The 278,497-nt window shown below is 47.6% G+C and overlaps 68 protein-coding genes and 3 non-coding genes across 71 annotated transcripts in view; 41 read left to right on the forward strand and 30 right to left on the reverse strand.

Moving 5' to 3' along the window:
- J4E88_002457 (uncharacterized protein) overlaps positions 1-140 on the reverse strand; it is a gene marked incomplete at both ends in the record, with an annotated part of 1,349 nt that extends 1,209 nt beyond the window's left edge. The window contains one exon of the mRNA XM_049396121.1: positions 134-140. Coding sequence (XP_049258525.1) covers positions 134-140 — 7 coding nt within the window. The remainder of the gene's footprint in view (positions 1-133) is intronic.
- A 179-nt stretch (positions 141-319) lies between these two features.
- J4E88_002458 lies at positions 320-437 on the reverse strand. The gene has a single exon. It is a non-coding gene; the product is annotated as a tRNA-Val (tRNA).
- Positions 438-624: 187 nt separating this feature from the next.
- J4E88_002459 lies at positions 625-728 on the reverse strand. Its single transcript has one exon. It is a non-coding gene; the product is annotated as a tRNA-Glu (tRNA).
- Positions 729-2,033: 1,305 nt separating this feature from the next.
- J4E88_002460 (uncharacterized protein) lies at positions 2,034-3,308 on the forward strand (the record flags this gene model as incomplete). Its single annotated transcript, XM_049396122.1, has 1 exon — positions 2,034-3,308. One exon carries the CDS (start codon positions 2,034-2,036, stop codon positions 3,306-3,308), a length of 1,275 nt encoding a protein of 424 aa, XP_049258526.1.
- A 268-nt stretch (positions 3,309-3,576) lies between these two features.
- On the reverse strand, positions 3,577-4,003 carry J4E88_002461 (uncharacterized protein; the record flags this gene model as incomplete). The annotated part of the gene is made up of 2 exons (XM_049396123.1): positions 3,577-3,668; positions 3,724-4,003. 2 exons carry the CDS (start codon positions 4,001-4,003, stop codon positions 3,577-3,579), a joined length of 372 nt encoding a protein of 123 aa, XP_049258527.1.
- A 492-nt stretch (positions 4,004-4,495) lies between these two features.
- Positions 4,496-8,348, reverse strand: J4E88_002462 (uncharacterized protein; the record flags this gene model as incomplete). The annotated part of the gene is made up of 10 exons (XM_049396124.1): positions 4,496-4,581; positions 4,639-5,010; positions 5,067-5,390; positions 5,885-6,184; positions 6,237-6,496; positions 6,833-6,842; positions 6,904-7,221; positions 7,278-7,609; positions 7,819-7,837; positions 8,015-8,348. The coding sequence occupies 10 exons, from the start codon at positions 8,346-8,348 to the stop codon at positions 4,496-4,498; spliced, it is 2,355 nt and encodes a 784-aa protein (XP_049258528.1).
- A 1,852-nt stretch (positions 8,349-10,200) lies between these two features.
- Positions 10,201-13,606, reverse strand: J4E88_002463 (uncharacterized protein; the record flags this gene model as incomplete). Its single annotated transcript, XM_049396125.1, has 2 exons — positions 10,201-13,330; positions 13,380-13,606. 2 exons carry the CDS (start codon positions 13,604-13,606, stop codon positions 10,201-10,203), a joined length of 3,357 nt encoding a protein of 1,118 aa, XP_049258529.1.
- A 1,596-nt stretch (positions 13,607-15,202) lies between these two features.
- J4E88_002464 (uncharacterized protein) lies at positions 15,203-17,410 on the forward strand (the record flags this gene model as incomplete). Its single annotated transcript, XM_049396126.1, has 1 exon — positions 15,203-17,410. One exon carries the CDS (start codon positions 15,203-15,205, stop codon positions 17,408-17,410), a length of 2,208 nt encoding a protein of 735 aa, XP_049258530.1.
- Positions 17,411-21,870: 4,460 nt separating this feature from the next.
- J4E88_002465 (uncharacterized protein) lies at positions 21,871-23,526 on the forward strand (the record flags this gene model as incomplete). The annotated part of the gene is made up of 2 exons (XM_049396127.1): positions 21,871-22,441; positions 22,493-23,526. 2 exons carry the CDS (start codon positions 21,871-21,873, stop codon positions 23,524-23,526), a joined length of 1,605 nt encoding a protein of 534 aa, XP_049258531.1.
- Positions 23,527-25,401: 1,875 nt separating this feature from the next.
- J4E88_002466 (uncharacterized protein) lies at positions 25,402-26,073 on the forward strand (the record flags this gene model as incomplete). The annotated part of the gene is made up of 1 exon (XM_049396128.1): positions 25,402-26,073. One exon carries the CDS (start codon positions 25,402-25,404, stop codon positions 26,071-26,073), a length of 672 nt encoding a protein of 223 aa, XP_049258532.1.
- Positions 26,074-26,257: 184 nt separating this feature from the next.
- Positions 26,258-29,227, reverse strand: J4E88_002467 (uncharacterized protein; the record flags this gene model as incomplete). The annotated part of the gene is made up of 3 exons (XM_049396129.1): positions 26,258-28,746; positions 28,976-29,036; positions 29,084-29,227. 3 exons carry the CDS (start codon positions 29,225-29,227, stop codon positions 26,258-26,260), a joined length of 2,694 nt encoding a protein of 897 aa, XP_049258533.1.
- Positions 29,228-29,429: 202 nt separating this feature from the next.
- On the forward strand, positions 29,430-31,399 carry J4E88_002468 (uncharacterized protein; the record flags this gene model as incomplete). Its single annotated transcript, XM_049396130.1, has 3 exons — positions 29,430-29,846; positions 30,028-30,481; positions 30,531-31,399. 3 exons carry the CDS (start codon positions 29,430-29,432, stop codon positions 31,397-31,399), a joined length of 1,740 nt encoding a protein of 579 aa, XP_049258534.1.
- A 1,805-nt stretch (positions 31,400-33,204) lies between these two features.
- On the forward strand, positions 33,205-35,427 carry J4E88_002469 (uncharacterized protein; the record flags this gene model as incomplete). Its single annotated transcript, XM_049396131.1, has 6 exons — positions 33,205-33,640; positions 33,691-34,112; positions 34,166-34,366; positions 34,475-34,601; positions 34,655-34,774; positions 34,826-35,427. 6 exons carry the CDS (start codon positions 33,205-33,207, stop codon positions 35,425-35,427), a joined length of 1,908 nt encoding a protein of 635 aa, XP_049258535.1.
- Positions 35,428-35,801: 374 nt separating this feature from the next.
- On the forward strand, positions 35,802-35,873 carry J4E88_002470. Its single transcript has one exon. It is a non-coding gene; the product is annotated as a tRNA-Met (tRNA).
- A 23,258-nt stretch (positions 35,874-59,131) lies between these two features.
- Positions 59,132-59,837, reverse strand: J4E88_002471 (uncharacterized protein; the record flags this gene model as incomplete). Its single annotated transcript, XM_049396132.1, has 2 exons — positions 59,132-59,506; positions 59,784-59,837. The coding sequence occupies 2 exons, from the start codon at positions 59,835-59,837 to the stop codon at positions 59,132-59,134; spliced, it is 429 nt and encodes a 142-aa protein (XP_049258536.1).
- Positions 59,838-60,295: 458 nt separating this feature from the next.
- On the reverse strand, positions 60,296-61,120 carry J4E88_002472 (uncharacterized protein; the record flags this gene model as incomplete). Its single annotated transcript, XM_049396133.1, has 2 exons — positions 60,296-60,768; positions 60,817-61,120. The coding sequence occupies 2 exons, from the start codon at positions 61,118-61,120 to the stop codon at positions 60,296-60,298; spliced, it is 777 nt and encodes a 258-aa protein (XP_049258537.1).
- A 1,749-nt stretch (positions 61,121-62,869) lies between these two features.
- Positions 62,870-65,781, forward strand: J4E88_002473 (uncharacterized protein; the record flags this gene model as incomplete). Its single annotated transcript, XM_049396134.1, has 3 exons — positions 62,870-63,821; positions 63,870-64,054; positions 64,105-65,781. The coding sequence occupies 3 exons, from the start codon at positions 62,870-62,872 to the stop codon at positions 65,779-65,781; spliced, it is 2,814 nt and encodes a 937-aa protein (XP_049258538.1).
- An 822-nt stretch (positions 65,782-66,603) lies between these two features.
- J4E88_002474 (uncharacterized protein) lies at positions 66,604-67,239 on the reverse strand (the record flags this gene model as incomplete). Its single annotated transcript, XM_049396135.1, has 2 exons — positions 66,604-67,038; positions 67,177-67,239. 2 exons carry the CDS (start codon positions 67,237-67,239, stop codon positions 66,604-66,606), a joined length of 498 nt encoding a protein of 165 aa, XP_049258539.1.
- A 629-nt stretch (positions 67,240-67,868) lies between these two features.
- Positions 67,869-68,908, forward strand: J4E88_002475 (uncharacterized protein; the record flags this gene model as incomplete). Its single annotated transcript, XM_049396136.1, has 2 exons — positions 67,869-67,923; positions 68,025-68,908. 2 exons carry the CDS (start codon positions 67,869-67,871, stop codon positions 68,906-68,908), a joined length of 939 nt encoding a protein of 312 aa, XP_049258540.1.
- Positions 68,909-72,397: 3,489 nt separating this feature from the next.
- J4E88_002476 (uncharacterized protein) lies at positions 72,398-73,773 on the forward strand (the record flags this gene model as incomplete). The annotated part of the gene is made up of 3 exons (XM_049396137.1): positions 72,398-72,536; positions 72,588-72,895; positions 73,153-73,773. The coding sequence occupies 3 exons, from the start codon at positions 72,398-72,400 to the stop codon at positions 73,771-73,773; spliced, it is 1,068 nt and encodes a 355-aa protein (XP_049258541.1).
- Positions 73,774-74,745: 972 nt separating this feature from the next.
- J4E88_002477 (uncharacterized protein) lies at positions 74,746-76,968 on the forward strand (the record flags this gene model as incomplete). The annotated part of the gene is made up of 1 exon (XM_049396138.1): positions 74,746-76,968. The coding sequence occupies one exon, from the start codon at positions 74,746-74,748 to the stop codon at positions 76,966-76,968; it is 2,223 nt and encodes a 740-aa protein (XP_049258542.1).
- Positions 76,969-77,740: 772 nt separating this feature from the next.
- On the forward strand, positions 77,741-79,286 carry J4E88_002478 (uncharacterized protein; the record flags this gene model as incomplete). Its single annotated transcript, XM_049396139.1, has 4 exons — positions 77,741-77,749; positions 77,895-77,963; positions 78,034-78,798; positions 78,864-79,286. 4 exons carry the CDS (start codon positions 77,741-77,743, stop codon positions 79,284-79,286), a joined length of 1,266 nt encoding a protein of 421 aa, XP_049258543.1.
- Positions 79,287-80,252: 966 nt separating this feature from the next.
- J4E88_002479 (uncharacterized protein) lies at positions 80,253-82,589 on the forward strand (the record flags this gene model as incomplete). The annotated part of the gene is made up of 3 exons (XM_049396140.1): positions 80,253-80,256; positions 80,428-80,468; positions 80,541-82,589. The coding sequence occupies 3 exons, from the start codon at positions 80,253-80,255 to the stop codon at positions 82,587-82,589; spliced, it is 2,094 nt and encodes a 697-aa protein (XP_049258544.1).
- Positions 82,590-82,919: 330 nt separating this feature from the next.
- J4E88_002480 (uncharacterized protein) lies at positions 82,920-85,063 on the reverse strand (the record flags this gene model as incomplete). The annotated part of the gene is made up of 2 exons (XM_049396141.1): positions 82,920-84,856; positions 84,916-85,063. 2 exons carry the CDS (start codon positions 85,061-85,063, stop codon positions 82,920-82,922), a joined length of 2,085 nt encoding a protein of 694 aa, XP_049258545.1.
- Positions 85,064-86,649: 1,586 nt separating this feature from the next.
- On the forward strand, positions 86,650-87,081 carry J4E88_002481 (uncharacterized protein; the record flags this gene model as incomplete). The annotated part of the gene is made up of 1 exon (XM_049396142.1): positions 86,650-87,081. One exon carries the CDS (start codon positions 86,650-86,652, stop codon positions 87,079-87,081), a length of 432 nt encoding a protein of 143 aa, XP_049258546.1.
- A 2,203-nt stretch (positions 87,082-89,284) lies between these two features.
- J4E88_002482 (uncharacterized protein) lies at positions 89,285-93,928 on the forward strand (the record flags this gene model as incomplete). Its single annotated transcript, XM_049396143.1, has 11 exons — positions 89,285-89,647; positions 89,710-89,845; positions 89,895-90,067; positions 90,126-90,147; positions 90,208-90,370; positions 90,421-90,500; positions 90,586-90,693; positions 90,744-90,858; positions 90,919-91,557; positions 92,455-92,678; positions 92,727-93,928. The coding sequence occupies 11 exons, from the start codon at positions 89,285-89,287 to the stop codon at positions 93,926-93,928; spliced, it is 3,225 nt and encodes a 1,074-aa protein (XP_049258547.1).
- Positions 93,929-97,367: 3,439 nt separating this feature from the next.
- J4E88_002483 (uncharacterized protein) lies at positions 97,368-99,392 on the forward strand (the record flags this gene model as incomplete). The annotated part of the gene is made up of 2 exons (XM_049396144.1): positions 97,368-97,372; positions 97,400-99,392. The coding sequence occupies 2 exons, from the start codon at positions 97,368-97,370 to the stop codon at positions 99,390-99,392; spliced, it is 1,998 nt and encodes a 665-aa protein (XP_049258548.1).
- A 1,864-nt stretch (positions 99,393-101,256) lies between these two features.
- On the forward strand, positions 101,257-102,795 carry J4E88_002484 (uncharacterized protein; the record flags this gene model as incomplete). The annotated part of the gene is made up of 3 exons (XM_049396145.1): positions 101,257-101,772; positions 101,828-102,335; positions 102,389-102,795. 3 exons carry the CDS (start codon positions 101,257-101,259, stop codon positions 102,793-102,795), a joined length of 1,431 nt encoding a protein of 476 aa, XP_049258549.1.
- Positions 102,796-107,143: 4,348 nt separating this feature from the next.
- On the reverse strand, positions 107,144-108,683 carry J4E88_002485 (uncharacterized protein; the record flags this gene model as incomplete). Its single annotated transcript, XM_049396146.1, has 4 exons — positions 107,144-107,430; positions 107,527-107,928; positions 107,977-108,591; positions 108,638-108,683. 4 exons carry the CDS (start codon positions 108,681-108,683, stop codon positions 107,144-107,146), a joined length of 1,350 nt encoding a protein of 449 aa, XP_049258550.1.
- Positions 108,684-109,405: 722 nt separating this feature from the next.
- HSP90 (heat shock protein 90) lies at positions 109,406-111,508 on the reverse strand (the record flags this gene model as incomplete). Its single annotated transcript, XM_049396147.1, has 1 exon — positions 109,406-111,508. The coding sequence occupies one exon, from the start codon at positions 111,506-111,508 to the stop codon at positions 109,406-109,408; it is 2,103 nt and encodes a 700-aa protein (XP_049258551.1).
- Positions 111,509-112,538: 1,030 nt separating this feature from the next.
- Positions 112,539-114,224, reverse strand: J4E88_002487 (uncharacterized protein; the record flags this gene model as incomplete). Its single annotated transcript, XM_049396148.1, has 1 exon — positions 112,539-114,224. The coding sequence occupies one exon, from the start codon at positions 114,222-114,224 to the stop codon at positions 112,539-112,541; it is 1,686 nt and encodes a 561-aa protein (XP_049258552.1).
- Positions 114,225-115,220: 996 nt separating this feature from the next.
- Positions 115,221-116,183, reverse strand: J4E88_002488 (uncharacterized protein; the record flags this gene model as incomplete). Its single annotated transcript, XM_049396149.1, has 1 exon — positions 115,221-116,183. The coding sequence occupies one exon, from the start codon at positions 116,181-116,183 to the stop codon at positions 115,221-115,223; it is 963 nt and encodes a 320-aa protein (XP_049258553.1).
- A 3,186-nt stretch (positions 116,184-119,369) lies between these two features.
- J4E88_002489 (uncharacterized protein) lies at positions 119,370-120,929 on the forward strand (the record flags this gene model as incomplete). The annotated part of the gene is made up of 2 exons (XM_049396150.1): positions 119,370-119,458; positions 119,516-120,929. 2 exons carry the CDS (start codon positions 119,370-119,372, stop codon positions 120,927-120,929), a joined length of 1,503 nt encoding a protein of 500 aa, XP_049258554.1.
- Positions 120,930-121,403: 474 nt separating this feature from the next.
- Positions 121,404-124,941, forward strand: J4E88_002490 (uncharacterized protein; the record flags this gene model as incomplete). The annotated part of the gene is made up of 2 exons (XM_049396151.1): positions 121,404-122,871; positions 122,948-124,941. 2 exons carry the CDS (start codon positions 121,404-121,406, stop codon positions 124,939-124,941), a joined length of 3,462 nt encoding a protein of 1,153 aa, XP_049258555.1.
- A 110-nt stretch (positions 124,942-125,051) lies between these two features.
- J4E88_002491 (uncharacterized protein) lies at positions 125,052-126,074 on the reverse strand (the record flags this gene model as incomplete). Its single annotated transcript, XM_049396152.1, has 3 exons — positions 125,052-125,557; positions 125,612-125,957; positions 126,006-126,074. 3 exons carry the CDS (start codon positions 126,072-126,074, stop codon positions 125,052-125,054), a joined length of 921 nt encoding a protein of 306 aa, XP_049258556.1.
- Positions 126,075-126,578: 504 nt separating this feature from the next.
- Positions 126,579-127,910, forward strand: J4E88_002492 (uncharacterized protein; the record flags this gene model as incomplete). Its single annotated transcript, XM_049396153.1, is given in 3 exon segments — positions 126,579-126,942; positions 127,067-127,858; positions 127,876-127,910. The coding sequence occupies 3 exon segments, from the start codon at positions 126,579-126,581 to the stop codon at positions 127,908-127,910; spliced, it is 1,191 nt and encodes a 396-aa protein (XP_049258557.1).
- A 572-nt stretch (positions 127,911-128,482) lies between these two features.
- On the reverse strand, positions 128,483-129,568 carry J4E88_002493 (uncharacterized protein; the record flags this gene model as incomplete). The annotated part of the gene is made up of 1 exon (XM_049396154.1): positions 128,483-129,568. One exon carries the CDS (start codon positions 129,566-129,568, stop codon positions 128,483-128,485), a length of 1,086 nt encoding a protein of 361 aa, XP_049258558.1.
- A 650-nt stretch (positions 129,569-130,218) lies between these two features.
- J4E88_002494 (uncharacterized protein) lies at positions 130,219-132,390 on the forward strand (the record flags this gene model as incomplete). The annotated part of the gene is made up of 2 exons (XM_049396155.1): positions 130,219-131,197; positions 131,531-132,390. The coding sequence occupies 2 exons, from the start codon at positions 130,219-130,221 to the stop codon at positions 132,388-132,390; spliced, it is 1,839 nt and encodes a 612-aa protein (XP_049258559.1).
- A 2,738-nt stretch (positions 132,391-135,128) lies between these two features.
- J4E88_002495 (uncharacterized protein) lies at positions 135,129-136,044 on the forward strand (the record flags this gene model as incomplete). The annotated part of the gene is made up of 2 exons (XM_049396156.1): positions 135,129-135,347; positions 135,400-136,044. 2 exons carry the CDS (start codon positions 135,129-135,131, stop codon positions 136,042-136,044), a joined length of 864 nt encoding a protein of 287 aa, XP_049258560.1.
- A 792-nt stretch (positions 136,045-136,836) lies between these two features.
- J4E88_002496 (uncharacterized protein) lies at positions 136,837-139,341 on the forward strand (the record flags this gene model as incomplete). Its single annotated transcript, XM_049396157.1, has 3 exons — positions 136,837-136,981; positions 137,029-137,393; positions 137,440-139,341. The coding sequence occupies 3 exons, from the start codon at positions 136,837-136,839 to the stop codon at positions 139,339-139,341; spliced, it is 2,412 nt and encodes an 803-aa protein (XP_049258561.1).
- A 3,804-nt stretch (positions 139,342-143,145) lies between these two features.
- On the forward strand, positions 143,146-145,461 carry J4E88_002497 (uncharacterized protein; the record flags this gene model as incomplete). The annotated part of the gene is made up of 4 exons (XM_049396158.1): positions 143,146-143,195; positions 143,266-144,003; positions 144,056-144,509; positions 144,760-145,461. 4 exons carry the CDS (start codon positions 143,146-143,148, stop codon positions 145,459-145,461), a joined length of 1,944 nt encoding a protein of 647 aa, XP_049258562.1.
- A 7,918-nt stretch (positions 145,462-153,379) lies between these two features.
- Positions 153,380-156,097, reverse strand: J4E88_002498 (uncharacterized protein; the record flags this gene model as incomplete). Its single annotated transcript, XM_049396159.1, has 4 exons — positions 153,380-154,300; positions 154,348-154,634; positions 155,144-155,980; positions 156,091-156,097. The coding sequence occupies 4 exons, from the start codon at positions 156,095-156,097 to the stop codon at positions 153,380-153,382; spliced, it is 2,052 nt and encodes a 683-aa protein (XP_049258563.1).
- A 2,508-nt stretch (positions 156,098-158,605) lies between these two features.
- Positions 158,606-160,471, reverse strand: J4E88_002499 (uncharacterized protein; the record flags this gene model as incomplete). Its single annotated transcript, XM_049396160.1, has 1 exon — positions 158,606-160,471. One exon carries the CDS (start codon positions 160,469-160,471, stop codon positions 158,606-158,608), a length of 1,866 nt encoding a protein of 621 aa, XP_049258564.1.
- Positions 160,472-164,295: 3,824 nt separating this feature from the next.
- Positions 164,296-165,522, reverse strand: J4E88_002500 (uncharacterized protein; the record flags this gene model as incomplete). Its single annotated transcript, XM_049396161.1, has 3 exons — positions 164,296-164,327; positions 164,380-165,309; positions 165,357-165,522. The coding sequence occupies 3 exons, from the start codon at positions 165,520-165,522 to the stop codon at positions 164,296-164,298; spliced, it is 1,128 nt and encodes a 375-aa protein (XP_049258565.1).
- A 2,347-nt stretch (positions 165,523-167,869) lies between these two features.
- Positions 167,870-168,899, forward strand: J4E88_002501 (uncharacterized protein; the record flags this gene model as incomplete). The annotated part of the gene is made up of 3 exons (XM_049396162.1): positions 167,870-168,091; positions 168,142-168,632; positions 168,683-168,899. 3 exons carry the CDS (start codon positions 167,870-167,872, stop codon positions 168,897-168,899), a joined length of 930 nt encoding a protein of 309 aa, XP_049258566.1.
- Positions 168,900-171,818: 2,919 nt separating this feature from the next.
- J4E88_002502 (uncharacterized protein) lies at positions 171,819-173,557 on the reverse strand (the record flags this gene model as incomplete). The annotated part of the gene is made up of 3 exons (XM_049396163.1): positions 171,819-172,103; positions 172,172-173,312; positions 173,367-173,557. 3 exons carry the CDS (start codon positions 173,555-173,557, stop codon positions 171,819-171,821), a joined length of 1,617 nt encoding a protein of 538 aa, XP_049258567.1.
- A 1,598-nt stretch (positions 173,558-175,155) lies between these two features.
- On the forward strand, positions 175,156-177,194 carry J4E88_002503 (uncharacterized protein; the record flags this gene model as incomplete). Its single annotated transcript, XM_049396164.1, has 2 exons — positions 175,156-175,646; positions 175,718-177,194. 2 exons carry the CDS (start codon positions 175,156-175,158, stop codon positions 177,192-177,194), a joined length of 1,968 nt encoding a protein of 655 aa, XP_049258568.1.
- A 442-nt stretch (positions 177,195-177,636) lies between these two features.
- On the reverse strand, positions 177,637-180,924 carry J4E88_002504 (uncharacterized protein; the record flags this gene model as incomplete). Its single annotated transcript, XM_049396165.1, has 3 exons — positions 177,637-178,943; positions 178,994-180,828; positions 180,920-180,924. 3 exons carry the CDS (start codon positions 180,922-180,924, stop codon positions 177,637-177,639), a joined length of 3,147 nt encoding a protein of 1,048 aa, XP_049258569.1.
- A 1,751-nt stretch (positions 180,925-182,675) lies between these two features.
- On the forward strand, positions 182,676-183,325 carry J4E88_002505 (uncharacterized protein; the record flags this gene model as incomplete). Its single annotated transcript, XM_049396166.1, has 3 exons — positions 182,676-182,680; positions 182,780-183,106; positions 183,160-183,325. The coding sequence occupies 3 exons, from the start codon at positions 182,676-182,678 to the stop codon at positions 183,323-183,325; spliced, it is 498 nt and encodes a 165-aa protein (XP_049258570.1).
- Positions 183,326-183,972: 647 nt separating this feature from the next.
- On the reverse strand, positions 183,973-184,578 carry J4E88_002506 (uncharacterized protein; the record flags this gene model as incomplete). Its single annotated transcript, XM_049396167.1, has 1 exon — positions 183,973-184,578. The coding sequence occupies one exon, from the start codon at positions 184,576-184,578 to the stop codon at positions 183,973-183,975; it is 606 nt and encodes a 201-aa protein (XP_049258571.1).
- Positions 184,579-185,096: 518 nt separating this feature from the next.
- Positions 185,097-186,549, forward strand: J4E88_002507 (uncharacterized protein; the record flags this gene model as incomplete). The annotated part of the gene is made up of 3 exons (XM_049396168.1): positions 185,097-185,134; positions 185,185-185,351; positions 185,402-186,549. 3 exons carry the CDS (start codon positions 185,097-185,099, stop codon positions 186,547-186,549), a joined length of 1,353 nt encoding a protein of 450 aa, XP_049258572.1.
- Positions 186,550-187,408: 859 nt separating this feature from the next.
- Positions 187,409-188,766, forward strand: J4E88_002508 (uncharacterized protein; the record flags this gene model as incomplete). The annotated part of the gene is made up of 3 exons (XM_049396169.1): positions 187,409-187,413; positions 187,435-187,489; positions 187,552-188,766. The coding sequence occupies 3 exons, from the start codon at positions 187,409-187,411 to the stop codon at positions 188,764-188,766; spliced, it is 1,275 nt and encodes a 424-aa protein (XP_049258573.1).
- A 1,251-nt stretch (positions 188,767-190,017) lies between these two features.
- Positions 190,018-191,294, forward strand: J4E88_002509 (uncharacterized protein; the record flags this gene model as incomplete). The annotated part of the gene is made up of 2 exons (XM_049396170.1): positions 190,018-190,022; positions 190,163-191,294. The coding sequence occupies 2 exons, from the start codon at positions 190,018-190,020 to the stop codon at positions 191,292-191,294; spliced, it is 1,137 nt and encodes a 378-aa protein (XP_049258574.1).
- A 307-nt stretch (positions 191,295-191,601) lies between these two features.
- Positions 191,602-193,266, forward strand: J4E88_002510 (uncharacterized protein; the record flags this gene model as incomplete). Its single annotated transcript, XM_049396171.1, is given in 4 exon segments — positions 191,602-191,609; positions 191,624-191,675; positions 191,861-191,980; positions 192,037-193,266. 4 exon segments carry the CDS (start codon positions 191,602-191,604, stop codon positions 193,264-193,266), a joined length of 1,410 nt encoding a protein of 469 aa, XP_049258575.1.
- A 1,180-nt stretch (positions 193,267-194,446) lies between these two features.
- On the forward strand, positions 194,447-196,174 carry J4E88_002511 (uncharacterized protein; the record flags this gene model as incomplete). The annotated part of the gene is made up of 1 exon (XM_049396172.1): positions 194,447-196,174. One exon carries the CDS (start codon positions 194,447-194,449, stop codon positions 196,172-196,174), a length of 1,728 nt encoding a protein of 575 aa, XP_049258576.1.
- Positions 196,175-197,684: 1,510 nt separating this feature from the next.
- Positions 197,685-199,073, forward strand: J4E88_002512 (uncharacterized protein; the record flags this gene model as incomplete). The annotated part of the gene is made up of 2 exons (XM_049396173.1): positions 197,685-197,688; positions 197,806-199,073. The coding sequence occupies 2 exons, from the start codon at positions 197,685-197,687 to the stop codon at positions 199,071-199,073; spliced, it is 1,272 nt and encodes a 423-aa protein (XP_049258577.1).
- Positions 199,074-200,461: 1,388 nt separating this feature from the next.
- J4E88_002513 (uncharacterized protein) lies at positions 200,462-201,557 on the forward strand (the record flags this gene model as incomplete). Its single annotated transcript, XM_049396174.1, has 2 exons — positions 200,462-200,949; positions 201,002-201,557. 2 exons carry the CDS (start codon positions 200,462-200,464, stop codon positions 201,555-201,557), a joined length of 1,044 nt encoding a protein of 347 aa, XP_049258578.1.
- A 171-nt stretch (positions 201,558-201,728) lies between these two features.
- On the reverse strand, positions 201,729-204,752 carry J4E88_002514 (uncharacterized protein; the record flags this gene model as incomplete). Its single annotated transcript, XM_049396175.1, has 2 exons — positions 201,729-202,759; positions 203,276-204,752. The coding sequence occupies 2 exons, from the start codon at positions 204,750-204,752 to the stop codon at positions 201,729-201,731; spliced, it is 2,508 nt and encodes an 835-aa protein (XP_049258579.1).
- Positions 204,753-204,979: 227 nt separating this feature from the next.
- Positions 204,980-206,380, reverse strand: J4E88_002515 (uncharacterized protein; the record flags this gene model as incomplete). The annotated part of the gene is made up of 1 exon (XM_049396176.1): positions 204,980-206,380. One exon carries the CDS (start codon positions 206,378-206,380, stop codon positions 204,980-204,982), a length of 1,401 nt encoding a protein of 466 aa, XP_049258580.1.
- Positions 206,381-206,683: 303 nt separating this feature from the next.
- On the reverse strand, positions 206,684-208,298 carry J4E88_002516 (uncharacterized protein; the record flags this gene model as incomplete). The annotated part of the gene is made up of 3 exons (XM_049396177.1): positions 206,684-207,472; positions 207,524-208,056; positions 208,109-208,298. 3 exons carry the CDS (start codon positions 208,296-208,298, stop codon positions 206,684-206,686), a joined length of 1,512 nt encoding a protein of 503 aa, XP_049258581.1.
- Positions 208,299-208,586: 288 nt separating this feature from the next.
- Positions 208,587-209,744, reverse strand: J4E88_002517 (uncharacterized protein; the record flags this gene model as incomplete). The annotated part of the gene is made up of 5 exons (XM_049396178.1): positions 208,587-209,252; positions 209,302-209,393; positions 209,447-209,515; positions 209,605-209,626; positions 209,679-209,744. 5 exons carry the CDS (start codon positions 209,742-209,744, stop codon positions 208,587-208,589), a joined length of 915 nt encoding a protein of 304 aa, XP_049258582.1.
- A 237-nt stretch (positions 209,745-209,981) lies between these two features.
- On the reverse strand, positions 209,982-211,634 carry J4E88_002518 (uncharacterized protein; the record flags this gene model as incomplete). The annotated part of the gene is made up of 3 exons (XM_049396179.1): positions 209,982-211,367; positions 211,459-211,520; positions 211,568-211,634. 3 exons carry the CDS (start codon positions 211,632-211,634, stop codon positions 209,982-209,984), a joined length of 1,515 nt encoding a protein of 504 aa, XP_049258583.1.
- Positions 211,635-212,561: 927 nt separating this feature from the next.
- On the forward strand, positions 212,562-214,531 carry J4E88_002519 (uncharacterized protein; the record flags this gene model as incomplete). The annotated part of the gene is made up of 4 exons (XM_049396180.1): positions 212,562-212,845; positions 212,900-213,024; positions 213,071-213,630; positions 213,680-214,531. The coding sequence occupies 4 exons, from the start codon at positions 212,562-212,564 to the stop codon at positions 214,529-214,531; spliced, it is 1,821 nt and encodes a 606-aa protein (XP_049258584.1).
- A 1,325-nt stretch (positions 214,532-215,856) lies between these two features.
- J4E88_002520 (uncharacterized protein) lies at positions 215,857-216,744 on the forward strand (the record flags this gene model as incomplete). Its single annotated transcript, XM_049396181.1, has 1 exon — positions 215,857-216,744. One exon carries the CDS (start codon positions 215,857-215,859, stop codon positions 216,742-216,744), a length of 888 nt encoding a protein of 295 aa, XP_049258585.1.
- A 1,560-nt stretch (positions 216,745-218,304) lies between these two features.
- J4E88_002521 (uncharacterized protein) lies at positions 218,305-220,159 on the reverse strand (the record flags this gene model as incomplete). Its single annotated transcript, XM_049396182.1, has 3 exons — positions 218,305-218,448; positions 218,513-220,028; positions 220,128-220,159. The coding sequence occupies 3 exons, from the start codon at positions 220,157-220,159 to the stop codon at positions 218,305-218,307; spliced, it is 1,692 nt and encodes a 563-aa protein (XP_049258586.1).
- Positions 220,160-222,931: 2,772 nt separating this feature from the next.
- On the reverse strand, positions 222,932-224,216 carry J4E88_002522 (uncharacterized protein; the record flags this gene model as incomplete). Its single annotated transcript, XM_049396183.1, has 4 exons — positions 222,932-222,952; positions 223,008-223,456; positions 223,550-224,183; positions 224,211-224,216. 4 exons carry the CDS (start codon positions 224,214-224,216, stop codon positions 222,932-222,934), a joined length of 1,110 nt encoding a protein of 369 aa, XP_049258587.1.
- Positions 224,217-225,626: 1,410 nt separating this feature from the next.
- J4E88_002523 (uncharacterized protein) lies at positions 225,627-226,958 on the forward strand (the record flags this gene model as incomplete). The annotated part of the gene is made up of 4 exons (XM_049396184.1): positions 225,627-225,935; positions 225,987-226,287; positions 226,338-226,592; positions 226,639-226,958. The coding sequence occupies 4 exons, from the start codon at positions 225,627-225,629 to the stop codon at positions 226,956-226,958; spliced, it is 1,185 nt and encodes a 394-aa protein (XP_049258588.1).
- A 2,709-nt stretch (positions 226,959-229,667) lies between these two features.
- Positions 229,668-231,451, forward strand: J4E88_002524 (uncharacterized protein; the record flags this gene model as incomplete). The annotated part of the gene is made up of 4 exons (XM_049396185.1): positions 229,668-229,671; positions 229,697-230,247; positions 230,294-230,476; positions 230,525-231,451. The coding sequence occupies 4 exons, from the start codon at positions 229,668-229,670 to the stop codon at positions 231,449-231,451; spliced, it is 1,665 nt and encodes a 554-aa protein (XP_049258589.1).
- Positions 231,452-232,117: 666 nt separating this feature from the next.
- Positions 232,118-233,372, forward strand: J4E88_002525 (uncharacterized protein; the record flags this gene model as incomplete). Its single annotated transcript, XM_049396186.1, has 2 exons — positions 232,118-232,617; positions 232,733-233,372. 2 exons carry the CDS (start codon positions 232,118-232,120, stop codon positions 233,370-233,372), a joined length of 1,140 nt encoding a protein of 379 aa, XP_049258590.1.
- A 1,732-nt stretch (positions 233,373-235,104) lies between these two features.
- Positions 235,105-238,611, forward strand: J4E88_002526 (uncharacterized protein; the record flags this gene model as incomplete). Its single annotated transcript, XM_049396187.1, has 3 exons — positions 235,105-236,580; positions 236,630-237,745; positions 237,796-238,611. The coding sequence occupies 3 exons, from the start codon at positions 235,105-235,107 to the stop codon at positions 238,609-238,611; spliced, it is 3,408 nt and encodes a 1,135-aa protein (XP_049258591.1).
- Positions 238,612-240,863: 2,252 nt separating this feature from the next.
- Positions 240,864-242,627, forward strand: J4E88_002527 (uncharacterized protein; the record flags this gene model as incomplete). Its single annotated transcript, XM_049396188.1, is given in 3 exon segments — positions 240,864-240,872; positions 240,889-241,266; positions 241,320-242,627. 3 exon segments carry the CDS (start codon positions 240,864-240,866, stop codon positions 242,625-242,627), a joined length of 1,695 nt encoding a protein of 564 aa, XP_049258592.1.
- Positions 242,628-278,497: the final 35,870 nt, after the last annotated feature.

The raw sequence follows: 278,497 nt of genomic DNA on the forward strand, positions 1-278,497 counted from the left end.
ACGAATGCCAGAAAGAGAGAAAGGGTTGGCAACAACATGGTGGTTTCGGTGGAGTTATGCATGGGTCGCTCCTCGAAACCTTGAAAGCCTATTAGAACACGCAATCTGCCCTTTCGAAAAAAAAAGCGCAGACCTTCCATAGTACAAGGAAGTGGCGTTGTTAAGTGAAAGCCTGGATGCTGAGGCGCTGTTCCCAAATATGAGGCATGGCATTCTAGTGAAAAGCGAGCCTGTCCATCCGACGAAGAAGCCACCAGAAATTATAGCTAACAAGTCGACTCCTGCAAAGACAACAACGATGCAAAAAGCAATAGGTAATTGGATACAGCGAGACTCGAACCCGCATCTCCTCACTGCTGTGCTAGACGTTACCGTCTAGTTCAGCGTCACTCTCACTTGCGTAAGAGTGGGCGCCTTTGCCATTAGACCATGTACCCTTTGAATGAAGTTTAACACGAACCATACCTCTTATGTACTGCCAAAAGGTTCTTGATCGCGATATACAGCCCTTGTGGCGCTTCTCGCCGCATTGTTCACGAGTGTTCTTTGTTGTCCCTCGCCAGACATCTCCAAGTCCATCTCCAATAGACCAGACAAAGAACGATTCAAGGAGCAAAAGGTCGTTGGATATGACGAGACTCGAACCCGTATCTCCATGAACCGTCGAGCTCATTAGCCCGACGACACCCTCGAAAGAGTGGGCGCCTTGACCATTAGACTACATACCCTTTGATTGGTGTTCAGTGCCAACAAAACCTCTTACAGCCCTAAGATACTCTCCATCTGATATGTGCAATCGCGGTCGACCCTCCATTAGCGACACATCAGACATGTTTCTTCCTTTTCATCCCACAGATATTCCCAAGTTCATTTCCGATAGAGCAGTCCAAAACCACCACTAACACCACCAGGGAAACCTGTTATCACGACCGCGCCACGCCAGGTGGTCGATAAGATATCCCCCGCAATCAGTACTATCCATGAAGCTCTTGGTCATGACCTCTCGCCAGTCAAAGGACAAGATCCTATCTTCCAAGTCGAGCCCAAAGGTGAGAACTCCCTCGTTACTATCCGCAGGACTAGCAGTGACGCCATCCAAAAGTCTGACAAAGATCGCACGGTCGTGATCTGGCCCTTTCAATTTCGCCAGCACTTCAAACCCCTTGTTTGTCCATCCCCTTTGTAGTTTGTCGACGTAGAGACACATTCGCTGCGTGTCAATGTACTGAATGAATGGCCGGTCGTTACGGCTCATATCGAAGTAAGCAAGGGTTTTGTCTGGGGAATATCCTTTGAAAAGACCGCGACTGCAGGATATGGTCGATTTGTTTTTTCTCTGATATTCGAGGGATACCGTGAGGAAATTTGGGAGGAAGATGGTGCTGGTGTATATTTCGACGGCCGCCTTCAGATTGCTGGAGACGTGACGGCAGGAAATCCAGAGGTGTTCTGGGTCTTCGGAGTATGCGAACACCATGGCCCATATTTCTGTGGGCAAGTCGCTCATCGTAAGTGTTGGGTCTGGTAGTAACTGGATGTGAGAATTGTGGTGATTTTGTTCAAGAGGGAGAGAAGTCTCGGCAAGAGCAAAGTAATTTATGACTCTGGGTTTTTAGTTTTCATGTTGGTGTCATGTGCTCGGTAATGGCTGATAGGCGCGGCGTGGTGCGCGGTCGTAGTACCATGGTTGCAACGGAGTATATCGGGCAGTTGGTACGCTGGCAGAATGACGTTCAACGGAATTGATGCGACAAAAAACAGTCGGCATGGTGGGAACTGTACTGCGGATACATCAAGGCTTCCCTGAATCTTAGCGAGGTCAGAAGCATGATGGGCCATGCCACAGCCAGCGATTACATAAGCAGACCCTTCACTAGCGCGTAAGCTCGCCCGGGCGATCCATTGCTTGTACAACTACTGTTGCGACTGCGAAGATAGACCAACCCTCCTCCAGCCGCTTCCGGATACGAAATTGATCGCGCTCGACGTCCCAACTCTTACGGAGCCTCAAATACCTCCCGTATCTTCCTAATATGCCGGCCGCCGCGCTACCTTCGCACGCGCCGCCGCAGATTCCAGGCTTCCAGATCCCAAATGACGAGGCGCATTCACTCAAGCAATCTGTCGCCGAACTCCTCGAACGCGATAACCCACGCTTTCCCGGCGCGCAACCCGTATCCTTCTCGCGCGAACACGTCACCGAGCTCCAGCGCAATGAATACTACATGTGCGAGAAGACAGACGGCTTGCGCTGCCTGCTCTACTTGCACTGGCAAGAGGGACCGACAGGGGCTTTCGAGCCTGTGACTTTCCTGATCAACAGGAAAAACAACTACTACAACGTCCAGCCTCCATTTCGCATACGTCACTACCAGCACCTGAACGAAGCCGAGCCATTCTTATTCGGAACTCTTCTGGACGGCGAGTTGGTCCATGACCAATATCCAAACGAGCCTGCGCCACGTCTCAACTTTTATGTCTTCGATTGCTTGGCGGTGGATAATACAAATGTGACGCAAAGGACACTGGACAAGCGGTTGGGTCGGCTGCATGAATGGGTCATCAAGCCGTACGAAGCCGGCTTGACCAGGACCTTTGGCAAGAACATTACACCAGACGACCTGAAGCCCTTTGCACTCAAAGGAAAGAAGACCTACCCTGCATACAAGCTCGAGGACATGTTCAGCAGCATCCTCCCCAACCTCCGACACGGCAACGACGGCCTGATCTTCACCTGCGTATCCACACCCTACCAGTTCGGTACCGACAGACACATCCTCAAGTGGAAGCCACCACACGAGAACACCATCGACTTCAAGCTCCGCCTCGGCGACTTCCCGCTCATAGACCCGCAGGACGGCGAGGACGGCCTCATCCCCGACTACGACGCCATACCCACCCCCCTACAACTGCTCGTGCAGCACAACGCGAACCACTACGAGGTCTTCGCCACCCTCTCCGTCACCCCCGCCGAGTGGGAGACGCTCAAATCCCTGAACCAACGCCTCGACGGCCGTATCATAGAATGTTACCGCACAGAAGGTGGACAGTGGAAATACAAGGCTGAGGCGGACGGTACGCCGCGCTGGCGCGACGACAAGAAGGATGCCAATCATATCAGCACTGTTAGGAGCGTGCTGGCTAGTATTGAAGCTCCGGTTACTGAGATGGACCTCTTGGCTAATGCCGAAAATATCAAGCGGGAAACGTATCGTCTGCAGGGCAAGCTGGATCAATACCGCCCGCCTCAGGACGGTGAACGCGAGGCTAAGAAGCGGAAATTCAGCGATGGTCTCAACGGTCACTGAGTGTTTGGGTTTCGACGCGATGAGGACCTTTAGGATGTGCTATCAGCAATGTTTTGCAATGTTTAAGATGTAACTGTATTCGTCAGGGAGTTACGGCGCGTTTACACAGTTCATGATACCCACGCTCAGTTTATATCGGGCGGCAAAAATTAAAGTCTTGTTGTTCACAGTACAGTACTATTTTCTATGGTCTGACTTGAGGCTTTCTGAAAGAGTACTCGATATCATAATGTCTCGCCCCGCTATGTGCATTAACGTTTATCCTTTATCATCTCTTCCCCATAAACACATCCAGCATATGCTTCAGAGACTCATCGCTGCCCTCCTTACCCTCCCTGGCCTCTTTGAAGATCACATACACTGCCCTTTCCATTAGCAACCTATGTGCAGTATCGGGCCTACTGAACAGACGCACAGTTACGGGTCATCCACTCTCTACCCCAGTGCACTCCAGCGCCCCTTGTCACTTCTGATTGCAGCGATCTCTTTCGCCAGTCCTTCAGAACCCTTTGGGGATTGTTGCCGCGATTCGCTGTCAGATATTTGACGAACGTCTTGCCCTCTTCGTCGTCGGGGTATTCGTATCGTATGATGAGCCAGTTGTACTTTTTTGCTTTGCCAATGCTATGGGCGACTTCTGATGAAGATGTAAAGTCTATGCCGAGGGGGCGTACGACTTGGAAGATCGCCGCCATCTTTTGAGGTTCTTGGAGATGCGATATTTCTCTCTTTTGTAGAGTATCTCCTTGCGTATGAGTTGTAGGGAATGCAGGAGATGTGGTTGGCTCGTCGTTTGTGGGTCGCCTCTGGGTCAACGCAGCCGTCATCTCTTGATGAGAAGACGGGGAAGTGATTTCAGTGTTCATAGAAGTGGAGAGTAGTCAATTGGAGGTGGATAGCCAAGTATGTCGTGATAAATATCTGGGTACCTTTTGCGCTGATGGTTAGAAACAGTGCATGCTTCCAAGGTTGGGTACATGTTGGTATCAGTCATTTAGAGTCATGGTGCCATGACTCTTTGGAAGTCAATGCGACCGCTCAAAGAGTCAAGCCATCGTCGAGCGCGAAGGAGAACGAGCAACTAGTGTATTCGTCCAGATAACTACCATCGAGAGCCATCTTCTGGTAACACGGTCTTTGCTCTACTATCCTGTAGCATCTACATTCAGTTCATTCAATGCCCCAGATTACTTCGCAGGCTTTGGATAGTTTGCCTTGTCGCTTGTCCAGCGCTCGATCGCTTCACGCCCGAGCGGATCATATAAAGGAAGCACTGGAGGTTATGTTAGCATATTTCCCATCTCGCGTGAATACTTCCAATGAAACTTACATTCTGTAGTGCACCATCCATCGTCTCCACCCTCTATGTTCTCGTCTTCGTCGTCATCGTCATCATTTTGGAGCACTGCGCTTTTGGTGTCCTCCACAGTATTGAAACGGCTCCCAACATCCCGGATATGGCGTCCGCATCCACGGCCGTTGCCATATTGAAGTCTCTTGAGTTGATCCTCGTTGTCGACAGGAATTAGCATACATGCCCATAGCCTTTCAGGCAGGTATTCCACGATAAGTTTGAATGTGTTTATCAGTTGGTCGCTATTCGTGTAGGCGATCTTGTCGTCTCCAGAGGCGTCACGGTAGGTGATTCTGTAGACATTATGCATTTCGATCGATATCCAAAGTTCGTTCAATCTTGCCATCACTACACAAAGTATTAGTTTGGCGAGTCTTTGTACCATATTGCGTGACATTACTTACATCCAGCAGTAGCCCGTCGCTTCTTGATCAAACCCCATCTTTTATCGATATTTACAAATCCACCGTCAAGCTCTTTGCAGTCCCTAATCTGATCTTTTGGAATAGGATTTTCCATATCGACTTTCCATCCTTTGCAGACTCCTCTCTCTGCCAAATCATCGATGCGGTCATGAAGATAGAAGGAATCTGTATAGCCTACTGCCGAGGTGACTTCATCATTGTCTAAGAAGTAGAGTATCTTGTAGTACAAAGACATTGTTGATGAGTGGGTGAAGAGAATGGAGAGCTCGATGTTGTAAATATAGCGAGCAGTGTTCTTGGGTGCTGTGAAAAGTTGGAGGAAGTGCTCAAGGAACATATGCAGGTAGACACCTGCACAATGACTGCGATGGTGACTCCTAATTTTGGGATGGCGGGTATTACTGCGATGACGAGAATGCTTGTCATAGTTTAAGCTGTGACTAGTAACTGCGATAGAAATATGCGTCAAGGGGTAGTAGTCACAGTGAATTTTGGTGAAATCTATACTCGACAAATAACTTCAATGTCATTTTTCGGTGCAAGCTAACAGTATAGTCTGACTAACATCTACTAACTACCGGCAATCTTAACTCGAGATAGCGCCTCCAGTCGCTGCACTCATGACCACTGTATGCAGCTGAACCACCCATCCCAACAAAATGGCATGAAGCCTCACATCTTCCGTTCTCTTGTTCTTCGCGAATCAACTTCGCAGCCACTTTACATACGGCAAACACTGGACTGTTGTTTAGAATAGCTTCTCTGAAACGTTCTCAACCACTGCAAGAAAAACTTACAGCCATTCGTAGTCCATCCATCGTCAACAACCTTTCCATCCTGGTCTTTTGTCAAGAGACGCATGCATCCTCCGTCACTCTTTTGGTATTTCGTGAGTTCTTTCTCGTTCCCAAAGACTATCGCATCGCATTTACCGAACAGCGAATACGGTGACCGCGGCGACTTCAAGATGAACTCAATACCCTCGGCGATGGAGTCACTACTCGTGTAGCTGGTGGTGAAATCGTTTCGCAAGCCTGGAATGAGTTTGTTACAGTATCCAACCTCGTAAAGTTTGAGGTTATCAAGTTGTGCCATCACTACACACATTAGCGCAGCCAAACATGAGGTGGGTTCTCGTGATTTACGTACACCCAGCAGTAGCCCACCGACCATTACCATCAGACCCCCACTTCCCACGAACAATATTTACGAGACTTCCGTCTTTTAGTTTGCGTTTGTTTCTTTTCTTAGCCGCGTGGTTCGAGATGAATAGAACTTCAACTTTCCATCCTGCAACACCCGGATGTTGAGCGGCTTTGGCGGATTTGGCAACGACTTCTCCCAGGGGTTTGTGATTTGTGAGGCCGACTCCCGTCTTCTCGTTGGGGTTGATGCCTTCCTTTGTAAGACTTTTCGGATAGGTGATTAAGTAGATTTTTGGCATCGTTTTTGTAAGTATCAGTAACCTAAAAAATGAAGTGTGGTGCAGTCAAGCGGTACATAAAGGCTTGGTGATAGTGTCGGTAACTCTTGAGTGCAACGAAGTCTTACACATGCCAGTGACTCTTGAACCACCGTGTCAATATCTGAGTCAAAGAGCAAGAAGTGACAAGGTAAATTTGGTTAGACACACGGTCGGTTGAACTCATTCCACCAAACCCTTCATCGTTACCCACACCTTTTTCATAATTTCCGGTATAAAGGCCGTCGATCTTCCCTGGCTGTTCTTCTCAGACATTACGTACGTATGATACACTAGAATATGTGTTAGCACTACTTTTATGGTACCCTTTTGAACATTGTAAGTGAAACCCACAGCGTTTTGTAATCCACCCTTGGCTGTCAACCTTGCCATCACTGTCCTTGAATGGATATACGCATCCTCCGTCATCGTCTTGCCATTTCTGGATTTCATCCTCATTCTCTGCTAGAATAATGCCATATATCCATTTATCCGAGAACCCTGGCTCGTCTGGCTCTAAAGTAGTATCAAGCGGTCCGAAGACGAGTTTAATCTTGTCAAGAATGTATTTCTTGGCTGTGTAGCCGAACTCGTAAGGGTCCTCGAGATCCGTGTCGGGTATCTTTTCGTATCCTATGAAGTATACTTTGGCGGCGTCCACTCTCGCCATTACTACATACGTCAGTTCATAGAGCCACTCATACGTAGCCTTGCGTGAGTTGACATACAATTGGCAGTGATCCAAACCTCCTCTCCCAATTCTTCCTCCCATCCATCGGGAGGTTTTACGGCCCCGCCATCTTTGAGTTTGTATATTTTGTCAACATCCTCCTCAGTGACCTTGACCATATCCGCAACTTTCCATCCTCGTGGTCGGGGGTGGGCAAACCAGATCATCCGCCTAATTAAATCCCATAGTTCAAAAGAAATCGTGTAGCCAATCGCCGTGCTTTCGTCGGCAATCTCTCCTTTTGCGGGGAACTTGATAGGATAGGTTATCGTGTAGAGTTTCACCATGAGTGGCTTGAGCTCTGTTGTTGTTTTCGCGGACATGATCAGTCTAGGTCGATTCCGGATTCCAATCAGAGGTTGTAGTGAGAGTATGCGAGGAATTATTATAAAAGGTATCCTGGTATCGAAGAGCGAGAGAGAAAGCTTTTGGGCAGTATAACAAGTTGTACAGCTCTACACCATGACTGCAACGATGTTAGCGCAACGTATGAGTGTTTGATGCATTAGTCACATACCAAAATTCCCCATAATAGATACCTGAAGTGATGACTGTTCACTGCAATCAGTCAACATATGCTTTAAGACTCATGATAGTATGACACCGAAGTACTCATATTCCGCACCTCGTCACTCCATTCTTCCCGATGCTTCCTAAAGAACCATTTCAAAGTATCCAACACTGATCTAAATATTAGCCCGACCCCAATAAAAAGTCCAATACCCTCATACATACAGTACTCAGTCGCCCACGCATCTTCCCTCCTATACTCATCGACCAAATTCCTCTCCGTCCTGAAGGCCTCAGGCCCATACACTTCATCAAGATCTATACGAGGCCCACGGATGTCTATCACGCGCCCGTATATTTTTTCCCGGTTCTTGACTTCTTCAATGTTGAAATCACAAGGATCACTCCACCAGCCCCAGCGCTGTAGTTTTCGCGTTGTGCGGGCGAGGGTTTTGCAGTTCGTGAAACCGAGAAACTGTTCATTCAGCTTTACGACGTAGAGTTGCGGCTCGGGCTCGTTGATCGTAGGGAGAGTTTGTTTTGTTGCAGCTGAACCCATTGTCGCAATAGTTTCGAAGGCGATAGTTTTACGGGTTATATTTCTAGACTTTGCTACCAGTAAAGAAGATAGACTGCGTGAAGATGGTAGGTTCAATAGATGAGTGCAGCGATTTGTGGTGAAGACGGCATAACTGCGTTAGCCGCGCTGTGACTGCCACTATGAGTCTTGTAGTGGACAAAGCTTCGACCTCGTGATACCTGATGACACGCATTTCTTAAGATGGTACACAGTCACCAAAGCGCACACAGGTTATACGCCCTAAGGCCTTGACTTGGTGAAGAAGAGTGTGTGGGCGCGAAGATAATCGAACATGTGCAGTAGAGTTGACGACTTCGATCAACGTCTAAGTCAAAGAGCGAGAAATGGCATAGTAGAGATGATCAGGTTCATGTAGAGAACCACTCTCAGCGTCATCCTCCAGCTTCTCCTTCTCCTCCCTCTTTCCCTCACTTTCTTCCTTCGCTTTCGATACTGCATCTGCTGGTCCATCTTTGGATGACCGGTGCGCCTTTTTAATCTCTTCAAGCACTGCAAATAAGTTTAGCACACCTGTCCGAAGCAGTTCTTCCTGAACAAACTCACGCCTGCCAGACCCCCACACGTCTCCCTCAGGCCATTCAAACTCAGGGAATTCTTTCTTGAGATCCCGAGCCGCCCCGTCGCGACGTTGGTACGAGTACAACATACGTTCACCTTTAACCTCAATGGGGTCCCACTTGTGATCGTCCTTGCGTTTGTTCTTGTCTTTGTAGAATTCTGGGAAATGCTTTTCGTGAAGCTCTCCCAGCTTCTCGGAGTTTGTATAGCCGGCTATTATTTTCCCCTCCCAGTGATGTTGTAGAGGCCAGACTGTCTGCGTTTCTGCAACTTCTTGCGCTTCTGCAACTTCCTGCGCTTCGGCAACTTCCTGCGCTTCGGCAACTTCCTGCGTTTCTGCAGCAGGCAGATTCTTATTGCTTTCGGGAGGATCCATTGGAGGTCTGAGTGACTTGCAGTAGTGGGATAGAATGTTTTGAAGATAGAGAGGAAAGGTTTAGGCGTGTATGTGATTAAATACTACCAAGTGACTGTAACGACGTCACGATAAAGCATGAGCCAGCGGGATAGTCATATGCGTTCCTTGCTCAGGATGTTGTACGTGCGCGAGCAAGAGTCACGATACCGTTGATTGACTCACTTTCTGGGTGGTACATGACAACACACATTGACTGTCATAACACAAAGACGACAATACGATGGTAGACTAAAAGAGGCCTCGATTCTATCTAGCTCGCAGGCTCGAGCCCGGTCCCGCACCTCCATCCACCATTGCAGTCCACGAAGACAGAAGATCGGTGTGCACATATTCCCAAATCCAAATCATCATGCCATTGTAACGGTACTTTTGCGGCGTCACCAGTCGCATTTATCATTCCAACCAGACTCTCATATGCGCATTCATATCGATACAGTGATCATCCGATCGATCGACAAGAGCCCACAAAGGTAAGCTCCTCTTCATTTCGAAACGACATACAAGCTCCAAAAGAGTACGCCCCGAAACACCCAAGCAAGGTGGCTAAGCGAGTGACGAGACAGGACGATCGTCGGCCAACAGATAGCCCATGTGCCGATTGAGTGAAGAAAAGATATGAAAATCGTAAGAGTCCGAGGACAGCAAAGGAGAAGACATGGCAAGTATGGTGTTATGCCGCTTTGCAAAAAAATGCTCGCTAGCAGATGCGTAGTAGGTGAAGATCCGAATCATATACAGGAAGATAGTGCTGCTTTTCCTGGCAACACAGTAAATTCTAAGAGGAGATGAGAATCTAAACCCTCGGGCGAGGCGATTTTTATCTCTGAAGAGATGTTAACGGCGGACGCTGTTAGCAGGGGACGCATTTCTGCTTACTCTGCCACGTCGCTGGTTGCCTCCAGCCGCCTGTTGGTGCTGGGGTGGCATGTACATGCCGTAAGGAGGGTACATGCCGGGCATGCCCTGACCGGCAAGGTTGGCGGGCTGCATCATCGGTGATCCGTTGAAGCTGCCGGGGCCTGCAACAGGCGACGCGTTGCGATAGGCATCCATGCCCGGAACGGGGCCTTGGAAGCCGTTCATCTGAGGGTAGAACTGACCCTGTCGGGCCAGGAGCTGCTGGTACTGCATCTGCTGCTGGTTGTTCATGGCCTGCATGTTTGGCATGTACATGGGACCACCACCCATTGGGTATTGCTCGAAGCCATTGGAGTCCATGCTTGCTGTGCGCTGGAGTGCGACAGGGTCGAAGCCAGCTGCCGCTCCCTGATAGAATTGCCCAGGGTTTGGCGGTCCAGACGCAATGCTGTCCTTCGACGCTGGGCGGGTTGCGGAGTGCTCACGATGACCAGGTCCGCCACGAGTGGAAAGACCTACCTCATCCATGAGTCGCTTGTAGCCCTGTTGGGGCTGCGCCTTGATGCGAAGAAGAACGTTGCGAACGTTTGTTACTACATCCGCACGGATCTGCTCATCGAAGAATGGAGTGGTGAGTACCTTGAAGATCAAGGTGGCACCGCAGTTCTGGTCGGCCAAGATGCTTTCCAATACCTGGTCGTTGGGAGAAAAGAAGAGTGCCTGTAGGATAGTGTCACGAGCTTCTGGCTCGTTGCGCTGGTTGATGATCTTCAGGACGGTGAGGTATGCAACCTTGTGTGTGCAGAGGTGGACAATGTGCGGGACTAGGCGGGGAGCCAAGACTGTACGCCTCCTTGGGAAGGTGCAGGTATCGAGGAACCAGGTCAGGAGCAAGGCACCGTTCGCGTTGGTTGCGAGCTGCACGCTGTGAAGAGCGATTGCAGCAGCTACCATGCGCTGCTGGTCCTTGGTGGCATAGTGACTCTCCAAGCAAGCTCGCATGGCACGGGCACCAAATCGACCTTGGGCGAGATCCCAGAGTCTACCCAGCATGACCTCAAAGATGAAGTCGTTGAACTTCTGGTACTTGAGGCAGCCTTGCATAACGTAGTTACCGAATTGGTCGAGGAAGAGAGCCATAGCATAAGGTTGGACAGCATCCACGACCATCTTCTGCATAGTCTCCGACTTGGACACATCGATGATCTTCTGCGCAGCCCATGTTCCGTTCTTGTGCACACCAATCTTGGCTAGGTGGGGTGCGATCTCGCGAAGCATGGCTTCCTTGGTAGGCTCCTCGCAGAACTCGAACAGCTTCTGCACGACTGTGTTTCCAAGATAGTCAGAAGACAGCTCAGCAATTTCTGGGAGCATGGCCATGGCGATGTTCTCAATGTCCTCCTTGGAGCAGGATCCGTTGTCGATGCGCTTGCGGATCTCTCGTAGTCTAGGAGCGTCGTGAATGCGAGTGTGGCTCGGCTCTTCGACAGATGGGATCTCGTCGACGTAGTTGTTGAACTGGACAGCCTTCTCAACCTTGGTAGTGATCCTTGACTGCTCGTCGTCGGTGGCGCCCAGCTCCTTCACAATCTGGATGATGTCGGTGCGGATGTCGCTGAGCTCTGGGGTGGTCAAAGGCACATTCGCGGGAATGTTGGCCACCTTGGTAGCGGCGGCAGAGCCAGCTGTGCCCTCAGCCTGAGCCTTTGACAACGGGTCAGGACTCGGTGAAGGGAACAGACCATTGTGGCCAGGCGTAGCTGCTGCGCTTGGAATCTTAGCGTATCCAATGCGGACGGGGCCAGCACCAGGGAAGATCTCCTTTCCGTTCAAAGTTGACTTTGCCTGGACTGCACTCTCAAGATTCTCGTAGTTGACGAAACCGCAGTTCTTGTGTGTGAGGACGCGGGTAGACTCAATTCCACCGTACTGAGCGAAGATGACCTGGAGCGACGAAACGGTGGTCGAAGATGGAATGTTGCCAAGCCACAGCGAGCGAGTGGGTCCTTCCAGAGTGCCATCGTCGCCGAGGTTTGAGCCAGGCAAGTGGAGCTTCTTGACAGCCTCGGTAAGATTGTACTCTGCATCCTCAGTCAAGTCACCAGTTCCCATGCCGTTGTCAAATCGGCCCATAGCGGGCAAGTAGGGCCGCATCATGCCCCGCGAAGGAGCATCTAGCACGCCGGCGGTGCGAGCACGTGGACGCGCGTTGGAGGCGAGGTTCGCAAAGGCCTGGACTTCGAGGTTGTGTTGACGAACAGCTTCGTGAATGAGAAGGGCATTGGCTTCGGCAGGAGTGATGGTGCCGCTGTATGCGCCATATTGATCCTCCTCCTCTTCGGCGTACTTCTCCTTGGCATTGACAGAGTAGGAACGGAAGCGGTTTGCACCACCGGAGTTCTGGTTGTTCGCGTTCCTCTGGCTCTCAAGGAGGAGCTCGATGTCGGACGGAGCCAGGGTTGCTCGTGCAGGCTGCGGGGTGTCGACTAGACCAAGGTAGTCCAGGGTCTTGACATCGGTGTCGGCGAGCGAATCGCGGGAGAAGGAAGACCTTGGCGAACCTTGTCCGTTTGACGGCACCGAGGCAATGCTCTGGAGTGTGCTGCTACGGTCACGCTGGTTGGACCAGCCGCCCGAGAAGATGGAGTTGCCGAACGGCGAGTTGGAGGGAGGGAGGTAGCCACCCGGTCGCTGAGGCATTGAGCCAGCACGCAGACGTGAGAGCAGTGCAGACTTGGCCGCAGCGTTTGTAGACCCAAGCGCGTTGAAGCTTGAGTTGTCGGTCGGTGTGCCTGGCCCAGGCTTGAAGGGGCTCGTCGAGGGCGTTGGTCGGGAGCTCTTGGGAAGCAGCGAGGAGCCAGACATGAGGCCGGGAGGGGCAGCGGAGGGGGAGAAGCGCGAGGGCAGGGTGCCAGCGCGGGCACGGCGGTTGGGAGCGGGTGCAGCTGACATGGTGTCTGGCACGGCGTTGTTGAAGTCGGGGAAGCTCAAGTTCTCGCTGTTGGGGGACTCGGGGATGGTCTCGCGCAGCGGCGTGGAATTCCCGCTGGTAGGAGGTCCCCACATTTGCGGAGTTAAGCCCTCCTGTGCCTGAATCTCGCGTGCACTGTCAGGGTGTTAGCACGAGTCGGAACTTGTTTCAGGGTGCGACATACCGTTTGGAAAATAGGCGGCCGCCATAGTCATGCGACGGGGACCCGTTCCCGAGCCTCGCGTTGCCGAGCGGGTTCGGGGCATTGCCAGCGAAGCGCAGAGAGCCGCTGTTGGGCGGCTCGACAGGCGACGTGTTGCCCGTCGAGGAGCCCGAGTGCGGCGGCTGGGGCAGCTGGGGGATGTAGTTGAGGTTGATGTGGTGTTCGGGGCGGTTGGTGGTGGGAGCCATTATGGATTACAGACCCTGCGGTGACCGTGGTAGTCTAATAGGGAAGAATAGTCGTCGTGACTCGGTTACCAAAGCCAGGGTAAGGGATCGAAGGAGGGTTGGTGCCGGCCAAAGGAATGTGAGGCGAGGGATTATTGCCAGCAAGACCGGGCTCAGCACAGCGCAGCCTGGTGTACAGTGAAGACGACGACACGGGTTGGATCCAGTCCGGGGGCGGTGGTGCAGCTCGACGGCTTTGGAGGCCGCGAAGGAGTGACGGAGACTGGGCGGGTGTCGATTATGGTACGGGTGCTGTACAGCAGCAGGCGGGCGGAATAGACAGATCACCGGAGTGCCTGGAGAACAGAAGTAATAGGATTAAGCGGACGAGGGCCGATTACGCATGCGAGCTCGTGCGGAGGCGGATACAGCTAGTTGTCGCGGCGGGAGCAAGAGAGCGATGAGCGATGGAGCGATGCTTGCGAGGGAATGAATGGTGAGGTTCGCTTGATAGAAATGGGGAGCCACCAGGAACACGAGGGAACTAGCTCAATTGGGCGGGCTGCCAGAACAAGCACGTTACAGGTTACGGCACGATCTGCGCGGTCGGCTACGGTTGTAGGTGGGCTGTTAAGTGCAACGGCGAGTGAGGTTGCGATGGCACGGCTGCGGTGCTTTGCTTTTGTACAATTCAGGGGCACACAAAGGGCGCCCGGGTGGCTCCAGGGCTGCGTCCTGCAATTGTGTCCTTAGTGGGTGGCCGCGGGACAGAGCAGCGCATGCCCGCCAGCGTCTGAAACACAGAGGCGCGTCGAGAAAGTCCGTTACTCCAGAATCTGACGTGGACACTGTGTGCCTCTGCCCGGCCATGCGACGTGATTGGCCTGCTGCTGCTAAACATGGATGGAGGTGCGTTGGGGTCCTGCATGCATACCAACGGCCTATTAGACTTTCTGAGCCCGATGCGTACGCCATTACTGAGTCTCTGCTATCATCTAGCATACAATGTGGCACGCAATCAAGACAACAGACTACGACCCTGCAATGCCTCGACGCAGCATCCACACAGTCGAAACAACCCTTCGAGAAAACATATATGTCAGACCACGGCGGATATGCCTTGTGCTGCACGTCCTGAAGTAGACAGGCTGACAGGCCACGCAGACCCAAAGAGCTTTAGTGAGGCGTTGACAGCCGATGGTGCGGTACCTTGGAACGACGTTTATCTATCTGATTCTATCATAGGCGCACTAAGTTTCAGATGCAGACGGGCCGCGCCAAGCCTTTTCTGCTGACTTGGCGACTTTCCATGGCCCGTCGCGTCATGCTGGCGCGTGCTCTCGATTCCGCAATTCACGACATGCTGCCATCACGCCGCTTGAAACAATCCGCATAATACCGCACTTCAGACGGATCCGCCGCCCTGCAGTCCATGCTGCCAACCGTTCACCCCACAGCTGGAGCGCATAATCCGTGTCGCTGTCGCATGGAATCCTTCTGGAAAGCCTGGCCCAAACCTTGATCGCTGCCGTCCGACTCGCTTTGCCTCAGGCTCCAGTTGCCTCGTCTGCACCTTCCCCGCCGCCCTCGCGCCTGCCGCCGGACTCCTAATTCACCATGTCCGAAGAGCTACCCCAGGCAGCCATGGAGGATGCCCCGCCGTCACATCACGATGACGAGTCGGAGGCATCCGAGGATGAGAGCGAAGAGGAAGCGCCCGCAGAGCTCATGGTCACGTCCAGGGCCAAGCGATCCAATGCCGGCAATCGCATGTCCATCCTGCTCGCCAAATCGGCCGAGGAGGAGGAATGGGGCGAGGAGTGGGAGGAGGCTCCGAACGAGGAGGAGTTTCAAGGCGGTGATGTCAATGAGCAGGAGGACTACAACATGGATTCGTCTTCGTCAGAAGAGGGCGATGACGATGCCGACGAGGACGAGGCGGGCGAGAAGGAGCTGCGCAAGGCCGAGCGACAAGAGCGTAATAAGAAGCACAAAGCCACGACGAATCCCTTCACTGCACGAGTCGCCGCCCAAGCACGCAAGAAGGTCAAGCTCGACGTCCCCCGCACACAGTCGCCCACGCTTGCGCCTCCGCGACCCAAGAAGAAGTCCGAAAGGGCATCATGGCTACCCACCGAAGAGGATGGCCCGGTCCGAATGTCGATGCGCAAACAGACAGTCGCAAACAAGGATGCCACGCTGGCAAAGTTGAAAGAGAAGGACCGGAGGCGCGATGACACCCTGGCTATGATGAAGGCTGCAGAGGCGCGGAAGATGAAGTCCAAGGAGAAGCCTTTGACGCAGGCCGAGAGGCTTGCTGAGGCTGCTCGGAATGAGCGCATCAACAAGAAAACCCTGCACAGATGGGAAGAGGCAGAGGAAGCCAGGGCAGCAGAGAGGCAGGCCAAGATTGATGCCCTGAAGAACCGGCAGATCGATGGACCATTCTACCGATACTACAGCGGGCCGGGCATCTGGGTCGATGATAAGCTCAAGTACACAGGCAAGGACGCACCGAGTCTGGAGCAGCTGGAAGAGAAGCTCAACAAAGAGGTCACAGTTGCGGAGACGGCAACTCAGCCAGAGTCTACACAGCTCCCAGTACAATCCCCAGATAACCATGCAGATAATTCACAGCCTTCTTTTCCGTCTCTGGATCAGTTCAGTAGCTCAACACACATATCATCAATACCCGCAACCATGCCCCCACAACAAGATAACTCACAACAACAACCCTGGACAGCAGCAGCATCTCAAGGCGGCGATGTGTTCATGGGCTCATTCGGCATGCAACATCCGAGCACTGTAATGTTCGCACCACCCAGCCAAGACTCGTTTCTTTATGGCATCGATCAGTACGCCCAAGACCAGCAATCCCAGCCCATGCATGGCAACGAACTACCTCCGTTCCCCTTTACAGAAGCCTCTTCCTTCCAGAATCAACAGCATCAACCTTCAGACGCACAAACAGCCCTCTTCAACCAACTCCACCCCTCTCTACCCCAGCAAAACGGCGACTCCGCGATCGGCCCCCAAGCCCTCCTCGCACAGTTCCAAAAACCCGCCTTACCCCCTCAGCCACCGCGACGCAAGGTCATACGTCGAGCTCTCCGCAACCTCCTCATCCTCTCCAATTTCCCCAACCTAGAAGCCCCACCAACATCCTCCTCGCGAGCCAGAACAGCAGCCTCGCTCCTCAAAGAAAAGGACAAGTCAGCTTTAGTACAACTCTACACAGCACTCTTCAACTGGACCCCAGCCGAGGCCGCAAACTACATCCAACAAACCCTCATCGCGCCGCCAAAACCACCCCGGAAGAACGCCGCGCCCAAAGCCGAGCCGGAGATTGTCCTCAAACCAGGACAAAAGCTCTGTCCTATCACCAACACCATTGCCCGATACCGCGACCCAGAAACGGGTATCGCATACCGCGACGCTCGCGCTTTCGGCGTGTTGAGAGGTGTAGTCGGAGGCGGTTTCGTCTGGAGCGGCGATCTGGGATGTTATGTGGGAGGCAGAGCCAAACCACTGGAGAGTATGGGTGGAAAAGGCTTTTTGGGTATGCCGCCGGCGAAGAACGTGCCGAGAAGGTTTTGGGAGATGAGTAGTCCGAGTAGGAAGGTTGTCGCGCAGCCGCCGCCGCCGCCTACACCTACGCCGGCTGCGAAGGTGCAGACGCCTGTGCAGGAACAGTTGAAGGGTGAGGAAGGGGAAAAGGGTGGAGAAAATGAGGCGGCTGCGGAGAACATTACTCTTGCTACGCCGAGTGGGGGTGAGAAAGAGATGCCTAAGCCTGTTGAGGCGGGGACTGCTGCTGTAGAGTGAATGTTGGGGCAGTGAATACTGTGCTCCTGTGTAACAAAATATATGATGATTAGACAACATCAATACTATTAATCCACTTTCCTCTTCTGGAGGAATGTTTCAAAATGTGGCGTTGGACATGACTGTATGTGTTTTAATCTCTTCTAGCAAAGTGAAAGTGAAGGTGAAGATCGATTTCTCCCCGATCGCCATATCGCAACATGGCAGTTATACAATAACCGCCATTACTGCGCTTCCACACGCGTGTCTCATACTCGCGTTACTTTGACCTACGCGCCATGCCTTCGACCGCACAGTAAGAGCAGTACGTCTCGCGCTTTGCAACGCCGCCCGCGGGCCTCCGATACCAACGCGACATTAGAACGCGCTGACACTCGGACTCACCACTACGCTTTCTTCCTCGACGCTGCTATCGTACACGTTCGCCTATACTGTTCTTCCATACGAAGACTACACACTGGCGTCACACTCACTCACCCACTCACGCACTCAGCAACCTATGCGCCCATACCCCAACACCATCCACGCACTCACGCTCCGTCACACAATGTACTACGTCCACGCCATAATCCTCACCCTCGTCCTCATAACCTTCTTCTGCTGTCTCTTCGGCTACTACCTCATGAAGAGCTGTCGGCGGGCTATCGATCTGGAAGTTCACGAATTGGGGTATAGTAGGGATGCTGAGGCTGGGATAAGAGGAGGAGGGGGAGGTGGTAAGAGTGCGGGGGGGAAGAGTAAGAGTAGGAGTAGGAGTGGAGGTGGGGAGATAAGGGCGGGGGAGAGTGCGGGAGGGAAGAGCAAGAGTGGAGGCGCGGGAAGTAAGAAGGGGGATGGAAATGGAACTGCTGGAGGAAGTAAAGCCAAGAGTGCCAGTGCAAAAAGCGGAGGAGCAGCGAAGAGCAATGGCGGTGGAAATGGAGGTGCTCCCGCATGGGACGACACCGGAGCAGGTGGAGGAGGAGCAGCAGCAGGAGGAGGATGGGACACCGGAGGAGGTGGAGGAACAGCAGGATGGGATATGGGAGGTGGCAACGACGTCAAGGGTAATTGGTAGAGTCAATCTGGGCGATATCAGGTATGTCAACAACCATTATCCTATCCCAATACCAATCTCAGACGCTGACAGCAAACACAGATACCAGTACCACGACTTACGGATCCCCCAAAGACACAACGCCTACCATACGTCCAACCCGCTCGCTCCCCATATCTCTCCTCATGCAGCAAATCACACTCACACGAGCGCCTACAGTGTCACACACGTTTGTCCCTCCCGTACACATTGCATATACCACACCCCGGTTTACAACAGCCAAGGTTTTGGCCCCCATTTGCAGCTAGACAACCTCCCAAGCGCTGCGTGACAGACCATGTCTAAGAACGAGCTTACAGAGCTAAAGAAGTGTTGCGGAGTGTGCGGCTATTGTGTTGGCAGTGCGTGTTTTGAGGTTTGGATAGCGGTGTTGCACGGCATGTCGGAAGTTTGCTGCATCGTTAGTCCTCGACAAACGTACTATGAGCTAGTCTGTACGACTGTATTTGGGATGATGGTAAAATGTAAAGTCGTGCCTACATCCTCTTTGCTCCGATTTTGCAGTTTTATTTCCGTGCTTGACTTCTTTTAGGGTTGCGCTCTTCTCACTTACAGCTTTAACGAGAGTACATGCCATATAGTCAGAATCATGGCGACGACCAACCTCATAATCGCCCTCGTCTTCGCCGGTATCTTCGGCACAGCACTCGTCTACCTTGGTCTCTGGTACGTCCATTGCTACATCCACCAGCGCTGTTACGAACTTGAGCACTGGTTCCATTTCCTGTTTCCAAATCGAACGCGGCCGCCGCCTGTTATCTATGTTGAGAAAGTGGAGCAGCGGGAGTCGGAAAGGTACCGAGAGCCGTCGAAACACCGGTCAAGGTCTGCAAAGAGGGAGAGGGAGAGAGGAAGGAGTGAGAGATCGCAGACGAGGAAGTATTATGAGGGGAGAGATGTGGAGAGTCAGAGAGTGGGGTATGGGAATAGCAATGGGAATTGGGCGGGACAAAGAGATGGAGAGAGAGCTAGGCCAGTGATGCAGATTGGTGGGCCACAACAACAGCAACCGTACGGACAGTCATATTATCCTCCGGGTGACTGGCAAGATGAATGCCCCGGCGTTAATTTTGTGTGCCACCATCCGGGTATAACGCAACGAATGCCAGTGTCATGGCAGAACCAAGTGGCGGCTCAGATGCCATCTTTTGCTATGCCGACAGGAGTGCCGCAACAGCCGTTCCAGCAGACGACCGCTACGATGCCGGAGCCGATCCAGTATCCGCCTCAGTACCAGCCTCGAGATCGGTATCCACATCGACAGCCCTACGCAGAGACGATGAGTACGGATGTGCCGAAGACCAACCATCACAGAACTCCTCCAGTGAAGCCAAAATCCCCGGCTAAACGCCCTCGTCGGCATGAGAAAGTCGACTTCATCCACATTTGCGATGAATACCCGCCTATCGTGCTGGAAGCGCTCAAAGAAGCAGCGCCTAAGAAAGCAGCGCCTCCATCGTCGTCATCGTCGTCGTCATGCTCTAGCGACCCGTCCGGCGCCACGCAAGAAGTCCCAAGAGAGTCAATACCGCGAGCAACGCCTGGTTTCGCAGATACGTTGCCGTTCGAGTACCCACCGCATCCGTACTCAGCAACGAGAGCGTGGAATACGCCTCGATCGTATCCTCGGCAATGGATGCGCGACACAACGGGGGCGGATGGACTAGACAATCAAGCCAGGTACGCCCCTTTCACGCCGATGAGCGGGTATAGAGCGAGGCCATGGGGTTTGCACACGAACAGGACGCGTCCCGCACCGAGTAATGCTACCCTGATCCCGCTGCTCGTTTGTAGATTGGAGTCTCGTTTATTCCACGGAGTGTATGCTGACAATTATTGTAATAGGCTCTAGCGTACCTCGGTCTCGGACGTACGAGCGGTGGAGACAGCGGACGACGAGCCCGAGGAACCAGGGACGAAGGCAGGACGAGCCGCGAGAAGAAAGATATGAACCGAAAGAGACCAATACGAAGCTAAACGACGACACAAGTCCGAGGAACGAAAGGGAACGGGTCGTTGCTAGTGCCCGAGACGAAGAATCGAAACTCGGCGGATGGAATGATCGACCGTCCGCGCAGAAACCACCTCAGGAACGTTCGCCAACAACGCAAGACGTGCCCCGCTACTCCCCCATGCCGGTGCCGGTAGTTGAGGAACCATGTACTCCATCATCGGAGGGGCAGCTGAACGCACCAAAGATACCGTCGGCTTCCGGCAGTGTTGGTCGTCCGAAGGCTAGTACTGGGTCTGCGCCACTGTCTCCTATTTCGCAATTACGAAGTCCACTCAGCTCGCCTAGGTCAGCCGTGTCGAGTCTGGACAAAGGTGAGTAGTGGTGGGATGGGACTGGGGATAGTGTTGCGAGCGTGGAGGATCAAAGCCAGGGTTGCTGCATCGCTAGCGTGGCAGATGCTCTTCTGCATGAGGGGACGACCAATAGTTGGATCAGATATCATCACGTACGTCGTAAGACACGGGCATCAAGCGATGTGACGAGTATGCTGTGTAAGCTTTAGCAATCACGGTAGTATGGATTGTGAGGCATAACGCGTCTGCGCAACGGCATGCGCCAGTTGTTTGAGGGCTGTGGAGTAGTGTAAGGCAGTGCAAATGTATACACGCGTTCGTATATCGATACGCTGCCAGGTACGCGCCTGCTACAAGCGTCGTACGACGGAAAGCTCCGCGCGATTCCGGGAGATGGATCTTCGCTTGTGGCATCGACGTCCAAATGACCGAAGACCAAGAGGCCGAGCATCTGGCCAAGCCACCCATGTGCAGATTCTGATGACGGTACTAATCACCGAGAGAAGGCCCAGCCGCCAGGACTGGCTAAGGTTTGTTGATGATGTTGATGATGATGCAGCAGTCTCGGTTCCCGAGGAGGGTTGCCAGTGAGAGGGTTCGCGACATGCTCTGCTCTGGGGGCGTGGTGCGACTGTGATGTGGGCAGTTCGCAGCGCGGAGGGTTAGCCTCTGGTCCGATCAGCTCAGGTCGGGCGCTCGAAACGGCTATCCAGGACTGAGTCGTGATTAGAGTTGGTGCTGGCGGCTGGAAAAGGCAAGCTCCACTCCAGGGCTGTCGTCAGGGAGCTGGACCCTGTGCGATGGGTGACCCCAACCAAACAGTCGCGAGTCCGTGTGAATTGCGCGTCCCCAAGAAGCGGAACCTCGCTGCGTTGTGCCAACTGCTGTCACTCACTACTTCCCGCCGCTTCCCATTCCGATATACAAACACTCACTCCCGCTGTGGTTGTAGTCAACGCTACAAAACGCCTCCACTGCAGCCCTGCGCCCGATCATCGCTTGATGGCGCCCGCGGACCTGAGTTAACTAGGCCCCTTTCGACCCCCAAGACTCTCCGATGCTTAAACCCTCCCGCCGGCCCATACACGAGTATGAGCTGGTTCCGCGCGAATCCCTCGATGTTGATGGCGAGGAAGCTGTTGTCGGTCAAGATGAAGAGGCTTCAAATACACGGCGCTCCTGGCTCAACCGGCTGAGCAGTCGCTTTAATGCAGTCAACAAGCTGTCGGATCGCGCCGTATACGCCCACTACGTCACCCCGCGCCGCCGAAAGCGCTCCATTCTACGGATCCTGTACTGGACGTTATTCTCCGTACCGTACCTCTTGATCGTCCTAGTGCTGGTTGCCGGCATCTTCTTCCCGAGTTACACAGTCAGGCCTCCACACTACGACGAGCTACGCAAGCGAGCCACGGACACTGGGCGCGCGAACCCCTACAACGAGAAGGTCTTCATAGCCGCCTCGCTCGCCGAAAAGAAGGGCGACTTGACGTCTGGCGCATGGGGCAGAGAAGTGCTGCAGCTGGTGGAATTGCTGGGACCAGAGAATGTGCATCTGAGCATATATGAGGACAATCCAGATTTGGTGACGAAGCAGTCGTTGGATTCGTTCCGCGACCAGGTCAAATGTGAGACGCTTCGCCTCGTGCCGCCGTGCAAAGATCGCTAACAACCCCCAGGCAACTCGACCATTGTATCCGAAGATCTCGACCTCGCTTCCCTCCCCCATATTACGCTACCCAATGGCGAGAAACGCCTCAAGCGCATTGCATTCCTTGCAGAAGTGCGCAACCGAGCCCTCGCCCCGATCGACCAGCCTGGGGTTAGATTCGACAAGGTCCTGTACCTGAACGATGTCAACTTCGATCCCGTGGAAGCTGCGCAGCTCCTCTTCGCGACCAACATCGACTCGACTGGACGGGCAGACTACGCTGCAGCATGCGCTGTCGACCACATCATGCCCTTCAAGTTCTACGACCGCTTCGCGACGCGCGATTTCGACGGCATGATCACCGGGCTGCCCTTCTTCCCGTGGTTCACCAGCGCAGGGACAGGGACGAGCAGGAGTGATGTGCTCGCAGGGAAAGATGCGGTACGGGTACGGAGTTGCTGGGGCGGCATGGTGGCTTTTGACGCCAAATGGTTCCAGTCAGAGACCGGAGTCCAGCCCGAACCCGCCAACCCGCAGAATGGGACGCCTAACCACAGCATCTTCCCGCTCCGCTTCCGTCATGACAACGAAACTTTCTGGGAGGCTTCCGAGTGCTGTTTGATCCACGCGGATCTACAGTATCGGATGTCTGGAAGAGGCCGACCTGCGGAATCTAGGATATACATGAACCCATTCGTTCGAGTAGCGTACGACGAGAAGACGCTGAGCTGGCTCTCTTTCATTCGTCGCCCGGAACGCCTCTACGCTCCGATTCACGACATTCTCAACTACTTCGTGGGCTTCCCTGATAAGAAAGCCCGGTTCGCTGAGGAGCCAGGGCAACTCGTAACGGACAAGGTCTGGATCTACGACCACCCAGCTGCGGCTTTTGCACAAAATGCGACAGAAGCCGATCGTGCAGGCCACTACGTTGAGCAGGAACGGAGAGCAGAGCCTGGCGGTTATTGCTCATCGCCTAATCTCCTTGTTATCAACGAGAAGCCCGAACACGGCCCTGGTTCGTGGAGCAAGATCCAAATTCCGAGGCCTCCCCAGTCTTGATCGCTCGAGACACGACCATCGACGACGACTTCTTTCTCACGGCCTTCATTTAGTACTTCAAAATTTTCCTTTGTTATGCATAGCGGGATGGATGGGAAACACGGCGTTGGCAGCTCACCGAGCTTTCTAGAATTTTACCTTTACGGTCACCAACATGCTTCGGATAGGGAGCAACGTCCTTGGCCGCACAGCGCGCGCTGGTCAAGGATGCTTAGGAGTACTTTGGGTCTAACACTTTAATACGTGTTCATCGACAAGGTGGAGGCTTGTTCTCTTCTCTCATCTAGTCGTAATTTCAAAGTCACAGTCACAGTAGCCTCATGATTGTCAGCCACACAATATCAGATGTCATACTTCACGTGTCTGATCTCATACACCGCCTCCTTGTTGGGCACTAGTGTCTCTGCCTCTCATGCACTCTTCATCTTATATCCAGGACCCTCTTCTGGTCCTTTGGAGGTCCTTCTGAGACCCTCAAATTGTACTCTCGAGTACTGACACTCCCTCTATACGTCCATTTGTAGCTGTCATCCAACGTGAGGCGAAACGCGACACCCCGGCCTCGTTCGCTCCAGCCAATGACCGCGCGCGAGTATCACACGATCGCCAAGCCGCTAAACCCGATTTTTCCTTGACTGTCCTCGACGCGCTAGGAGGCCAACACGGTGCGAAGAAGACGCCTCATCTGACCAGGACCCTCTTGTACATACAAACTTCATCATCTCTTATCCGCCTGCCGCCCGCTCTCTAGAACAATCTGATCGCCTTTGCATTTCCGCGTACTATCCCCTACCCGTGAAAGCGACAAGGAGCTTGGCATAACGACGTCATTTTCCCAAAGTGTGTACCTGCAGGCAGGCACCATGGTTCTCGATAACGATACGCGTGGGTGGATCATGACTGCGGTCAGCGGCATAGGTATGATTGACGATTGCGCGCGGGAAGCTGCATGGATTTCACGGGGAGCACATGAGCTAACGCGTAAACAGCATGTACATTTGGAGGTGAGATTTATTCCCGCGGTTGATCCCATCGACCGGGATTCTTCGAGAACTTCATCCAGGGGAGATGCTAAAGATGGCTAGCTTCGATAATATGCGTCGACCTCATTGTGCGATATATTCCTGGCAAGAGGAACTTTAGGATTGAAGAGAGTAACGCGTTCTTGTCGACGGGACTGAGTCTTTCTTTTGGTGTTATGGTGAGTGGAGCTCGTGAGCACTGTTTGGGTTCGACTGACGCGACTTCAAGATATTCTCATCACTATACAGCATGCTTCCTTCCGCGAAGAACTATCTGAAAAAGGGAGGCATGTCACCTAGGAACGCGATACTGACTTTGATCGGGTGCTTCCTTGTTGGTGCTCTTGGCATCTCAGTCCTTTCCGGAATACTGCACCAGTACATTCCGCACTCAGTTGTCGACTGCGAAAGCAAACACGATGACGAAGAACAGGGGAAATTCCAAGAAGAGGAATCGCACTCTCACCAACCAATGCAGGAGCAGCCGCTCAGTCTTCCGCACGCCCACGCACATGACGAGCATACTTCGTACGGAACAAGTAGCGTGAACTCGAAAGCCGCCCTACCTCAGAGACCATCGCTTCACAAGACGCTGTCATCCAAAGTCTCGCAACTAATTGTCGGTGCCGAGAAGGCATGTGACGACACTGACAACGGGCAATGTTATGGTGATCTGTGTGAAGTACGGCCGTCACGCTTGCAGTCACGGAAGTCTCTAGGCAGTTTGAGTGTTACAAGACCATCTGGGATGAGCAGAAGCCAAACTTCGCAGGGACCGCATGATCGGCGAACAGCGTTGGAGGATGTGAACGAAACAACACCTCTGGTACCTACAAAGTCCGGACCAGCCACCATGGAAAGCTCTTTTGCAAGTTTACCGTCTACCAATGGCCACGCAGCACACGAGATCCAACCCCTCCAAAAACACAGCCGCTCATCCTCGACTACCTCATCGCACACTGACCACCACCACCATCACGGCCACAGCCACGACGAACACGACCAGGAGGCCCAACAACACCACCACCACGTCCCAACAAACGCCTTCCTCTCCCTCGGCCTCCAAACAAGCACAGCAATCGCCCTGCACAAAATTCCCGAAGGCTTCATCACCTACGCCACCAACCACGCCAACCCCACCCTCGGCTTCTCCATCTTCCTCGCCCTCTTCATCCACAACATCACCGAAGGCTTCGCTCTCGCCCTCCCCCTCTACCTTGCCATCGGCTCTCGCTGGAAAGCCATGCTCATCTCTGCCGTCCTGGGTGGTGTCAGTCAGCCCCTTGGCGCTGGTGTCGCAGCCCTGTGGTTCAAGATCCAAGGTAGGGGTCGGGAGCACGGCGCTGATGAGGGCATGGATACCATCTATGGATGCATGTTTGCTGTTACGGCGGGTATTATGGCGATGGTGAGCTTGCAGTTGCTTGGGGAGAGTCTGGATTTGACGAATTCGAGACGCTTGTGCTTTGTTAGTGCGTTTGCGGGGATGGGGATACTGGGGTTGAGTAGTGCGCTTACGGCGTGAGCATATGTTATGTTTCGTACTAGGCAAATATGGTGGCGGTGATACTGGATAGATTTAAAGCATATTGCGCATATTGCATTGAGATGGTTTGGGATACATATACACAACTTTCTATACTACATCATCTACTCGTACACTCCCCTTCCAGCCCCTTCACCTTCACCCCCTCCCTCCCTCTAGATCTCTAAAACTCCCTCAAAGCATCCAAAACGTCCTTCTGCCTCTGCGTCCCCATCTTCTCAAACCCATCTACACTCATCACAAACGTACCCCTCCCGCCCGTCAGCGCCCTCAACTGATTCAAATACCCCACCATCTCCTTCAGCGGCACCCTAGCTACAATCTGTCTCTGGCTATCGCTCAAGCCGCTGCCCATATCACCCGTCCCCGACGCAAAGGGGTCGGGAGGCGTGTAAATAAGGTGCGGGTCGATGCGGGGAAGGGCGTCGTCGGAAGATGACGAGGAAGACGAGGCAGACGTGTCGGATCCATCAAGCGATAAGATTTGTCCACCGCGTGAGGAGGTAATGTCTTGAACTACGGCCCCCATACTCCCCTCATTAACAAAAATCGTCACATTCATAACCGGTTCCATAAGCGTAGCCGGCTGCGCCTCACTCGCCACCCTCAACCCCGCTCCTACAGCCGCGCGCGCCGCCATCGATATCGCCGTCGGCGTAGTCTCGGGGAAGAGATGCGCACTCGCATCCAATGTGAGGCTGACGCGTGTGTTTGCGACGGGGAACCCGTTGAAAGGGCCGCGGGCGAGGGCCGCGGATGTACCCGCTTGAAGGGCGTGCAGGATACCGGGGAGGGAGAGGTGAGCGGGGATGTGCTGTTTATGAGACGAAGAGTCGAGAGATGAGAGCGGGGGGTGGTGGATGTGCAGGTGGTTGTTGTCTGGGAGGGGGTATATGGTTTCGAATGGGTTTGAGAGGGCGTGTCGTTCGTCGATTTGGTTTTGGACGGGGGAAAGCGGGATTATGTTGCTGTCTTCTACGCTTTCAACAGAAGCAGTTATAGCTGCTTTCGTCTGTTTTCCCGCAACGAGTTTATCTAGTGTATATGTGTACGGCTCCGTTGGCGTCATCGTGGTAATTGTCTCCCTGTATCCGATTTCTATCTTTCCGATGCGTGCTTTGGCTTTGAAATCGTTGAGTAATCTGTCTCGTGCGATTTCTAAATGTAAATCGCCCATGCCGGCTAGATGAGTCTGTCCAGATTCTTCGTCGATGGAAAGGTGCAGGCTGGGGTCTTCGCGGAGGAGGATGGCAAGACTTTCTTGGACGTGTTTCTGTTCGCTGAGACTATTCGGTTCGATGCTGGTGAAGAAGACGGGGGGAGGGACGGCGATGGGGCGCAGTTGGAGTGTGTGAAGACCTCCTGGGGGTGTGCCTTTCATTTGGAGGCCGCGGTAGACGATCAACGTGTCTCCGGTTCTTGCGTGCTTGAGACCGGTTATCACGCCGATTTGGCCGGCGGAGATGCTGTCTACTTCGACGGCGTCATTGGCGTACATTTTGAGCAGGCGGGGTGCGCGCTCCGCGAGGGAGAGGTTGGTGTTGTAGAGGGTGGCGCCGCGGTCGATGGAGCCGGAGTAGACGCGGACGTAGACGAGGACGCCGCGTTTGGCGTCGTTGACGACTTTGAAGGCGAGGGCGCAGGCGCTGAGGTTTTTGACTTCTGCGATGGCTAGTTCGCCGTTGTTTTGGTGCTGTTTTTTGGATGGCTTGGTGGTTTTTGTTGGTGCTGCCGCTGCTGCACTTAGAAGAGTTGATAGTGTGCTGCTTTGGTTGGAAATGCTGATCTCAGGATCTGGTCGTTCGAGTGGTGAAGGGAGTAGATCAACGACCGAGTCAAGGAGGGGCTGAACGCCGATGTTGCGGAAAGAGGCGCCGGTGAAGACTGGGATGACTTTCTGCGGTGCCTGCAGTACTACTCGGCGTAATGACTGCATGATCTGTAGTCCAGAAATAGCAAGGTGGTCTTCATCGTGTTCCAAGAAGTGCTCAACCATGACGTCGTCATGCTCGCTCAAGATTTCAACGAGGGCTATCCTCGCCTTTTTGATCTCTTCTGCAAACTTCTCGTCGGTTTTACTCAGATCTTGCAGCCCAAAAGCTTGAATGTCTCTGCCATCGCCACCGGCTTGCCAGAGCATACCGCGTAAGTTGATAGCATCACCAACTCCAACGAAATCGCCGTTGCCATTCTTCCACCACGGGATTTGACAGACGGCTGGCCATCCGTGCAGTCTAACGCCTATCTCTTTGACAGTTCGTGAGAATGCGGCGCCTACGCGGTCTAGCTTGTTGACAAAAATGATCCTCGGGATATGGTAATGTCCAGCTTGCGTCCATACCTTCTCCGTTTGGGCTTCAACACCGGCGACTCCATCGAGGATACATACAGCTCCATCTAGTACACGAAGCGAGCGCAGCACTTCAAAAGTAAAGTCTGCGTGACCGGGCGTGTCGATGAGATTGATGTTGTGGGAAGTTGAAGATCTCAGAACATTGTCGAATGAGGCTGGTAGCTGTGGTGGCGGTGGCGGAGTCTGGGTACTTGGTGGTAGGGGAGGCCAGTGGAATGTGATGGCTGCGGACTGGATGGTGATGCCGCGTGCTCGCTCAGCGGGGAGAAAGTCGGTTACTGTCGAGCCTTCGTCGACGTCTGTAAGCTGTTAGATACAATCTATATGTGGCTCTTGAAATCGATGTATGATCGACACAAATGGTAATGGCTAAGCTTGAATGAGGGAGGAGCACTTGGTCAGAATTCCAAAACGTCTAGAAAAGGAATCAATATAGAGACAGATAAGGGATAGTGCATGTCTGTCGACTAAAAGCAATTGAAAACGAAAAGAAAGGATGGCGTTAAAAGTGTTACAACGGGTACGTACTTCCTATTCGCCTTGTCACTCCGCTGTAGTAGAGCATACGCTCAGTCGTCGTTGTCTTTCCCTGCTTAACTATCAGATCGAGTTCGACTAACAACAGACGACACTTACCGCATCGATATGAGCGATGATGCCAATGTTGCGAGTGGCCTTGGAAAGCAGATCATGGTGTGGTTGCGTCGACAGCAAGCGCCGTGGAGTCTTCACATGGTGTCGCAAGACTCGACGGGTAGACGTAACCCATCCGACCCTCATGCCCAGTACTGCTCAGTGCGATAGATGGGCGAATTGACAGCGTCTGACTGTTTGACAGTCGCACGTGATGTGAAGGATGTCGACGTTCGCGCCTTGCCTAGCTCGGCTAATTCCAGGGCAGGTCAGGGCATTCGAGCGACATCATCGCATCACTCGACAGCTTGGTGCAGCTGTCCAGAGCTCCAATTCCCCACCACACACCATGGACTACAGCGCCCACGACCCGGACCACCCCGGCGGCCGCGACCCATGGGCATCGTCGCCCCAGGCCAACCGAACGTCGTTTGGCCAGCCGCCGACCAACGACATCCCCTCATCCCCGCTGCCTCCGCAGGCTTCCCCGTACCATGAAGGTGGTGAGCAGTACGGCTACATGGGCGACCAAGATGCGCAAAGCCGGCCCGGCACGGCGCCAGAGAACGGCGACCATCTGCAGCAACCACAGATGCCGGGCCAAGATGCGCCGCGGTCACCCAATGCGCAGCAGGGCCAGCAGCAGCCGCAGCGATATCACGGGAACAGGCCGCAGCGCCAACAGCAACACTACAAGCTCCAGGCCAAGGTCACGGGACTCGAGCGGAATAGCAAGAAGGACCCGATACTGCGATTCGATGTTTACGTACGTCTCCACAACATCGACACGACCGGGCTAGAGGCGCGCGACATAGCGGACATTGAGGCGTGGTGCAAGGTAGACATGTGCTTCTCCGGCCTCTCAGTCGGACTGCATAGCTACACCAATCCTGCCCATACCGCGCACGCCTGGCCCCCATTTCCAACTCCTACTGACGTGTCTCCAGACGAACCTCCCCAAGTTCCGCACCACCCAATTCCGCGATGTCCGACGCCTGCACTCCGAGTTTGTCAAGCTGGGCGAGCATCTCATCTCAGCATGCCCCGAAGCTATTGTGCCTGCAGTACCGCCAGCGACTACTTCGGCAGGCGCAGGCACCGACGAAGACGAGGCACGCCTGAAGACTTCGCTACAACGGTGGCTGAACATTGTATGCAGCAATGACATCCTGATACGCGACGAAGAGATGGTCTTCTTCGTGGAGAGCGACTTTGGGTACAGCCCTGTGGTGCGGAGGAAGCAACCTGCGACTGGCGTGCGCCGCAAGATGATCAAGCAGTTTGCGCCGCCGCCAGACGACACGCCGGAACTTGCTGCGGCACGACCAGTCGTCAAGGCTTTCTACCTAGGCACAATGGAGGCGGAGCAGAAGCTAGAGAAGGTCGTGAAGCACAGGAGAAGTAGGCGCTTCCTAGGCAGACCTTTCAGTCCATGGCTAACATAATCTAGATCTGGGCGTCGCAGAGTCCGATCTCGGTGCCAAGTTCGCAGCGCTACATGTCCAAGAAACACACGTCGGTCTCTCACACGCATACAAGAAGCTCGGGAAGGTCATCCAGGCCACGGGCGACTTCCACGCAGCACAGGGTACTGCCGAAGCTACAACTCTCGGCGACCCTCTCCAATACCACAGTAGCGACGCCTTTATTGCGAAAGAAACCCTCACGAATCGACACATCCTCCTCCGCGAGCTCCTACAAGCACAGTCCGCGACAAAGTCCAAGCTGTCCGCAGCCGATAGGCTCAAGGCCAGCTCGAGCGTTAAGCGGGACAAGGTCGACGAAGCTATCGCAGCCCTAGACGAAGCGAGAAGCCACGAACAATACCTCACAACGAAAGCCCAGCGCGTCACAGCCAACCTCCTACAAGAGCAACGCAAATGGTTCAACAGGACCACACAAGACATGAGGCAAGCGATCCGCGAATACGTCGTGCGAGAAATCGAAGCAGAGCGCCGTACACTTGCGACACTAGAATCGGTACGACCAGACATCCGCGCTATCGACGGTAGTGGTGGCCTTTCCCGGCTGGGTCGCGAAGCACATCCCACTCAGCGCCGTACTCCCATGGCCAGTTCACAAGGTCCCAAGGGCGATGCATGGTCTGGCGTACCCCGGCGCCCAGGTGACGGCCTTAATCGTAGCATGAGCGGCAGTATCGTGGCGCCTTTACCCGAGGCCGATGAAAATGAGGAAGAGTCTGTGAATGGGAGGAAACGTGCGACTAGCAAGGCAGGCAGCCAGAAGGGGATTGAAGAGGATGATGATCGCATTGACGCGAAGAATGCGGCGAGCAGACTGGCTACGACGACGTTCTAGGGACATGCTCGTCTGTGGTAGCCTGAAGGCACGAAAAGCAACGGCAGAACGTCGCTCAACACTTGTATTGCAGCCTATACATGCCTACCTCTAATCACTTGTCAGTTTCGAATGCTATACACTATCGCGTCTGCGACACGACGGCAGAGGTCGTACTTTCCGCAGAAGATGCTTTAAGCTGGCGTCGAATTAGCGGTAGTAAACGATCATTTTTTCATCTCCATGAACGCGATCAACTTTTCTACGTGTCAGGCTCTCGCATGTCCAACCTGTCCAATGACTAGACAACTTCCTCCGTATCCGCTAGATACGCATCAGGTTGGCACTACATTCACTCTTGATTAATTCCCAGCATGCAGTACCGGGACCTGCCTCGGCTTTTGACATCCACCTACGGCAGTGAGGGATCCCACAGTCCAGATTGGCGGAAGTGGCGACTACGCACACACTACCCAGTGGCATCAGTTGACCTGGGTAGTAATTTATACAGCGTGGCGTCGTATATTGCAAAGTATGGGGCTGCATATTGCGTCTTCAGCATCTGGACGCACGGCGGCAGGCTTTCGCGCTGACGCTATTCTAGGCTTGACTAGCCGCGCCGCCTGAACACTCTTCGAGAACTGTGCCACCATTCTGATCGGTCCTTCATCGTGATGTGATAGTGACTCCCGCGTGCCTCCTGCGGGCCTGGCCGCGCTGTCAGCCTCGATCGAACGGCGATTCGTTGTAGCGCTTCGATATTCCACGTGCTGCGACTGCAACAAACAACATATCAGACCACCAAAGTTGAAGGAGTCGGTACCCCGCATAACACGGCAAACCTATGTCTGGAAGCGAGACAGGGGTTCAGGTTCCCCAACATTGCCCAGTCCGGTATACACGAAGGACGCCATGGTTGCTCGAGTTTAAGTGCAAGCTTTCTTATCGTCTCACGACGACGTATATCGCTGTGCCACCAGGGCGCAGAGATCTCGAGCAACGGCTAAGTTTCACTGGGAGAGACCTTGGTGAAGATCACGAAGGGAAATCCTTCATGACGAACAATGAACCTCGGTGGTATTGATGCAGAGACTGGAATTAATCCGCAGGATCATGTGAAGTAGTCGTAGTAAAGATCAGCCAGCTCATCCGACACCAGGCAGCAGGTACACTCTTGAGGAAAAAACACCGAATGGACCACGACTCCGCAGAACCCAAGAGTGCCAATATCCAGCCGGCTGGATGGGAGCAGGGTGAGCAGCCACCATCTGACCGTAAGCGAGACGTCAACCGCCAACAGCTCCGTGCGGCCCTGCGTTCCGGGTAAAGTGTTGTGCAACTTCAACCTGATCACGCATCATGTGGTTCTTACGGGGCTTTCGCATCTGCGAATAGGAAGAACATAAAGTACGAATTACCGGAAATACTTGTCCTCGATTGGCTTCCCTGGAACCACCAACCCTATTACTCCACACAGTCTATGGACGCCATGGACCGGGATGTCAGAAGGCGAACGTCCAGTTCGGTCAGGCCTCGAAGGAGTGATCATACCCGCAGCCACTGGCGATGTCTAGAGCCTCGGACGCAGCCATGGCAAGCACTCATAATCTAGCGGAGCCCACGTCCCCTGCAGACGCTTTTGGCTGTCTCATCTCCCTACATTGACGATCTGCTTGTTCAGTCTTGCGATCGCGCGTACTCTCACTCCAAACAACGTTCACGCTCCGCTTTCATCACCCCGGATCGACACACATCCCGGCATCGCCATCCCCACGCGCCCGCACCCCACATTGGGCACAGCCGACGGTCGCAAATCCAACGCAGCCATGCCGAAGGTCTTCAGATATCTGAAAACGGCCCTTGCGCCAAACATCGGAAACGCACAACCACGGGAGTCTGTCGATAACAGTAATGCGTCGCGCAAGGCATCTTTCACATCTTCGGCCGACGATGCATGGCTGCCAGACTTTGATCCGCTTACCATTTCGGCCTTTGAGCTTTCTGAACTCATGAATGCACAAGCCCTCACAAGTGTGCAGATTGTGCGGTTGTATTTGAAAGAAATTGAACAGCACAACAGAAGAGGAAGACAATTACGTGCATTGATTTCGGTTGCGCCAAAGCATGAAGTGATCAAGATGGCTAGGAAGCTGGACGATGAGCGGGCAAGAGGCAAGATAAGAGGCCCACTACATGGTATCCCGATAGTGTTGAAAGACAACATTATGACCGATGAGAAGCTAGGCATGGACACCACAGTTGGTATGTGGTTAGGTAACTTTGATCGAGACCAGTGACTTACTGCTGTGCAGGATCGTACGCTTTCGTAGGATGCATACCCAAGAAAAGCGCAACAATTGTCGAACGATTGGTCAAACGCGGCATGATCATCATCGGAAAATCGAATCTGACTGAGTTTTGCGGTCTCAAGAACCCTTCTATGCCTCCAGGATGGTCAGCAGTCGGTGGACAATGTCAGTCACCTTACGTCTCAAGACACATCGCGAAAAGAAAGCTACACTGGGAGCTTTCCGCACCGGGAGGATCATCAACTGGATCCGCAGTCGCAGTAGCCTCAGGTTTCAGCACCCTTGCGATCGGAACAGACACCATCGGATCGTTAATCACGCCCGCAAACCGAGCCGCGCTCTACGCTCTGAAACCCACAGCTGGGCAGATCCCAATGGACGGCATCTTCAACCTGAGCAAGACATTCGACGCCGTCGGAGGCATGGTAAGCACATGCGGATGCGTCAGCTCGTACTCCACGCACTGACAGTACCATAGGCCAAATCAGCAAAAGACCTCGTAGCGCTAATGGACGCCATGATGGTTCCCACCAACCGCGAAGAACACGCAAGCAGTCCACACAGATCGTTCAAGATCAAGCCGGATTTCGGGACGCTCCGCATCGGTATCTGCGAGCCGAGTATTTGGAAGGCGTGGCGTAAAAGCGGGCGGATCAATGCTGACGCCGAGCGATTCATGGTGAGTTAGCGCTTACTTCTGCGTACATATGGAAGTATAGAACGCACGTTTTGGTGCAGGGGTTGGTGTTGTTGTTGTGTTGGGTTATGCAGTGCTGACATGGTGCAGACGCAGAAATACGATATGATTGTTCAGAGCATGATCGAGATGGGCGTTGATGTCGTGTATCCGGTGGAGTTGCCGAACCAATCGAGTTTGACGATTGATGGCAAGAATTGCTTTGAGCCTGTTGTTTGTTAGTATCTTCCTCTATTGCGCTGGGTGTATACTGATACTGATACGACGCAGACTCCGAGTTCAAAGATTGTCTAGCAGAGTTCATCCGCGACTTCAAAGTCACAAAGATGCACTCGCTGGCCGAAATCATCAACTTTAACCTCGACCATCCCGAACTCTGCCTGCCACCCAGTACGTGCCCTCCAACCCACCAAACTCCCCCCTCTTACTAACACCCCCCAGCCTGCCCCGACCAAAACGACCTAATGGCCGCCCTGCAATCCACAACCAAACGCGAAGAAGTAAACGCCGCACGCCAACACCTCCAAACCGCCGGCGGACCCGAAGGCCTCGACTACCTCTTCACAACCCTCTCCCTCGACCTCATCGTCGCCCCCGGCGACGCCCCCCTCTCCGCCCTCGCAGCCGCAGCCGGCTACCCCACCGCCGCCTGCCCCCTCTCCGCGCTCAAACTAAACGGCCAACCCTTCGGCATAACCCTCGCCTCGCGCCCCCACACCGAACACACCCTCCTCCACTTCCTGACCGCCTACGAAAACATCTTTCCGCCGCGCGCACTACCCATGCCGTTGAGTTCGGTGCCGCTGCAGGATCCGCATCCGGAGCCGTTGCCGGATCAGCCTATTGTGGATTTGATTCTGCATGAGTGGGATACGAGAAGGTTTAGCTGTAGCGCGGATGCGTTGGCGGATTGGCTTAATGCGAGGTGGCGGAAGAGTGGGTATGAGTTGAGTGCGGAGACGGTTTGTGAGGTATTGCGGAGTAATGGGAGGATTGCGTTTAGGGGGCTGGGGGATGATGCTGAGGGCGCGTTTTCGAGGTGAGGGGATTGTACATGATTATGGTTATGGTCACGATTATGAGTGTGTTTTGGTGTAAGGTTTTTGGTGTAAGGTTCGGTTATGTAACTTAGCGCGGCGTCCGGTGGATTGGGCTTCGTGGTTTTGTTGGTACCTGGGTAGGGTTTAGTTGGGGTGTTGGGATGTTGGGTTTTAGCAAGGGATCTCCACAACCAGTCGCTTCTTTGTGAGTCAGAGCAAAATCTTCACGCTACGTACCACAGCTTGCATTAACCCTCACACCAAAAATTTATGAGATTTGATAGTTGTAGTGCCCTGCACTGCGAGCCGACTAGTAATTTGGTTGCGGTTATATTGCATCAGATTTAGAAGTCTTCCATCAACCAATCAACCACAAAAGCTGCTTGGCGCAGCGGAAGCGCGCCGGGCTCATAACCCGGAGGACCTCGGATCGAAACCGAGAGCAGCTAGATTGATTCTTTCTTTTTTGCTAATTTTTTGCACATGCTATAGTTTCACCAGCGTAGTTGTCAATCACACCCTGTCATTCACGCGATCTTCCTTTTGTCGACATTCTTTTTGCATCAATTCCACGCGCAGAAATTAAGATGCTGTCTAGATGTTATGCATTCTGTGATAAGATTTATCCAGGGACAGAAGGCTCCAGGTCATTAATTGCTGGCTCTAATTCGGCGTAAACCGCGATTCTGACGCATCCTACAAGCCATAGGAATACAACTCGACCTCGGGATTGTTCGAAATCTCCACAGCAGGTGTCAGTCCTGACATCTGTGTACATCTGTGCTTGTTCATTGATACGTATTCACAATATAGGTTCTTGTGACTAATAATCTTGCAGTGTTCCAAGCGGCATAGGCATCAACGATAACCACCACAATGAACCGTCTACTTAAGCCAACACCAGCGCGCGACAGAGCCTGTTCCACTTCTTTTGTCACATGATAATTGCATTACACTTGCGCTAGTCTTGGTCAAAGGTACGCTCAGTCTTCTACATTTGTTGTTCTTCACACCCGGACGCCTACACCTTACCACAGCAATCATTTCCAGCCAAGTAAACTGTCATGTCGGCGGCCAACAACATACGTGTTCATGTCCGTAATGCAAACACTATTCACGGCGTTATTCATCACGATCTCCTTGCTCGTCATTGTCTCCTCGACGATGCCCGTCACGCTATCGGACCAGACTACACCACCGCGCCCAATCTAGGTTTACTTTCTCGGCTTCCGGTCGAGTTGCAACAGCAAATTGTCTTGCACATGGATGTTGCTACTGTATTGACGTGGAGAAGAGTCAACAGAATGGCAATGGACTTGGTAACTCAAATGTTTGAGTGGAAAGAGGTGAGTAAGACATGCTCAGGGTATCAGCTTTTGGTCTAACGCTGTAATCCTAGATCATCGCACTCGCTCCAAACAACCTGAGAATGGCCATAGGAATCCGCTCACAGGCCACGTTCGGTCTCGCTGACCTTCATACCGCCCTCCACCGTCGGATCTGTGATACTCAGGGCTGTGACACCAATATCACACAGTATATGAATATGAAGACTCTTGCACGTCTCTGCCAGAACTGCTTCGCGCCTCACGCATGGCATATAAAACACAATGTTTCACTCGCATTGGTCCATGGAGAGGAGCTCAGGCTGATTGAGTTGTTCCATAGTCTCTACGCGAATGAAAGGAGTGAGTCTAGCAAGGAAATTGCTGGGTCACGCAAGGTACCTGTTACTGAGAAAATGGCCTTCGTTTATACGGGCGCGCTAGAGAAGTGAGATAAGGTGTTTCAGTAACAAAGGGTCAAGGTATCGATGGCGGAGATGCGGACAAAAGCTGGGCTAGCGGGTTAGCTTGGAACGAAGACAGTGGACGTTACTAGGGGATGACCGAAGCTAGGCCGCCCTTTTCTAAATACACACTATCAAATGCTATCGAACAAGTATTACCGAAGGTAACGTATACTTCAACCTGCGTTATATTCACGAAATACCTAACGCGAAAAGATTTTGTCGTCTCCTAGTCCTAAGATAGCGACTCCACCATTGCACGCTGAGGTGAAGTAGACTTCTGCGTCACCACTACTTTGGCTAAAACATATCTTCCTAAGCAAGTATACAAACAGCACTGTTGCCAGAGCAGAAAGAGCGGCAAAAAGAAAGATAGGGATTTGGACATGGCGAAACTTGAATCCGCGTCTCCCCGCATGTCTGCGCGCTTTTAAGCTACGTACAACCGCGTACGGGCGTCTTGCCATACTCGCTTTTTGAGTCTAGACCACATGCCCTTGAAATGTTCTCGATGACTCATCTTGGGATTGAATGAGATATAACGATAGTGAAAGAAGAGAAGATTGGGTGGGTGGAGTGGTGGCGGGTCGGCTTGACTTGGGTAGTATGTAGCGCTCGTCAGTACTGATGCCCTCACTGCTTGCTTCTACTGCTTTCTCGACGCGAGTATCTAGATATGCTTCTAGATCAAGCAACGTGTTAGACATTTTCTAGGTTAAAGAAGCGGCTTGTAAGAATTGTCGCAACAGGTGTTCGAGCACCTGTTAGGTTAATTACGTGCTTTCTCTCTTTTGTACTAGTATTTTACGCGCTTGCCTGTATATATTACACTGCTCTTGTCTAATCTTATAAGAGTAGTAATTATAATTCTAATTACCTAAATCTATTATTTCTAGCTTAATTTTCTCTATAGTTATAAGCCTAGCGCTTTAAAGTACAGGTATTACTTTTCTTACGTAATAATAACGCTGCAAATAATATATTTAGACGCTTCTCTAATCTTTATTTAAACTCTCTTCTTATAATAAGTAAGGTAACTAGCTGTTACTAGCTCTTTGCGCATTAACTATATACGCCTACTATAGTACCTCTATATTAACTACCTACGCTTATAGTAGCGCTTCTCTCTAATAACTCTAAGTATATTAGTAATACGCGCGCTACTTACTACTTTCTCTATAAAGTAGCTATAAGTAACTATAGCCTCTTAGTAAGCTTAATACTTATTCTAATAAGTAGCGTAATCTTTAAGAGACGCTCTACTTAGCCTAAGTAGTTTACGCAGCTTAAGTTTAACGCGCGCTCTCTAGAAGTATAAAAGAAGATTAACCTAGTAATACTCTTCTCTAGAAATAGCCTTTTTTAAAGCTTCTAATTATTCTATCTATCTAGAGAGAGAAACTAGCGAGCGTAATAAGAAAGCGCTCTAGAATAAGAAACTAGTAGTGTAGAAGCTTAAATTAGCTCTCTTAGTAAGTACCTAAAGTAGGCTTAGAAAGCTTAAGAGGTAGGTTAACGCAACTATTAACTTACTTCTACTACTTCTAGTGTAGATTAAGCTAGCTAAGAGCTAAGACTAGTCTTTTTACGTAATTATAAAGTCTCTTAAGACGTAACTACAGCCTTATAATACTATAACTAAGAAGTAGGTTAGAGAGAACTACTATACTTACTTAGGTAAGGCTAAGCTAGTAAAGACTAATCTAGAGTAGTAGTACTATAAGTAGAACGCGCTCTATATACGCGTAAAGGCATATAAGCTTTCTAAAGTAGATAGCACGCTTACTATCTATAACTTTCTTAACACGCTAATACCTAGAATAGTAATAGACTAGGTAATTTAGATAAAGTATAATATAATTACTACTTAGGCGCTTAGTGTAAAGATCTTTATACTTTCTTAGCTTAGAATTTCTTTTTTAGCGCTTATATAGTATTAGGTAGCCTACTCTAAGTTGTATAGAATTATAGTAGAGAGATTAGAAGTATCTCTATTAAAATAGGTACTTAATATAGTTAATTATATTATATATATGTATGTAGTTGTTGTTCTTATCTAAACGCTGTTTAGACCTAGCTTTCTCTAGCACACTAACTCTTAAGCCTAATAGCTATTTAGACTATTATTATATTACTAGTTTTACTACTACATCTCTTCTACACTTAAGAAGAAGGCCTTCTCTTCTTCTTAAGTATAAACAAGAGAATAGCTCTTAGATATTCTCTTCTACCTATTACATTACTAGATTCTATCTACTTAATCTAAATATACTATATACTAAACTTCTACCTAGAAATCTAAATACAAAATCTCTTTAGGCTATTTCTATTCTAGTATATCTCTCTCTATTACTCTTCTTGTTTTAATTTAATCTCTTCTACTAGCCTATAGCCTCTTTCTCTATTTCTCTAGTATATTCTAAATCTTATCTTAATTACTTTTAATATTAGCAGCTAATAATCTCTTAGACTTAGAACTATATCTTTCTTAGGTTTAATCTTTACTTTTCTATAGCGCCTATCTATCTAGCGCTTAACTCTTTATAATATTAGCCTTTTCTCTAATAAATATTCTATTATCTTTAGTGTATTACTAGTACATCTATAAAGACATTCTAGAAGATTTATATATGCTACACTACTATTAGAACCTGTACGCTAGTTACTCTACTTTTTCGCCTAAGAGCTTTTTAGCGCTTAGTAATTAGGCTATTAAAATAATAATATTATAACTTTTCTTCTTGCGTATAGTAATTACTACTCTTAACTCTACCTTTACGCGCGTAGCCTTTTGCTATTCTCTCTCTATCTTCTTCTCTTTTTCTACTCTACTCTATTTTAACCTTCTTTCTTTATTATAGCTTTACCTAAGTACTCTAAAGACAAGTTAGCTACTACAGACACTATACTAGTTACTACATCTACTTTCTATACTTAAGAGCTTACCGCTAAGCTAGCTATTATATCTAAGGCTAATAATAGCTCTACTACCTCTACTACTACGCCTGCTCTTAAGCCTACTATAGCTAAGTAAGCTACTACTATTGCTACGTACACGCTTGCGCTTTCTAAGCTAACTTCTACTAATAAAATAACTATTAAGTCTAAGGCTATAGATAATTCTACTACTATTACTACTTAGCCTATAACTAAGAGTGCTAGTAATAATACTACGCTATTGTTCTAACCTTTGCGTACGCCTAAATAGCTATTAGCTAAACCTACTCTACCTACTCTACCTAAGACTACGCTCTTAATTAAAGCTAAGACTAGCGCTAGTGTTAGCTAAACTAATACTATTATAACTAACGTGTCTAATACTACTCTACTACTCTTCTCTGTCTGCAACGTTAACTCTACTAGCTATTCTTAGCCTAAGTTAGCTCTTAAGTTCTTAATAAAAGCCTCTTAGACGCTTATATCTTACCTTTCTAAGAAGTAAAAGAACTAGAGTAAGTTCTTACGTCTTTCTATTTTTACTCTAACTAAGGCTGTTAAAGAGAGTAGGCGTAGTATACGTATAGTAAAGTTGTATAAGTATAAAACTTCTAACTCTAGTTATAACTAGTACATTACCTAGCGTAAGTCTTTTCTCTTCTCTAGAGCCTTTTAACTAAACATTATTCTAATATCTTCTACTTTATTAGTAACTAACTAGAGAGCCTATATTATTACTCTTAGCTTTACTATAGATATATAAGATTACTTATATACCTTACAAAGCGTAGAATATATACTTAGGCCTTCTCTTTCTATTCTAGCTACTAATTAGAAAAGCTATTAGTCTAATATATAGGTTAACGCTTATAGTAACTTCTACTTAGCTAATCTAGAGATAACTATTAGCAAATTCTTTTAGTTAGATAATAAGTCTACGCGCTAGCTATTTAACTCTAATATAGAGGCGCTTATACTATCTTATTATTTTAGCGCTAAGTTAGTTAGTATAATTAACTCTTTAGTTAAGAATTCTTCTATTAAGATTATTGTCTGTAGTTAGTGTGTATTATTAAATTATAGAAAGATATTTAGCTAGTGTATCTAAGTCTATATTAATAGCTAGCTAATAAAGAGTAGAGTTTGCACTAATTATTTAAAGTATAGTAATTATTAGGTCTACTCTTTTTATAGTAAGTCGCTAACTATTCTTTAGATACTTACTTTCTTGTTTCTAGTATCTTTGCTAATATATTCTTCTAGAGACTTAAGTAGTAAGGCGTAGCCTTAAGTCTACTATAGCTACTAAGTCTATAGTTACCTCTAATATAATCGCTAGCCTCTCTAAGAGTATTCTTACTTATCTTAAGGCTAGTAAGAAGCTAACTACTATATCTAAAGAGGGTAATAAGGCTTTATTTGCCTAGGCTAGTAATAGTATAGCTACTTAGTATAAATACTATTTAAGTAATATTAACGCTAGTTACAACTTAGCTTTCTAACTAAGCCTAAAGAATCTTAGCTGCGATTTACTTAAGAAGACTTCTAATACTAAGGCTACTTCTACTTCTACTAGCGTAACTTATGTTTAGTTATTATTGCTGCGCTTAAAGATTCTTAGTAAGAGTAATAATAAGTCTAGGTTAACTATCGCTAAGCGTTAGAGCTAACCTACAAAGTCTAATCTATCTACTAGCTAGCCTACTCTAGACGCTGCGCTTTCTATTAGGCCTAATAGCTATTTAGCTACTAGTGTTCTTAAGCCTGTTACGCTAACTAGAAAACCTTATTATTACGCTCTCTGTACTATTTCTTCTTCTATCTAGATTCTAGATAGTAGTTGTAGTTAACTTTATAAGTAGCCTAAGCCTAAGAAGGCTGTCGCTAATAAGGTAGATGCTGTTAGTAACAATGTTGTTAAGTCTAAGGCTTCTACTATTACTACTTCTATTACTACTTCTACTAGAACTACTAAGCTTATTTTTTCTTTAACTTCTACTAATTCTATAACTTCTAGCTCTGCTAGCTCTTCTATACGTAGGTAGTTCTCTAGTCTCTTTTCTCTCTAATTAACTCTTAGGTCTATCTATTCTACTCTATAGTTATAGCAAATAAAATTATAATATACTTCTAAGTCTTCTCTTGTTACCTTATATTCTTATATCTATAATATTATAATAGCTAAACCTATATTACTTCTCTTCTATACTTAAAAGAAAGAAAGTCTCTTCTTCTTTAGCCTTAGGTTCTAAATATTATTTAGATATAATCTTTCTATTATAATATTCTTAGATTTCTAGTAGTTATTATAATAATACTAGATTCTAAGCTGTAATTAAGAAGTACTAATAGTAATAGCTTTAGCAGCCTTTATAATTATGTAGAAGACCTTCTAATATCTTTCTATATTAAAATAATTCTTCTATAAAGTTAAGATCTATTTCTAAGGTTCTTAAAGCTGTTCTCTAGTCTATCTAAGAGCCTTTTCTTATTAGTAGATACTAATCTAAGCGCCTACTTAAGATATCTAGTTAGAGTTTTACTATAGCTCTAGCTAAGCGGCCTTTAGTTAAAATTCTAACTACTCTAAATACATTACATTCTATATTACAGTATTGTAATATTCTCTCTATATCGCTAATACATTCTAAGAGTATTATTATATACTAGCTAGCTTTAAAATTCTAGTGTTGTAATCTAGTATTGCGTAGCAGTTCTTGTAAGAAAAGTAGATCTATTACTATAGACTTAATAGCTCTTTAGATAGTAAATATATTAAGTAAATTCTTCTATAATATCTCTATTACTACTTTCTACTCTTTCTACGCTTTAGCTGCCTTATACTCTTTTACGCGCTCTTCTACCTCTTCTTACTCTTTACTTTGCTACTACTACTATTATTCTATACGTATTCTTACTATAGCTTTTAGCTCTATTAACACTACGCCTAAAGGTAAGACTATTAAGTAGCCTCTTGTTAAGAGCGCGTCTATTATCTTCTCTAACTTTAATAACGCCTACTCTACTACTCTATAAGCTCTTCTGCGCGCTACGTCTAAGTAAGCGTCTACTATTACTACGCTAGAGGCTGCTACTACTAAGCTAACTTCTACTAACAAGACAACTACTATGTCTAAGGCTAAGAACTATTTAGCTACTATTACTGCTTAGTCTATACTTGTAAGTACTAATAAGTTTAATAAGCTAGATACGTAGCCTTTTAATAACTTTAACTTCTCTACCTTAGATAATAAAGAATCTCTTCTTAGCCTTTAAGAGTAGATTAATATTAAGACGTCTTTAGGTATTACGCAAATAGATTTTAACCTTAATTACGCGCTAAGCGCCTCTTAGGCGCTTTAGAGTATTATAGTTAAGAACACTTTACGCTCTACTATGCTGCCTAACTACTATAAAACTCTATCTAATATTAAGAAATTTAGCCTCTCTATTAAGAGCTCTAGCCTATCTAAGTCTAAAGTTCTTTCTAAGTTATCTACAAAAAAGCGTCTAGTGCCTAAAGCTCTTAGTAATTAGGTAGCAGAGTTGTATAAGCTACTAAAGCGTATTTCTACTTCTAATACTATTATTAGCTAGAGTAAGTCTACTATCTTTCTTTCTTACTTTCTAAAAGATATTCTACTAATATTATATTTATTTATAGTAATATATATATTACGTATAGACTTTACTATTAACTAGGTTAAAGACCTCTATAGATATATTATTAACCTTAACACTTTAGAGACTCTAGCTAGACTAGTTCTTATAGTAGCCTACTTTCTAACTTAGAGTAAAGAACCTTAGATTAAGCGCAAAATTAATTTAGCGCCTCTAAATATATCTAAGAACTATTTATTCTTCTATAAGTTCTTCTCTCTTAGTATAAACTATAAGTAAATTATCTTTAAGCCTCTTGTTACTACACTTATATACTATTATCTTATTAGCGTAATTAAGTATAAGTTAGCTTTAGGCAAGAATAAAGAGCTTAGTAGATATAATAAAATATATAGCTATTATAAACGTAGTTTAAAGCTTCTATTTAAGTTATATTACTTAGTTATATTAAATAGCTTTCTAATACTATAGAGAACTTGCACTAATTACTACGCAAAGAGCGCAGAACCTTAGTACTCTTTTACTTATAAGTTTCTAACTACTTCTTAGATATCTACTTTCTTAGTATTAGTATAACAGCTAACTTGTTCTTAGGTTAGCCTAACTTTCTAAGCAAGAAGGTTATATTTACTAAGCTAGTAGATCTTAATAAGCCTTTTATAGCATTCTGCCTCTCTTATTAATTATTCTAGCTATTCTTCTCTCTTAATAGCTCTAACAGTTTAAGCGCACTTTAGTTCTATAAGAAGAGTTCTATAGTTTAGGCTCTGCGTGCTTCTAAGAAGCTAGTTAGTAATAGTAACTATAATTCTACTAAGAAGTTCTAGAACTTAGATATTAGTAACTATAGTAAGAGTATCTCTAAGAAGAATTGCAAGCTAAGGCTTACTTAGCTAGAGAAGGCTATAGCTACTCTAAAGAGTCTTCTAGCTCTACTATCTTTTAAGCGTAAGCGCGTTTCTTCTAAGAGTACTAAGAAGTCTACCTCTACTAAGAAGATAAAGAAACTAGTACTACTACCTACCTTTATACGCACTCTTTGTACTTGTAAGCCTACTACGCCTTCTACTAAGACTATAGATATTAATAATAATAAGAGTAATAAATTTCTTACTCTATCTAAGTCTAAAGGCTTATTAGTCTAGAAGACCTCTAGTAAGAAGAAGAAGAAGAGTAAGAAGTAGGTACGTTGCTTAGTTGTAGGCTGTAATAGTAGTATCTATTCTCTGCATATATTTATAGACGTAGTTTAGAGCTTAGTTATAGTGTTTAATATATATATATCTAAAACTACTTAAAACTATGCCTGTAATATATATGCCTAATACTTATTCTAGTTAAAATCTAGCTTTTTTGTTAGAATAACTACTAACAATTACTAAGGTCTAGATAATATCTATTCTATATTCTGTTTCTCTTCTATATTAACTAATAGATTGTCTAGTTAAGCTCTTAGCCTTAGGCTTCTTTAAACTTTAGTTAACTCTAGAGTATCTAGAATATCTTAGCTATACGTAGGCTGTTTAGACGTTTTATTATTATTATTACTACTTACTTCTTAATCTATATTATTAGTTTTATTAGTAGAGAATACAGTTGCGGCGTAGTCTAGCCTATTAATCTTAGTAAGATCTGCTACTATGCGCTAGTAAAAGGCCTTTAGGTAGTTTTCTAGCGTATAACTTTAGAAAGAGGTACTATTAAGCTCTTCTAACTAATACTAATCTTTCTTATTAGCGCTACAAATGCGAAATAGCCTCTTCTACTTAGGTAGAAACTTAGTAAGCGTAGATTAGTTGTTTTTGTAGAAAGAGTCTCTTAACAGAATAAGATTATCTAAGAAAAGCTTGCTTAGCTAAAGAACTCTTAACTAGTTAAAATAGTTCTTATTCTTATGCCTAAGACGTATAGTATAGTTAATAGACTTCTTAAATTATTTATCTCTGTAGTTAAACTAGCAGGCTTATATTATAAGAAGAGTAGATATATTCTAAACGTTATTCTATAGAAGTATCTACTAAGTTAGAATAGATAGCTTAATAGGCAAGATGTGCTGCTAGCCTAAGACTAAGTAAGCTAGTGTCTTGTTTGTAGATTGTTTAATAGTTATATAGTTAGTTTATAGAACGTTAGGCAAGTTATCTATCTAGTTACTAGAAAGCTTCTTTAGAGTAGCTATAATAGGCGCGTGCTCTTACTTAATAAGTTCTTACCTCTAAGAGTAGTAGGCGCTTAAAATAACTCTGTTAATTCTTTATTACTTCTAAAGTTCTTTAATAAAGCTCTTGTTCTTAGAGCCTCTATTAGCTAATATCTTAAGTAGAATACTCTATTAACAAAATATATTATGTAGTAAGAACTTCTAAACACTCTTTAAGTTGTTTTTAGCTAAGGCCTTAGCTTCTACCTATTGCAAAAGGTAGTCTTAGGTAATAATAAGAAACTTCTTACTATTGCAACTAGGCAGCATGTAAACAACGTTAATAGTAATCTATATAAATAGTACTATTAGTAGCTCTATAGGCTAAAGCTCTTCTTAAACTATTGCTAATATATATAATTAGTACTTAGAGCAGAACTATATATAGCGTTTAACTTAATTATACTATTCTTTCTAATAGTAGCGCGCCTATATCTTGCGCTAGGTATCTTTCTTGCTCTAGTAGCTAGACTTATTATAGAGAGATCTAATAATCTTATACTACTTATCTATTAAGTTAACTACTCTTTGTAGAGGCTAGCTTTCTAAGAGAATTATAAAGAGATATTATTCTCTAATAGTTATTTAGAGCGCCTTCTTCTTAAACTTATAAAACTTAGTAGTAGATATGTACTTAGGCCTTCTACAGAATAGTAGCTAGCCTGTAATTACTTATAACTTATTACTATAGCTATCTACTAGCAGTTAATTATTAAAAGAAAAATCTATCTAGCATATTCTATACGCGTGCGCTAGAGCTTTGCTAAAGACAAGCTAAACTATATTTAGATGCGCATTAATAAAGTCTTCTACATCTTTCTTAGGTTTATTAGGTAGCTTCTAGCTATCTAGCTTAGATATTCTTAAAAGAGCATTAGCTACAACGTTCTTCTTACTAGCTATATAGATAATGTTAAACTTCTATATATTAAGAAGTGTAAGCTACTAAGTAATTAGAGCTCTAGAGAGATCTGTTACGCTTTGTTAGAGTTACGCAATAAGTGTCTTTACATCTATCTTAACTTAGAAGTTTACCTTATAGATATAGAACTAAAACTTCTTTAGAGTAAGTAGAAGAGCCTTACATTTGTACTTGCTTAAATTCTAATTTCTCTTAGTAGTAGACTAAACTCTACTCTTAAAGCGTACTAAGTAATAATAGCTGTTTAGGTTAAGCTATATAATAACTATACTCTAACTCTTCTTACTACTATTAACTATAAGAATAATCTTTTAGATAAGCTTAGTGTAATTAATAGAAACTAGCGCTAGAGTAGTTGTTAAGGTTACCTTAAGATATTCTATTATCTACTTTTGCTCTAGGCTCTATTTAAATAGTGTATTCTTATAAAGAAGCTTAAATAAAGAGGCTGCAATAATAGTAAAACCTAGTACTTATACTCTGTAGTAAACGCAGATTCTAAGAAACATTTAGACTTTCTTAGTGTTGCAATAATCTAGCCTACGCGTAATCTTATTAACCTTCTTCTTATTAGAGTAGTAGCTATACTTATTAATTTAATAGCTAATAATAATTATAGAGAGGTAGTAGAAGTTAAACTTATAGCCTAATATTATTACGCCTACGCGCTTAATGTCTATAAGCACTTTATTAATATTTAAAAGGTATTTAGTAATAAACTATTTTATACCTAGTTCTACCTTATAGTTGCTATAGCGCTTCTTTAGCCTCTTAATGTACACGTTATTAAGGTATAGTATATATCTATTAGAGATATAGTCTCTGTAAATCTTTGTTATAATACATATAAACTCTACTAGAGAGTTTATTATATCTATTAGAAGTGTATACTATTATATAAGTTCTAACAGCGTTAAAAAGGCTGTTATATCTCTTAAGTTCTTGTGTAGTTCTACTTAGTTATACTCTAAGAAGAAATCTAATAGACTTATAATAACGTATTCTACAAATTTCTCTAAAAACTTATTAGAATTAGGTAGCAGGTTAGCGTCGCGAATTATAACTCTGTTAAGTTTTTAAGCGTTATTAATTAAGCAATACCTCTTGTCTTTCTTAGTAACTAAGAACTATAGATTGTAATACTAGCTCTTATATAACTCTAAGGTACCTCTATTAATATAGTCTTAAATTATATTAATTATAACCTACTAAAGCTTTCTTAGAACAGAGAACTAGTTAGCTTTCTAGGCTTAATATAGTACTATATTAATAATAACTAGAGAGATAACGTCTTTGCTAACTCTTCTAGATTCTCTAAAGTTCTAGGCTAGTACTACTTCTTATTAGTAGAGAACCTCTAAGAGTATATCTTTCTCTACTAGTAATAACTCTAATAAGATTTTTATCTCTAAAATACGTTTAGGTGTTATTTAAGTGTCTTAGAAAAATATAGCGTATTATAGCTTAAAATACTTAGTAAATAGAGCTAATTAGCTATTAGTATTAGGTACTTGCTTTACTACTGCCTTCTTCTTCTAGTCTAACTACCTCTTAATAGGTCGCGTTAGTTAGCTAGAGTTATTAATAAGTTTAATCTTAACGCCTTTGCGCTTATAAGCTCTATTAATCTAAGTGTTATTTAGCTAACTTACTATATACTTAGCAGGTAGGCGCGTAGGTTTACGTAACACTATAACTATATTAACCTTTAGTGTAAGGCCTTTATCTACCTTAGCTAGGTTCTTTACCTAGAAGAACGCCTTACTCTATTTTGTAGTGTCTTTATTACTAATAATCTCTGTAATATTACTTAGAAGTTAGGCTAATAACTCTTTAACGTCTTCTATCTTAAAAATACATAGGCCTTTATTATCTCTTATTAGTAGGCTTCTATTAGGCCTAAGGCCTATTAACTTACTATTTAATCTTAATAAGTACGCTATTAGATCTTTTCTAGAGGCTTTGCGCTTCTTCTATAGAACCTATTTACTAATAGATTATATAGATATCTAACTACTATTTAGTCTGCTGTCTCTAACCTCTTCTATTATTATACCTACTACCTCTATATGCGCGCACACTATACTATCTACTAGCTCTTTAGTTACGTGCTAGAGTGTAGCGCTAGCTACTACACTTCTATACCTTTTTCTAACGTAGGTCTAGCATAAAGACTAGAAGCTATAAGCTTATTACTTCTAGCATATATAAATCTTGTATTAGCTTAGCTATCTACGCTAAAGATGTAATAGTACGTTAATCTATTAGTTATATACTTAATACGTGCCTAAGCGTCTATTAGAAAAGAGTTACTTAGAATAATTAGATTAGTGTAGAATTCTATAACAAAGAAGTTTATTTAGACTTTAATCTACTCTATAATAATAAAAACACTCTAGACAATATCTACAAAGCTTACTATACTTCTATTTGTAGTAACTATCTAAGCAGCCTTTATACTGCCTAGTAGTAATATAATTAGTAATATAGCTCTCTTAGCTACTTCTCTCTTAATAGTGTTTAGCTTAGTACCTAAGTCTAAGAGGCAGAGAAAAGAGTTCCCTCTAATATTAATAGAGACCTTTAGATAGTCTTAACGTAAGTGCTTAATACCTATTAGTTAGTTATACGCTTAATTATCTCTTAGGTAGTTATAATCTACGTCTTTAGAGTTATACTCTTAGCCTTAATCTATAATAATATGCTATTATACATAGCTAATCTTCTAGTTAGTCTAGTGTTCTGCCTTTAGGCTGTAGTAGTTAACTACTCTACTAGCTTCTACTTCTACTAGTACGTAGTTAGAGAGAGTGCTAAGAGTAATTATATTAACTACAGCGCCTAAGAGCTTATTAAACTTCTATTCTTCTTTCTCTTCTTATAGCTTCTCTTGTCTAGCCTATTACTCTAACGTTTTAATAATATTAACTTTAAACTTATCTAGCTTCTTATTTATATAGTTAGAGTTAAATAGCGTCTTATAGACTTTAGGCATATTACTAAGAAGAGTACTAATCTAAAGAGAGATTAAAGTGCCTAGAATACTATAGATTATAGCCTGTGCATTAGGCTTAAGCTTATTAACAATCTTACACTTTCTTAGTTACTTATTAGTTATCTTAGGCTTTAGTTCTAATTATTCTTATAGTGTTCTAGATACTCTATTATCTAGTTACATAAGATTGTCTTTTTTGCTAAATTAGATAACCCTCTTCTTGTTTAGCGTCTAATAGCTTAAAGAGTGTTCTATTCTATTCTTATAACCTTAGAGATAAGAGATATAATTATTACTAGGTCTTTGTAGTATTATCTTCTTCTAAATCTTAGAAGAATTATAAGATACTACCTTCTTAGGTTCTAAGAATGCTCTAGAAATAGTTATAGCTACAATAGTGTTATTGTATTAATTTAGGTTTACTAGATATAGGTAGTAGTCTAATTTATCTTTAGTAAAGATGCTTAAAAGCTTCTAGAATTATTCTACGTTATCTACTTAGAGGCTTCTAGTAGAGTCTAGTATAAGCTAAACTAAAATAGCGTTATTCTCTATACTAATTAGAGCCTTTAGGTTACTAAACTAGGCGTTAACTGTAAGAGAGTTAATGTTCTTCTTTAGGAATTATTGCTTAATCTTAGCTAAAATGCTCTTAGTCTATAGTCTTTAGCCTAGGTTATTAATACAGCTCTAGAGGTTCTTTAGCGTACTCTACTAAAGTATATTCTATTTATCTATGTAAAGCTAGCTCTTGTCTATATATGCTTAAAGAGTTAGGTAGTTCTACTTGTAATAATTACTCTTATTATATACCTAATAATTTATAGTTACTCTAAAAGCCTATCTATTTACAGTATCTTAATTATATCTAGTTTCTAGATTCTAAAAGTCTTAGAAGTTGTTGCGGAAAGTCTAACTAGTGTTCTATTAGTAACTACTGTATTGCTACTACTACTAAGGTTAATACTAGTTATTTAGCTAGAATTACCTCTAGCCTTAGAGTAGGTACACTCTTAAGTAGTTCGCGCGTTTATTAGCTTAATAGTCTACTTCGCTACATATATTAGAGTTATTTATAAGTTTAGTTTTGCAGTAGGTCTACTAGATCTTCTATAGTTCTATCTCTAGGCTAGCATAATTAATCTTTAGGTTAAGCATCTTGTTAACTAAGTTATCTACCTCTATATTAGTAGGTACTTTTTCTAGAGAAGACTAGAAGGTATAGAGTCTAAGTAGCTTGTCTTAGAGCAGAATATTAAGCTTAGATAGCTAGAAAGCCTGCGTATAGTTATCTTAGAGGGTTAGTACTAGTTACTAAGGTTACTAATAGGCTATTAGCTGCGCTAGGTTAAATTTAACTTCTAGAATAATCTCTTTAACTACTTTAGAGGGGTTAAGCATATAAGCTTCTTTCTCTACCTCTAGATAGGTAGTAAGGTAGTTACTAATCTTAGTGTAGTTAAATGCCTTTAGGTTGTTAGTCTTTAAACTAAACTTATTAAGTATTTTTATAGCATGCCTAAAGAGTAGTCTCTTAACTAAGTAGAAACCTTAGCAATCTTTATTAATAGTTAATGCTTTAACATAGCGCTTACTACGAATCTAAAACTCTTATAGATACTTCTTAATGTTTAGATTAGACCTTACTTAGCACTAGAGAAGCTAGTGCTTAAAGTACTTAGCCTAAGCTTTCTATTAGTCTTTGTTATTAGTACAAAAGAGTTTTCTAAGAGCCTCTCTAAACTTCTTCTAGAATTTAGTAACTAGAGCGTTAGAATATTTATTTAAGGCTTAGATAATTACCCTCTGCTTAGATTTGTAGTGCGCTAAAAGGTAATTAATCTTTATCTTATCTATAAACTTATAGTACTTTAACATATTCTTAAAACGCTTAAGAAACGTAGTAACGTTAGTTCTATTAAACACTAGAACTATCTCTAATAGGTATAGAGAAAGCTAGATAGAATAGACTAGAGGGTAATTACCTAGCTACTAGAGAGACTAAGCTATTATCTAAAGAAGCTTTGCTATATTATTATTCTAGAGTTATACTAGAGGTTGTGCCTAAGGCTGCTAGCTAGTAGTGTCTAAGAACTCTAGAATGTCTAGCATCTTAATATTCTTCTAGAATAATATAGGTATTGCTTTAGGTTTTATAGGCTTAGTTTAGAGAGATAAAAATAGTTATTTAGTAAACTAGGCCTTTAAAGAGGCTTTAGCAACTAACTTAGATTATTTATTAACTTTAGCCTTATTAGATTAACTCTTACTTATTTATACAAGGTAGTATATAAGTATTATAAATAGTATAATAGCTAGTGTAAATGTTAAACGTATAAGTGCTATTAATTAGGTTTAACTATTTACTTACTAACAAAGTTAGGTATTCTTTACTAGAAGAGCTATTACTACCTTTTTTATATACTATAATAGCTTTCTACTACTATCTTGTTATTTAGCCTCTTTCTTTCTAGCTATACTAGAATTAAGATCTACTACGTTAGCTCTTCTAACCTTTCTTAAGTCTTGTTATTTATTCTTAGTAGAATAATACAGCTATATACTTTTTGTTGTATTATTTTCTATCTATGCAGCTATCTAAGAGGCGATTAGCCTAGTTTAAACCTCTTGTCTAGCTCTTTATATTACTTAGCGTAGCGCTACTATAGCTATATTATCTATTAGCCTAAGTAGTAGTTATTATTATCTAATTATTTGTGTTATTAGAAGTCTCTTAGTGCGCCTACTTCTTAGGTGTCTATACTATTAGGTTTCTGTAGCTTATAGTTTGCTTCTACGCGTCTCTTAGGTATACTATTCTACGTATTATCTTATTCTCTATTTTATATACTTACCTATTACTTATTCTATTATATTACGTAATAATTATGTCTTTTCTAAAGCCTAGTTAAACTATTATTCTAACAAGCCTTTAGTAGGTAAAATGCGCACTTAAAGGTAGCGCGCAGCCTTTCTAAGGTAGAAGGCTAAATAGGTTAAGTTTTAGTTAGTTGCTATATATAGTAGAGAGATTAGAAGTATCTCTATTAGAATAAGTACTTAATATAGTTAATTGTATTGTGTATATGTGTATAGTTATTATTCTTATCTAAACGCTGTTTAGACCTAGCTTTTCCTAGCGCACTAACTCTTAAGCCTAATAGCTATTTAGACTATTATTATGTTACTAGTTTTACTACTACAGAATCTTTGCCTCTATTAGAGAAGCTTTGTCTACTAATAAGGCTAGCGCTAAGTCTAAGTTACTAAACTAGGCTAAGTCTACTACCTACTCTTGCGCTACTCTAGAATCTTAGACCTACTACTAGCCTGTTAAAAAGTGCTACAACGTACTTACTACTATTAGAGCTAAGTAGAAGCGCCTCTAATAGCTCTTGCAAGAGAATAAAAACGCTATTATTAAATACTTAGGTATAAAGCACTTTAAGAAGGCGTATATAAAGCTTATAAGTAAAAGATACTCTATTCTAAGCTTCTTAGAAAGCTTACATAATAACAATAGACACTCTAAAGATATAGTTACTACGCTTCTTAACCTAGGCATGCTTTAGCTAACGCTAGGTATCTACTCTACTATAGACTACAACGCTTACTCTCTCTTAGCTAGCACTATTCTTAATAATAGAGTAGCTATCTACCTAGTTAACTACTTCTTTCTATTATTAGACTTTAAACTAGCTAGAACTCTTAAGATAGTTAAAGTAGGTATATAGGCTTTTCTTATTCTTAGTTATAGTACGCGCGTCTTAAAGAGCTTTATTAAGCTTATAAGTAGTAAACGCGTTAATCTTACACTTACTAATATTATAGTTATAGAGCGCTTCTATATTAATATAGTCTTAGAAGCTTGCCTTAACTAATCTAGAATCTAGTACCTAGGTCTTAATAATACCTTTTATACTAGGTTACTAGTAAGAAGTACTATAGTAGCTACTTTACAGCGCAGGCTAAACCTTATATTTATAGAATATAAGCTAATTACTATTTATAACGCTTCTATTATAAACGTAATATCTAGAATAAGATCTAGCTTTACCTCTTAGCTGCGTAGTAATTTAGAAGACCTTTAGCATACTTACGCTAGTTACTTAGACTCTAAGACGCTTAAGGTACTTATGCGCAACACTTAGAGAGTAAGAATTAAAGAGCTTACGCGCGTATAGTATAAGTTCTGCGCTCTATCTTATATAAAGTAAGTTATCTCTTATTAGCTAAAGAAGCAAGCTCTCTAACTCTTTTAGAGAATTACGTAGAACTTTTTTAATATACCTAAAAAGCGCTTAGAAGAGAAGTAGATTCTACTTATTAAGAATAAGTATAGTAGTAAAGTCTATCTTTACCTACTCTTCTCTAAGAAGATAGAAGAGATAATAAGGGCTCTTAAGAAGTTTTAAGCACTTATCTAGACTTATTATTATCTACTTATTATAAGAATTAGCTCTAATAATAACTCTTTAACTAATCTATAGCGTAGTAACTTACGCTATAAGGTATAGGTAAAAGAGTATAGTATTATACTAGAGCCTACTCCTTCTTATACCTATAAGCCTAATAGAGTAGCTAAAAGAGCTAGATAAGAGATTATTACTAAATAGATTAAGATAAGAGAAAGAGCTAATCTACCTAAGTACCTCTAGACAGAGGTAGCGCTTACTACTACTTAGCTCTATAATAGAAGCCCCTTATATACCTATACCTTGCGCTCTTCTAATAAGAAGTTAGAGTAGTAGTTTATAAGATACTTTAGATAGTATTAGCCTAAGCTTATAAGAAGAGCTTTTACTAATCTATAACTTAATTAGAGTAGCGTATACGCCTATAGGTATTACGCCTATTTCTTAAATAAGAATAGAGTAGCTAGACGTAAGCTAAAGAGCTTTAAAATACTACCTAGAGAATATATTAGTTATTTAGTAAGCTATTAAGCTTCTAATATATACTATATATAGGTTCTATTGCTAAGAGAAGTGTTTACTACGCGTAATATAATGTTTAATAAGCAGCTCTTCTATAATAGTAGAGAGTAAGAGCCTTCTAAGAAGAACGCTTATATTATAGTTAATATTCTCTATAAGAATAAGTAGAAGAACGTAGTAGAGACTTATAATAAGCTTCTATTACTCTCTTAGCAAGGTAACGTAGATAATAGTAAGCTACTACCTAACTAAATAGATAAGCTACTTAACAGCCTATTAGAAGCTTATCTAGAAGAGTTAGGTCTTATATAAGCAGATCTCTAGGCTAGAGAGATGTAGAGAGTATATATAAGGCTTACTAAACGCGCTATAGAACTACTATTACTAGAGACTACACTAGAGCCTTCTAATATAATAAGTATTACTAAGTAGCTTAGTAATAGATACGTTAATTCTAGTAAGTACTAGTCTATAGTAACTAGATTAGTAAGCTTATTAGGTGCGTAGAGAGATAACTTCTAAGGCAATAGACTTCTATTACCTATAGTAATAAACGTCTCTTAGAATAGAGAAGTATCTAATAGCTCTTTACCTAATCTATAAAATCTACTTACTAAGCGTAAGTACGTAAAAAAGGTCTATAGACTTTCTATATATAGAAGCAAGCGTTGCTTAGATAGTTATAATAATTATAATAATCTTAGAGGTATAGATATCTACGTCTTGCTGTTTAACCTTAAGTAGCTTAATAACTTAGAGATCTACTACAGCGCTTCTAATTAGTTATTAGACTACGCGCACGTAATACTATATTATATTATTACTACTATAATTATAGATAAGCCTAATAAAGGCTAAGTCTATTAGAATAACTTTCTAGCGCTTCTAACGCTTTAGAAGCACCTCTACAACTATCTCTATAAGAATAAGTTTAAAGTAGTAGCGCATTAGAAGATTAATACGCTACTTATAGCTAATACCTAGAAAGAAGTAGAGTATATAAGTAGTAAAGAACGCTCTCTACTACTTAAGTAGGTCTTTACATACAAAGTAGATAAGAATAGCTACTTTATAAAGTATAAGGTACGCTTTATAGTACGCAGAGACATATAGACTAAGAATACGCTCTACTTAATCTATACTACTACGCTTGCTACGCAATTCTTCTACCTAGTAATAGCTATTACTGCTAAATTTAATATAGAGATCTAGTAGCTTAACGTTGTAGTAGCCTTTTTAAACGCTAAGGTTAGTAGTAATAGGCTAGTGTACTATAAGCTTCTAGATAGCTTTTAGAGAAAGAGCTACTATACTAAGCTTAAGAAAGCTCTTTATAGTATACATAAGAGCTCTTTTCTCTAGTATAATAACTTCTTAAATACTCTTTTAAAGCTTAGCCTATAAGCTAGTAAAAAGAAGCCTTATTTATACTATAACGCTGCTTAACGCGTCTTTATACTCTTCTACGTAGATAATATTTTACTTATATTTACTAAGTTGCACTATCTAGAGGTAACTAAGCTACTTAGTAAGATTAAAGAGACCTACAAGATTAATAATAAGAGAGTAGTAAACTAGTTCTTAGAGGTGCGCATTATGCGTAATTACTCTATAAGCACTATTTTGCTACTTTATAATACCTACCTTAATAAGGTTGTAAAGAAGTTTAGTCTTAAAGACAGTAGCTACTTTCTAGAGATACCTCTACTAGCTAGTAAGCTTCTAAAGCACTAAGAGAACGCTTTAAAGTAGAAGATTAAGGCCTATTAAGAGCGTATTAGCTTAGTGTTATACTTTACTATTATAATACGCTCTAACGTTGCGTATATAGTTTTCTAGCTCTCTTAGTTCTTAACTAATTCTTCTTTAGCTTACCTTAAGGTAGTAGAGTATCTTATTATATACCTATACTGCTTGCGATATAAGAGTATTATGTATAGTAGAAAGGTAAAGTTAGGCAAGAAGCTCTAGATCTATAGAGACGCAAGCTTTATAGATAACACTAAGACGCGCTGCTTCTCTTATAGGTTTATTATAACGCTATTTAGAGGTCTAATTATATAGTAGACTACTTACTAGTTAATAGTTATAACCTTAACTACTAAGGTAGAGCTTCTTACTCTTAAGGCTATTACTAAAGAGACTATAGCCTTAAAGCGCTTATTTGCTAAGCTTTAGCTACTTATTACTAGCGCCTAGTAGATCTTTTGCAACAATTAATAGACTATTAAGCTTATAGTAGAGAGTAGTAAAAGAATCTCTACTAAGCTCTGCTATATTAATATCTAGAATATATAGCTTTACTAGAAGTATAGCAAGAGCTCTTTTAAAGTGCTCTATAAGCCTACTATTAATATATTAGTAGATAGACTTACTAAGTACTTACCTAAGTAGAAGTTTAAGGCCTTTAAAAAGTAGCTAAATCTTAGATAGATAGCTTATAAGAATACTAATTAAGGCTTATAGGTAAGTAATAAGTATAAGAAAGGTTAGTAAGTCTAATTATATATTTATAAGGTAGTACTAGACTCTACTCTAGGCGCTTTATAACTAGATAAAGAGATCTCGCCTTCTTTCTAGACGCTTACTATCTCTCTATATAGCTAGCGTAAAGAAGCTTCTATTAAGCTACTATATGCTCTAACTACCTAGCCTTACTAGTTAAAACTAGAGGCATAAGTAGAGAAGATGCTTACTTAGAGCTTTTAACTTTACTAGAGGCTATTAAAGCTGTGTTATCTACCTTAGCCTTAGTCTCTATATAACTATAAGCTACTCTACGCTACTTAGCCTACATTAGTAGAGCGCTAATTCTATAGACCCTCTCTTTATTTAGAAGAAACTTAATAGCTACGCGCAGCCTATTCTATTTCTACTTACTTCTAAACTAGAGAGAGTAGATAAACTTAAGAGCTATTAGCTCTATAATCTTAGGTCTATAAATAGTTAGCGTAAGTAAATAGTAGTCTAGAAGCTTAAAGACTTATATAGAGTTATATAAGTGCCTATAACTATACTACTTACACTAGACGTTCTTCTTACCTACCTAGTTAAAGTAAAGTTCTTTGCTATAACTAGCGAGTGCGCTTTAGACGCACTTAATATAAAGTATTACTCTTAGTAGACGTAATAGAGAGAGAGCACTAATAGAGAGCCTAGACTACTTCTTCTCTTTCTTTTATTCTTTACGCACTGCTGCGTCTAAGGCTTACTCTTTCTTATTCTAAGAAGTAGAGGCCTTTCTAGCAGTAGTAGTAGTAGTAGCGTTATAGTAGATATAAGCAGCTTAGCTAGTAGCTATAGCTACTAGATACTATTAAACTTATTTTTGCTACTTATTAGCTAAAGAATCTATATAAATAGCTATAGTAAGCGCCTACTAATAGATTAGGTAGCTTACAGACTAATAGGCTATTAGCTTATAGTTAGACTACTTACTAGAAGTAGTAACTAGCACTATAAGCATCTAGAGCACCTTAGAGATAATCTTATAAGCTACTAGAGCTTTGTATAGTAACTAGTAGGCGCTTTAGAGTAAGATAGAAGCTTCTAGAGAGTACTTATAGTTAGTATTTTAGCAATTATTAAAGCTAAAAATATTAGTAGGCGCTAGCCTTATTATTATTACGCGCGCCTAGGTGCGTATAGTCTTACTTAATTACGTAACGCTTACGTAAGTAGCGTGTAGCTAAAAATAGGTAACCTGCGCGCAATATAGCTTACCTAGAGAGTATATTATAATAGGTGTTTAAGCACCTATTAAGTTAATTACGTACTTTCTCTCTTTTGTACTAGTATTTTACGCGCTTACCTATATATATTATACTACTCTTGTCTAATCTTATAAGAGTAGTAATTACAATTCTAATTACTTAAATCTATTGTTTCTAGCTTGATTTTCTCTATAAGAATAGTATTGCTTGTGCTACAGTACAGACTTAGTTTACATAAGAGTCCTAGTTTTGTTTACTACACTAAGTCTCTTTGCTATGCTCTTTTCTATTTTTGTAAGCTTGTAGAAACCTCTCTAACTAAAACTGTCGCATGTTTGCTAAGATATGCGGAAGGCTTCTACACCGCGGCACTTCATGCGTGAATTCTGTTTTCTGTCTTTTTGTAAAAGCTGGATTGGCTGCCGTTTGTACGCGCGTATTGAAACTCGAATAGCGAAGTCGCGTTTGATCTGGGTGTGGAACGGGGGTGTTGAGGATGATGCATGCTGGGTCTGTCGCCCTTGTAAGTCGGTGCCTTGATAGCAGGTAGGAAGATACTTACCGGTAAAGCAACGTCTCTAGATCTCCCTTTCTCACAGCAAGTACTTAAGTGTTGCCTTCAATTTCTCAACTTTCTTCTCCAACTCCTCGTTCTTTCTTGCTACAGCCTCACTCTCTCCTTCCAACATGCAGCACCTCTCCTTTAGATCCTTGTCCCCAGTAGTCTCCTTCTTTAACATCTCGTGACTCCTCTCTAGTAACTCGTACTTTCTTTTAGCCACACTGGCTTTCTCCTCCGAATCCTTCTTCGCCCATTGCAACTGCCCCTGCAACTCCCTATACTTCTCCTCCAAATCCTTGCTCTTCGCCTTCCACTCTTCGCACTCTTTTTCTACCATTTCCATCTTCTCGTCTGCGTTTGTCGACATGCTCGCTCTGCTCAAGTCGTCGCTCGAGTCCGACTTGCGCTTTTTTCGTGATAGTTGAGGGCAATCTTCGCTCATGTGTCTTTGATGACCATGCTCCCCACAGCTGTAGCAAATGTGAGATTCTATCTTACAACTAGGGTCGTAACAAGGAGGGGCCATGTCGAGTGTCTGCGTAGGTCGTTTTCGTTGAGGCAGGAGCAGTGAAGGTGTAGGTCGATCGAGAGGAGCTGATGAAAGTGGCGGGATGGTATGAGTGAGCTGAGTTATCAGGTATGAATTATCTGGCAGTGTTGAGAATTATTAGCGAGGAACGTACCATGAAACCATCACCAACAGACCCCACCACAACAACCAATCCAGTGTCGCGCATATAGGAAGGGTCACTTCAATTACGTCTGTATTTGAGAAATCTGTACGGGCTTTCTTCCACCGTGTTCCAAGTCATTCTTATTGCTGTGATAATGCGCGATGATGAGACGACCAAGCCCAGACGAAATCCAGGCCTTGGTGGCTCTAGATCCAAGACATCAGTGTAAATTCATCCCATTCGAGAGACAAAATGGACGCTCTAAAGCCCACATTGACTTCAGGCCATCTAATTCGCATGTGTCCATCTTAGTGTAGGCTGCAGATCTGTTCAGTTTTATCTCTGTACGGGGAACACTCAAACGCACCGTGGATAAGAGCCCTCAGTTTGTAAGACGCCACAAAAGCTTACATGAAAAGTTATCTCCAAGACTAGCAGTACAGAAAAAGTGTGCCTGGTACATATGGAGAGTTCCATCGCAACCTACTTCTTCGAAGGCTTGAGCTCATCTATTCATTGAACTATCCGGCCCGTCTAAGACACTGTTCAAGCAACACTGTGGTATCCGGGTAGTATTCCGTGATACCGTGAGTCTTAAGGACATTCTGACGATTAAGAACTTTTCTCAAATCCACTTCGTCTCCGAAATTTCCATGCATATTCCTGATTATGAGACCCAATTGGATATCGGCAACTTGCAGTGCCACGCATGTGGGGTTGTCCAATGGAATTCTGCCGTAGCCGTACTTCAACAGTGGGCGATACATCTGCCTTGCGAGAGCGAGGGCTGCGTCATATCTCCACCTCAAGTCGCCGTCGATTTCCTTGATCATGATGAAGTCGATGTCGTGTACGAGTATGTTGATCGTGCTGCTGAGAGTATCTGGATTCTGATTGAGGGAATCCCGTACGTATTGCTCGTAGACTTTCAGTTGCGCTTCCGCTGCAAAGGGATCAACCTCGCGTAGTTGGGTGTATCGGAGATCTGATTGTTCTCGTCAGTACTATAGAGTAACGTTTAAGAAATCGGTAAGCGAGTTACTTTTGTGCAGTCCTTGCATTTTAAGTGCTTCATAGGGATCCAATGTGTTGCCCTGTGCGAATTTGCGCCAGCGTTCATGCTTGTCGTTTGCTTCCTTCAAGTCTTCGCTCAGCAGGTTAATCTCCTGCTGCGCACGCCGTAGCTGTTCTTGCGTGTCTTGTAGTTTTCGACGCGTCTCACGCAATTCTTCTTGTACCGTGCTGCTACTAGCATGATATTCGTCTTTCGGGCATTCTTTACGAAGATGTCCAAAGCCGCTGCATCCGTGGCACTGTATGTTGGCCTTATCAGGACAGTCGTCCATTATATGACCCTTCTCTCGACAATGGAAGCAAGTCGCTAATGGACAATCCTTAACCCAATGCCCCTGGGAATTGCATTTGAGGCATCCATCGCTTCCGGGAATAATTTCGTCGGCGTAGTCGTTCAAGCCTGGGGTTGAAGAACGTGAGCGTGGAGGCGAGCTCATGATGTTGTCGTGTGCCGCGTGAGAGTGTTCGGGGGCTATGATAACATCTGAATCAGGAGTGCTCGCGAAAGGAGAACTGGGTACCATATGTGCCATGCTTGCTCATGGACGAATGTCTTTGCAGAGGACACGTTGTGTTCGAAGGGGAAGCACGAGGGACGACATACCAACCGCATCACGGACGCGTCGCGTCGCGTTTCAGAAGATGACCCGCCGACTAGGCTTGAGATACCTAGGCTAGCTGACATGGAATGAACGCGCATGGAAGTATAAATGCATCCGGCTTACACCGAAACCGACGATCAGACGAAATCTTGGAAGCTTCAGCTGGTGCAGACACTGCCCAGGTGGTATATAGCCGTTGCGACCGCATCCGACAGGCTCCAAGACGTGCAGCGAACGCGAAGATGTATCGTGGCATAGAGAGCGCTTCGTTGCCCAGAAGCATACATAGGTATTGAGGATGGCGATACGTGAAGTATTTGGCCGATGTCGACGTCGCGGTGGTGGATAGTTCGCGCTAAATTATGGGTGCTTACTGTACGGGAAGACCTACGAACACCTCGAGGACGCTTCATACCTACGATGTAAGGTATCATGTACCAAGATCACAGATAGCGAAGAAATGGCATAGTGTGGGTATGTACGAAGGTGTTCAGACTGTTTCCTGCAGGCGACCAGTGGGCGGTTTCCACAAGTGAACTAGCCTATCACATGATCGCGCTAAGGTATCTCGCGCAGACCTCGGGACGCTGGAACTCTGCTCCTCCCCAACGCTGAATTTACACTCTTGTTCGCAAAATACTATCGTGCGTACATATGCCGCTACTGAGCTCAGCACACAACCACCGCAGCAGCTGTCTCTGGCATCTTCCCGTCGTTCTTGGATAATCGTTTACCCCGCGGTTAGACGCGTCGTGAGGTGCGCGTGTCCAGATTGCGCCTATGGCTTTCGACTTGCTGCTTTACCAAATCCATACTGGTCCCTAGGATACTCGTCATTGTCATGAAATCACCTATATCTTGGAAACCGACACGTGTCACTATGCTCAAACACGATGTCACGCCGAGGAGCGTCGAATCTGGCTGAGACATCTGCTATGTGCTACGCACTTGCCTCTTGAAGACGGGATTGCTGTTATCTCTAGCCACAGTCAATACGTGGGTATGCACATGACATGCCAGTTGAACTATCACAGTTATCCATTGCTGTGCCATAACTACACTTACCTCACCCAGGAGATTACCTATCCACATTGTGCTGCTGGACTCGGAAGTCTGGTATCATGTCCTCTCTCACCTACTGCGGGACAGACACATTTCGTCACCATCAGGTCCTCTCCATCCAGGCCTGGACGCTCTCTCACCCTTCATCTTTCACGCTCATCACGACGGCCTACACGTGGCTTTCTGCTAGGCTGTGGCTGGCTATATAAGCAGGTCTCTTCTACTCTTGTCCTCTCTCTTCCTTTCCATCAACTTCTCCATTCTACTTTATAAGTAAACCTCTTCCACGTTTGTCACCTCTTCTCTACAACAACATCCTCATACTACTTCAGCACCTTACCTTCCTCATACCAGCTTATGGGACGACTCACGACCCACGTACCACTCGAGGCTATGGAACTGGAACCGATTTTGAGTTTTGAAGAGTTCCCGGCATACATACCAACACGAAAGGTTGCGCTGAGATACGATGCCAGCAAGGAGAAGAAGCCGGATCTGCCCTGGTGGAAGCTAGACAAAGCTGGCATCGACGCATTACTGAAAGCATTTGCGCACCTTATCATCGAACTCCTCAAAGGCTCCCCGGATACCGACAAAGAGCTCCAGTATCTGCTACGTACCGCCACTGAGCTTGCTCATGTTCTGCGAAGCGCCGCGGTCAAGGTTGCCTTAATCGGAGCTCAAGGTGCAGGGAAGAGCCTGGCGATCAACGCTATCTTCGACTGTGATGGGCTCTCGCTCACTGGAGCAGAAGGCGCGGCTTGCACAAGCTCGATTACCCGCTATGTTCAGTATCCGAAGAGCACGACGGGCGAGGACAAGTTCTTTGCTGAGATCAAGTTCTTCACCCGAGAGGAGCGGGAGGCATTGCTCAAAGAGCACGCTCGGTCGTACTACTTCTACCACAATGCAGACGACGACTCAGATGATGAGGAGTCTCCGCGTACGAAGTCCGTCGGCCAGGACCAGATGGATCGCAGCCTCAACGACACAGCAGAAGACATCTTCACGACCCTGTTTGGCTCTTACGACGAATTTTCCGAGAATTGGAACGTACAGGATTACAAAGCAGGGGAGTTCGTGCGACTGTGTCAACTGAAATGCGACGAGGCTCTGAAAAAGGAGCAAGTCGACTCTCAGGGCATCGCGACTAAGATGGCAGATACTCAAATCGAACTGCTGGAGCAATTGCGACCGTTTCTGACCAGCGTCAAGGGTCAAAAGTGTTTATGGCCACTTGTGGACAATATTTCAGTCCGATTCCATCATGAACTCCTTCAAGGCGGGATTGAGATCATTGATCTACCAGGTAATTCTTTCTGATATTTCGTCAGAACCTCAGCTAATCATTCACTAGGTTGGGGTGACATCAATCTCTCAAGAGTCCGACACGCGGAGAAGATCAAAGACACTGTCGACGTTGAGATCATTCTGGCAGACACAATACGCATCGCATCTGACGACAAAGTCATCAACAGCACACGGGCAGCTGTCGCTCACCATGGCCCTTCAAAGGTCAAAGTTGTCGCAACAAAGATCGATGTGAGTTACTACAAGTCTCCTAAAGTTTGGGATGTTGCTGATTCTTGTAGTCTCTCACTTCCAACCAGTTGTCTCAATGTAAAGGCGGAGAATTTGACCGTATCAACCAGCTGCTCCAGGAAGTCGAAGAGAAAGAAGCCGCGCTCGAAGACAACGATGATGACGACGACGATCAGCCCAATGCCAAGGAACGTAGATTGTTGGGTTCATATCGCATCTACCTGGAGCGAACGCGAAAACAGAGAAAAATACTTCAACGTGCAGACAACATCTCCGCAGAGCTGACGTCAAAGCTTCGCAGTAGGTCAACCAACGATATGCCCCAGATCTTCCACGCATCCGCCTCTGAGTACATGGATTGGATACGCAAACCCAAATTAGCCTTCGCAAACCAGCCATCCTTGTCGCCCGACATGACTGGTATTCCTGCCATTCGCGAGTTTCTCTTCTCACTGCCAGCACAACAAAGCTTGAGAGACTACGAACGCCATATCAACGTCACGATCTCAGCTTTCATTGAGAAGATGAAGAAGACAGTGGCAGAGAACGAGCGCGATGGGGGTTTCCGAACGATAGCTGACGACTTCGACGCTCACCGCAGAGGTTACATGACGCGACTACTCTCGCAGGCAAAGTCATCATTCCAGGAATGCTCCGAGGACAGCATCAAGCGAATTGAAAAGGATATCCCCAACTTCAAAGAGCAGCTTGAAGAGAAGATGACCGCGGAATGGTTTGTACTCAAGGCTGCGGCTTTCACTCGGATCGTCAAGTGCCGTGGCGTTGTTCCGAAAGGCGCATCCAGAGCCAAAGGCCTCGAAGATGGATGTCACTGGAACAAGGAACTGGCAGATCTGCTCGCACCTGGTTTCAACAAGTGGTACAATACGCACAGGTCGTGTATGGCGAATATGAAACCAGCACTGAGCCAGAGCTTGCACCAGCTCCATATGAAGATCAGCAAAATGATCAACGACTCTAGCGCAAACATGGTCACTATCGAGAAGGCTAAGAAGAAATGGGAACCGCTGCGTACCCGACTCCAGGCTAAGCTTATGGTGCTGATGGACGATGTCAGCAAGCTGGAGAAGTTGATGTTCGAATCGGCAACCATGGAATTCGGTCAAGAGAGGACCCTCATCTCATACATGACTGATGACCTCTACACTGAGGTTTTCGAAGCGGTACCCGAAGAGAAGCCACCCCTACCAGCAAAATCAGGAAAGAAGAAGCCAGCAAAACGGTACGTTATGCCCAAGATCAAGTTCCAGAAGAAGCGCATGGAAGACTTGTTCCTGAACCCAGACGCACACTTCATCGACCAAGTCCTCAAACGCTTCCAACTAGAATTCAACGACGCGATGCGCACTCTGCTTGAGAAGCATTTTGTTAGCATCGACAAGTTGTTGGAGAACCTAAGCGCAAGTCTCCGGGCAGAGGCACCTATCGATTATCGCATCACCAAAGAGGGCGAGGCTATCCGTGCCGAGTTAGCGCAGCACATCCCGATGTTTGAGGAAAAGGCCATGGAATTGAGGAGCAAATTGCCACAGACGGTGGTGAAGCCCGAAGACGAAATGGCCCTCACGCTAATTAACAGCGACGCGTTCGATGGAGATGACGAAGACAACCTAGCCATCTTCTACGATAAGATGGCGAAGACCAAGCGGAAGGATCCTGAGCCTACTATACGGCGACCCAAGCGGATCAAGACAGAGCCTGCTTGAGGGTATCTCGACAACACATGATCTGGCGTGTACCTTCAGGACCAGCTCTTGATCATCTACTCGTCAACCAAGGTTCCCAGGTATTCCGCAATGTGTCTGCGCGAAAACGGGATGGCCGTGGCTACACATCATCCTTTCTCTACTTCAGACTCTCTGTTAGACAAAAGTTGGAGCCATGCTGCATGGTAGCCTTTCACTTTGGAACCACGCCGCGATCGCCGTGCAGGCGTATGCAAAGTATCATTCAGGGCGTGTGCTTCTTGCTTTTCTTCCAGCGTTCACGATGTCTTCTCTCAGCGACAGCAGCAATTAGTTTAGCGGTTTCTTTCGTTCAATTCAGCAGGCGACTGTGAGTCCACAGAGTGGGCTCGGTCTATTCTGCGCAAAAGTTTCTTATCATCGAGCCACCTTTCTTACATACTCAGTCATAGCAACATGAATCACCTTCAAGATACCAGCATACCTTTGCCTCCAGTTCATGGTATACGTGATTAATCCGGTCGTCCACTCGATGTCTCTAGCTCGATGCCTCTTACACGCTCTAGACATTCACGCTCTTCCAATGTGCACTGAGATATTCGTCTGTTAAGAGGAATTGAGAGGGATATAATAGTAGTCGCTAACAAAAACATGTATGTATCAAGCACGCAAACCAAGAAAGGAGAGTCAAAACCATACAGTACACCAACAGCAATCCGCATCTCCTACTCCAAACTCAGAGAACACCAGTATCGTATATCCACCACCCGTCTCCTACAGCCACCATGATCCTCCACGCAAACCCCTACGCTCTTCCATTCACCATGATAACATGACTCCCCTCTACGCGCCATCCCCCCACAGCCCAACAACCTGCATCGCAAACGCCACGCCCGCCAACCCCGTCTTAACCCACTCAACCACCTGCTTCCGCTCCACCGCCAAGCGCACCTGCTCGCCATTCACCTCATCGCCCTGCGCCTCCAACTCCATAACCTGCCTCTTCTCGTTCCCACCCTCGGTCAGACCAACCGCATAGTCGACACCAGGTCCAGACACAAACGAGAAAATAGATGTGTACAGCAAGTACGGGTGGCGGAAGCGGGCGGGCGAGAGACAGTAGGCGGAGAAGAGGGTGAAGGTTGTTATGTGGCGGAGGTAGGAGGATAGGTTTGTGGATTTGGTGGTGAGGTAGATTAGGGAGGTGCGGGCGTTTATGGCGGTGGGGAGGGCGAGGAGGGAGGGGAGGGCGATGGTCGAGACGGTTGCTGAGACGCCCTAGGGGGTGTTAGTATGCGAACAGTACTTTTGAGGGGTTTTAAGGGGTTTTTGGTATAGGGAGGGGGGGGGGGTTGGAGCTCTGATAGCTTTCAAGCGGGGAGCTTGGAGAAGGGAAGTGGCGGGTTGGTGACTTACCGTTGCGATTCCCAGGGTGATTGTTCCGACGAATTTACATATTGAGACTGTTTGGGCGGCCATTGTGATGGTACCGTGAGGTTGTGCGAGAACGGATTGCTCTGTCTATCGCGCGGGTTCTTTGTCGTGGAGTTATCTGTTGGCAATGCAGGTTGACGTGCATGCAGCGCTTGTAAGATTGCGGAGATGCTGCGGGCATCATCCGGAGCAGGCTGTCATCTTTCGGAGAAATCTAGTTGGCCCAAGCTTCCCCTTCCCAGAATGCGGAGAAGAGCACATGTCAATCAGTAATCATAGGCCACACGCCCTATGGAAAGAAAGATGTTGATTCATTGTCAGGACGCTCCTTACCGTACATACTCTGCACAGTCTTCCAAACCTATAAAATGCATTCGATGCGCGCAATGTATCGCCCAGGGCGGATCGCAAGCATCAAGAGAGTAATCTTGCCAGTAGTCGTACCTCGGCTTACAACACCAACGCGTATCCTGCACCCATCAGCCGGGGCTTGCGGCCGTAACTTTCACTCGACGTGAGCAACCTCAGCTACTTATACTCCACTCCATATTTGTGCATCCGCTCGAACCATAACTCACAACGTCATCACTTGCTCACTCACCACCGCCAGTCCTGCACGCTTCCAGTCCGACGACCCTGATAGCACGGAACCCGCCTGGAAAACACCGCGCACCATGCCTATGGAGAAGTACCAGTTTATGAGCAATGTCTGGAGGGATGGCATCTTCGGTACGTCTTCTTTCCTCCCAGTAGGCGCGGATAGATAGAGTTGGCCTACCACCACAGCTCAAACAGCCCAACCTCTCCATCAAAGCTAACAACCACCCCAGACAACAAAGTCGTCTTCTGCACCGGCGGCGCCGGCACAATCTGCTCGGCCCAAGTCCGCGCCATGGTCGCCCTGGGCGCCAACGCCTGCATAATCGGGCGCAACGTGGAGAAAACCGAAAACATGGCCAAAGACATCGCAACCGCGCGCCCCGGCGCCCGCGTCCTCGGCATCGGCGCCATCGACGTGCGCAAACCCGAACTTTTGCAAGAAGCCGCCGACCGGTGCGCCCGCGAACTCGGCAGCCTGGACTTTGTCATCGCAGGCGCAGCCGGCAATTTCCTCGCGACCATCGACCAGATCAGTCCGAATGCCATGAAGAGCGTTATTGATATCGATGTGTTGGGGAGTTATAATACGGTCAAGGCGACGCTGCCGTATCTTAAGGAATCGGCGGGGAGGTATAGGACGGATGGGACGACGCTGCCGGCTAATGGGACGGGTGGGCGGATTATCTTTGTGAGTGCTACGCTGCATTACACAGGTACGCCGATGCAATCCCACGTCTCGGTCGCGAAAGCGGGTGTAGACGCCATGGCCATGTCTGTCGCTATTGAGCAAGGTCCACGGGGCATTACATCCAATATCATTGCTCCTGGACCCATTGCTGAGACTGAGGGTATGGCGAGGTTGTCCAAGTCGGATGCTAAGAGTAAGGTGGCTAAGGCCGTGCCGTCTGGTCGCTTTGGAGCTGTCAAGGAGATTGCCGATGCGACTATCTATCTGTTCTCGGATGCGGGTAATTTTGTTAATGGCGAGACGCTCGTTGTGGATGGTGGCGCGTGGCATACCGCGGGCTTTGCGGGTGGGTTCGAGTATCCTGATTTCATGCTTAGTGGGGAGAGTGTTACGGGGGTTAAGGGCGGGAAGAAGAGTAAGTTGTAGAGAGGAGATGTAGAGACTGGTAGACGTGGAATCTGAAGAACGATTTTGCGGGCTACGAGGACGCTGAATTTATGAGTTGTACCTTCTGACGCTGCCGTGGAGGCATCCAACAGATCCCTTGCTTATAGTCGTGTCCATCTAACGGCGATGTATCTACCAGAGCGTCTCTTGGTAACGCGTACAACCCTTTCAGAACGAGCGTCTTCGTCAAGTATAGTAGTGAGACTGGCACATCTCACATCAAGTTGCAGTTCAAGCGTATGTGACCCGGCCATGTATTGCATTGCGTTTCCCTTGATTATTCTCGTTCACGTATAACTGTTGAGGTCTACAATGACGAGATTCACACCGTGAGTAACTAGGTAAAACGTCCCTAGACGTATCCATTGCGTCTGTCGTTCCGCGAAGTCATCTACACCAGTGTCATGTACATGAAAGCTTTCGGAGCAGCAACAGAAGCGTGGATGAGAGCCCCGCTCAACAGCAGCGTATCTGATGATGAGGATGTACTTGGTCTCCGCGGGTTCGTAGACTGACGCAATAGAAGGGTGTGTATGCGTCTGAGTATAATGTATGATGCAATATATGCATGATAGCAGATGATGTATACGTCTGTTCCGAGGAGTGCTGAGTATGATTCAGAGAGGACGTAGCACAATGTATACATCTATGTTATCGCGTACATAGACAAGCCTCTCTGTCAGCGTCTGATGCCAAACAGTTGCATTCCTACCTAGAGCTTCAGCCCTTCAACATTTTCCTGAAAACAAACATGTATACCACGGCTGGTCACAGTCCTTGTGATGCTGGACCAGGCTGACACTGAGGTGTGCAGGCACGCTCGGGCAGCACTAGATATCCCAGCTGTTGTATAGCGCGCGGCCCACTCCATACCTCGGAGCACTATAGCACCGGGAATCGAAATCGAATCTCAACGACTTTTGGACCAGGTTCGATAGCTCGAAACGGAATGAACCTTGTGTCAAGGCTGTAGTGGCTGAGCAAAAGCAAAAAGTATCATCGAGAGAGATCATCAGGTATCAGTGCTGCAATCTCACCAAACGTTGAGAGACTTGTCCAAGGACTTACCTCCGCCTCGAGCCTTGGGCGTAAAGGCGGACGGACGAATATAGCAATCAATTTCTCAGTAAGCATCGCGCCCCAACATCCAAGCATCAGATCGTCGACTAGGTGTATTTTGAGTCTGAGATCATCGACCCTGAGCGGGAACCCATCTCGTCGTCAGCACATCAAAGAAAATCTCACACTTCCCCACGGATCAACATGCCAGCACATCGATCCTATCCAGTGATGCCAGCCGCACATCAAGGCATCCACGAATAAAACCCACTCGTTACCAACTTTGAGCCCGCGGAATGACGAAATCGACTGCAGCGCCAGGTTTGGAGCGAGTGAACATCTTCATCTGCGCCCCTTGACGAGCCGCACATGCCAGGCCTGCGCTCCAGTTTTAATACAAAATGCGCAGCAACGGCTTACCCTGCTCCCCTGTCGATCGCACTATCGATACCCAGGGGTGCTCCTTCTGGACTGGGCTGGTGGTGGCTGGCCATGCATGCGTCATAGCCCTTTTTCAGGAGACAGACGCGAGCGCGCGGTGCCCGGTTAGCGAAATTGAGCGTTTAGGTTTGGCGTGTTTTGGGACTGGCGTGGGCTAAGACGCGTGGTCAAGCGGTGGCTTGCGGGTGCTTGGCCGGCATCTTCGCTGCGGTGGGTAGGGCCGTCGAAGTGTTTGGCTAAAGGTCGGCGCGCGTGTTTGTGTGGTTACTGTGGTGTTGGGCAATTCTCGGAGGGTTTAGGCTGAAGTGGAGGGTTCGTAAAAGAGATGAGGAGAGATAGGGTGAGTGAGCTTCCGAGGGGGAAGCGACTTCATGTTGATTGAAGATGCAGGCGTGCAGACTGGTTGTCGGGTCGTAGAGGTGCCGTTGACTGACACGTTTCGATTCGCGGGCGCGTCGCCGTGCTCTTCGCGCGCCGCTTGAGTGGTGAGGGAGCGATGAGGCTTAACGCCGTTGCTAGACGACGGCGTGAGGGCGCCGGCGCTTTTTGTCATGCGCGCCCAAGCGCCTTGCGCATTTCATGGGATGGCAAGCCTCAACTTGGTTTTGGAAGGTCGCACAGGTAGAGGCATGAATTCTGCAGGTTGTACACAGGGTGCGGGTGGGAGGTACATGGAGGGGATGGCCTTTCTTGTACCCTGGACTATAGCATAGAGTCAAGTAAGCAGGGCTGCAGGTACAACAGGTACATAGCGCGGACACCTGCTTATGTTGTTTACTGCAGGCTGCAGGTAGCGATGATGTCGCTGCAGGTTGGGTTGGGTGTAAGCGACAGGGAGGCGTCCGATACGACGCCACCGAGGTGTTTAGTATGCCCCGTGCCAGAGGATCAGCATGCATCAAAAGACAAAACATGCAGCAAGTCCCGCGCTGTGCACCCAACCATTACATTCTCTCCCTTTTCTCTTCATACGCTCGTTATCGAAAGTGCGCTTATACATTCGTTTGTGTGGTGTTTGGTACAGATCAGAAGTAGTGTCGACTGCCCAGGACGGTCGCTTTATCGATTATCGCGAGACATATCAGTTCCGGGAAAGGGTCCGCGTTAGTAACACTGGACACGGGAGCACCAAGACGGCTTTGCGAATCACCGGCGGCTTGTGTGTCGTGTCCGCTGCGTTATCGCGATCGAAAGAGTCGTGATCTGCGAGGTGTCCGAAGTTGAGCACGTCATGCCCACGAGATAGGCCGAGTGCTTCACGTTTGACCACACGACTCCCTCGTCGAGTTTCAGCACCCACAGCCATCCCACGACGCCGGCGGAGCACCCAGGGCGCCAACCAAAAACCCAGAGTTGGCAGTGCAGGGAGTACCGCGGTTCGAGTCAGACCTAGTGCCAGTGCGGAAGAGGCGGAAGAGGCTACTCTTGAACTAACGGCCAAAGCGGGAGAGATCAGTTAGCCAGAAAGTGCTCCATTCACCAGCACAGACCTCACTTAGCGCTGGTAAGTCCTGCAGCTCCACCAGCTCCCATCCTCAACAGCCGCATCGCCATCAACCTCTTCCCTCTCCACACCAGCTGTGCTACCGGCGACACCCGTCCGACAATCCATCACGGGCAGCGATGCTGACGATAGTGTGAAGCATACCAGCAACACCTCGCGCCCACCCCCAGTAGCCTATCCCACCGAGCCGGCGCTTTTCTGCCAGCGACTGGCCCGTACCACCTCACACCACTTCCACCCATCGACCCCACTTGGAGTCCTCTCGAGGCCCTCCCAACTTCCATCACCAGCTTCATCGCTCGTTCACGACGTCGGAGGCGTTCAATCGCTGTTCCAAGTCCCCATCGCCGCAAGCGCCCATTCACTACCGAGGGACAAACAGCATTGTCAAGACCTTCGCACAAAGACCGCGCCTATACAAGCGACCTCGACCTCCCCACCCACAACCTCACACATCCATCACCATGGAGCATAGATTCGCCTCGACGCTGCTGGGCTTCCTCGCCTTTTTTGTTCTGCTATCGTCCATCCAGCGCGCAAGTGCACAGGGCTTCACGCAATCATATTGCTCCAGTCTAAACACGGGCAGCGATGACGACGTCTGTAAGTGACATTTCAACCCTGTCTTCCACGCTCCACAACTAACGTCTTCAGACACATGGCCATACCAATCCAATGGCAACTGCACCAACCACTGCAAAGAGGAAGGTACCTATGCCTTTGCCGTTCTAAAATACACCGACTGCTGGTGCTCAAACTACGCTCCCGGCGAGACGGCCGACATCAGCGACTGCCAGAAGGACTGCCCTGGCTTCCCGGCCGAAAAGTGCGGCGACAAGGACAACAACCTGTTCATGTACATCCAAATGGACGGCAAGGTATCCGGCACCATTGGAGGCTCGGAACCCACGTCCTCCGCCGAACCTTCGAAGACGAAAGATAAACCTACAGAAGCCCCGACTGTTAGTATTCCCCCTCCTCTCTCGCACGCGTCTTTCTTGTCTTTCATCTCTCTTGGCTTTCCTGCTTTCTATGCGTACTATATTGTGCGACCGGTGTTTGACTTCGTGGTAGTCTGCTCCGGCTCCGCCACCAGTCACTGTGACGCCTGACCCGGAGACTGTCATCTCTCTGGTCACCACGGCACCGTCTTCTACTTCTTCTTCTACTGTATTTGCTCTCAATCCTGTCTGCAGCACATAGCTAACACATCACACAGACCGAAAAGCCATCTGCGACTCAATCCGAAGCCGACGATGAACCGACCTCAGCCATGGCACCTGTCACAACGCCAACCGTCCTAACCGAAAGCGGTCGTGTCGTTACCAGAACAGTCGTCTTCACTCCGACCGCGGCTGCCTCCGAGGAAACCAGTCATGACAGCGGTCCCAACGTGGGCGCCATTGCCGGTGGTGTTGCTGGCGGTGTCATAGCTTTGCTAGCCATCGTAGGTGGTGTACTGTTCGTCCTCTGGCGGAGGAAGAGGCAGCAAGACGAGCAAAACGGCGGACATGACGGTGGTTCCGCTGGGATCTCGCGCAATGTGAGCACCATGAGCAGAGCCGGCCTGCTAGGAGGACGTAGCGAAAAGTCACCGACCCAGCTTGTTACAAACTTCGGTTCGCAACGGAGCCGCCACGACGAGGAATCGATCACGCCCGTAACACCGTCGAGCCGCCGATTAAGTCAACCCATCCTAGTCGACTCGCGACTCAACCCAACCGCTGTTTTGACCTTCCATGGCGCGAACGCCAGCCGGGAAAGTCTTGGAAGCATCGATGACAGCCGAGACTACGGACGACAATTGAACGTGCGAAACCCGGATCCGAACGTCAACTAGGGGAAGAGCTTGAACCACCATCTGCGGACTCGATAACGGGTGCGACTACATCACGACCCGGAGAAACTCCGTACATTCACAGAGCACACCTACCATCAGAAAAGTTGGATGTCACCACCGCGCTACGACTGACGAACCTACAACATCATATCCAAAATAACCAGGCGTAATCCATAGCACCGACGCACGGCCGTCTAGTTTGTTTCATTACTGTCTTTGGGGCCTTCACGCCACACATCTACTCGAGACACTCCCGTCCGGTTCGATCACATCATTAATGGGCGCCAGCATCTGTGTACACTATTTCTCCTTCTTCGCTGGATCTCTGTTATGCGGCAATGTATATACTTATTTAGGGGGTGTGGGAGAAGAACAACATCAGAACGGCCTCACGGCACTCGGCAGAAAAGGTACACACCTTGCCACACCTAATGGGTCACACCGTCATGGTGTATGGGGATGGCGGAGTCGCAATAGGGGTTTGCTGGTAGATTAGTTTAGTTGGAAGAGATGGGACTGCTACGCGTACGTGAATGCGAGTAGCTGCATCACCACTCGATACTTGAATTTAGAAATTACTTGTCAGTATGTGGTCGTTATTGTTGTTGTTTTTTGAGGAAGGAACGACGCAGCAGCAAGTGCGAAGTTTTATTCCCTCCCTCCAGGCACTAGAGCTGCACATAACTGTGGTATACTTTGGTTGTTGACTTGAGATTTTACTGAGTTCCCAGAGTCGAGACTGAGGCCCAAGGCTTACTTCGGCCACGTGACATGTGGTTTGGGAGTTTCGTTCCTGCTGTTCATTTGTGAACGGCGATCCGAATCATCAACCCTGGCCATATTGCGTCCCGCCAAGGCGCTAAGGCGCGAAGGAAGGAGACACCTAGCACGACCTGTCGCATCTTACACGTTCAGCTTAAAGTCAATCTCTTCAACCGATTACTTGTCACCATTGCCCTCCCAAACCTCAGGATGGATAAACTTCCAACAGAAGTTCTCGCCGAGATCGTCGAGTTACTCCGCGATGACCGCAGGGATCTTTTGAGCGTCAGTTACACAAACAGAAAGCTGCATGCGATTGCCAACGATATCATATACTCCCATTACGAGCTTTACTATCATTACACATCGTTGTTCATCCGAGCGCTTGCATCGAATCCCAATCTCCAGCGATGCGTTCAGCACATCAAGTGGAACAGTCCCATCCATGATGAAGGTGCCTTCGAGTTCCCCCGTTGGATCACGGAAGCCGAGTTCGATCAAATCAAGGAGAAAGTGGGATTTCCCTTCCCCGCAACGTGGCCACGACATGCTACCTTTCTCACTGGCAAATTGGTGGAGGTGAATAACTGGATGCGTCTTCGTACAGAACGCGATCTGTATCTCAGCACGTTCATGTTGTTTACGCCGAACGTCAAGGAACTTTGCATCTCCACGAAGCGGTGGGGATCTGAAAGCATGTGGTTCGTGCAATCGCTGGTCGGTAAGATTGGCACAAACCTACAGAAGGTGATACTCGACGGCGGAGCGAACGTTGTAAACCTCCTTCCGCTTTTTCTGCTGCCGAAGATGAAAACGCTGATCATGTCCGATCTACTGGCACCCACTCTACACGAGGACGCCGAATTGGAAGCCATCAACCTCGTTTGGGCACGACTGGAAAAAGAAGGATCGAATCTTGAGCATTTGGAAATCTCTCATACTACCACCGACATATTCGATCTCGCCCGCTTGCTGAAAAGCCTCAAAAACCTCAAATTACTCGACTACGAGTTCAGCGGCGGCGGGGGTTCGATCAAGAAGCACAACAGAGACGTACAAACGCTCTTCGAAGCCATCGGAAGCCACTGTGCGTCCCTCAACAACATGGCCATCGACGACGACCGTCTAGTGATGAACCCAGGCGCGCTTGAACAACTGCGCGGCTTGGAGAACGTGGAGACTTTCCAAATGACCACGTCCATCTTCTACGAAAAAGTTCATTGTCGTTCCGTTACCAAGGAATTCCTCGCCGAGTCGCTCCAACGAAACCTCGGGAACCTGCCCAAGCATCTCAAAAACCTGCGCATCTCAACCAAGACGGGTTATCACGACGTGACGGAAACCTTCTTCGATGTCTTGCTCACCCTGGGCTCTGCTATAAAAACTCTCCTCCCTGATCTCGGAACTATTACGTTCTTTGGCTGGCACCCGCAACTAGGCACCTTCCCGTGCCAGACCCGCATCGCTGCCCTCCAGTCTGCGTTTGCGCAGGTAGGGGTGAGGATTGTGTCGGAACATGATACTATAGGCGACTCTGAGCGTTGGTACACCAAAACGCGCGTTGGTGCTTCGAGCAAGATTGAAGAAGACTATGTCTGGGTGCATCTTCTGGAGGACTTTGAGGGTGAGGGGGAGAACCCGTGGGTGGCACGGTTTGGGAGCTCGTATAGGGGGGATGAGCTGAATGGCGATGTTTGGGATAGTGATGAGGAAGATGATAATCAGGAAGAGGGTGATGATAATGAGGAAGAGGAAGATGACAATGAGGACGGGGAAGACAGTGATGGGGACGACTGGGAAGATGAGGATGACGACGACGAGACTCCTAACCCCAGTGCTGGTGGCCGACCGCTGAATATGCAAGACATCATGGAGGAAATGGGCATTCTTGCGGCTCAGGGACGAATGCCGGGTATGCCTGGTATGCAGCCAACAAACGACGATGACGAGGAGGATGGAGATGATGGAGAAGAAGGCTCGAACACTCAATTTGGCCCCGGCCGCCCGCTTACCATGCAGGATATCGAGAATGAGATGAGGATCATGATGGGTCAGGGACTGATCCTCAATTTGCCTGGTATGCCTGGTTATAGACCGGAGGGCGGGGATGCGGAAAATGAGGAAGAAGATGATGATGAAGAGGAAGAAGAAGAAGGGTCGAACGATAGCGATGCCGAACAAGATGAAGACGCCTCGAACAACGACAACGACAACGACAATGATCCGCCGCCAGCCATGGAACCTCTACCCAGCGCCAGCAACCTGACCCTACAAGAGATCGAGGAAAAGATGAAAACAATGATGGCTCAGGAGCGGATGTTCAAGTTGCCTGGTATGCCTCATTTCAATCCGGAAGATCAGTATGACAGTGAGGAGGAGGAGGAGGAGGAGGAGGATGAGGATGACGGGTTCAACTACCGATGGACAGTCTGATAACGATCACGACAATGATGACGATGCGCAGCCAGCCTTGGGTCCTCAACCTGGCGGAGGTCGCCCGTTGACGAGGCAGGATATCGAGGATGAGATTGGCATCTTGCGGCGAGGGGGCCGCCAGGAGGGATGTGTGTTGATGTGATGGTGATGATGGATTGATGGATCGGTGGATTGGAGGTTGAGGAAGGGATGTGGAGTTCTGGGGACTGGAAGGATATATGGCTTTTTTTTTTCCCTTGTAGGTGCAAGTAGGATATTAGGTAGCATGCGAGGACGTAATGTAGTCGGCAACGCGGAGTTGGTTGAGGTCAGGAAGTGCAGTTGAATGCAGGCTTATCCCACCCGTCTCTACTGCTAAGACACCGTTGTTTTTGCTTCTTTTATACAGACTGCTGATTCTCTTTCTGCGTACATGCTGCTTAGCATGCGTTACAAGAATACTACCGAATTAGCCTATTCCACGATTTCACGGTGCCATTTTTTTCAACATATCCATGACATGTTGTCCGCTGAGGCAGACGAAAAAATATAGAAATGATGTTGCGACAAAAGCGACAGCATCAGACGTGGTGCACTTGACTGCGTGGATACCCAAATCACGCAGATCCCTGTGAGGCTCAACTGCACACGCGCCACGCGTTCTTAGGCCCACGTACCCTGAATCTCGACCGCAACACCGACCCCGTCCACGTTCCCCCAGCCTGGGACCAGACCTCACATTCTATTCCACTACAATCGCACAGTTTCTCGGTTGCCCATCATGAGTAAAATGTGGGAGGTGGATCCGGAGACGCGAAGTAAGGTACGTTGCGCCTTCCACAGCTGAAGGAGGGGGACGTTAGGGGTCAATTGCGGCGTGAAGGCAGCACAGGTGATGAGTCGAGCATGCGCATATGACAGAGGCTAATTAATTCCGTACGCAGTTGCTCGAGATACAAAAGACCAACGACAACAACAAGTGCGTCGACTGCAATGCGCCGAGTCCGCAATGGGTATGCAACCGCCCTTCCTCCACCTGCGCACGCGATCACCGACTACACCTACTAAGATGAAGTGTCCTAGGCCTCGCCCAAGCTCGGTATTTTCATGTGCCTCTCCTGCTCGGGCGTGCACCGCGGTCTGGGTGTGCACATCTCCTTCATCCGCAGTATCACCATGGACGCCTTCAAGGGCTCGGAACTCGTGCGCATGGCTGCCGGCGGCAACAAGCCCTTCCAAGACTTCTTCAACACACATCCTTCGAATACGAAAGACGGACGCACATTCGAGGCCTCGTCTATATCAGAGCGATACGATTCGGAAGCGGGCGACGAGTGGAAGGAGAGACTCAGCTGTAAGGTCGAGGACAGGGAGTTCGACAAGGCAAACCTACCCAAGCGGTTACCCAAAAAGGACAATGCATCTACAGCGGGCATGGGCGCGCCCTTGAGCGGACGCGCCAGCGCAGCCGGAAGCCGAAGCCAAACACCCCTCGGAAAGACACGAAGCAACGACGCAGGCTTCCAGCGCTCGGGCTCCCCCGCCCTCGGCACCAACGCCATGTCTAGTCAGAAAGTGAAGAACGAAGCCTACTTCGCTAAGATGGGCCAGGAGAACGCCAACAGACCAGACGGCGTTGCGCCGAACCAAGGCGGAAAATACGGCGGCTTCGGCAGCGAGCCAGATGCCTGGAAGAAGGACGATGAGCCGGGTGCGCCTCCTGCGCTGGACGACTTCCAGAAAGACCCTGTTGCGGCGCTTACCAAGGGCTTTGGCTGGCTAGGCGCAAGCGTGAGCAAAGTAGGCAAAACGGGGTATGAAGGCTGGGTGAAACCTGGTATGGCAAAGGTACATCTCCCCTCCACCCAAGAACCCCCATAACCCACAACAAAGACTAACATATCATACTCCAGCTCGCAGAAGCAGACCTCGCAACCCAAGCCCGCACCACAGCCGGCACCCTCGGCCAGACCCTCCAATCCGGCGTCGCAAACGCAAACACACAGTTCACGCGCTTCGTCGAAGGAGGCGACTCTGCACACCCTTCTTCTTCTTCCTCTTCTCGGGCCCCGTTGTCGGGTCAGCGCGAACCTGAACGTAAAGACTTTTGGGAGAGCTTTGGTGCGGCGCCAGCGGGGCCGGCGAAGGATAAACAGGACTTTTGGGATGAGTTTGGGAGTGCGGGGGAAGCTAGGGCGGGTGGTGGTGGTGGAATGGCAGGGAAGAAGCCGAGTGGCATTGGGACGAGTGCTATGAAGAAGGGGGGTGCTGGTGGGGGGATGGGTGGAGGTGGAGGTGGAGGGGCGAAGAAGGATGATGAGTGGGGGGAGTGGTGAGGGAGATCTTGATGAGGGGTTGATTGGTGTGGTGAGGCGTTTGGGCGTTGGATACGCGTGTGTGGCTCGGGACTGTGTGGGTTGGGTATGCTGGTGGTTAGACAAAGAATGGGAAGTATTGTTATCGGTTTTGTGAAGAGTCTTTTCTGTTGATTCTCGACTACAATCGCTATGCATTATATCTTTTTCTCATTCATTTCAACAAGCTTACGACTTCTAGGGTTTTGCGAAGCATCTCTAGTCCGCTCCTTCCCATGATCGCTGTCGAGACTGTACCTTCCCAGCAGTCACTCTCGCCACTTTCATGCCTTCCTCTGCTGCGATCTCATCTCACCTGGCCACCTTCCTCAGCTAAATCTGGCTGTCACGCCACTGCAACACGAAATAACACTCGAAGCTATTTGCCGTTTCTCTACTACGTAAGCAAATCGTTCTGTTCGCTCGTACATCTCTGAGGAACTGGAGACGGAGATGCCTGAGAAAATCGACGAGTGTGACGACATCCTTAGATATGTCGCTGCTATATCTGTCCAGTGTTCTTCCGTCGTCAATCCAGCATTGCGGTGCGTCTTGCCGTAGCATCGAGTGCGACTGCCTTGCTTGCTGACTTCCTGCCCAGCTCAATCGTTCGCAGACGCCTCAACCTCGTCATTCTACCACACCAAGCGCAGCAACCACACGAGATGTACTGTGTACCTTCCTCAACCCACAGAAGCTACCTTCTTTAACAACAAATCGGTGACGAAGACCGAGATATGGCTTTAGCGCGTCTCCGAGACCCTTATAATCCCACTTCCTCACCCGTCTCTCCGTTTCTTCTTCACCCAACCACTCAACAGCAACAGTACCGTTGGACAGTTGCTTCTCTTGCACCGCTTTTCTACTCAGTTGGTACGTCTCTCTATTGCTTCTCGTCCTCGCATTTGGCTTGCACCACGTCGGCACCCCAGACACTTCAACTCCCTCATGCGTCCGATGCTGCCCAGAGCATGTATACTGACACACCACAGGGTCACATTATACCTTTGGACTACAGCTTCAGTCGAACTCCTATTCTGCCTACTAGTTGAGTACGTCGCCTCGTCTTACTCTACACCAACAAGTGCTGACGCACATAGTCGATCCTTCTTACCGATCTGAGCTGTCATCGTCGAACTGAGCTGCGGTCGAACTCCACTGCCGGTATGTCCCCTCACCTCTCTCCTCTCTCCTCTCTCCTCCAATACAGTATGAACCCTCACTGACACAAATCAGAGCTCCCCGACCATGCCTCGCTCCACCCTCGTCGTCGCGAGTGCAGTCCTCGCACTCCTATCTCCCCTCGCCCAGGCCAAGATCAAGAGCGAAATACGCACGTACCTCTTCACCAGCGACGACTGCAATGGACCAACTATCGGCGGCAACGAGGACCTCAAACCCAACAAGTGTCACGACATTGTCAGCGGCGCCAACAGCATGAGGCCTTCCACGAACAAGCACCAGGACTGGCTCAACCAGATCAACCTCGGACAGCAAGAGTGCTGGGTCGCCACATACAAGCATCATGGCTGCGCAGGCTACCCATCAATTGCCGAAGGACTCCCTGGGGCCATCGATCAGTGCTTGTCACCACCCGAACAGTTTCTCTCCATGATGTTTGGATGTCGAGAAGCGAAGTCAGAGAACTTTACGACTACCGTCGTGGTGGTACCAACCACCGTTACCGTACCTCCGCAACTGACCAGCACCACCACCGTATATCCACAAACGATCACCGTCACCACCGTACTTCCACAAACGATCACCGTCACCACCGTACGTCCGCAAACGATCACCGTCACCACCGTACTTCCGCAACCGAATAGCACCTATATCATTCAGCAACCGATCACAACTTCCACCGTGGTCACCGAGGTTGGGATTGTCGGCTATCTCACAACATGGATGCACGCCGGCAGCTCCTTTACCAACTACGTCTCTACTATCTTGACGACTTCCACCAAGACTTTGTACTCTACGAAGAGGACTGTCCCCACCTCCATCGAGACTATCATCCCGAACCCCACGGAGATCATCCCGCTAAGACCCTTCCTCATGCCGACCTCCATAGAGACTATCACCCCGATGCATTACGGAACCGTGCTTCCTAGCTCTCGGCCCCATACCGTAACCGCCTATGTCGAAGACAGCCACTACCCGCGCGAGCGTCGCTCCGACCCTCAGCCCGAGGCCCATGCTCTGGAGCCACGCCGCAGGAGCAAGTGGAAGGGCCCTCGGATTGGTGTATGGATGAAGCACCCTTGGTCCCAGGCGGTCATCTGCTACGAATGCTACGCCAAGGCTCATGACAATCTGTGGAAGTTCGAGTGCCGCTCTGGACCGAACAACCCCGTCTCATGCGAGGGCCCGGTACCTGATCCCAACGAAACCGTCACCGTCACACATACTCCAGATGTCACGGTAACCCAGGGCGCAGCGATCACCAGCGTGTCAGTCGTTACAGTAACCGCTGGGCATGCGATTACAACGGTCATCGGCGGCAACCCAATTCAGCCAATGCAGACCATTACGCTCGGCCAGAAGGAAGCCGATCTAGAACGCCGCTCATTCCACAGGGCCGTCAGATTCACCCATCCGTGGTATCCTGGCACAGAGATGTGCGCAGATGCTGAATGGGAGGAGCGTGGATCGAAGGGGTCAGAAGTCCGAATCCAAAAACCCAAGGAAGACATGAAGAAGTGCACTCCGAAGCAGCAAGTGCAGTACATCGACGCCACTCCAGAGACGAAGACTGTCGTACTCCCTTACTCTACTGTCTCTGTGATCTTCAGCACCTCCACGGTGTATCCTCCGGCTATCGTCACCGTCGCTCCTCCGTCTATCGTCACCGTCGCTCCTCCGTCTATCGTCACCGTCGCTCCTCCGTCTATCGTCACCGTCGCTCCTCCGTCCGTCGTCACGGTCATTGGCTCTCAACCCGTGGTTACTATCACCACCATCTCGGCTCCTGCTATGGTCACCGTCACTCATAAGTTCCCTCCTGCGGCCGTCACCACAACCATATTCGCCGCCCCCGAGCCGCCTTGCACCACCGAACCCTACTCCATCAAAACTGTCTACGTCGACCCTGAGCCACCCTGCACCACCACCCCCGCACCTGTTTCCATCACAACCACAACCGTCTTCGTCGACCCCGAGCCACCTTGCGATACGGTCACCGTCGCCCCCGAGCCACCCTGCGACACGGTCACTGTCGTCGGAAGATCTGCACCCACGCCCTACACCACCCTCTACTCAAAGCGCCAACAGCTGCGTGATCTCTGAGTTGTCTCTGACTTGTCGGAGTAAAGGAGGAGGACTGCGCTGGGTTGATGATGTTGTCAAAGCATGATTCTGTTTGTATTGTTTAGTGTCGTTTCGTTAGTTGAAGTATGATTGTTGGGCCCAAGGCCACCAAGTCGCTCATGTTATCTTCTCGCATGATGTGTTCGCACTGCTTTGTGTTTGATTGAAGGTCTCGTGTTTCTGATGGCCCATTACCGAAAATACGTTATTCTCGTACTTCATCCCCGTACTTTGTCATCGAATCTAACTTCAAAGCTCTAATCATGAGAATATACATCCTTGCTACCATTGTCACCCCCCTTTCCACAATTAACCACTCTTGACAGCCCGTTGACTAACCGCCGTCGCCTCAACATCCTCCTGCAATGTCCTCGTCTGCGTCTCCTCCGATACTTTCCCACTCCCCTTCCTCTTCCTCAACTCAGCCATGGAGATGGGTGGTTTCGCCTTCCTCACCTTCTCGTCAGACGAACTCATATTGCGCATCTCTGATTCCAACTTCATCGCCAACCTTTGCAGTAACCACTGCGGCTCAGACTGATTACCCATAAGCGGACTCCTTATCCCCAGCCAACTCCAAGCATGCTTCTTCCCATCATCCGCAGAGCCGATATCAGGAGCTTCACCATCGTCATGTTTATGCGGAGTATTCGCTTTGGGCTGGCGGTGGTGCGAAGGATCGTTTTCGTCCTGGCCGATGAGGCGGAGGTAGTACTGCCACTCGTGGTACTCGTATTGTTTGGACGACGAACTTTCGACGTCTTTCATCAGCTTGCGGACTTCTTTTGCGAGGACGAAGTGGTAGAAGCGGATGTCGCGTTCGAGGTAGTCGCCGTGCTCGCCCGCCTTCTCTGCTTGCCCCAGCTCTTCTTCTTCGATGTAGGCTGCTAGTCTGTCTTCTGTGCGGTGCTCGGTTGAACCGGCAGAGTCGTTGCGGTAGCCTGCCTTTTCTTCTTCGCCAATCTTGCCAGATTTGATGCGCGTCCATCCTACTTTGAGCGCGGCGCTGAGGCCTTCTTCGTCTGGGAGGACGGTGAGGGAGCCGAGCCAGATGGTGAAGTCTTTGAAGGCTTTGATGACCGTGTCGCCCATATTGGAGATGAGAATGGTTAGTGTGGGGACGGCGAGGAGGCTCCAGAAGACCATGAAGGCTTTTCCGGCATTGCTTTCGACCACGTAGTCTCCGTAGCCGATCGTTAGGAGCGAGACGTAGGCGTAGTAGAGGGCGACGAAGTAGCTGAAACCTTGCGGCTTTTCGGAGTACATGAATACTAGAGCGCCTAGGAACCATAGTAGCATTGCGGCTGTGGTTGATAGGGCTAAGGCGGTGTATCGCCTTTTGCGCTCGGATAGTGTTTGCACGCGGCGCATGATGTGGAACTCTTGCTCTCGTCTCTGTGCTTCTGTCAAGCCCTTTGAGGAGAACTCAACCTTCTCCCATAGTGAGATGCGGATTGTTTGTGTGTCGCCATCGATAGATTTGAGAACCTTTTGTCTCTTGACTTCCATAAAGCGAGCAGCCATCTTTTGCTTTCCATGCTCTAGAATGAGGGATCGAATAGAACCAATGACCAAACCGACCGTCACTAGACCTCCAATCGCGTAAGGAATGAGGAGTGAGCGACCAGTATGGGTTTTAGGCACAAACTCCCCGCCGAAACCTATCGTGAGAAGGGTAAAGTTCGCCCAGAACACTGCATCCAGGAACATCCAGCCTTCGACGTAGGAGAATATCAGAGCGCCGATAAGCAGGTAGACCATGAAGGCGATGGTCTGTAGCATCAGCGTTCTCTGACTGGCTGTCAGCCGGAAGTCTCTAGCGTAATGTCCCTTCCACGCTCCGAAAGCAGTAAAGGCCATAAGAGATGCGATGATGAAATAGATACCCGCAGCGATGATAGCGTAGTAATACGCTTGGCTGAGAGCATGTTCTTCCATAGGCTGAATCCGGAACACAGATGACGAAGCAACCCCCACGAGCGCCATCAAAAAGAAACCAGCCAGATAGAAGCCGATAATGGTGATAGGTTGCGCAATCTCAAACGTTAATCGTCTTGACATATTGAGTAGCAAACTGATGTTCGCGCTCAGCGCAAAGACGAGCGAGACCGAATTGACCGCGATAAGCCATTTCGGATCGGTAATCTTCGAGCCGTGTCCCTCGTCGCTTCCGGGCGGGATGTATACTCGCCATTTTTCTACGAGAGCGCAGATGGAGAAGCCGTTGGCGATGGGGCCGAATGTTCCTGCTATGAGGGGACTCGCTGTGGAGGCAAACCACCATTGACTGGGTTTGTCAGCGTACGCAAAACGATGTCGGTGTACTGAGCGACATAACTTGGATCGAGATATTCCCGCTCTTCCTGCTCGGCTTGTTCGTCCTCGTCGTGGACTGTGTCATTAACATCTTGCGCTGCTGCGCCTGCTGGCTCGTCGAGGCCGGGGTCATTCATTGTCAGTCAATTGGTAGTGTGGTGAGGACTGCAGTAGACAACAACGAGTCTGGGTGCATGTTGTGTAAAGAGAAGAAAATCAAATCTGGAGATCTGGAGATCTCCTGCAGGTATGTGCACGAGGGGCGTGCATGTGAGATAACCAAGATGCGCGGGTTGTCGCGTGGACAACGCCAGGGAAGTCAGGGAGTGATGACGTAGGTCTCGCTAACTTTAACAAGCCACCAATTTCGGGTGGCTTCAAGCACAACATCAGGGAAAATTGAACGTAGAATTGTTACGATGGACGGCGGAATGCATTGGTATGATGTACTGCTAGAATACCATGTCGGCCCGAAATTCATAGGGTAACGACTTTGTAGAAGCTCGCCTAAACTACATGCGTGACAGCCTCGCGTTTAGCGGCTGACTCGGCTACGTGTCTAGCTCTCTAGGCATTTGCATGTGTGTGATGCGCAACGTCTTTTTGTAGAACTATGCTGCAGATCTTATGCAGCAATCCACAAGCGTTAGATAATGAGCTCGCCTTCGAGCTTGACATTGCTCGCCAGCCCATTGCACGCTACACAAGTAGAAGCTTACTGTGTCGACGGGATACATGTCAGAAGGAGAAACAGAAGGCATAGCCCCTAGGGTTATTGGAAGAATATATCGAAGGAACAGTAGATGTAGACTTGAGCAAGTGACAACACAGGGGACTACATGCCTATATATCTATGCGGGCGCTGTGACATGGCCTAGCATATCAGAAAATCGAGGGGCGTGCTTTACAGCGATACTTCTTGCAGGCTTTACTAAGGACAGTCTGTCGAGCTCGAGGACATTTTACCTTCTCCAATTACCAATACTATGACTCGGGCAGCTAATGAACGGGCTGGCAGTTTGCTCTATCTCCGCCTTGACCCCTCAATTGTTTGTTCAAGCCCATGCTCGTTGGATGACCGACTGTCTCGAGAGACATCAGGTGAGCATGACTCGGCCTGCTGCTATCTTCCTTCGCGACCTCGTTGAACAGCGGTTTCGTCTGAGACGTGTCGCAAGCTGGGGACATCGATCGGTATCCGAGGACAGCCTTCGGAGAGGCGAACTGGCTCAATGAATAAGAAAGATCTCGTGTGCATCAGCGGTTAGTGGCGTCGCGTGCACTGCTCCTAGGAGGTGGCAAGGTAAAAGGTGATGGGGGGTGAGTGCGGAGGTGCAAACAGATCGTCCGAGCATTTCCAGGCAGATCTGCCTGTTGCTTCGTGCTCCTAACACAGTCACCGCATTACCCTCAACGCCACATTTATAATAAGGACCCCAGCTACCGACACATAAGTACCCGTAAGTCTCTCAATGTTCTTCGACTGTCTCGCAGTCGCCTCGAGATATTCGATCAGGCCACGGTCGCGCCGTCGCGAGCATACACAAGCATGACGGCGGAGTAGCAGTCTACCTATGACTACAATGCTACCTGCTTTAGGGAGAAGCTCAACAAAGACCTAATAGCATACTAACATATAATAACAGATATATCTGCATCGCACGTCTCCGCCGTGGTAAGGTTCAACCCCCGCGACTTTTAAGTAACGCTAACGTAACATCAGATGGACAGCTCAAGATCTTCCGCGCACCACGGCGCTATGTTTCTCGGTAACCGTCTCGTCGACGGCAAGACCAAGCGCTTCGACTTGGGCGGCTTCGAGCCTACCAGCGTCACCCTCGCAAGGAGGGAGGAACGACAGAAGGCGGAACAAGAGAAGGCGGAGCGAAAGAAGGCAGCGGCGAAAGAGGCGGAGAAGGTGGTGGTGAAGAAGGCGGCCCCTACCGTCCCCAAGGTCAAGGAACGATACCCGCCGTTTCGTCTTGCAGAGGTGGAGAGGAAGAAGCCGGTTCCCGACGGCCCCAGGGGCGACGAGCAGTACATGCCGCTCCGTCCTGGAGAATCGCTGTGGGATCCGAACATGGATCCACGTCGTTACAGCAACCTCTTGGGAGGCTGGGGCAAACCGCCTGCGAAATGGAAGCGCAACAAGTAAGCCCATACCACATCGACGTGAAAGAAATCAATGCTTTTCCATTGGTGGGGAGACAACATCCTCTTGAAACACGCATGACAAACAAAGCTGACAAACGCTCAGTTGAACGAAGCATACGAGCGAGATTCTGGAGCTGAGACTGGGGCCTCCGGAACGTTTTGTATCCTTCGGCGGCTCAAAGGACTTGGACTTCGCGGCTCACAATGCAGTGGCCGGCTTCCAACACGACGGATGCGAGAGAGGGCCTCTCGTATAGAAAGAGAGCGCGCATCGTCATGGCTGTGTGTCCTTGTTATTCCCTCTCTCTTCGAGCGTGTAGCTTCGCATGTCGGGCTAGAGGCCTTCGGGCGAGGTATCCCCATGATGTGGGTTCTTCAACGAGAAGCTTCGGTCGCTCTTGAGGCGGCGGGTGCCCTGCTGGCGAATAGTGCTTGCACTCCGCAGTTTGGTAGAATCATACATTATCGCTCTAGTTGCTGGAGCATGTGCAGCTACGTGGTGTCGTCGACACGTTGGAGTACGCCGGAGTATCGTGTGCCTTCTCGACGCTAAATCATCGCGCCACAGCCCTGTCTGTCAGCTGAAGTCCCATGGTTCTACAGAAGGCTCTAGGTGTATATGACCGACGACAAGGCACCGCCGATGCATGTGGGCATGCGCGTCTGAGCCGGCGCCGTGGCGGCTGTCGAAGCTGCTGTCGGCGGTGTCGAGATCGCGAAAATAGCAGCATAGTAGTGAGAGCATCATAGTGTTCTATCATGGCACACGCGGCCGATGTGTGTCGCTGTCGTAGAGGCGGTCGTGCGGTCGCGGTCGTAAGAGCGATCGAGGGGCTCAGGAAGCTGCGGAGAAGTCTGTCAGTAGCGCCTTCCCCTGTGTACCGCAGAACGTATAGCCGACAATGACCATTCTGTCGTCGCGATCCCGGAAGTCATGGTCAAGAAGACGAACGTTACGGCTATGAGCAAAGTTGGAGTCGGCATGCAGGGCGCGTCATCGCGTGTGTGGTTCAGTCGGCCCGCCATGCATGATTCAGGCACGGTACACCAGCTCGGTTCCGGCATAGTGTCCTCCGTGGGTCACGTCTTGACGACGACTGCTGCAGACGTCTTCTGCATCTCTTCACATATTTACGACTTCTTGCGGCCGCGATTCCGGACGGTCTTACACGTCACAGGTAACATTCACTACAGAGTCGTGCTATGTGCAGACAGGCCCGTCTGGGCTACGTGTGATGCATCGAAATGTAAGTTGGTCCTACACAACGACTTGTGAGACGAAGCGAAGTCTTGACAACACTGACCTTGTGACGAATGTGAATCAGGCGATAATAGGTTCAGTACGTGTGCACATGTAAGAAGATCTCCCGTTGCATCCTTTCTATTCTTATCGACATCTCCCAATCCATTGTCAAGTCACTTCTCAGTCCTCATATTCGCAAAGCGCCCTGACTGTCACGTGTTCTAGAGGCAGAAAAGTACATCTTCATTTAAAGTAAAAGGAAATGGAGCCAATAGTTATTCGCTGCTCTCAGCAACAATTCTTCCACGTTGCTGTTGTGTGAGAAAACGGAAAGGAGCATGTCAGACGTGTACTGTTATGAATCGATCTGCATGCCCACCAAAACATCACTTTCAGTCTGATAGCATCTTTCATGCGAGGCTCGCCATCTCCATGATTCTCACTGTTATTCTCACTTGGGGCTATCACTTCGAGCGTCACTTCACCGCTATACCTGCGTGCAAGATATAGGAGCTCGCATTTCATATGGCCTGTTACTTCTTCAATTTGAGTCGCGTCGTTCATGCTTGATCCGGGATGACAGTCCACTCGTCACAGCTGCCAGAAACTACTGCGTCATCGTACAGTGCGTCGATATCATCTTGATACCGCAGGACAGATATTGGCAGTCCCTTAACTATCTCCTTCACCTATCCTCACTCACCTCAAATGTGGAAGCTTCTGGTCTCTCGCTTATCGTCGTGGTCACCCAGGCACCAGTATCTCCTTTGGAAAGCGCGCTAAGGGACGCTACTGCGCACAGCTCCTACCCTTTCTGTCCATATAAACAACGCAAGCTTTTCTCCCCACCACCTCCAACTCCCTTACCCCGCATCCCCAACTCTCACCCACGCTGCAACCAGCAGCCTCGTTCAAGCAATAGCTACACTTTCTACACACTCTACCTTCTCCCCTTATCGTCATGTCTGACGCAGGAGCTCCTGAGGCGACTGCGACCGACGCCGGCGCTGCCCGCAAGGAGCAGCAGGCTCAAGATCTTGCGCGCGCCCAGGAAGCCGGATGGAACAATCCTGTTCCTTTCCATTACGACACCGTCGTCGGTGGCACACCCGCTGAAGATGAGACCCGAGACACCGCCGTCTGGCTCTCTGACGCCGCGATCTACCAGTGGGACGACGAGTTCGGCGATGTTGGAGAGCCTAACCCCGAGCTCGAGAAGATGCTCTTCGCCGATGAGTATCTCCAGCGCGCCGGCGGTGCTATCAAGGCGCTCTCGTTCGACGTGACTCTCTCTGGTCCCACCAAGATCAGCCCCGTCCGCAACGTAAGTCACTGCAACTTTTGGGCCTGAAGGTCTTCGCGTACTCCATTGCTAACTTGTATCAGTTCGAAGATGCAGGTCTCCACCCGATCATGCTTGAAAACGTCAAGCTGTGCCAGTACAAGTACCCGACTCCGATCCAGTCCTACTGCATCCCTGCTATCCTGACTGGACACGACGTTGTTGCCGTTGCACAGACTGGTAAGTCGCCTCGTCCTCACTCACTCTGCTTCTTACTAACATTGCCTAGGTTCCGGCAAGACTGCTGCGTTCCTCCTTCCGATCCTGTCCAAGCTCATGGGCAAGGCCCGTCAACTCGCTGCTCCGCGCCCGAACCCGGTCCGCTACAACCCTCTCACCGACAAAGTCCGTGCGGAGCCGCTCGTCCTGGTCGTCTGTCCTACGCGTGAGCTTGCTTGTCAGGTAAGTTTCCATCATATGAACTACATGCTGAACGTATACTGACCTGGTTTCGTGATAGATCTTTGACGAGGCGCGTCGTCGTAGGTACCCCAGTACGATATTCATGTGAGACACATACTGACTTCATACCCTCCGTTTAGTGTGCTACCGCACTATGCTGCGTCCTTGCGTCATCTACGGTGGCGCCCCCAGCAGGAATCAGCGGGAACAGCTCGAGATGGGCTGTGACATTCTCATCGCGACTCCGGGTCGCCTCATGGACTTCATGTCCAACATCAACCTGCTGTCCTTCAACCGCCTGAAGTAAGTCAAGCAATCTTGTAAGGTGCTTCATAACTGACTGACACGAACAGGTTCACCGTAATCGATGAGGCTGACGAGCTCCTTTCTTCTGGTTGGGAAGAGGCCATGGAGAAGTTGTTCGCTGGTTCAGGTATGTCGACACATCCTCCCCAGCATGGACTTCCAAGAATTACTTGCTCGATCAGCTTTTGTATCATCTACTGACAACCGCTTAGACCAGAACGACGACGCCGACCACACGTATCTCATGTTCTCCGCCACATTCCCCAAGTCAGCTCGTCGTCTGACACGTGAATACATGGATGAGGATTGCGTTCGTATCAGTATGTTTTCATCTCCCCTGCTTAACGAATAGCCCACTGACAATATACAGAGGTCGGTAGGGTTGGCAGCACCCACCAAAACATAACACAGCAAGTCATCTTCGCCGAGGAGAGCGCCAAGAGCCAGGCACTGTTTGACTTGATCTTCAGCGAAGGCCCTCAGCGGTACGTACAATCCCCTCTGACATCTACGACGAGCGCAAGATGCTAACTCTGTCACTACAGCACCCTCGTCTTCACCAACTCCAAGGTGAAGTGCGACATGGTCGATGACTTCCTGTACAACAAGGGAATGCCTGTCACCTCGATCCACTCAGACCGCACACAGCGTGAGCGTGAAGATGCTCTTCGCTCATTCCGTACCGGCCGCTGCCCCATTCTCGTCGCTACCGGAGTCACTGCGCGTGGTCTGGACGTCGCCAACGTCAAGCATGTAATCAACTACGATCTTCCGTCAACCATGCATGACGGCATTACTGAGTATATCCACCGCATCGGCCGTACCGCGCGTATCGGTAATGAGGGCAAGGCGACGTCCTTCTTCAACGACCGCAACGAAGATATTGGCGAAGACCTCTGCAAGATTCTGTGCGAGAGCAAGCAGGCAATTCCAGAGTTTCTCCAAGAGCACGTGCCCGAGGATCCCAACACTATCGAGTGGCACGACGGCACTGACGATGAGTCTGATGACGGTCTTGGTGGTGGCTTTGGCGGTGGTGACGCGGGAGGTTTCGACGCTGAGGCTACTGGCTTCGGTGGAGAGGCTGCCGCTGACACTGGATTCGGTGGCGATGACGGCGGTTTCGGTGGAGGTGGAGGAGGCTTCTCTGCTGATGCCGACGCCGACGACAAGGCCGCTGCCTGGTAAGCTGCTTTGGTTCTCCAAAGCCCTTCACCTTCTTCCAAAAGTGCTTAGCTAGCCTGCTCCATGCGGCTTGCTTTCATCGCCTGCGTCTCCACGGCTCCAGGCTGAGTACTCGGGTCAACGATTCACGCTTCACGATATGACGCGAAAACGACTTCTCTTTCGCGGTGGTCTAGGGCCTTGCATATGAGTTGCAGGGTGCAGTACCGCTGATATGTGGCATGACGATCATGATCAGCTAGTCTACATATACCAAATGTCAGAGTAAATCTGCAAATTATGTTCTTGTCAATGCTTTTGTGATGTGACGTTCGGTACTTTTGACATTGCCAGGTCTAGCAACAAGCGCGTTCACTCAACGGGTCCTTCTCGCATAGGCGTATGCCCCGGAGTTGTCAAAACCAGATTCAGAAGGTATCTACATTGGGCATGAACTGACACAAGACAGTGCTAATGGGAAGTACCCAGGTGTGGTGGATGACCCCTGCGATGCTTCGCGCAATCAAGCTTTGGCCTAGCCGGGGCCGGCTTGAAACACCATCAACAATTTCGGCAACGCACGATCTCCCTGTATCGCATCGCAGCGCGAACAACATCTGACGTCACACCCGACCATGGCTTCCGTGCCTTCCAGCTGGGCACACAGTCCGCGTCCCCCTTAGTCCTTTTGAACGCGCAACGCACATTGCTCACTCAGCATTCAATGCGTGACGCAGCCGCATACAACGAGTCCTCCGCGTCATGAACGCCGTCGCCCTGTCTACCTCCGTGTCGTAATCACGATGAGCAGCTATTTCCATTCGATTGCCTATTTTTTCCGCCTCCCCTTCCACATACAATGGCGGTAGGCTATTCCGTAATAAATAATGCGCGAGGCCGACACTGACTGCATCCAGCACTGCGCTTGTCCAAATACCGCGATTCGTTCCTCTCTCCATCCTACACGTCACGTCGCCTAAGGGGCCGCATCCTTTCCTCATATCGCTGCCGAGTCGGAAGGACAACCTCATCTACTGCTACGTCTTTGTTCCGCCGAAACCGGTCGATCTTGATGGCAATGGCGACCAGGAGAGGAAAGAGACTGGGGAATGGCGTGTGCCTGTGGTGCTGGATTTTCATGGTATGGAACTCGCATGTCTCTGAGAACGCTCATGACTAACAAAACCAGGCGGAGGCTTCATAATGGGATCGCCCTTGGAGCAAGCCCCATATGCGTCGATGATGTCGCGTGAGCTCGGCGCCGTAGTCATCAGCGTGTCCTATCGCATCGGACCCTTCCACCAATTCCCCGCCGCTATTCACGACGCGGAAGACGTGTTGTCCGCGATCCTAGACACGAGTGGAGTTTCGAAAGCCGGCAAGGTCCTTAGAGAGGAAATTCAGCGATACTACTCCATAGTACGGGATGGCGCACTGGAAAAGAAGAAGAAGGAACCTCTTGCACCGCACCTTGAGCACGTCAAGACCATCACCCTCGACCCTACACGTCTCGCGATCTCAGGCTTCTCAGCAGGAGGAAACATCGCCTTGAACATGGCTATATCAGTACCGCCCTGTCCTGAGCTCGGCATGTCGACTACATTCGGTCCTCGCTCGCGCACGAATGACCCTGCGCATGCAGACACCATGTCGCCTATCATGCCCGAGAACCGCAGAGCCACGATCCTAGACGACCCCTTCGAGTCGTGGCCTTCTCTCCTCCCTCCCGCTCAAGCACAGCCCCGCATGCTGCCGCTCCTCCTATTCTACCCTTCGCTCGACGCACGCCTACTCCCACACGAACGTCCCATGAAGCCCTTACCCAACGCGCTAAGACCAGACGACCACCACAAACAGAAGCCAAAAGCACCTGGCCTATTCTCAATCATGGGCCCGACCTACCTCCCGCGCAAACTACGACCGCACCCGCGAGCCAGCCCTGGCTTGAACGACCCAATGCACATCCAGAAGAACGCCGCCATCCTCCTCGTCCTACCCGAAAAAGACACCCTAGCCGTGCAAAGCGACGTCTGGGTCGACAAGATGAACAACAACGACTGGAACGGGCCTGTACGCTTCGGCGACGGGCGCTCGGGCGACTGGGATGGACGCCAAGGTGGACAAGCGGGATCGGACAATGTACCCAGTAGCCAGAACGGAGGCATGGAAGTGTGGCACGCGCCTGGGTGTAGGCATGGTTGGACGCAGTTTCCGGATACTTTTGTACCTCAGCATGAGCGCAGTGAGAGGGAATTGGTGTTTGCACGGACGCTGGATTTTGTCAGGGATAATTGGAGGAAGGAGTTGCAGGTTGAGAAGCGGCAGTTGGGGAATCAGATTCAGGAGTTGAGAAGGCTGAGTATACCTGGTGAGGATGTGCGAGGGGGGTAGTGGGTTCATATCGTTGGTATGATTCGACTCGTACTGTTGGTCAACATGACGAGCGAGTATATGCATTTGTAGGTGTTGTAATGAACGTATCATTCCAAGGGTGAAATATTTGCTTACGCATTGGTTCTGGGTTGAGACGATGATCAACATGATTATCCTCAACAGCAAGCATTTGTTCCAGCATTGTGATATCGGGCGGTACACCAGTCAGTCTCTGGCACTGCATTCGATACAAGAGAAGCAGGTAGGCAACATATCATCCCAAATCCCACAAAGGACTTACATCAGCTCAAAGTCCAGCGATTACTTACCTCGTTACAAGCACGCTGGTACAAGCGACATGCCCGCTACATCGACCTTTCTAACTCGCCTTTCTTGCTTGCGACGTTACATTACAATGACTTAACACATTTCCCTATACGCCTACTATACCATACCCCCCACACAAAAATCCCCAGAATCACCCCAGCTTACTACACACATGGCCTTCAGTCTCCTGTGTTCGGTATTACTCGCAGTGGATCAGCGGGTCGTGAAACAAGCAGATGACTAGGAGAAATGCCGAGGCGCTTGGCTGAAGTAAGGAGTGTCTTGGGGGGAAGGTTGTGTGTTGCTTAGGCGGCTTGGCCCCAAGTGCGGGATGGACGGGACGTTGTTGTGTGACGGTGGGTGATGGGTGAGATGGGATTGGTGCGGTAGAGAAGGGGGGAAGGAGGGATAGAGTGTCTGGTGATGTGGAATGATAGTACGATGTGAACGGCCAGGTCTAGAGGTGTGCAGACATACTGTAGTGCTGTTGATATACTTCTTCACCCATTACGGATCAAGGGTCTTGTTCGCAGCAAAGCAACATCCCAGTCTGTCACTGCTAGCTCTTCGCATGTCGCGACGAGCAACCCAGCTTCTAACGTTTTAGCCAGTTTGAAACCACACTGCACATTTCAGGCAAGTATGGCGCAAGCAAGCAACATTAGTACAGTACGCGCGCCGCTGCCGAGTCTAACTAGCAAATGAGGGGTAACCCTAACTCAAGTACATCTAACATCTAACTCTCCACATTCCAACACGTGGTGCTGGTGGAGGAGAGCGCCGATGTATGTGTGTTTACGACGCTGCTGATATCACGCGCATGTGAGGATAGGTTGTTCGGGAATGGGAAGGGAGGAACTACGTCATATTGCGATGCAGAGACAAGGATCAGATGTAAGAGGGCGGCAGACAACTGTTCAGGCCTGACCGCAAGTAGCAAGCCGTGCCGGATACCGGGTAATACCCAAGCTGTCGTACTGTACACTGCGTAAGTTGTGTGGGGTACCTTTTCTTCCTACACAGCCGTAGCAGATACGTATGGGAGGAGTACGAAGCAACAGGACGCTGGTATTGGCGCGAAAACCACGCGTGGGGGTTGTTAAGCAGGAGCGTCACGCGTCATGGGGTACGGGTGCCTTCCCCGCGAATACAATGTCGGCGATTGGGACAGGCTCGTTTGGAGCCGGCTGAGGCGCTTGCTGGCGAAATGTTATACTGCGTCTCAGCGAACGGAACCCCAGACGTGAGATGGACCCTCTTGCTGGGCACTGCACGACAAGTATCGTGCAGCTGCAGATTGGCGGCAGAGCGCGGTGGGTTAAACCGGTATCCCGTTCTTGAGGCTTGAATGGAGTCAGATGATGGACTACTTTCTACAGTGTAGACGCGTCCTCTTTGGACTAAGGTGAGGCGCGGGTGTAGGAGAAGCGGTCAAGTAGCGGTGTGGAGGTGGTAGCAAGAGATGAAGTGCCATGTGGAGCTGAGAGAAGGGAGAAGGAAGGAGTTATGGAGATATGGAGACATGGAGACATGGCGAGAAGTGAGGCATTTGAGGAAGACGGTATCAAGCCGCTGTGCTTGGGGTTGAGCAGAGAGCGTGCATGTGGTCGTGTTGATGCATGCGACGTCGGACAGATGGTACAAAAGAAGGTGTGAGGGCTGGCTAGCGGGGCGTTGTCGGCGGCGTCGCGTTGATCAGGGTCCTGCTTCCGAAGCTTGCGGAAAGCAGCATGGCATGGGCTGCGCTGCTCGATTGCGTCTTGCATCGGCTGTGCTGGAAGGATGAAACCTGCTTTGGCATACTCCCAGGTGCTGGAGTATTCTAGTCGCAGATGTCATCTCCGCACTGACAAGGGGAGGAAGTCAATCATCAACAACAAAGGCGATAACAAAGCAATACAAAGGTCGCAACAAAGTTCATTGATTGTTGATGAGTGAGGGTGACTGCGCGCAGAGATTGCCGAATCTGACGGCCAAAGGGCTCGTGTCACGGAAGTGCAGGTGTGGCAGCGTGAGCAGGTGCATTGCTAGACCAGTGCACAATTGACAAAGGCCAGGCGTGGCATTGGCTGCGCGGGCGTGGGCGCGAATTAAAATGCCGGCTACCCACTGTTTGTGCTTTGCAGACCATCTGGTGCCGAGCCGCCAGAGCGCATATCAAATTCCTCGCTCCCTCTCTCCTACGACCAGTCCCACCTGCGTTGCGCCACTACTGTTGCAGTCTGAAGTCGCCTGACAGCACAGCTTGGCCTTCGATCTGCACCGTCCCTAGCACCGCTCACTCGCGCACTTGTCAACGGGCCCTCTGCTAGCCTGCGGCCCGTCGCCACACGTCGCTGTCGCTGTGGGAACTCGACCTCATCCTCTCCAGGTACCCCTTCCCACTCGACACTGCCCGACGCTTGTCGCTTCTGACACGTCTTCGAGCCCGCTTCTAGTTCCACCCAAGGCTCCTCACACACAGCTCCACAATGTTTCTGTCCATATTATAACACTTCGCCTCACTGGGGCCCCACTCTCCCACACACCCATCCATACCGCCCAGCAGTAATCCGCCGAACCGCCTCTAATTGCATTGCACTCGACACGATCGACATAGCACGCCGCCTGCTCTAACGAGGGTCCAGGAACGCTGCCGCAGGTGCATTGCGCCAAAAAGAAATCGGTGAAACGCCTCACCCGCTTGCATCACGACCACACAACTTCACTATTACGGCATCACTTCGAAATATCATTCGCACTCCGCAATTGAATCTGATACACGAGCTTGCACCGACCCCACGCACGTTCCTCGATCGATACACCACCGACTACAGAACACATGGCGAACGAGCAGGATTACTTTGCTAGACAGGGCGCGTTGCAAACAAACACACAGCAGAACATGTCGAATACATGTCCCCCAGATATGACAGCAGAGGAGGAGGCGGTCGGCGACCTAGACGAACCCCCTGAACCTCGCGCGCAACGCCCTGCGCCCCTGGTACTCCAGCATTCCTCCTCCACATCCTTCACCAAATCGAAACCCGTAATCGATCGCAAAGCATCACTCCTTACCTCCGCGCTCAAGTCGGGCTCGAACGCGAGCTCGCCCGTTGAGGAACACTCGGATGCGAGCCCCGTCCGCGGCATGTCGTGCGTCTCGACATGGAGTAACAACAGCGGCACCGCAGATCTCACTAGCGATGGAGGCTTCACGAGCCCTGGCACACGGCCCTGCACGCCGAGCCCGCCACTTCCTTCGGCAGCGTTCCACAGCATGCTGCCCACGTTCAACAACAAGCCGTTGGAGCTACCCATCTCCGTGGTCTCACACGACGACGAGAACATCACCCCAGTACCCAAGACCGCGCTTGCTCAGAGCACCGAGCAGAGCATCGAGGCTGTTCTGGGAAGGAAGAGGCGCATCATGTTTGCGTGCGGGCCCAAGGAGGACAAGAAGCCAGCAGAGGCACCTGCGAAGCCCGCCCCTGCTCCTCAGGCCGAAGAACCTCCCAAGCGCGTCTGCACCATCAAGTTCGCGTGCCCGTCTAAGCCATCGACAGAAGCAGCGCCGAAACCCCGCCGCATGGCCAGCCCCGCACCGCCACCACGCCGGATACCCTCGTCTCCCAAGCCAACCACCAAAGTCCATCGCGACTCCGATTCTACGGTCCGCAACAATTCCCCCGTGAGCGTGCGCAAAGTCCGCCCGGTTGACCACACGCGGCGCTTGAGTTCCAACTCCGACCTCGCCCGCTGTGAAGCATACCGCTTCCATGAGTTTGCTAGCTCAGAAGAGGAGGTCGAAGAGTGGACTCAAGAAGTTACCTGCCATCGAAGCCGGCTTACAGTTCAGGATACGCTCAAGATTGAGAACAATCTGCGTAAGCTAGGCGAGGAGGTCGCTGAAGAGGAGGCCATCGATGAAGAGGACGAGGACGACGATGAGGACAACGTCGAAATGGATGACGACGATGACGATCTGCTAGACGACGATGAAGACGATGCCGCGTACAGCGATGCGACTGATGAGGGTTTCCAGACTGATGATGAGAACGGATTTGCCGTCTCAGATGATGACAGCGATGCCGGGTCTGACTACGACTGGTGGGCGCCTGGAGCATCAACTGCAGCGACATCTGTAGAGCATCTGGAACAGCTTCGACTGAAGACTCACCGAACCGTCTCTGAATCATCGATTGGGTCTTTGGAGAGCCGCGAGGGTCTCAAGATCATGGACAAGCCTTCCAAGCGCAGAAAGTCATCGAAGCCAGTCAACATCCGCGTCCCCACCCCTGAGCTGCCCGACAGCACAGACTTCGTCTGCGGTACGCTTGATGAGGATAGGCCAGCTGAAGCGGCGTACATGTCGACACTCGAACGTCGACGTGCAGCCAAGCACAAGCCTACTCCACAGGACATTGACCCTACGTTCCCGACATCGGATCCGGAGCTTCCTGACGATGATGAGGATGAGGTTTCTGAAGATGAGAAAGCTTCCGAGACTGATCATCTCATGATTCATGGCCGCATGGACCCTGTCAACATCGATGGACGAGGTCGCCGCAAAGAGGTTTCAAAAAAGCGTTCTCCTCTGCCATCACCGAAGCGCTTGCGATCACCTCCACCCGCAAAGCGCGCTGTGCACCGTTCTCCCCCACCACGAAAGCTGTTTGGAAACTCCCCCAAGCGCCACCATTCTCCTCCGCCTCCAATGCGCCTCAGGTCTCCGCCACCTACACGTCGCGGCTCCGTCAACCCCGTGACCATGACCACACGTCAGCGCAGCGACACCTCCATCCGCTTCGCCGGCATCGCCGAGCGCCCTGCACCCACAGTCTCAGCCTCCGTCCCACGCACCCCCATCACCATGCGCAACCCATTCGACCTCGACGAGGACGAAGACGCCGACGGTTCCGACATGCCCATCCGCCGCGCCATCGACATCAAAGTCGGGCTCGAGAAGAAGAGGCAACGTCGCAAGGAGAAGCTGTACCGCAAGCAACACCGCAAAGGTGCCAAAGAAAAGCGTCCCGCTCCCGGTCGCGGTGCAGAACGCATGCGCGAGATGGGACTCGCGGTACACGCTCACAAAGGCAAGACAAATGCCTTTCAACCGTTTGGTATCCGCAAAGATGCGGATGAGGAGGACATGCACGTGCTGTCGGCATAAGCGGCAGACGTGTTGTACAGGTGAGGATCAGCGCCGCCGTATACATTCGGCAACTTTACATGCTCCCTGCAGTCTGTTGTAGGGCTTGTTGGTCGCTGATCCCACTTCTTTCGCTCGCGTCGGGTCTAGCTTAAGTAAAGCGGACAGACAACGCAGCGATTTCAACTTCTTAGGCCCTTGTTTTTCCCTTCTTTGCCTACTTACCTTCTTTTTCGAGCTTCTTTCACTACTTCAGGCTTCTCATGTACATAGCCTTTTTATCCATATTCTTGCCCAATCATCTTCAGTGTGGCCTCTTCACGTTACATGGTTTTAGTGTCTCTTTTGTTGGTCTTGACTATTGCATCTAGGTGTTTCGCGTAGCATTGATGGCCTCCTCGTAAGGTATAGCGGGTTGAGCGCCGGTTGGGGAGTTTGTGAATTCATAGTATGGGATTCGAGGATCCTGTGATTGATTACTGTGTTATCGATGTGTTCGAAATACTCTGCAATGTTTGACTGCATGTCCATCACAATCATAAAGGCCAACGTCCTCACAATCTGCCATGACTCTCGTGTGCTCCACCCGTCACACATAACATGGTTCGATGATGTAAGGGTACTCCACAACCGGCACTTGCGCAGATGCAGACATGCAACGGGTGACCCACTACCCACGAGCGTAACAACCATGGAACCGACCCACGACCCACAAACGCAGAAGAATTTAATGCCCGATGGATCAACACCTGCTTTGACGTCGGTTACATTTCAACTGCCGGGGGACGCTACGAACCAAGTATATGTAGGTGTATGAATATGCGCTATGCGAAGACGTACGCGTCCTACCGTATTAACTTGTATGGAGCTAAATAGGTGTATCCGCTCGCGCTCGCAGTAATGATGATACCGAGACTATTGCCATCCTCAATAGTCTCGACAATACACCTAGACACGTTGAAGCAGGTGGCTTGAATGACATCAAGGAAATGCAGGTGGGTCGCGTGCGCCACCTTACTGGATTGGGCTGGCAGGTGCTAGAGGCCGCGCGTGCTTCAACAGTTCCAAGGTAAGCGCGCGCAGGGTCGCATCTCACGACGGATGCAGTGCGGTTGTGCTGGTATACTGTGATAGTTGCACCCTGAGTTCCACGGGGGGCCTGAAGTTGATAGACGAGGATCCTATGCTCGTATTCGCATCGTGCAGCGGGTGCAGCCGAATGCTTGACATACCCGTGGACGACAGAAACGCGTGGGGAAGGCGGGGCGTGTGTGGTGGAGGTTATTTGTACAGTACTGTATGCAGGTATAGTCTATATTCTTCTTGATTTCGCACTCGAGGTTAGAGTATCTGCTTGCGAACAATCTGGAGGCATGATGTTGAGGTAACGACGAGGTGCATGTGAGGCGTCGGTACCTTCTCGCCCCTGTCATACGTACTACTGTAATGTACTAAGCGTTGACCGATCTAAATATCCCGCCGCGCACTGCACTCCGCAACGCCCTCACCGTATCTCCCATTGGGGGCAACCCGTCTTGTCCATCACCATGCCAACTCCACCGTGAAGCGTCTATCGTCATTCCTCCCGCCGGCTGTCCCCATCGCCGCCCCTCTTCTTTTTCACAACCGTCTTTGGAACCCTTCACCTCTGCCAGTCGCGTGCCAACCCTCGTTCCTCGTCGACGCCGTCATAGCGCTTCGCTTCCCTTTCACTTGTACATATTCATATTGGTAGTGTCGCCATCCATGTCGCCTCCAGCCACGCTCCGAAGCTCCCCAATTTCGATAATATAGACACGCGCGACCGACTTCGCTCGCGTGTCCACGCTACCCGCACCTCCCCATCGTCGCTCCGGTTCACGTCGCCCGGATCCCACCAGCACCCATGCTCATGAAGAAGATGTGGATAGTGGAGGAGCGGAAGGACAAGACTGTATACCGTCGCCGCTGTCCGACCGGCGGAGAAGTCCTCTCCTTCTTCTTCGTCTCGGCATGCGCCCTGCTCTTCCTCATCATCTGCACTATTCTCTACGGCACGCGCACACAGAACCCGTCCTTGCCCCCGCTGGTCAAGGAGTACATGCCCGCTGGCCGCTGTTTATGCGAGTTTAGTACGACTTTCTCCTGCGACACTTGTCTCGATTGCGCTGCAAACCAGGCTATTCTCACGACTAATGCGACCGAGTTGGAGGAACATGGGCTGTGGACTTTTACGTATCCAAGGGATAAGAATAATTATGGGCTAGATGAGGCGCAGTGCGATAGCGCTTTTCCGGGGCAATATGAGGATATTGAGCGTGCGGTCAAGGTGCGGAGTCGCTGGGGTAAGGTGACGCAGGCGGATCTCAATAGCTTCGAGCTTACGAAGGGGATGGTGAGGGCTATGGTTTACGATAGGGAGGTTTGTTGAGTCCTGGACAATTGGAAAGTGCTGCGCGCATGCTAACGGACAACAGCTCTACATCCTCGAGACTCACATGGTCGATAACGTCAACCGCCAAAAAGCCATTGCAACTCTCAGCGCTATATACCGCGCCGTTCTCGCCGCCCCCTCAACCGCCGTTATCCCAAACATCGAATTCGTCTTCTCCGTAGAGGACCTCCCTGCGCAACCCCACAAACCGATATGGTCCCTCACCCGCCGCGTCCAAGACCACAACCTCTGGTTAATACCCGACTTTGGCTTCTGGAGCTGGGACATGCCCGCGCTGGGTACACTGGACGAAGTCGCTCAAGAAGCAGTACAACGGGAAGCCGTCGAGTCCTGGGACCAAAAGATCGAGAAGCTAGTCTGGAGAGGCAAAATCACTTTCGCGCCTAAGCTGCGGAGAGCGCTCCTCGATGCAGCAAAAGGCAAGCCATGGAGTGATGTAGGCCAACTCAAGTGGACGGATCCAAATTTCAAAGAGCAGTTTCTCGGGCCGGTGGATCAGTGTAATTACATGTTCATTGCTCACGCCGAAGGTATTATACCCCCAACCACTATCAGAGTTCTGCATACTAACAACCCCATTCAGGGCGTTCCTACTCCGGCTCCCTAAAATACCGCCAACTCTGCCGCTCCGTAATCGTCTCGCACAAACTGCAATGGATACAACACCACCACTACCTCTTCCGCTCCAACGGCTCCAACCAGAACTTCGTCGAAGTCGAACGCGACTTTTCCGATCTAGCATCCGCTATGGAAGACCTGCTCGATCACCCAGAAAAGGCGAAGCGCATAGCGGATAACTCGGTGCAGGTATTCAGGGAAAGATATCTGACGCAAGCAGCGGAAGCGTGTTATTGGCGCAAGCTCATGAAGAGGTGGAGGGATGTGGTTGATTGGGAGCCTGTGTTGTTTGCTGGGAGTGGGGAGGATGGGATGGCGAAAGAGAGGAATAGGGTGAGGAGGAGGGGGGTTAGGTATGAGACGTTCATGTAAGTTGCCTCGGACTCGAGTAAAAAGTGAAGATCCGGTTGGCTAACAAATCTGGCAGGCTTTACGAACCCAAAGTCCAACTTTCGTACCCGGAATCGGCGCATTGAGCTTGAAGTCTCAGACTCGCTCGCATACTTATATAGCAGCTGACCTTGTTTGGCCGGTGTTACACCTTCTGGAGTATAGGCGGGATAGCTACTTGAGAGCGTTTATACCCCTTTCGCGTCTGCGAATCTTGTTTACTTGTTTGTCCGATGGGAGGTTTTTAGAAGAGGGAAGTAAAAGCGATGTTAACTAGTTACGATACTATGTAGAGTAATACGTAATATGGCATTAACCTAAACATACCAATCTTCACATGCATAACACGTGTACGTATTGGGTGCATTTGACTTGATACACACGGCTACAGTACTGTGTCAGAGCTATTGAATCTGCGACACATGGAAAAAGCTACTTCAGACTTCATGTGAGTGCAGACAAAGTAAGAGAGGGAGTTGGATACATGTAATGTTTTGCTATTGACACATAATCTCGTAGACCTTCCATGCTAATCCCAGACCACCCATAGGTATTCCCCGCTTGGCTGTTCCCAACGGTGCTGATCGTCCCTCAGCCACCATGTGTGTGGTGTTGGCCCGTGTCTCCCAACGGTCCCCATGAAGGTGGACGAAGTGCAGGATAGCGCGATGCAGAGTGCAGGAGCGTGTGTGGGGGGATACATAAGTAAACCTCTTTGCTGGTATGGGAGGGGCACTGCGCTGTGTTGGCCTCTCCAGCGTCGAAAGTAGAGTTCAAAACGGGCAGTGCGGATGATGATGTTCCAGGAATAGCCCTATCGGGGACGATAGCCGATGGCAGGTGTAGATGGGTAGCAAGGAGCTCGGTCGAGCGTTTCTCAGCCGTAGTCTTGCTTCTGATGGGGGATGTGAGTACCGGAAGTGGACCGCTTCGAAGGAACCTCGTAATAAACATCTCGTCGTGGTCTTGTGATCAGACCGGTCAGTCAATCGCGTTGACTACGCTCAAGAGTAGTCGGTAGGCATACTCCTCGTCTCGGCCTTGACTTCTGCCGTCAGGGCCTCGACCTCAGCCGTTAGAGCGTCGAACTCGGCTCTTAGAGCCTTCTCGTCGCCCTCTAGCATGATAGTTCCGGTCCTCGAGAAGAACCTGCGTGTCATGTCAGTACAGTCATTTCTCTGCAGGAAGAAACAGTCAGCAACCCACCTCATCCACACCCACTCCCCCGCAACCCAAACCATCGTAGCCAACATAAACAATCCCAGCACCGTCCCCACATAATGCACCTCCTGCTCGACGCCTCCCCTCCCCCTCCCACTCACCCCATCAATCTCTTGTCCAAACCCACAGACAACCCTATTCTCACTCGTCACCCCGCTGCTCGGATCAAGCGGACTAACCTCTCCTCCCTCATGCATACTCTGCAGCAGATTGAGCGGGAGGGGCTTGGGGATGGCGAGTAAGGTGTCCATGGTGGTTTGGCTGGCGAATTGGATGGGCAGCGCGTTGGTGATGGAGAGGGAGAAGGCGGCTTCCCAGTCTAGGGTTAGGAGCTCTTGGTAGGAACATGGGGTTGGGGTGCGGCTGGTGGAAAAGGTGAGGCAGCGGCATTGGAGGTCTTCTAGTTGGGGGGTAGGGTGAGGCTGTGTTGGTGCGGAGAGAGATGCGCTGGTGAGGGCCATGATGGTGAGGAGGAGGGGGATTCGTCGGTTGGACGACATGGTTGTTGTAGTGGTGTGTTTGGTAGTTTGGACCGTTGTTGCAGTTGAAATCGCAGGCGTTGAATTTGAGCGAAACGAGGAAACCCAACGACTCTGGATTCACAGCGGCGGAGCGGAGAAACCTCACGATATAGAGTCAACCTGCTGCTTTGGGATGGAGGTAATATGGTCCAAGAGCTATGCGCAGCAATCTAGACCCTCGTTAGCGCAGCCCTCACTCTCGTATATCTGCTCCTCTTGATTAAGCGAACAGACAACACCCTCAATCATCAACTCACCAATGAATAATATCTGCGTACCTTGAAGTAACAATCGTCGTGATAGCCACATGTGCAGTCGAGGGGAGCGACAGAAGTGGCTTATGAACCCGTTCGAAACAAGCGTGGGTATGAGCGTTGGAACCAGGGCATGTATGCGCAAGCTTGCATTCACCTTCGCGTGGCGCTAAACCTCGGTAACTTAACTGGGGGGGCCGCCCAGATGTGAGTGAATTCCACACACGAGAGCTCGCGTCCCTTGCAGCGATCCTGACTTTCCCCAGGCACATAATCAAGTCTCACACGACAGATTTCACGCTGCTGCATGAGCGGCCGCCCGGAAACGGTGGTCATCCTATACGCCGGCTCCGGCGAGCCAATAGTTCCGATAGTCACATTTCCAGCTTCAAGACCGTCGACAGAAGGAACACCGGTACGGTGTCGTCGCACGCGCTATTGTTCCACACGTTTCGTGAGAGGAAGATAGTGCCGGTGATAATTGCCTAGCTCAGCCACACGTTTCTGTGCACGTTGCGAGCGAAGTAAGGCGGATTGGTCCCTGATCGACTGGTTTGCGGCTGGGATGGGGTTAGTGTGTGCGCTCGACGCGTCTGTGCTTGTGGCTTGAATCGACGCGCTGGCGTCAAAAAGGGCTGATGATGTGCGAAACAAATCTGGAAGGTTACGAGAGTGGTTTGGGGGGATCCTGGGGATCGTGCTACAGTGTCAAAGCCGGGAGTAGCTGGCTGAGTGTGCCGTGTCGTGAGATGTTGCCTGATGGCTTCCTCGAAGGGAATTGTTTGCTGCATGCAACCGATGCCACGAAAGCAAAGTAGTGCAGGTATGCCCACGTATACAAGCTAAGCAGTAAACCGCCTAGACACAAAGTTCCATCTCCAAGCTGATAGGAGCAAACGACTCCCCGATCGTCACCAGCCATGATACCAAGCTTTCCTAGACACCTGTCAAAACGATACCAAGCATTCTCAAAAAGCTTATCCCTCCACAAGCCCTGACGCGCAAGCCACGATATTCCCGGCTCTCAGACCATTTAGCCCTTCAAAATCCCTCACACCCCCTCCCTGTCCGGACGCAACGTGCCTCCCGAAAGCCTAATTAGGTAGTTTCGAAACCGACCCTACCTATCACAGCCCCCGCAGCGTATATCGGACCATTTAGACCTGCGTCCATAACACCGCGGACCGGCGTAGACTCCGAAAGTCCAGTTCGCGAATAATTACAATTCTGGCGTGAGTGCGTTTGGGAACACGAGATGGCTAGCGGCGCAAGCGCCGATCGTGGTGCTGGGTTAGTGGCTGAGGTGACGACGCAAAAAGAGGCGCAGGTTTGTGGTTCATTTTCTTGACCAAAGCCGGTGTGTTAGGCGTGCTGGAAAGGGCCGTTGGGTAACCGGATGGGGAGCTTGGTAATTCGTTGGGTTTGGGGTGAGATAGCGCCCGGCGTGGATGATTAAGTACCTACCAACGACCTTTTTCACATACGGTGCATACGACGCGAACATGGCAACGTGGAAAAGACTCGCAAGTCTACCGCAAAATGCCTCACAAAGCATGTCACTAGCTTTTACGTCCACGGGTAGCTCCCTGTCTTCTCCTTTGCCCTCCTCCCATACCACCAACAGCATCATCACTACCACTCTTTCCCCACCCTCTCATCCCATCACCTTCATTCTCAAGACCCAACTACACCCCCTCCATTGAGCCCCATCAAAACAAGACCAACCCCCGAACTCAGGCCCCAAACCCAGTCCCACAACACCGTATACCGCGTATAACATATCCACCGCAGAAGGAGCGCATTCGGCGTTATTTCTCCAAAGTGATCAGCGCGAGGTTTCGTGCCAGTTGTGGCTTGTTTCCAAGCGAGGAGGGCGGGTGAGCGTTAGTTAGGCTGTGCAACGCAACGCCGTTTCTGCCGGTGGGTTGGGAATGTGTTGTTGGGTTCTATTGAGAGATAGGGGACATGCGGCTGCATACCTCCCCGCTCTCTCTCTTCGTTTCGAGCATCAGGCAGCGTTGGGGAGACGTAGAGGAGATATGGGTAAGCTAACAGTAATGATGATAACAATTTACATAGACATACATGCGATAATATCAGGTTTCCTTACTATCCCCCTCTGCCATGCACGGAATCTGCTTTCAGCCCCTCCTCCTCGACAACATCAGTCTTCACGTTCGCTTCTCCTTCTCCTCCTTCTTCCCGCACACCATCGCCCTCTCTAGCGTCTTCTTCTCTAGTTTTCTCTTCCTGCCGCTCCTCCAACTCCTCCACACCCTCATCCTCCTCATCACGCTCCTCAACCCCCGCCAACCACCTCTCAACCTTGCACCTTCATTTCTCCTTATCCTCTCCATACCCCGTGATACCGCCTAGCAGGCCACCCACACCCTTTCCCACACCACCCAGCGTACTGCCCACACCACCAATCACATCGCCCTTGCCGAGCTTGCTAACGCCGTCGCCGACGCCGCTGGTGATGCCGCCAACAGCGTTGTTAGCACCTTTGCCTACGTTGCCGACGACGCCGCCGACAGGGCCGCCGACAGTGTTGCCCAGGCCAGCGAGACCGTCGCCGACGGTGTTGCCGACGCCTTTGCCTACGCCTGTTACGGTGTTGCCTGTGATGGAGTGTTAGTAGGGCGTTCAGATGTATACGACAAGCGCATATCGACGTAGCGAAGTAAGAGCATGAGATGGGAAAAAGGAGAACATACCAACACCACTGCTTGCCCCAGCAACAGTCCCCTTCGCATCACCCCTACCAATCGCCCCCGTCGTCTTACTAACCGTGCCCTGCAGCCCCTTGGTCGCAGACCCAACAGTGTAATACGCGTTATCCACCGCGCCCGTCGCCGTCTTACCCACATTATCAGTTACATGCTTGACCGGCTTGCCCACACCACCCGGCAACTTATCAAGTCCTTTGCCCGCATACCCAGTCACGCCATTGACCGTGCTGTTTATACCCGTAGTAGCGGAATCGGTAACGGTGTTCAAACCCCCCGTCGTCGTCCCAACAGTCTTATTCAGCGTGCCCGTAGCCGTGTTAACGCTTTTACCCACGATACCCGGCTGTTTCTTCGCGGTAGCAATAGTAGACTGAGGAGTAGGTTGGCCTGGAGCGGGATGAGCTAGTATTACGGAAAGAGGGGTTGGGTAGGTACCGTCGATGTTTACTTTGGTGGGCGCTGTGCCGTCGGGGTTTACCTTGGTGGGTGTGCGCTTGACGGGGCTTGCTTTCGCTGCCGGAGTGGTCTTTGCTGCGGGGGAAGATGTCGCGGCGGTGGTTGTCTTCTTCACGGGCGCCTTGCTGACTGCGCTTGCGGGCTGCGATTGCGCGGCACCGGTTGTGGGGTTCTTGCGTATGGGCAGGGGCTTCGTGGTGCCGAGGGGGGTGCGTTGGCGGGCGGGCTTGGAGGCTTCGCTGACGGGTGTTTTGCCTGTCGTGACGGGCGTTTTCTTCACGGGTGTGGTGGTAGAGGCGGGCTTGCTTGCTGAAGCAGCGGTTACGGGCTTCTTTACTGGTGTTGAGGATGCTGCTGGGGTCGCTTTCACAGGCGTGGTCTTTGCTGGCGTTGAAGCCGACGCGCCCGCTGCATTGAGCTTCCTCGGTACTCTCTTCGCTGGCGCAGCAGCTGATCCTGCGGTATCCGTAGCTGTCGCAACAGGCTTCTTCACAGGGGTAGCTTTAGTAGCCGACGTCGCTGTCTTTGCCGGTGTCGTAGAAGCCGGCTTCGTCGCGGTCGATCCAGCGACTTTGGAAATGTTTCCAATACTTGCTGAACGCGCATTAGCCCCAGTCCTTTACATCATCTACGAACATACATTGCAGCGCAGCATTCTGCTGCTTGAGTTGGTCCACGGCCGACATATCGAGATAACAACAACGTAAGCTTCAGGAAGTTGGTGCTGGAACGTCAAGGTATCGTAATGACAGCGAAAAGGGAGGACGGAGTCTGGTAGTCTATCGTCTTGTACCAAGAAACCGCGTTCTAGACATCTTGAACGCGGCTCCGTCATACGTCATGCACGCTCCTCATCCCTGCTGTTGTGGAGGTACGAAACGGCCCAGGCTTGTGGAGATTCCTGTTTTTCGGACACGGGACGATCGCCGTTGCATGGGTTGGACCCTGACGTTGTGAGGTGCGTCGCAACACCAAACTGGCATCTGTCAAATCTGACATCTTTCAAACAGAGCACACAATTAGTAAGAGATGATGGAAGAACGGGAGTAGTCTTGAAACGGTCGATGGCTAGCTGGTGTGGTGGACTATACCCAGCCGCGTTGACCATCCTTGTCACGAATCAACACCACAGAAGCAAAAGCAACAACAAAAGCACAGTCAAGACAAAGATTGTTTGAACATTTCATCATTCATGAAAACTACCCAGAGGCAAGTCTACGTAAGATACATTTCGGGATATCCATTACTCGTGATGCATAAAGTACCACCACTCTAAGACGCCATCGAAGATTAAGCTTCGTGTTACCATGCAAGTGAGGTGTAGAAAGTGAAAGAAAGCCATGACACATGAAAGGGATATCAGAGCGCCGACCAAACTTTTCAAAACCAGTCAAGACGGGCGATGCGCTTAGTCGACCTCCTCCATGGCGCTCTCGCCAGCCGCTGCGGGTGCCTCAGCGGCTTCGGTCTTCTCTTGCTCGGTCTCGACCTCCTCGTCGACGTTCAGGCCGAGGGAGACAAGCTTGTGGATGCGCTCAGCGTACTGGACGGGCTCGTCAATGGTGAAACCAGAGACAAGGAGCGAGGTCTCGAAGAGAAGCAGGGTGATGGACTTGACGGTGCGGTCATCCTCACCATCGGCCTCGACCTTGCGCTTCAACTCCTTGATGATAGCGGACTTGGGCGAGATCTCGAAGGTCTTCTTGGAAGACATGTACGAGCTCATGGAGGTGTCACGGAGAGCCTGGGCCTTCATGATACGCTCCATGTTGGCTGACCAACCGAACTGGCCGGTACGGATAGCGCAAGGTGAGCCGACAAGCTTGTGGGAGACGACAACCTTCTCGACCTTGTCACCGAGGACAGTCTTGAGGCTCTTGGCGAGACCCTCGAACTCCTTCTCCTCGGCCTCACGCTCCTTCTTCTCCTCCTCGGACTCCTCAAGCTCGAAGTCCTTGGTGATGTCGACGAGCTTCTTGCCGTCGAACTCCTTGAGCTGAGTCATGGCGTACTCGTCAATGGGGTCAACAAGGAAGAGAACCTCGAAGCCCTTGTCCTTGAGGGTGTCGAGGAAGGGCGACTTCTGGACAGCCTTGAGCGACTCGCCAGTGATGTAGTACATCTGCTTCTGGTGCTCAGGCATGCGGGTGACGTAGTCGGTAAGCGAGGTCTGCTCCTCACCAGACTTGGTAGAGTTGAAGCGGAGCAGCTTGGCGAGGGAAGCGCGGTTCTGCGAGTCCTCGTGGATACCGAGCTTGATGTTCTTGCCGAAGGCAGAGTAGAACTTGTCGAACTGCTCACGGTCCTCGGCGATCTCGTTGAAGAGCTCGAGGGTCTTCTTGACGATGTTCTTGCGGATGACCTTCATGATCTTGTTCTGCTGAAGGGTCTCACGGGACAGGTTGAGGGGAAGGTCCTCAGAGTCGACAACACCCTTGACGAAGCTGAGCCACTCGGGGATCAGGTCGGTGGCGTCGTCAGTGATGAAGACACGGCGGACGTAGAGCTTGATGTTGTTCTTGGTCTTCTTGGTCTCGAACAGGTCGAAGGGAGCGCGCTTGGGGACGAAGAGGATGGCGCGGAACTCGAGCTGACCCTCAACGGAGAAGTGCTTGACAGCAAGGTGGTCCTCCCAGTCGTTGGAGAGGGACTTGTAGAATGAGGCGTACTCCTCGGTGGTGATGTCCTGAGGGTTGCGAGTCCAGATGGGCTTCTGCTTGTTGAGCTCCTCCTCCTCGATCTTGGACTCCTTGACCTTCTTGGTCTTCTTCTCCTTCTTCTCCTCGTCGTCGTCGACCTCCTCGACCTTGGGCTTGTTGTCGTCGCCCTCGGTGGTCTCCTCGGCGGCGTCCTCATCCTCGACCTCCTTCTCGGTCTCCTTCAGGACGTGAAGGTAGATGGGGTATGAGATGAACTCGGAGTGCTTCTTGACGACCTCCTTGATCTTGGACTCGTTGAGGTAGTCCATCTGCTCATCCTTGAGGTGGAGGATGATCTTGGTGCCGCGGCCGATCTGCTCGCCCTCGATGTCCTCGGTGATCTTGAAGGTGCCACCAGCGCTGGACTCCCAGACGTACTGCTCGTCATCGTTGTTCTTGGAGACGACGGTGACGCGGTCGGCGACGAGGTATGCGGAGTAGAAACCAACACCGAATTGACCAATCATGGAGATGTCGGCACCGGCTGACAGCGCCTCCATGAACTGCTTTGTGCCGGAGCGGGCAATCGTACCCAGGTTGTTGATGAGGTCGGCCTTGGTCATACCGATACCGCTATCTTGGATGGTGAGGGTCTTGGCCTCCTTGTTGGGGATGATGTCGATGCGGAGATCCTTGCCGCTGTCGAGCTTGCTTGGGTCTGAGAGGGCTTCATATCGGATCTTGTCGAGGGCGTCGGAGGCGTTGGAGATGAGTTCTCGCAGGAAGATCTCCTTGTTTGAGTAGACGGTGTTGATGATGAGGCCGAGCAGCTGAGAGATCTCAGCCTGGAACTCGAAGGTCTCCCCAGACATGGTGGCGGTTGTGTGGGTGTTGAGCTGTAGGAGAAGAGTCAGCCCGGGCTCAATGGTACTAGGCTGAAGTGACAGGCCAGGCGAGTAGGCGAGTGTGGGGAAGACGTACAGTTAGGCGGGGTAGTTCGGTTGCTGAGCTCTTCTAATGCGCGTGGGTAAGAGCAAGCAGAGCGACGTCGATGTCTGTGAAGGTGCAGTGGGAGAGAGCAATTCGATGAAGAAAAAGTAGTGGGAGGAGTCGAGTTTGGGGCTGATATAGTCTTTGGTGGAGCTCGAGAATCTTCTAGACAGAGCGGCAGAAACGCAGAGAAGGCCGCGGCTAAGCCAATCACGGTGGGGCGCGCCTTCCAATTGCGCCTCACCGCCAAACGCGCCTTCCCCGGCAACGCCTAGTAGCGAGGGGCAGAACAATCGCGACGTTGGCGATGCACTCTCACGTTGCTTGTCCCGCCGACGATACGCGCACAATTTACTTCTAGAAACCTCGCTTCTATTATTGTCACCGTCTCGATAGAGAGCAGGAGCTTCCCCGGCGGCCGTCGCAGCTTCCCCTCACGAGCGCGCGCGGAAGCTCAGAGCATCAGCCTCGCCTGGATAGTCTCAAGCACCTGGGCAGCCTTGTCCAGCCTTGCGCATTGCTAAACTTGTATAGCTGCCTACATACTCGCTCCGCCACAGCAATCGCTGCTGCTACCTATCCCATCGACGTAGCAAACTGCAGCTTGGTCCACAAATCATCGCTGGTGCCTTCACCCGGCTTCCCAGCAAGCTCCGCGCGCTCACCTTCACCACCCGATACCGCCGTCTTTCACCATGCTCGAATAACAACGTTGGATGCGAGGTGTCGGCTGGATGAAGGTGTGATGTAGGAATAATCAACAGCGCCACCTGGCTGGGCTACAACCTCAAGAGTGACATGATGTAAAGGTAGGTGTGAAGTCCTTTTGTCACAAGGTATCCCAAGACCCTCAAGTGCATTGGAGAACAAGGTAGGAGGGGTTCCCCCATATTACGAATACATACAGCCCCATCAAAAAGGCTCCGTCTGCCAGAAATCCAGGTTCGTAGGCGCAACCTGACCCAAAAACGTCTCGTCAAACCCAAACCCATAAGAACCAATCAAATCATACATATTATACTCGTTCCCCGCCGTTACATCCACACCCTCATCATTGCGCGCCGTAGCCGCTTTGACAGGATCAAACACAGTCGTGACTGCAGGCGAAGCCGCCGGAAAGCCTCCCTGGGTCACAGACCCCGACGGCGTACCCGCAACATCCAGCCGTTTCAACAGATCATTGATGCCCTGGACAATATGCGTAGTGATGTGTTTCTCGTTCAGATTCTCCGCCACCTTCGCGAGAAAAGAAGATGAGCGCCGCGATAGAGATAGGACTTGGTTGATGTTGAAATTGAGACCTAGGCCGACGGGTTCGGTTGCCCACTCTGGCGATTGCACTTGTGCCATGCCGCCCCAGGTCTTTGCCATTTTCAACAGGAAAGTAGCGCAGAAAGCGACCATGGTGTGCGTGAAGATGGGTACTGCTGTCATGGCCTTGCGCAGATCGGGTTCCTCGAAGATTAGGGTGAGGGTGCTGGTTGCGGCTGTGATGGCGATGTTGGCTGCTTCTCGGCGGTCGTAGGAGAGGGATTCGGATGTGGCGGCGCTGGGTGGAGGCAGGGCACGTAGCGCGAGAGAATTCAGCTGGAATCTGGCGAAGTGGTAGTATAGTACTACGCCTTTCGATGGGTAGGATCCGATGGATGGACTGTCAGCGGATCGGGCTTGCCATGCGAGCCGCCACTGTTCGATGGCGAAGTTGAAGAGGCGGAGTTGTTGGAAGTCGGGTTCCGTCAATGGTTGCTCTGGATCGCTGCCGTAGGCTATGTATGCTTCTGTCAGGATCTTGAACAAAGTGACTTGCGCTCCCAGTCTGATATCTCCTGGGGTCGTTTTGGGACTGTCGAGGAAATTCTCAATGTTCTTGATGGCAATGTCTTCGTGGACGATAGATGGTCGTCCATATGCGATGCTGAACTGTTTGTCGCAGACATACAACGCGTACCATAGACGCACGTTGTCGCGCTGGTCCTCATGCCCTCGCATCAGCTTCTGGTACGACATATGCAGATTCATCTCCACGGCGTTTCTGACCGCCAGGCCAGCCAACTTCCAGCTCAGATTCGAGAGATAGAAAGCGGCAAGAGCCAGCGCGCGGATATCATCCAGATTCTGAGGCCGAGCGAGGAAGGCACTATAGACTAAAGAAACGAAGATGTTGTAGCATTTCTGCAGTGCTTCGTCTCGACCAGGCGTATGTAGTGCTGAGATCGTAAGCACAGCCGCAGTGAGAAGAGTGGACTGGCGACGGACTGCATCCAGAGAGTCATACGGGAAAAGTACACCAGCCCAGAGATAAAGCCGAATGTCCTGCATATACCGTCTGAACAGGTCCTCAGCTTCCGGTAACGACACAATGCCTTGAGCTATGAAGTCCTCCTCCACAGAGTTGGAGTTGGGCTTCCATCGCACGCTACTCCGAAGGTTCCGGATCCGGGTAAGGTCGTATAAACTCTTCATGGGCGCTGTCACCAAGCCAGACTCTTCTCCAGACTCGCGTTCGACAGAGGTATCTCTCGTCATATCCATGGGCGGTGGAACAACAAACGTCGCATGTCCGCTCTCAGACATAACGTTTGTCGGGCTGATGGTCATGGTGCGTCCTGCTGAATGCGGCGGCGTATCTTGACTAACTGGACTATCCAAGCCGGGCAGTTTGTTATGCTGCAGCAGACGCTGCACCGCAGAGCGCAGCTGCGACAACTCGGCTGTCGCATTTGATTTCCAACTGAAGTACTTAGCGATGGCGAAGAGAGCACGAATGATATTGACCTACGCAGCATCTTCATCCAAAAGCCGTTGATTCAAATTATAAGGAACGCATTCTGTTCCGCTGCGCAAACACTTCGCGCATTTTGCTTCATTGTCGACAGGATCACATTTGATCTTGTGTCTTTTACACTCCGCACCTACAACAACACATTGTAAGAAAAAAAAGAGAAGCAATGATGAAGTGGGGCGCGGTCCATGAACTTACAAGCTCTAATCCTCGGCGTTCGTGGTGCAGGTCGGCGCCCATCCTCATGCTCCGCATCCTCACTCGGACGCTTCAGTGGAGACATATCCAAGGGGCCATGGCCATCGGAGCTGCAAGAGATGGAAATAGTCGGAGATCTTTGCGATTTCACTTGCAGGCTTGGAACACCGTGCTTTCGTTGCTTCCGTGCTCGTGACGTGCTGAGATTATTTGGGAGGCTAGCCAGCCATCATGAGCGGGATCTGGCGCTTTGCCGCATGCGGTGGCGGGGTGGGGTTGTCAGCTCGAGTCGAGCCGTGTGTGAACTGCGCATGTTCCCCACCGGCTTGCCTTCTTGCTATTAACCTCCCTTTCTCCCTGGTATAAGAGCCGATGGATAAATCCGGAAAATTTCAGGGGTACGGTGGCTAGTATTTGTGGCAAGGCGCACGCTTGTAGAAAGTGACGTAGACGTTGGGGTGTCTTGAAGACGATTTCACAGTTTGACTCAGCTTCACCTAGCTCATCCACGTATATCGTATGAACACTCTTTTTGACATTGCCTATCTACGATCTCAATGATGAAGTTCGAAGGAGCTGGCATTGATGGTATCACCAGCCTCGTCAACAGAATTCTAACCCATGTCACCACCACCAGAATCATCTTCGTCATCGTCGAAGAAGCCAACCATATGACCGATACTATCAAGGTAATGCTGTGGCCCTTCCATTTGTAGCTGGAGGCGTACAGTCCTGTAAACCGTAAAACCGTTGTGGCCCGGTTGATAAGGTTGGGGGTGATGAAAAACTGCTTCGTCGGCTCCAGTTCTTACTATTCGCCCAAACTCGTCGCGAGAAACATAAGGGCCGGCAGTGAAAGGAGCCTGCACACCTTCGCTCGCTCCAACCGGTACAATGCTACGGTTCAAAGCCGTGATCATGATATTCTCGGCGATGCTCTTGGCCAGATCTATATCTTCGCGCGTGATGTGACTTGCGGCCGGCCCTTCCGCAAGCACGCGAGCATCCAGGTAGCAGTCGACCGTAACTTCGTTAGCAAGCTCCGATGTACGTCTCTGCAGAGTCTCGATCGCACTTTCAAGCAGATTGCCCACGAGTGGACCGATTGTAATGACCTGATGCGGAGTGAGCATTGAGATGAATGCCTGGTTTCGTGCGCTGGTAATAAAATCTATGTCATCAGCTGAAAGAGGTCCTAGGCGAACGGTACCGTGTGCATGTGGGTCATGACCTGGGAATGTAGTATACGTAGGAAGGTTGACAGGCTCCTGGGGTACACGTACGTCGCCGTAGCAAAGTGTGCGATCGATAGGGCAAGTGTTGAGATGAGGATTACCGGATTTCCACCACGATTCGATGCAAGTCCGGTGGAAGAAGTGTTTGTCGCCACAGACCTTCGTAACGACTGCTTCCATGTCAGCCTGGCAATCTGTATCGGATGTATGTTCATCTGCTGGAGCATAGACAGGAGGCGCGTCCTCTAATGACTCCTGGCAGATAGCACACTTCTCGCCAGAGGGCGAATGGCAAGCTTCGAGAGCGGTCGACAGCGTGAGGGTGTGTGGGTCGACCGTCATTGTTATGTGTTGGGACCGTGTGATGGGTTGCGCTGATCAAGAGAAGAAACATGATTCTGTTCACATGCCGGCGGGGAGGTCGTATTGTGAACGAAATATCATAAGTCGCGATCTGCCACATAGTATTCACGTACCGCTCCCTGTTATTTCACACTGTCTAGCCGGTCCTCAGTGGAGGTCATCTTACTCGATCATCGAGCAATTCGGATTGGGTGGATATTCAGGTGGTATGAATGTAACGCACAGGAACTATAATTGCTTCAATAGGTCAACTAATTGCTGTATGTATGTCAAAGGCGCAGAGAAAAGAAGGTATATACTCCTTTCCCGGTGGACTACTGTGTAAAAGGAGATGACATGGTGCAGTACAAGGTTGAGAATTATGCCGCTTGCTCAGGACCTGTAGGGTAAAGAAGAAGAAGTTGTTTTCTTCAAAGTTGTTTGAGAAATGACATGTTGAAAGAAAGGTGGTGTAAGTCCGGCGCAGCGGACCAGGAGCGCGACAGCTTCCCGAAATTGGACGCTAACACGCTAGCGTGCTTAGTCATCGGTGCGTCTCTCCTTCGGCAGGCGCAATCCAACACCAGTCCTCCTTCATCGAACGCAGTCCGGATGCAATTCGTGCGCACACTCCTGACCGCCCAGTTCGGGTATCATTTCTGCCTGCCATATTTCGCTATCGCCGTGCTTAGCATGGAGCTCGTGAACAGCCACGCCTGCCAGCTGTGTAGCTGAATGCAGCGCGTCGTGCGCTCCCTTATCGTCTACCAGCGCTGTATCTTGCTCCCGCGTCCGCCTGGATTTCAGGACCAGAGACCATGTACACAAGAAGCACATCAAAATCGCTACTACGCAGCCAACGACGATCCCAGCTATCGCACCGCCCGACAGGCCTGGCTCCTTGGCTTCCCCGGTATCGCTATCTTTACCTGGGATTGTTACAATCTCAGGTTTGAGTTCATCCCAGTTCGCTGCGCTGACGTTGAATGTACCAGCCTCGAAATCAACGCCGAGATAGGCTTCTTGTAGGAACGCTCTGCCGATGGCGTATTGGCTTTCGTTATCGGCTCTTCGAATCGGGAAATAGTTCGTCGTGTTTGCAAAGATTGGATACCCTGCCTGCAAATCGAAGGCCGCATATGGAAGTTGGACCGTGGTAGTGTTGCCACCCGTCACCGCATTGGTACCGATGGTGAACGTCAAGGTGGGATCGAGTTCCCGAAGTCGATCCCGAGCCGAATCTGTGAGGACATATCTCCCAGATTTCTCATGATACTCCAGGCCAAATGCAGACTCAAAGCGATCGCAAACAGATTCGGGAAGCCATATTTCTGTAACGGACGAATCGATCGGAGCGATTATCCGCTCATTATCAACCAGCGACAGCGTCCCATTCAGTGAGTCGGTCACTATGATATCTTGGAGTCCGACCGTAAGAGCCCTGGACATATCGGCACTTATATCGACCGTCAAGGGGTCTGAAGAACGTGAAAGGTCGTATCCTCCAAGAACGAGACTGGCAGGTACTCTTGTTTTGCGATACGAGGCACCAGCTTGATATCCATACACTAGACTGGGTATGTGACCCTCATCTTTGAGAGCTGAGATCAACGACGGCGAGCTGGTAGTCTCTGAAAAGTTTAGTGGCAACAGCGACAGACCTAGCTGCCCAACCCAGAAGCCAGGCGAGGCATATGCGGTGACCGCCAGACCTTCCAATGTGAAGTTATCCAGTCCAACACTCTCGAACCCAAGGATCCCATTCCCGGTAATATCATAATTTCTCCCCATTCCGAGTTCATAGAGACCGATAGCTTCCCACGTTGACGACATGTTCGCTTGAAACCCAGGACTCGGACGTTGTTGGAAAGGAGTCACACCGCGAGAGCTGCCACACGAAGCCGACCCATTCTGTAGCCTCATACACTCATCAGAGACAGGAAGCCAAATGTTTGTAGCTTGTGTCGCAGGCAACACGTTGAACGTTTGTGGTGGTGTTCCTGCCTGAACGAGGAAACTATGGTTGTCAGCACAAGCATGGACACACTTTCGCAACCTGTAAGAGGCATACGTCGACCAGCTTCCGTCATTACCAAACCAGCCTCCCGATGCTGTAAGTGAGAGCGCTCCTGTCATATTGCGAGAACGTCTAGGCTGAGATCAACAACGCTATTTCGCATATGTTCAGAACTGAGGGTAAGGCAGGAACAAAGTACTCTACCTGTACGAGCGAGCCTGTACTGGACTGCAACTAGACTTCCAACTTGCTGACTGTGTTCTTCCCTGCAATCAAGGATATCATCTGGTTATTGGTAGGCTATGTATAACTCCCCAATATTTGTCCTGCATAAGCAATCAAAGTTTATTGTATGTTTCCAGATCAAGACAATGCAGCACACTCTGACCAACCACGATCCGGATGCCGAGACTATGGTTGGCGCAACTAGAAGGCTGAGCAACATCGCATAGCACATTCATCTTCAAGACAGTAGCATGGAAAGCATCGCATCTATCCTGCTGCCTCCCATTACCTACCCCCATATTGCCTAGGTGGATATTGCCATCGACGCCGATGAACATAGTCACTAGGACCTTGCGCCTTTGACCGTCTGGTTATCCATAACCAACATGTACTCACAATGCCGGTTGAGAGTGCTCACGTTTATCGCTCTGTTCTTTTTAGGTATTTACCTGGTCCATAAGTTACCCTGTAGGCTCGATTAGACTGACAAATTATAGGTCCTGGAGTCTCAGCGACTGTTGCCCCCTCTTCGACGCCAACTCCAGAATGTACCGTGTACAACACCGTGTACGTCACCAGTACCCGGAATCCAGGTTTAGAAACATCTGTAGTGACTTCAACATCTACTCTTTTTGTCTATATCACCCCATTTAGCAATGGAACAACATTGACCCGATACGAAAACATAAAACATGCAGTTGGTGTGAGTCTTGAGGAACGGGCGCAAATGACTGCTGCGATGTCTCTTAGGTTTGCTTTTCCTAGCTATTTAAACCAGCAATCTGCTAACGTGACATAGGACCCCCAGTCTGTCTAACAGCTCTATGGTTGGCATGCCGACCACAACCGAGTCGCAGGCATCTTGCCTGACTTCGATACAAACGATGACTTACATCGGCATATATACGCCGGTTGATCCTGATGCCAGCATCCCGACGATCACCATGACCACGACCGCGATCACTGTTTCAACGCTATTCGACTACGATTATCTCATCCCAGCTACTTTCCAGCCGATCTTAGCAGATCCCACGTAAGTAGCAAATCCTATTGGTGATGTCTGTAGCTAAGCAGCAAGAAGTATACCTAGCAACGCTCTGCTGAATGTCCAGCCTCTATCCACCAAGCCCAAACCTTTGGAAAATGTCCCTGCTACACCAACCGATCAGCCGAGCAAAACGAAAGATCCCCCTGGAAACCCCACTGCTCCTGCATTACCTCAGGGTACGCCTCCGGGTTATCCGATAGCGACGTCTGGTGGTCCGGTGCGGCTAATACCAGGAGAACCTATGCGACCTCCAGGTGGCATACCTGCGTTACCCGTGAATCCTCCAGTTACCACGACGGTTCTCAATCCGGGCGAACTGCAGACCATGTTTCTACCAGGCCTTGGTGCTATTGTAGTTGAGCCGTCTCACTCGGGTATCATGATAAGCGGTGCTGCAAGTATGATCGTTCCTGGACAGCAAACCACCATCAACGATGTTGCACTCTCGCTCGACACCTCCGCTTCGTTCGTTGTTATAGGTGGTACAGCGACTTTCGGGCTTCGTCCACCGACTCCGGGAACTCGACCAGCACCTGTGGTGATCGGTGGAACGACCTTCAACATTGGTGAGGTCGCTACGCGACTCCGCCCAGGCGAAGTGACCACTATAAACAACCTTCCCATTTCCCGAGATACGTCGGCTTCGTTCGTGGTCTTGGGCGGCACCCAGACAATTCCGCTACCGGAATCTACCCAAGAGTCTGGCCCGTCTGCAGTGATCATAGGCGGGACGACTATCAACATCAGCGAGCTTGCTTCTGAACTCGAGCCTGGTGAAGTAACCACCATCAATAACATCCCCATCTCAAGAGGCGGTTCAGGTTCTTTTGTGGTCATTGGTGGCACCCAAACCATTCCGCTACTGGATACTACTCAGACACCCGGTCCATCTACAGTGGTCATGGATGGAACGACCGTCAATGTCAGCGAGCTTGCGTCGGAACTGGAGCCGGGTGAAGTGACCGTCATCGGCACTATGACCATCTCACGCGATTCTTCCGCTTTAATTGCTGGTACCACAACGATAGCAATCGACGCAACATCAAGCAGCGTGGTCCTCGGGGGCACAACGATTGCTCCAGGTGCTCTTCCATCTGGGTTCTCTTTCCTTCCCGCAACTGATGGAGGAGGCTTACTGCTGCCGAACAGTCAAACCTTGATGCCTGGCGCCATGACGACTATCAATGGCATCGAGGTTTCACTCACTCCTGAAGAAACACCCGTGGTTGTAGTCGAGGGGTCGATCTCCATCACCGCATCTGTTACCGCGGATGGCAACGACGGCAACTCTATCAACAGCGGTAGCAGCGGGTTTGGACAGCCGACGAGTACTACCACAGGTGCACTAGCAGATTTCACTGGTGGTGCGATTGCGAGCGTTCATGGTGTTTGGGATGCGCTGTGCACACTGGCTATGACAAGCTTGTTTTTCGGTCTGGTGCAACGTTTGTTTTGATGTTGGACATTAATATTTGGTATACACTCAAGCCGGAGATTTGGAACTCGCATGCTTCTCCTAATGAATATTCAATCATCACATGAGTTCAGCAGTTGGGTGATGCGTGCGTACGTGCCCCTTGAGGCTGTTGATGATGACGTAATTACGGGGTCCAACTTCCCGTGTTCAGCTCGCAAGGTCTGCCTAATTGGTCCTGCCTCAGCCTCTCGCGAACGCATGCGCATCCTTCGCATGCGCAAAGCTTACCACTAATATGACTTTAGCATCGTTGACGGCTGGTATACACGAATGCACTCATGCGATGCCTCCACCAGGGCGTAAGGCGCTCTTCGACGATGAAGTACTTACTGATGCCGTACCTACCAGGGACGGCCAGAACTGTGCACACTGCTTTCTCAGCTTGATGCCATGGCCACGAAATCTCATTTAGAAGATGAACATCTTGTTCCGCCGACCGATACGCAGCATGCAATGCTTCAACAAGCACAAGCAGCTGCTTCTACCGTCCAGACTGAAACCGCAGGATCAACGAGACATGACGCTCCCTTGCAAACGACCGACCTCGTCACTCCAGATGCGACCGATGAAGAAGTTCCGCCTCCCCCATATGGCGACATCTATGGGGAGATCCGGAACGAAAAAGATGGCCTAGGCACCAGCGCCAGCGTCACCGAAGACGGCCGTGTCAACATCCGCATCAACCAGCTCAACCGACGTTTATCCCAAGTCTTTACCCCAGCTTTGCGTGAGCACGTCCAAAGCGTTCAAGATAGCAGCCCACCTCCTCCTGTATACATACCACCTTCATTAGGAGGTAAAGAAGGAGTTCCACCCCCAGCTCTAAATGTGGTTATCCAGGTCGTCGGCTCGCGCGGAGACGTGCAACCCTTTGTTGCTCTCGGAAAAGTCTTGAAAGAGACCTATGGCCATCGTGTCCGTCTGGCAACTCATCCTACTTTCAAGAAGTTTGTGCAAGAGAACGGCTTGGAGTTTTTCAGCATTGGCGGCGACCCTTCTCAGCTGATGGCTTTCATGGTCAAGAATCCTGGATTGATGCCAGGTTTCCGCAGTCTGGCCAGCGGGGATGTCGGTCGCCGGAGAAGAGATGTTGCGGAATACATTCAAGGCTGCTGGCGATCGTGCTATGAAACTGGTGATGGGATGCCCGACAACCACAGTTCAGATCGCTCCGCAAACGGTGCTGATTCTTTTCCATTCGTCGCGGATTGTATCATTGCCAACCCACCGAGTTTTGCGCATATTCATTGCGCAGAGAAGCTGGGAATACCCCTTCACATCATGTTCACCATGCCATACTCACCCACCCAGGCCTTCCCTCATCCTTTGGCGAACATCCAGTCTTCGAACGCCGATACTCAACTCACCAACTACATCAGTTACGCTATGATTGAAGCCCTCTCATGGCAAGGCTTGGGCGACATCATCAACCGGTTTCGCGCTAAGTGCCTCGGCCTAGAGCCCGTGAGTATGATGTGGGCCCCAGGAATGCTCCAGCGCCTCAAAGTTCCTCACACATACTGCTGGTCTCCAGCTCTTATTCCGAAACCAAAGGACTGGGGCTCTCACATATCCATCTCTGGTTTCTACTTCTTGAATCTGGCCTCTAATTACACCCCTACGCCTGAGCTGCAAAAGTTCCTTGACGATGGACCACCGCCGGTGTACATTGGGTTTGGGAGTATCGTTTTGGACGATCCGAACGCCATGACGGAACTCATCTTCGAGGCCACGAAAAAGATTGCAGGCGGAAGACGTGTACTGCTTTCCAAGGGCTGGGGAGGTATGGGCGCAGACGAACTTCGCGTCCCGGAGAACGTCTTCATGTTAGGGAATGTGCCGCATGACTGGCTTTTCAAGCACGTCGAATGTGTAGTTCATCATGGCGGTGCAGGTACTACAGCGGCAGGCATCGCAGCAGGTAAGTCCTTCGCCTGCAGAAGTTCAAAAAGCCAAAGGCTGACTTGATAACCCTACTCCAGGCCGATCAACGTTAGTCATCCCGTTTTTCGGTGATCAACCCTTCTGGGGCGCAATGATCGCACGAGCTGGTGCCGGTCCCGAACCAATTCCCTACCGGCAACTCACATCGGACAAATTAGCAGATGCTATCAACTTCTGCTTAAAGCCCGAAAGTCTCGAACGTGCCAAGGATCTTGCAAGCAAGATCGCTGCGGAGCGCGGCAGCGATATGGGCGCTCAGTCATTCCATCAGTATATCGATCCCGACCGACTCCGTTGCAATCTTGCACCGTCTCGAGTAGCTGTATGGCGCATCAAGCGCACTCAAATCAGACTGAGCGCTTTTGCCGCCTGCACGTTGGCGAATGCCGGTCTTTTGGACTTTCATGACCTCAAACTCTTCAGGGCGCAAGAATATGAGACTGATGAGGGTCCCCTAGAGCCTATCTCTGGATTCGGTATGGGGATACTGAGAACGTTGGGCAGCATGAGTATGGGAATAGCTGAAATGCCTTCAGAAACGGCGAAGGCTGTACAGGCTCCCTTTGGACCTAGTAGACAGCAGTCTGACACTTCAGTACGGAACGCAGCAAAGAGGAGCGAGTCGTCGCTAGTAGGAGAGAGCTCCGCTTCATCAGGCTCACCCCAACACTCCCATCCCAGTGCAATGGAGCGGAAACCGCTTGCCCGCTCTCAGACCACCCCCAATCTCCCCACTCCGGCATCTCGGACTCCCAGCGTAGCATCCAGCTCGAGCAAAGACAACGACATGCTACGCCCCACTGGCCTACGCACAAGCAGAGGCTTCGGCCGCATCGTAAAAGCCGGTGTCCAATCCCCCATGGAACTCTCCGTCGGCATAACAAAAGGCTTCCACAACGCGCCCAAGCTCTGGAACGACACCACCGTGCGCCCCCAAGAGAAAGTCTCCGACCTAAAATCCGGCATGGTAGCTATAGGTCGCGAATTCGGTTTCGGCTGGTACGACGGCGTCACCGGCCTCTTTACACAGCCCTGGAAGGGTGCTCAGAAAGAAGGCGCTAGTGGGTTCTTCAAGGGAATAGGTAAAGGTATTGGGGGTTTCATAGCTAAGCCCGGGGCGGCGCTGTTCGGGATACCGAGTCATATGATGAAGGGAGTGCATAAGGAGGTGCAGAAGAGGTTTGGGAGTAGTGTGCAGACGTATATTGTTACGAGTAGGACGGCGCAGGGGTATCAGGAGTGGGTGCTGAGTGGAGAGGAGGAGAGGGAGGATGTTGTTGAGAGGTGGGGGTTGATTCAGAAGTATTTGAAGAGGAAAGATGGGCTTGGGGAGATGATGAAGGATGTGTTGGATGCGCAGCGGAAGGGGAAGGTGGGTGATGAGTCTACTGCGGATTCAGTCCGGTCTGCGGATGCTTCTATCCAAGATCTTGAAAGTGCCACACTCACATCGGAGTACAATTCGTATACTATGGATACCGAGCCCGAAGTACCGCTCGGAGCGGCGGAGACTGGCGGGTCCATCGATCAGCCAGTACAAAACGAACTACGCGCAGACGCTGAAGCGGACTCCAGTGGGGAACTACTCCAGGCGATGGCTTCCAGCGAAGTCGAAGCGCAGCAACACTTAAGAGAAGCCCTGGAATACGAAAAGCAGCTGAAGCAAGCCATGGCGCAAAGTCGCCAGGAACAGTGTCAGATGAACGAAGACAATGAATGGGAAGATCTCGATAGGGAGCGAGCAGGAACATCGGAGCAAATGGCAGCCTCCATGAGCAACGGGTTACTAGGCGCCCAAAGGCCGCCCTCGTATGACCCCGGTCATCTTGGAGGCACTACGCAAGATGTATTCCAGGCGCAGCACCGAGGAGAAAAGACGATGGAGGAAAAGACGGAGGAGGAAATTGTGATGGAGTATGTCAAGAAGCAAAGTCTTCTGGAGGAGCATCATCAGAGTAAAGGCAAAGGGCGGGCTTCGGCTGGGGTGGATGAGGACGAGGAAGAGCTACAGAAGGCGTTAACCTTGAGTATGCAGGGGCATGAGTGAAACCTGAAAGAACGTAAACAGGCTTATTTCCATATCGCATCTCTCATAAGATATATACACATTGTTGATACATGGTTCTTCTCATACATTCCATTTATGCCGTTCCTTCCTCATGCCTTCGAAGTCTCAGCCGCCATCATCCTACTCGGCGCCTTAACAACAGGCGCCTCATCTCCGGGGCTACCACGGAACGTCCACGTCCCATCCGCCACCTGATCATCCGTAGCACTATCCAACCTCTTGAGCTCTCTCCTCATATACCCCACAATCTGCGCCAGCTTCTCAAAGTCAACACCTTCCTTTGCGCCGAGCAGATTACGCCAGATAGCCGCCGCAAGCATAGCGTCGCCCTTCATCAGCCCCTCGTCGTACGACAGCAGCACCGCCCGCCACTGCGAGAACATATCTTTGAGATGCTTCTGACGCAGCGAATTGGCGTTGAACTTGTGCCATATGACCAGTCTGTCCTCGGCTGCGTAGAAGGCCTGGTTGGTGAGGTGCTGGATCCATACCGGTGCGTGTGACTGGGGGAACATGCGGAAGCGGACTTGTAGCATGTACATGTGGATGAAGGTGATTTGGGCCCAATTCGAAAAGGTTGGCTTGAGTCCGAGGGCTGTGCAAGAAGTGTTAGCGAAAGGCCTGGGTAGGATTCATTGTGAGTACTTACTGTCATACCACCACCCTTCGGCCTCGCCCAGATGCACACCGTTCTCGTCGACCGGTATCTCGCCCCGCTTTAGCAGCGCCTGGGGTATCTTGTACTCACCCGGCTTCGTGCATTCTTTGATGAGGTCTCGTGTTGCGCCATATGCGACGTACGTCTCGGTCATCAGCGGTGCCTTTTCGCGCAGCTTCTGGGCGAGGCCAGTCACGCCCGACGCAACAGCGGGATGCGGCTTCTTGATCGCTTCGGGCCTGACATCTGCTGACAGCGATTGCGAGGCATGGTAGGCGGTGGGCGAGGTGGTGGAGATTGTTCGACGTGCTTGGCGCAGAGACGCTCGATTCGTTCGCTACGAGAGTCAATTATCCGCTTTGGGGAGGGGGTTGTGGCTGTGTACCTGGAGCAGCGACGTCGAGGACCTCAATAGGGCCTTGGAGCAGGCTGTGCAGGTGTAGCTGGACGACATGGCTGGCCGTGTTGGTTGGGACGGGCGTGGGCTGCTAGAGGGTCAAAAAGTCCAGAAGTCGCGAGTCGCGCCCTCCATCGATGACGGCACGACCCCGGCGCCGCCAACACCACCAATGAGCATCACCACAAAGCGCCTCGTCATCGCGCAACACACCTGCAACACTACGGCAGGCCTGATGGTCGGAGATTTAATGGAGATCTCGTAAATATCACTCATCGAAGCAACGCGGCTGGGCCACCGGTGTTGATACGCGGGTCTTTAGGCCCATAGGGCGTCCAGGACAATCAAACCCGGGCTTGAATACCAAGATGGAACTTCGGCTCTAACTCGTGACACCCTAGGGCTTGGTATGGCAGGTCCCGAGGAACAGGGGCGGCACCGAAGCGACATCGCCGTCGATACTTGACCCCGTGGGCAGCCTTACACAATGTCATTGTTTTCCATAACCACAATTACTCTCCTATCCTTGTCTTACAGTCTTCCATCATCCATCAGCTGATCATGGTATTAACAATTGCTGCGACCGGCAGCCGAGCTAATCGCAGAGACAATCCCGTCTACATCGAAGTGCTCAATCCGCCACCGACCTACACAAGCGGGGACTGCGTACAAGGCCAGCTAACCGTGGTGCCCACATCACAACCTAAACGCATAAGCATAAGTCTAAAAGGCTTCTCTGCCGTTGAAGATGCCCATGGAAGAAGCGTGCACCTTGAGTTCTATGGACTTTCGCAATTCCTCTACATACACGAAATCGCAGCCGATGAATTCCACCTCCGCGCCAACAATGCAAGAGATCCCGCCAGAGTTGAGCTGCCTTTCTCCTTCACATTCGGAAACCATGCTACGATACCGCCTCCCGCTGGTAAGAAATATCGCTGTACAAACTGCATGTGAGACATGTACTGACTTTGTGCACCTACGTTTAGGTAGAGTATGGCTTCACCCAGGAGACCAATGGAACCACCCCCGATTCCAGCATTCTCCAGGATTCCCTTTACCACCTACGCTTAACGGTCCCACACCCACAAGTCCACGGGTCGTATACCACCTAGAAGCGTACATGGAGTCCGATCTACCCGGCACACCACCAGTGCGGGTCCGACAAGAAATCACCTACATGCCACCAGCGCCCCCCTACGACCGCTCGCTCCTGCAACCCGACCTAAACTTCGGCACCAAACTACCCAAACACTGCAGCGCAGCGAAGCTAATCCGAACACGCAAACTCCTCCCCAACTACGGCGAGAACTCCAGCAAACTCGGCCGCTTCAAAGACAAACTTGCCGACAAAGAACTCCTCTTCGGCATCGAGTCCTTTGCAGAAATTCCTTACGCCCAATTCAACGTCTTCGCCACTCCCGGTAACATCCTGGTTATCGGTTCCCCCCTCCCAGCCATCGTAACAGTGCAACACACCAAACGCTCGGAATCACTGCCCTCACCACCTGATCTCTTCATCCGGCGTTTAAAAGTGCAGTTAAACGCAAAGATCAACGTCTTCCTCCCCAACGAAGCTTTCTTCAAACACCCCAGCAGAGTAACCAACCACACCGACCGCCGCACCATCGTCCTCTGCGACCACAAATACGAAACCGGTGACGGCGAACCCCTCTACGACGGCCTCAACCTGCTCGACGTGGCGAACATCGAACTTGCAAAAGACTACAACAACAACACCATCGCGCCGAGCTTCACAAGCTACGGCCTAAACCTAGAATACGAACTCCAGATCGAAATCACAGGGAGATGTGCGGATAGAGAATGGTCTGGTATCGCGTGTACGCAGCCTGTGCAGGTGGTTACGGAGTGGCAGGCTGCACCATCGATTGAAAGTGCGGAGTTGTTGGAGGCTGCTGGACCGGGGCCGCTGGCGTATCACGAGTTGGATGCTGCGCCGAGGTTGTATGAGATGGCTGTTCATACGGAGGAACCGCCGCCGTATCATGATGAGCCGCCGCCGTATAATAGGATGCTTGGTAGGACTGATGTGGGGGGTCCGGTGGGGGCTGTTTGAGCGGATTGATGTGTTTGTTTTGCGTGTTCTGGTTTTTCGTGGACTTGGAGCGGGGTAAGGCATGTGGGGAGGGAGGTGTGTGGATGGAGTCGTGTAAGAAGATGGAATATTACGCCCAGATCTGAATGAAGGATGGGAAACGAAGATATCAAGGAGGAATTGGTGACTTCGCTAGGGTTATTGCGTTTTAAAAGAGGGCTTTGGTCGAACTTATAGGCCAACTATAGCGTCTTTTGTCCTGGATGCTGTAGAGAACAATTGCAGAGCATGAGTATGGCGGACATCCCTTCGGAGCCGTGGTTCGATGAGGCCGTGGTCGCATTAAACATCTGTACTAGACGCTTTGCGCGAACTGTGCCACACGCCCCCAACACTCCTCCTCACCATCCTACTTCTCCCCCCTCGCCTTATTCCTCTCTCTCCTGCGTTCCCGCTCCGCCTTCCTCGCCTGGTTGAAACTAGGCGTAAGCCCCTCCTCATCAATCTTCGCCTGCACCAAACTCTTCTCATCCACCTCGTCCAACAGAAAGCGTCCCATATTGCCTTGCCTCCACTTCTGAATCATCCACAACGACGTCGCTTCTGTATCTATGACCCCACCCTTACCCAGTCTACCAGTCTTCTTCGCGATCTCAGTAAGGAGCTCGATGATGTCGTTGGTAGGCGACGCGTATTCGGAGTATAGCGACGGCGACTGGAGGTTCAGGTGGTAGAGGAGGTAATCCGCGAGCATAACAGGCGCGATGATGGTATCCTTGACGGAGCCGCAGAGCGCTAGTTTCATCATGGCTTCTGCGTCGGGGACGTATGGGATGAAGACACCGGGTGTGTCAAGCAGATATACACCTCCGCCCACGCCCTGAAGCTTCTTCTTTGCCGCCGCCTCCGCTGCTTCCATGTCGTCTTCGCTCGGTATGATCTTCACGCCGCTGCTGCTCACTTTGCGCGTTACACCCGGTTGCGCGCCCGTGGCTGCGACTTTCCCTCGACCGATTCCTTGTGCGCGAAGGGCGTTGAGGAGCGTGGATTTACCCACATTGGGCATGCCGACTACCATGACGCGGTGGCCGACAAGCTTCCACCTCTTCTGCGCATGTTCGCGCAGGATATCCAGGAGCTTGATCACGCTCTTCCGTCCGCTGATCTCGCCCTCGGCTTCTTTCCCATTCCGCACAAACATTGTCGTAGTAGGGTGATGCCACTTCGCAATGACATCCTCATTCCGGTTATCGCGCGATCCTCCACCCAGATCCCTCTTCGTGTACACAATGACTCGTTCTTTTCCTTCCAGCGCATCTTCGAATAGAGGGTTGCGCGAGGTGAGTGGGACACGGTAGTCGCGGCATTCGATTACTAGGTCGATGGAGGTGAGGAGCGATTTCATCTTTGCCAGGCCCGCTTTGTGGTGGCCCAGGAAGTAGGACCGGGGCAGCGATGGGATTTGCGGGAAGGCATGGCGGGGGATGAATGACATCGGTTACATTGGTGTGTTGGTGGAGGGGAAGATGTGGTGGATGTGGAGGGTGGAATTATTTTGATGGCGAGTCAGATGGTAGCTGTGTCTTGGCGAGCATGACTGGTGCGAATACCGGCGTCTGGTCTATTGCCATTGCCATTGCCATTGCTTGCCCACCTTCGCATCGCACCTGTAAATCCATCTATCTGCATCTGTCCTATCACCACATGAATTTCAACAGCGTCGCACCTGCTACCGGTATCCCTTGCAGCTCCAGATCGGCTCCTTCATGTCTCAGAGCGAAGGATAGCAGGCCCGTACGATGTAAATCCTAAAGCGCCACCCTTCCAGAGCACTGGAAAGTGCGCTCCTATGAAATCCTTGCCGTCTGTAGGATCAATTCGTTTCAGATTTACTTCCTCCTGAATCCTTCGTGCGTGCAATCGACTCTGTAACCATGTGGCTTATGACCCCAGTTAGAGATATGCTGTCAGCATCGCTTTTCCGTCGACGGGTATTCCGCGGAATACCCGCGGTATGCTTGGCACTCATCTGCAGACATACCTCATGTGACCAACCATCTTCCTCCCCATTCTAGAGAATATGTTTCTTGAGTTCTTGCCATTGTGCTCTCATTGCGATTGTCGACCAGGATTTGAAGAACCGTCATGCCAGCTTCCGGTGAGCGAGAGCGTTCCAACCGCAAAGGACAATACTCCTGTAACTTCTGTCGGTCGCGCAAGATTCGCTGTGATCGACCGCTACCATGCACAAGTTGCAGGTCACGAGGAAAGACATGTCAATTTGATCCTACTCCGGCGGCACGCGAAGTTCAAGGCCCTCAGACGCCCGTCTCGATCGAGGCTTCGCTCACACAGCAACAGCCATATGAGAGCATCCAGACACCTTTCTCTTCAACCGGAAAACCTGATATGCAGGCTGAGATAGATGCGCTCCAGTCTCGTGTGCAGGAGCTCGAAGAACGTATCATACGAGAGACTACCTTTCGTCCGCAGGCGGGCAATGACACCAGCGACAGTGTCCGAACGGCCTTCGTTTCTAGAACCGGTCCAGACGAAATCGAGAGGTACCGGACTTCCGAGATCCAGGAAACGAGAGACATGGTAGAACACCTCGAAGGTGTCTCCATGAGTCAGAGCTCTTTCGAACTGCCTGCCACAAACCACATCACCTTTAAGATCGGTCAGATCCGCACGATACCATCAACACTGAGCTACACAACGCAACTTGGCCGACTAACGCCATGTATATGGCTACCACTAAGGGAAGAAGCTATGACACTCCTCGACATCTACATCACTGAGCTCAACTACATTCAACACGTAACACACTATCCCTCTCTGCCAGCTACCCTCAACGAGATCTACCGTTCGATCGAAAGTTGTGAGCCCACCAATCCCAACAACATCGTTCTATTCCTAAGCATCATCGCTCACACAACGCATGTATGGAGTATGCCGGACGGACTGAACAGAGAACGTCCCTTATTTATCTCCTCGACCCAAGCGCGCTCTCAGACATCTATTTGGGTCAAGGCAACATATACTGTACTTGAGACTTTACAAGAGGGACCGTCGCTGGCTTTGGAGGCTATACAAGGCACCATCATCCTATCATACGTCTTGTGTAATATAGAAGGTGTCTCTCTACGATACCGCTCCTTGATATCGACTGGCTTGTTGCTGGGTCGGGAAATGGGTCTTCATCAGATCGATCATGTATCTAATGTCGATGCGGCAGGGACGCTCAAAGCAGAAGTTGGCCGTCGTGTTTGGTGGTATCTGACTGCTACAGACTGGTACGTTGAATTGAGAAGAGTTGATATACTGATGGTATAAAGTAGATTGACAGATTTTCACAGGCTTCTTGCAGCAAGATACGGCGGTCCCAGCGAAGGCGTATACCAGTCCAGTCCCCTTCACATGAACGTAAACAAGCCCCTAAACATCAATGACGTAGATCTACTTGCTGTTGGGCCCCAACCATCTCTGCCACTCTCCCAGTACACAGACATGTCATACTTCCTCCAGCGCATCCGGCTAGCAGAGATCTCACGCAACTTCGTCGATCAAATCACGTCGGATCCGTTCAAACACGACGTTCATCTCATGGCAATGGACAGACAACTCGTGGACATGATGCACGAAACACCCGCTTTCTTCCTGCTAGACTACTACGACAGTACCTTTTCCTCCGAAAAGCCAAACCACACCTTCATCCAAGCCTACTTTCTCAACACGCTCATCCACACTCAGCGCTGTAAACTGCACCTCACCTCCCTCACCCGACCATCCGCATCTATGACCATCTCAACAAGCCCTTCTTCCCGCACCGCCTGTCTACATTCAGCCCGCCAACTCATCTACCTCGAAACAAAACTTTTACAGTCACGTCACCCTTTCGCGCACCGCCCCCAACGTCCTCCAGCCGGTCTGTATAGTATCTTCATTGCCACTATTGCGTTACTCATGGACGCTTGCCTCAACAGATCTGGCGAACTGCGGGCTGAGCTACAACAAGAGAATGATTTGGCGAAAGGACTGCAGATGATAGCAGATGCGAGAGAAGATTCACTCGCAGCAGCTAAATTATACGAGTCTCTCATGCAGATCGTGGAGAAGCATCGTGGTGCTGGGAGCATGATAGAAGGAAGTCCAAAATGTGTGGATAAGGAAATTGCGCTGGAGACGTTCCACGATTCCCCCTTGAATGCCTCGCAAGAGCACCACTCTTCCTCGCAAATCAACGACGCGATACAGCTCGATTTAGCCGACTGGGACGATCTACTCTCCAGCGTATCTTCATCCCCGTTTTTCTGATTGCCAGTGGAGATTCACAGACACCACCGTGCCAGAGCTGCAGACGTGAAGTGCAGATAACGGGCGTTTGCAACAATCAATCGCCAAGTCCATACTCCTATATCCTGATATCGCATCACCACCAACACCGCAGACAGACTCCCTTCCCTTCTCCCACCGTATAACATTAACGATATCACGATATCACAATCTCCACCATGTCCTCCACACCACCCACCCCCCTACCCACTCTCTATCTCTTACCCCCTCCCTCCCTCCTCCCCTCCCCCCACACCCCAAACAAACCCGACATCGAACCCGTATCCCTCGCCATCAGCGCACTCCTCGGTTCCCTCGCCCTCGTCTTCATAATAACCTTCCTCATCAGGACCCCTACACAAGGAAATTTCCTAGACGGCACAAACGGAACGCTGGAGGAGGAGCAGGCAGAGAAGCAGCTTATTATCAGTGGGCCCTTGGATGCTGTTCTGGGAAGGAATGGGAATAATGAGATACCGAGGTTGTGGTCTGGGTTCTCGAGCTCGAATGAGGAGGTTGGACGGGTTGGGGCGGGGCAGGGGGTAGAGAGGAGGAGGGTGGTTGAACTTGCCAATACACCGGCTCGCATGCCAGATACGTCGCACAACACTACACCAGCATACCCGCCTTATCCAGTGGAATTGGATGTTCTCCCACGCTCACCCCAGGGCATTCATCATCGTTATCCGGATACGTACGCTGGACGCCCACCAGCACCGCCACCGCCACCTCCCAAAATCCCCATTCCAATACCCCAACGCGACCTCAACACTCACACCACCAACTACAACAACAATGCATCAAGCTCCCGTCCCACACGTCTCCCTCCCCGCAACCCACGCTACTCCTTCGGCGACGACGACACAACAGTCGTAGGCGACAAGGCGGATGTTGAGACTCTGAGGAGTGATTTGAGCTTTCCGGATACAGACTCGGATAGTGCGAGCTATGAGGAGGGAGTGGATGGGAGGAAGATGGGGTTGGTGGGTAGGCATTGGGAGTGAGTGGGATGAGTAGAGTTGGAGGGGGAGGAGGAGTGGATGGGGATGGGACGTGTAATAGTAGTAATGATTGGAGTAGGAGAAGGGAACAGGAATGTGAAAGACAATGTACCTCATCCCAGAATACCGATTATCTTCTCCCCACAAACCAAATTCAATCTCATCATCACTTCAACCTCCCAAAATCAGCCCTAACCTCCACATCCCCCTCCTCATCAACAACCTTCCCCCTATCCCACTCCCGCCCCTCCCCCTTCTTCCTCCACACCACATCCTCCTCCCCCTGCACATCCCCCCTCTCCCACTTCCTCACCTGATCATCCGTAAACCCGGCTTGCTTGAGGCGATCGGCGCCTTGTTGCTGCCAGCGCGCTCTGTCACGCAGTGCTTCTAGTGCGTCGCCCCAGTCGTCTTCTGCGTCGGAGGCTGGGCGCACGTCTGTGGTGGGATCGTAGGTGGAGGAGAAGCGTGATTCGATGCCGCCGTTTTGCGGTTTGTACGCGTTGCGGCCTTTGGAGCGGACGGGTGGTAAGCCCGGGGGAGGGAGGGGGCCGACGATGGCTTCGAGGGGGTCGGAGGAGGAGGATGCTGGGGAGGGCGTGCGTTTGGTGGTGTGGCGGCTGGGTTTGGGTGGTTTGGAGGTGGTGGATTTGCGTTTTGGGCTGAGGGAGCGAGTCCGGTCTCGGTGTCGGCTGTGTTTTCTGTGCTTTGAGGAATGAGGTGATCGTGATCGTGATCGTGACCGTGAAGATGTTCGGCAGTGCGACATGCGCCGTGCGTGCTCGCGGTCCTTGTGGTCTCTTCCCCGGGGCTTGTAGCGTTCTTGCTCTTTGCCGTATTTGTCTTTACGCGAGTTGTCTCGGGGCGACTTTGATCGTCTCCGTTTCCGCTTCGAGTGGTCTTCGTCTTCACTATCGTGTCTCCTCTTGTGTCTGTGTCCATCTCTGCTTCGGTCTCGATGCCGGCGAGATATCGGGTTTGAAAGCGCTGCGGCTAATTCTCTGCGCTTCCTCGTATGCCTATCCTCATCCTTGCTGCGATCTTGTCGTCTGCTTGACTCTGCTTCGCATCGGTCGACGTCGCTTCCTGATGGCGCCAACCGTCCCTGGTTGCCTGCGCTTTCGACATCGCGTCGGCTTGGCGCGAATGCGTCCCCTTGTCCTGCCGCCTGTCTTTTTTCCCGATCCATCATTCTCAGTCGGGCGCGAGACTCGGCGGCCTCTTTGGCAAGGAGCGCAGAGTTGTGGCTGTCAGTCTGTCGGATGAGGTGTTGCAGGAAGCCCTTGTTCGGTCTAGGCGCGCGAGACTTCATCCTATGGTATGTTAGCACGAGCAGTCTCATAATGGAGTGCTCATGTACTTTCAACGCTCATGCGACTGCACAGCGTGTACGGAGGCTCATGACGCACCTCGGGTTGAAGGCATCGATGCCAACGAGCTCGTATTTCTTGGTCGCATTCTTTGCATCCTCTTTTAGCAGCTCTGCAATGTACGCGTCGTCGTTCAAGTCCTTCGCCATGGTGGGCGACTGTTGTTGGGGTGGAGAAGAAGGGTCGCAGAAGTCTGACCTTGAGAGATCCCGGGCGGCCATGTGAAATCATTCCACGCGGCGGGCCGTGCTAGCTGCATGCGGTAGTCGCCGCGGGGAACTCAGCCCTACGCGGGCGTTCGCGATCCCAAACAAACATTCAATCCTCCAATTCACATACGACAGACAAAATGGGACCCAAGCGGAAATCGGCAGCGCCAACACCAGCCGCAGTGTTGGAACAGTTGCAGCAGTCAAAGTCACTCAAGCTCCTGGCTATTGCGGAAACGCTATCGCCCAAGGATCTCCCACAGGCCGCGAAGAAGCGCAACTCGGCGGCGTCGGAGGACAGCGAGCAGAATGGCGACACTCATCCGGCTGCCCTCGAGGCCGACTTACTACATTACAAAGTACGCGTCTTCGAAATGTCATGAGAGAGCTACAGGCCTAACATTGTTGCAGGAACTCTTCAGCAAGCTACGCTTCAGCTACGTCGAGCAGGTCACTAAGGAGAAGTTCCTGCGCAGCATAACGGAGAACCCGCCCCGCCTGGTCGACGCTCACGAGAACGACGAGAAGGAAAAGGAGATACTGGGTCTCAAGGCAGAGCTCAAGGAGCGCAAGTTGGAGGTAGCCGAGATCCTGAAGCAGCTGGAGGACAAGGGAAAAGAGCTCGCACTGCGCTACGAGGGTCTCCAACTACGCACGCAACAGCTCGAGTCACTTCCGGCTGAGATTGCTGGCCTGGAAGCTACCATTGAGCAGCTGAAGCACGAGCAAACACCAGTCTCGACGAACCCTGAGCTGTGTCTCCCACTTCCAGAAACTCAGCGAGTGCTCAGCGAACGGGAGGCGGAGCTCGCAGCCCTGAATGCGCAGATCGCAAGTCTGCAGGCTACCATCCCGAACCGAACCAGAGACTTGGAGAAGCTGGAGCGCGAGCTGAGGCCGCTGGAGACGCAGAAACAGGGAACCGTGGCGGCAGCTAGAGAGGCCCGGAGACGGAAGGAAGAGGGCGGTGGAATCGGAGATGAACTAGAAGAGAGAGGCAGATGGCTCCGAGCGTCTGAAAAGGCGCTAAGGGACATGTTGGATGTTGAGGGATGACGTCCTTGCGGTGAGCGTGTTGGGCTTGTTACGGCGTTTGGACTCGAGATACCACTGCTTGAAACGACTTTTTCTCTGCGCAATCGACTCGTGTTAATCCGTGTTCTAATTCGTGGCAATGCACCTGCGAACACGGTGCTTGAAGCCTAGCGACGGTTCGCCTCACTGCCAGCGCATGCGCGCCCAAGAGCAGCGTGCCGAGCTAATCAATCGGCCTCGGAAACCAGAAATTCGAGTCGTCTCAGAATCTGGGCGGCTGGGTGCAGGGATGCGGTGGGCTGTGGTTGGCCGGCCCCAGCCACTCACCGCCCTTCAACCTATCGATTACGTTGCCAGGCCATTCCACCCATAAACATGCGGCTGGTGGAGCCCTCGACGAGCTAATTGAGCTGGCTACCGATTCCATCCTTTCGTGACATCTGCAGCTGCAGCACCGTAGACAAGACTTTCGCTCCCTGCAGTCACGGAAACCGCTTCTTCCCAACGACGTCCATTGCACGGCGCCAGGAGCTGACGTTCCCCCACCACCGCGAGCTGTCCAACCGGACACGCTCTACACGACTACACGACTATACCACCTCGTCCCGGCCTACTTTCGCTATTCTTACGCCTGTCACGACGTTACGACTCTCTGTTTCCACGTATTCTTGCTTGCCTGCGTTGTTAGCGAGAATCCGGTTTTCTGTCGTTACCTCGTCCGTCAGCCTGGTGTGTTTAACGACTTACGCACCTACCTTACGACTGTTCTGAAGGAATTGGCCATTGAGCGCGAAACCGAACATTATTGCAATAATGTCGAACCAACTCTCGGACCCCGGGTCGAGCGTCTACGACTCGGCCACGATGCATGTGGGAGATGGCACATGGGATTCGCAGCGCAACACTTTTCTGCTGCCCAACTTGCAAGCCCCCAACTTTGAGACGATGCGATTGAACGGTAAGAATGTTCATTGTTGAAAAAGACTACAGAGACTGACTACTCAGGCATGGGCAATCGCTTCCGCAGCATGGCCAGCTACAAGGCTCTCATCATAGCCCACGGCGTATTAGCAGTCATTGCTTTCCTATTCGTAATACCCGCAGCTATCTTCATGGCTCGCTTCTACCATCGCAACCCACGAACCGCCTTGCGAGTCCACATCTGGTTGCAGGTAGCAGCAGTCCTACTCTCGACTGCTGCCATCGTCTGCAGCTTCCAAGCAGTTGGCCTTGAGAGATCCCTGACCAACCCTCACCACGGCATCGGCGTTGCGCTATACACTCTTGTTATGGTTCAGTTCCTTGGTGGCGCTCTCATTCATAAGCTAGAAAAGGGCAAGGAGCGATTCAAGATCCCTCTTAAGCTTATGGTGAGTGAACAACATGCGCAAGTATGGCGAAGACTAACATTTATAGGTTCATCAATGGCTAGGCCGCACTATTGCACTGCTTGGACTTGCCCAGATCCCACTTGGTCTGACACTATACGGATCACCACTGGCCTTGTTCATTCTTTTCGCAGTGTGGACTTTCATCCTAGTGATCCTCTACTTCGTCCTCTCCTACAGGACCCAGCCCGAGATGGACTTTGATGACCGTAGCACCTACATCACCGACCGCTCATACAGTACCAGGATCAGTCGACGCACGAGCAGAGGCCCTGGCGCTGGAAAGCTCGCAGCAGCGGGAGCAGCTGGTGCAGGATTAGCCGCGCTGGGGTCAAGAAGATCTCGAAGCCGCACCCGCAGCAGGCACGGTGGCACAGTTCTTAGTTCTCGACCCGACTCTCGGTCCCGCCGTGATTCCCGCTCTCGCGTCGCCGACTCTGAGTTCACTGAATCGTACCTGAGCGATGAGAAATACCGTGCCGATGGCAACAAAGGTTCCACATGGAAGGACAAGCTCCTAGGAGTTGGGGCTGCAGCTGGTGGTATTTTCGCTGTCAAGAAACTATTCAATCGCAAACCAAAACACCCTCCGACCGAGACAGGGAGCGACTTCAGTTACAGTCGCCCATTGGGACCCTCCGAAGTCACTCAGACCGATATCTCCAGGCTCGAAGAAGGAAGGGCACCCGAATCTCCAGCAAACCGTCGAAACGACTGGCGTCGAGACAACCCACAAGCATCGGCTTTGTCTGGAAGTGCTATGCGACCCGGTCACCGCACAAATGGAAGTGTTACCTCCATTGACTCTTTCGATAGCCGGACAAGCCTCAGCGAAGAAACTGAGATGAGGCCTAGGGATCGACAGTATGGGCTAAAGGAGGGTGTCGCTACGATGGGAGTCGTCGGTTTCCTGAAGCATTCTCTCAGCAAACGCAGCAAGAAGAAGGAAGACGACCGCGTGGAAGAGATGAGACAACAGGATCTGGAAGAAGAACGGGTCGCCCGCATGAACAGCCAACGCCGCAAGAAGTACACGGGTGATGGAGCACCTCCAAGGAGAGGCCATAGACCACCGTCCACCATTCTGTCTGAGAGCGACATGACCGGTATCACGCCCTCAGTAGCGCAGCGCCCATCTCGGCCCATGGATTCTACCGTCACGCCCAACCCCAGTCGTCCCCCTCGCGCCGGTGTCTACAGTGTCCTGTCAGATTCCGGTTCCGAAGCCTATGACTCACCTGGAGGCCGTCACCACAGCCGACGCCGCACGGGAGACGCACCAATAATACCTGCTGGTGCAGCAGCGGCAGCCACAGTCACTTCTGCCGGCTCACCCACCAAACGGGAACGCCGCGGCAGCAGAGACGACGTAGCCTCCCCTCCCGTATCCGTCAAAGTCAAGATGCACAACGACGGCCGCCACGTAACCCTCCGCCGCCTCAACGAAGAAGAAGCCGCCGCCGAACGCGAAGCCCGCCGCCGCGAACGCCAACGCAAAAACCGCGCCGGCAGCGTAAGTTCCATGAGCGGCGTCGGCGGCGACCGCTGGCGCAGAACCGAAGCCATGGAAGCTGCTCAAGCCGCGGAAATGGCTCAACAGTCTGGCGGTGGTGGTGGTGCTCCTCCTCCTCCTATGCCCATGCCCAGTTCGAGCACCTTGCGCATGCCTGAAGCTAGTATTCCTCCGCCTCCGCCGGGCCCTCCTCCCATGTTCGGTAATGGCCAACAACAACAGCATCTAGCGCCTGATCAAGCGAATTTCCCTCCTCCGCCTCCGATTCCTGCGGCCGCGGATACGGTGCTGAGTAGTCCGGTTTATGGGACTGAGACGGATCTTAGTAATTATGATTCTAATAGGAGGAGACGGAGAGCGGAAAGGGCGCAGGCTAAGCAGGCGAGGTTGGGGGGGAGTCGCGTTGAGTTTTCATAGAGGTGATGACTCCGCGTATTTGAAGGTGGTATTGGAGTAGAAAAGAAAGGGGTCGAAGGCATGGTTGTTAGCAGCGAGTTGCATTTCTCTGGCGTTTGTGGGTTGTCATTATTGAGTCTGTTTACCGTTGTGTTTGACATTGATCTGGCCTTCTGGCAGATTTCCAGCGTCATGCCATGTTTACGTTGCGAGACTGGAATTGAAATGGATGGTGAGAAGAGTAAATAGAATGAGCATAGTTGTGTGATTTTGTATAAATGGATAGATACGCGCTTCGGCGTTGTAACAGTTTTCGTCTTAATGGGGTACGTGATATCGTGTGATGTGGAGCGATGGATGTGGGATGGTGTTGTCTGGTTCGTAGTGGTTGGTAGGTGGTATGGTATGGTATGGTATGGTGCGCTGTGATGTGGTGATGGAAGTAGTGGTGAGGAGGATGGGGGGTTTAGAAGATGTTGTGTGGGTTGTGACGTTGGTATGTTCATCGAGTAATGTTCTCCAGAGATCTTGGTGGCATGGATGAGCTGAGGTTAGTTGTGATCGGTCTTTGGTATTTCTCTTCTACGTCCTATTATAGATGAAGAGGTGCGTTACAGCGATACGATAATGTCTACCTAATTTTTGGGGGGGGGGGGCAAATTACTTTGTCTTCTACGCCGGACTACGTTTCCTAAATCTTTCGAGTCTGTCAATATCACAACGATATACTGTGTGGATTGAGACAGGATCACCACATCGACTAGTTCTCCATCAGTCACCAAAAAGGAAAAATACGAACTCCGTATATTATAACATAAAGACACGAGGTGTGAGCGTAAGTGCGCAATTCTTTTCTCTCGTCCCTTCTCTAGATACTACCAGCAGCACATAACTACTTATCTAGGTAGCATCGTAGTGTCTATGTCTTAGCACCAATACATTCATGACAGCAATCAGATAAGATACGAATGTAATCCTAGTCTGCTCAAGACTCATTTGCTGTATAGACCGGTGAGCATGTGTGTTTTTGGAAGGATGAGTAGTGTTTGGGAATCGACGATCTTCATCTTTGTTCTGAAATTGACTTTCGAACGAAAGTATGTACGGGTAGACGGATCTAGGCGAGATGTCAGGAAGATTAGGTTGATACTTCGCTTCATTGTTTCAGATTTCGGGAGTGAATGCCGTGTTGTGGTCAAAGATACTTTGGGCATCTGTGGGGGTTGATTACTTCTTCGCGCGGCCACCGCGGACTCCGAGTGATGCGTCCACCGCGCGAATAGAAATGCAAGTCAACATTTCTATGCAGGATACTTACCCCGTTCCAGTTACTGGTGGTGAGACGCCTGTTATTTCCTTGACGAATAGACTTATGATGTGGTGGCGTGATTGCTGCATAGGTACCTTGGTAGTCTCAAAGCTCTATCGGTAACTGTGAGCATGCTCTCCCAGTTGTCTTGCGATCGCACTCGTCTCGGGATCACTCGATTGTAGCGGTTGTAAGCGGTACATTGGGTGGTTGGGTATGTAACCTTGGACTGACGCTGATTTGCTGACAGAGTCTGAACTGGTACGTCTCCGTTTGCAACCACGGTTCACCGATGTGCTTTCCTAGTCATATCGCGTGTCAACAAATCTCTTCATCGCACAACAGGGCGTCTCGAGGATACCAAGGTGCTTTTCTCGATACATAGCACTAAGGGAACACTCGGTACTAGCAAAGCAAGTTGGTAGATGGACTCCATACTGTGCGTGACTGACTGACAAGACAGTCGTCGAATAGTCGGTGACATCTGACGTTCAAACAAGATATGCAAAGGCCATGATGATCATTCCATGTACAAACAACCCGTCTGACGATATACGCTGAGTGTTACCTGTGATGTGCAGCCTGAGCTCAGGGCACTGACTCTTCCCGCGTTGTACCTCGTACGAACCTCACGATGATGTGCCGGAGGTATTGCCGTATCTAGTTTTTGATCTGCCTTTCCACGATCCATGACTCAACCAGCATAGACGGATGGCCTTACATTGTTTCGACAAATCGGACGGGCAGTTGTGCCTTCTGTATTGAGGGATAGAGTTCTATCCATACCATGCATGGAGCTGCATGATGTCATCGCAGGAAACCGCTTCTTTCCGACTTAACATCTACCTCAATGAAGCCATATCGCATGTTCGAGACACCAAAACGCCATGTTCATGCTAACGGGTGACGTTGGCTTCAGTCCTCCGCGGAGCTCATGCCAAGCATCACGAATCTTACCAATGGCGCAGCCGCTAGCGGAGCATAGACATGGGAAGGTACATACATAGCATTGCCAACGCCCCGGATCTACAACAAGCCTCAACACCATCGCTTATTCACCCATTACCAAGACTGCATCTCACGAACTTTTGAGTTTCTTCGAGCAATCTTGCTGCCTTCCGAGCCATGACGTGTGGCGTACCTGTGATACGACTGGTGGCAAACCTACTTCTGGAGGCGGGTCCAGCGTGTCTCATTCGCGGTCTCGACGCCGTTGAACCAATTTTGATCGCTGCCGGCAGCATCTCGGAACCTTGACTGTCTCGATCCGACGGTGGAGACCGCAAAAGGCCCTTTAGGAAAGAGGATATAAGCCATGAGGGAGTCGCTACTGTCCCCAGTACAGAAACTCTGAGTTTGCTATCTCGTGCGGAGAAGCACAATGGTCGACGACGCCTCGTGGCGAATGCGGCATCCCATGCAGCCCTCACTCGCTACGCTTACCAGGGGTATTTTCCGCGAACCTTACCAACGCATCGCCAGCTGCGCCTCGCTGAAACTACCCATCGAATACGGATTCGGATTATGGCTACAGTCTACCTTACCTCCCGACCAGATGCATGACCTCTGTCGTACCTGTTGGGTGGCATGACGACGACTGCGCGGCAAACACCGGCCCATACCGCCAATTAGGTGTACATGAAATCTCTCGAGTATGGAGCAACTGTCGGCGCCATTGCTCCGTTTCATGACCATCCCGTGGGACATGGCCAGTCAGTACCAGTTTTGATGTTCGGGAAGCGGTCAGTCCGGAGTTGAGGCCTTGTCGCCAGTTGGAGCAGTGTTCAGAGGCCTGACATCCCGTCACGGAGCCATTCAGCCTCACGGACGGAACCCCTCGTCCTTGCCCATGCCAGATTTTGCGTGCACAGTTCCCTTTATCATACCAGAGCCGCATCAGCACTTGGAAAATATATCGCAAAAACCCCGGGACATCCATTACGGAATACCTGCCCATAACAGCCCAACGGGGGAATCTCGGCTAGTTACAGTCACCCTAGTAAGGCACTAACGAAGCTCCCGTCGCTTTGCAAGAACCGCCCGTGCCAACGCTGCAGGATGCCCAGCGGTCAGGCTAGGATGTTTCTCCAAGCAAGGTCCAGCCCACCAGACCGCCTAAGCCCCATGGCTTGCGACCGTGTGGTAGGCGTTTGACCGGCGTCCGACGCGCTGCCCTGCAGACTCTTTCCCCAGCCGTGGAACCAGGGACGCAGGCCGCTTCTCCATGCTGGATCATTGGACTCGCAAACCATCACCCCCATGTCAACTCGCGCAGTGATGCTAACTAGTTGAGTCTAATATGCACTTTGGACGCTTGGGCTTTTCAATCGTCCAGGTTACCTAGGTGCGAATGAGCATTCATTCAAGCACAATGACACAAGGAACCTTCGATGATATCTCCCCGAGTGTAGGCGCAACATGTCTGTTGTACTAATAGGAACCAGCGGATCCGCTCGGCGACTGCATTCCTCATCAAGTAGATGACGAGACGTTCCCACACTAGCTTGTCCTCCAACATGGCTTCCACTCCTACCACCACTGCTCCGGTCAAGCGGGCTTGCGATAGGTACGTCGCCGTCGGTACACATTTCACATGCCACACCACTAACATCATCAACTTCTAGCTGTCACCGAAGAAAAGTAAAGTGCATTGGCGAAGGCACGGCCCCTTGCAAAAACTGCGTCTCTGCTGGCCTTGCATGCACATACAATGCCATCCCACAGAAGAAAGGACCTAAAGGCAGTCGTGCCAAAGTCCTGTCCGAACTTCGCGAAACACAACGCAATGCCCAACTTGCTGCCGGATTCCCAACTGACCTTGGCTTCGATGGCCGGTCACTATCCTCGACATTCGCTCGCACGCCGGGCCTCATGCCCCCCGCTCTCGTTGAGAGTTGCATAGAATACTTCTTCGCCCATGTCTACCCCTCAGAACCCGTCCTGCACCGCCAAAGAGCGCAAGAAGCCGCCGTTGGTATGGACCGCTCCACCGAGGCGTATTGCATGGTGGTCGCACTATGCGCATACGTCATGATCCAGGCCAACCACAAACCACCCGTCAACGTCCTACCACGACCAGAGATGGCCCACATGTCAAACGTCGGCATCGGCCACGTCCTGCTAGAAGAGTCCGTCCGTGTGCGACAAGGCTACGATCACCGCGAGAACCCCTCCCAGATGAGCGTGCTCACATCATGGTTCTACTCTGGTTGCTACTTCGGACTTGCGCGCGAGAACACAGCATGGGCATACCTCCGGGAAGCCACTACACAAGCGCAACTGCTAGGCATGCACGACGAGGAGACTTACAAACACGACCCTCTGGATATATCGCGCAAGCGCGTCCTATACTGGCTCCTCTTTATCGCTGAGAGGTACGACTTCACACCCACGCGTTTTGCTAGACCCTTTGCTAATTGCCTCTAGGACTTATGCCCTACACAAACACCGCCCAATCACATTATACCCCACCATCCACCCTCCTTCGCTGGACGAGGTCCCCTCCGATCGGCCCATTGCCGTTGGCCTGGAACTTATGATCAACATGTTCAAGATTATCGACGACACATACATCAACCTCTGGAACCGAGTGCACAACACACATGCAAGCGCTGCATGGATTACGCAAATTCAAACCCAGCTCTCCGAGGCGGTACCAGCATATTTCGAGTGCACAGAGGTCCAGGAAGTCCAAATTCGCATAACTCAACAATGGTTGCGATCGCAGACATGGCAGCTTAGTGTTTGCCAGGGTCTTGTGAGCAGCGTCTCCAACGACATCCCCCTCACATTCAAATATCCCATCGAAATCGCAAGGGACCTTCTCACAATCTCGCATCAATTCTCGCAACAAGCCATGGAGATGCACGGCGTCGGATTGGTGAGTATTTTCCCGTTAATTTTCCGCATCATCATCCCCCAATTTTTGGAGATTGTCACCGCTAGAGCCCCTCCATCTCCAGCTGCAACAATCCCTGTTGGATTCGATCGCGCTAGTGCCGCACTAGGCAACGTCTATCTCTGACGTCCATGCCCTGACTAGCCAAACTGGCAGCACTGTCCCTTCCACCTATACCCCTGCCACGTTTTACCCTATCTGTCACGCCAAACGTTAGCTAACAGCTCTGCAGATCGAGAAGCTATTCGACATTGCGTGTTGTCTAGCAGATGTCGTTGCATGCACCTCGTTTTCGCCTGACGCATTCGCTTTGGGCCCTCGCGACTATGTATCGCGATTCCTCACCCTGATATCGACTCTCCGTGGAGGACAGACTCGATACCTTCCTCTACTCCTCACCAAGCTCTCTGAAGTCCTCCCGAACCTTCCGCTTCCCCGGTCTCTGAACCTCCCCCAGACGGTTCCCGCTTCGACGCTCGGCTTAAATTCTACTGGCTCGGGGACACTTCCCTCCAATGTCGCCGACGACTACTCGGCAAACCCGAACGCAACGTCGCCCTCGTATCCTAACAACGATCTGATTCGTCGACTGGCCGCGCAGACTGGAGCCCAACTCCCTTTCAATACGACCCAGCATTCCATGGTCAATGTACCTACTACGCACGTAGGCGACATGTCCCTGTACGACTCCTCCCACAGTGCAGCGCATTCCCACTCTTCCAGCTCAGCTCCTAGGAGCACTTCCACGACACCGGGCCCCTACGAGACTCCAATGGCACAACGGGGGTCGCAACTCGTAGGTCATCCGACCATGCAATTACCCACTTCGCACGGCCACATGCAGAGTCATCACATGGGCGTTAATGCCACAGCATACGACCCACGGTTTTCTATTCAGAGTTACCCTGTCGACCCTATGATGTACAAGCAATAGTTTCTTTCTTTGAAGAGTAGGAATATCAACAACGGCGCGGTGGAGTTTCCAGCCCTGACAATGGGCCAATTTTAGATTCGGTAGCATGGTATAGCTTTTGACCATTCAAGTAACGTTCAGCTTTTACAACGGCAACCGCCCTACAATCTTCGAGTGATCAAAGCTTCGAAAAGGAGCACGTGGAACACGGACGACGTTGAACCGCCATGTCACAAGATCCAAAAGCGTCATGTCGCCAGGGCTCAGCACACGAATACCGCGATTCCCGGTCATTAGCGATCTAACGAGCTACGAATGTCAATCCTCCGGTAGTTCTTCCGACGGGAAGGAGCTCATGGTGTCAGAAGCACACGTGCGGGAGGATGAGCTTGCATGCAGGACTAAGACCACCGTGGATATTTTAAGCGATTTGACATGTGTACCATGGGTTAATCGAAGCACCGGCTTGCCTCTTCAAGATGAGGTGTCAAGGGCTATCCATGTGCTGGATTACCGCAGCCATGGCCCGGACGCCCTTCTCGATCGCGAGGATTACGAAAGCGTAGCCAAGAGACGAGCACTGGCACTCGGAATCCTTGGAGGTGGACAATGATTGACTGCGGAACGAGGCGGTTAGGCCTGGGAAAGCCGGTTTTGACATGACATGGTCGCACACTATTGCGGCTGTGTAGCTTCGACGGGACCCGCAACCAGGGAAGGGTATGGCAATCCCGGCCTGTCGTTATTACAACACGAGTTCGGAATCTACCGACGCGTGCAGGATGAAGATCATGAAGCTCAAGGAGCAAGGTATGCGAACCCGGATAAATGGTTCACAAGGAAGAATAGGGAGAAGTGAGCCCTAGTCAGCCTAGCATCATGTACACGCGTTCAACTTGCTTGTAGTAAAGTCAATCGCTTATGCATAAAACAATTCCAAAATAGCGAAACATGATAGGTGTGGTGAAGCAACTTGGGCAGCCTTAGCTACACAAGAGTACGTCGAATACGTTAAAACTCGCGAAACACGTCGTCATGCCACATGCCATATCCCACGCGACTTTGCCATATGCAACAAGGTAGCGACTCATGTCCATTGGGCTGCAACAGGGCTTTCATTTTACCATCTGGGCACCAATCACACGATTCGCGTTGAGAGTGTCTCAAGCTTTATCTCTGGGGTCGGCCCGTCTAACGTCGGAGCGTTTGCTTAGGCACTTTTCGCAAAAGTTTCCTCCGAGTGCTGGCTGAGTGACAGCCGGCCGGGGACGGGGGTGGACCATGTCGCGGTTCTGGCGCTGGAGGCGTTGGATGGGACCCTGGGGATCAGGGACGGGTCAGCCTCGTGGGAAGGAAGAAAAAGGCTTGGTCTTTTCGAGAAGAAAGTCGATTGCGCGTTCCTGTCTTGGTAACAAAGGCCATGTCCCTCCAACGGCGACGGAAAGGCTTGGCGCAACGTGATCAGATGGACCGTGAGCCCATGGGAAGGGTACAGGCTTAGTCTCATGGTGAGAAATGCATCGCCGTCTAAGAATGACAATCGCCGTCTTAGAGTTCGTTATCATCCGGTGGCCTTTGCCCGCCCTGGCGACGGAGGAACAGAGGGATTGCGCGATTAGTCGTACGTTGCTGTCGCGTACGACACGTTAGTATTGCGAGGTTTGGGGCATAGTTTGGTACAGCGCACGCACTGGGTCTGAGACTGGCGGTTTGAGCATTAGCATTGTTGAGATTTGCTGCAATTACAGCTGGCCCAATTGCCCAACGTGGTCTATGTACGACGTCGTGACGCTCGACCATGGGGGTCCATCGTTTGCAAAAAACTCTAATCCCCTACTCCTGTTGTAGCAAAGTGGCGACTATACCAACTCCCTCCATGCTCCTCCCATGCACCGGTATCTTCCACCCTTCTTGCATTCCTTCGTCCATGCTTTCTTTCCGGTCGGACCGAATTCCACAGCGCTACGTTTCGCACTCCGCTGCCATCCCAGTGATGACCACGCCGAGTGATCAGGAACCGATCGCCGGGCTCTTCGAAATGGGGCACACTTCCCCTCCCTGGGCGCTTGGAGATGCAAAGGGTCTCGGCGCACGGGTTAGTCATGTGAGCATGGCAATCGTTCAGCGGACTTGCAGGTCGTCGCATCAACTATCGCGCTACGTCGCATGTGGTAGGCGCAGCTGACTAAGACACCTGCAGGTGCTGATTGGCGGGTAAAGAGGCCGCTGACTCGCTCTCGGCTGGCTTGTGCGGCACATGAAATCCCAGGCGGTGGTAGTTGTGCATCCCCGGATGCTCCCATTCGCTCCCTGGTTAGCTGCACAAATTATTATTGTTCAATATTGTACAGATATGGAATGGAACGCACGGCATGCAGCGGCAAGATGCGATGCGACATTTCTGCTGCGCGCAGCGACAACGGAACGGATACTCATTTCGCAATCTACCCAGATATCATCTGATCCATAGCGACATCGGGACGGAGTCTAATTGCTTCACTTCACTCCCATTGGCGCGGAGTCTTCCTTGAACCGCTGAATCAGCGGAACTGCCCGGGCAGTGGGCAGAAAAAAACCGCAGGACGTCCTTGCAACCACACTACGAGTTGCTTTTCCTGCACGCCATTGTGCGTCTTGCAGCGGCATACCTCAGCACGGCTTGAATTTCGGGACGTCGTGTGGCTGGCATGTGCATGCACCGTTACACCGGACGCGCGCGCCGTCGCTGCGCAAGGCTGCAAACGTCCAGCGTTGCACTTGAAAAAGGACTCGTGATCCTAGTCTTTGACGGTTCGCGGTATCAATCGTGACGACGCCTTTTGCTTTTGAGCCTTGCGTTGTCGAAGAACGCCTGGCCCAATCATATCCGGCATGGTTCAACTCGATCCTCGCGTACTTCAAAAGCCGCGGCTGGGGATGCGCATCGCGACGCGCGATCGCAAAGGCTGCAGTTGGGAAAGGGAATCGTATCCCGAGGCCAATAATTGCAGCCACAAACCAACCTTGCCGTCCAATCGCCGCGCATCTGTGTGTAAAAAGAATAAGCAGAGATACATCGTAATCGTTCTCTTGCGCTCGAATGCGAGCGGTGATCTACTGCAATCGGTGTGCCACAAGCGCAGCTCCGTTCCCTAGGATCCGGATGCGCGGATCGCCTTCTCCCGTTCAGGGTCCTATCGATACACGCCAGTAAAGCCTCTGGATCCTTCACCTTCCTGCGTGTTATGCGCTGAGCCGAATCTTGTCCAAGCGATGGAGGTGCGGAAACGTTAAGTTTGTTCTGATCGGTGTACTCCGAATAAGAATTATTCCTGCATCTGGATTATCACTTCTGCTTTGGTGGCTGCGAGTCACCATCCGAGTGATGTGGCTGATGACCGGGTCATGTAATCTACGCTGCATATTCAGATGCAAACGCGACTTCACTCCTACACATACTCTCGGGAATACACTGCCGTGTATGGATACTATCGGAATTGTTTTTTGGCGAACTTATTTCCGTCGGGTATTCCTTTGATAATGGTAGCACACGAGCGCAGGACAGTCATTGGGTCAGCGGCAAGATCGCCCGTTGAGTTCATGCATGCACATATGGTAGCATTTGCTCTCTGGTATAGTGATTTCTTTTCAAGACTGACATAGGATAGAGCAATAGCCTGTTGAGCCCGAATTGTCGCAAGCTTACAACCATTACCGAGGATACGCTCAACGACGATACATTCTAGGTTCCAACTTTCTACCTTCAAGTCCGACTATACACTCGCAATGGAACCCCGAAGCCAATCAAAGAGAACCCACGAGAGGCGTCGCATTTACATACCGATTAAATCACCTTACCGTTCAAGTTCAAAAGCCAAGTTGCCAATACATCTCATATGCAAGTTACTGTCGTCATAGCGGTCTCGCCTATTCCATGCATCTCAATATCTCACTTTAACCACCCCGGACCACCACCTACACCAGATGTTTATTTCCTTACCCGGCCCTGCATCACCGTTACATATCCTCGGGCTCGATGCCGTCTCCCCGCTTACACAACGTCCGCGGAGACTACATTTGCGTAGCTGCATACGGGACGAGGCTTGAACGTGGCAGAATCTAGCGCTATGCAAGTACGGTTGATGCAAGGTTCAAAAGAGGATGAGGGTGGCAAGAGATGTAAAAACGAAGTACCTTCGATGCCCCGCTGTCCTCCAATGCCTCGTTCACTGACTTTCAGCCTCATCTCGCACCTAACGTGGACATAGCCACATTGCTCTTACTCAGCAACTAACTCTCCAGCCTTCTGAGCGACTTCGGTAAAGTCACTCTAGATGTACCACTTCCCGCCCATCTCCACTTGTCAAAGTCGCTTTTATCCGTTTTACCAGGACTGTACTTGCTGCGTTCCTACTTCCCTTTCTGATCATCCTCATTCCCGCATCGTCTTCCTCTCTATAACAATCGAAGCAAGAAAAGCCGTTGTAGCCGCCCCGCCGCGGAGAAGCTGATGCTTTGGATACATGTGATGAACAAAGTACGTCACGGAGATCAGCGCTATTGAGTGTAGCCATTCCTCCGTAGATGCCGTAGTGATAACTTGCAGATAATGTTCCAGTGTCGCTTACACACGCGAGGATGGTATAGCAATAACCACAACGACATCTCCTTCGGCATCTTCGGCATCTTCGGCAAAAAGCCACTCTACACATCCCCCCTTCCCGTCCCATCTCCACTTTACCACATTCGCCCTTATCCGATGCACTAGGACCTGCAGTCACAACATCCTTTTTCCTCCCTTTCCGTCGAAGATTCTACGTCAATTCTACATGGATGCAGGAGGGCTTCCGGTAGCTGAGCTGCCGGGAATAACTTTTAGAGACTGGGTATGACGAGACGTTTTTTTTTCTTCTTCTTTTGCCTGCTTGACCACGTCGCTGGTGAGCATGCGGGCCAAGAGCGAGCGCATGGCGCGTAGATAGGGTATAGACACGGGCGGACTCGGGACAGGGGGGTGGGGGGGGGTTCCTTGTAGAGGCTTTCACACGCAGCGTGGCTTGTCGAGCGAGTATAGACGGGTCGTCGTACGGAGATTCAGTACGGTGTAGGGCTGTGGTGATGACTTGCAGATTTGCTCCGCGGCGTCGCTTAGCAAGCGAAGGTTGATGTGTGATGCCGATTTTGTACTGTCGCGTGCGTTTTGCATATATGCCTGGTCTTTGATGAGCTCAGCGTGGGAGTTGGGACTTTGCTGTGGAGCGCCTGTAAGCTGGGGATGTTGGGTTTGGGGGAAGGAAGTGCGACAGGATTTGGTGAATGGATTGGTAGAGATGTACATGTTGAAGATATCTGCACGGTGGTTTGCAGTATCTGGTTGTCGCTCTTAGCTAAATGCACATACAAGAATTGTATACTACAGGATAGGTTTAGATATCGTCCTTCGGGGCACGTCACCAAGTACTTTTGATAGCGTACTATTTCGTGTATTGGCAACAATGTGTTTATGTTCTCGGTGCTTCTGCAACTCATATATCTGCTGTTAGTGATTGAGACCTGTGGTTCAACTAAAGAATTTCCTTGAAGGTGAGCTACGGTTCCAGAGGAAGTAAGCGTCTTGAGCTTTAGGCAACTGCTCTTACCGTTCATAGATCTTCATTCCACTACATACCCGCACTTACATCCACATCCACATACATACGCATAGTTGCCGCACTCTTCGCAAGTCATTCCCCGAGCAGCGAGAACGAAACGAGGAAGAAGCCGCAGAGTAACAGAGAGAGCAAAATCGTAGTGCTCGATCAGAGCCAGAGCAAGAACGCGAGTCGCGAGACCTAGCCCTCGTATCTCATAAAGGGACTAATAATGTACACGGACATCAACAAGTCTAAGGGAACTTGATGCTTCTCTAAGTGGCGTGCATACCTCTCGTCACATTCCCGCGCTGCTTTAGCGCAGAGCAGCTCAATCAAATGCTACAAAAGAAGCATAGATAGACAGTTCAGCTATAAGATGCGCGAACGTCTATTCAATTATTTGTAGCGCTCTTCATAACGTGAACAGTTTATTAGCAAGATTAATAAAACGAGAAAATAGCAGTTTTGAGGCAGTTTTCCCGTACATGTTAGAATCTGTGACAGCAGCTCGAAGAGTGTGTGGGTTTGTGATACCGACACTAACACCGTAGATATATCTCTAGTTAATCACAAAATCTGCCCAAATCTCACACTATATTCCGATCCCTTCTCTTTATTACCTATCACAGCTATCTCTAGCTTCCCAGCTCCTTCCCAAGCCCTTCACCGTCCTCTCCAGCCAGTCATCTCACCACCTCATCTACACCCAAGATACTATACAAGCGCACGCAATCTAGTAGCCATCGCGCATCCCAACTCCACCAAGCCGCCCGTATAGCTTCGAGCGCAAGAATAAGAAGATAGCGTATTATCGTCCAACTTTCCAACTAACATGTTGGAGAGTCAACTTCCACTTCACCGAATGGTACTGCGAGAACGCAAAGCGAAACCAACCACTTACAACTTCTCTAACATCGACGACCTAGACGAAGCGACGGGACACTCTCGCAGATGAGAGAAGTCGCAGGTGTGATACACTTGGGAGTTGAAGACTAAGTATTTCGCTAGAAGTAGGGTCTTTTCACTATAGATAACGGTAGTATTGACACGGGAAAGAATGACTATCCATGCGAGTGGAGATGGTGTAGTTCTAGCAACGGATGACTGGGAACAGCTTGTGTTGTTACAATGCGAGCTGCACTTCGTGGGCTTCTCAAGATCGCGTGGGATATCTTGTGGTATGCATAGCTCGGCTGGGGATGTTGTATATGCTACCTAGGTATCTGTGAGATCGCACGCGGATGAGGAAGAAGATCGATTATAGAGTCGACACGGTACGAGCAGAACGAAATGCGTGACTACTCTGTAACAGTTAGTAAAGACAACAGAATAATCATAAGAGATAATTAAGATTAATTACGCCGCCCCGACAGTGAACACACTAGAAGTTGCTCTTTAGCAGTTGCCTTCCTGGGTTTGCTGGTGTATGTAACCTGGAATGCACTTAGATCTAGTCGTGAAACTGGCATGAGAGGAAGAAAATGGATTCTGGCGGGTATTGATTGGCAGTTCTCAACATACTGGTCTAGTCAAGTCTGACAGGACTAACGTACGAGGTAGTAAACAGGGTTGAGGATCTGGGTTAAATAGCTTTGGTGACGATAGCGAAGATGATGCTAGATATCGTCCAGTTGTTATACCAGAGGAATGCAAGTGTCCGCTTGATGACCGAAAGAGGGAAGAAGCTCGTCCGTATGCGTTGTACCCGTCACTGAAAACATCGAGCAAAGGCATATATGGTATCTTTATCAAAGCAGTGTAAAGTTCGTAGTAATGCGTTGTCGTTTGGGAGTAGATCCCCGATAAGAAAGAGCTTCGTGGTATGAATATAACCCTAACAGCCATCTACAGCTGTCAAATGCGACATTAAGCATGAGCCCAATGCATTACAATCTGTGCGTTGCAATCTGAACGCCTGGTGGAGCCACGAAACCAGTCCCATTCCACCCACATCGAACGAACAAGTCCACGTGCCATATATGCAGCGCACCATCACACACGTACGGGCGTTGAGGCAACTGAGAGCACGCGTTGGTGTGACCCAATTCCAACGTCCATGCGTAACGCATGCCGTGTTGCCAAAAAGGCTGTCCAGGCGTCACGTCATTGACCACGTACGTTTGGCCGTTCCAGACATACTAAAATCCTAGACTGAAAAACGCATCTCGCGTCGTTTGGAACCCGGGAGCAGTGTCGAAAGTTACCGCTGCAGAGCGGCAAGCATCCAGCTGCGCAGGAGTGAAAAACCATGCAATTCGCGCATCTTGGTAAACGCCATACGCCAAGTAAGCGCCATGCGCCTAGTATGCGCTCCTCCAGTATTTCTTCTAGTATGCGTTTTGAGGCACCTGGTAGCCGCCCATCTGCGCTTGTTGGGCCTGCGCGTGTGCCTGTGCTTGAGCCTGCATCTGCATCTCCTGCTGCCGCTGAGGCAGGTCATTAAACCACGGATGTGAAAGAGCGTTCGCAGCACTAATGCGCATCTCCGGCCGCAGCTGCAGCATGCAATTGAGTAGACTAAGCCCCACCTGGTCGACTTGCGGCAATATAAGGCGCAGGTCCTGGGTGTGGTATACGGGGAAGTTGTTCTTGTACTCTGGCAGCTGCGAGATGCCGGGCCATGATCGTTCAGACGGTGTGCCCATCAGCCTGAAGATCTTCTGGACTTGGTCTTCGTTGGTGGTTCCAGGGAACAGCGGCCGCCCCGTGTACATCTCGGCCATGATGCAGCCTGCTGACCATATATCGATGCTGGTGTTGTAGGTCCGGCTGCCGAGCAGCACATCGGGGGCGCGGTACCACAGGGTTACGACTTCGTTGGAGAAGGTGTTGACTGGGATGCCGAAGGCGCGAGCGAGACCGAAATCGGCCAGCTTCAACTGGCCACGGTTGTTGATCAGAAGGTTCTGGGGCTTCAGGTCGCGGTGCAGGACGCGGGCTTCGTGGCAGAAGGCGATTCCCTTGAGCAGCTGGTACATGAAGGACTTGATGGTGGCGGGGTCCAGAGCACCGCGGTCGCCGCGCGAGTCCATGTATCGCTTGAGGTCCTTGTCCATGAACTCAAAGACGAGCATGAGCTTGTTCTCGGTATGTATGACGTCGTGCAGCAGGACGATGTTCTCGTGGCGTAGTTCCTTCATGAGGGAAATCTCGCGGATAGCCGTCGAGGGCGTGCCTTCCTCCGAGTCGAGGTGAATCTCCTTGAGGGCTACGAGTTCGCCCGTCTGGCGGTTTCTGCCCTTGAAGACCTGGGCACGTTAGCACACAGTATAGCCGACATGGCGCTCCTGCCTACCGTGGCATAGGTGCCCTCGCCGAGCTTCTCGAGCTGCTGGAAGGAGCTGGGGTGTCGGCGGTTGTCCATGGTAGGCACGATGGGCTGGGTGTAGCCGTCGCCGAGGTTGCGGACGCTGATGGACGAGTCGGTGCGGTGCGGGGCGACAAGCGTGCCGGCGTGGACGGGCTGGAGACTGCCCGGGGGCGCTCGCGAGGTGAACTTGGGGTCCCAGAGGATGGCCGAGGCGGTCGTGAGCTGGCTGGCGATGCGCAGAGGCGAGGGCGGCTTCGGGGGCTTGTCGGGGGCTGGGGCTGGTGACGCCGTCGTGATGAGCGAGGGGGGTGATGATTAAATAAAAGGGTCCAGTCGCGAGAACAGCAAGGCAGGGGATCTTCGTCGGCGCTTGGGTGGAGAAAGACTGTTGCACGAGTCCACGGGTGGGATGTGAGTGGGTTTGGTGGGGCGAGAGTAGCCGCCTGCCTCTGCGCTACGCCCATCCAACTTCTGCCTTCAGCCACGGGCTTTGTTCTTGTTCAAATTGGCTGCTATTTCTGGATGCAGTCATTCATCGCATTGCTTTGGAGCATTTCTACTGGACACTACACGATTTATCGAATTCTGGCTTCTGACACGATATGTTTCTCCAGACAAGAGAATACTTGCTGCGTGAAGAGCACTTGGTATTAATGAACGATGCGCATCACTGATTGGTAAGAAGCTTGCGGGAAGTCGCAAACCAAGTAATCTATCGCAGCAACCTGGGATTCGTTGTAACTGTTCAGTGGTTCCGCCCATCATGCCCAAAGCCCCTAACTAAACAGGTACATCTGAGAAGGAACATCCATAATCTGCCATAACCCTTTCACCTTTGCCAATACTCGTAAGTCAAGATCCCGCTGTCCCAAACGATTCTTGGGGGTGTGATACTCAACGCCTGAGGAAGGCTTTGCTTCCTGTGAGTTATCAGATGTTACTTCCTTTGCCTTCTCCTTCTCTCCGACCTCTGATCCGCTTGCAAGACCAGGATTCAAATCTGTGGAGTCGTCTTCCTTCTTGATATGTGTCCGTGTGGCACCGCCACTGCTCTCTTTTAGTTCAACGACCCAGCATACACTCGCGCTACGGAGCCTTGGATGCGGCAGTATTTCCCATTCTGAATTGTATGGCGTTGCCACCAGGCATGGTCCGTCTACGTCGAAGGTGGACATGAGAGTCTTTTGTCGTATCCTCTCTTTACGGTCTGACCACAAGTCTAAGGCTGTAGTGGAAGCATAAGCCACCATGGTGTGGCGGTGTTTCGATAATCCGGGCTTGCCAGCGAAAATGCGTTCGATCATCATAGTGAACATCATGCGCGAGAGTTGTTTCCGGATGATCAGTTTTTCGGGCAGGTTGTTCGCTTCTAGGATCTTTTGGTGTGCCTCCAAATCTTCTTCCAAGGTGGAGTCCGCTTGTAAGCTGCCAGGCGAGCGGTGATAGATCTGGTGATCCCGTGGAGTGTATGTTCCACACCAAAGTCGTCCGTGATGCATGATTCGGTCGATGAACCATAACTGCGCGAGGCTGGATCCGTGAGTCTCGTCGAGCTGTAAAGTGGCAAAGGGGCGCTCCATAACATCCGGGTGAGCGAAGAGAGTGTCGTCGACCTTATCTGGTAGAAAGTGGTCTGAACCCGGAGCCTGATCAGCTCGGACTGACTGCCATATGCTGTTGGCCAAGCCCTTCATCAATTCTCCTTCTTCGGATGCGGCCAGGGTGTACCTGACATAGTGGAGGATACTAAAGATGATCTGAGCAATTTTGTCACCCATTTGCGGGTCCTGTCGGACGCGTTTAGCATCAATCACCCGTTCAAAATGTATTCTAGTATGATCGAGGCCTTTCCATAGAGCTGATTCGCCTGGGATACGGTCCATATGTCGAAAGTCGCGAAGAGCTTGTGAGGCTATGCTTGGTTGATCAAGTCTTTGAATGAATGTGTTTTGGCGCGTATGAGCTTGTTCCAGGGTCTCGTCTTTCAGGCGCGGAAAATCCACGTGCCAGGATTTGTATGATTCCCAAGTATCAGCCCACATCGCTTGAATAGGCGTGAAGTCAATCTCACGATGCACTGACCATAGATACGAGTTGAAGAGCATTCCGTCAGCAGTGAACTCGCCTGCTTGTGTTGTTTGAAGCCTTGCGTTGATATAGTCGTGAACTTGGCAGTGATCGATTCGATGAGCAGTCCGGTGAAAATCTTGGAACAGGGTTGGTGCACTTTGAGCACACGCATCTTCTTGATGGTCGCGATCCTGCGGTGGGTAAGCCTCTGGAACTAACAGAGACAGGTCGCCATTGCTCAGTGCCAGTGCCAGAATAGCTATGCGTAGTGAACCGGAATTGGCGTTGAGTTTTCTCGTGTCCAGCCGGAAATCATAATCGCACATATTCGCTATGATAGCAATTCTGTCGGCATTGAAGTAACATTCGCGATGCTTCAACAACGTCAGAGCACCTGCGGCATTCATCACAGGTCGTTTACCATAGAACCCATCTAGCTCAAACATTACAATCTGAGGCACCGAGCTTCCTTTCTCGGCCCTTGGATGGAGACGGTCTGCTGCTTCAAGCACGGATCGAGCTCCCGGATAAGCTTCTTTTCCGAGACTAAATCGCACATGATGGTATCCCATATGAACAGAGTCGCTTGTAAGCTTAGACTTCATTCGGTCGAGAATGCGCCAGAATCCAAGCACGTGTATGCAGACGAGCTTTGACTCAAACGACTCCTGGTCATCGTCGAGTGAGTGGTAAGGACGATTACGGCAGGTCCGCTCAAAGCGATGAGACGATCGGAACTTCAGACCTGGACTACGCCGAAAAGCTAGCATCAAGCCACTCCCAGCACAAACAGCCTCTTGAATAACCCACGCTCGGGTATACCACCGATCCTGACTAGTTCTATCGAGAAATTCAAGTATTCCCTCGCAGAAAGGCCGATCTATCATATCTTCATAGCGTCTTGGGTCATGATAGAGCAAAGCCTCGATGGCCGTGAGTTGCTCCTGCGATGTGATTTCGACGTCCAGTAAACCCACTGTGACCACAGCTCTGTTGTAAACAATGTCCATAGACTGTATTCCAAGTTCTTGTTCATTCCAGTCTTCTTTCGGGCTGTTCTCAGTCGGTTGGGGGAGACATTCTTGATCGATCCATATCATGCGAAGGCCATATGAATTGGCAAAGTCTACAGCGCGATCTAGAACGTCGTCAAGGGCACGGCTAGATCGAACACGCCCGTCGAGGTCCCGGACCGTGTATGTTCTTGGAGTCGGGGGTTCTCCATGAGGGGGCCAGCAATATGATACTGCCGCATAGTGCCCACAATAGTCGCGCGAGTGGCGACTTTCATGATTGAACAATTCTGGGTGTTCAAGCACCGGATTGACCAGACGGAATTTCCTGGGCTTCCACTTGTGTGGGAACTCGGGATACGAGGCACAAACTCGGCATTTAAGCTGTTCGGAATCGTTGTGACTTTCTGGTCGTACAGCCATACCAACTCTTTTTGGAATTCGAGCTGCAGGATTACCAAGACTCAAGTTTGCCGCGTGTCGTTCCATTCCGTCTTCGTCATCGCTATCGAAACCGTTGGTTTTGGAGTCGGAATCATCGTAGACCAAAAAGCGGATACGCCTTGACGCCCAATGTCGAGCTTCGTCGCGTTCGAATTCAAGCTGGGAAATTTTCTCAATCTGCGCAAAGACCTCTGGTCCTAGAGACGTCGCAGGGGTCATGAGGTCGTTCTCCATATTTGCTGTTTCCTTCAGATGATAGAGTTTGTTGATGACAATCGTACTTGGGACCCTTTATATCCTAAGGATCTCGAGCTTTAAGTACCTCTACTTGGGTGTAGGTAAGAGCTGCTAGGCTGTGCTGGAAAAGCCACACCGGAAGCGCTTTCACGTGTGGTAGCACCAGCCACTCAGGAGTCTCTGGTTCGATCGAAAATAAAAGCCGCCACTCGCACGCATTACTGCATGCTGCTCGACGGGCATCCGAATCGTTTGAGATAGAAGAGGCTGTGTAACGAGGCTGTGTAATAAAGACCGGTAAAAAGGATGCGAATCTGTGGTACGTACGCTCATGTATGTATTCAAGCGGCACAGTCGGCATTCAAGATTGCCCCACGTTCTCGTCCCGATCACGTCACACGCGCGAAATTTGGCGACAACAAACCGAACAGTCGATTAACGTCTGCATTACCTATGTTCGATTACAGTGAGATGCAAGATCATCCATTCCCAAGCGTGAAGAACGCTCGTCTCTTCTCCCTTGCCTCCTGTTCCGATGACGTGCCTTCGTTCTTGGGCCGTCCGCGCTTGCCCTTCTTGGAAATCGTCTTGGAGACACTAGACTGCTTCTCGAAAGCTGGCGGCGGGGGCGGCAGCGGTGTTGTAGACTTGACAACCTCCTTGATAGTCTGTTTCGAAAGGCAGAAGTCTATATGGGCGTTAAAGCTTGCATCATCAGGTGCCTGCGGAACAGAGCAAATAGGACACTGCCATTGCGGTTCGGATGCCGGCTGCTCACCCTGCTGCTCCTGTTCCTGAGAAAGTTTCTCTAGTTCGTTCATTTCATTATTTCGTTCTTGTCGTGCGGCTTCTTCGAACTCTTCCTCGGGCCATGTCTCCCATGCTCCTTCGTCTTTGGAGGTTGGGGTCTTGGTGGTGGTTGAAGATGTCTTGGCTGCGCGGCCGAAGAAGTCGATTCCAGGCTTCTTCGTGCTGATGATGTGCGTAGCACGTAAACCCATTAAGCGTAGTTTCATGTTCGGTATCTCTTTCATGAGCTTCTCTAGCATCGGTAGACTGTACTTGTAGAGGTCGTCTGCTTTGTGAATGGCAAAGGGTGGCGTTGTCTGCCGCGTGTGTACTTCGTAGGTGTGGAGCTTGATCTTGATGCAGAGTGTTCTTCCTTTGTATTCGGTGCGTTTGAGATCCCCTTCTAATTCCTCAGCGATATGCCGAAGCTTGTCACGCAGGGCATCGCGGCCCTGTAGCTCTCTGAAGGTAGTTTCAGTGCCGACGCTCTTGCGTTCATGGTCTTCTGCTGGCTTGATGACAGTACGCCCTAGGCCGAGATAGCACTGCATCAAGAATTGAAATGCTTTCTGCCCGAATAGCTTTGCCATGTATGCTCGATGTGCGTATATGTCTCCGCATGTCTTGACGCCTATGGCATCCAGCTCTCGTTCGAAGACACGACCGATACCATTGACCTTTCGCGTAGGCAAGGTCTTCATGAACTCCATGATAGTCTGCCTGTCGCTGGCAAGTAAGAACTGCCCGTTTGGCTTGTTCTGATTTGAGCAAATCTTGGCGAGTTTAGCATTGGCGGCGATGCCAGCGGAGACGGTGATCTTGGCTCTTGCAAAGACGTCTGCGCGCAGCTGGCTCACAGCTTCCTCGGGTGTCATGTGGTGCTCCTGGCAGTATTCTGTCAGATTGAGGTACGCCTCGTCGCAACTCGCACTTTGGTAGTCGGGATCGTATAGCGCCAGTACTTCGCGGACCTCTTCTGCCTTGGCCATGTACTTCGCAAAATTCATAGGAACGCAGATGAGCTGCGGACACAGCTTCATGGCAACAAATCCAGCCATGCCGGAGCGACAGCCGAACTTGCGTGCATGGTAGTTGCAGGTTGTCAGCACGCCCTTGCCGACTGCGAACGGAACGTCTTTCAGTTCCGGGCGATCTAGCTCTTCGACTGCCGCGTAGAAAGCATCGCAGTCGAGGTGTACGATGACCTGGCTCAGGTCCCTGCTCAGCTCCAGCTCAGCGATGTAGTCATCAGCTCTGCGCTGGTCGGAGGTCAAGTCGATCTTCTCCAGCTGGCGTCTCTTTTCGAGGATCTTGTTGATCTTCTCGGTGAGGTTCTTGTCCTTGACCTCCTCATTGTTGAAGAACTTGGAGCCCTTGGACGCGTTGTAGATGACCTCTGAGACCTTCGATTGGTCTACACTGTCTTGGCCAGCTTTGGTGAGCGACGGGCCGAGGAGGTGGTACTTTAGGGAGTCGTGCTCGGTGGACGTGGTTCGGGTAGGCTGCGGCCGCTCTGGTATATCTCGGGAGGTGTCATCTCCTTTGGCGGTGGTCATGGTGGTTGCGGTGGCCACTCGAGGCAGGTCGGACGCGTCGTGACTACGGTGACTGGGTGCATACTTGGGCACGTGTGCGCGACGGGGCTGCGCGCATGATGGAGGTGAATGGGCGGACCCTGCATCGCTCATGGTAAGTGGGGGGTCATTTCGTGAGAGGGCGACAGGAGGCCCCATAAAAACGCGAGATGAGGCCCTCTCGAGGTCATGACGCGCTTTCACGTCTACTCCCCACTCGGCCTAGCGGCGTTTGAAAGCCTCCAGGATCACTCAGGGCCACCAAAGTTACTTCATCTCGCACCAACACAGACGCCTCCCCACCTGAACCCTTCTCCTGCTCCTGTCTGGCCCCCGACCATGGACTGGACGCCAACCATCTGCACTCCTCCACCGCTGGCATTGTAGAAGTGGGGCATACACGTAGAGCGCCGTGCTGTATGACCTGCAGACATCCGACACGCTACTAGCGTCCATCAACACACCATCGTCAACACCGCCATTACCCCCCGAGCCGCGCCCATTGCCCCCCGGCAAGGCCATGATCTCCCTCCGCATCCGCAGTATAACACCACAACGATAGCCGCACTCACCAGAGGATGCCCATCGAACGAACCGACCGAAATAACCCACGGCCGCTGAAGCCGACGCTCGCCAGCACCCGAACCGCCGCGAAGACGCCCTTGACCCCGAGACTTGCCGTTGCGCCCACCGCCTCGTCCACCGTCAGCTCCTCGAGCACCCGCACCGCCCGCACCAGCAATGGCACCACGCCCAAGGTTGCGGCCCCGGCGCCCTCGCACAACGAGGTGACGCCCATCAAGCCCTTCCTGAGCAGCAATGTCACGCCTCGCTCTTCCACGAGGAAGTCACGGGTCGGCGTAGACAGCGCTTCGTCTACGCCCAGCGGCACCCCCTCTGTTACCCCGAGCAGCTCGCGACCAGGCTCCACGGTAGACCACCACACCCGGGACCAGACTGGCGGATTCAGTGGGCACAGCGCCGTGGGAAGGAGCGGTTCATCAGCGGTAGGGGGACGACCGCGCAGTACACCGGGACCAAGCAGCAGCCATGTCACGCCGACCCCGAGGCCCTCGCTCTCCATGTACAACACCGCTCCGTCCGACGCTGGCAGGAAAGACGCTTCATCCCTGTTCTTCCACGCCAACGACGCACGTCCGCACGAACAACCAGCACCGGTACTGGCACCCACAAAGAAGGCGCCCGCATTCTTCTACGCCGACGGAAGACAAGACGAGCCCCCTGCGAAGCCCACCGTACCATCGCCACCGCTGTCGTCCCTGGGGAGATCCCAGCCCGAGAGCAAGTTCTTCCATGCCGACTCCCAGCCCGAAAGCAAGTTCTTCCACGCCGACTCCCTTTCCGAAAGAAAAGACCGTCAGCCGATTCTCACACCGCCGCCTCCTACATCTCCAGATCTGCTCCCGCCCTTGGAAGGCGGACAAGGGGGTTCGCTTCGCCCGCCTTCGCCTACAAAGGACTTTGCACATCTCTCATATCGTAAGGGAGCCTCTCAGGTCCGGCCAGCTCTCAGCAGAGGCAGTTCAGGAAACTCCGCTCTCGCCATGTTGACTGGATCGAACACGCCAGATGTGTCTGATGGCCCCAGACGGAGATCTAGCGTCGCCTCCACTATAAAACGAGGGCACGTCAAGAGCTCCAGTCTGTCGTCCATTGACTCTGTGACGAGTGCGAAGAAGGCACCGACTAATGAACCATCCGCCATGCAGCCAAGCCCACTTCAGACTGAGAATCGTGCCTCCCTCCCCGATGATGCAGCACCTACGCCCGCTCGTCGCTACACCGCGTTCTCTCCTGTCGGATCTCCAGTATCAGCAAGCCCAACAAGAGACGGCAAGAGGAACAGCGACACCAAGAGTGCACTCGATATGATGAACGAACTTGCTGCCAATGCACGAAGGGAGCGTAAAGTGCTTGACCTCGAAATCAGCAACTCTTCGCTCCTCGCCATCAACCGGTCATTGGAGAAGGAGGTCCGAAAGCAAAAGGCGGAGCTTAGACGCTTCCGTCGCATGAGCCGAGCTGGGCACTTCTCTGCTGATATGGCTAGCTCGCCTCCTGAAACTTCTGCCATTGGCTCTGGAAATATAGGGGACCTGTCGGACATGTCTGAAGCAGAAGAGGAGGACGAAACACCTGAGGAGGAAGAGGACGACCCAGAGGACAGCGAGTCTTCTTTCGACGAGGGTGCTCTGAGCCCGAGCGCTCAGCTAGAGCGAGACGAAGCACACCGCTCACGTGACGAGAAGCGCCTCCAGCTCGACCTTTCCAAACATCGCGAGATGTTGAACGACAGCCAGAAGATGAACCAGAGCCTTAAGAAGTGTCTCGGGTGGACAGAACAGCTGATCAAAGACGGTCAGAAGGCGTTGGAGTACAAAGTGCACGTCAGCGATGTCAAGATAGGTGGCCGCGTACTCGTTGCGGAAGATGACGACAATGATGCCGCCGAACCACAGGAATCCAGGGGTCTCCTCAGTCCCTGGAGTCCAATACACAACGCCATCGACGCTCTGGACTCACCTTTCTTCCCTCAATCCGATCGTGTCATCGACCGGGACAGCGGTATAGACCTCGAAGGTCTCGAACACATGGATCATCACAGCGACCACTCTCGCGCAGCCTCACCCACGGACGACGGACAAGATCAGTCTAGAAGTCCTGTCAAAGAATTCCGTCCAAAACTACCCGGTACATGGATCTCCTACGCAACAACCCGCGAGTCCGATCTAAAGAAACACGAGACCCTCAGCCCCCTTGGTTCGCCCTTCGAAGAACGGATCAGATACCTCCATGCGTCCATTGACGCTCTGGAAGCATCTTCATAACCACACACATACATACGCACGCACGCACAGCTCACACTTATCTCTCTCTTGCTTTGCTCAACTTTGCACATACCCACCTTTTTTTCTCACTTCATTTTGCATGCATAGGGCACAACGGCGTTACACCATAAAGGACATTTTGCATTTTCCACCTTACTTCCAAACCGGCGCACAACGGCACAATGCGTCGAATGCGATTTCGACGCCCCCCACGACCGTTTCCTTTGTTCTTCCTTTTCCACTTTCTCTCACGGCCGCAACATATACATACATACTCTCGTTCAACTTTCAATAATGTTTTGAATCTACGGCCTACGTCAACAATCTTGGAAAAGATCTTGTCGTTTGGCTGTTTTTACTTGGGCTCGTGTCTACGCGTGTTGTGTGCACAAAGTCAGTTCGGTTTTTATGATACCCCCCACAACTACTACTACTACTCAGTTGCGAGAGAGAGAGAGTTTTTATATAAGAAATCTTTACATAGCCAATGTACGTCGCTTTACACTTTGGAAGAACTTTGTTGGGATTTAGTGTTGCATGCGCTTGAAGGTTATCGGGATGGGGTCGTTTCATCGCGTAACGTTGCTTAAGTTTGGGTTTAGCACCCACGTGAGTACGACACTTCACTCGATCACATGACCTTCTCTGTTGTGGTACCCCGAACAAATGACTCCAACAGCCAGGTGTGACAATAACATCCATGACGTCGAGTCAAATGTCAATTGAGGCAAACAATGAACAATGTATGCTTTCATTGAGGCATGATGAAAACCCCGTCTATGCATGAAGCAGGCCTAGTGAATCCCATTAATCCATGATACATCCCTCTACCGAAGTAGGCAATACGTTAGCACAGAAGCCAGCCTTGATCTACGGGTATCCCGAACAAAGAAAGAAGCAGTGGAAAGAGAACTGTAAGAATCCTGAAAGGTGCAAGATATGAGAAGTGACGATGATTTAAGCCCAGTAACCGAGCAGAGCCATCAAACCTGGCATTACGTTAGTATAAATCCAATAGTATGGGGCACGGACAAGACTTACCAGCACCAAGAACCATAAGGCCAAACGCCTTAAGCGTCCTACTAACAGGCCCCTTCTGCATATACGGGCTAAACATAAACTCATGCGCCATAAGCTCCACAAGACCCGTGTAGATCAGAATACCAGCGGAGATGGAATCGAAAACACCATTCGTAAGCAACGTAGTCCTGCTCTCAGGCGCAAAAGACTGGCGCACGCCCAGGCCAATAGCAATGGCAATGGGGGTTGAGATACCGTAACCGAGACCAAGGAAGTAAGGGGTCCAGCGCTTGGACGCAGGCCAGGGGACTTCAGCAAGACGGGTTCCCAGACCGAGGCCTTCGAACATTTGGTGGAAGACGAGGACGATGTAGAGGGTGATGAACTCCTCGCCGGCTACGGCAAGGGTGAGGCCGATGAAGATGGAGTGGAAGATGACACCGAATTCGAGGATGAAGACGGCGGTTAGTTGCGAGGCGTAGCCATCTGGGACGAGGGGACGTGGTGCCATATCGGACTTCAGCTCGGCTTCGTGGTCGCGTTGGTGGCCGAGGTGGTCGTCGCCGCGGATGTTGTGGTTGCCGCTGCTGCCTCCGGTGCTACCCTCGAGGTCGTGGGCTTTGTCGTCAGCGTGGGCGGCTGGGGAGATGCCAGTGGGTTCGTGGCTGTGGCTGTGGTCGTGGTCGCTGCCGAACTTGGCGTAACGCATTGTCATGAGCTCGAGGAAGAACATGAGAAAGAGCGTCATCAGGGCGATGCCCTCGGGCCAGGGGTACTTGGCGATAACACCGGTCAGACATTCGTTACCGAGGGCTTCGTTTGCTGGGGCCAGGAGATGGATGAATGCCGTTGTGATGATGACACCTGAACCGAAGTACTTGGCGGCGAAGAAAACCCAGTTGGGGACCAGCTTGCTACGGGAACGTCTTGCTAGGACGGGGAACATGGCACCTGTGCGATGTTAGTATGCGAAGATCGACAAGGTTTCTTGTACACACCGAAGCTGGATGCGACCAGGATGACGAAGATGGATGAGATACGGGTGCCCATGCGGCCATCGTACTCGTTGTCGCCGCCGCAGGTGATGACCTCCTCAGGTTGTGACTCTGCGCCATCATCTTGACGGAGCACGAGGCGTGCAATATCGAGGGCGGTAGAAGCCATGTTGATGAATAGAACACTGGCAACTGAGTGAAGAATAGCGATAGTACGGAAGATTCGCTTGATGCAAATCTAGACAAATGTGCTTCAATATTGTCGATCTCTGGTTGGCGTGGACCCGAGTGACCCAGATGTTTGGTAATGGTCCAGTGGAGAAGCAACCCTTGGGAGAAGCTTGGTTCGGCTGGGCGTGTCTTGTGCAGTCTTGGGTAACAACAAGCACTATATATTGGATCCTTTGGACGCAATCAAGCACCTTGATGGACAGCTGGAAATGCTTGACGGTGCTTTGATGGGTCTTCAGGAAGGATTCACGGAGTACGGAACTGGTTGGACGTGTGAAGGCGGGCGATATACCAGAAGGGTCTTACTCAGAGTACCCTGATGGCACGCTAAGGGCGAATATTCCACTGGTGCATAGCCTGCAGAGCCTATGGGGTCCAGTATAGCTGTCACCCGTGGGGGGAGGCGTATGTAAAATGCCTTTGAGAGCGCGCTGAACGTGGGACTTTTTCAATCATGGTGTTGGTGTGGCATGTGCGACGTCGCGGTTGTTACGATGCGGCGAACGTGCGTTCAGTAGCAGTCAGCCGCAATCCTAGGCCCGATTCCACTTACTTGAGCTAGGACCTGCCGAAACCTCAACAGGCCCACGTCTACATCAATCTCTGAAGCCGCATTGCCGCATGCCTCGACCGAGGGACATGAAGGCGGCAGCGCGATGTCCGTATTGCACGACCTGGGCCCTCGTTCAAATACGAGACGGGCTGGAATAGACGCAGTGGTTCAAAGACGAGAGCGTCTGGTCACCGGCGTCGCGCGGTGCTGCAGAATGCGGTGCATCTACTACAGACACTGATGGAAAATACTGGACGCGTTCCTGGCTAGAATGCAAAATGAGGTCGCTAGTTGCGCGCATTCGATGCTGAACTTCAAGTGCAACGGCGCGATCATTCCGACTCTTCCGAATTCCGAATGACAGTTCCTTACAATGCAGGCGCCCATATCAGAAGGTACGATCAAGCCGGCGCTTCGAAATTGCTGAAAGATCTTGAAGGACAATTCCGAGCCGTGCCGGAACCTTGACAAAGAAGATTACTTTGACGACAGCCAAAAAGAGGAGGCGGGCTACGCGGTGGTGAGACTTGCAAAGCCATCAAGTACCGAGCAGGTAGCCGACAAGGCCTGACAGGCATGCGCGAAGATCTGTACATATTGGTGAAGCGGTGGAAATCTTCTGTTCAGCTGATGAGGCTGTCGCGATGTACCTACTTGGCGCATTGCCAGATGCAACGTACAAGGCTGTCGATCTACGCAAGTCGCAGAACCACTTGTAGCAGGTAACTGCATCTAGGTTTGACCGGCCGCGCTGATGTGAGGGTGTACAGGCGTATGCACTCCGCCTTCTCCGCACTGCCGCGTGATCCGGTGACATGTACCTAGGTATTGTCTCAACACATGAGGTGATGGACAGCGATGCGCGTCTACAATGAAGAGTCGTCTGGGATGCTGGCTATAAAGTGCAAAGCTATGCACTTCGGGCCGTTCGGCTGTCGAGTAGCTCTGGATGGTTGGTCCACATCACACCACCGTGAGGGGCTGTGGACTGACGGAATGTAAAACGCGCGCCAATGTACAGCGGGCGGGGTCGCTTCGCATATACTCGGAGTACAGCTCGATGGGCATGGCGATGTCAGCAAACTCGATAGAATCGAGGCGATCGTGGGACCCATCCATGAGACACATGCCGGCGCACGGAGGAGGAGATCGAAAAGTTAATACAATCGGTGGTACTGAAACCGGTTTGCCAGGGCTAGAATGGGAGCAGTGGGAGCAGCTGGGGGCGTGCACAGCGCGTTGCTGTGGGGAACATCCTGGACGGCTTGGCGTGATGAAGCACTGATGATGTACCAAAGTACCTCGCGCCTGCCAGCCCGCCCCACCCCACGAGAGCGCTCAATGTCGCAACCACATGGGCAGAGTGAGTGAATTGACAGCCAGCTTGACAGCGCTGCCATGATTACGATATGTTCGCGCAGCCGGCGGAGACCCTTATTCTGAAGCTCCAGGCGCAGAGCTGGCGTTGGCGCATCCTTGCTTCTCACGCAGGCCGTAGCGGGAACCAATCAATAGTGCATGCCGTGAGGGGCTATGACGTCTCGATTCCTGTTTCGTATAGCTCCTGCCGCAGCTCCAACAGGTGACCGCATAGCTGCCTAGCTTCTCCTCTTTATAACTCCGCCTCGTCTCACCCTCTTCCTGCTTCTCATTGTCAACTCTCCCATAGATCCCTCAGCACCAATTGTTGCTGTACAGGTCCCGGAGTTCCATCACAACACAAACCGCCATCATGATTGAGGAAGTCTTGAAGAAGACCTCGGAGATGTTCCCGCTGCCCACCGCGACGGCCTCGTCGCTGCCTTCGGTTGCTCCCATCCCAACCGTCGCCCCCGGACCTGAGCCCACTTACGAGGTTGCCGGCGATGCTGGAATGAAGACCCTCTGGGTCGTCTTTGTTCTCATGCTGATCGCCTCTGCCGGTTTCACCGTCATGTCCTGGAAGGTGCCTTTGGTGAGTACCATCTGGAGCTACTTCAGACAGCAGATTCTAACACCCGCTAGAACAAGCGCCTTTACCATGTCATCACCACCATCATCACCCTCACCGCTGCCCTCTCTTACTTCGCCATGGCCTCCGGTGCCGGTGTCTCCCTGAAGAAGGAGGTCGAGCGCGAGCAGCACGACCACGTCCCCGACACCTACAACGTCGTCTACCGCCAGGTCTACTGGGCCCGTTACGTCGACTGGACCATCACCACCCCTCTCCTGCTCCTCGACCTCGGTCTCCTTGCTGGCATGTCTGGTGGACATATGATCATGATGGTTGTTGCCGACATCATCATGGTTCTCACTGGTCTCTTCGCTGCCTTCGGTACTGAGGACACTGCTCAGAAGTGGGGCTGGTACACCATCTCGTGCATTGCCTTCCTCTTCGTCTTCTGGCACCTTGGTCTTAACGGTGGTGCCAACGCCCGCGCCAAGGGTGACAAGCTCCGCGGTTTCTTCATCTCCATCGCTGCCTACACCGCCGTCCTCTGGACCGCCTACCCCATGTAAGTCTCATCAATACTCACGCTTCAGATCTCATACTAATCCGTTCCAGTGTCTGGGGTATCGCCGATGGTGCTCGCAAGGCTAGCGTCGACACTGAGATCATTGCCTACGCTGTCCTCGATGTCCTCGCCAAGGCCGTCTTCGGTGCCTGGCTCTTGGTTGCCCACGCCAACATGCGCGAGAGCGATGTTGAGCTCAACGGCTTCTGGGCCAACGGTCTCAGCCGCGAGGGTGCCATCCGCATTGGTGAGGATGACGGTGCTTAAATGTACCTCATCAGCACAATTGTCTTACTCTCGTGAGCATGTCAGCTGTGTCATAGCACGAGTACAGATTGATTCGACAAGCATGGTTCACCCTGACTAAGAGGGCCGGAACCAGTGACCAAGATGGAAAAAGCGTACGCGGCATGTTCAGCTTCTGACTGTCCTTTAGGCAGTATCTCTCCTCAATGATGTAACTTTCTCATTACCGGAGTTGGAGGCTTGTCAATAGTCACGGGATTGGACGCCCATAATATGGACGTTTCATAGTTAATGCGATAATGATATTGATCTCGAACTCTCTTCCATATGAATCCGTGCCGGCTTACCGCCGAGCTCTTCTAAGCTGCCGCACCAGTACAATGAAGAATACGAGTGATGTATTTTGGCCCTTTAACCCTTTGACCTCATCTCATCTCACTTAGTGAGATGTCTTGTTCAGATGTCTATATAGTTGGCATGCTTGGCTCGTTGTTGAAGTCACCCAACATCGATACCTTCCAGCATCACCAAGACCAACCATGTTCTCCTCACTCTTCTCCGTCGTTGTCGCGACTCTCCTGATGCAATCAGCATCTTCATCGCCTCTCACAACACCGCCTCCATCTCTCCCTCCCACGCCATCGCCTACACCCTGCACCAAGACGGTCTTCACATTCCCTGATATCCAAGTTGGAACCTGTACCTTTAACGCGACAACAACGACTTCTACTGTTTTCACCGACTGTGCCGGATGTGCGCTCGAGACGATTAACCTCGGTGGTCTTGGACCGGTACGTACCCTTTATACTATTCTGGCTATTGGTGGATCTAGTAAGCTGACTGTGGTGGTGATTTGTGTAGGCGTGCGCCGCTGTTACGACGGTTCCGGGGACGAAGACTGAGACTGTTACGGCTTGTCAGTCGGCTTAGGTTGGGATGGGTGTGAGGTGTGAGGTGGTGGTAGATGATGGTCGGTCTTTTTCTTGTAGCTTTCTTTGGTGGTGATGTTTAGTATGGTTTGTAGGATATTGTATACAAAGAATATGCCTATACTCCTCCGTTCCTCTCCTCCAAAGCTATCTGTAACTGCTCTGCTCATCCAAACACTCACCCATATTTCCAAACAGATGACAGAAGTTAACTATAGTTAGCATTGACGTTGTCGTACAGGCCGTTCTCGTGTAGATTCAGCTTAGCGTGTTTGTCGTTTAACTAGCTGAGTAAAGCCGGCCAACGCCGTAATTACCCACTCATGCACTTGCGCCCCAGATGATCGACCGCAGGTAGCTGCCCAAGCTATGGGTCTCCCCATCTGTACTGCAGCCTCACAACTGCGTCGCTGCACCTTTCGGCGCCTTGAACGAGAAAAACGTAAAAAGACTCATCCGCCGCATCGTGACATCAGGCGGCTGGGGTGCATGGACGCTCTGGCGGTCAGGTACGGGCTTCCGGCTGACGCGAAAGCGAAATCAAGGCAGTGGCTGTGTACGTGGATGACCCCACGAACACAATCAAGGGTATGAAGGGTGGATGAATGACAGCTGTTGTTGCCATGGCAGAATGTCAGATGAAATAGTCGGGAGACAAGAATGTTTTGTTTGTCGCTCATCCGGCGTGCGTAGGTGACGCCCGTCACACACCTGACGCGCTTCCAAGGTTTGCTCATGCAGGGATGTGCGGCTGCCCCGCAACCAAGCCGCGGTCGGGGTGGTGCGGTGCAACGTGATGGGGGAGGGAGCTTGGAAGCTCAGGCAGGCACCCGACAAACCAGCTTGCTTTGCTGCCCTTGGAGTGTGGACAAGTACAAGTACCTGGGAGCTAGCCCATACCTGCAGCTTCACAAGTTCCCTTTTGATCACACCCACACCTGCTTGAACTACTTACCACTTGCTCGACTTACTTACTACTCACTCAACCTCGATATCGACGAGCGAACTGACGAATTACTTCCAACATGGCGACTGAGGATATCAAGAACGAAAGCGCGGCTGAGGTCATCGTCGACGAGACGCCCATCTCGCCCGTTCGCTCTCTGGACCGCCGGAACAGTTTGGAGAAACATTTGCAGCATAGGCCTGAGCCGCAGGATCTGAAGAACAGACATATTCTGCTGGATACTACGACTGCTCCGTATGTTCCCTCCACCCTTCCCCCTCCTCCCATTTCCCTTCTCCGACCCCATCCCCCTCTTCTCACTTCCCACTTCACACCAAAACCCCCACTAACACCCCCTCCCCTTCGTAGTGCCCTCCAAGCCAAAGCCCTCGAACTCGAGCGCCAACGCGCAACCGACCAACTCAAAAAAGGCCTCAACGCCCGCCCCGAACGCGCCGACCTCATCGAGCGCAACATCCTGCCTGCCTCCAACGCCGCGCCCGCACTGCAGGGACACCAGAAAGAACTCGATATGCATATGCGCGCGGATAATCTCGAGAAGGGGTTGCAGTCCAGGCCGAGCCCAGAGGAGCTGGTTAAGAAGGGGATTTTGGATGAGGGGGAGATTGGTAGGGAGTAGGTGGAGGGGAGGGGGATAAGGGAAGGGGGAGGGGAGGGTGAGATGGGAGGGGGATGTGTGAGGGGGATGTGTGAAGTAGGAGCCGTACTAGGTGCCGTGCGTTACGATACGACAATGCATTCGGCGTTGGTAGGGACGTGAGATGGGAATTGTACGGGGTTTTGCTTCGGCATTGAGTACCTGCATAGTATATATATCACGAATTATGGAATGTTTCTTGCTCATACAGTCATTTAGTAGCGTTCGCATCTCACACACCCTCACCATCACAATTTCTAGGTCACAAAACTCAAGAATCCGTGCAAAGAGCGGCACGAAGCCCATGACTTCATTACAACATGTCTAGGCTACTAAGCTCCAGCCGCCTAGCCAACCTCAAACAGTAAATAAACCAGCGAACATCAATCATTCCGAGATCTGTCGATCTAATGACCGACCTTCTCCTCCCTGACCACAGTCGCATTCTTAGCGTCCATGTCATCAGCGTGGTTCTCACGGTCCGCCTCCATGTTCTTAACCAACTCGGTGATACCGAAGAGGTCGTCCATCTTCTCGAGGGACAGGCCCTTGGTCTCGGGGATGAGGAACCAGACGAAGATGAACATGGAGAAGCAGAAGGCGCCGTAGGTGAAGAAGGTGCCGTAGCCGCCTTGGCCCATGGTGGCCATCATGTTGGGGGTTGCGCGCGCGACGACGAAGTTGAAGAGCCACTGTGGAGGGTTTGTTAGTATGTGTTTTTTTTTTATGTGGAGAGAAAAGGGTTGGGATTAGGACGTACCTGTGTAGCAGCGGCGATGGCAACGTTGAGGGAGCGGAGACGAGCAGCGGGGATTTCAGACACGTAGATCCAGCATACGGGGCCCCAACCGAATTGGAAGAACAGGGCGAAGAGGAACACGCAGACGAGAGCGAAGTATCCTGCTCCTGGTACTGGTTCGCCCATGATGGGCGGGTCGACGCGCATGTAGATGCCGATGTAGAACATGGCCATTCCCTGTGCAATCGATGTCCAGAGGAGCGAACGGCGGCGACCAAGAGAATCAGCGGCGAAGATGAGGAAAGCGAAGCAGCCGACCATCTTGACGATGCCGTAGATACCTGTGGCGAAGAGCTTGACGGAATTGCCCTTGAGACCGAGGGCGGCGAAGATCTGGGGCGCGTAGTAGTTGATGGCGTTTGTTCCGGTCATCTGCTGGCAAATCATGAGACCGATGGAAATGAGAGCACGCTTCCGGTTACCGGGGATAGTAAACATCTCTTTGAGAAGGTCCTTGACGCTTGCACCCGCAACGAGCATACGCTCGTGTTCAAGCTGGTCGGCGATATCCTTGATCTCGTCCTGGACGTAGGCGTGCGAGTGCGGTAGGTTGCGCATGCGAGCAAGCACTGTGGTAGCTTCCTCCCACTTATCCTGCTTAGCGAGGAAACGAGGGGATTCCTTGTTCAGCGCCATGCAGCCGACGAGGAGAACGGCGGGGAGAGCCTGGAGAGCAAGAGGAACGATGTAGACTTGTGCGCCACCGGAGAGGTGCATGAGGGAGCCGTAGTTGACCCAGAAGGCGAGGCAGGTTCCTGTGGCGATGAAGAGTTGGTAGAGACCTGTGAGTCCACCGCGGATACCACGGGGTGCGTTTTCGGAAATGTACAGAGGGACGACCATGGAGGCGCCTCCTACACCTAGTCCAGCGATGAAGCGGCCGACGTACATGGCTGCGAGGGCGCCCATGGCTACGGCTTGGATGATGCAGCCGACGATGGTGACGAGACCGGCGATTTGGAGGGCGGTCTTGCGGCCCCAGCGGTCGGCTACCCAGGAGGCGATGAAGCAACCGGCGAAACATCCGGCTTGGAGGGTAGAAGCGATGTTAGCGTTCAGGTTGGCTTTGCCGACTTTGTCGAGGTTGGTGATGTTGTATTTGCTGCGTGGATTGTCAGTGTCGTGAGATGATAAGAAAATAAGTAGAGATACTCACTCCTGGAACTCCTTCAACTCAAGCACACCTCCAATGGTTCCGATATCGAAACCAAACAACATGCCACCAAAACAGGCGGAACCCGCCATGGCGAAGGCGCGCCATCCGTAGATCTCGTGAGGGTCGGATTTGATGGAGTCGTTCTTGACGATCATGCGAATAAACTTCGCGCCGGTGGATGGAGCTGCCATGATGTCGGGTAGATCGGGGGATGCTACCGTGTCGGTGGGAGTATGAATCTATCTTCTCGTCAGTATGTACGACGCATGGAGAAGCTGTTGTGGGACACAAGGACCGAATACATACCGACAGACAGAACGATCAAACCACAAGCTTGACCCTAGACCAGACGCTGGTGTATAGTACACCAGGTGTCGTTCGAAGAGAATAGCGAGAGAAGAGTGAAGATCTCCGCAGATTGCTGGTCTAAAAAAGCTCCCCCAGTGGGATGTGCATGGCCATGATATATAAACAGCCAGACGGTATAGCGGCCCATGCGCTATCCTCGCAGCACTAGCTCCTTGCTCAAGACGGGGTAACTCGCCTGGTCCGTCACCGCGGTCTTTGCCCCATGGCTGGCCTGCAAGCTATCGTGATCCTCCATTAACCCCGGACTCAAGACCCCAGACTCCACGTTTCCACACTGCTCTTTCTCTCCACACACAGCGACAGCTGCTGCCGCTAGCCACACAGACAGTGTACCGAGCGCATCAGATGAACGTCCCTTTGCGGCTCCGGCCAATGGGGCACATGCAGGACGAGCGCCGCACTCTGTCGAAGCATGCTTGGTAGTGAGATAGCCTTGGCTCGGCGGAAAGCACGCGGTGGGATTAGTGGGAGCTATGAAAGGCCGTCTTGGAAGTGCCAAGTCCTCCTCTTTTTCCGTCCAATTGACGGCTGGGTGGCGTTGCGAGTTGGATTGCATATCAAAGGGTTGCCAAGCGTAATATCTCCAGGTTCGATCATGGTCTGGGGTCTCCCCCGCTGTCCTTCCGTTTTCTTGCGGGGGCGTGGAATGGGAAGCAACGGCCTGCGACCTTTCCGTGTTGGGCAAGGTGAGTAATCCGACACATGTCTTCTCCCCCGCTGAGGAAGGCGCTACGGTTGTTGTGGCTATTTATCCGCGTATTAGACCTGCGATGGGGTCGGGGCGAGGGATGCCCCACGGCCGCGCCGACGCGTGATGGGTCGAGGGCGAGGCGTTGTGGATGACTTGTGGAGAGGAACGGTTATGGACGTCTGTGGCCTGTCGAATTTGGTCGTGGGGTGCTGGTCTACTTGTCTACTTTGTATGTGTTCAGGCTGATGAGAGAGGCTTCGGGATTGTGTTGGTACGATCTTGCACCGAGGTTGCGCATCACCAATACGTTGCATTCGTCACTTAAACCCAACAACCCCACGAACGAGAGCAACAGCGTCAAACATTGGAAAAGACTGTGTGTCTGTGATTGTGCTCGACGACGGCGAAATCGAATACCGAACCGGAGTCAAGCCTTTCGCCTCAGTACGCCCAATCCGCTGCCTGCATCTTGTTCTACCGTCTTGGGGTTCTGGGCTCCTGGGCATTAATCGGCTGCGCTTAACACCACCAATACGCATCCACCCGCATCTTACATCAAGATTCTTCCAGGCCAAACTCATCGCCAAGGAAGCCTGAACATAATCGCCCGCGCAGCGGAGATAGCGGAACACGGAAGTTGGCGTTGCGATATCCACCGTCAAGTCAGTGATCGTCACGTATTGTTGTCAAGCCACTCGCAGAAGCAAATACCGTTAGGTCACACGAAGCATGGCGGCGAAGACGGCAAACGCCAATCGGGCGTTCAACCTCCATCCTTTCTCCACGAATCCGCTCAAGTCGCGCGACGATGTCGTTGCCGCTGTGGGCTCACTGCTGGATCCCCTCATTCCGGGTTTCTCACCCAACAATGCTTTGATCAAAGTAGGCAGCACAGGCACAAGGTTCGATGAGACAGGTGCGCAGGTCGAAGGCTTTGCTCGCCCGTTATGGGGTCTTGCGCCTCTGTTGGCTGGGGGTAACAAGTATGCTGCAACGGACAAGTTCGTCCAAGGCCTCATTTCTGGTACTGATCCTGAGAGTCCTGAGTTTTGGGGGTACATGGAGGATACGGATCAGAGGATGGTGGAGGCGTGTCCGATTGGATTCACGCTTGCGGTTGCGAATAAAGAGTTTTGGGATCCGTTGACGGAGAGGCAGAAGAAGAATGTAGAGACGTGGTTGGGGAGTATGAATGATAAGAAGATGCCGGATACGAATTGGTATGATGGCCCTTTGATTTCCTTACATCTGCACTATCTTGTGATGAGTTTGGCTATTGACATTGTATCAGGCTCTGGTTCCGCGTCTTCGCCAACCTGGGACTCGAAAGAAATGGGGCTAAGTGGTCTAAAGAGCAGCTGGAGAAGGACATCAAACAGCTGAACACGTACTACCGCGGCGACGGCTGGTCCAACGACGGACCTGATACGTACCGCCAAATGGACTACTACTCCGGCTCCTTCGCGATCCAATATTTACAACTCCTCTACTCCAAACTCGCCGCAGACATCGACCCAGAGCAAGCTGCAGAGTACAAAGAGCGCGCACGCATGTACGCCCAAGACTTCGTCCACTTCTTCGACCCCGAAGGCCGCGCCATCACCTTCGGCCGCTCACTAACATACCGCTGGGCCATGGTCGCCTTCTGGGGCGCAATCGCATACGCAGACCTCGAGCTGCCCGCCCCCCTCTCCTGGGGCGTAGTGAAAGGAATCTGGATGCGCAACCTACGGTGGTGGACAACGCAACACGATATTTTCCAATCCAATGGCATGCTCACGGTAGGCTACTCGTACCCGAACTACTACCTCGCGGAGAACTACAATTCGCCTCAAAGCCCGTACTGGTGCATGCTCGCCTTCGCATGTCTCGCAGTTCCCGAATCCCACCCCTTCTGGTCCGCAAACGAAGAACCGCATCCATATGCCAACACGCGTGTCGTACGCCCACTGCCTCACCCCCGCCAAATCGTGTGCCGCTCAGGCGGCCACAGCTTCATGCTTTCCTCTGGCCAATCCTGCCACTACGCCATCAAAAACAGCAACGCGAAATACGGAAAATTCGCCTACAGCGCCGCCTTTGCTTACTCCGTCTCCACCGGCTACCAGGAACTCGAGCAATTCGTGCCAGAGTCGCAACTCGCCTTCTCCGACGACGGAGGCGAGCTGTGGAAGATGCGAAGAGCGCTGAACGGGGACTCGTCGATTGAGAACTTCGATGGCGTGCCCGTGCTGGTGTCGAGTATGAAGCCCTGGGGCGATGTGGAGATTACGTCGTATCTTGTGCCGCCGGCGGAAGAGACGCCGAACTGGCATCTCCGCGTCCATCACGTGACATCTGGTCGCGATATCAAGAGTGCAGAGGGTGCATGGGCTGTCTACGGCGCCCGTGAATCAGACGGCCGTCTCCTCACCGAATGGAACGGCACACTGCGTACACTAGACACGTCCATCCCCGAGGGCGGCGCTTCAGACTCCACATCCGCGTTTGCGGCTTCGCCTCGTACGGGTGCAGTGGGTATCGCGGATGTTTACCAGACGAACCGCGAGGGAAGCGTGATTCTAGCGGATGCGAATAGTAATCTGCAGGAGAGTAGGACGGTGTTGCCGGTTCTGCAGAAGGATATCAAGAAAGGGGAGACGGTGTGGTTTGTTACGGCGGTGTTTGCTATGCCGGCGAGTAAAGAGGGGTGGAGGGAGAGTTGGAAGGAGGGCTGGGAGAAGAGACCGGCTGTGCCGGGGTGGGTGAAGAGTTTGATGGAGAAGTAGAGTGGTGTGTATGTTTCTGGTGTGGCTGGTTGTTAGGTAGTCTTACCTAAAACGGACCTGTTGTATGGAAATATGCTTCTCGGCTTTCCAATCTCGTGATTGGATGGGAGTGTATAACGATGAAGTTTATGTTAGTGAAGCTGTGATGGATACCCACAGCTACATGTACACTATCATCTATCTGCTCGACTGATATAAGTAGAACTTACACGAATACAACAAGGATGCACCTTCACCACGTATAATCCACGATGCGAAAAGACTAGTGTACCCTACCATTATGGAGCCTTTTCCCTACATGCAATCTTTTGCTTTTGATACTATACTCCAGCCCATGAAAGAAACAAGACAAACGAAAACAAGGGTATATTCAGGCCGAGAGACTTCCGAATCCAATGCATGCCAAATTTCTCCTTTCCGCCACTCCGACCTAATCGCAGCCTCACGTATCCCACGTCCCCCTCTCCCTCACGCGTCTCGCATCCCTCCTCACACCCGCATTCGCACCCGCACCCGCACCCCTCCCACCATCTCTGCCCCCATACTCCTCGTCTTCAAAATTCATAACCCGATACCCATCCCCCAACACCGTACTCTCCCTCCCCTCCCTCCACGTCCCCATGCCTCCATCCCCATCCATCCGTCTATCCCTATTACTCTCACTATACCCCGGCGGAACCGGCCACTGCATCTCACCATCCCCCTCTCCCTCATTCTCACCCGCACCAAACGGATAGTGGCCTATGTCTGTTGTCAAACTAGCTGTATGGCTGCGTGAATTGGCGTGCAGGGATAAGGGTGGTGGGAGGAGGGAAGCTTGTTGCCGGTCGATGAAGTCGTTGGTGTGGTGGCTGGGGGTTGAGTAGTCGGAGTCTGTGAGGAGGAAGGTGGCGTCTAGGCGGGAGGTGCTTCGTTGGGAGGGGTGGGGGCGGTCGCGGTCGCGGTCGCGGTCGCGGTCGCGGGAACGGGGGCGGGTGTTGGCGTGGGAGTTTGGGAGAGGGGGGACGGCAAGGGAGTCTAGGCGGGGTGGGGAGTAGGTGTCGTTCCTGTTGATGTTGGTGATGTGGTTGTTGTTGTTGACTTGATCCCGAGCTGCCCTTGGTCCGAACGTCTCGCCTTGTAATCGCGGTTTGCGGTCGTGGAATTCATCCTGAATAACCTTTTCGTTTTCGCGGCGCCGCTCAAATTCTTGTCTGAAATGTACACCTGCGTTGTGGGACAGGGAGAGGTTATTAATCTTCTCGCCGAGCCGACGAATATCGTTTTGCATCAACGTTGCGCCGTCAAGATTATGCGAAACCGCAGTCGGAGGCGGCGGCGGAAGAGCGTGTTGAGGCGGTGGACTGGGGAAATTATGCGCGGATATCTCTGCACGTCGTGCTTCTTGGTGATCGTGGTGGTTCGTACGCTCGTTCGCGTTGGTTGATGTGGCTTCGAGTTCCACGGGTGCGGACTGCGCGGGCATGGGGTCCCAGGCGCGCTGCCAGCACCAGGATCGTTGTTGACGGGCTTCTAGGTGCTCGATCTGGCCGTTGCTTACCCACTCGGGCATGCGCTTTAAGTCGGTGTTGAGGAAGGAGCGGACGCCGTCCGTGTGTCTGAGACCCTGGACGTCGACGGATAGGGTTGAGAGGACTTGAAGAATGCCGTAGAGGAGGACCCAGCGTCCGAGACGGGCTTCGCGTGGTGACATGTGTTTCAGGTCGGTGGTGAGCTCAAACTGTTCAAACTTGTCGATAAGTGTGGATCCTATCGAATGTCAGTGCGTGTCATCAATATGGCAGTCGTGTATCAATTACCGTTGAAGTTGACATCTAGCTTCTCAATGTTCGTCGCATCGCTGAAGATGATGGAGAGCTGCAGCTGTGCCTTCGCGTCTTTCGTAGCATCCTTGGGTTTGTCCTTCTTCAACGACGAAAAGAAGCTTTTCTTCTCCTTGTCTTTATTCGTCTTTGGCACTTCTCTTGGAAGCAACGGGTATGGATGCGGGATGTGTGCATACCCATTTTTCGCATCGTAGGTGACCAGCATATCTGTCATCCCTAGCTCTGGCAGGTCTGCCCTGAAGCTGTCATTCTTCCGATGGGCCATTTCCCACTTACGCGAGGCCCGCTCTTCTCGAGGATTCCATATCACCTCCCTATCGACGAAGTAATCATACAGCGAACCAAAGTCTTCTTGCATGGCATTTACAACCTTGCGATTAAGCCACGTCTTGTCGGAAGTCGGCGGCCAGTTACCGTAGATGCGTGTAAAATGCCCGATCAGGAACTGGCGAAACGATTGATAGCTTTGATAGACTGGAGTGTTCGCGGTCTTCAACATGTCCTCCCAAAGATCGCCAAAATCAAATGTGGATAGCTTCTCCTCAGCTTCCATGACGCGCAACTGCAGTGTCTTGGCAGCCAGTCCAAGATTCCGCCTTGTGACTACTGACAGTCGCTTGAAATCTGGATGATCCTCAATTTCCTGCGTCATGACACCAGCCAGGTGAACAAAGCTTTCGAGGTAGCCCTGTCGCCACTTGACGCTATCCTGTTCTGCCCAAGCCAGAAGCCCTAGAGCTCGTCGGATATTGTTGCGCAGGTCGTCGATTCCGTATCGGCCGAGGTATTCCACAATCATCTGCACACTCCGTTCCCTGGCTGTCATGCCAGATCGTGTGTCCGTGTCGAGATCGTACATAACGTGTATTTGAGGTTGCAACGTACTCAGCATATCGAACACGTCCGATCCAACGATGGGTTTGCCGTGCAACATGGCCAGGAAATTACGAATAGCAACATGATGAAGCCTTTGCGCCTGTGGTGTCTTCACATTGTCGGGCGCGGTGAACCATATCTCATGGGTTGGATTGCGTTGGAAGCCCTGTTGGAAAGGAGGCGGTGAGTTAGGTTGGCGTCCATGAGAGGCCTCGGATGGATGGTAAGCCCTAGAAGTAGCCCGAGAATCTATGCTGGCATGTGACTGATCGATGTCGAAGGGCGGTGGAGATCGTCCACCGGGTGATGTGGGCCCTAGCATTCGTCGTTGTGCTGGCTGTGGGAAATTCGGCGAGAAAGGTTGAGAAGGTGAACTTGCATTTTCCGATAGAGCCCAGTCATCCACGTCGTTATCATCGATGAGACTATACAGTAGGGCATTGCTCAGCCAGGTGGATCCTGAGTTTTGGAGGACATCTAAATCTGCCCGAATTGAGGGGATTGGGTGGTCCTCGTCTACTTCCTCTTTGAAGTATATTAGTACACTGCCGTGTTGCATATCTTCGTCATAGCTAAACCCGGTGTATGGACGCATTTCTTCTCTTCCGTCGGTCCATACCTTGAAGTTCAACCATGTTTTCTGGTCAGGCGGAAGAGCGTAGGAACCCGCTGACGACTCAGATCTGAAGACGGGAGGGCCAGGTGACGGCGCGACGGTCTTCTTGATCGGTACTCCTCCACCTCTACCACGAGGCGCCTTTGTGTCTTTGCCCTTTGCCTGATATTTTATCTTCTCTTTGCCTTTCGAAGACGTGTCTGAGACTGACTCTGCCTTCGATGACTTCGTTGGCGGAGGTCGGGATCCAGAGGAGACGTCAGACGGAAGGGTGGCTAGTCGCGGCCTGCTACCATTTCCGCCATCGTGCGTAGAACTACTCCGAGATGTCGTATGGCTGTTGTTGCTGGATACTGTGAAGGAGCGTGTTATGCCACTTCTCGGATTGCTGGGGTTTGGTGATGGACGCCATTCCGCAAATCCATCTCGGCTTTCTTGTGTGGCTTCTGGCACCTTTCCTTTTACAGCAGTTTTCTTTTCCTTTTTCTCAACTTCTTTCTGTTGTACCTTGCGACTACGAGCGCCTCGTGCTGACATGTCCTCTTGAAGTCGATAGCAAAACTTCGATCGGCGACAGGCTGGATGACTTGTTCAGACAATGTCGTTTGATATTTCCAATACACCCAAGGTTCTATCAGTTCCTGGCATGGGCTTCGAAAGATTAAGAGATACGTCGGGAGGCAGTGGAAATTGGCTTGGAGTATGCTGGGGTTCGCTCCCTCGTATATTCGGATGAATGCTATTTTTGCCGCGTGAATCCAGACACGGAAAGAACGAGATGCGCCGGCTGAGAACGTGGTCGTACTTGATTAGAAAATGACGGCTGAAGGAGTGTGCAATGGCATCAAAATGTACGGAATCGAATTGGCAAGAAATTCCACACGCGCGTAGAAAAACGCGAGGGGTAAAAAGGGTGACAGCTATGCGGTACGGAGTTGTATATATTGAACCTATTCTCGAAAACCCATGTCCGCTCGTCCCGCCGTACAGGATGTGGAGCACAGGGCAGTAAGCAGTGATCGAAAGCGGTCTGGCTGCTGATAAGGAACGCATCCTACCGAGTTGCTGCAGGTTAATCCGCGAAGCGAACAGCCCAGCACAATGGCAGTCCCTATTGCGGACGAGGTGCATCGTGCGTGTGGAGAGACCAATAGCGACCCCAGTGTAATGGCTTGGATGGCAGACAATGGCAGTCTGTGATAAGTCCGGCTGATTCTTGTGCTTCTGGGCGGTCAGCACATCCCATCACCATGCAGCAGGAAATGAAAAACAATCCTTAGGCGCAGGCGAGGATGCAAAGGAAGAGCGGCACAGGCGAGCGGCGTGAGATTTGAACGTCTAGGTGGTCCGCGGTGCTGCTCCATAACGTCCGGATTCACGCAAGGTATCCCTTGTGTTTGGGGCGCTCGGCCCACGGCGCTGGGTGATGAGCGCAAAGACGTTTGGTCGGGTCGAATCTCAGGTGATTGCTGGCTGTCAACGGCCGCTTGCTCGGCGGTTCTGCCCAGCATCCACGAATAACGTCGACGCCCATGTGCCGTCTAGGCTGAGGGAAGCGGGTTGGGCGCCGACAGCTGTCTAGGCCCACTCTCAGCTGCGGCGTGTGTTGTTGTGGTTCCACGCGAAGCAGCTAATGCGCATCGAGCAGCGAGCAGCGAAAATCAAAGCATGGCAGGATGCGAACACATTCTAGTACTCCGGCGTAGTCTGAAAACCAGTTCTATCGCCGAAGCATGGCGTGTTTGAGGTGTCGTCGTAGGATGCGGTGTTTTGGTGTTGTGGTTGGCTCGAAATGAGGAAGGCACGATCCAGCCACACAGTACCAGCCTCCCCCGCCTTCACCAATACCCACCACCCGAGCAGACATCCCACTTTAAAGTATACATCCCGGTTTCCGTCGACTATACGTCACTCCGCAACACCGCGACCGTTCTGCAACCCGATCGCAAAGCAAGACGCATCCTGGTCTGTTGTCGCTGCAGGATCTTAAAAGCGCGCTGCCCTGCATTTCCTCAGCGCCTTGTCGTCGTCTTGCATCTCTCACTTGGTCGCATCGCACCTGCTCCGTTACACGGCATCAACCAACCGTGGTTCAGCTGACAGCCCCGACCAAAGCAAACTCGTCTTCCCACGAAGCATCTGCGGTTCCTGTCAACTGCCATCATGTCGTTCTCCGGACTATCCTTCATCTTTTGGCGCATCTTCCAGATCATCACCCTCATACCTGCGCTGGGTATGCTGGCGTGGTTCGTCGATTGGTACAACAGCCGCAACCTGCTCACACCCACGTCCATCCTCGTTCTCTTCATTGTATCCGTCCTCGGCGCAGTATGGGCTCTAGGCACCCTCTTCCTCTACACGCGCGCAAAGCACTCGGCCAAATTCGTTGCCTTTATCGACCTTCTCTTCATGGGCGCCTTCATCGGAGCTGTCTATGCTCTTCGCGGCATTGCCGATGCTGATTGCACCAACTTCAGCAGGCGTGGCGCTTACAGCGCCGACTTGGGTATTGCTACTATCAGTGGGACTGGATTCGGAGTCGACACCAACCGCCAATGCGCCATGCTCAAGGCCTCGTGGGCGTTCGGTATCATGTAAGTTCTACTTTCCAAAATCGAAAGCAATATCGAAGCTAACGTCTGCGCAGGAACATCATCTTCTTCTTCATCACATCCATCCTGGCCCTCCTTGTGCACCGCCACCACCGCAACGACCGTGTCGTCGTTAAGCGCGAAGTCCACCGATCGCGTCACGGCCACCACTCCCGCAGCCCCCGCGCGAGCCACAGCCGGAGCCGCCGCAGCTACGTCTAAGAAGAAGACGAGAGATGTATGATGAGGATTATCACGGGTACTGGAGTTGGGGTTTGGGAACATCTGGCAAAAGGCCATGGTCAGATCTTTACGAATTTCTTTGGACATATTCCCCCTTTGATTTTTGGTAATTGGGACGCTGGGATGCAAGCAACGTGGTTACGAAGTTTGTTACGAGGATACATCCTGGGATATTATGTAGATTAGCACGAATTTTGTAGATAATTGCTTCATTTTTGGCCTTTGGTCGTGAGCGAATCCATGCTCTGAACTACAGCGAAATGAAATGTCAACAAACTCTTCCAACAACAATATTAGTCCACAACAACAATTTTGCTGCCCAATGTGCGATGAAAAGCAGGCTGACCATGTTGCGAAGTCTCTGGTACCAGGATGTTCGTTGTCCACTATTGGTGACGTTGACTCGCATCGCCTTGGTTCTTGCACCCCTCCAGTCCAACCCTCGTGTCAGCGCACTAACGCATTCGACCAATTCCTGTCCGTCAAACTCGAAATACATGGTAATTGGGTTTGATATTTCTACAGATGCGTCGCGCGTTACTCCATGCAAGCCCTCATATATGCAATCCCGCCCCATCATGATACTGGTACAATGCAGTCTTACAGTCCATAACCACCCCGTCCCTCTACCACACCCTGCACAGCGCCATGCCACCCAACTGCCGCTCCACACATTCCCTCGCCTCCAGTATCCCCCGATCCGTCGTGACAAACATGCACTCTCCCGGCCTCGTCAAACCCTTCACATAGCTCGACTCTCTTGTCCGCGTAATCTTAGCCAGATCCTCGCTCGTCAGCCATATCCTCCGTGTAGGCTTGGATATCAGCTTCATATTCTTCAGCACAGGCTCGTTCTGCCAGTACTTCAGGCCGAGCCATAACCGTCTCCGCGCGGGGTTCTGGGGTACGTGTATGTCGTGGACTTGTTCGGCGCCGAGTGGTGACTTTTGTTTTGTGCCGGCGGGGGCGTCGACGGGGTAGGCGAGCCAGGGCTCTTCTGCGAGCTTCTGGGCCATTTGCTCGTGTTGCTCTGGGTCTTGCTGCGTTTGGAGCAGGAAGGGCTTGGGTGGTGTGGGCCCGCCGAGGGTGACGGAGGAGAGGAAGCCTTCGCGCTGGAGGCCGAGTGCGATGTTGACGTGCATCTTGGAGACGGGTATTGACGTCAGTCCGAGGCGGGCTTTGGACGCATTCTGCATGTGCGAGCAGACGTGGGCGAGGTTGACGAGAGACATGTTGGCGGGTGTGGACGTGGGAATTTGCCCTCGCTGGGCTGCGGCGGTGGGCGAGCGCGATCGGTGTGGGCGGGCGTATGTCCAGTGTATAGAATGGATTCGACAGCGAGGCTCAATGCAGGGCGCGGGTTCAATTGCGCGTGTCGTGGGCGGATGCTCGTGCTCGACGATGCTCGATGCAGCAAATTTCTGGATTGGCTCGGAGGTCCGCAAGTCACGGGTGGAGCAGAGCTGCCCGCTGCCCATTCGGCAGAGCTTGGGCCGGCGCCTACTAAACAAGACACTAACCCGCGGGCGCTTCGAGCACGACGCAAATAGAAGAGCGCGCAGCTGTTGGCTGCACCCGTGGGGAGCTGAGATGACAGCCTTGCGACCCTATATATGTCTTTGATCTCTTTGTGTTGATGTGAGAGTGCTAACTTCCGTCTTACTTCACTACCTACAGCTGACCTCATAACCCACAACTTGGCTTTGAGATATCTTGGACGCCTGATAGACTGCCATCTTACACTAACACCATGCCTCCGCAGCAGGGAGAAGTGTCCCTCTTGACGCTGTGAGTAGTGGTAGCTTTGTACATCTTGATCCTATACTGACTGTGAATAGCTTCGCAGACGTCCACTACTACATCTCCCCGCCTACCCAGGTCCCCCCGCACCACCGCTTCGACAAGAGCTCCTATGTCTACCTCTACCACAACCCTATGCGCCAGAGTGGGCGCATAGAAGTCGCGAACCATGCGGGCACTCCCAACCAGGATGCCTTTTCAGGCCGTGAGTGCTGACACATTTCCCCATGACACACGAGCTGACATGCTGTATAGAGCTGGACACAGTCAAGATCGAGCACACGTACAAACACCCATGTCTGTTCACCCTCACGGTCGACGCGTTCAGGAGTCACAATGGCAGCGCAAGCCCCCACCAAGACACGTCGCAATGGCATCTCCCCACACCCGATCCCTCAAACCAGGGCAAATACATGTACAGGCTGCACACGGTGGACTTGTACTTCTGGACGCCAGAAGACGCGAGCCTCTTCCTCGACTCCATCCGCAGGGTGCTGCAGCCACATCAAATGCAAATTGTGCGCAACCCCAATGCCACACCAACACACTCGGAACACAAGAACGACGCCCTGAGTCCAGTCATCGCAAGGCTGGAAAGCGCAGCCATATCACACACAAGTCGTACTCCGAGTGTTAGCACAACACAGTCGTTCCCCGGGCCTCCCACAGCGCCCGCCCCTACATCACCTCCTCCCAGCGAGCAGCCACCCAACTACGCTCCAATGGCATACAACCCGGCTGCTCCAGCCGCGCCTGAGCCAATTGCTCATCGCGAGAAGACACCACCTCCACCAGACGCCAATGACGGTACGGGACTTGGATCTGCTGCAGTCCACGATCAGCATGCAGCGCAATACGGCAACCCGCTACAAGCTTCGTTCGCGCCTCAACCGACATCAGGGGCATACTTCCCAGGACCACCAGCGCCCGGCCAGGGCTTCACAGGCCCACCAAGTGCATCGCAAAGTCCGCCGTCCTTTGCACCCCCTCCGTCTGCCCCTCCACCAGGCCAATACAACGGCACCCCGCCACCCCCAGCCATGAAGCGAACATCCACAGCACCAGTCCACCAATTCGCCAACTACCCATCCTCGCCTGGCTTCCCTCCTGCCCCCCAATCCCCTCCTGCGCATTCTGCATTACCATCTCCCGGCTTCCCTCCCCAGCAATACCAGCCAATGGCTTCTCCTGGCTACGCGCAATACCAGTACGGTAGCACGGGAACTCCACCACAGGGACAAAACCTGCATCAGCAGCTGTACAGACCGACGGAGAACGAAGCCGCAGTGCAAGACCACGAGAACCCCAACGCACCGCAACGCAACTCCAACATCGGAAAGCGGGTAGATAAAGTGGAGAAGGGGATTGGCAGTTTCTTGAAAAAGTTGGATAAGAAGTTTTAGTCTATCGTGTCATTGAAAGCGCACCCAGGTTCTTGTATCTATTGTATTCATCTTGGAGTTGAATTAGCCAGCGTCGACTTCCATTCAAGTCGTTTACTCCAAAAATATACTGTATACCATTTTGGAAATTTGTTCACGACCGTTATTGCGACCAGCGTTTGTTCAGTCTGTGCCACGGCGCTGTAGATCAAACATGTGAATGCGATCATCCTGCAGTAGATGCGCCAATCAGAAGCCGGCGCTAGTGGGGACCTTGAATCTGGGAGATGGCGCACTAAGAATAGCAGCAGGTTTTGGAGATGACATGAGGCTTGCTTTTGGCGTCTGCCGCTGGCTGGTTGTCATCTTGCATAACTGTTGAGTTGAGAATAGGATTGAATGTGTAAGGCTTTAGGGGTACGGTGCTGCTTTGATACACTATACTGTATCGTACTGCGTTCTTCCTCTCTCGTCGTGCTACAGCCCCTGGTCACAGCTCCATCATCCCGGCAACCGCATCAACACTCAGCCAGCTTGCCAAGACCAACTTCCGGGCGCAGACCTAGCCAGACCATTACTCGCGGCTCTCCCCCATTGTTGTTCGGCCATTCCGTAGTCGCCAAACTATACACCCATTAACCCCCAATATCCTAACCGCATCCACGACATCGCTTCCCGCCGCTTGTTCTTAACGTTTTGCCTTAACCTTCGCACGACACAACGGTTCGACAGCTCCCTAGTGCCAAACAGAACCAGGAAGGCGGGCCTTTGGCAGCCTGGGCGATCCACACTTTCTCCAAACAAGTGATCTCATTGTGAAAACAAGACTCCGGTGACATTTGACGTTTGGACGGGCCCGGTGCATGGTTGTTTGGGTGCCATGTTGTTACCCGCGCGGCATGCAAGGGACGGCGCCCTCGAGAGGAGAGAAGTCTCCAAGCAGGGCAGGACCTTTGTCGTAGTAAGTTTACGCCATCGCTCTACCATACTCTACCACGCACTGGCTAACCCTGCATTCCCCAGGTCGGAATCATCGCCGTCGCCATCTTCGCCATCCTCATAATCACATACTTCTCCACCCTTAAGTTCCGCGCCCCGTACCGCGCCGCAAAGAAAGCACAACAGTCGTCCGCCGACAAACTCCCCTCGTTATTCTCGTGGAAAGCGTTCCGCAAGCGCCCGCGCCGAAATGACTACTCCACCAGTCTGCAGGATACGGAGTACCGGGGGAGCACAAGCAGGGCGAGTGGTGAGATGAGCGGAGCAGCAACAGGAGATCCGGAAAGGCAAATAAACAGCACAACCGGTGCCGGCGTCGACAGAAACACCTCCGTCCGCAGCGTCATGACCCTCCCCGCCTACTCGTCTGCCGCACGAGAGAACGAGCGCGTCCTCGCCCGCGAAGGCGAACGCGGCGGCGTAGACACAGTTCTCGAACTCCCCGAGACCGTCGACGAAGAAGAGCGCCAACGAGAAGAAGAAATGGAATCTCTATACCAAATCCGGCTCGCCCGCCGCATCGAAGCCACCGACCGCGAAGCCCGGCGTCAAGCCCGACGCGAAGCCCGCGCACGAGGCGACGTCCAGGCCCTAGCTGATATACGGCGCCGCGCAGAAGAAGCAGCCGACCTCTCCGTCTCCCAGATGCTCATCGCAGAGCACCAAGCCCGGACCCGGTCGAGAGACAGACGCGTGAGTGCTGTTGCATATGGCGATCTAGGCGTCGCGCGCCACGACGGCACACGCCTCCGAGCCAACTCCTCCGAAAGCGACAACAGACCCCTCCTCGACTCCGCCGCCTCCTTCTCCGGTCAATCCCGCGGCCGTGACGCCCACGCCCGCGGCCTCTCCGTCACTTCTCTTACACAATCCGTGGAATCGCGCGGATCCGACGATTACGACTTTGCGGATGCGTCGCGCTCGAATTCACATTCTACTGCTGGGCCTAGTCCTGGTCCCAGTCCAAATACCGAGGGGTTTGAGGTTGTGAGTTTGAACCCGGAGAGGAGTTATAGTGGGAGTGGGAGTGGAAGTGGAGTTGGCGGGAGTGGAGGTGGTGGGATGGTACCAGGGGAAGACGCGCCTGCGTATGAAGATCCCCCGAATTACGAAAGTCCGATTAATACGAGGGCGCCGCAGTTACCGGCGTTGAATCTGAATTTAGAGAGACTGCCTAGTATACGCGTTACGACGGGTGAGACGCCTGTGGAGGGCAGGGTGGGGTCGCCGTTGAGGTAATGAAAAGACATTTGTTCGTTTCGCAAATCTGTTTCCTCGCATTTGGGGGATTTTCTTCGGAATCAGCGTTTCATTCTTCATCCGTTCAACGAAGGTTATGAAGTGGCGTCAAAGGGAAAGGAGCATATGTATACATAGATAGGTGGTGTGCTCGGGCTGGTCAATGTTTAATCGTATTACATCACAAGTGGGTGCGGTGTTGGTCTTGATGTTCATGGGGTTGAGGCGGTGGGAGGGGTGAAGTAGAGTGTAAGGAGATGCGAAGGCAACAGCATGTGGTATAGCCAGCACATGAGCAGCGGAATTCAGATGGCTCAGCGTGCAAGCAAGAAAGAGTTGAAGATTGACGGTACGTCATGGGCGCGAGGGTGTTGAAGGGCGCAAGGGAAGTAGACGCGATGTCCACATGCACGCAGGTGGGAAACATCCCACAGTTCTTCACTGCTGGTGAGCGTACACGTGATTATTGAAAGAGAGGGTTCTGAGCGGAATTTGGGTCGTTGGGGGAGATGGAAACGAATACTCACGTGCACTCAGGTAGGAAGCTATGGTCCAAACTGGGCATATGCGGGTGACTGGGCTGAAGAGGGTCTTAAGTCGCATCTGAGTTGGTGGGGAGAGGAAGATGGACACCCTTACGCATACAGGTAGGAATTCATGGGTCTTTCACTATTGGTGGTGTGTAAATCGAAAGAGGAGGGCCCGAGCGGTGTGGTCGACTGTGTTTTCTTCAGTTCTACTTTCGGCTCCAGGCTTTATCCACGCCGCTCTTCTGCCAGTCTCAACGCCGCTACCAAAAGTATAGCGATCAACTACCGCGAGCGACCACTGGCTTCAACTTTCAACTTTAAGGCGGTTGCTTTCGTAATTGCAGACTCTCCACTCGACCTCTGTTCATACCACTGTTCTTCCACCACCTCAACGAAGTCGGCCCAACAGTATACAATATGTCCCTCCAGAAGCTATCGACGGAGCTTGATGGCCAAATCGCCAGCTGCCTCGTCGGCGACACTAAGGCTCTCAGCGCCTTCTCCAAGACGAACAAATACTACCGGGGCATTGCTGAGCCATACCTCTATACGAATATCGAAGTGTATGAATCTGAACTTGAAAGGCCACTGCGACTGCTCTTCACGTTGTTAGACCGCAAGGAACTCGCCCTTCACATCAAGAGCTTGAGCTACATACCAGCCCAGCATTGGTCCTCTCACGACGCCGACATAAAGCCGCCGACGAGGAAGAAGCTCCAATATGATGTATGGAATTACACGCACGCGATACAAGAGGTGCTGGATGGAGTTCTCTCTCCAGGATGCGGGTTCTCGGAATTCCTCTCAGCAAAACTGACCTTGTATTGTGATATTCTGACGGCTCCCATGAATCACTATACAGCCAGCAATCAGATTTTCACGCTCATTCTGTTTATGGCGCAGAAGGTCCAGTATCTAGAGCTTGGTCACAAAGAACCACCTACACATGTGTTACGCCTTCTTTGGGCACCTTGGAGTGACGGCAAAGGCCCCTTTCAGAACGTTCAACATCTCGTTCACAACGCCGGTCTTTCTCTGATGCCTTCCATCGTGGTATTGCCAACCCTACGAACATTAGAGTACAATGTCGGGTATCTCGACGTCGAGGCACGACCGACTACATCGATGTTCGCTTATCCATCCCCTATGCCTGCGCAACCCGTCCTCCGCCGAATTCGATTTACGACAACTAGAAACATCACTCCTGCTATAATCCAGAACATGGTCAGCAACCCAGCAATGGCCAACCTCCGAGAACTCGTAGTCGATGACTGCGGACGCAGCAGACGCAATCTGCCTCTCGCTTTGCGTGGCGACAACCTAGCCGAACTCCTGCGAAGCCTAGAGAAACACACCCCACTCCTAGAACTACTCCAGTGGTCAAATCAGAAGTCTGACCGACAAGAAGGCCACCCACGTTTCGATACGTTCAAAGACCTCACAAATCTCCGCCAGTTACACATCGACTTCGACCTCCTCGTCCCCAAAAGCGACACCAACTCCACCAACTTGAAGTGTCTCTCCAACCCCCACGCCATCTTCCCCGCGAGCTTGGAAGATCTGATCTTGGACTGCGTCGATATCGACAAGCTCCACCATCTCGTCACTCTTCTCCACAACATCATTGAAGAAAGCGACGAGATGAGCGAAACTGAAGCACTCCAAATCTGCCTCGCTTCTCTAGCCGCCATGTTCCCTCCACTCAAACGCCTCGCTCTTACTGTGGTCATGGAGATGGATAACCCGAGGGAAGATGCACCTCGCTTGCATGAGTTGGACCCGGTGGATATCACATTCTTCCGGTACGCTGCAGATGAGCTTGAGAAGCTGGGTGTTACACTCGAGGTGTGGCGCAAAGAAGGGTATTATGAGAAGGAGAAGAAGTTGCTGGTGAAGAAGGGGTGGACGGCGCCGTTGCCGCATTCGGTGGTGAAGGCCGTGCAGAAGGCTAGGGGTTGGCGGAATGGTTATGATGATCTCCGGATTTACGGAGTATAGGTCGGGATGGTGATGGAAATGTAGTTGATTACTTGACTGCCTCTGGAGCATATATCGCCTTGAATACAGATCAGTCGTTGATATATAGTACATTGTATGCATCAAACCAAATTTTCTATTGCAGTGCCGTCTCACTTCAGGATCGCGCACGTGACAACGCGCTTCGCTCCTCCGCTCTTTCCTCTGATGTGCACTCACTCCCACTAGCGTCTTATCACCTCACGCTTGCCTGTTGGGTCATTCCTCGTCCTCTCAATCCTTCACAGCCACACACATCTGTAGTGCCCTGCAACACTGAGTCGCCACCATGGTAGCGTCTTCATCGAAAGCGGAGGCCATGATCGACAAGCTGCTGGCCGAGCAAGCAACGAAGACGCTGAGGTGCGCATTTTATATTCCTCTACAGTTAACTTACTTTAGTGTACAATTCTAAAGTTTAGTTCTTCTATCCTATCTATAGTACTGCGATAACGCAAAGCAAGATAAGCTACTTATAACTCCTAAAATACATAACTACTACATACGCAAAGGTACTCCTTATTAATGAGAGAGATCGCAATCCTCAGAGTCTGCCGGCCGAGCTGACCATCGACGTCATGAGCTACCTGCGCCCTCACGATCTGACGCAGCTGGCGCGCGCTTCGAAGCGGTATCGCGAGTTTGCGCAGTCGGTGCTCTGGACGAACGTTAGTAGCGCCACTGTACCGCATTCGGGACATATACTGACACCATTCACTCATAGATCGAGCTCCACCGCCAAGACGCCCACGATAACTGCTTCACCCTTTCCCACAAGCAGCCTCGAAGAGCCTACCTGGACGACGACTTGCTACATCCATGGTGCTACCGCGATTACGACGGGGTGGATGCCGAATACGATACCAGAAACGAGCAGTTTCATGCTGCCATCAAGGATATGTATGCGTCCAATGGCAAATCTGAAGCTTGGAATCGGATCAAGCCGGTCGTACGACACCTTTGCCTCACGGTAACGCATGAGAGCCCGCCCCAGATCTGGAACATGATACTGTCACTTCCTAATCTCCGTACGATTGAGATCATTGGCGAGTACTCCGAAGATCGGAAAGGCCCGCCTACAGCTCAGCTGGGCCTCCGGCATCCGGCGGCAACCAGTGTACAGCATGTACGTCTGAGAGGCTATGTTCCCGTGGAGTTTGTTTCGGCCATCTGCAGGGCTTCAGCGTCTACTATCGTCAGTCTTGATTTCGGCGCGCTCGACGAACCAGAGTTCTTCAGAGGCCCCGAAGAGGCACAACTGCACTTTTATGAGAGCTGTGAGGTCTACATTGGTCCCCGAGGTAGCCTATGGCACGATGCAGCGTGGCCTGAGTTCGCCTCGCTCACTCATTTGCTACTCTGTAAGCCTGTTTGGTTCAATGGATTCCGCAAGAGACCCAATGATCTTGACTACGAAGCCCCTCAAATGAAGCAATGGGCGTCTCTGCTGCGATCTATTCGTCTCACCGCGGTAGAGATCGTGCTGGAACACCGGAAAATATTCGTCGACCGCCATGACGAGGTCGATGAGCACATCAAAGCGGATGAAGACGTCAAATGCCCCCCTGATATCCGATTTCGTCATCGGGTGGTGGAGCAAGCTTTCACCGAACCATGGCCAAATCTCAAGACCTTGACCTTCCGTGGCATGAGCTCCGCTAAAGGCGACTACTGGCCTAAAGCAGGACCGGATGAATCCCTAAAAGACTATTTAAGGAAGCTGTTACCAGGAGTTCAGGTGAACCAGATCCTAGGCAACTACATGTTCTTCAACACTGAACGTGGCACAATTCTCAACCAACATGGCGCCGACGGACTGAAAGTGCATCTCGAGTTCGACGGAAAACACGATCTTGAGGCTCTCTACGACAGTGACAATTTCACTGATGAGGACGATTGGGAGTGGAGGAAAACTTCGCTAGACTACTTGTATCACCTTTCAACGCGCGAATAGAGATAGTCTGTATCACTTTGCTGCATACACAGAGTTCTACAGGTACAGATACGTAGTATAGAAGACAATGTATACCCCAAGTCCCAATATGCAGTTTAGTTTCTTCAATACAAGCGTCCATGTAGGCGGCAAGCGACACGATCTCTCTGACCACGAACCCTGTTCATGTAGACGTTGGTACCAAAACAAACCCCCCCCTGATTATATCATCGATCTAGCATGCATTAAAATAAATACAGGCTCCTGGATAGACTACCACGTACCTACGCAAGGTAGCATAAGCAAAGTGAAAGTGAAAACGACACAGCACTTGCCGCTTGCGAGTGACCGTCAGTGCGTTTCGCAGGCATCGCCCCGTATCCAAAACAATAGTGACCGAATGAATCACGTGCTAGCTGGTCCTCACGGTGGGTCTGGTCTTCCAGCAACACCGCAGCCTCTGGAACCCACCTCCACCTGTCCACTGCCACGCTCAACAATTCGATCGCGAATTTGCGAGCTTCCAAAAGTCTTCAAACAATAACGTCTCGCCATACCCACGGCTGGTAGTCACCTGAATTCTGCCATGTCTCAGCTACCGTCCACGCCTGCGACGCTACCGCGCCCACCGAAGCGCGCGCAGGAAGAAGAATTAGTTGGGCCGATCAAGCGACAGCGACAACATGGACTTTGGACGCCGCCTGAAGATTCCAGCAACGTCCACGATTGCTACACCCAAACATCCTCGCTTTACATTCCGCGAACAACATCGTCACCCTTTGTCCATCCTCCGTACTTAAGCCCGCCGCATACTGACCCATCGGCTCCACTGAACCCACGGGGATCCAACCCAGGAGATACGCCTTCCCAGGACGGCTTATATACTCCAACGTTAGGATATATACACGGCAACAACGAACAGTATGGTTCCAGCCCCCCGTCACGGCCCCCGACAGCTCCTCAGATGGGGTTTGGGAATCTATACCAAAGCTATGGATCTCACGTGAACCGACACCCTGCTCGAGTGGTACAGCCTGACTATGCGTGGGGGCTATATCGACCCCAGACTGCGCGCGGGTACGAACGACAACAAGCCACGCTGCCTACAACAATTCAACAGTCTGCACCAACGCTACAGCCTGAGTGTGCACCGAGACTTCGTGTACCCCAGACTACGCCTAGTCATGGGTCAACTGGCCCCATGGCACCTACAATGCCTGCAGAGGATCCGCGTCCGCAACAGCAGCAACGATATGTTCAGCCAGTCGTTGGTACACAAATACCATACGAATACAGTGCTACCCCAGTCGCAGCCACACAGTGTGCTTCTCACCAGACGGGTGTAGAAGGACTTCATCGCGGTATCCAAGCTCCCGCTGTGAATGTGCAGGCCGCGCGAACGACGCCGCGCACTCAGCAAGAGCAGTGGCTCATCAATGCGCATCCAGACCTCCAAAGAAAGACCGTGACGGTCATACCAGCTATTCCCGCGAAGCAAGGTACTATCGGAACTGCCATTGAGCGCAAAGATGAGATGCTCGTACCACGCGATGTGTGGCGCCTACGCTCCCTGCCTTCCTACAAGCGTTATGTCGCATACCGCCAAATGGCAGAGCTAGGACGTCAGATGAGCGAGTATGACCAAACTAGTAAAGAAAATCAGTCGCTATGGAAGCGTATCACAACCTTCGAAGCGAGCTTGATTGAGGCCGAGGTGGAGTTTGCGAATAGACACAAGCAAGATACAGCCGAAACTAGGGCGAGGTGGGACCGTATCGTAGCGGCTCAGGCAGTTGGGACTCTAGTCGACCAGGATATGGTAGCTGCCTATGCCCAGTATTGCGGCATTGCATCTGCGACGTCCCCGGTGGATGTCGCAGTCACAACTCAGTCACCCACATCTGATCAAGTTCTAGCAGGGCAGAATCCACTACCACAGCCCCAGACTTCTGGAGCTCCTGCGCCTATCGTTACTCCATCAGTACCGATAGATACCATCAGACCAGACCAGGTAACACATCCCCTGGATAAGGTCCAAGTTCCTCCATACCCTGGCGAGCTCGAGGACTTCACACCACACGAAGTCACCGGGATGTACAAATGCAACCACCAATTCGAGACCGGGCCCTGCTGCACAGAAGGAGTCACAAAGGAAAGAAAGAGAGCCTCAATCTCTAGGGATAAATCAGCGTGGAAACGGAAGGTGGAATACTTGGTCAAGAAGGGCGACTTGGATAAGAGCCATATAACATGGAAGCAGGAACAATCACCCAATAAGGGGAAAGACCACAAGACGAAGAATGCGGAGAAAGAGCGACTGCGGGGTGAAAAGAAGGCGGATGCCAGCGCGAAAAAAGAGGCGAGAAAGGAACGGAGTAAAGCATGGCGCGAGCAACCACGCGATGCGATCAATGCAGAAGATGCGCCCGAAGCTATTGCGGCACCAAATTCGCTCGAGCAGAACTACTCATCAGCTTCTGAACTTGATCCTGAGCTTTCTCCAGAAGAACAGGCTGCCGCCGCTGATACCGCATTTCAAGAGGAAATTGCAAAGAAGCTCAAAGACTACGAGCGCGAACTCAAGTACTGTAGGCGTCTTGAGAGGATGAAGAAGTGGCCTAATTGGCCACGCTTCAATGAATATTGGGAGGTCAAACATCTTGAGGCTCAGGGTTTGCAGCTCTCGCCAGAGCAGGTAATCATCTCGAAGGGTGATGAACCGTCTGGTATTCCAGACAAGAATCCCGCGTTTGTGAAGAAGAAGGCCGAGGATAAGGAGCCGGTGCCGGTTCAAGAGCCGGTAGACGCGGAAGAGGGCATTGAGGAAGATGATTCGGACTTGGATGAATTGTTCGAGGATACGGGAGAAAACGTCGAGCAAGACGACACGAGCTTGGATGATCTGTTTGATGATGATGGCTCAGAGTAGTAAAGGGTACTTCCGGATCTTAGAGAACTCTCTTAAGAGTGCCGACGTCAAGGGTCGATACCACAAGGTCTAGCAAGGCCACAGCGACAGCCTTGGTGGCCGAAGACAGTGTCACATAGATGACAAAATGAAAGCCACCACGCGCATGCAACGTCGCCCGTCATTGCTGGCCTGAAAAACAATGTCCTCGCATCGTGAAGTGGAAGCTGAAGTATGGATTGATCGCACCGATGTCTTCCTCACAGCGCTCTTGAAACGCCCTTGTGGTGAATCGCATTGTGCAGGCCTGTGCTCAACACCAACTTCATGACGTTCTCCAGTACTAACGATGTCGTTGTACTTGGTACGTGCACGACGTCACGAAAGGAGAACCTAGTTGTAGTTCTCTTCACTCTGGGAAGAATGCACAGATCCTGGAACCTAGATAGTCAGTCCAGTACTTTTATACAGGCCGCTGGGGTCATACCACTAGACACTGCTGTCTACCTGCCCATCCAGAAAGTCTTGTTACTCTTATAACAAGATGCAGTCTTACGCGCACAACAAGGGCAACTACGTCTACGTCCGCCGCAAGCGCACAAGATCGGTCGAAGTCCGCCGCGCAGATGATCTCCGCCACTCCCTATCCTCTTTATCATCCGAGGAACGCATCTTGCATTACGTTGGCGAGGAGCGCACCCGCGTCTGCCGTTGTCACGATGCGGGACGACATGGCGAGAGGACGTCCACCGTAGCATGCGAATCGAGGCATCTGAGCGCCAGCATAATGCTATACCTGGACCGCCACGGCCTTGAATCCTGCAGCTTCGCTGACTTCCGGAAGTATCGCGCAAGCCGAGAGGCGAAATGGGCGATGGAAGGCGTATTTGTTGAAGACTTTCACTATACCAGCCGGAACAAAGACTTCGTATGCCGCTGCTCACAACCAAGAAAGCATAGCTATCAGACGCCGCGCCATCCTGAGATCGTCGAGCAATGTGCGGAGTTCTTTTGTATGCACAAGGATAAGAACACTGTTACGAAGGATCAATGGAAGGGCGTGAATGGCGATGAGCCACCAGCGTACACACCCAGTGTAGACTTCCTATCCGGTTCCGTGGAATCCGGTTCCATGACCTTCGGTTCCATGACATCCGGTTCCATGACATCCAGTTCCGTGCGTAATTCGCGGCCAAGCTCGTCCGGACATGCTGGGGAAAAGTCTAGGCCACGAGCCTCGCTAGAGACGAGGATACGTGACACTGCCGAGCGTATTTCTTCGATCATCCCAGGCCGGCATCGTAGTGCTTCGATTCCAGCACGGGGGCCAGAGATGCCCCCTCAAGTATGGCAGAGGGGTCGTCCATCGGTCTTGATCTCTCAACACGGTAACTCTTCGCGGGAGAGTACGCCCATGGGCTCAGCTCCCCCATCTACGCGCGCAGCCTCACCAGCAGTGCCGCAGACGCGCCATCATAGAGTCGATTCCGTTCACGATACGTCCTCGATCTATGCAGATGCCCAGGCCACGATGGGTATGTTTCCCGGAATCCAGACAGATGCAAGTGTAGCAAGGGCTAGAGATATGCTGGGTGTGACTGGTCTGTACACGAACAAGACGTACCTTCCCACATCCACTAACCTATCTGTAGTGAGCGGGCAGTCCAGTGTTGGAACCATTAAGAGCGAAAGGTCGCCACCTTTTGCCTATGACGAATGGTACCAGGGCAACCCACCTCAATGGGTGGCTGAGAAGGACAGCGAAGAGCTACTACCGTCGACTTTCTACGTAAACGGCGATAGGGCGAATGCTTTCGGTTTCGATGCGTCAGCGACTCATAGACCAGTGGCAGAACTTCCCGCGCGTAGATCGCCAATTGAACTTCCCGCTCGTGGGTCGCCAGTCGAACTTCCAGGTAAGCCAGCACACCAACGGCATACTGCAACGCTAAAGAAGCTTGAAGGTCGAACTTGGGATACGAGGTCAGAGTTGGAGGCCAAGGTCAAACGCTTCAGCGTTCGGTGCACAGAGGCACCCCCTAGTACGTCCACTCCTGCACACGACACCGAACGATTAAGCTCACGTTTCCACAAGGCTTCCGACACCATCCCGTCTTCACTTCCTGATCAGGTGGATTTCCTTGAGCGTTGTGCTGTGCCGAATTCTTGGAAAGACCCTACACCTCCTGGGAATTGCCAGTTGTGCTTCAAGTCTTACCATGACGCAGACAAGAATCCTGTCATAGCACCTCCCTGCGGTTGCTCCATGCATGATCGATGTCTCATGGACAATCTGCGTACGCTTGATGAGAAAGTCGGCAGGTGCCCAATATGCCAGGTGTACTTGTGCAACCGTAGTCTAGCCGAGCGCATCGGCAATGACATCGAACAGATCTTTGAATTGCAAGTCAATCCATTACGAGAAGAGGTCACCCTCGAATTCCCACAGCGAAGCAAGGGCATAATATGTAGTACGGAGGAGGGCGTTGCTGTCACGCAGCTTCGTCTACTCAAGGACTACGTCGATGTCCATGCCGAAGAACTCTTTCGTCTCTGGGAAGGCAATCGTGCAGAACCCGACTGGTTTGGAAGCGTAGTACGTCCCGCCGTCCAACTCTTCCAAGGGTGGAACCCCGCTATGCGAAGCCGCTTTTTCTCAAATGAGGACGCTTTCCTCAAACTCCTCGCATGGGCAGAGTTGGTGCGCTTGATGAACATCAGCTGTGCGAAGAAGAAACAATCCGGGTGTAGCGATGCACAGTTCCCACGATTGGGAGAGCTACATCGTAAGTTTCTAAAAGCCGTGGAGCGATACAACAAAGAGAAAATGGCCTGGGATACGAGTCGCTCTGGTGTTTATGAACACGACAGGATCGCGACGGATATTGTCGACGTCGCGATGAACACTCAGGTGCCGTAGACAATCATATAAAATACTACAAATGTAATTAGTTCGCATTCACCGAAGTATCACAAAGCCATGGATCCGAAAGTACATACGCGTCTTAACCCAGTCAACAGCTGGGCGATCCCGGTCTGAACTGGTCTTGCCCTACGGCACGCATAACACGTTGGCGACGTGTCACTTGATCAATACCGACTCGACAGGACGTGCGGAGATGACGATCTGTAGTATGAAAGGTTGGACGCGCCTCGGCATCGTCTGATGGCGTGACAGATGAAACAAGACGCGAGGCGAGGATCTGATTAAAAGCGCGGCGGTCCGTGCACGAAGAGCTCCACCACGTCACGTGCAACGATTGTCCAGACTCCACAAGCATCGAGCTGCGCTCTGCCCAAGACCAATGCGATACTAGATGCGACGCCCAAGTTTACTTTCACTCGGTAGTGCTATGTAGGAATCCTGAATAGGCCTCATGTTGAAGGGCAGAGTCATGACGTCATACCCACCTGTCCTCTCGAACTTCTCCTTCACACACGAACCTGAGCGCGTCGCTACTCCCACAGCTTTCGTGCCTCCACGATGGACGACCAATTCGTCCTGGGGCCACCTTCGTCAACGCTAGATGCGAGCGCACCCGTAACTTCATCCACATGAGTACCGGACGCCCCTTGCCATATCACTCGTCCGCACGATAGAGCTGCAATACTGTGCACTCAGCTTATGACCACCCACCTCTCCTAAGAGTGACGATGCCTTCACAAGCATCAACCTCACATAGCGTTCGGCAGTCGTTCCTGAGAGCACCACATGGACCAATCTCGAGGTAATCCAAGCCTCCGGCTATTCTCCCAAGGACAAAAGGCACTGGCTATAGCACGGCCACCGTATACCCTGCCGGATTAATTACTTCCAAACGTCAGCCCGCTGAACGACTGACTCCCCACATCATTTGCGCCCACCGCATTGACAGAGCAGTCGCCTTTGCTGAAATTGAGAACTAATTGCAGTACGCAATGTAACCGAAATGCTTAATTCGAAATGCCAGATGAAGGGTTCAAATACCGGTTGTCAGCCGCATTGCGACAACATCATCCCAGTCAATCGAAACTTTGTTTCTTGCCATGATGTTTTACACATCACTTCTATCCGTCGCTTTTGCGACGCTTTCTTTGATCTCGCCCACAGTTAATGGGCGTGCCATTGACGCGGTTGAGAAGAGACAGGATGGATCGCATTGGATCAACACCTGGACTAGTATGCCACAGTTGGTGGAGGCGAGCAATATGCCGCCAGCACCTTTTGTACGCGATCTGAACTTCCCCAATTAAACTCCAGAATTTCTAACATGACCATAGAGTTCCGGAAGCGTAATGCGCGATGCGACACTTCGCCAAACCCTTCACATGTCCGTCGGCGCACCGAAGATCAAGATCACCATCTCCAACACCTTTGGCGGTTCCGACCTTCCCATCACCGCAGGTTCTGTCGGTCTTCCTGCAGCTGGCGCTGCGGGCGTCAGTGGCATGCAAGCTTCGCCAATAGCAGCCATTACCGTTGGTGGCAAGTCTAGCTTCACAGTACCCAAGGGTCAAGTCGTTACTAGCGATGAGATTGCCTTCGAAGTCAAGCCTCAAAGCATGCTCACTGTAAGCTTGTACAGCCAGCAAGGGCAGAGTGGAAGCAGCATCACCGGTCATCCCGGCAGTAGGACGACAAGTTGGTTCGTGAGTGGTAACAAGATCAATGCTACGACTTTCTCTGGTACATCAAGTGTGCACTGGTACTTCGTCAGCGCAGTCCAAGCCTACGTACCAACCACCACGCGCTCTCTGATGGTCCTCGGTGACAGCATCACCGACGGGCGAGGTTCAGACGACAACAAGAACAACCGGTAAGCACTACTCGACCCCGCAAAAACTACTTCCAGTCTAATACCCCCGTAGCTGGCCCGACCTCGTACTCGCTCGTCTCCAATCTACAAACCATACCAACATCGCCGTCTGCAACCAAGCCGCCGGTGGCAACACCGTTCTAAGCGGCGGTCTCGGCCCACCTCTCCTCACCCGATACAAGCGCGACGCCATCGAGCAACCCGGTGTGAAGTGGGTCATGGTCTTCGAGGGCGTCAACGACATCGGCGGTAACGTCAATACGGCTGCTGCGCAGACATCTGTCGGCGACCGCCTCATTGCTGCGTTCAAGCAGATTGCTGCTGATGCGAAGACGGCTGGTTATACGACGATTGGTGGTACGATTGCGCCTTTTGCGGGTAATGGGTATGCGGGTATTGAGAGGGAGAAGACGAGGAAGAGGGTGAACAAGTGGATTTTGGAGAGTGGAAACTATGATTTCACGGTTGATATTGCGAGCATGGTTGCGGATAAGACGAATCCGGAGAGGTTGGACAAGAGGTATGATAGTGGTGATGGGTTGCATCCGAGTGTTGCCGGGTATCAGGCTATTGCTGATGCCTTTCCCATTGAGATCTTCAAGAAGTAGACGCTAATGGGAGATAGCGCTTGGCGTAAAATATGTTCCTCTTTCAACATTACAAGAAATCATTGCGGAAACTCGTCACTGACGTGCATTTGAAACTGAGGATATGATTCGCTCGCCACTAATACCCGTTGTTGAATGTTCGTCTTGATGAATCGCTTAGTCCGTTCGCTATCATTCCTTCGCCTTAGACTCCCAATACAAGCGGTGTTTCTCTAGCACATGTTGAAATTGAGGCTGCTCAGACACCATTCGCTGCAATCCAGCAATTGCTTCACTTGATGGCTCGCATTTGACCATGTTAAGCAAACTATCAATGAGACCATGAAGTTCACGAAACATATTGCATCGTTGTCCAGACTGCCAAAAGCTGACACAAAACTCTCGGACGCCCGGTGGCAAAGGCTCTGCTGGCATATCAAGGTTTGGTGTCAGGCCATTCGCGTGACGTCTTGCTATCTCCAGATAATCGGCATCGTGCTTGACAGCAAGATCTCGAGCTGTCTGACCGTCCGTTCTTTTAGCCTCAATATCTTCCACAGTCATGCTTTCTGCCAGTGCGGTAAGGATTGCAGGTCTGTTCTCGTCGCCTTGTTGCATTTGGCTACAAAGCCAGTGCATTGCGTTCTGACCAGACTCGTCATACAAGCGCGCATTAGCACCTTTGCCAAGGAGATAAGCGACTAGGCTGGAAGCCCCGTTTTTGCAGGCGATGTGTAACGGTGTTACGCCAGTGGAAGTCTGGATGTTGACAGCTGTTCCAAATGTTTCCACGAGTGTGATGACAGGGTTCCACACCGTCTCTTCGGAGTCGGAGTCCGAATCTTCATAAAAGTCGTCCTGAAACGAGCCATTGATCGCTAGACAGGATTTCCGTGTGGCAATATGTAGGGCAGATTCTCCGTTTCTGTCCAACATGTGATTGACGATCTCAGAAGACTCTGCAAACTTGCTGAAGACATTCCAGCAATGCCGCAGATCGGACCCATGGGATGTTGCCAGTAGATGGAGAAAGGTACGGCCATTCTCGTCAGTCTCGTTGATGGAACCACCTTCTCGTAAAAAAGTACTGAGTAGGATGTGCATGACTTCGGGCTGCTCAATGGTAGCAGCGATATGGACAGGGGTTCCACTCCATTTCGCCAAGGCTTGACCGATATCCTCTTCATCTTGATCGAAGTCACCGAAGTCACGATCCAATCCGTCTAGCATACTTTTCGTAATACGAGTAGAAGACTGGACTCTGGTTCTTGATCCATGACGAATGAGCATTTTGACAATGTCAGCTCGACTTTGGTAAGCAGCGATGTGCAAGGCTGTCTGTCCGGTCACATCTCGAGCGTTCGCATCGGCACCCTGGACTAATAACCATTCAATGACGTGCATATGGTATTTAGCTGTAGCGTAGAAGAGAAGTGTTCGATTATCACCGTCTCTGATATCCAGCTCCATGTGGCATTGGTGGTGAGCGTACTTGAGGAATGCAAGCAGGCCGTATAGGGCAGCGATATGTGCCAGCTTGACTCCTTTCACCGGTAGATGATCGCACGTTGTACGGCACTGTAGTTGCAACCATCGAGTATGATATTGGTCGGTTGAGTCAAGTATCGGATGGTAACAGTTGAGGCGATGAAGGTTTCCACCATGGCACATGTGTTCCAGGCTGTGATATATGGCGTAATGCAATAGCGGGTGTTGAACACTCATTACTTGATGGTTACTGAGATCTTCGAAACGAACATCGTCATTCTGGACGGAGTCAAAGCTTTGCAAGATCTGGTACTGGTAGTCAAAGAGGCGCCGAGTTAATCGGTCATGTGTGGCGGCTGCCTGGAGACGAAAGGTTCTCAGATCGGGATCATATTCTGAAACGTTTTGAAGGAAGTCCAACAGAGATGAATGCACCAGTGTAACGCTGGTTCTTACCATTTCGTGGTTATCTTTGTCAACCCGCGTCGCTATCGTCAATAGATCTGCAGCATAAGCTACCTCATCCTTGATCGCCTCTTCCAGGGTTTGGCCCCTCGCAGGCATTGTGCCGACGGCGGTAGCCAGCTCGACGAGGCTTAGTGGACGGAATGTGGTCGTGATCCACTGCAAGATTGCCATAACCTTGTCTCTTTCATGCTCGGAGATTGCCAACAACATGCGACGGTACATGGCATCGAGTCCACGAGGGAAAGATTCAACAGTACGTTCCATGTCGATAACCCGCACTTTCTTCAAAGCGTTGATGGCGAAGCTGATCCATAGGTAGGTTCCTTCCGATCGATCGCACAGCCTGTTCTTGATGTACTCTCGTGCTTCAGTTGGGCATTGCAAAGTGGATATACGATCGTCGACGAATTTGGAGATATCAGATCCAACATGTTGCTCGTTGTCGGGTTCAAGACGCAGTCGGGGGAATGTGTCCATTGCTTGCTGAATAGAATAAGGGTGGTTCCGGCTGACAACGAGAAGCTTCAACGAATGAGAAGAGCGTTCGGATTTCTGTTGAGGTTCAGATTTGTAGAGGCTTTCGATCTTCACCCAGAAGTCCTCGAGACCGTCTTCGTCGCACTCGTCTAAACCGTCGAGAAGGCATGTAATGGGTATGATGTTTTTGTCGTGCAACATCCTAGCGAAGATATTCCAGAGGGCTTGGAACTTTCTGTCTTCAAATAGACTAGCTCCATGCTTGTCATAGTCATCCAAGACATGCTCGAATAGCGATGGATATTGAGAGAGTAGCTGATAGATAAGGCCACGGAGGATAGATGCACCGTTGTTCCGTCCGTGATCTCGACTGCAAAAGAAGTGGACGACACGTGCAGCTGAAGATTCGCCTTTCAGACTACTGACGAGATGGAGAGAAAGCATAGTCTTTCCCTTGCCGGCATCTCCGGAGATCCATAGTAGGCCGTGCGACTTGGAGATCCAGCTCTTGTATACGTCGGTCTCCGAAACCCACTCACAGGTGCCTAGTGTTTTCGGTCCTTTGCGGTCTTCGAGCATCTGCCGATAGTCGTCTGGATCGTCCCCCAAAGCTGCCAGGAGGTCTTTCAGACATGATTTGCGCGCGGCATCCTCCTGTGTAGCCGTGTGAAAATGGTTGATGTTACCGACGTGTGAGCCGTCTCCAGTGATGATAGACCCTTGGTTCAGGGTAGACCCGTGGGTATTGTCCCCAATGAAAGTGGATGAAGCATTGTCGCTCATCCTTGGCTACTCGTCGTGTCTTGAGCATCTAGTGCCAGACATCCCGTTCTCTAATGAGTCGAAAGGTTATGAGTTTGCTGTCGACAAACTCGCATCGCGTGGTACTGCGCTGTCCCGGCTTGGCTCATAAAATCGTGCATGTTTCCGCAAACTTCCTTGTAAGCGAGAATTCTCGTTGTCGCGCAGACGACGAGCAACATCCATTTAGGTCGTGCTTGTCAAAAGCATCACCACTCAAGTTTGAAGTCCTCGGCACCCTCTTCGGTATCCGCCTTCTTCCAAAGCTCGTCTCCTCCAGCGACTCCATTCTCATCGATACCCCAAGAGTCATTCTCGACTTGCTCCCACCAATTGATCAAAATAGCAGTCAACGGCGTTCCCCAGCCAGGTACGAAGGGATTACCTATACCGCGACGATACAACACATCCTGACCCGGCTCATATGCTTTGACTTTGGTATCATCACCTCGCAGAACATGACCGTTACCCCCCAGAGGAAATGGAAGCAATAACGTGCCGCAATACGAGTAGAAGTCGTCGGGTTGAATGTATAGTCCTCCGCGATTGTCCAAAATGCTAGATCCACGTTGAGGCTTCCAATTCTCCTGGTCGCGTTCGGAAATGAGCTCGATGCCTGGTGTGCGCCATGGGAAGAGCAGAAATAGATGACTCTCAGATGTCCCGTGTTGCGGTTCTTCGAGAGTAGCATCTAGGTGTCTGTTTTGCATCTCCGCTCCTACGCGATGGATGAAGTCCTCATCAGGTACGTCGATTTGCGGTGCGATGGATTTGAACGGAGGTTTCTTAGCTCTTGAGAGGAAGGTGCGCACGAATGGCGGAATCGCTGGGTACTTATTCAAGATCTCGGTAGAGATCAAAGGTTCTTCGTGCTTCCTCCTCTTCTTGCGCTGGGGTCCTTCGTCTTGTTTCTGGTCTTCATCCTTGTGTTTTCCCTCTTGCGTCTCGGATGCAGGCATCCTCTTCGCAATGACATCAACCAATTTACCCCACACATCCAGCACCTGATCCATCTCTTTCTCCGTACACAGCTCAACTCTCCACCCCTGCGTCGCAAGATTATCAGGTTCGCCAAACCCAGGGTTCTGCGTATCTATAACAAACTTGCCAGATTCGACGCAGTCCCAATAGAGTTGTAGAACTTCATCAAGATCAGCCCACGGAAGCTTCATCTCATCGGGTGTATAAGGTGAGGTAAATGCGTCTTCCAAGTAGGTAACCTGCTGCGTTTCTAGATTGTAAACTAATCCAGCTGGATCATAGCCCGTGTTCTGGTACAGCACGATGAGATCAGCGTGGTCATCATCCCAATCCTCCCATGATTGGGTTCGCAAACCGTAACGACCGTGAGGGTTCACAATGCCAACGAGGACTGGGTTGAAAGCCAGATGGTTACTGGCTTCGTTGGGTACGACTAGATCGATGCCAGATAGGAATTTCGTCAGTTCGTCATCAAGATCGAATTCGAAGCCTGGGGAAGCTGGATCTAGTGAGTGTACGGCGAACCAGTTGCGCTGGATGATGGGTTGGTGTTCGGGTGGAAGGTGCGAGCGAGCATGGGCGACAATGCGATTGTGCAACTCGATGGACTTTGCGACGTCCCAACTCATGCTAGAAGTGATGGCAGAAGAAAAAGTAAGAGGTTGTATCCAAAGTACCATGGAATAAGTTGAAGGTTTCCAGGCAGAAGCTTGCGCGAGTGTCGAAGGAGCCGGGTAGCCGAAAAACGCACAGATGTCATGGCGCGTAGGGAAGCTGCTACTGCCTAACCCGGATAATCAAGACGAGAAGTCACGAAAAGTAGATCGACTGGTATTCAAGTATAGACGCTACAGAGCATAACCGCAACCATGCCATGCCATCATGACCATATAATCACCAACCATAAACCTATCAAACACCCAAACAACCCATCACTCCTCCATCTTCTCCCCACCAACCACCCCCGCATTCCCCTCCCCCAAATGCTTCAGCAGCCAACTCCTCTTAAAATACGTATTCGGATGCACAATCGTATCCAAATCATTACTACTCCAACTCCCCTCCTCCTTAACCTTCTTAATCTCCTTCTTGTGACTCCACTCAAACACACGATTGCACGCAACATGATACCTCTGTTTCCCCACATCCTCTTTAACCGTCTTGAGCACATCTCTATCATTGACACCAACGCGCTGCAACATCGTGAGCAGGTTTTCGGGCGTGAACGTGCGGTAGGGGCAGCCGTGCGATTGACCAGCACCAGGCAGGGCCTCGGTGAGGAGTTTCTGGCAGGAATACGGCGTGTAGCCGCGGCCGCGACGGTTTGCATCGCCGCCTACGTCGCCGTAGGCGTGGCGGATGTTGTATTTGTATTCTTTTTGGAATTTCTCGTCGGTGATGAGCTTGAAGCTGCGGCGCCAGAAGACGAGGCATTCGTCGAGGCTGAGGCCGATGCCTTTGAGGAAGAGGGTGTATTGCAGACGGCCGAAGTGTTTGAGGTGCGAGTCGTCGCGCAGTCTGTTGTGCAGGTTGCGCATGCAGAGGGGGAAGTGTTGGGAGAGTGTGTCGATGCTGTTTGCGGTGATGGTGGAGAGACCGTCGATGTTGGCGTCCGAGGTGGAGTAGGCGGCGTCGGGCGTTGTGAAGGATTGGGAGAGGTGGGCGAGGATGGGGGCGAGGCGGTCGTCTTCGTCGAGGCGGGGGAGGGCGCGGGCTGTCAGCTACATGTTTGTTAGTAATGCCTCCCGTGATGTGTATAGCGGAGTCCATACCTCTAGTGCCTCATCGAGCTTCTTCGTAAACTCAGCAACCACCAGACTCATTTGCTCTCGTTGCGGAACATACGCCATTCCCCTCTTCAACAGCACCTTCCGTTGCGCAACAAGTTCAGGTACCCTCTCCCAATCAACCTTGAACCACTCCTGGTCCTCAGTCTTCTTGATACCACTCGCCGCATGTAACTCGTCCCTCAACTCCCGCTTCTCATCTTCCTTGACCTCTGTCCAATCCAGATTCAGGCTGTTCACAAATTGTTGCCTTTCTCGTAGATCATCATCCTTGAACCGCAGCGTAAACAGCATAGTCTCTAGCCGCGAAAACCGCCGTCGCAGGTCCTCTGTTGACGAAAACGCAAGGCGCAGTATGAAGTGTGAATAGTGGTCTCTCCTCCGCTCTTCTTGTAGTTTCTGACTTCTTGAGGAATCCGATCGCAGTGGAAGGTACTTCTCCAGTATGCTCTTCATGTATTCGGCGGTCTCTTCGGGGCCTTTGTTGCGGAAACTGCAGGCTTCCAGTTCGGAGAGGACTGTGTCGCACGCTGTTAGCAATATCCGGCAGTCATCATGAGAAGTGCATACCCTTCAGTCTGTTGATTGCCCATGTCTCGAACTCTTCCAATGTGATCTCTGCAGTGGGTGGCAGCGTGTAGAAGTTCAGTCGGTGTTCATAGTTCTGCTGCTGGAACTCTGCTTTCTTAAATTGTTGCCTCTTAGGATCGATTTGCGCGCGTCGCTTGGGGTCAACTCGAGAGTAGTCGTGGCGGATCATGATGTTGAGGTTTCGTGCGGTGTTCGGCGGCTTGCACGTCTCCACGGTTGATGGGGGTGTTAAAGTGGCAGGCGCGTTCGCGTGCACGCGTAAAGCACGCTAGCCACATGTAGCGCACGCGCTGTTCGCGTGTCTGATTGGGTCATCATTACTTGCCATGTTCCCAGACCCAGCGGTTCAGAATGGCATGCGAGTCTTAGCATCGTTTCCCTGTATTCTATACCGAACCCTATCTATGCCCTTGCAACCCTGCTTCTAGGTGCAGCCCTGCTCTCCTCACATCATTGCTCAGCCCATGAGGTCACCCAGCGCGTTCACATAAGCCATGGGAACAGTTGTCGCACCCTCAGCCAGGAAGTCCTCCTTCTTGCTAACGCCAGTAAGCACAGCCAGAGTCCCGCCCAGCTTTCCATCAATACCGAACTGGATATCCGTGTTCAGTCTGTCGCCCACCATGCATGTTCTACTTCGGTCGAACTTGAACTTGCCTTCTATCGCGTCCATCATCGCCTGACTCGGCTTACCCAAAGACAACGGGGCTCGACCAATCGCTCTCTCAAGCGCAGCGCCTGATGCACCAGCACCAGGGAACAGAGAGTGCGCATTTGGCAATGTGCTGTCGATGTTGGTCGCGAGATATACCGCGCCACGTTGTAGGTACTGGAACGCGATTGCCGTCTTCAAGTAGTTGGAGTGGAAGTCCAGACCACTCAGCACCACGCCGACATCTGGATCGAGCAGGCTGCCATTTGCAATAGCCTCAAAGTCCTCTGGCTGCCGGAACTCACGCCGGTAGGCAGGGTCTGTACCACCAATGTATGGGACACCTTCAGCTTCGAGCTCCTGTTCTACGCCTGATTCTCCTAGCACGAATACCTTGTTCTTCGGCGTGGGGAGCTTGAGGATGCGAGCGATGTATACGGCGGCGCTGTAGGACGATCCGAAGACTTCTTCCTGATATCGTGTCAGCCGATGGTCATACTCTGGGCTCCGGCTTACTTACCACCTGGGCGGGGATACCAAGTTTTTCAAACTTCTTCTTGTAGTCTGCACGCGACTTGGTGCTGTTGTTCGTGACAAAGACGAGTTGTTTCCCTGGGTTTACTTAGTAGGAATGTCATCATGCTGCCTAGAGGTGAGCGTCTTACCTTTACTCCTCAGCATCTCGAGGGTTTCTGGGACCTTCTCGTATAGGTGATCGCCGGACCAGAGGACGCCTATCCTTCGTCACGATCAGTAGATGGCCACAGGTGCTATAGCGATCGGGAGCAAGAGCTATCGACGTAGAAAGAAGGTTGGCGCATACCATCGCAGTCAAAGAGGAAGACCTGGGCATCTCGTCAGTGAAGTGTTTTGCAACCGCAGACTTGAGGCGCATACATCGAATCTGTCCAAGAATTCGTCTATGGCTTTCTTGTCACCAGACAGGAACTGAGAGTTTGCCATAATGCCGATTGCCTCGTTACGGTTCCCGCGTCAGTAAACACGGACGAAAGATGACACTGGTGGGGTGCTTGGCGTGGACCCTGAAATCCAGCGGAACGATACCGACGGATTCCGAAGTCCACAAGGTACTCATCACACAACCTCCCATTGATTTGCTCAGCATTTCACGCTTCAATTCGTTCATTCATGCTATGTTTTCTTGTGACACTATGTTCATTATAGCTTCGATCGATCGAGTCAGTCCACGATAATCTTCTTCTCAAGCTCCTCGAAGTTCTCAAAGAAGCTGTCGAAGAGGTTTACGGCGTGCTCAACATCATGCGCACCACCAGTCTCACGGATGCTGTGCATGCTGAGTTGAGGGTTACCCAGATCAAGAGTACGCGCGCCCATGGCCGCCGACAGCATAGGCCCAATGGTGCTTCCACACGAAGAGTCGTTACGAACAACGAAGAGCTGGAGCGGAACACCCTCCTTTCCTGACTTCGCGTTGTAAGAAGCCGCTTTGGCACGGCGGGCTGCTTCTTGGAGCAGAACGATACCTGGTGAGTTGGTAGCGTAACGCGCGTTGGCGTTGATCTTGATAACAGTTCCCTTGTTCATCTCAGGCCTGTGCTGAGCCTCGTACTTGGCTGGGTAGTTGGGGTGTACGGAGTGTGCCATATCGGCGGAGATCAAGAAAGAAGTGGCGAGCGTTTGCTCGTAGGCGGTAGCAGTGTCTGCCTCGACCTTGTCGTACGATGCATCGGAGTTGCTCTCGGACGCTGGCAATACCGAGAGACGGCGAATGACAGCAGGTAGCAGATTGGAGTCTGCTCCCTGTGCTGTTTGGGAGCCAATCTCCTCGTGATCGAAGCATGCGATCAACCGGATAGTCGAATCCTTCTCCAGTGCCGACGAGTCGGAAAGACTCTTGACAAGACCCTCGACGCTGCAATACGTCATCATAAGATTATCCAGTCGTGGAGAGAAGATCAGCTCGTTGTTCAGACCGCCAATGACCGACTTCTGCGTATCGTAAAGGACCATCTCGAAGTCTACGATGTCACTTGGCTCAGCACCAGCCTCCTCGGCGATGATATCGATTATGTACGGGTGGTGTCTCGCGGTCGGCGCAGCGAGGGGGCCTTCGGTCTCCGCGTCGTTGCCTTCGTCCTTGGTTTCATCGCTCTTGCCCTGACGGTTCAGCTCTGCAGCGACAAGACCAGCAATGGGAAACAGCTGGGTCTCCTTGTTGAACTGGAAGTTCTCCTGGCGATCCAGGTGGATAGCCAAAGTAGGTATCCGCAGGATTGGTCGCTCGACCTTGACCAGACGCTGCTCAATGTTGCCATCCTTTGTGCGCACCATGGCGCGACCTGCAATGCTGAGGTCGCGGTCAAACCAGGTATGCCATAGTCCACCACCATATGTCTCGCAGGCTACTTGGATGAAGCCGTCGCCCGTTCGCTTGGATACAGGCTTGATGCGCAGGCAGGGAGAGTCGGTGTGGGCGCCGATCATGGCAATGGGATTGCCCGCCTTCCATTTGTTGCCGATAGCGAATGCGACGATGGAGGATGTGTTACGGGTGAGGTAGTATTTGCCTCCGGGATGCAGGGTGGGTGCCCACGAGTCGCGCTCCTGGTTATTGTTACTATCTGCCTCTACCACGGTACACATAAATGGTATCATGATACCCCACTGTTGACACTTAGACTGCATAGTTGCGTACCTTGATCTGCTTGAAGCCCGCCTTCTCTAATCTTTCCTTTGCTGACTTGACAGCGTGAAATGCTATCTACAATCAGTGTCTACTCAGGTAACGACAGCACGCGACGTACGTGTGGGCGAGGCATTGACAAAAGAAAGGAAGTCCTCGGCAGCTTTGAGGGAGGGTTTGGTCGCCATGGTTCGTACACGCGATAGTATAAACTTGGGATGTGATACAACAAGGGGTGTTGTCGGTGCGAGGTGCAGTAGTGTAATGCGCAGCTTGGATGATGGCAGCATCAAGGATTGGACACGACGTCTACAAGCTGGCCGCGGGCGGTGTGGGGTATCGATTGAGAGGCGATGGAGGGCACGTCGGAGGTTAGCGCTAGACTCCACTCGGTGGCCCTGCGCGACGCTGATTGGATGAGAGGACCCCAAGGAACGCGTCGTGGTGGAAGGTACGAACATCAAAACATGCGGATATGGCAGCGACGACGTGACGGCTCCTGCCCTGGCGCATCGCAGCGGCCACCCTCACCTCGCCTGCTGCTCTGTTCAGACGACATCTCCAACCCCATCTTCGCTTTCACCACTACATAGCCTAGCTGGCCCAGGATTAGCCCATTACTATTGTCTCTCCTTACAGCGCCCGCCGTGTCTCTCGTTGCTCCCCCAGCACCCTGCGCCTGTCTAGCATACAAGCTCCGACCCGCAACCACAACAAGGTCACCGCCGCCCACCCCGCCCGTTGCGCGCCCACCGCCAACACCACGCCGACAATACCCACGTCTACCGCAATTCGATGCGCAACCAAATTGAATAAAAAAGCATACCTATTGTCTGCACTATTGTGCGCCGCGACGACCTGTCATTGGTTAAGAGGAGGGCAAACGACTTAGGGGCTATCAATCATCACAATACCACGACTCCACGTCACCGCGCGACTCACCTCATTGTTCCCGCCTTCACTTTCGTTTCAGGCAACCATTGTTCTGTCAGCTGCAGTATACCCGCCACTCGCGATCTTCGATTACCCTCACCCCGCCACGACTCTGTCACTTCACTTCGCACAGTGCACCGATCTACACAACAACAAACCCATAACCAGGCGCATCCACCTCGATGGCGCGAGACGACCATGGGGAGACCGCTGCGGCGCATGCGCAAACCGAAGAGGGCGTCGCAACCCCGACACTGATATCGCCGCCCGAGTCAAAGACACCGCCTACCGCCTCGCACAAGCGCAACCAGATCTTCCCCTCCAACCCAGTCCGTCGGGACTCAGAACCTATAGATGCAGCGGCGTTGACGAAAGCCCTTGGACACATCGAACAGGCTGGCCGAGTTAGGGAGCGGACACCAACAGCAAGCCCAAGTCGAAAGCGCCCGCGCATATATGGCGACAGGTGAGATTGCAACAGTCTAGTCGCACTAGATTGTCTGTACTGACGTCTCCTCAGATTCATCCCAAATCGCGCAGGTCAAGACCTCCAGGCAAGCTACAACCTGCTCCACGATGAAGCCTCACCAGCAACTCCGTCCAAAGCGAGACGCACTCCGCATCACGAGCTACACTTCCAGAAAAGTAAGCACTCCCAGTCCTCTGCGTTACAGTCACTAACCCGCTATAGCCGAAGAAGCCAACCGCACCTACTCCGCCGTACTCCGACAAGAGATGTTCGAGGGCTCCGTGCCCCAAGCCTTTCCTCAGAGTCTGTCGCCGACAGATAGTGCGAACATGCGAGGGGCAGGGCGCTCACACACCCCTCCAGCTAGAACCACAGCCACGTTACCGCCGCCTTCAGGAACCCCATCCACCCCGCACAAGAACCTGTTCTCCTACTCAGGCCAGCCAACTCCGTCAAGGACGCCATCAAGCCGACATGGCATTCTCAACCTCAACGCTCGTTCAGATCTCTACAGTCTATCACCAATCAAGTACAGCAGTCAACGCATGCTTCTTAGTCCACAACGTCAAGCCCGCGCCGTCTCCAAGGTACCATACAAGGTTCTGGATGCACCGGATCTTGCAGACGACTTCTACCTCAATCTCGTTGACTGGGGCAGCCAAAACACCTTGGGAGTAGGGCTCGGATCATGTGTTTACATGTGGAACTCGAGTAGTGGTCGCGTTACCAAGCTCTGCGAACTTGGCGATGATTCAGTTACGAGTGTCAACTGGATACAGCGCGTAAGTTCTGTCATCTACATCAAATTTCGCACGTACTAATCTCCATCAGGGCTCTCACATTGCGGTCGGAACCAACCGAGGCCAAGTACAAATCTGGGATGCGCAGACTCAGCGCCGTCTTCGCACCATGACAGGTCACACAGCTAGGGTCGGCGCCCTTGCATGGAACGAACACATCCTCACCTCAGGATCGCGAGACCGTACAATCTATCACCGAGACGTGCGTCAGCCAGAGCAATGGCTGCGCAAGCTTGTTGGCCATAAGCAAGAAGTCTGCGGCCTCAAGTGGAATCAGGAAGATCAGCAACTCGCATCCGGAGGCAACGACAACAAGCTCATGGTCTGGGACAAGCTCAACGCCGAGCCTACCTTTAAGTGGAGTGAGCATCAAGCTGCCGTCAAGGCCATTGCTTGGAGCCCACATCAGCGTGGTCTTCTCGCTAGCGGCGGTGGCACAGCAGACCGGACAATCAAGTTCTGGAATACCCTCGTCAGCTCCAGCGGTCCGTCAGCTTCAGCACTCGCCTCCGCGTCGGCGGCCGCGTCAGCTGCAACCACTGCCAACGTACCTCTATCGCCTACAGCACCAGCAAACCTCATCAACAGTCTTGATACTGGTAGCCAAGTTTGCAACCTAGCATGGTCAAAGAACAGCAACGAGATCGTATCCACGCACGGTTACAGTCAGAACCAGATCATTGTCTGGAAGTACCCCAGCATGCAGCAAGTCGTCTCGTTAACGGGCCACACCTACCGTGTACTCTACTTGGCCATGAGCCCGGATGGTCAGGTCATCGTCACTGGTGCTGGTGATGAGACGCTTCGCTTCTGGAATGCGTTCAAGAAGAAGGAGCGCACTGGAGGTCTTAGCAGCATGGATAGTTGGGGCGTCATTCGCTGAACTATTCTATCTGCTTTGCTCTTGTACTGATAGTGTACTATAGGACGGGCGTTGAACCTTGCCGAACCTCATGCGGGCTTCTGAATGGCTTTTATGCTACTTACCAGATGGGACACTAACGTGTCTGTGTAGTTCATCACAGCGCGCTATCGTTGCGTTTCACTTGGCGGCAAGCAGAGACACAGTCCACCTACTTCCTTTCTTCGACGATTTCAGCGGCATTTGTACGGTTATGATGAACACTTCGGGTATTTCCTTATGAGCATGTGTGGCGTTCTGGGCGTTATAAGCGGCTCGATACCATGGGATCTTATTATGGGCGGCGTTGGTTCAGACAGCCAGGCACATGCTATAGTCTCGGGCTTGGGTGGTGTATCTGATATGGAACTGAAGGTTATTACTTCCTGGCCATTGCGAATGCCATATTTTTCTATCTAGGCACTCAGATGAGTAGTGCTTCTTAGCATTTGCTTCGACGACCATTTCAGGGCTGAAGCTGGAGTTCAGGGTGCTATGGATCAAAGCCTTTTGGGTACATGGCCGTCAATCGGCCTGGGCTGGACTTTTCATGATTACGATTGTACATTAGAAGCCCATACATCACGGAAATCAAGCGTGGAACTTCAAGTAAAGTTTTCTATCATCGTGCAGTCTGTGCGAGGCAGTCGTGGTGTGGACGAGGATAGGCAATAACTCTAACAAGTGTAGAGAGGAAACATGCCCATCTGACGGGAATAGTATCTGCTAGCTGGACGAACTTCATAGTCAGCGAGGTAAACTCTAGTGGAAGTGCCGGTGCGTAAAATGTCATGCGGTTTCGCCCACAATCGTCTAGGAGGGGTTCTATCCGAAGTGTCCCCGATATTGTCTTCTATGATGTTAGACTTCGCGACTCTAAGCAAATATGCGTCGATTGTTCTCACGATCCTGAGATCTCGGATGTCTCCTTCTATTCCATAGATATCTAGGTGATGAGGATCGAGTGGAAGTTCTAAGGTCACAATTATTGGGTAAATCTGGGGTAAAGCAAAGACCGCGGCAAGTAATGCCCGACTAGGCATTCCGCGGGTACGTATCTTCAACGACCAGTGCTGCAATTAGCCGGCAGATGACCCGAATATCGGTGTTTCCGCCGCTGAGGCTATCCAGCAGTTGCCGACAGCCCCACCATAAGAGAAGACATCGGAATGTCGGAAATGCAACCGGAACGACGAGGGGAAGTTGCATCATCGCTCATATCACGCTCCTCTTGCTTTCCTCTTCTACCCTGTACCTGAAATCATCATATCAAATATACCCTTGAAAACGTCTACACAACCATCACCATGGCACCCGACCTCTCCCAAAACAAAGCCGTCAAGCTCGTCGCCCACGCCGCCGCAAACAAATACGCCATCTGCGCAACATGCTGCTACAACGTTGAAGGCATCCTCGCCTCAGTCCGCGCAGCAGAAGCAAAGCGCGCACCACTAATCATCCAACTCTTCCCCTGGGCCCTCAACTACGCCGACGGCATCCTCCTGCACGCCGCCCGCGAAGCCGCCGACAACGCCAGCGTCCCCGTCGCCCTGCACATGGACCACGCGCAAACACCTGAAATCGTTAAGAAAGCAGCGAACTTCAAGAACGGCTTCGACGGCATCATGGTCGACATGAGCCATTTTGACGATAATCTGGAAAAGACGGCGGAGTTGGTCAAGTACTGCAATGAGCGCGGTATCATCACAGAAGCCGAACCAGGCCGTATCGACGGCGGCGAAGACGGTGTCGGCGACCTCAGTGAAATGGGTCTAGAAGCCATTCTCACCACCCCAGAGCAAGCAGAAGAATTCGTCGCTACAGGCATCAACTGGCTAGCCCCCGCCTTCGGAAACGTACACGGCAAATACGGTCCTAAAGGTCCTCAACTCGATTACCCCCGTCTGCGCAACGTACACAGCAAAGTTGGGGACCGCGTTGCTCTCGTGCTGCACGGCGCGGGTAAAGAGTGGTTCCAGGAGAAGCTGCTCAAAGAGTGTATTGAGTGTGGTGTTGCGAAGGTCAATATTAATGATGCGTTTAATAATGATTTCATCGATGTTATGAAGGAGCAGGCGGGCCTCACACCGATTACGGGGTTGATTGAGAAGGCGACGGATGCGATGCAGAAGAGTATTGAGAGTTATATTGAGTGGATGGGTGGGGCGGGCATGGCGGATAAGATTGCGTTGTAGATGGTGTTGTGGGCTTGAGTGTATATAGCGGACGCATATGTGTTGGTTGTCGATGTATCAGTAATACAAGTGTAGAGTCGTTGAACATGAATTCGAAGCACTGAACTCGCAACCATCTCTTCCTACTGAGTCGCGTGTAATGGAATAAAGTTCCGACGAAACCATTCCTCGGCCGAAAGAATGTCTACATTTCGCGACGATCCGACCTTGATCGTGGCTAGTCTTGCGAGGGACGTCAGTGAATGTCAGCGCTTTCCTGTGATTACTGATCGTAGTACTAGCATCTCGCGTCCATGCGCGTCTCGGGCTACTCAACAACCTACCAACACGACTAAACATCAAGAGAATCTGGAACGCATAAGAGACTCACTGTTTCCGCGCATCAAGAACGAGCAATCCGCTGAATTCCCACAAAGAACAAACTTGTCATTGGGAACCCTCACACGACTCACCATGTCGGCAAACTACTCCCTCCACGCCATCCCTGTATACTGGATCATGGCTCTCTACCCACATATGTACTCTGTGCGTTCCAATTTCCCAATTCTCCATCCTCCGCAACTACATCCTCTTAACCCCACACTAACACCCCCCTCAGCAAGGTCTCTTCAAAGCCGCCACAAACGGCCAACGCAACAACAACAACCCGCGCGGCGCCTCAACACTAGAACACTACCGAAAATGCACCCCAGAAGCCGTCTACACGAAAGCCGAACGCGCAGAAGCTTGTCACCAGAATAGCATGGAGAATGCGCCGTTTTTCATTGGGGCGGTGTTGGCGGGGAATGCTGTGGGATTAGAGACCAGTAAGTCTTTGTTCCTCAAGCTATGATTGAGTCGTTGGTGAGGCTTTGTAACCGATGAGCTTGGGAGGGATGGATGGACGTTTGTGTACTATTGGGTGGATGGGAAATGCATGCTGACGATGAAACTAAACAGCGACAATGAATACCATGGTAGCGTCGTATATCGGTCTACGCGTCATATACAGTTTCCTGTATGTGAAGGTTGAGAAGAACAAGACGAGTTATTTGAGGAGTGGAACGTGGGCTGCTAGTGTGGCGGTGTTGATGACGATGTTTGTAAAGGCGGGGAACAAGATGAACAGGAGTCTTGGGATGTAATGCGGATTCCAGTTCGCATACATGGTCTACTAAAAGCGGGGATAAAGGAAGAAAAAAAGGACTCAGAGACCAATTCCGGGAGAGGTCTGGAGAGATCAAACGATTGCAATTTTGGTAAAAGAATGGAACATCGTCGCTAATATCAATCAAAGAATGTCGTAAAGAATGACAACACATCTACACCCCTGACATGCGCGCTCTTCACCTCCAAAGTCCTTCTCATCAACCGCCTATTTCAATGGCTCACTGCGGCCAAGCACACAGTCCACCACAGTCCGAGCCGCCATTCAACGGATCACAATCGTCCCTCGGGTCATCAACACAGACCTGGCCAGGGGTATCGCATTCAAAGCCTGCAAAACCACCGCACAGCTTCTCGCTGACGCAGATACCTAGCATATCGCAAGCAGGACCGCAGGAGCCGGGCGTGAAAGGGTCAGTGATACAAGTCTGGCCTGCGGGACACTCTTGAAGAGGACTTGCGCGACCGCCGCCACAGATCTGGTTGGTGGGGGTAGCTTGGCGAGGATTGACGGGAGTTGGCAAGGGTATGATGCTGGTTGAGAATGTGGAGCTGGCTCTGGGTGGGCAGATCTGTCATCTTGTTAGATTGGTTTCGACTTTGTAATAACAAGTTGACTTACCTCGGGTACGGGCTTCTCTCCACCACAAAGCTCGTAGCATCTCTGTGCAGAAGCATTTAGGCATTCACATAGCTCAGGCTGTGTCGAGATGCAGTTGACAAGAGGGCATTCGCACACTGGAGGAGGAGGGGGAGGAGGAATGGACGCAGGAGCAGGCTCTGGCTCTGCTACACGAGCCTCGACGGGGAGTGGAGGGCAGGTTGATGGAGGTGGTGCGGGCTTGCCACACTTTGCGGCGCACCTCACTTCCGCGTTGTAGAAACACCAGCAAGACTGGGGCCATTGTGCGATGCAAACTACGGGCTCGCATTCGCATGACTCTTCTTGTGGCTCAGGTACGGGTTCCGGGACCGGCTCTGGTTCTGCGACACGAGCCTCGATGGGACGAGGTGGGCAGGTGTCGACAGGCACGGGGTTACCACATTTCTCGGCACATGCTGCCGCTGCATCGTAGGCGCACCAGCAAGATTCGGGCCACGATTGAATGCAGAAGACGGGCTCGCAAGTGCAAACCTCGGCCTCAGGCTCTGGCTTTGCTTCTGGCACAGGCTCTGGCTTCGCTTCGCGAGCTTCGACGGGGCGAGGAGGGCAGAAGTCAGGCGGCGCGGGGCCACCACATTTCTGGGCACACGCTACCGCTGCATCGTAGGCGCACCGACAAGACCCGGGCCCAAGGCAGAAGACTGGCTCGCACATGCAACCCTCGGACTGTGCCTCGGGTACTGGCTCCGGCACGGGCTCTGGAGCACGAGGTGCGATATCGATACTGCAGTCCTCGTAAATCGGCTCTGGACCACCGCATTCCTCGAAGCATCTTCTCGCGTTGTCGTTGCGACAGTAGCAGCCCTCAGGGAAAGCTAGAGTGCAATCGGCTTCCGGGCACCAGATACAGACTTGATCTTGTGGCTCTGGTACTGGTTCCGGTACGGGCTCTGCGGCACGAGGTGTGAGATCGACGCCACAGTCCTGGTAGATTGGCTCCTCGCCGCCACACTTCTCGAAGCAGGCCTTGTCCGCGGCATTACGGCAAAGACAACTCTCAGGCCAGGATTGGATGCATACATATCCCTCGCATACACAAATAGGCTCTGGCAATAATGGCGTTGGTGTTGGTGCGGGCTGGGGGTTTACGCTGTCGACAGTGCAGTCGTCGTAGGTTGGCTCTTCACCACCGCACTTCTCGAAACACGCTTTCTTCGCGTCATTGCGACAGTAGCAGCCCTCAGGGAAAGAAAGAATGCAGATAACATCTTCGCAGACACATGTTTCATCTTGGGGTGCTGGTACTGGCGCAGGTATAGGCTCTGGAACGGGCTCCGGCTCGGGGGCGCGAGCTTTGACGGTGTCGATTGGGATACTGCAGTCCTGGTATGTCGGCTCCTCGCCGCCGCACTTCTCAAAGCATGCCTTCTTTGCATCGTTTTGACAGTAGCAGCCTTCGGGGAATGACAGGATGCAGAAGACTTCCTCGCACACACATTCGGTGGGTGTGGGCTCTGGCGTGCTGACAGGCAATCTAGGGCAGTGCTAAATCTGTGATGAGCATTGTGATGTCCTTGGGTGAGATGCTAGCTTACCAGAATACGGGGCTCGTATTCGGGGCATCTCGCCTTACAATCGTACTCTCGCTGGTTGAGGCACGCGCATGCTTCCTGTGACAATCTTCGTTAATGATTGGCGTCATATGATTCAGCCAGACGTTACATACCAATGCATTGTCGCCGGGGCAGTTAGGCGGTGGGCATGTCGCTACACAGCTGTCTGGCGGTGACTCAAGGGCACGCCCAAGGGCGCTTCCGAAAAGAGGAAGAAGGAAGAAGAGAAGCTTCATTGTCAACAAGAAGAAGACCACTAATCAATAAGAATGCGGTGGTACCGGAAGATGCCTTGGAGGTTGAATGTCTAGCAGGTAGAGATCGGACCGGATATATATTCGGAAAGCACGTTGGACGCCCTGAAAGCATACTCGGTCTCACCTACCAGCGTAGTCATCTTACACTCATCGCCAAGGAAGCCTATAAGACATGTCAGAGTCGCAGAGTGGCCTAAGGAGACCAGACGACGCCTTCCGAAGCCACCAAACTTTGTGTTCTGGCGAACACGAGTTCACAGCTGCCATCCAAGCTCTTGGCGGTTCGTCCTAGGCATGCGCGTTCCGCTATGTGATGATGCTGCATTTTTCGTATAGGGAAGTACCCTCCAGCCACTACCTAAGACAACACCAACAGTGTCGTCAGACGGGGCGACGTTTTATTTCGGTCAAAAGTCCGGTAATTGCGCAATGATGTTTGGATGTTTAAGCTCATGCTAGGGAGCAAGCGCGAAACCGTGACGTGAGACCAAAATTAGCACTAGTTAACTTTCCGCATACCCGCGCAACATGAATAATGTTATCGATTGCGGGGTGCAGATCATGATAGAAGGAGCCTTCGGATCCAGGCACCGTCGCACGTTGCAATTGGAGTCAGCTCTCATTTGCTTCCTGTTGGGTGGGACGGCATATTGATTGAACGGAGGCTTTTGCGGCTGAAATACGACAACTCTGTATGGGTATATTAGGTACTGTATATGCGTGCCGGGTATTCAGTCGAGGGTTCCCGGGGTTCCATCTCTCAGCCGGGACGTCGTACGCCCTTCCAGTCGTCTTGCCTGTCGCAGGGTGATCTCACGTGGTGTGGCCGCAAAGCACATGGCCATTGGCCAAGCTATGCTGATGGTGAGGAAAGTCGCGGTGGAGGACGAATCGGGTCTGCTGTCCTCGAAGCTCGACGATGAGAGGTCCGCGGGTGAACAAATCTGGCAAAAGTGACGGACGGATGCGAGAGAACGCGGGTGATTTGAGCTCAGGGATGACTTACGCGGGCCGCTGACGCCAAGGCGCTAGGCCGTCGTTCTTGCCATGAGCCTGGTTATATTTCCGTACTACGTCAGACGACGCTCATCTTCACACGCATTGGTCGTACTACTACGCAGTGCAGCAACAACATGCGAAGCTGAGGCTCTCGTGTAAGAAGGACTAGTCAATACAACCCCTACTGAGCTTTCACTAGGCGGAGATTCAGCAACTGTAAGGAGTGACTTATCGATTGAGTAGGGTGCGTAAGGCTATGCCAAGTCGTTCTCAAGCGAGCCACTCGCTGACGTGTAATTATGTCTATGACCAATGCAAGCTCAGATGCAACGCCGGTGTGCTTCCCAGGGGTATAGGCCTTCAATGCAACCAAGAACCATTATATGAAACCGTAACTCATTAATAGCGAAATCACCTATTTCTGTCAACGTCTTCAGGCGGAGACCGTCGCTGGAGGCCAGTCGTCGTTCGGACTGCGTCGACGCCGCGCCAGACTACAGTAGAAACAGACGAAGCTAGCTCACGCAATGAGGGACCCGCTTCGGAAGCTCGCGGGATCTCCCCAGAGGTGCGCCGAGAGTTGTCCCCCGACCAGCCGGCTTCAACATCGTCATCATGCGGAGACGGATCGGCGGGCCCAGATCTGGACATGGGTACAGGTCGCGACGCGGAAGGTGACATGTTGCGAGTCTCAGCAGCTTCGGTCTGTACGTCTTCTTCGCTGATAGATAGTCGGGGCGAGCGCGTTGGTGATGCTGACTGTAGCCGATCGTGCCAGCTTCGACTCAAGGAACGTACAACATCGCCTTTGCAGATGGGGCAAGTCCTCCGGCGCGTGACAAGCCAAGGTGTTCTACTCACGTCAGATCGATTATGTCGATAGGATGGAAGAAAAACTTACATGCAGTCCGCGTGGAACTCATGGCCACACGGTAAGCTCATGACCTGACTGACACCGTCGACGTACTCTTCCAAACAAACAACGCATTCTCGTTGACGGCCTCCATAGCGTCGTCTCCACGCAGCCAGCCCAGATTCTCGCTTTTCTTCTTCGCGGTCACGAGATGCATGCTGCACCGATGTCGACGTGGCGGGAGTCTCTGACACGGTAGTCGAGCGCGATCGAGATTCGGGAGATCTAGAACGTGTTGCAGAATGCTGAAGTAAGGGAGTAGTAGGTGAAGCAGCGCTAGATGTTGCCGCGGACGAAGAATCGCTTATTGTCTGATAGGTCCTGACAGGCAAACGCTCAACAACAGATTTGGGTGCCCTCCAACGGCGGCGTCGTATACGAGATCTAAGAAGAAGAAGGGCGTACACGACTGTCAGAGTGACCAATGGGCTGACGACGAGTACGAGTAGAGTGTCGAAGAAAGGACTACTTGAAACATTCGTGGGCGTAAGCGTGACCCACAGGCCTTGGTGAGCACTAGTCGCAGACGAGGATGTTTTGATAGACGCGGAGTGGACGTCGATGATCGAGGTAATGCTCCTAGTGCGCGCACGACTAGATGACGCTGAAGACGCAGTGCTGTGTTTAGAGCCAGACCACCAGCTCCAAGGGCTCTTCACACCGGTCTTTGCCTTGGCTGGGGTATACTCACCACTGCCAGGCAAGGCATTGCTACCTGCTTTGGTACTCACTGGAGTTGCGCTAGCTGCTTCTGTAGATGCACTTGTAGTTGCAGTGAGTGGCAAAAGGTCAGGATCGCGCCAGTCGTGCCCGCCAATGACGAAACCGTCAGCGAGTTTGGTGGGAATTGCCGTGGGCGCTGCCGATTTTGTCTTGATGGGGTTTTGGTCATCTTCCCAATCACTGACCTCGACCCATTCCAGGTCACCGCTATTGGGAAGTCGTCGGCTGCCAGCCTTGGGAGACTTGTTGCTTAAACCATGACCGAAGAATGCAGAGAGGAATGAGTGCCAAAAGCTAGTGCGCTGTCCCTCCGCAGTCTTCTTTTTGGATGGCAGCGAGTGTTGCTTCCCGTGGGCCGAAGTCTGTACAACTTGTGGCGCTTCTGAAAGAGTCGCATGACTTTCAGTGTCCTTGACGCTGGCATGAGAGGCCGCAGAATCTGAAAGCATGCCGTCTCCTGGGTAGAGTGAAGACAAGAGATGCGCGGTTGTGTGCGAAGTAAACAGGGACGGAATCGTGATATTAGAGGTGTCACCTTTGGCGTACATACGAACGAGGGCGCCGCCACGCACATCGTCACCAACGATGACAGCCACTCCTCCACGCGATTGTGCCCATTGAACTTTGGCCAGGAAACCACAACCCCCTCGCTTGAGGAGTACAACCTTGCCAGCAATTTCAGCACTCTCTTGTAGTGATTGTATATCGGCGTGTTTGCTTCGTGGCAGTATGTGCGTGCTGGAAAGCCCTGGTTGCAGGTGATCGTCCGTTCCATCGTCCGCAACGGCGTCCTTGGTGTTGTCTTCGCCAAGGCCAGGCACGCCCTCTTTCGAAGGTAAATTCCTGTCCAGCGTGGTGTCCTTTGCTTTTCCTTTGGAATGGCCCGATGGTCGTGAAACCCGCATGAGGTCATCGTTGCCATCTTCCCAGCCCGGAACGTCGCTGCAACCCAGCTCGCCGCCGGCGCCCATGGAGTCATCTCCAAACCCGCTACCGATCCATAGAGAGCCGCTCAAGCCTCCTTTGGGTAGCGCGGGGCCGAAGGCAGCGGGTCGGGCGAGGAAGAAGGTCGAATTATCGTCGGTCAAACTAATAATCGCGGACGGCGGGAACAACGAGCTGGGGAATGGAGAGGAGAACATGGCTTTGAAACTGCCTCGGCTCGACGCAACTGAGATGCGTTCCTGTTCTTCATTTTGCGATGTTCCCACGACCATGTATAGAAGGAGCGTGACGGCGACCAGGCTCGTAGACAGCGAAAGCAGTAGGCGGAGAGGGCGCATGCTTGCGGAAGCAGCCGGGCGGCGACAGGAGGAGGTGAAGAAGGGAAGAACAGCAAGTAGTGCTGGATGTCTAGGAGTGTAGAGGCATCGACTGAGATCAGGAGACAGACGGGATGTGGTCCTGTCTAGGGTCACGCGGGCGAGTGAAGGGCAGGAAGCGATGGATGATGCGGCAATAAACGGACGTCAAGGTCGTCACTACTCGGGTGGCGCGAGACAACGAACGGCGCACATGTGCAGGAAGAGCTGGCGCAGCGATTACAGCACGGGAAACGCGTTGGAGGCAGGCGATAAGGAAGCGCGTGCTCCAGAGTGAAAGGCTGGTGGGCGCCCGATGATGTCGTGATGCGAGACCCTGGTGCAATCGGGGCACGGGCACCACGGCCACCTGCGCGTGCGCGCGATGGGTGCCAAGCATGCCATTCCCCGCACTCGACCATGCTAGAAACGTCAGAAACACCAAAAACCACGTCTGCCTTGTCGTAATGGTTCGTGGTCACTATATATCTTTCGAGATACAGTATCTGATGATTTGCAACGCCTTGTGTGAGTCCGCGTACCGCCTCCTCTCGCTTTCGTCCAGAGCGTGCCGACAGGAAACGACCAGTCTGCAAACATCCTGTAGCTCTAAGGACTCATCAACTAGATTGGGATGAGGAGAAGATTTAAACGGCAAAGCTCCGTGGTAGAAGCTCAAGCTTTGCGCAAATAGATGCACTCACCCTTTCCCAAAGTTACACACGGCCGTCACCCACCCGACTTTGGCGGACATGCTCTCCTCGTCACATCTGCAATGGCGAGAGTGGAGGTAGAGCAGACATGGATGGACAGTGTGCACAGCGAGACTGCCCGAAGAAATGGCATTTTTGATGTCTCCCAGGTAATATTGCTGGAGATGTCGCGGTCACCTAGACTCTGATCATGGGCCGCTCCTTCCTCGTCAATCATCTGGGTCTGCTCGCGGCTTCTGCTTCATGACAAGATCTGTTTCGATCGGAAAGCACCCCGTCAACATAACCTTCACGACTGCCTGCGCCCTCCCCTCGCCCTTCGTGTCGTCACGCTGCTCCCATATCTTGCCTCGTTCGACTTCCCAGCCTACACGCCTCTCATACCCTCAACTCCTCTTATACCCAATCCTACTACCAGCTTCCATACCTCTCAGCAGCCCTTTTCCTACTCATATCATTCCTAAGTCTCACCTGCTTGGCTACCCACCTCAGCTCACGAGCCTATCACCTACGACCTACCTTTACACACTCGCACATGTATGAAGCCCGTTTGTGGCATCCACCAATCTGAATCTGACACTGATGACCTCCAGCCGCCCCCTCGTAAAGCGTCATGGTTCTGCCAGGCATGAAGTCCAGATACACCGAGGACCCCAATCGACCGGGCGAGCCACGCCTCGCTAGTTTCGGGTGGCTACCCAACAGAGCTCGCCATCTCTTCATCTCTTTCGCGGGTGAATATGTCGGCACTTTCCTCTTCCTCTTCTTCGCCTTCGCTGCTACACAGGTCGCCAACAACCTCCGCGGTACCAGACCCATGGACATTGGGTCTTTGCTGTACATCTCGTTGGCATTTGGCTTCTCGCTGGCAGTCACGGTTTGGGTCTTCTTTCGCATCAGTGGCGGCCTCTTCAACCCTGCTGTATGTACACGCAAGCTCCTTGGCAGAAGTTGACACGCTGATGAGGCTTAGGTCACGGTCGCCATGGGTATCATCGGAGCACTCGGATGGATGAAGGCCCTACTGCTAATCATTGCGCAACTTCTTGGAGCCATCACTGCCGCTGCAATCGTATCTGGTCTCTTCCCAGGACCACTGTCCGTGAACACGACCCTCAGCAAGGAAACCTCAGTAACGCGAGGCCTTTTCATCGAGATGTTCTTGACATTCATGTTGCTGTTGACCATCTTTATGTTGGCGGCAGAGAAGCACAAGGCGACGTTCGTTGCGCCAATCGGCATCGGACTTGCTCTCTTCATCGCGGAGCTGGCCGGTCTGTACCAAATTCGAAGTTTGCAAATACATCAATGCTAACAAACACAGGTGTATACTTCACTGGAGGCTCACTGAACCCAGCGCGCTCTTTCGGACCTGCTGTCGTCACCGGTGTATGGCCTGGACACCACTGGATTTACTGGATTGGACCCCTCTTCGGCGCTATCCTAGCATGCATCTTCTACCGTCTGATGAAGATGCTCGAATACGAGACTGCCAATCCCGGCGCAGACCACGATGGCCGCGAAGTTTACCACGAGCATGGAGCTGGTCGAAGCTCTACCCATTACGAGGCCACGTCTGGTATGTTCCCATGCTTCTTCTGGAAACACCACTAACCCCTCTGCAGCTCGTCAGGCGACCGATGGAACAGACGAGTATGACTTTGCGAAGCAGCTGCGATCCGGCACCAGACACCCTACTATGACCCAGCGTCAAGCAATCCCTTCCTTTGGCACCCTCTCTACCTCCACAGGCCACACTGAGAAGCCAGCGGCACCGCTGCCGGTACATATGCAGACGCTCGATGGCCACCGATCCGACACGGTCAACCATCCCGAAGATCGGCCTCGCGCCCACCACAACCGCGGCTCGTCGTCGTACGAGATGACATCCGACTCGAGCTACCGCAATGGACCGAGTGCGGAGTCGGGCAGCTCGGAGTCATAGACCGGCTCGTCGACTAGCTCGAGCTCAGGGTCGCGCCGTTCGCCGAGCGCATAGGATGACAAGCAGCCGAAGAGTATATTCGGTAGCGCCTTGTATTGGCCATGCTGTTTCCTACCACATTTCATACTCCAAGTGTGTTTCTGTCCACATACGTGAGAAGCTGTAATTGGGTGTCGCTGCGTTGCGGGCTTGATGGAAGGGACTGGGCATGGTGATGGTTCGCTACCTAGGGGATCTCTTCTATTTCTTTACAAAATGACACAAGACTTGACATCACTCAGTGCACATTGCAGCGAGCAGTAAGTTCTCATTAGAGGTGTGAGTGGCTTACACTGAATGCGAGTGGACGCTCATCTTTGAGCTTGCTTTGGCTCGGATCCGGACGCTCATATCCGAGCCCGCTCTGGCTCGGATCCGAAAGCAGCATTCAACAGTTCCTGACAAACTGCCTCATTTAGACTGCGTAGCCGTCCATCTTTAACCTTGCTTTAGCCTGGATCCGGAAGTGCTTGGTTTGGCTCGGATCCGAACCAACTATCGACGGCTTTCGATGCATGACCTCGAGTGGACGCCTACCCTTAGACTTGCTTTGGCTCGGATCCGAAAGCCGCATTCAACGGCTTTCGACAAACTGCTTCTTTTGGACCGCGTAGATATCTTCATCTAAGCGTGCTTTGGCTCGGATCCGAATCACATGCAGGAGTGTAAGCCTTGGCTTCATTATACCGCAACCAGCGTTTTCGGATCCGAGACCAACAATCGACGCCTTTCGACAAATCGCCTGATGTAGACTGAGTAGATGTCTATCTTTGAGCTTGGTTTGGCTCGGATCCGAATGTAGCAATCAACAGCTTTCAACAAATTGCCTCCTTTGAAATGCGCAAACGTCTACATGCTTGCGTTGTCTCCGAAAAAATCGACCGAACCAGAGGACACTTGATTGCGTTGTCTCGGATCCGAAGTTATGGCCAAGGGATTACAACCGTAAGGGTGACTCGGATCCGAAATCAGCATTCGGTGGCTATAGACAAATTGCCTCTTTTGGCCTGCATAAACGTCTATATGCTTCCGATGTCTCGGATCCGAAGTTATGGCCAAGGGATTACCACCACGAAGGTGATTCGGATCCGAAACCTACAATCGACGGCTTTCGACTATTACCTCTTTCGCACTGCGCCGACCAACGAACGAATCCTTTCGGATCCGAAACATGAGTTCTAACAAGCCTCATTACGCCACTACGTAGAACGCCAATGCCCTTGATGTCTGCTTCATCGGAGACATGGTCAAGGCCGTGCAAAGGTGGATGAAGTCTCCAGGTACGAGCGGTCTATCGACGTCCGAACAATCAAGAAGCAGACATTGCACGGTCCAAAGCTACGCCGACGCGCAAGGCCCCTCTACTGATGGCTTCCACCGGAATCACAATTGCATAGGTATGTCGCAAGTGTTTTACGCCCCTCTTCCCATAGAGCATTGGTGGAGGGGTAATTGACAAAGCGTTACTCTTTCGCCGACTGAGGAGAGTTGATAGAAGATGGTCTACTTCTCCACTCGCAGTAATTGCGGCGATGATGTCGTCGAGTACCTCGCGCTGAACGCAGGTCCTCAAGAGCTCATCCTCTCACTTCCCACATCACGTATCCGGTACTCACATGTCATGCGCAACATGGAAAACTTGATTGTATTGCTATCCATTTTAGTATACACAGCCCTTTCCACCGGGTATGAGGTTGCGCCGTTGCGCGCCTCGATCGCGAAGGCGGTGTTCATTGCGCCGCAAAGGCCGTCGAAAGAGCGTCGCGTGCGGGGTGCGCGGTATGTATAGGACACCGACCAGTTTATTGAATCAGAGATGCCGTCAAAGCGTCCGTTATGTAACAAGGTGTGTGTGCCGGACGCGGAAGTCATGCAACCACATCCAAATCTACCAATGAACCACTTAAGCCCCCGAAAGGAAGAGTTCAAAGGCGGATGAGGAGAGCTGCTCAGCTGATACACGCTAGGCTTTCATCATCTGGCGGGTTTGTTAGTATTGGCGCAAGGGAAATTCGCGACAGCAGGGTGACTTACGTGTTATAAACTGGAGGGATAGCGAGAGGAACTGGGTGTGGGCGCCGGAAACCTTTTGAAGCTTCTGCAGCATGGTCTGGGCGGACGCTAACCTTTGTGGGGCTAGTGGCGGGTGGGGCTTGGCGTGTTTTCGAGATTTGGCTGCGCGCTCGTTGGAGATATCGAAATCGCGCTGATACCTGCAAGAGCTCGATCGCTCGCTGCAATACACTATGAGTCTTGCACGTGTTTCACGAGGTGTGCTGAAACGGGACAACGGCTTGCGCAGCTCCTACGCAGAGATTTCGCGGTTTTGTCGAACACCCCATCACGGGACCACGCCGGGTCGTGTAGGCCTTTGTCGGGGGCACGCAACGCGAGGCTTCGCGACTTCGCAGACACGCAATCATGATGAAAATCTGCAGAAAACTCTTGATGATTTCAAGGCTACTAGTATGACTTCATCGACATATCAAATGCATTTGCTCACCAAGTCGTAGTTCGACCATCCTCATGGAAGGATCTAAATGATGAATGGAATAAAGCCACTCATAGTCCTCCTGGCACGGAAGTTGAGGTCTCCGGTTATATCAGCGCACGGCGAGATGTTAGCAGCAAACTCTCTTTCACGATGCTTCGCCACAAGAACCAAGGCGTATGTGTACAACTCGTCTCTAAACCTCTAGACAATGAAGCGGAGGGACCGGACGCCCATAAAACCCTGCGGTTGTTGAAAGAGTGGACTCCCGTCATAGTCCGAGGAAAGCTAGTTGAGCGCAAAGGGGCCAAGACCGACACATTCGCGGGTATGAACCTGCTCGGTACCCGGGAGATCGCCGTGGAGCATGTCCAGCCACTTAACAACATATCGGACGATATCATCATAAAGGATGACACTGTATTTGGCCCCGACCAAAGGCATCTACAGCTTCGCACAGACTCGAAATTGCGCGACGATCTCTTCCAACGGTCGAAAGCCATGGCTAGAGCAAGACTGCACTTGAACCATTACAATTGGAAGGAGATCGAAACGCCGATACTGTTCAAATCGACTCCTGAGGGCGCAAGAGAGTTTCTCGTGCCGACACGGCAGAAGGGATTGGCATACGCGCTGCCACAAAGCCCACAGCAATACAAGCAGATACTCATGGCATCGGGCATCACGAAATACTACCAATTTGCTAGGTGTTTCCGAGATGAGGATCTGAGGGCCGACAGGCAGCCAGAGTTCACCCAGGTCAGTACTATCATATCTCTGATGAAGACTCCGCTAACTGGAACAGCTCGATATGGAGATGTCTTTCGCTAACGAGGAAGATGTCATGCACGAGACAGAAGCTCTACTGAGAGATCTGTGGTATAAAGTCCTTGGGATAAAGAAGGAGAAGAAGTTTGCGCGAATGACCTATCAGGAAGCAATGGCTGCATATGGATCTGACAAACCAGACCTAAGATTCAAGGCAAAGGTGCGTAGCTGACGCTACCTAGCTGTCTCATCAAGCTAATGAGTACAGATTCACACCATTACGAAACACCTGACAGCCGATTTGATTGGCAAGATCAGTTCTCTCCAAGATCCGGTCGTCGATGCCATGAAGATACGCATATCAGATGACCCTAAAACGACCCGCAAGTTCGTCGCCGACTTTCTTGACAGCCCGGACGGAAAAGTCTTCCTCGACAACCCCGACGGTCAACCGGGTATCTTCATCGGTGATGTTTCACAGCCCATGCAAGGCCTTGGACCACTGGGCTACCAATACGTGATGGAAGGCCCGGAAGCGCTGGCGGTAGAAAACGGCGACCTTCTTGTCCTCCAGGCACGACCTAATGCGCCCTTCTCGGGCGGCTCAACCATGCTGGGAAACCTGCGTCTTGCTCTCCACAAAGCAGCCATAGCAAAGGGACTGATTGAAGCACCTAAGAGTGCTAAATTCGTCTGGATCACAGACTTCCCATTGTTCACCCCGTCGAGCGACAGTGAACCGGGCCAAGGTGGCTCAGCGGGCTTCTCATCAACGCACCACCCGTTCACCGCACCGAAGACACCCGAGGACGTCGACCTGCTACTTACTTCACCCTCTTCCGCCGTAGCAGCACATTACGACATCGTCGTCAACGGCGTCGAGCTCGGCGGTGGCAGTCGCCGTATCCACTCCGCCGCTATGCAAGAGTTCATCTTTAAAGACATTCTCAAGATGAAGCCTGAACGTGTAGAGGACTTCAGGCATCTGCTTGATGTGTTGAGGAGCGGCTGCCCGCCGCATGCGGGCATCGCACTGGGATGGGATCGGTTGATGGCTGTTATGTGCAACAGGGATAGCGTGAGGGATGTCATTGCCTTCCCGAAGAGCGGGAGAGGAGAGGACCAGCTGGTTAAGAGTCCGAATCGCATGACGGAGGAGCAGTTGGAGACGTATCATTTGAGGTTGAGGGAGTAGGGTTGGAAACGGTGGAAGACTGAGATGTACGATAGAGCTGTTGTGTGTATATTATCATGGTAAGTACCATGAGAAGACTCCTTTGATTGGCAGTAGTAGTCGCATAAGTGGTGTGACTTTACTCGTACCTTGTCGCACGTAGGTCAGGAAGCCGCTGATGTCCAGCAATCACGACTTATCAACAACCATAGTACCTACATACCCTGACAATGACCCCCTGTCTGCCCAGGAAGGCCGCAGGGTCAAGATTACTGAAACGCAGTCATACACTGAAGCAGTATGACGAGCTGACGATCATGGCGAACAACCAACGTCGAACCCGTTACACGACATTACTCTTGGCGCTTATCTCGGACCAAAATCCCTTCTGTCGAACTATTGGCAGATTCGTCATGCTTTGGAGCGACGTTGCGCGCGAGATAAATGCATGTTTGCACTTTACCCTGCTTCCTATCATGCTGTGTTTGCGGTTAAATCCGTGAATGAAACACAACGCATGGATGAGCTGTGCAGCTCAATTGACCGATCGCTACCCTCAGAGCCATATAAAAGCGTGCCTTAGCTCCCACGAGTCGCGTAACGAAGTATACAGTGTCCTTTGGCTGCATTGGATACCTAGGTGACTGCATCATCACGTGCATCATCGACCCTCTTTCCACGTGCATCATGGCGGAATCCACGTACCAGATCCCAGAAGAGTACCAGTCACAGCTAAAATATGTGGAGTCGAAGGACAGCCGTACCGATGCCGAGATTCTGGATTCCTTGACGAAGCATGCACCCATCACGTCCGAGAAGAACATTTGGACGTTCTGGCATGCGGGCGTACAGCAGATGCCAACATGGACACAGCGCAACATCATCAACTGGGTGCGACTTCACGGCCCTGGGTGGACGATTCGCGTGCTCGACACGGTACCAGACTCGCCAAATCACGCGTTGACTTGGATATCGACCGACCTTCTTCCGGAGACCTTCGTGAAGGGTACGATGACGGGGCCATACGTAGGTCCTCATAGCGCCGATTTCCTGCGTGGCGCAGCACTGTACACGTATGGTGGCGTTTGGATGGACGTCGGATGCATTGTGTTCCGCAACCTCGACAAAGTCTGCTGGGACCAGCTTGGGGACGACAGCAGCCCGTTTACAGTCGCTGCGCCACTGGTGTATGGGCAGTTCATGGCGAATCATGTCGTCGCCTCTCGAAAAAGCGACGAGTTCATCAAGAAATGGCGCGTTATACCCACTCAGCCATGATTCATCAGACTGACTGTGAAACAGGCACCTGATCTTCCTGGAGCTCTGGAAGGGACGTACCGATTTTACTGGCGTGGTGCAGTCGCCTCTCATCAGCTTCATCAAGCAGATGAATAGCAAGGATCTTCAAGACTCCGGATTTAAATGGGAGTGGAAAGTCGACGAGCCGACTCTCATCGGGTACATTGGGCAGTGCCTCGCCTGGATACGCTTGACGTGGTTGCAAGAGCCTAACGGTGGTTTCGATGGCGTCACCTACTGGGCTGAGAAGGTCTTGCTGTGGCATGCGCTATCTGAAGACTTTCCTGCTGAGCACACTCTTGGCTTCGATATTAGCGCAGACTTTTTGAAGCTTTTGGCCATGAGCGTGGGTGCTGACGAGTCCGACGCGGTGTACGAGAAGGCGAAGAAGGCCACGTGGGGGATGTTGACGCAGAGTGTGATGCAGAAGATCACACATGGCAAAGGGCTGGGCGAAACGATTCATATTGGCACGTTGCTGGACCTTCCGGAAAATGAGGGTATAGATGCTGCGCCTGGTACGTTGGCAGGGCTGCTGCGATATGGCAGCGTGCATCTGGAGCAGACGAGGGATATGCCGTATATCAAGGCCCCTGCGGTGGATCCCGAGTTCATTCTTCACAAGGGATTACTGGAGGCGTGAAATGGACATCCGCCGAGACAGTGCTTTGAGATCCAGGCGGTCGGAAACCAAAACTCTTTGTCGTATAATCTGAAGGTCTTTTGTTGAAGTTGCAGCCTTGACAAGGCGAGATGGGCGCAGTGCGAAGCATAGCCGTCCAGGCTTCCGCAATCAAACTTGAAATCAGGCATGCGCGAGGACGAGCGTCCAGCTGCCAGGTCGCAAGCGGCAAACAGTCTGTGCACCCACGTATGACATCATCTCTCTCTCCTTTGATGACATGTCCCAACCTCCTCGGGTGTATCCTTGCGTCTCCTTTCTACTTCGCCTCCGACCATCTAGATTGACAATTTCCTCGCGAAAAGCAGTCGCCGGATCCCAATGAGTCGAACCTCGGCAGCCCCGTGTTCGAAGATAATGCGCCACAGCGACTGCGCCACAGGTTCAGCCATAATGCTCTTCTAGCTTCGATGACGGCCACCTTGATGCGCACGCCCAGAACACGCTTCTCATCGTCGCTGTCATTCTTGCCCCGCTGAGATTACTGAGCGGAGGGTGTGACGAGATGCGCACGACATAAGACCGAACAGGCGCTTTCCAAGACAAGGCAGAATCTGATGAGTGCAGCTGGTCAATTGTGATTGGACGTCATGTCAAGTTAGCCTGAGGCGGCAAAGCATGTCTCGACGGAGACATGGAAGTTTCATCGGGCATATGCCCACGGATGAGACCTTCCAAAGCATGTTCAAGAGATTCAGACGGCGATGTGCGATCCAAAGTTCTATCGGCCTAATCGATCATGCTATCGGGGTTCTGGTTCAAGGTGCCCATGGGAGGCGAGTCTCTACATGGACTATCGACAAGGTCCTATACGTCTACGTCCCTGTCACCTCGAAGCGACACGAGCAGAAGGCTGAATACCTGATCTCTTGATGACAGCCCCAGGCAGAGATGTTGTATAGGTAGGCTGGAGCAGCTGAGAGTCGAGTAAGCTAAACCAAAGATGGCTAAGCGACGAGCAAAGCCTCAGTGGCGCCACCGTGGCGCAGGTTAAGCCCTGCTAGCCTCGTCCTGATCTGCACGTTGGACATCGAAGCGACACTCAATCGTGACTTCAGACTATCGCTTGTTCCTTCTTCTCACCTTGTTTCTGTTTCAACAGTCTTTGTGCAGTCGTCCATAGCGATGTGATGGAAGCGGACGCTGAGGGCCTCCGCGCTTCATTGCGCTCGGATGGGGTTTGCACTGCCCCCTTCCAAGACCACCGGACTTCTTGACAGCCGCTCATCTCGCTATGAACGCCGTTAGTGGCCAAAAGCATCAAATCTCGCCTCCTTGGCGACAAGTCTACAGCTCAACCATCGAAGCGACGTAGGCGGAGGGCTGAGTTCTCGGTCATTCTACCAAGTGTTCGATGTGTAGATGTCACCTAGGCCGCGAAGGCAAAAAAACGCCGCGGAATGATCGTTCCTCAGGAGGCTACTAGGTGCCAAGCGAGGCTCTGGCGGAGTACGTATCACATCAGGTAGACCAATATCGCGCACCAAGCGCCTGGCAGTCTTGGGGTGGCCCACACTTACACAGCCCGCTTCAACCTTGAAAGAGTATATGGCAGCTTGAGAGGCTTCCGTCCTCCGCCTTGTTACAATCCAGCTCTTATACTGTTATCACATAGTTTCTATTTCTTTAAACTACGATCATCAACTGCATCTTTCCAGCGGTCCATTTGCATTATCACTATCATACTTCAAATATGGAGTCCGGCAAACTTGCCCCTCCGACACTCCAAATCAACACGCGACAGCGTGCTCTGAGTCAGGCAGACACGGTCACATCACAAACATCAGACCCCTTCCGGACACCAATATCACCAAGCAATGCGTCCACAAGTGGTGCATCGACGGTAGTAGGAGACTACGATGCAGCGTTGCAAAATGAGTTGCGCGCTGAAGCTAAAGCCGACACGAACAACCCCTTCGCCTTCACACCATCACAGCTCAGCAAACTGTTGAACCCCAAATCGCTTCCTGTATATCAAGCATTGGGAGGCATCCACGGTATCGCAGCCGGACTACAATCAGACACTCATTCCGGTCTGAGTGCCGACGAATCGACAGTTGCGAGACACATTTCCTTCGACGAAGCAACAAATCCACAGACACCTACAAAGGAGAAAGAATCAAGTCGACCGCCAAGTGACGGAAAGCCCTTCGAGGATCGCATACGCATACACGGACGGAACGTACTACCACCGAAGAAGGTCACCCCTCTATGGAGACTTGTCTGGAACGCGTACAATGACACTGTACTCATAGTTCTTACTGTTGCAGCTGCCATCTCGCTAGCACTCGGACTCTACGAAACGTTTGGTGCGGAACATCCACCGGGATCTCCCACACCTGTCGACTGGGTCGAGGGTTGCGCAATTGTAGTAGCTATCGTCATCGTTGTACTCGTCACCGCCGTAAATGACTGGCAAAAGGAAGCAGCATTCGCAAAGCTCAACGCGAAGAAGGAACAACGCGATATCAAAGTCACACGATCGGGAAAGACCGCTATGATCAGCATCTACGACGTCCTAGCCGGCGACATCATACACCTGGAGCCTGGCGATGTCATTCCAGTCGACGGAATCTTTGTGGATGGCTCCGACGTCAAGTGCGACGAGTCTTCTGCTACGGGAGAATCAGACGCCATGCGCAAGACACCAGGTGCCGCTGTCATGAAAGCACTTGAGTCCGGTCAGTCCACCAAGGGCCTTGACCCCTTCGTCATCTCCGGCGCAAAGGTTCTCGAGGGCGTCGGTACTTTCATGGCGACATCTGTCGGAGAGAATAGCAGCTTTGGCCGCATCATGATGTCTGTCCGCGTCGAGATCGAGGAGACACCACTACAGGCGAAGCTCGCTAAGCTTGCCATGGCTATCGCTTACCTCGGAACTGCAGCTGCTGGTCTCCTCTTCTTTGTCCTTCTCTTCCGTTTTGTTGGTGGGCTATCTGGTGATACCCGATCTGCATCTCAGAAAGGTTCAGCGTTTATGGATATCCTCATCGTTGCTGTTACCATTATCGTGGTAGCAGTCCCAGAAGGTCTCCCACTAGCAGTCACGCTGGCGCTGGCTTTTGCGACGACCAAAATGCTGAAGGAGAACAACCTTGTCAGAATCTTGCGCGCATGTGAGACTATGGGCAATGCTACAGCCATTTGCTCAGACAAGACCGGTACTTTGGTAAGTGCTATCTCTCGATTGGACACGAACATATGCTAATACCTCACAGACAACAAACCGAATGACGGTCGTTGCCGGCACTTTCGGCACCACCAGCTTCGTTCACGCGGACGCCGCCTCAGAGAAGGACCAAACCATTTCGGCATGGGCATCTAAGGTCTCGGCTGCTGCAAAGCAGCTTCTCATCCAGTCCATCGCAATCAACTCTACAGCTTTCGAAGGCCAAGAGGACGGCAAGTCTGTCTTCGTCGGATCCAAGACTGAGACTGCGCTACTTGAGCTCGCCAAGGAACATCTCGGACTCGTCTCGCTGTCAGAGACCCGCGACAGCGAGCAGGTGGTACACATGTTCCCCTTCGACTCGGCTAAGAAGTGCATGGGTGCCGTTGTGAGGCTTCCGAACGGACACTACCGCCTCGTCGTCAAGGGTGCATCTGAGATCCTCCTCAGCTTTGCCTCTGCATTTGCGCATTTCGAGTCACTGGAGACAGAGTCGCTATCGCAAGAGCACCGCCAGGTACTGACCGAAGCGATCAACGCATACGCGAACCGATCTCTCAGGACTATCGGACTAGTGTACCGCGACTTCGAGCAATGGCCACCGGTCAACGCCACGCTCACTGAGGGTGGCAGTGTCGACTTCGCCTCCCTGCTGCGCGATCTTACATTCTTCGGGCTAGTTGGTATTCAGGACCCCGTTCGCCCTGGTGTGCCCGAGGCTGTTCGCAAGGCACAGAAGGCTGGTGTCACGGTCAGGATGGTTACCGGTGACAACATGCAAACTGCGCGAGCGATCGCGACTGAGTGCCTGATCTATACCGAGGGCGGGTTGGTAATGGAGGGACCAGACTTCCGCCGCCTTACTGAAGAGCAGCTCGATGAGGTGCTGCCGCGACTACAGGTGCTGGCCCGCTCATCGCCTGAAGACAAGCGCATCCTTGTTCAGCGTCTCAAGACCCTTGGCGAGATTGTCGCTGTGACCGGTGACGGTACCAACGATGCCCCAGCACTGAAAGCAGCCAACGTTGGCTTCTCCATGGTCTCTGGCACTGAGGTTGCCAAGGAAGCCTCTTCGATCATTCTCATGGACGACAACTTTGCCTCCATCATCACCGCGTTGATGTGGGGTAGGGCTGTCAACGACGCCGTCCAGAAGTTCCTCCAAGTAAGCCATACACGATCTTCCAGTTCATTCCAGCCAGCTAACAAACGTAGTTCCAAATCACTGTCAACATCACTGCTGTGGTCCTCGCGTTCGTGACCGCGGTCTACGATGACGAGATGAAGCCAGCCCTCAGAGCCGTACAGCTTCTTTGGGTCAACCTCATTATGGACACCTTCGCCGCCCTCGCCCTCGCTACCGACCCACCGACTGAGAAGATCCTCGACCGCCCACCGCAGGGCAAAGGCCCTCTCATCACAACAACGATGTGGAAGCAAATAATGGGCCAGAACATCTACAAGATCACTGTCATCTTCGTGCTATACTTCGCTGGCGGCGACATCCTTGGCTACGACCTCTCCGACCCCAACAAGCAACTCGAGCTCGACACCGTCATCTTCAACGCTTTCGTCTGGATGCAAATCTTCAACATCTTCAACAACAGGCGTCTGGACAACAAGCTCAACGTGCTCGAGGGTGTATTCAGGAACTGGTTCTTCATTGGCATCGTTGTCATGATCATCGGCCTCCAGGTTCTCATCGTCTTTGTCGGTGGTCGCGCATTCCAGATCAAGCCAGGAGGTATCGATGGTACACAATGGGCTATCAGCATCGTCGTCGGTTTTGTCTGCATTCCATGGGCAGTACTCATCAGATACTTCCCCGATGAGTGGTTCGCTGCCATCGCGCGTGTTGTCGGCAAGCCTGTCGTCGTCGTGTATCGATGGTGTTGCACGGGTATGAGCAAGGTCAAGACCTTGTTCACCTTCAAGAAGACGAAGAGTGAGGAGAGCGAGGCTGAAGCTGGTGCTGCGCCAGCGATCGTCGTGGTCGGTGATGACGCGAGCGTAGCTGAGAACAGGAAATGAACGTAATGATTGGATGGAGGCATTAGACTGCGCATTTGTACAACACTTAGTTTAGATGAGACACGATACCCTAGAATTTGACGTTTTTTATTTGCATCCTTGCGATCAAGCTATACTCGTGCTATTTGAAAGTGACTGTAGGAAGGGGACTAAAATTGAGAGTATGTAGCAGTCTGCGTCATTGACCGCATACCGAAGTAACATGACAGAGAAGCGTTTTCACTAACGTTACACCACCCAATGTTCTCTAGACGCGCTGCTCATTTTGCGCATGACTGAAGAGTCGTCCCGATAAACAAGACTGAAGCAGTGTCTTGATCACGTCGATCTTGGCCATGTCAACCTCCTCCATGGTCCTGCTAGACCGTTGGAAATAGTTGTCGTCTCTGTCGCAGGCTAACAAATACACAGCTTTGTTCTTTCCCGCTTTCCTGTGTTCGACGAACTTCTTCAAGAAGGAGACCTCAGCAAGCTCTAAGATATCCAGTCCATCCTTCGACTTGACTTGAGGCTTGGCGCCACTTCGAAGAAGATGTAAGACTAAGCCAGCGTTCTGGTTGCGAACGGCGGTCTGCAGTGGGGTCTCACCCTCCCCATGCACTGCTTCAATGTTGGCCCCCATCTCTTCAAGGATCTTCAGGGTGTTCTGGCTTCTCCAAACTAGCACAGCTTTGTGAAAGGGCGTGTAGCCTGATTCATCTCTGGCTTCAAGCAAAGACTCCTTTTCATCCATCTGGCTCACGTACGAGACGATGAGTTTGAACATGTCTCGATGCCCGGAGCCGGACACGGCGGTGTGCAAGCTTGTGTCTGCTTCTGCTGCGAACAGAACCCGCTAACGCTGGGTGTCAAGTAGAAACCGTGCGTTCTCGACGTGCTCCGCTGCGACCACTCGACTGAACAATGTCGAGCCAACGGGGTTGAGCTCTGCAACCTCTGCGCCTTGGTACCTAAGGCTCACTGGGAATCTTTTCCCCCCAAACCTCGCTACCAGAGAACTGACTCCAAAAGCCATGTCGGAGTGGAGGGCAGGCTTATGGTCGCGAAGCAGACCGTCGTTTGATAACCCACTGATGAACGTACCACCTACGCTAACAGTATCGCTTGATAGCGAAATGGAACAATGTAAGTGAGTAGAAAGGTACTTAGCGGGTGACCCCGGTGCGGGCGATAATCAAGCGAGCTATGCGTCATACTCGTTCTGCTGCATACGGTAATTTTTACTAGGCGCGTATCGCTGCTGCCTAAAACGCGTGATACTACGTCACATGATGAAGTTGGCCCGGCGCCGCAATGTGCGATTGGCCTACTTGACGTTACACAGTCCATTCGAACTTTGAGCAAAACGACGCTGGAGCCCAAACTCGAACCCCGCCTTACCACGCCTTCTCGAAAATGGCGAACAAGATATGCCACTTCTTCGTCGCTGGACGTTGCGTCAACGGGTCGACGTGTCGCTTCCACCATCCCGATACGGTCTCCAACCCCCCCTCCTCCGAACGCAAAGCGGAACCTGTTACCCGTTCGCAGTCGGGCGGCTCTGTTCCAAGAGCGAAGATACCTTGCAAATTCTATCTCCAAGGCACATGTACTAAGGGACACTTCTGTAATTTCGAGCATTCAAATCCGACCACAGTTACATCTACAGACTTCCGTTCTGCATCGAGGGATACCAGGCCGAGTATACAGTGTAGGTACTTCCAGAGGGGCATCTGTAATATGGGCGAGCAATGTCCCTTCAGTCATGAGATTCGAGAGAATCTAGGCATGCCGAAGACGCTGTCGGATCACACGCCCATCAAAGACGTCGGCCTCACTGCACCCAGTTCGGCGCGCGCCGATCCTTCCTCCAAGGAGCATGATGAGACCGAAATACCAAGGACGATCGGAGGGGCTACCGTGGAGTTCGCCAACGGTGCATCTGTTTCTAAGATCTCTTTGATATCGGACTTCTCCGCCGTGTTCACATCCGACCTATCGCCACATACATCTGTACAGGATCTAGTCGACTTCTTGATCAACAGGGGCTTTCCCCAGGTGACTCACGATTGTGTTCCCTTCAGACACATCCCTGAGAAGCTCCATAAGACAGCTGTGATCAAAGTCCGTGATCCAGGCTTCGCCAACAAGCTTCTCCAGTGTCTTCAGAACACTCCGGTTCGTCTTGGGGATTTCGAATTTCGCGCATCGAAAATGCAAGTTGCAGGAGAGACAGCATCCGGAATGAATCGGCTTCAGCTCACCAGCGTAACATGTTCATGGTTCAATCCTTCTAAGGTGGCTTATCTCGAATATGACGCAGACTGGAAAGCGAAGCGGGCGCTCGAGCGCATGGAGCGCCCGAATTCAAATGAATTCCAGGGCCGGAAGCTCGATGTCACCTATCAACCAGTTCGGTCTTTGCAAATAGGCAATCTAGACCTGAACACGAATGAAGCGGGACTTCGACGCTTTCTTCCTTATCCACCGCCCACTAAGGTGACTTGGGGACCTCATTCTCACAATCTCACTGCGAAGCAACTAGAGGAAAGAGCTATCACGCAACTTCGATCGCACGGTACCCTCATCGAAGAGTGTATTCCTCATCCCCAAAAGGGAGGAAGTAGAACGAAGATCATCGCCAAGTTTAGCGAAGCAGAGGCAGCACGAAATGCGGTCAAGAAGATGCACGAAACTATTCTCGATCCCAGCTCGAACAAAAGATGCAGGTCACTCCTCTGGTTTCCATCAAACTGTCGGTCTCCTCTCGAATCCTAGCAGCCATTGGACCACAGCTTGACCCTCTAGTCGACCAAATATGGCGAACGGATTACGTTCAAATCAAGAGCTACAAGACTCTGGGCAAACAATACACCCAAGTCCGCATCTTCGGCCAGTCCAGAGAACCAGTTGCCAAAGCCAAGTCGGCCGTGGAGAAGCTCCTTGCTGGTCAGATCGCCACCGACGGACATGGCCCGATCACAGATCCATTCTACTTCAGGCCTTCGTCAAAGAACTTTCTGAACGATCTGGGAGCCTCACATGGGGTCTTCATCCACCAAGATTCACGTCGATCAGTCCTTCGACTATACGGAGATCACATGGGTATCGAACGAGTCGAAAGTGCTCTGGTGGCTAAGTGTGCAGAATTGAGGGAGCAGTCTCACACCGTCATTCTTCATCCCGAGGCTTTGGCATTTGCCCTCAAAGGTGGATTTCGAAATGTTGTCGCCGCTTTAGGGAAGGACAAAGTGAAGCTAGACATCATCAACACCCCAAAGCGAATTATCGTCGAAGGCTCCGCGGAAGATGCGGTCCAGGTACAGAAGATTCTCGCATCGTGTACATCGTCTTCATTGGAAACGCAAACCGCCGGGCTATCCAACAGCGAGGACGACGGCGAGCTACTCTGCCCGGTCTGCTTCACCCCACCGGAAGACCCTATCAAGACGTTTTGCAGCCACGCGTATTGCAACTCCTGCTTGGTTTCGCAATGCACGTTTGCCGACTCTTTCCCGGTCAAATGTCTCGGTGAGGACGCTGTTTGTGACGCTCCATTGTATCTCTCCGACGTCAAGAAGGTTCTTTCTGGAACGGAATACGATGATCTTCTCCAGACATCCCTGACGTCATACCTTCGTAGCCGACCCACGGAATTTCACTACTGCTCTACACCCGACTGCGATCGTTTCTACAGGATCTCAAGCGCTGAGAACCCTCGAATCTTTGATTGCGACGGCTGCCTCACTTCCATCTGCACTAGCTGCCACCAAGGACCCCATGACGGGCACACTTGTGAGACCAACAAAGCTCTGATGAGAGCTGCCATGGAGGAAGACGAGAAGCTCACGAAATGGAAGAAAGACCATGATGTACGAGACTGCCCAAAGTGCGGGGTGCCGATCGAGAAAGCGGATGGTTGCAATCACATGACATGCACCTCGTGCCAGGCACACATCTGCTGGTTCTGCATGAAGACGCTTAGCAGCGGAGGCGAGACGTACAACCACATGCAGAGCGTACATAGCGGTGTTTAGATGGCACCTTCAGAACTCGTCCTTAACCTTGTACTACGGTTATCCCGTCGCAAAGTAGAGAAATAAGATTAGAATAAAGAATATACACGTAAAGCTCTTATATACCTAGAAGCTTTAGAAAAAAGCTTTTAGATTAATCTTCTAAACAATTAGAAAAATAACTAAAAGAATAAACTACTTTACTTTATATTTATAAGCCTCTTTTTTTAAAAGAAAAGTACTTAGTAAAGTTTTATTAATAAAGTATTAATTCTATAGTTTATAAGCTAGTTCTAAAAAGAAAAAGTCTATTACTAGTATACTAAAAAATATATAACTAGAAGTTTTACTTACTTTTAAATTTATAGTATTAAGTAAGCTAAAATTTAAACTTTAGTACTACTACTTTTAAAGTAGTTAAAGCTTTTAAATTTTTTAAGCTAGCTAAAAAGCTATTTTAATACTAATATACTTTAATAAAGAATCTTAACTTTTAATACTTTAAGAAGATTATAATTTAATTATATATACTTATTAGCTTATAACTAATAAAGTAATATATTTTAAAGCTTTATAGTTAGAATATATATACTAAAGTCTTAGTAAAAGCGCGCTTCTTCTATTTTATAATTAGTAAAGTTTTATATAATATAAGATAAAGCTTAGCTATTTTAGTAATCTACGCTTTACTAAGTAGACTAGCGTATTTATTTTTATATATAAATATATCTTAGAAAAAAAGTTTCTTTAATTATTATAATTACTTACCTAATATATATAAAAAGTATAATAAATTAATCTATTTATTATATAATATAATTCTAGATAGGTTAAAGCTACTCTACTTCTAGCTTTACTATAGATAGTAGCTAAGTTTCTTTATTAGTAATAAAGAATTCTACACTATAAGCTAGTCTAAGAAATATAGAGTTTAATAGTAGTATTTATAATAATATAGTTTTAAAAGCTTATATTTAAAAATATAGATATAAAGTATACTATAGCTTTAATACTAGAGTTAGATATATATTACGCGCTTATAGTAGACTACTATACTTATAGCTATAAATTATCTCTCTATATCTAAAAGAGAGAGCTTAAAGAGTACTTCTTTAAAAAATTAAATAATTATATTATTATATTATAACGCTTAACTATTTTAGACTTTAAAAGTAAACTTTAATAAATCTTTAATATAAGCTTAGATTTATAGCTTATAATACTTATACTTATACTACTACTAATATAATATTTACTATATATATTATTATAATAACCTAACTACTTTAGATTTATTAAATCTTACTAATAGCTATATAAACTATTAACTAGATAAAGTACTAGTTTTATATAATTATAGAAGACTAAAAGAAAACTAAGTAAGTTTATTACTAGTATAAAGACTTTAGAATAACTTAAGATAACTTAAAATACTTCTATTCTACTTATATAATTATAAGTAACTTATATTATATATATAAAAAACTTTTAAGTTTAGCTATATTAGTAGCTATAATATATAACTACTATACTTACTATTTATAATTACTATTACTTAGCTACTTACTTTTTATTTATACTAATAAGTTTATAGCTTTTACTATAGCCTTTTATATACTCTACTATTTGTTTTTTAGTAGTTTTATAGTTATATACTTAATATAAAATCTAAAAAGCTTTATACTTCTATATAATATACTAATACTTTAGAGTAAGATTAATAAAGCTTTATTATATTACTATTAGCGCTTAACTATTATAAATCTAGAAGTCTAGAGCTTTAAGCTACTTATACTTTAGTACTATAAAAATCTTTTTAGTAGTTAAGAAGTCTAAACCTAATAGTATAAATAGTATACTTACTATATAAATAGTAACTACTATCTACCTCTTATAAAAAAGTCTATCTTGTATTAGTTTAAGCTTAAGAATAATATATATATATATATAAAGTAGTATATAATACTTCTATATAGTTAAGAAAAACTATACTTCTTAATCTTTAGCTCTAGCTACTATAATTATTATTAATTAGCTTATTTAATATAGTATATCTTATAATTTATAAATATAGATAATATTTTAAAAACGCGCTAAAATTAGCTATCTTAGTAGTAGCTATAGTAGTTGCTTTAATAGTAGTAATAAAGTTAAATATTAATTTTTTAAAAAAGATATTAGTTTATATTAAGTTATAAAAAAGTAGTACTTAGATATCTAAAGTTTATAAAGATATAAGAAGTACTTAGTCTTTTAAGACTTTAGAGATAGAGCCTACTATATTATATTTTATAATATTACTCTATATTTTAAATACTTAATTACTCTTTATAATATTAAAGCTAAGTCTAGACTTAAATATCTCTTACTATGTACTTATACTTTTTATTTTTATATTTTTATATTAAAAACTTTAGATTCTATTTTAACTTATTTATTACTACTAATAATATATAGATAATATCTAGTAGTACTACTATATTATACGTAGTCTCTTTAAAGAAGTAAATACTATAACTACTTTTATTAGAGTTATAATTACTTAAAAGCTTAGAAGAATTCTAAAATTAGAAGTAGTAGTAATATACTTATAGTGTAATAAAAAAACTATAGTTATCTAGTAGTCTAATAAATTAGCTCTTATATATTAGAATAGCTTTAAAAATAGTTCTAATTCTCTTCTAGACTATTATAGATTCTACTATAAGCTAATTAATAGGCTATATATATATTAATAGTCTATAGAATAATTAGTATTAAGCTAACTTAACTATTAGTTTTACTCTATTATTTAAATTCTCTATATTACTTATATTAGTACTATAGTAATTAATTATTATTATTATTATTATTATTACTATTATTATTATTATTATTATTATTATTATTATTATTATTATTATTATTATTATTATTATTATTATTATTATTATTATTATTATTATTATTATTATTATTATTATTATTATTATTATTATTATTATTATAAAGAATTATAAGTTTATATACAATCTACTTAGAATATAGAGATAGATTAAAAAATATAACTTTTTAATTACCTTATTCTAGATTATAAGTATAGAGTAAAGTACTTATTATTACTAAAAATATAGAATTTTTAATAAAATAGTAGTATACTTTAATAAGTAAAAGCTTAAGACTCTAAAAAAAAAATAAAAAAAAAATAGAGATAGATAGATTAATAGTAAATAAAGTAAGAAGTATCTCTATTTTAATTCTAAAAAGCTTCTTTACTATAGTTAAGATCTATAGTATCTAATTCTAGTACTAAGAAATAAGAGCTTAATAGTATATAATATTTTTTTAATTAAGAGTATACTTAAAATCTTTACTAGTAGTAATAAAATTTTACTAGTAAATATACTATACTTTAAACTAAACTTTAAGTACTATAGAGTTACTCTTTTTCTTTTTTTTTTCTAAAGTCTTAAGCTTTACTTATTAGAGTATATTACTATTCTTTTATAAATCTATATTTTAAGTAATAATAAGTACTTTAATTTAAACTTATAGATTATAAAAAAGTAATTAAAATAGAAAATCTAGATTTTTGTAAACACTATTTAAAGCTTTACTAAAGTTCTACTAACTAGTGCTAAATACTACCTTTATAACTAGGCGTACTAAAGCTAACTAATATACTACTATAAAATAGTATCTAAAAAGCTTATATACTATTAGCTATATAAGCGTAGTAAAAGAATATCTATATAATACTAAAGTATAACTTTAAATATATTATATCTATCTAGTAGTAATATAATTTATTATATATATATTAGTTAACTTAGGTAAATTCTTAAATACTTTTAAAGAAACTATAGAAGTAGAAGAATTAATAAGCTAATACTATATAATATAGCTATATATATTTTTATAGTTATAGAGAGTATAGTTAAAGAGATATTTATATATAATAATAAAAATTCTACTATTTTTATTTTTTTCTTATCTAAAGTAGTAGTATTTAACGCTAGGTAATACTTACTATATTAAAATAGCGCCTATAAATACGCGTACTTAATATTAAAAAACTTTAAAGTATATAACTAATACTACTCTCTTTGTAAGTACTATTACTTACTTTATACTTTAACTTAAAAAGGTTTACTATTATTTAAGCTTCTAAAATATTTTTAAGCTAAACCTAAGTTATCTTAATTTAATACGTTATTATATAGTATATATTATTAAAAGTATCTAGTATATTAAGCTCTTAAGATACTTTATAAATATAACTAAAAGTAGTTTTTTTTAAAAGAAGCTAGAGAATTTATAAAATATAAAGTAGTATTTAGCTAATAGTTACTATTTAAAGCTTTAGTAGTAGTAGTAGTAGCTTATTTAGTCTACTATAGCTAGGTTAAGTAGTACTCTATTTATAGACTTTCTAAGCTTTTATACTTAAGTAAAGACTATTATTTAATTAATATATAAAACTTTCTTTAGACTTTCTCTTTTAGAATACCTTCTTTAGATTAAATTAGCTAACTAATATAAATATATACCCGCTTATATACGCGCTTATAATAAGTAGCGTTAATAATATATAGTAAAGAATAATAATAAAAAATTAAGAAAAATAGTAGATAATAATATAAATTAGTACATTAGTAGAGTATATTAGTAAGAAAGAGAGAAAAATAAGTTTTTATTATTATTATTAGTAGTTATGTAGTTATACTTATAACCTTATTTAATATACTAGTGTAGAAATATAAGTATAACGTAGTTAAGTAATATAGTATATAATTATAATATAAGTGTATTTTCTTAATATCTTATTTTATAGTATATAGTAGTATATATTCTTTTAAAAGTTTTAGAAATTAAAACTAAGCTATAAAGTTTAATACTCTTTAATCTTATATAAAAGTATAAAAGTAAAAAGCTAGAATTTAACTTAGAAACTATATAGAAAAAAGTATAATAAAGTATCTACGCGTTTTATATATCTTTAGAGAGATATTTAGAAGTTATATATATATTTTATTACTCTCTAGAAGCTCTATATAAAAGTAGAGTATAAAAAGAGCTATAACTATAGAGAAATAGTAATAAATATCTAAGAACTTAAAGTATTTAAACTATTTCTAAACAAAGCTATAAAATAGTAATATATAGTAGTTTATAACTCTAAATCTAATATATAATAAATATTTTAAGTAAATAGAAAAGTTTATAAAGAAGAGTCTTATATATATATATATACTAAACTCTTACTTATAGTTAAAAATTAAAAAAGTCTATATTTAGCTTTCTCTTTTCTTTTATTCTTTTTATTCTCTATATCTTCTATATTAATCTTTATACTTATCTTTAAAAATACTAACTTATAATTATATTAATATATTAGACTATTTTCTAAAATAATTTCTAATTTACTACCTCTTTAAAGTAGTACCTTTATTAGTTATCTTAAAATATAAGTTAATAGAGATTAACCTTACTACTTATATTAAAGATACTAAAGCTTATATATAGATTATAGATAATATAAAGCTTTACTTTTCTTACTTTATATATAGATTTAATATTAAGATAGATGTTAAAAACTTTATTTAAAAAAACATTCTTACGAATTTCTTTAAGAACTTAATATATAGTAGCTCTTTTAAGTATATAAAGTACTTTAAGGTATAGTACTAATATAAGATAGCTTTCAACTATACTATATAGTATAACTAGCTCTTACTTATATAGACTAGCTTTATAAAATATATGTTATTTACTTCTTAATATTAGAACTAGAAATAATAGTATTATTTTAGATAGCTAAGCTACTTAAGCATTTTATATAAGTAGTAATTAATAAGAATAATAATAAACTTATAATTAGAATAGTAATTAAAATAAAATAGATAATTAGAATAATAGAGTAATACTACTAGCTTATTAATAAGCTTATAGTAGAATACGCGTTTAGTAGAGAAGTATAAGCGTCTTTAAGATTATTCTAGAGTATTTAGCTAGTATATAGAGTAGAATATATAGCTCTTTTATAGTACTATAGACTTATTACTACTACTACTAATTCTAGAATTTCTTAAATGTTTAAGTAATTATAACTATAATAGAAGTAGTAGTAGTAGTAGCGCTTACTTTTAAGAGAGACTACATATAATATAGTAGTAACTACTAGATATTATTTATATAATATTAGTAGTAATAAATAGATTAATATAGAAGTATAAGTCTTTATTATAAATATAAAAGAAAATAAAGTATAGATAAGTAGTAAAAAGCGTTTTAGTCTATTAGACTTAGTTTTAATAGCTTAAAAGTTTGTTTATTTATTATTTATAATATAGTATAATATTATAAGATATAACGTAGTAGGCTCTATCTCTAAGACCTAGAGAGAATAGTTATATCTATATTATAATAATATAATTAGATTATAAACCTAAATACTAGATACTAAGTACTAAGTAAAATAAAATACTACTACTTCTATTTAATTAAAACTATAATAACAAAGCTATAGTAATACAATTACTTATAAGTATTATAAAAACAGAGTTTAAGAAGTAAATATTATTACTTAAAAACTTATTAAATATATATAGTATACTAATTAATAATCTAAGTTAAATTTAGAAGGTAGTCTAGTATAGTAGTATATCTACTCTATATTTTTTCTAAATAACTAATTTTAAATAGAACAGCGTATAAGCATAAATTTACTTAGCTTCTATTTAGTAATAACTATAGTAGTCTAAGTTATAGTACTTATAAAATAGTCTATATATATTTTAGAGATAATAAAAGCCTTTATATATAATATAGTAACTATATAATAAAAACAAAGAAGATGTAGTAGATATTAAGAATAAAAGTAATAAGAAAGATAAGAAAAAAATAAAAAACGTAAGTAGAGAATTCTACTACTTATAACTATAGCTTAAGAGTCTAGTATAATTATAAATATAAGACTCTTATACTATTTTAAAATAGCTATTTTATAATAGATATAGAGCTAGTATTAACTAAAGATTATAATAAATTTAGAGTTATAAAGTACTATACTTTTTTATCTTTTAACTTTATAGTTTAACTTTTAAAATAGCTTTAAATACTCTTTAAACGTCTATAACTATTTATCTAGATTTATAGATTTCTTTACTTTCTACTTCTATATAAAGCTTATAAAGAGTAATATAATATATATATTTCTTTTTAATATCTATAAAAGATATAAAGTTTATATAGATATTTAATATTTTTTATTTCTATAGTTTTTCTTATATACACTAGCTTATTATCTCTCTACTCTTAAGAAGAATTAAAGAGTATTAAACTTAATAGCTTAATTATAATCTATAGACCTTTAAAAATAATATAAAGTTCTAATTATAAAAAAATTAGATTTTTAGAAAATATATCTATATTATTAGAATCTACTATATTATTAAACTCTATTACATCTATTATAGTAAGGTATTAATATAGAGTAGAGTAAAGAAATATATTTAGTAACTCTATATAGTAATCTTAATATAAGTATATTCTCTAAATACTTTATACTAACTATATATAGCTATAATATTTAATAAAACTCTTTTTATAATATTTACTATAAATATAGTATTTTAATAATAATAAAAATAATATACTTATAGAAAGTAATAGTAATAAAAGCTTCTTTAGTATACTTAAAAGTAAACTTAGAAGTAGTAATAAGTAAGCTATAAAGCTATAGAAATATTAAAATATTCTTAAAAGTTAATATAAAAGCTTTCTAAAAGAAAGCTTTTAGTAAAAAGAGTAAAAGTTAGAGTATAATATAATATAGCTTTTCTCTTAGCTATAGAAGTAGATAGATAATAGTCTAAATAGCTACGTAAGTAAACTCTAGATTTAGAGTAATATTAAATTCTAGTACTATACTACTATAAAATATAAGTAACATTTACGTAAGTAAAATATAGTTTAGAAAATAGTAGTCTAAAAGAGAATTAGTTAAAGCTTTATATATAAAAAATACTTTTCTTTATTTTATATCTTTTTTAATACTTTTATATACTTCTAAAAAGTCTACTAATATATTTATTAAATATAAAGAATCTTCTATACTAAACTATTTTTCTATACTTATTATAGAGGCTTTAGTTCTTATAAAAGTAATTATAATACTTAGTATAATAAAATATACTACGCTAGTAGTTTTTAATAGTTATACGCGTAGTATATTTAAATTTCTTATTCTTCTTAAAAAGTTTGTAATAAAAGATTTCTAAAATATAGCTATAAAAATAAAGCTAAAAAAGAGCTTTTATTAAAATAGTATAAGGTAGATAAAGGTAATTACTAGTAATAAAAGATACTTTATAGCATTATATATTATTAGTATATTTTATCTCTTCTAAATAAACTTTTCTTTTAAAAATCTAGTAATTATAAAGAAATAGTTTAACTAACTTAGTATATTAGATAAAAGGCTAGCTAGAATAGTAAATATACTAGTAATCTAAAATAAGCTTAACTTTATTAAGCTTATAAAAAGTACTATTTTTCTTAGCTAAAGAAAGGTAATGCTTTACTAGCTATAAATAGGTAGTATATATATAGTATAGTATTAAGCTATACTAATAACTACGTAATAATAAGTAAGATAAATAGTTAGTATACTAAAGAATAGCGTAATATAGCTAATATAGCTAGACTTATAATTATAAGTAATTATATATTAAATATAAGTTACTAGTAATTATATAAGTATTATATAGATATTTTAGATTATTTTAGAGTATCTTAAAAGCATTATACTAGTAATAGGCCTAGGTTTCTTTTTAGTGTTACATAATTATATAAAGCTAGTGCTAGTACAGCTAGTTAATAGTCTAGATAGCTATTAGTAATATATAATAATTATAAAGTGTGTTATACTAATTACGTATATAGTAAATATTATATTAGTAGTAGTATAGATATTATAGTAGAATGTTAATATAGAGTAAGGTAACAAAACGTAGTTTAGTAACTCTATATAGTAATTTTAATATAAGTATATTTTCTAAATACCTTATATTTACTATAATATAGTAGTAAGTATTATTAATTAAACTCTTTTTATAATATTTACTACAAATCTAAAGTATTAATAATATACTTATAGAGGTAATAGTAATAAAGAACTATCTAGTATACTTAGAGGTAAACTTAAAAGTACTAAAAGTAAGCTATAAAGCTATAAAGTTATTAAAATTCTAGAAATATATATCTAGATAAGCTTTTAAAGCTAAGTAAAGACTAATAGTAATAATAAGTAACTCTTATTAGTAAAAAAGCTAGAATTTAAAAAGTAGTATAAAGTTAAATAAGAGCCTCTCTATTAGCTATAGAAGTAAGTAGATAACTATAGTTAGTATAAAGGTAAATATCTTTATAAAGGTTAATACTATAGTTTTAAAAATAGCTACTTTACGTAGTATTTATATAAAAGTCTATATACTTAAATAATAATTTTCTTTACTATAAATTTTCTTTTCTAACTTCTTAATACTTCTGTCTCTATTCTCTAATATACTTTACTTCTTTTTTAATAAATAATACTTAGTTTAGATTAACTTCTTTTCTATACTTATAGAGAACGTTCTTATATTTAAAGATATCTAAATATCTAGTAGTACTATAGAAAACGCTAATCTAAATAACTTTACTATATAGATAAGTAGTTTAATAAAAGTTAAAGTCTATACTAGCTACTCTTTAATAAGTTATTAAAGTTAGAGAGTAGTTATAATTATCTAATTATAGATACGTAATTGCTTAGCTCTTAGGTATATAGCTAGAGATTTTATTTTAACTTTCTTTAGTAGTATAATAATTTTACTATACTTAAATATCTCTAATTATTAATTATCTTTAGCTTTAATAGTTATAAGCCTAGCTACTTAATTATAGAACTATTTTCTACTATATATTAAAGCTTACTAGAAGATAGATTAATTAATCTCTTTCTACTCTACTCTCTATAATATTCTATAATTAGAACTTTTCTATAATTATAATTATCTTTCTATTAATATTTATATCTATTTTAGTATAATCTTATATATTAATAAACTTAATCTTATACTCTAACTTTATAAATATAAGTAATTATAATACTACTATTATAGTTCTAGGTATACTTCTTAAGAAGTAATCTAACTAAAACACTTAGGTTACGCTTCTTAAGTAATACTATAATAAAAAAAGTATTTAAAAAAAGATTAATTTTAATCTTCTAAATATTATATATATAGATACTTAGAAGTCTAAGTTCTTTAATTTTTTAGTTCTAAAGCTTATAGCTTTAGCTTTTCTTTCTATAAAAGTAGAATAAACTAAAAATTAAAAAAATAAGTATAATAAAACTACTTATAAGTATAATACTCTTTTATAAAATTATAACTATAAGACTAAGAATAGTACTACTTTTATAGCTTACTAAATCTATAATTCTAAGTAGTAGCTAAGAAAGTATAAAAAGATTAATAATATTAAGAACTAGATTATACGCACTATTATACTTAAGTACTTATTACTTATAACTATAAGTAATAATAGAAAAATAGTCTAGTCTCTTATTAAGAATCTTAAAACTATACTTATACTTACTAATTAAACTACTTAATATATAGTTTATATAAAGTATTATACTTATTTTAAGAAGATCTAAGAAAGTACTAATAAGAAGTAGCTTACTAACTAGTTAATACTTTACTAAAAAATAAAAATCTTTAAGCTTTTAGAGGTTAAAGAGCTTTTTAAAATTACTAACCTTTCTACTATAATTAAGAAATTTAACTCTAAGTAGGCTTACTAGTAGTAATTTAATTAATTATTTACTATAGATTTTAGAAAGAATATATTAAGCCTTAATAATTTTAGTAAGATATTTAGTATTATTTTCTAAAAAATATTAATTACTTCTAAAAAGAGTAAAGCTAATATAATCTTTAATACTATAGTAGATTAACTTTCTACTTTTACTAACTTAAGTAGAAAGTAGTTAAACTTATAAAATGTATTCTACTCTTATAAGCTTAATATAAAATATAAGTAAAAGCTAACTTTATACTTTTAATTATAGACTATAATTACTAGATTAGAGCTATTAGGTATTCTACTTACTAAGCTCTCTACTTAAAATAAGAAAAAAATCTAAAAGCGCTATTATAAAGAGAAGTAAAGTAGCTTATATAAAGAAGTTAAGTTATTAAACTAGAAGATAAGCGCTCTAGCTTTTTAGTACTTTAGTAATATAGTTTTTATAATTATTTACTCTAAGAAGCTAATTACTAAGTTTAGACTTTTTATTTTTAGTATAAGCTTTAAGCTTTATATACTCTTAGCTAGTATAATTCTTAATAGTAAAGGTATAGTTTACTTAGTTAATAATAAAGCTTTAATTAAGCTAAATTTCTTTTTTAAGACTAATAGAGAAATTATAAAAGCTAGTAGCTATATACTTTATTTTATTTTTAGTACTTCTAAGAATCTTAAAAAGACTAATTTTATACTTACTAGTGTAAAAATTATCTTTAGATTCTATACTAATATTATCTTAAAGAAGCTTTTTAGAAATAGTAGTATATAGTATTTAAGCTATAATTATATAATTAGAATAAGTATACTAGAAGTATTTTTTATTTTTATAACTTTTAAGTATAAATTTAACCTCTTATTTATTAAATATAATACTTCTATCTATTCTTCTAATTCTATTATTATAAATACTATTACCTAATTATAGGTTCTATAATTACATACTAGTAATACTACTCTTTAGTACTAAAGATTAAGCTACTTAAGTAAGTAAGCTCTTAAGACTCTTATTAAAGCTATCTAAAAGATAAAAATTACTAGTATAAGATATAGTAAGTATAATAATTATAATACTACTTATATATTTTAAAGAATCTCTTATTAGCCTTATAAGCTATTACTATAATCTTTCTTTAGAGTATTATATAATCTATTTAACTTTTTTATAAGCTATACACTTAATAAATAAGCTTTAATTATTAAGAAAAATTATTTAAGTAAGCTATATAATTTAAATTTAAAGAATAAGTTACTAAACTCTATTATAAAAGTTAAAATAGGCTTTATAGATATAGTTAAGTACTACTATTAGTATAAGATTATAAAAATTTATTAAAATAATAATACTACTATACTATCTTAGAAAGAGTACTTCAGAAAAAAGAAATAAGCTAAAGAAAAGAGAACTATAATTATAACGCTTTTACTATATACTTATAAGTTTAATAGCTTAGTAGAGAAAGCTAGCTAAAAGCTTATTACTAAGTTAATTAAGATACGTATAAGCGCTAATCTTCTTACTAAGCTTTAGCTAGTAATTTTAAATATAGTAGTATAACTTTATAAAATAAGTTTATTATAATTTTATAGCTACTAATTCTCTAATTAGATATTATATAAGTAGTATAGAAAGTACTTCTAATATTATTAGCTATTTAAGATAAAGTACTAAGCTACTAATCTTTACCTAAATTAAAGTAGAATCTATACTTATAGCTATTACGTAAATCTACTTAATAGTAATTATATAGCTAAAACGTACTATTAAAACTTTAAAGTTAAGTTTAATAGCTATATAGAATATTATATTAGCTATTAAGTCTCTAATATATATTATATATAAATACTAGTAATAAATTAAGTTATTATAGCTTATAATGTAGTCTTTAATAAGTAGAAGTTCTATTAAGATAAGTATAAAGAGAAGCTAACTAGAGATTAAGTAATTAAGTAGATTAAAATACTTAATAATAGTAAGCTTATTAATTTTAGAAAGAAATTTAATATTCTATCTATTAATTAAATAGAAAGTATAGTAGAACTATTAACTACTAAGTAGAATCTTAAAAATAACGTAAGCTATAATTAAAGTAATAAAATTAGACTACTTATTAAACTAGATTAATACTTTATAGATTTAATAGAGATAGAGTATAAGGCTAGTATTCTATTAGAACTCTCTAATAATTAATAGCTTTTTACTAAACTTACTACTTTAAAACCTACGCCTAAGCTAGAAATTTTAAGAATAAGTAATAAAAGTAATTATAAAGTTTTTAATAGTTAAAAAGTAGTATGTATGCTTAAAAAAGCTAATTTACTAAAGTCTAGAAGTAAAAAGCGTTCTATATATAAATTAAAAGATTTAACTTTATTTATTAAGCTTACTATAATAAACTTTAGTTCTATAAAAATAAATAAAAGATTTACTTAACTAAAGTAAGCGCTAAAAAGACTAAAAAGTAAACTACTTAGATTAGTAGCCTTTTTCTAATAATTAATATAGCTATAAAATTAGCTAATAGCTAAGTTTTTTAAAATGCGCTATAGTAAAAGAGTAGTAAGTAAAAAGTCTAAGCGTGCTTTTTCTATAAATATCTACTAACTATTAAAATATTTTAAAAGTAAAAGTAAATAGCTTAAATAGTTTAGTAATTTACTAGAAAGTAATAGCCTAAGTAGCGTAAATATAGTAATTATAAGCTTAGTTAATAAGTAAGCCTAAATTAACTTCTATAAGATCTACTTTTTTAGTTTTTAAGAAGACTAGAATAATTAAGCTAGCTAGAAGACTATAAACTCTATTATTATAGCTACTACGCTTAGTAGGTATAGACTAAAAGCTACTTACTAATACTATAATAATCTCTAAGTGCTACTTAGATTCTAGAAATAACTAATTTAGTATTTAATATATACACTTTTTAAAAATACTTTTAAGAGAGAGATTAATTAGCTAAGTAAAAAGAAAATCTAGATAGAAATCTAGAAGTTATAAGTCTATAATTAGCTACTTCTATTAAAATATATATAGACTTATAAGTATAATTAAAATAGCTATCTTTTTAAATATTAAGCTTAAATTATAGTTTATAGTAATCTTTAGAAAAAGAACTTAATTAACTCTACTTATATAGTAACTCTTACTATAAAGTTCTTTTATACTATAATAGTAATTACTACCTAAAGTAATCTAAAGATTAAATAGTTTAATATTATAGAAGCATTTTTTAATATAAAGATTATAGTAAAGAACTTAGTAATCTATAAAATACTAAATAGCTTTAGAAAGCTAGAATTATATATATAGCTTAACTACGCGCTTTATAGATTATAAAACGTTTTACTATTATAGTATAAGAAGTTCTTAGAAATACTAAAATCTGTTAGTGTAATAGCTTTTTAAGAAAAGCTATACCTTTTTTTTAATTAAGAATATAAGATTCTTATTTTTTTTTATATTAATAATATTTTATTACTTAATTATAAAAATATAAAGTAATAAGTAATTGCTATATAAACTAAGATTTTTAATAAGTATAAGATCTAAGATTAGAAAAATATAGAGTAGTTTGTTAGTATTTATATAATTAAAGACTAATATTTAAATACTATTATATATATTTATAATACGTATATAAATAAGATACTTAAGAAGTTTAAGCTTAGAGAATAACTTTTTTTTTTAATACTTTTACTATTTAAGAAGCTAATTAAGAATACTAGTAAAGTAACTAAGAATAAAATTAAGAGATACTAAAAGATAGTTAGCTTTATACTTTATATAGTAATTATACTTTAACTAGTTATAGTATATACTACTTTAAAGCTTTTATACTTTTTTATAAATTTAAGTAATAAGTATAAAAAAACTATAAAGTAAGTAATTATATATTTTTACTCTACTTACTATAATATAGTCTAGTATAGTAACTATAATAAGTCTAATTTAACAATTACTAAAGATATATTCTTTACTTATAATTTAGAAACTTACTAATTATTTTATAAATATATTACTATATTATATAAAGGCGTAATCTTCTAAAAAGCTACTAAGTAAAGTATAGTTACTACCTCTTCTACTAAAGTAAAGCTATATAATTTTAAGTATACTACTAAGAAAGCTATAGCGTTTAGACACTTTTTTTAAAAGCTAGTATTTAATTTTAAAAAACTTAAAATAGTATAGTATAATAATTAGTATACTATTAGACTAGTTCTTAAAAAAAATAAGTATATTTCTACTTAGCTTAGGTATATTAATATTTAGAATATATAGCTATAGTAGAAATATACTAAAGAATAATTCAAAGTTAAGTATTTAAAAACTATAATTATACTTATAAATAAATTAACTAAATTACTTACTTAGTAATAGTTAAAAAAGTTTAAATAGCTACTTAACTTATAAAATTTATAATATTTAATTTTTAAAAAGTTAATAAAGTAAAGAAAACTATATTTAGACTACTACTATAAAAATTAATTATACTTAAGCTAAATCTTTATTACTCTAAATAGTGCCTAGTTATAAAGAAGTAATTACTAATTATTAATATAAGTATAAAATAGCTAAATTACTAAACTTTTCTTTAGATAAACTTATATAGCTACTAACTTACTAATTACTATAGTTATAATTTTTCTAATTATTACTCTTATAATTATACTTATTAAACTTATCTTTATTAGCTTAGCTATTCTTATAGTTCTTAACTTAAGCTTATAGATAAGTAGTCTTAGTAGTATAAGTTTATATATAAATTTTAAGCGCTAGGCTCTTATACTTTATATATATTACTTTTTATTTATACTTAGCCTTAGCTAGCTAATAATATATATATTAGTAGAATCTACTACTTATAATACTAGATATTAAGATATTAGACTAGTAATTATAAAGCTAAGAATTATAATACTAAGTCTAAGAATCTTACTACTAGAACTAAAAGTCTTACTACTAAGACTAAGAGTCTTGCTACTAAGACTAAAAGTCTTACTACTAAGAGTAATAATACTTATACTAATTATGCTACTAACTTTAAAGTTACTAGTTTTTAAAATATAGAGCCTAAGGCTAGAATACTAGTAGCTACTACTACTAAAATAAAATCTAATTATAATATTCTAAGTATTATAATAATAGATTAAAAGCTATAATTAGATAACTTTAAGTAAAAATTAGAGGTAAAAGTATCTAACTACTACCTATATTAATCTTTTTTATTCTTTTACTTAATATTATAAACTTACTATAAGTACTATATTAATTAGAGTTATTAGAATTTTTAAGTAAAGTAGTCTTTAAGCTCTTCTTACTTAAAAACTTAGAAGTTCTACTTAATAGTTTAAATAAAGTCTTAAAACTAATCTTAGCTTCTTTCTTTTACTTTTTATAAGTATAAAGATTTTAATAAAGCTACTTATAATAATTGTAAGCTTTATTTATACTTTAGCGCTATTATTAAGTTAGTAAAGAATAAAAAGAAATAAAAGAAAGAATTATAAACTTACTTTAGATCTATAGTAATCTACTATACCTTTATAGCACTTTTATTTTATATAATCTTATTATATAAATAGTAATTATAAAAGTTTTAAAAGAAATAATATATAACTTTATAAAAATACTTAAAATAATTAGCTTCTAGAGTATTATTAAGAAATTATTAATAAATATAATACTTATACTAAAGATATTAAGAAGTATTATAATTAGGTATTACTCTAACTTACTTACGTAGACAACTAGTATATAGTAGATATTAATAATTTTAGAAAGTCTTAAGCTAAAAAGTCTTACTCTAGAATTTCTTATTAGAGTAACTATAATAATATTTATTACTTTTACTTAGATAATTTTACTACTTTTAATCTTAGATACCTTAGTTTTTAATATAATTAAATTACTAAGAGCTAGATTTCTAAGTCTAAAAAGTATTATTATCTTTAAAGATACTACTTTAGAAATTATACTTAATAGTCTCTTAGATATTTTTATTATAAAAGTTATTAAACTAAAAGTACTTATAATCTAAGTAGAAACTATTATTATATAACTTTAAATACTTATAATACTTAATAAAATCTTTATAAAGATTAGTATTAGAGTTATAAGTTACTATAAAGCTCTAAGTTAGTTAAGTATTAGAAGTTTAGTTATTTTATTAAAAGCTACTAAAGAATAAGTTATTTACTACTATTATTTTAAAAAAGAAGAGTAGAAATTCTATAGCTATTTAGAGTTATTTACGTAAAGAAGGTAAAGCGCTTAACTATAGAGTATTATTATATTAAGCGCTATTACGCTAAGTACTAGATTACATATTATAATTACTACTACTAAGAGTATTATTGTTAGAGTATAAAATACTATTATAGTAGAAGCTAGAGCGCTAATACTTATAGCTATTATTAGAGTTAGAAGTTAAATTATTAAACTAAATTCTAATAGTTAACTATTAATTTAAGTATAAAAGTAAAAACTTACTATTATAATAAAAAGAATAAAAAAGTAAGTAAAGTAGAGAGTTAGGTATAGAACTTAAGAGTACTAAAGCTTAAAAGCTAAGAATCTTAAGTAAATAAGTTTATTAAATAAGAAGCTTATTATTTTAAAAGCTTAAATATCTTAAAAAAATAAAAATATAGATAACTATAATAAAGAAAAAAAAATTAGAAAACTTATTATTATTAATAAAGTCTCTAATTTTAGTCTAAGCGTATACTTATAAATATAGCTAGCGTAGCTTATTAAGCTATTAATTATACTATAAATATTACTTAAAAGAAATTAGAAGCCTAGATCTTACTATTAGAATCTTCTCTTACTAGTTAGATACTTAAATTATTATAGCTATTAGCTTAATTCTAAGCTATAATAAAATAATTTTTAACTTAATAAAGTTAAGTTTTAAACTATTAAGCTATATTTAAATAAGTAGAAGCTTACTACTATTAGTATTAAGTATAATTAAATACTTATTTAGGCTATAACCTACTACTATACTTTAGATTCTTAAGCTTAGACTTTACTAAAGTATACTAATTATAGTAGATTTAGTAAAATTAATCTTAGTAAAGTAAATTTATACTCTTACTACTCTAGAAAGTATATTAAAGTTAGAGAGTAGTTATAATTATATAATCTTAGATATATAATTACTTAGCTCTTAAGTATATAGCTAGAAGTTTTATTTTAACTTTCTTTAGTAGTATAATAATTATAATATACTTAAATATCTCTAATTCTTAATTGTCTCTAGCTCTAATATAAGTATTATATAAACTTTAGCTATAAATATAAAGCTTATATAGCGCTAGAAAGAGCGCTTTAACTTTAATAGTATTAATATTATAAAGTAAATTAATAGATTAAAAGAGATAATAAGCTTATATCTTCTAAGTATATAGGTTTTTATTTATGTAGACCTTTTTTCTACTATATATATAATTACTTTAAAGTAGCTCTTATAACTCTAAGTACTAAATACTAAACTTATAGCTAGTATAAATAGAGTACTAGTAATATTTAATAAGTAAGTATTTATTAATTTTATAGTAAGTAGTAAGTTTAATAGCTAGAAGTAAGTAGTACTTTAACTAATTTAGAAAGCGCTAAATATATAAAAAGTAAAGTATTAAGTTATAAAGATAGTTATATAATATAGTAGCTAATATAGCTAGACTTGTAAATAACTACGTATAAAATATAGATTACTAGTATTTATATAAACTTTATATAGATATCTTAGATTAGTTTAGAGGCTTTATACTAGTAGTAGGCTTACTAAGGTACTTTTTAGTATTAGTAGTTATATAAAACGCGCTTTAATACTACTAGTTAATAATCTAAATAGCTATTAGTATTATATTATAAATATAAAGTAGTTAGTATATTATAATTATATATATAGTAAATATTATATTAGTAGTATTATAGGTATAAGTATTCTAAGTTATAAATCTAGGCTAACGTTAGAGATTTTTAAGTTTAAATTTAGAGTAATATAGTAATATATTATTATATAATTACGTAATTACGTAATTTTAAAAAAGTACACTATAGGCCTTATCTCTTAGACTTAAAGAAGATAGTATAGGTATAAGTATTATAAGTTATAAATTTAGGCTTATATTAGAGATTTTTTAAGTTTACTTTTAGAGTCTAATATAGTAACACATTATTACGTAATAATATAATTATATAATTACTTAATTTAAATAAGTACGCTATAGACTCTATCTCTTAGAACTAGAGAGAAATATTATATCTATATTTCTATACTACTATACTAAATAAAGTAATAAATAGTTCTTAGAGATATAGAAATAGAAGAAGAATCTAAAAGAAAAAAAAAGTATTCTATTAAAAAAACTTCTTATAGTTTATTATTAGATTACTATTCTCTATTACTTTGTTAAGTGTGCTAGTGTAGAAATATAGGTATAACGTAGTTAAGTAATATAGTATATAATTATAATACAGGTATATTTTCTAAATACTTTATTTTATAGTAGATAGTAGTATATATTCTTTTAAAGAGTCTAGAAATTAAAACTAAGCTATAAAGTTTAACGCTCTTAAACTTTATATAAAAGTATAAAAGTAAAAAGCTAGAATTTAACCTAGAGACTATAGAGAAAGAGGTATAATAAAGTATATACGCGTTCTATATATTTCTAAAAGAATATTTAGAAGTTATATATATATCTTATTACTCTTTAGAAACTCTATATAAAAGTAAAAGGTAAAAAGAGCTATAACTATAGAAAAATAGTAATAAATATCTAAGAACTTAAGCATTTAAAGCTATTTCTAAAATAAGGCTATAAAGTAGAAAAATAGTAAAGTATAGTAGTTTATAACTTTTTATTAGTAGCAACTCTAAATCTATTATATAATAGCTATTCTAAGATAGTAGTAGAAGAGTCTTATACGTGTAATTATACTAGACTCTTTAGCTATAGTTATAAAAAGTAAAATTCTCTTTTCTCTTTTTCTTCTTTTTTATCTTTCTTATCTTTTTTATTTTCTATATCTTTCTTATCTTCTATATCTTCTATTTATTAATATAGTAATATTAACTATAAGAGCTTTTATTATCTCTAAGATGCGTATAGGCTATTCTATATCTACTATAACTAAGACTACTATAGTTATTACTAAGTATAAGCTAAGTAAGTTTAACCTTATAAACTATTTTATAAAAGTCTACTAGTTTAAAAAGATAATACTTAAAGTATACTATTATACTAGGTTATTTTCTAAGTTTAATATAGATAATATAGTATAATACTATATATTTAATATATCTAAGAGTATTAATATTTACTACTTAGGCTCTATCTTTATTATACTAATAGATAGTTTTATAAAAAAGTATACTAGAGTATAGTATATACGCTAGCTAGATCTTATTACTACTAGTAGAAATTCTAGATAAACTAATTATTAAAAGAACTTTATAAACTATAAGATACTTATTTATTAATATAAGAATTAAATACTATATATTTTAACTATAGTAGAAAAGCTATTTAAGTTTAAAGCTAAGAAGTCTCTTACTCTCTCTACTATTATTCTACCTACTACTATACTCTAAGCTATACTTATAGTAGCTTCTATATAGGCTAGTAATTAATAATAATAATAACTAAAAACTTATAATTAGGCTAATAATATAATGTTAAAGTTAGAGAGTAGTTGTAATTGCTTAATCGCAGACACGTAATCGCTTAGCTCTTAGGTATATAGCTAGAGATTTTATCCTAACTTTCTTTTATAGTAGATTAATTACAATATACTTAATTATTTCTAATTATTAATTATCTCTAGCTCTAATAGTTATAAGCCTAGCTACTTAATTATAGAACTAATTTCTACTACATATTAAAGCTTACTAGAAGACAGATTAGTTAATCTTATTTCTACTCTACTCTCTCTAAATATCCTGCAATTAGAACTCTTTCTACGCAATTACTTACTTACTATCTACCTCTCTACATTACTATATTAATTCTACGCTCTAACTCTATAGATATAAGTAATTGCAATATAGCTATTATAGCTATAGGTATACTTCTTAAGAAGTAATCTAACTAGAACACCTAGTTTGCGCTTCTTAAGTAACACTACAACAAGAAGAGTATCTAGAAAGAGATTAATTCTAACCTTCTAGATATTAAATATATAGATACTTAGAAACCTAAGTTCTCTAACCTTCTAGTTCTAGAGCTTATAGCTCTAGCTTCTCTCTCTACAAAGCTAACTAAAGATTAAAAGAATAAGTATAACAAAGCTACCTATAAGTATAATACTCTCTTGCAAGATTATAATTATAAGACTAAGAATAGTACTACGCTTATAGCCCGCTAGAACTATAAGTCTAAGTAGTAGTTAAGAAAGAGTAAGAAGATTAATAATGTTAAGACCTAGATTATACGTACTATTACGCCTAATTACCTATTACTTGCAACTATAAGTAATAATAAGAGAATAGTCTAGTCTCTTGTAAAGACTCTTAAGACTATACTTACTTCTATAAATTAGACTACGCAATATATAGTTTGCGCAAAGTATTACACTTATCTTAAGAAAATCTAAAGAGAAACTACTAAGAAGTAGTTTAATAACTAGTTAATACTCTACTAGAAGGTAAAGATCTTTAAGCTCTTAGAGGTCGAAGAACCTTTTGCAATTACTAACTTTCTTACTATAGTTAAGAAGTTTAATTCTAAGTAGGCCTACTAGTAGTAATATAATTAATTATTTACTATAGCTCTTAGAAAGAACATGTTAAGCTTTAATAATCTTAGTAAAGTGTTTAGCGTTGTTCTCTAGAAGATATTAATTACTACTAAGAAGAGAAAAGCTAATATAATCTTTAACGCTGTTATAGATTAACTCTCTACTTCTACTAAGTTAGGTAAGAAGTAGTTAAGCTTACTACCTAAGCCTTACCTCTACAAACCTAACGCAAAGCATAAGTAGAAGCCTATCTTATATTACTAATTATAGATAGTAATTACTAGATCTAGGCTACTAGGCGTTCTACTAACAGAACTCTTAGCTTAAGATAAGTAAAAGATCTAGAAGCGCTATTGCAAAGAGAAGTAGAGCAGCCTATACAAAGAGGTTAAGCAATCTAGCTAGAAGATAAGCGCTCTAGCTTCTAAGTATCTAGGTAATATAGTCTTAATAATTATTTACCTAAAGAAGCTAATTACTAAGTTTAGGCCTTCTATCTTTAGTATAGGCTTTAAGCCTTACGCGCTCTTAGCTAGTATAATTCTTAATAGTAGAGCTGTAGTCTACTTAGTTAATAACAAAGCCTTAATTAAGCCTAGTTTCTTTGTTAAGACTAATAGAGAAATAGTTAAAGTAGGTAGCTAGATTCTTTTAGTAATTAGTATTAGTAATCGCGTACTTTATCTTATTCTTAGCACCTCTAAAGAACCTAGAAAGGCTAATCTTACGCTTACTAGCGTTAAGATTATCTCTAGTTTCTACACTAATATTATCTTAAAGAAGCTTCTTAGAAATAGTAGTATATAGTATATAGGCTATAATTATATAATTAGAATAGGTACACTAGAGGCGTCTATTATTCTTATAACTCTTAAGTGTAGATTTAACCTCTTATTTATTAAATACAACTCTTCTATCTATTCTTCTAATTCTATTGTTATAAATACTATTACCTACTTATAAGTTCTATAATTGCGTACTAGCAACGCTAATCTTTAGCACTAAAGATCTAGCTACCTAGGTAAGCAAGCCCTTAAAGCTCTTGTAAAAGCTGCCTAGAATATAGAAATTATAGGCATATATTATAGTAAATATAATAATTGCGCTGCTACTTATACGTCTTAAAGAATCTCTTATTATTCTTGCAAGCTATTACTACGTCTCTTCTTTAGAGTATTATAGAATCTATTTAACTTCTCTATAAGCTACGCGCTTAATAAATAGGCTATAATTATTAAGAAGAATTATTTAGGTAAGCTATATAATTACAACCTAAAGAACAAGACACTAGACTTAGTAATAGAAGTTATTATAAGCTTTATAGCTGCAGTTAAGCGCTACTATTAGTAGAAGATTATAGAAATCTATTAGAATAATAATACTACAACATTACCTTAGAGAGAGCACTTAAGATATAAGAAGTAGGCTAAAGAGAAGAGAATTATAATTATAATGCCTCTGCTATATACCTATAAGCCTAATAGCTTAGCAGAGAGAGCTAGCTAAGAGCTTATTACTAAGTTAATTAAGATGCGCACAAGCGCTAATCTTCTAGCTAGACTCTAGCTAGTAATTATAAATGCAGCAGCTTAACTCTATAGAATAAGTCTATTATAGCTTTATAGCTATTAATCTCTAGATTAGGTATTACATAAATAGTTTAGAAAATACTTCTAATATTATTAGCTACCTAAGATTAGGCACTAGGCTACTAATCTTTGCCTAGATTAGAGTAGAATCTATGCTTACAGCTATTAAGCGTATCTACTTAATAGTAATTACGTAGCTAGAAAGCACTATTAAGACTTTAAAGTTAAGCCTTGCGGCTATATAGAATATCTTGTTAGCTATTAAGCTTCTAATATATATTATATATAGGTACTAGCGATTAATTAGGTAATTACAACTCGCAACGTTATATTTAATAAGTAGAAGTTCTATTAAGGCAAGCGTAAAGAGAAGCTAACTAGAGATTAAGTATTTAAGTAGGTTAAAATACTTAATAATAGTAAGCTTAATAATTCTATAAAGAAGTTTAATATCTTTTCTATTAATTAAATAGCAAGTATAGTAGAGCTATTAACTACTAAGCAAGATCTTAGAGGTAATATAAGCTATAATTAAAGTAATAAGGTTAGCCTACCTATTAAACATAATTAAGGCTCTATTAATTTAACAGAGATAGAGCACAAGGCTAGTATTCTATTAGGAATTTCTAATAATTAGCAGCTTTCTACTAGGCTTACTACTCTAGAATCTACGCCTAAGCGTAAGATTTTAGAAATAGGCAATTAAAGTAATTATAGAGTTTCTAATAGTTAAAAGGCAGTATACACGCCTAAGAGAGCTAACCTATTAGAGCCTAGAGGTAGAGAGCCTTCTATATATAGATTAGAAGATCTAACTCTATCTATTAAGCCTGTTGTAATAGACTCTAGTTCTGTAGAAATAGATAAGAGACTAGCTTAACTAGAGTAAGCGCTAAAGAGACTAAGAGGTAGACTACCTAAATTAGCAGCCTTCTCTTAATAATTAACGTAGCTATAGAATTAGCTAGTAGCTAAATTCTCTAGAACGCGCTATAGTAGAAGAGTTGCAGGTAAAGAGCCTAAGCGCTCTTTTTCTACAAATGTCTATTAACTATTAAGACGCTCTAAGAGTAAGAGCAAGCAGTTTACTTAGCCTAGTAATTAACTAGAGAGTAATAGCGCAGGTAGCGTAAATATAGTAATTATAGGCTTAGTTAATAAGCAAGCCTAGATTAACTTTTATAAGACCTACCTCTCTAGTCTTTAAGAAGACTAGAATAATTAAGCTAGTTATAAGACTATAAACTCTATTATTATAGCTACTACGCTTAGCAAGCATAAGCTAAAGGCTACTTACTAATACTATAATAATCTTTAAGAGCTGCCTAGGTTATAGAAATAACTAATCTAGCACCTAATATATATGCTCTTTAAAAATGCCTCTAAAAGAGAGATTAATTAGCTAAGTAAGAAGAGAACCTAGACAGAAATCTATAGGTTAAAAGCCTAAGATTAGCTACTTCTATTAAAATAGGTATAGACTTATAAGTATAATTAGAATAGCTATCTTCTTAAATATAAAGCTTAAATTGTAGTTTGTAGTAATCTCTAGAAGAAGAACTTAATTAATATAACTTATGCAGTAATACTTACTATAAAGTTCTTCTACACTATAATAGCAATCGCTGTCTAAGGTAATCTAGAGATTAAATAGTTTAATATTATAGAAGCGTTTCTTAACGCAAAGATTATAGTAGAGAACCTAGTAATCTATAAAATACTAGATAGCTTTAGAAAGCTAGAATTGTACGTATAGCTTAACTACGCGCTCTATAGATTATAAGACTCTCTACTATTATAGTATAAGAAGTTCTTAGAAACACTAAGAGCTATTAGTATAATAGCTTCTTAAGAAGAGCTCTATCTCTTTTTTAATTAAGAACGTAAGATTCTTATTCTCTTCTACATTAACAATATTCTATTACTCTATTATAAGAATATAGAGTAATAAGTAATAGCTATATAGGCTAAGATCTCTAGTAAGTACAAGATCTAAGATTAGAGAGATATAGAATAGTTTCTTAGTATTTGTGTAATTAGAGACTAATATCTAAAGATAATTATACTTATTTATAATACGTATATAGACAAGATACTTAAGAAGTTTAAGCTTAGAAATAGATTTTTTTCTCTAACACCTCTACTATTAGAGAAGCTAATTAAGAACACTAGAGAAGTAACTAAGCCTAAGATTAAAAGATACTAGAAAATAGTTAGCTTTGTGCTTTACACAGTAATTATGCTCTAACTAGATATAGCGTATACTATCTTAAAGCTCTTACACTTTCTTATAAACCTAAGTAATAAGCATAAGAAGGCTATAGAGTAAGTAATTATATATCTCTACTATACTTGTTTTAATATAATCTAGTATAGTAACTATAATAGACCTAATCTAATAATTACTAGAGACGCATTCTTTGCTAATAACCTAGAGACCTGCTAATTATCTTATAAATATATTACTATATTATATAGAAGTGTAATCTTCTAGAAAGCTATAAAGCAGAGTATAGTTACTACCTCTACTATAAAAGCAGAGCTGCTTACTCTTAAGCACACTACTAAGAAAGCTATAGCGCTTAGGCGCTTTCTTAAGAAGCTTGCGCTTAATCTTAGAGAACTCTAGACTATCTAGTATAATAATTAGCAGATAATTAGACTAGTTATTAGAAAAAATAAGCGTATTAACACTTAGCTTAGGCATATTAATATCTAGAACATATAGCTACAGTAGGAATATACTAAAGAATTATTTAAAGTTAAGTATTTAGAGACTATAATTATGCCTGCAGATAGATTAACTAAATTACTTACCTAATAATAGTTTAAGAAGTTTAAATAGCTACTTAACCTATAAGATTTATAACATTTAATTCTTAAGAAGTAGATAGAGTAGAGAGATCTTTATTTAGACTACTACTACAAAGATTAATTATACTTAAGCTAGATCTTAGTTACTCTAACTAGCGCCTAGTTATAAAGAAGTAATTATTAATAATTAACGTAAGCACAAAGCAGACAAATTACTAAACTTTTCTACTAGACTAATCTACACAGCTACTAACTTACTAACTACTATAGCGCTAATCTCTCTAATTATAACTCTTATAGTTACTCTTATTAAAAGCTAGCTTACTATTCTAGCTATTCTTAAAGTTCTTAACCTAAGCTTGTAGATAAGCAGTCTTAGCAGCTTAAGTCTATATACAAATCTTAAGCTATATCTAATTATACTTAGTACGCAGTAGCGCCTTAGCGTGCTTAGCCTTAGCTAGCTAACGCTAAGTATAGTAATAGAACCTATTACTTACAATACTAGATATAGAGCTATTAGACTAATAACTATGTAGCTAGAGATTGCAATAATAAGAATAATTATTGCGCAGCTAAGACTAATAATTACACTACTAAGACTAGTAGTCGCGCTGCTAAGACTAATAACAACTATACTAATTCTGCTACTAATACTGTAGCGGCTAATTTCTAAATTAAAGAGCCTACGTCTAGAAAGTTAGTAGTAGTAGCTACTAGAACAAGCTCTAATAATAATAGCCTAAGTATTATAGTATTAGATTAAAGGCTATAGGTAGATAACTCTAAGCAGAAATTGTAGATAGAAGTATCTAACTACTACTTATGTTAATCTCTCTTATTCTCTTGCTTAGTATTATAGACTTACTATAAGCACTACGTTAATTAGAGTTTTAGAGAGTTATAGGCGTAGTACCTTTTAAGCTCTTCTTACCTAAGAACTTAGAAGTTCTACTTAATAATTTAGCTAGAGTCTTAGAACTACTCTTAGCTTCTTTCTTCTACTTCTTATAAGCGTAGAGATCTTAGTAGAGCTACTTGCAATACTTAATAGCGTTCTTAGAGCTCTAGCGCTATTATTAAGTTAGTAAAAAATTAAAAGAACTAAAGAGAAAAGAATTATAAACTTACTTTAGAACTATAGTAATCTATTAAGCTTATAAAGTAATTATATAGATCTTAATTAGTAGTATAGTAGTTATAAGAGTTGCAGAACAAATAACGCGCAACCTAATAGAGTTACTTAAAATAATTAGCCTTCTAAATATTATTAAGAAGCTACTAACAAATACAACGCTTACACTTAGAAACTTAAGAAGCGTTATAGTTAGGTAACACTCTAACTTGCTTGCGCTAACAACTAGTATATATTAGATATAGATAATCTAGAAGAGTCTTAGACGTAAGAGCCTTAGCCTTAGATTTCTTATAAGAGTAACTACGCCTATAACTATTGCTTAGAGACGCTTACTTCTCTTAATCTTAAGCGCCTTAGTTCTTAACGTAGTTAGATTGCTAAAGGTCTAAATTCTAAGTCTAGAAAGCATTATTAGTAATAAAGATACTACTCTTAGAAATAGGCTTAATAGTTTCTTAGACATTCTAGTTGTTAAGGTTATTAAACTAAGAGGCTTTATAACCTAAGCAGGTACGCTTAGCGTATAACTCTAATTACTTATAATTCTTATAGAAGTTACTATTACTAAAGCTGCTAGTTGCCTTAAAGCTCTAATCTAGTTAATTATTAGAATTTATAAAGCTCTAAGATAGTTAAGTGCTAGAAGCCTAATTACCTTGTATAAAGCTACTAGAGAACAGGCTATTAGCTACTATTATTCTAGAAGAGAGAGGTAGAATTTAAGTAGCAGCGTCTTTAAGTTAAGCGTAGTAGAAAGGTTAAGTACTTAACTATAGAGTACTATTAAGTAGAGCGCTATTACGCTAAGCGCTATTGCGCTAAGTGCTAGCTTATGTATTATAATTACTACTACTAGAGGTATTATAATTAGAGCGCAGAACGCTGTTATAGTAGAAGCTAGAGCGCTAGCGCTCGCAGCTAGAGTTAGAGTTAGAAGTTAGATTATTAGACTAAATTATAATAGTTAGCTATTAATTTAGGTACAAGAGTAAGAACTTACTATAGTAATAGAGAGAATAGAGAAGTAAGCAGAGTAGAGAAGTAAGCAGAGTAGTATATTAAGCAGAGTAGAAGATTAAGCGCAGAGCTTAAGAGCGCTAAGGCTTAAGAGCTAAAGATCTTAAGTAGACAAGTTAATTAAATAGGCAGCTTATTAGCTTATTAGCTTAAGCGTCTTAATAATATAGAAGTAGATAATTATAGTAGAGAAGAGAAGAATTAGAGAACTTATTATTATAAAGTCTCTAATTCTAGCCTAAGCGCGCACCTACGTAGAAAGCTAGCGCAGCTTATTAAGCTATTAATTACGCTGCAAACCTTACCTAGAAGAGATTAGAAGCCTAGATCTTACTATTAGAATTGTCTCTTACTAGTTAGATACCTAGATTTCTACAGCTATTAGCTGTATTTTAGGCTATTATAAGGCAATTTCTAAACTAATAGAATTAATTTCTAGGCTGTTAGGCCTCGTTTAAACAAGCGAGAGCTTACTACTATTAGTGTTAAGTATAATTAAACGCTTAATTAGGCCGCGACCTACTACTACGCTCTAGATTCTTAAGCCTAGACTCCGCTAGAGTATACTAATTACAGTAGATTTAATAAGATTAATTTTAGTAGAGTAGATTAATACTCTTGCTACTCTAGAAGGTGTATTAAAGTTAGAGAGTAGTTGTAATTGCTTAATTATAGATACGTAATCGCTTAGCTCTTAGGTATATAGCTAGAGATTTTATTCTAACTTTCTTTTGTAGTAGATTAATTACAATATACTTAATTATCTCTAATTGTTAATTGTCTCTAGCTCTAACATATAAGTAAGATAGATAATTTAGATAATAGAGTAATAATAGCTTATTAATAAGCTTATAGTAGAATACGCAACTAGTATAGACTATAGATATACTTAAAATCTTTCTAAAGTATTTAGCTAGTATATTAAGCTATAGAAGATATATAGCTCTTTTATAGTACTATAAATATATTACTACTAATTCTAGAATTTTCTTAAGCTTATAGGTAATTAAAACTATAATAGAAGTAGTAGTAGCGCTTACTTTTAAGAGAGACTACGTGTAATATAGTAGTACTACTACTACTAGGTATTATCTAGGTATTATTAGTAGTAATAAATAAGTTAATATAAAATTATAAGTCTTTATTATAAATGTATAAAAAAAAGAAGTATAGGTAGGTAGTAAGAGACGTTTAAGTCTAGGCTTAGTTTTAATAGCTTAAAAAGTTATTTATTATTTGTAATATAGTATAATGTTATAAGACATAACGCAGTAGGCTCTGTCTCTAAGGCCTAGAGAGAATTACTATTCTCTATACTATAGTTTACGTATATAGATATTTCTTTAAAGTTTATAGTAGTATAGTACTATAATTTAATATTACTTTAGATTTAGAGTATTTTTATATAGCTACTTAGACTATTACTTATTTACTCTAATATATAAGAAAAAGATCTAACTATTCTACGCTCTATATTTTACTTTTTTTTACTAAAACTTTTACTAAGAGCTTTCTATTAAATCTTAGATTAAAGATACTTTTATATTATTCTAGCTCTAAAGCTTATATATTACTACTTCTACGTTTACCTCTAAGTTTACTAAAGAAGTCTCTTTAGTATTACTATTACTTTCTATAAGTATATAAATACTATTTATATTTATAGCAAATACTAAAAAAAAATCTTTTTTTAATTTTAATAGTTATATATAGTAAATAAAAGGTATTAAGAAGATATTACTATATTATAATTACTATATATAGTTACTAACTTTCTTTTTTTACTTTACTTTATATAAATTCTATATATAGTAGCTCTAAATATACACGTTAATAGAAATTAGATTAAGTTTAAAAGTAATAATATAATTTAGAGACTTATCTAATAAATTTCTTTTTTTACTAATAATAATAATTATTATAAAGGTAGTCTAGATAGTAGTAATACTATAATTACTCTACTATACCTTACGTAATACTTACGTAATATATAATTATAGTAGTAATATTACATTAATTAAGCTATACCTTATATAGTTCTTATATTATATTATAGTCTAGTATATTTCTAATATTACTTAGCTTATTTTACTAGTCTCTAGTATTAGATATACACTTATACTTTTTATTATAATTAATTTAAATCTTAAACTATAAATTATACTATCTTTTATATTATATATTATAGTACTTACTAAGACGTAGTAAAATCTATTATAAAATATTACGTATAACCTTATAGTAATATAGTAGTACCTACTAGCCTTATAATATAAGCTTTAAGTAAATAGTAGTAAAGCTTAGTTTTTTTAAAAGTATTACTATATTATATACTAATTATATTTATAAATTCTCTATACTAATACTATAAGCTTTACCTTCTTAACTAGATTTAAAGAATATACTTAATTATATTTTTAGTACTTTCTTTTAACTAAACTTATGTTTTTTAAAATATTTTATATACTAATATTACTTTTAAAGCTTTTTTTATAGATATAATTCTAGAAAGCTTTAATTTTATTTTTCTACTACTACTTAGTAGTAAAAACTCTAAACTAGAAAGTAGTAAAGCTTCTACTCTTATATAAACTACTATAACTAAAGTGCAAATTCTAAATATTATATATTTTAAAGTAAATTAAAAGCTACTTCTTTTAATTTTAGATAGTAATAGTAAAAAATATAATTACTTTTAAGATAAAAGTCTAACTAAGAAAAAGTAAGATTATAAGTATCTTAAAAATAAGTATAGAATTAGCTACTACTTAAATATAGTTATTAGTAGAACATTATTTAGTAAATATTAAATTCTTAAGTAGTATAGTTCTTTTAAAGAAAAGATTATCTTAATACAATATATTAAATAATACTTAGTAAGATAATATTATATAAAAAGTAAAAACAAGTTTCTTTATATAAGAGAAAGAGATTTCTATACTTTTTAACTAGTATACTTTATATAGTAGCTTTATAAATAGAGCTTAAGCTATAGCTATAGTTATAAGCTATAGTTTTTAGCTATAGTTACTAGTAATAATAATAAGTTTAACTTTTAATAACTATTATCTTCTATATAGAGCTAACTTAGCTATATTAAAAGCTATTACTTTGTTAAGTATACTAGTACAGAAATACAGGTACAACGTAGTTAAGTAATATAGTATATAATTATAATATAGGTATATTTTCTAAATACCTTATTTTATAGTAAGTAGTAGTATATATTCTTTTAAAGGTTTTAGAAATTTAAACTAAGCTATTAAGTTTAATACTCTTAAATCTTATATAAAAGTATAGAGTATATATTTTATATATCTCTAGAAGAATATTTAGAAGTTATATATATATCTTATTACTCTCTAGAAACTCTATATAGAAGTAGAAAATAGAGAGAGCTATAACTATAGAGAAATAGTAATAAACGTCTAAAAGCTTAAGTATTTAAAGCTATTTCTAAAATAAGACTATAAAGTAAAAAAATAGTAAAGTATAGTAGTTCTATGTAAAATAACTCTAAATCTATTACGTAATAGCTATTCTAAAATAGTAGAAGAGTTTTATATATATAATTATACTAGACTCTTTAGCTATAGTTATAGAAAAGTAAAAATATCTTTTCTTTTTCTCTTTTCTCTTATCTTCTTTATTCTCTATATCTTCTATAGCTTTTATATCTTCTATATTTTTTATATTTTCTATCTATCTATTAACTTAGTAATATTAACTATAAGAGCTTTTATTTTCTCTAAGACGTATATAGACTATTTTATATCTACTATAACTAAAACTACTATAGTTATTACTAAGTATAGAATAAGTAAGTTTAACTTTATAGACTATTTTATAAAAGTCTATAAGTTTAAAAAGATAATACTTAAAATACGCTATTATACTAGGTTATTTTCTAAGTTTAATATAAATAATATAGTATAATACTATATATCTAATATATCTAAAAGTATTAATATCTACTACTTAAGCTTTTTTTTTATTATACTAATAAGTAGTTTTATAAAAAAGTATACTAAAGTATAGTATATACGCTAGCTAAACTTTATTACTATTACTAAGAGTTTTTAATAAACTAATTATTAGAAAAACTTTATAAACTATAATATACTTATTTATTAATATTAAAATTAAATATTATATATTTTAACTATAGTAGAAAAGCTATTTAAGTTTAAAGCTAAGAGGTTTCTTACTTTTTCTACTATTATTTTACCTACTACTATACTCTAAGCTATACTTATAGTAGCTTTTATATAGGCTAGTAATTAATAATAATAATAAGTATAAACTTATAATTTATTCTCTCTAGGCTACTATTCTCTATACTATAGTTTACCTACGCGAATATTATTTGCATTTTATAGTAGTATAATACTATAATTTAATATTACTCTTAGACCTAAAGTTTACCTACGTAGCGCCTTTACCTATCTAGCTTAATAGCTAAGAAAAAAGCTATATTATACTATACTCTAACTTTTACTCTAACTTCTACTCTTTTTACTAAAGTCTCTACTAATAGCTTTCTTTTAGAAAGCTTTTACGTTAACTTTTAAAAATATTTAAATATTTCTATAGCTTTATACACTTATTACTACTTCTAAGTCTATCTTTAAGTCTACCTCTAAGTCTACTAAAGACGTCTTTATTACTATTACTCTTTATAAGTATATTATTACTATCTATATTTATAGTAAATATTAGAGAAAAAGTTTTATTAATACTTATAGCTATATATAGTAAGTATAAAGTATTTAGAAAATATACCTATATTAAGATTACTATATAGAGTTACTAACTACGTTTTATTACTTTACTCTATATTAATACTCTATCTAAATAAACTTATAATTAGGCTAATAATATAAGTAAGATAGATAATTTAGATAATAAAGTAATACTAATAGCTTATTAATAAGCTTATAGTAGAATACGTAACTAGTCTAATAAACTATAGATATATTTAAGATCTTTATAAAGTATTTAGCTAGTGTATCTAGCTATAGAGAATATATAGCTCTTTTATAGTTCTATAAATATATTACTACTACTACTAATTTTAGTCTTTCTTAAGCTTTTAAGTAATTATAACTATAATAGAAGTAGTAGTAGTACTTACTTTTAAAAAAGACTACGTATAATATAGTAGTGCTACTAGATATTATCTATATATTATTAGTAGTAATAAATAAGTTAATATAGATTATAAGTCTTTATTATAAATATATAAGAAAGAAAAGTATACATAGATAGTAAGAGTTGTTTAATTTTAAGCTTAGTTTTAATAGCTTAAAAGGTAGTTTATTATTTATAATATAGTATAATATTATAAGATATAATATAGTAGGCTCTATCTCTAAGGCCTAGAGAGAAACTAAGTAGACTATAGCTTTACTATTAAGAATTATACTAGCTTAAAAAGTAAAAGACTTAAAGTTTATACTAAAAATAAAAGAGTAATACCTACTAAATAGCTTTTTAGAGTAAATAATTATAAGAACTATATTTTTTAAGTACTTAAAAGCTTAAGTACTTATTCTTTAGTTTATATACTTAATTTTTTTATATAAGCTATACTACTTCTTTTTTTATTAGCGCTTCTAGATTTTTTATTAATCTTAAGTAGAAAGCCTTAGTTATAGAATACCTAAAAGCTTTAATCTAGTAATTATACTTAATAATAAAAAGTAAAAAATTAGCTTTTACTTATTTTTTACATTAGACTTATAAAAGAAGAAGTTAAGTAGTAAGCTTAACTACCTCTTACTAAAGTTAGTATAAGTAAAGAGTTAATCTATAATAGTGTTAAAACCTTTCTAGACCTAAGAGATAAAGTCTATAGCGTACTTTTTTTAAAATTATATAATTACGTAATTATATAATTAAATAATAACGCGTTACTATATTACTTAATAGTAAGCTTTAAAATATCTAATATAAGCTTAGACTTATAACTTATAATACTTATATCTATATTACTTCTACTATTAATAGTATTTATTATATACGTAATTATAATAGGTAAACTACTTAATAGTTATTTTATATTACTAATAGCTATCTAGACTATTAACTAATACTAGTACTAGTATTATAATTACGTAGCACTAAAAAGAATCTAAGTAAGCTTACTACTAGTATAAAGCTCTAAGCTAACTAAAGATACTTATATAATATCTATATAATATTAATATAAATACTAGTAGCCTATATTATATATATAATTAGTTATAAGTCTAGCTATATTAGCTATATTATAGAACTACTATACTTACTATCTATATTTACTTTTATCTACCTACCTATCTATTCTCTATTTATACTAATAAGTTCTAAGCTCTTACTATAGCTTTTTATACACTCTACTACTTATCTTTTATTACTATATACTTTTTAAAGAATATTAAAAACTTTCTACTTTTACTTAATATATTACTACTCTAGAGTAAGTACTATAAAGTCTAGTTTCTTTTTTATTAGTAATTTACTTTTAGTAATTTAAACTTTTAAAGCCTTTAGCTATTTATACTACTATACTATAAAAGTCTTTTAAGTAGTTAATATATCTAGCTTTATTATTTTAAATAGCTTACTTACTATAAAGATAGTAACTACTAACTACTTCTTATAATAAAGCTTATTTAATAATACTATATTTTTAATCTTAAAAGTTATACTTAGCTTTATATTTATATACCTAGTAGTATATAATACTTACTTTTTATTTAGAAAAACTATAATTCTTATAAATAGTATTATGTTCTAGTTATAGTAAAAGTTATCTTTTAGCTTATTTAATATAGTATATTCTATATTTTAAATTATTAGGTAGTTTATAGAAAGCACGCTAAAAGTAGCTACCTTAGTAGTAGCTATTATAGTAGCCTTTATATTAGTAATAAAGATAGAGTTAAATATCTTTAAGAAAATATTAGTTAGTATTAAAATATAAAGAAGTAGTACTAAACTAAGTATTTAGAGTTTATAAAGATATAAAAAGCTCTTAATAATATAAGAAGTTCTTTAAGATAAAAAAGAAAAAAGAAAAAAAAATTCTCTATATATAAATCTTATTAGAATTTATTCTAGACTACTATCTTTTATTCTATACTTTACTTACGTAAATATCTTTATATATTTTATAGTAGTATACTGCTATAATTTAGTATTACTCTAGATCTAGAGTTTACTTATACTTATCTAAAATTGTATTTATCTACTTCTATAGTGTAAAACAAGGCTATATTATACTATAATATAACTTTTACTTTAACTTCTATCTTTTCTACTAAAGTCTTTACTTAAGTACTAATAGCTTTATTTTAAAAAGCTTTTATATTAACTTTTTAGAATTCTTTACAATTTCTATAGCTTTATAGCTTTGTAGCTTATATATTACTACTTTTAAGTTTCTTTTTAAGTTTACTAAAAACACTTTTTATTACTATTACTTTCTATAAGTATATTATTACTATTTATATTTATAGTAAATATTAGAAAAAAGGTTTTATTAAATCTATACTTATAGAAAGTAAGTATAAAGTATTTAGAAAATATATGTTTAATAAGATTACTATATAGAGTTACTTACTATATTTTATATATAAAGATTATAATAACTTAGTTATTATTATCTTTTTATTATTATTAAGCTTTGTTAAGATTGCACTTATTGTAATTTCTTAACAAATTAGAAAAATTCCTAGTAAATCTAATTGCTTACGTAATT

This window comes from Alternaria novae-zelandiae (genome assembly GCF_023758075.1).
Source record: "Alternaria novae-zelandiae strain BMP 2774 chromosome Unknown scaffold_3, whole genome shotgun sequence".
Taxonomy (NCBI): domain Eukaryota; kingdom Fungi; phylum Ascomycota; class Dothideomycetes; order Pleosporales; family Pleosporaceae; genus Alternaria; species Alternaria novae-zelandiae.